Source organism: Coturnix japonica, chromosome 9 (genome assembly GCF_001577835.2).
Source record: "Coturnix japonica isolate 7356 chromosome 9, Coturnix japonica 2.1, whole genome shotgun sequence".
Taxonomy (NCBI): Eukaryota; Metazoa; Chordata; class Aves; order Galliformes; family Phasianidae; genus Coturnix; species Coturnix japonica.
The window spans coordinates 13,008,712-13,288,720 of record NC_029524.1 but is presented as its reverse complement, the minus strand read 5'-3'; the positions used below and the strand labels follow the sequence as shown (position 1 = coordinate 13,288,720).

The window sequence follows — 280,009 nt, the reverse complement described above, 5'->3', positions numbered from 1 at the left end:
TCAGAATTCTGAGCTGATACAATCCCAGGCATTTTACACACCCCATTCCAGCTACAAACAGAACACACTGCAAGAAGAAGAAAGGATTATGAACGCAAGGGATATAACGCAACTTTAAATCAAACTGATCAGCAAACATTTGTTCAGCTTGTTAAATTACGTGACGTCGGCCAACGGATATTTCTCTGCCTGCAGCATTCTCCGTTCTATTTTGAAGTGATCTTTAAAGAATGACAACGGCAATGCACTTCCAAGTACGGAGATTTTATTTATCTGGGAGTGGGAAGCATTTGTTAGCTTTTTAAGATGTNAAAAAAATCAACTTTGTCTCATGCATTTCAACTTACGTTGGGTACACAGTTCTGTGATAACGTGGCGTCACAGGTCTCTGGAGAGGCTCGTCTATACTCTGATGGACACCAGGAAACAGCTTCCTCTTGGTTTTTGGAGTATGAGTCATTATCTGAGACATGAGTAATAAAGAAATGGAAAAACAGAGAGAAGACAGTGAGAAGAAAGGTAACCGAAGGCATTCTATAGAAATGTGACATTGAAGACAAGTTATGATTCAATGCCATGACATATAGCTCCCTGGGATCACTATGGGATCCATGATATCTTACCTCAGGTCATCTCCATCACCACCATAACCAGACTGATCTAGCACTAGAACCCCAATACTGCCTTCAGTTTCTTATTAAATTGCAGCCTGACCACCTCTCATGAAGGGGTAACTACTGCTCTCAAACTTACACTAATTCTGAACTACAGCTAAGAAAAACAGTGAAAGACTGCCATGCAGGTAGAACCTATCCTTTAAAATAACAGATTGAAGACAGAATGATCTTAGAAGGCAATGAAACTGCTGAAACTAAACACTTAACCCAGCAAATTCACTTAGTTCAGGATGGTGAGAAGTGGTACTCACTCCCAAGTATTCAGTTGTCAACAGCTTCTCTCCTGTAAGCTCTCCCAGTTGAGGCTGTAAAACCTCATCTTTGTCCAGGTCAGCCTCCATGATGTCATGGTCCTCCTGCAACAGCAACACGCACATTATTTGAGCTCAGGTTCCAAAGAAGTTTTCGTTTCCAATTTGCTTTTCACTTCAGTAGTCACTTAAACGGTATGTACTTTCCAGACAGTACTGCACATGTAAATTGTAATGTACAGTTAATTTCTTTCAAAAAGGCAGACATCCAGATACAAGCTCACCGAAGCTTCTGATATAATCAGAAACTCGAGAATCTTGAGAGAAGAAAGATCAACCCCTACCTCCAAAAAATTATTCAGCAGAAAGCATGGTTTGCAATTCAAAAGTTGTCATCCTTAAAATTTCCAGCCTCAAAGAATTGTTCCTCGACCTAAGAAAGGCTCTTTCCCTAACAAGCAGCTGCTATGAAGTTCGTAGTTTTTACAGATCTGGTCATACATCCAACTTAGTTATGCAGTACAGACTGAAAAGTGTAGCCTGATGCTGTTTCTCAGCCACACTGGAGTCTTCCTCCCCCAGCTATAATTATTTTCCCTATATGAATTAAATATTAAGTTTTTCATAAGCACTACTGAGACACCAGACTGTTAAGATAAGGTTGTACAGGACCTCAGGGAAATGTTCCATCTGCCTTCCTCTCCCAAGGAAAGATACGCTACAATCAGCTCAGAAGTTGGTAGGTGTGGGAAATAAGCCAGACAATGAAAAAACACAGATAAACACCTGTAAGCTGCCCAACAACCATCTGTATCAAACAAAACAGAAAGACAGCACATATGCTGTGCCTAAGCACAAAAAAAGAAGTTATAAAGATGAGCTTTATAAATAGTTTGCTGGGAGTTTTTTAGACAGCATGACAATGCAGCATCAACAGCAAACTGTTTTCTTCAAGAATGTTTGACAGAAGTCTTGCCCATTACGCAAAAAAGACAGGCCATCACCCTGATCTTTCATCCAGCTTTTTCCTACATGTTGTATTTAACTTTGGACTGGCTTGGTGTGCTTAGTTCTCACCTCGCCTACTGTGCTGGGTGACATGTTTTATCACCTGGAAAACTCTGGGTTCCCTTTATCATAATCGTAGAATTGTTAAGGTTGGAGACAACCTGTAAGGTCATTTAGTCCAATCATCAACCAACATGATGCAATGAATCCCACAAATACTGTGTTGAGATTCAAGTTGTACAGCAAATATCCAACTACTTAGGGAAAGTTTTGTGTTAACTATTTTTCACTAAATAACAATAATATTAATAAACACGGAATGAAGAAAAAAAAATGAATACAAAAAAAGAAGTAGTAGCAGCCCTATTCCAGTTGCACATTGATGGTTCTTTGCTTTTTTGCTTTCTTTTGTATTTTTGGGGAGGGGAAGTGGTAGAAGTGATGAAATGGTTTGCTAGGTTTTCCTTCCCCCACCATTTTCATATCAGACCTTCTGTAGTTCTGAATGGTCGTATGTCTCTTAGCTGCATCTGTAACGAATGATTTATGGTGCCTGGAGAAAGCAGTTATTACAATATATGTTCAAAGCCAAAAGAATTGAACAGCTCTAAATTAGATGCAGGCAAAAGTGAAATAAACAAAAACAGCAACACAAGAAACCAGGAAAGGTAATAGCAACAGCATGGAGATGCTTTGCATGCTCTTGGAAACAATAAAAAAGGAGGTAAAAATTGGATAAAAGACTCATTTTGCTGTTTCTTAAGTTGTGAGGGTATGAAAATTGGTACGGAGCAAATCATCAACATACCAGCAGATCATCTGAATGTATGTCACTAAATTGTCAATATATGGCCATATACTGACATTTGTCTGCAGTAGTTTTTAAGCATGACATCAAGACAAGACTTCTGCCAAAGCCTTCCAAAACTTTCTGCTGTCAGATCACAATACCAGATGTTATCACAGGGCCCCAAAGAACAATAACTCCCAGCATTTCCAAAATACAAAAGGGCCTCAAGCGTTGAGGCAGTGAGACAACAAATCTTCCTTTGCTTAGTTAAGAACACAACATCATGAGTTTCATATACCCTTTCGCTGCCACGCTGTTTGCATACCGTTTTCTAAGTATAGACTAACAAAGCAGGTCTACACGTAACAGAACAGAATTACAGCTCCCAGCAGCAATGAGGATTGTAGAACTCACCACAATCAACATTACGTTGGTAGCAGTTGTAGAATTGCCCAAATGTGAGTTTTTCTTTTGAACATAATCGCAAAGCTGGTGCAAAACTGAAATCAGGCACTTCTTTGTTTCAAAAGCCTATTGTTATTTTTTGAGTAAAACAAGGAGTGACCGAGGCCTGTTATAATCACATGATGGTTCAGTGGTAAAAACACATCTCAAATTGATTTGACCTGGAACCTTGGTTGGGATGGAGAACAGCAGCAACTTGTCCAAGGGACACAAGTGAATAGGAGAAATCCTTTCATTCCCAAGAGCAGCAGAAAAATCAATCAATCAGTCGATGAAAACATGCAATGCTACCACACAATCCAAAGCCACAGCTTTCATGAAGGGCCTCCTTATCTCTGTGCTTTCACAACAGATCACAGTAGCCTTCAAATATGTGCACCAGTATTCAAGGGAAAATATCACAACCTTGGATCCTTGCAAAACACTGAAGACACTCAAAACCTTGAAATGTCAGTTAAGGGGTGCAAAGCAGTGTAATGAATGAAAAAGTTCTAATATTAATCCCTGGAAAGGCCACCTGCACATCAAGCACTGATTTCGGGTTGGAGGAATGGGAAGAACTGAAAACTCACTTCAGAACAGCAGGAGGTGAAAAAATTACAGCAATGTGATTAGAAAAAAGCACAGTACAGTTCACTGAAGCCATTAAGAAGAGAGACAGCTGACTTAATTAAAATTTCCACATAGCCCTAAACCTACGAGTGCCACACAGCTCTAAAATCAGGGGAAGGCATCACAACACAAAAGCTAAATAATATACAAGAAGATAAAAGATTACATGGCTTTACATTGGCAGATCCTGCAGGGCGCTGAGCTCAGTGCTGGCTGTGAGCACACCACACCTTTTACAACATATTTACATTTTTCTCTGTTTTCACAATGTAACGGGTTCAAAGTACGTTTGAAAAATGCTCAACATCCTGCAGCAGCGGCAATTTCTGAAGTGTAACAGGATTGTCACTGTTCATTAGCATTAATGTGCAACAAGTTAGCAAACACTGACACAACAGGCTTGGACTTACACTCTCGTCAGTCCAGGCCAAAATCTCACTCTTTGTCTGTAAACTCAGTTCTCAGTAAAAATGTTCCCCGCTGATATTTATAATACAAGAACGTTTAGTAGAGATCATTGGCTCTCAATGTCACCAACTTCTTTGGTGTGAATACATGTAGTTCAAACAGTATTCCAAGGTTCTATGGAAAGACTTCTTGAGAAGTGCCATATAATAGATTTCACTCAGATACAGCTCCCAGTGTAAGCTGCACATACAGCACTTTTTCAAATCCTCCTTCCTATGCACTTATACAGCAACGCAGCAACTGTAGGTAATGCAATCTGACCTCCTTGCTATGGGATCATGAAATAACAAACACAATGCATGCTTCCAAACCTGGGATCCTATTACTCCTCCATAGGCAGCTTCTTAAAAAATGCTGAAGTAAAATGATCAATACAAAAAATGCTTATTAAAAGACTTGGAAATACACAGCTAAGCAGCTTTCACTATTGTAGCATTTCTGATACTTCCTATCTTCATTTTTTCCCTCACTTTATGGCACTTCTTTGCAAATGTGGAATTTTGGTTTTCCCTCACAACATACAACTTATTGCACACATTTGTGCCAAAAGAAGCTGTCACACGATAAACAAGCAATGATACCTTAAAAGAAAAATAAAGTGATCAATCTTTCCATAAACTATTCTAGTGATACACTAGGCTGTGTGCTTCCTTTGAAAGTGAGACTTTGACTGCTATGATAACTCATCTCTTTACCTATCGCAAGTTATGATATTTTATTTATTGCAGAGGTATCAAAATAAAAGAGTAGGACTTAAAATGGAAAAAATGTAATGGCAATGGATCGAATTTTCTTGTTTAATATACCCTGGCGATCAAAGAGAACTTTAACGAAACAAAACCAACTCAATGGAATAAACAAGATCTGGCTTATTGGTAAGGATACTTTCTATCTAGAGGATGAAGGATGTCTCTAAAAGATATCAGAGGGCCTTCGTGACTTACCTCATCCTCTTCTTCCTCTTCATCATCAGACACAATATTGTCATTTAATGGCTCTTCTAGTAAGAAGAAAAATGAAACTGTGTAAGAGCTCACATCCAGCTTAACAGAATCTCCTGTCTCTCTTTTGGAGCAATATGATTCAGCTTGCTTCTCTTACAGATGTGCCATTTCTTTCAGGACATCTATTGGAACTGTTTGCCCCTATAAGGTATGCCAGAAACAATTCTTATCCAGGAAAAAAAGGCAGAAACAGAAGCACTCTGGAATGGTGCTTCTCTCACACATCCCACAGTGGTGCCCCAGCATATTTTCTGATGAGATGTGTGAATCTAAGTGTTCACTTGCAAAGCTGTTAATTTTTCAACTAACTTTTAGTGAAGATTCCACTGCTCTCTACAAGCGCTTCATTACTACACTGTTCACAAATAAAATCATAGACTTGTGTAGAAAACTTACTGTAACCCTTGTGCAACACAGAGGGACACAGAACACCAAAACACCATAAAAAATATCAACAGCAACAAGCAAAAAACCATCAATGACATTGTTAAATACCAACAACCATGTGGATAAACTGACCTCTTAGAAAAAAGCATCCAGGCTTATCCTGGGAACCTTTATTCTCAACTTTCACCAATCTATCTGACATGCCCTTTATAAAAACGCCATTCTCACAGGTAGGAGAGGAGTGATTGTGTAACCATGGTGAACAAATATTGCACAGTAGCAACATGGTGCTTAAATATTATATTTGTTCCCTTGCAAAGGAACGAAAGATATGCTGTCTTTTTCTAGAAGAAAGCAGACAGACTTGTTCTACTTTCATCATACAGTAATATACATCATTAGGATTAACCTCTTTTTCCTTATTTGCTTTCTCCTTCCTCTGCCTCCCTTTCTGCCACTGGAAACAGAAAACAAAACAAATATTCCACCTTCCCACACTTTGTATTACCACAGCCCCTATGACTCCTGCAACCAACCAACATGCTCCCTAAAGTGGAGGGTCTCAGCCCCCTGTTCACAGTGAGCCACTTCGGAATGCAGAGCTACACTTCTCTACAGGGTGAGAGACAAGCAGAGACAGTAACTAAAGTTCATTTTACAGTTTGTATCACCTGCATATTTTTAGCTGACACCAATCTCTAGAGGTCTTTAGGAGGCCACTGGTATGAAAGAAAGCAGTCAAGGTCATTTTGTTTACAGTCCCCAAACTCTAGGATTGAGACCTATGAAGTCTATTATTCCCTCTTTATATTCCCAACACAAAAGTCAGTTTTAAAACATATCAAATCCTGACATTCACTATTCACCCTCTCTCAGACCATCACATTACTGTCACTCTGTGGGAGTTTCAATGCCAAATAAAAACATGAGCCTTCTTATAGCTTTTGTGAAGATTTACAGCTCAGATAGCTGCATTTGTTCTTCTGACCTGAATAGAGCTGCTTGATAATAAATTCAATCTGTCGGATCATCTCTGCATTTCCTTCCTTGAGAAAGCAGCGTAGAATTTCTTCCATTCCCTGGGCAGAGGGGAAAACATTGTAAGATTAGTATTTCACATGACCACAGTGACAGATCTGTCAGCTAAAATGTCATTGTTTTGATGGGAAAAATACAGGCAGTGTGAAACAAGCCACTGTGCTCCGCTCCAAGCACTCTTTTTTGCCCATACACTCCCAAAATAAAAGAAATACACCATCTGGACCCCTTCTAGATTTAAACATAGAAGTATCTGTGATGACCAGCAGTTTTTAATAGATCTTCTGCTTCTGCCTTCTCAACTCAGATGTCAGCACAGCAGTCAACAGAAAAGGGCAAATTTGCATTCACAGAAAACCATGCAAAGTTCAGAGGAGGAAAATCAAAAGCAGGATCATCTTCAGCCTTTTCCTAAACCCAGTTTCTTTCTTAGTGGTCCTTACAGGCTTGATGTTGTGTGTGTGTAATCACTGAAGATGACATCCAGTGCCCTGTGCTCTCCTAAGTAAAACATCTGACAGCAGTTATGTCTTTATGACTCTCTAGATCAGTCCTTAAGGTATAAAGGAAGGAACAGTTTCCTCCAGCTCCCATCAAAGCATGTTTGTTACCATTAGGCTCTTTCAATTCCAAGTTCCAGGAAAATCTGCCTGCTCTCCCCAGCTAACTATACCTAGACCAGGCAGGAAAAAAAAGTAGCAAGAGGAACACATTCCCTTACTGGCTTTTTGCTGGTGCAGAACAAGTTTACTACAGGGAGGAAATAGAAGTTTACGAAGTGCTACATGGACATCAGTATTCTAAAATAATACCTTCAATTTATAATCTAGAAAGAATCCTTTGCACTGCTGGAACTTCACCTCTGGGGAAAAAAAATGCAGCGAATATGGCAAAAATGCTCAGTACATTTATACCTGCTTGTATACGAAAGGTGAGGGGCCTCCTGTGGATGTCCTCAAAATACCACGCTTCCTACCTCACAATCCTGCCACACATCACCTGACATGTACCCACATGTGTGCCATCTTCAGCATATGAGTTGACCCCTGTGCTATAGAAAGCACTACTGCTTACCATTGCTCTGGCTTCTTCTCGGACCGAAGGGATGGCGAGAATGCTATACAGTGCTCCATTCACATACGGTTGTATCTAAGAAGAAGAAATATTGGCCAGTAGTTGGATCACTAAGAAAAACTCTCAAATTCAGCCAAGTAGTCTACAGCCAAAATTAAAGAGTGAAGAAACAGAATAATCATGTTTAGAGAGTTTAATCAAGCTTGCCTACCCCTGCAAAAATTCCCATGTAAGCAGTGATTTTCTTTATAGGACACCACGTACACTGTGCTACTATCTAAACCTCCCCTCCTGTTTTGAAAATGTATTCTTGCAAACTGATCCAACCCACTGCCACCAAGAGGAAAAGAAAAGAAGAGAGAGGAAAGCAGGAGAAAAGGCAGTTTCTGACAAGCACTTGTGACAGTACAAAAAAATAGGAAAGGGCAAAAAACTGGGACAAGACTGTGTCAGCATAAATGTAGACAGGCTTCATGTGCTGTAGCCTTAAGTGGGATGATAAAAGCTGTGGCAGCACAGAACATCCTCTTACCATGCTGCCTGCCACTGTCCCTCAGCAGCAGCAAAAATAGTTTGTCCTATGGACAGTGAAAGCCACTAGATCTGTCTAATTGTACTTCTGTGACCCTTTGTGCTCGCCAGTCACTGCTGGAGCACTAAGATCCCCAGTCATCCTCTGCTGAGACCTTGGAAAAAGGAGTAAGTGATATAACCGCGAGAACCCAGAGTTTATATTATGCTTTAACCAGATGTCCCAAGACACCTCACATTATTATAAAGGAATCAACCTAGAGAATTCTGCTCAAAATACTGCCTATCTACCATATCAACTTTTTCCTAACCCAAAGTTTGCTGCACAGTACCTCGTGATTCTCATGGCCAAGAAGATCAGAGAGAACTCTGAGTACACGGTCTGCAATCCTTGCACACATTTTCTTCCCTGCAAGGGGAAAAAGCATAAGTGTGCTTGAAAAAACAAACAGATCAGAGCAAGCTTCTTAAGAATTTCTCAAAATCAATACTAAACGTAATTCATTTACACAGAGCAATATTATTCCTTGTTCCTTCCAAATGTTGCACAACGTAACTGAGCTGAAATCAGTGGAGTTGCTTCAGAGTTATGCAATGGTAATCGTGGACAGGATGCAACACAAAGGGATTTAACAAAGGTGTTATTTTGCTTATACCAGGCAGCCACTTTTTCATCCTTGTCTTACTTTCATTTTTAAGAGGGAATTTATTTTAAGCTTCTTTTAAACCTCTCGGGCATAGACAAGAACATTGTATTCCTATGTGGAATCTCTGCACTGTCAAAATGTTGCCTGCAAGCATTCCAGTCCACATGCTGCAGGGTAAACTCTTTTCAGTATTGATCAAGTTAGTTCTGACTTCCGTTTATACAAACAAATCTCTCATACAAGTATCAAGGACCCTTTGAGAAGCAGACCTGGAACGGAAGAATGGCAGTCCTCACAAGCTGGATCTAAAAAAGGAACAAAATCTTGGAGAGTCCCATTGAATTTGGACAAGCTCATCTCCACAGTTTAGGATTCTTCAGGAAGAGATCTGCTCAAAAGTAGTGCTTATAACAAGCAAATGTCACTGGTTATGTGAATTTCTGCTACTACTTATGGTCACTTTGAAGAATCCAGGAATATCAGTACCAGGTCCCAGAATCTTCCCTATTCATTCCTTAGAATAAAACAGTAGCTCAAAATGTAACATACCTGCACTCCTCAAACAAAGATTCATGAACAAGGCAATGGAATATTCTAGTGTGTAATCAGACAGGCTGTCTGTATCTGCCAGGACATCAGCCAGCCAGAAAATGAGCCCATCCTTGATCATCGCTGACTGCAGGGCACGTCTAGAATTGATCACAACACACACACACACAAAACAAATCACAACATAAATAGCTTTTAAATACATTTATAACTAATATGAGTGCATTAAAATCCTGCTTCATCTACCTGCCACACACTAGCTTGCCAACAAGTGAGCAAAGCAAGAAAGCAAGTGAGCACATTACCCCACACTGAGAAAAGAAAAAGGAAGTACTTCATGCCACGTATCTGGCATTAACCTTCTATAAGGTGAAGTGTTATTTGTTAAAAAGTAATAAAGATTGGAAATTTTCAGAAGATTGTTTCACTAAAATGCTGCCGGGCCCCAAAGCTCAAACTTACCTGTACTATCAAACATTGCTTTAATGAAAAAATCCCTTTCTCTAAGACTAATTTCTGATTTCAAGCAGCAGGATATGAAGATTTATTCTATTTCATCTCTAATACATCTAAGATACTATGTGAGGAAGCAGTGCGTAATCTCATACAAAGCACATCTACATGTGTTTCATCTACTGGAGATCTAGGTGAAGCAAATCCAAAAGACTTTCACTACAGTTGCTCGGTTAAGGAACACATATAAAAGCACACGGAGCTATAGCAGGAGATGCACATTTACTCAGGTCTTGATAACTGGTAGGAAGTCAAGAATAATTCAGTCAGCAAAACTGAGTTCTCCTCCATAATAAATGACATTGCTTTCATCAGCCATCAGAGGGTCTGATGATTGTTATGGGAAAATCGAGCGCTTTTCTTTCCTCCCTGAACAGAGCCTAACTTAGCCCGCATTTCCTCCCCTGCTGTCACCACTGCATGCTGTGTTTTCATCACCTGAGGCTGAATTTCTGCAGAGCCCCCAGAACATTCTCCCATGTAAGGGAATCCTTGTCCTCAGCTTTCAGTCTCTCCTCCAGCATTTGCAGCAACACCGGGTTCTGAGAAAGGTAGAGACGACCTGGTGCAAAGAGCGATGAAAGAACAGATGCTGAGATACCGATGCACGACAGAGAAGTTTCTTCTCCTTGGAAGACTAAGCTGGACTGACCTCCATTTTTTTTTCCTGAAGAGACACAGTGTTGTGCCAAAGCCCAAACAAACCTGCACAAATGAGTTCTAGCAGACTAGCTACACTCTACCCACTCGCAGCATTAGAGGTCCCCAACCGCCCACCTCTGCTTGCACCACACTGAATCCACATGCTCTCTGATTTATCAGTCTTGTATATTCTAGGAAAAGAACAGACACCTCCAAAGAGCTCAGGGAAGTTAAGTGCCTTATTGCTATTGACTTCAAAAGTGATTTCAGTTCCAAGCAATAGTTAACACTGAACCAAGGGCTGATTTGGGACAGGCAGAGATACACAGCTGCACATATGCAACCAAAGAGGTAGCAGTGATGTGCAAAAATTTATTCAGGTGAGAAGCAGGAAATGCAAGAACAGTGGCAGCAATGACCACTGTGCAGCCCAGTAGCAGGCCTGCCTGCAGGTACTTCAGTCACTGGGGAATATTCCCTCCTTTCTCCCCTCCCCCATTTTTTAACCCTCATAAAGAGGCTGAAGACTAAGCTGGGTAAGCTCCCACACGGACCACAAATCATCAACAGAACAGAAATGGTGCATATGCAACATCAAAAGGAAAACTTTCTAGATAACGACAAACTCTTTTTGAATGCATGTGACAAGAGAGCAAATCCCTAGAAAAATGGTGCCAGCAAGGCTCTACGTTCCCAAATGCAGTGATGTGCCCTCATGAAGTATTTGATGAATCAGTGTTATATGAAAATGTTTTTTCTCTCCTTTTGTTTCCCTGCAATGGATTTCTTACCTTCTGCCAATGAAGCAAAAGCATTGATGAGCCTCGCCATATACTGCCTGACTACCTCACTCTTAGACTGCAATAATTTAAGGACGCCTCTCTGAAAATGAGAGCAAACATTCATATTAGCGCACCAGAGTGGGTAAAAACAAACATAAGTTTTCTATAACAATTAAAAAGTTTCGGTACATTTGCAAAGCAAACAAGCATAGGCTGCATTTGGGCATCTTCAAAATTGTCAGTAGGATTTGGAATTTTCCACTTCCTCTTTCTTTTTAATCTTATTTTGGTGCAGGGTCGGGGGGAGGTCTGTGAGAGAGGCAGAAAACACACACACAGCAGCACAGCTGCTCGGCTCAGTTTGTTAGAACACCATTAAGCTCCATGGTGTAGGGTAAGAATTATAATGAACCAGCACTGGTAAAGAGGAAATCTAAAATTAGCCCATCTAAGTACATCAGCAAAATTAACAGGGTTTTTTGGTCACTAACTGAATGTTAATATCAGCTGAATAGAAGTGCTGTTCCTTGACAATGAAGTAGCTCAGGAGCTTAGCAAGAACACCACCTTGCAAACCGTTTTTATTCCCTGTTTTACTGCTGGCATTATCTATACACAGCTCTTACAGAACACTCACAGAAATTTTCAGGGAGGAAGATAAGATCACCGATTAACTAATCCTTGAACCCTTCTAACAGTACAGGTCACTGTTGCAATGACAAGGTAGAAAGCAGGCCCACTGCTTCAAACAACTGGGAACCACATAAAAGTAACCTTTATGAATGAAAAAAAACCCAAACTGTTTAACGCTTGTTAGCAACAGTATTATCTAACACATAAGCACTCTAGAAGAAACGCAGAATCTTATAAGCACTTCACAGAAGCAAACCAACAGTATCACATACAAGGTAGAGGAAGACTACTCCAGCTGACCTGACATTTGCTGTGGCAATCTAAGAGGTCGTTACTGATGTAAGCCTGCAGGACGGTATCCCTCTGTTCTCCAGGATGTGATGTTGTCAAGCGCTGAAATAAATAAAAACATTAATAAACCAGACAAATAAATCAATGGTAAATGTGAATTGATGACCACTGAAGATTTCAAAGGTGCTGATACCCAATGGCTGAAAATTAATTCTTTTCTCACAGGGAGAAGGAATTCAACCTCAGTGATCTAAGAGAATGAGATGAACTGCCCTGAGCTCAGCTCAGTGATCCATCACAGAACTGTTACTTGGAAGCTGTAATCACCGCTCCTGTGAGAAGGACACAGCATTACTTCCCATGAGGTTAAAAGCCCTTTCAATAGCTACACACATGGAGCTTTTCTGAAACACCTCAGACAGAGCAGCGGGTTACAGGGACCACTGATCTGACCCAGGAGGCATTTGCTTTTTTTTTTTTTTAATATGTGAAAACAGACATTGAAGCCTGACGAGACTGTCAGTATTATCATCTTTCACGGCCGTCACAATGAAAGTGTCAGCTTCCTTTTCAGCAGGAAAATTAAGCTTCCTGTTGTCACCTTTAGTCATTCACAAACCTCATGAAATTATCTGAGTTGATCAAAACTGTAAGCTGCTGTAGAACACCTTCAGTACGAAGGTAAAATACCAATTAGAATCTGGTAATTCTTTGATACAGCAGTATTTAAATGAATTTGAACAGGGCAACGCGTTGAAAATGTTGTTTTAGGCAGCAGCTATTTCCCTGAAAACCATCAGAAACAACTTCCACTGAAGATTCGAAGAATTCCTACCTGGCTTTTCTCAAAGAGAGAGGATGCTGCCACAAACTACCAGGGCTTTCCTCATCATCTGAAGATCATCAGCAAGATTCACTGACAAAGACAGATGCTGCCTATAATGCTGACCACCAGAACAATCACCTTGCCCATAAGATGGATCTTAGATCTAGACCCCTACAGAAGGGACCAACTTATTTCTACAGGGGCCATCCTACTCACCCAGCGCAGAGCCTGCAGTAAGAAGGCCTTGAGACGATCGTTCCCTGTAAGCAAATCTTTCTTCAGCTTCTCGTAGTCCAAAGAGGGCAACAAGGGCACATCCTGCTTCTTCCTACAATGCAAACAGGAAATATAGTGAATTTTGATGTTCATCCAAACTCCTTATTTGGTGCAGCTGATATTCCTGAGGTGTCAAGAGCCAAAACAGGAACTTTGCTCCAGGAAAAGGGTCTCCACATTTTTACACATTTGTTATTTTTATTACCATTACCATGTTAGAATAAGCAACCTAAGATGATGTTTTGAACTTGGGCTTTTTCCCACCTTAGATGCAGTTTACTTTGTCACCACACTTTGCAAATATTAAACAATTACCCAGCTGGTGGTCTGAGCATCTTAAAGATCTCTCACCTCAGTCACATCATCTCTTTTCTACTCATCAGCCAAAATTTCCTACGTTCAGCACAGAAGAAAAAAGATCCTGAAGTACACATAAAAAACATCTTAGCAATTCCCTTTTTCCCTCGATTTGTGAGAAGCAAATCAATTCCAACAACAGGAATGTATGGTGCGGAAACAGTAAAGAAAGCAGAGCAAACAGCTCCCAGGTGTGGAGTGACAGATTTGTTGGATTAGCAACATCCTGCTGAAATGAGGATGTTATTGAACCTGCCCAAGAGAAGAATCCAAGCACACAACACTTGCATGCAATGCTCGCTGAGATCAGAGGAAGCATGCAGGCTGATTCCATTTGCAAACGACAGGCAGAGCACTTTGGTTTACCAGTCCCTCCTCCTGTTCTTCACAGATACAAATGCAGCTCAGCAATACTTACACAGGTGCCAAAGATGCTCTTAACATTGTGGAAGCCTGGATCAGAGGAAAAAAAAGGAAATTGTAACAGATGAGTCCAAATTTCACACTGGCACTATTACTAATGAGGTCCACAGTGCATTCTCTCACTGAGGTTCTGCAGTTCCTTTCATATAAAATCTATGTGACTACTTAGAAACACAGCTAGAAAAACAAAGGACTTCAGTATAATTCCTTCGAAGTAGTTAAAAAGTGAAAATCCCTTTTGTTATGATCTATCTGTGCAGTCTTCACTGCCATACTCTAAAAATTCACCTCAAACATTCAGAAATACAAAAAAAAGAAAAGGGAGAGAGGAGAAAATAGTCTCTGAGATCCACTGAGGAAGACGAATACCTTGTTCAATGTCTCTTGACTTCAAAAATGTTAATAGTTTAACAGTGCAATAATTTTTCAGTGCAGACATACCATGCATTTCAGCACCTAAATGCAATTTCAATACCAATTGTCTCAGACTTCCTGCTGCTATTAAAACATATCTATAAACACAGATATAAATATGTAAAGAAAAGCCTAGTGCAAACAGAAGGTATGTGGGACAGCATGCCATTTGCAGTGGTTCTGCCTAGGATAAGCTCCATTTAAGCCTGGATATTTCTGCTTTGCTGCAGTGTGACTCAAAGCAAAGGAAGGCACCATTGCTGCACAAGCCAAAGCTTAAAGATGTCAACACCACATAAAAGATGTCTGGTTTAATAAATATTTCTTTAGCTAGCACTAACTATGCTTCATATCATGCATTTCAATGTCAACTTTACACCATGTTCACAGAATATTCTGTGTCACCTTTTGTGTCGGTCTCACTACTCACTTTCTATGCAGTGTCTCATTACCATTTATGACTGTAAAACCCACCTCCTCTTCTAACCTAGCCTCTTTCAATGGGAGCTATATAATCAATGTCTATTGTCAGATTTAAAACGGAGGGATTTAGCAGACAAAAGCCATGCAATGCCGCAGAGAATACCGAGTTACACTGGCTGACGTCTTCTTGAACGTGCTGGATTTCACAAAGCTCATGGGTATTCTTCGTAATAGAAGGAACTGCTCTCTCAGATGTGAAATAAGCTTATACACACATTAGGAAGCATTTCATGCTATGTTTAAGTCAATGAATGACTGGTATACAATAGATAATTAACAGGTCATGCACTTCAGAATTAACCTGTCTTGACAGCACTCCTCACATAACAATCTTTCTCAACCAACAGAGAAATCTTTCAAAATACCATACACATATTTAAATTGTTTTCCCCTCAATTATTTGGATTCATTTTTCTTAGTACTTCAGACCCAAAAGCATCAGCCTAGAACCTGCACAGGATGAAGGCTTTCTCAGCCTTCTGGAGTTGCTGGGAAGCAATCTGGATATGGTTTGCGTTACTTCAAGTTCGATGAGGCAAAGCTGACAAAAGGATTCTAAGGGCTGGCTTGTCCTTCACAGCACCTCCATTCAATGTGACTGACCATAGGCAGCACCACTGATAAGCAGAGATAATGCAACCACATTACAGGCAGAGATCTCCTTTCTTCATCTGCTTTTACACAACTGGAATTACACATAAGTAAGCTAATCTATATCCTTACAGTATGACAAACTGAGATTGGCTGGAGACATGCTTATAGCACTCAGAAGCAAACAATATGTAAGTGTGTAATTTCCTATCTCTGGGCCTTGATTTTCTCATCCAGAAAGCAAGGACACAAGCATCCAACTCTCCAGTGAGCTCTTTCTTGAGATCTACCAAACAATTGCTTTGCAATTAAACAACAAAACACTCATGGCACAAACCCTGCAAACAGGAAAACAAGAGAGTGAATGTTTGATTACAGCCGGACTAGATGATCCCACTGGTCTCTTCCAACCGTTATCATTCTATGATTACAACAGAAAAATTCTGCAAAATAGCAGCAACCATTATAGTATTGTGACAACTCCACTATTTCCCTGTTTTGGGATTTATGTAGTTCTACTTCTTGACTTGTGCGTTACATTTATTGAAAGGAAAATCACACCTCAAACACAGCTGGGTCCTTCAGAGCAGCTCCTGGGTTTAATTAAAGCAAGAGTACTTTTAATATGATGAAGCTACATAATCTGGTCAGGATAAAAAAGAAGTTTCTTCACCATTATCTCAGTACACAACAGCTCCAAGGCCAAGCTCTCACACATACTATTGCTGGCAGGAGTGTCAGTGCAGCCTTCATTTCCTCAACACACCCCTACTATAGAAAGCAAAAGCAAGAGATTCCCAGCAACAAAAATCCACCCTGTTATAAATTTGGTAACAAAACTCGTTTGTTTTAGTTCTTTGCAATCTTTAGCCGAAAGCTTTTAAAAACAGGCTTTCATGTTGCAGATGAATGTGAAAACATGAAGTCTTCTAAATTTTTAGGAACTAAGGGTTACATTTAAACAAGGAAAAATGTTTGTCTCAACTGATAAGAATTTGGGTTGCCTTCTCTAATGAAAGCTGGCAGAACAGAATCCTGGTTTTTGATCCTCACGGATCTTTTACTCTCTTCCTTGGTGTTAGTTCTTAAATCTAAATGCTGAACCCTCATATCTTGTCACTTCTGTGGCAATAGTGTCCAAATTCTAACTGCACGGTGCGTCTGAAAGAGAGAGAAAAAGTAACTCGGGAGAGAGAGTATTTGGGTGCAGGAAACTCGGATTTATTTACAACAACTGCTTTAAATAATTGCACAAGATAAAGTGAAGCCATCAGCACTTTGCATTCATAACTGTGGAAGCACTCTACCAGAAATAGATTCCAATGATTCTACAAGGCTGGTTGGAATCATTACAATCTTCATTTCTAGGTGATGAATCCAAGGCCACAGACTGAAACCTAAGCAGCCAATGGCACTGTGGAAAGGGACCTTCCTCAATCTGCATCCAACACTCACCTCCAGACAATGCCCGCATCACCCAAGGTTTCATAGTTCCTCTTTACCAGCAGTTTCTCAAATTAGAATGATTCATTGTCAAGAGATATTTTAAACTTAGTATTTCCTCCCAAGCCCTTTTCCCGGTCTTACCAGGTTAAATATTTATCCAACCTTCTGCCTAACACTATTCTGTCAAGTGCTGGTCAGGGAATGATCATGAAGAACATACATAGGTGACTTATGTGCAATAGCCAACATTAATGGATTTAATCTCAAGCAAAACACTTCTCATGCAAAACCGTAAGGCAGAACCATTTTTTCTATAATTAAACACATGCAGAATCCAGGCATCTTAAGGAAAGAAGAGAAACAAACAAGACAACAGCCCAAGCATAGCTCATTCTGGTAGGACCACAAGGTATGACTTATCTTTGCGATGCTTCTTACCAAAGCCAAACCAGGTGCCATATTAAGCAAAGCAACTCAGTCACAGTGCAGATTAGCCACAGATGGCAGCCCTTCATTTTTGAAAGAAGCGATGCTTGAATATGAACAGCATGGAATAAAATAAAGAAGTTCAAAGGGAAAAATATTATATCAATATTTATAAAAGAAAACAGATGCATTTCATCTGCAAGCCAAAACCACAACTGAGCTTATCAAATGCTGCAGCCCTGTATTCAAACCAACTCCACTTTACTATTCGTTGCATATATTCGTAATGTGCTGAAGGCTAAAGCTAAAAACCAGGTCCTGACCTCAGTTACCACTCTGAAAACGTGCTCTGAGGATTCACTGTAAATGCAGTGCAGATTCAGAATCGATAATCAAAGATATGCGATGAATGTGTGAAGAGTAAAACCAAAGTTGCAGGTAATGTGTACACAGCATTAGAAACCACCAATATACATTCAGTACACACAATGTATGCTTGGTGCACACTAATGACAGGAAGACTTGCTGCATGCAGCTTAGCGCAGGTGAGGCGCTCAGCTTGTGTAAGCTGGCAGGTCTCTACTGGGGTCATGCAGATTTATTTCATAAGATCTGCAAGTGTTTTAGATTATTTCTTCTCCTTACTTATACCAGAGATGTGCTGTTATGAAAACTTCCAACTTGGCACAAAAAATCGCTTCTCTAAGAGAAGTGAAGCGTGCATAAAAAGGTCGCACTGTAATGCTGTGTGACAACATAATGACAACGGATGACAGAAAAATAATCCTATATATAAACAGTAAGGAGATGTTAGAGGAAACCAATCTATCTATTCCAGAAATACCCCAGAATTAGAGTCAGACAGGTCAAAAAAATTATAAACAATTCTGCATTGCAAGATAGTACATTCTGCATTGAATAAAGTTGTATGTTACTAAGCTACCTGTATAAAGGCAGAACTTTCCTTTAGCAAAGATCATTTCAATCGTGTCCTCACATCTGCAAACAGGTTTTCTCAGTCTTGAAACAGATCATATTGAAAGGAAACAGAATGGTGAGCACCCAGCAAAGGGCGGCCAGTAGCACCTCTCACACCTGCAGTACCAGGCTGTTTGATACAGGTCATCTTTTGACACAGATGAACATGTATTTTATATGTCAAACAAAAGGAAGCACATAAGGAATAGTCTGTTGCATACAGTGATTATTTCTCCAAACAAAATGGCATTTAAAGTGGAAAGTGAGGAACACATTAGAAATAAAGTTTAGTGCTCCTGGGAAGGTCAGACCTTGTTTTACTCAAACAAGGAAGAAAACCCATCAAATATGGGTGATTTTAAAGCAGTATATTGACTGACAATTTTAGAATCAGTGTCAATCACCTTTATGATTTGATTACATATTGAATTACTTAGAATTGGACTCATTTCCTCTCTTTGCAAAGAATGCACCAAGTATGGGCAGAATTAGATTCTTATGGCTTACTTGTAATATTGCCAGAACACAAACCTCCATCTGGGTTACAGAAGCCACAGGCAGTGCACAGAATACTTTTGCTTTTTTGGTTGCTAATGAAATGGGGCCATTTTAATTGTATGAAAAAAAATAATAATAATTATCATCTCTAAATGCAAAGTTAAACTTCACAAATCAAAAACACAAACACATAAAATAAGACACACCCCTGATAAGCTGTGTTATCTTAAGCACCAATATCCATCCACTTGTTTACTCAAAGGTGTTGTGGGATTAGATGGGGTTGGCACACTTCAAAGACCTCACATTATATACACTGACGTTCATGTGGAAGAAACGATTGCTTTCTGTACACTATAAAGAAGCTGTGTTTCACGTAACAGTTGCGGACAAAGTTGATCTTTTGTTGACATGCCATGTTACACATATTACAAGGCCATAAAGTTACTGAGAACTTCTGTTCTCCATGCATAAATACCAAGCCTTGCACATGTTTTCAGCGGATATAAACCATACAGTTAATGTAACGATGAGATAAAATACACAGAAAATGGTAACACATTGTGAAGTGAAGAGATACAAACAGTGACAGATTGCAGCAGGCAACGTGAAAGGATATAAAGATAGAGACACTTACATATCCGTCATCACAAGGGCTCATAGAGTAATGTCCCTTTATGGGCAAACAGGCACACATTAAAATAAAGAAGATTAAAAAAAAACAAGTTAACAGAAATAAATCACAGAGAAATGCACAGTCCTTAAAATAAAACAAAAACCAAAAACCAAACAACAACAAAATTAAAAGTAGCTAAGGATTAACAGACCATTAGCTCTACAAAGAAAAGTATAAACACCTTCTTCTCCCATTCCACAAACCTGTATGTTTTAAGACTGAAATCAGAGTGCATCACTTAGGGTACATTCATGTTCTCCTTCCAATACCTGGTGGATGCACCCACTCTGTACATGACTCCATCATAACTGCTGGTTAGAACAGCTATACACCAAGCACTGACATGTTGCTGTGGATCTATGAACTCTATTGTTAACGAAACTGAAGCACCTAAAGAGATAAGGCTCAGTGGACATGGTTTTCTATCAGAAGGCCTCAGCTTACGAGAAAGCAGCTGTGAATTTTATCCATATTTGCTTTAGCTGAAATTTCTCACCATCACTTAATGAAAGCCAGGAGAAACAATGTGAGGTGTTTCAGGAATGTTATCTATTCCCCATCCCCAAAGGTTCCAAGCCTACATTAAGGAAAAGCCTCTGAAAAGAAACCTATGACTGAATTACTAAGGTAAAAATCAGACGTGATTCATGGTTTGAGTAGCTTAGTATAAACATGCCATGTTCTCTTTACTGAGACTAACATATTTATCTGATTTAACCTGGAACAGGTTAATATCTAATAAGAACAGTTGAATTCCCTGAATGAACATTTTAACTTTTACAAACGCACACAGAGTTCCTGGCTAAGACAAAGTTAAATTAAATTTAGCATGACAGACATCATGGGTAGATCACAATGAGTGAGCAAAAGAAACCAGGAGGTGACCACTGATGTGATGAGATGAAATTTCACCAAATGACCTGAGCCAATGAAAATGTCCACAGGCATCAGGACAAAGATGACACTAAAGGATTTGAGGATGACAACAGGAAAAGACTGTGGAAATCCCTGCTCATGACGGCACCTTACTTTAGGGATGAGGAATTTAACAAGTGAAGCAAAGAAGATGCCCAAGTAGCGGCAGATGGCAGTTTCATAGAGAAATACATCCTGCACTGTGTCAGCAGAGGAAGAAACTTCTCTCTGTTCAAATTTAAAGGCAGTTTTGTTTCTTCCCATAAGCAAGCAGCAACATATAAGAATAATTCCATGGACAGGGACAGAAAATAAATACATACTTCATCCTAAGAAAAACTTACTTAAACACTTAGAACTTACTATGGAGATTAATTCAGCTAATTAGATCCACAGGCGAATATAATCAGACTGAAGAGCAACAAAAGCATAATGGGTATTAATTCTATTCCATGACAGAGGAACAACATATGCAACGAACTACAAAGTTCTAATCACAGAATCTCTTTCCAGTGGGTAAGACTCATCTCGACTATTGATGGAGACTACACATCTGCAAAGTACTCCCTGTTTCCTCTTCTGTCCAAAGTTCAGAGATTCTTATTACAATCCAAGACATTTCAGGATGGTGCGCACTGTATATGAATTGGGAAATCTATGCATGGGTTTAAGACTGAGCTGATGCTTAACAGCTATGTTGGATCAGGACAGAAGATCAAATCCAAGCTAGTAAAGAGAAAGAAAGTGCTAGGCTTCATGCTGTATATTAAACTGACACAGCTGCAGGCAACAAAGACCATGCATCCACGCTTCTCACTCACCAGACAAATCAATTTTAAAAGGAAAAGAAAACTGAGGTGTAGAGTTAACTGAAGCATATTACAAATAAAATGGAAAGTGTTAAATAAATGCTTAAAAGAATTAATCTCAAACTTATCCACTATTACCTACATTATTCCCTTGCCCAAACAAACATGATGAAGTCAGAAATCTGATTAAATCTTCAGATGACTGTTGCCTCAACTTGTCAGAATGGGTGCTCTGATCTCCTGCTCTTAAATCCAGCCATTTTCTGCTCCAACAGCTCTCCTGGGCTCTGTCTTCCAATACAGAAGCACACATGTCAAGTGACATGATCAAAGATGGGAATAGCCTTCAAAAAAGCCTTAAGATAAAGTAAGGCCTTACAGAAGCCTTAGAAAAGTCTCCACTTGTAACAGTGCACCGTGGCCTCTATACCATTGCATGCAGCAGATGCATCCTGTCACTGGGCTGCAGATCAGGCTCACCAGCTGCCCCATGAGGTTGCAGAGCTGGAAGGAAGCATACAGTAGCTTAGCAGAAGAATGAGATTCAAGCCAGTTTATAGGAGAGCCCAAAGCAACAGCCAACACCAGCCACCCTTGCTGAGCAAGATTTCACGGATATGGTTACACTGGGAAAGTCTCTTGGTTAAGAAACATTATTGCCTCAAGTCTTGAAGCCAGTTCTGTAAGAAAGACCAGTGCTGGGATTTGCTCTCCTGATATGAATTTATTGTAGTACAAAAAGACAGGCCCCTAGTGACAGGAGACAAAGCAGGAAGCTGGTGTTTGTACAAGAACAGCACACATTGGTAAGTGATATATACATGCTATCTTTACTGTACTTTCAGAGCCTGAGACGTCAAGGCTTTATATTACACAATGCCACTTCTCAGTGTCACGTCCCACCTTTACACTCAGATATAACAAATTGTTCACTAGGTACAATGCACTGGGAACAAAATAAATTTTACAGATAAGTAATGCTACCAAGGATATAATCCAAGGCTCACTCTTTCATTTCCTTGGGCAGTACTGTACTTCATTTTGATTACAGCGCAGGTACAGTCCTCCTTCCCAGTATATCCTAAAGCCACCAGTGTGCTGCAAAACAAAACACGCTGCAAAGACCAAGTGCACACCTCACAGTACGATGCTACAACCTGTTAGAAAGAGAATGTCAGCTGTGCATTGAGTGGCAGACCTTTAATTTCAACATGAATGTGGAGTAGTTTGAAAGACCACACTCCAGTGTTTCCAATTAATTACAAGCAAAAAGCGATGGGATCTTCCAACACAAATCCAGCATAGATGCTGCACTCATGCCACTATGTTGTCTAGGTCATGATGACTCCAGTCTTATTCCAAAACTTATGTGAAACCACTGAAGTGTAGAACAATAACATCTAAGTGTATAACAATGAGGCATTTGGAAGCCTTAATTAAAAAGTAAAGGGATGACTTAGTGACCCAGTGGCAAGCAGACCAAGTATGGCTTTCAGTCAGTCTCATCTGGCTTCATGGGTCATCAGAGTGCTTAGAAGTATTTGGGGGCTATATATATGCTATATATATATTTTATTATAATTACTTGTGTTTCTGCATGTTTGCTGTTCATGTATAGAAACAAAACTATTTACACAGGAAATAAACAAGAAAGCATTACTAAGCAGGAGAAAAGGACAAGATGGAGGAATCTGGTTATTATGCAGTTAAGTTCTACAGTGAAGACTGTGATCAGTCCTGTCCCTAAAACTTGGCTAATGGCTCAAAACACTTGAATATGAGAGTCTGCTTATAGAAACAACATTTAAATTTCAACCACAGGAGCTACTATAACCTCACTGTTAAGGAGTGACCTGAACCAGCTGAGAAACCCTTAATCTAAACAGGCTCAGTGCTATAGTTGTCCTGGTCTTTCCCTAGAGAACTCTGATAGTACAACAACTGCCTCAAGTAGTGCGGGTAGGGGACCATTAAGATGCACTGAAATAGTTACGCTAGTAAAATCTACTATAAAAATACTCAACTACCAAAAGAAGACAGCTTTACTCAGCTTAACCCAGCTAATTTGGGAGAAAAAGGAGGCAAAATATACTTTCAGGTGAGCAGAAAACCCACCTGCATCAAAACCTCTTTCATTGACCTGTCTACATAGCAGGAAATTACATTAAAGTTGCCATGTTGGCATAAGTTCAGTGATAAATGCATTTCCAGAGTAGAAAACCTTCTATAGACACCTTTACAGCAGGAGCAAACAAACATAATATGTAAAGCTGACAATCATTTCAACGCTGTTTTGTAGAAGGAAAGGGATGAAGAATAGTTGAAAGAGATTCTAAACAGTCACCTAACCTGTCCCAAAGGAGCAGCTAAGTGTCAACTATTCCTGGTAATCTGTTTGTCTATCTTGTTCTTACAAATGTGACAGAGGTTCTTCATGACACTCCGTGTTTATAAACCGTCGCTTACACACTTCTTCAATGATCACTTACTGGTCTTAAAATTCTAATGGACATTTTTCACACGAAATGAAACAGATGTTTAAACTTAAAGGCTACTCAGCTGCAGAAGAAAAGATGTTTTTGCTAAAGCAGCATGTGTGACGGGGAACAAAAAGACAAATGTAGTCCACTGAGCTTTCATTGGCAAGGGCACAGCTTCAGCCACTTCCACGCACCCTACAGTGGATGAAAAGAGAAATCATCAACTTCCATAGGGAAGACAATTTGCACCATGCCTGCAAAAGGGCTCAAGAGATCAGAAGGTCATCTCATCACACAAAGAAACAACTTGAAATTGTAAAATAAAAAGGGAGATCTTGAAACAAGCAAAAAAAAAAGAAGGAACTAAGAGAAGGTGGCACATGGCTGTACCAGATGGCAATATGCAGATGAGAGGGATACATGAAGCTTTATCTTGGAAAGCTGATGACAAGGAAAGATGGAAAACCTCAGAAAATTGTTGGTTAGAAGAAAAATTGGGGGAGGGACGTTATAATAAGGCATGGAAGATGGTATAATCTTGCAGCAAGGACACGGTGTTTATCTGTGGAGAGAAGAATTACATACAGCCCCTAAGGCTGAGGTAGCTGACACAGATCCTGGCTCCTTCCTGAACCCTTGGAAAAGCAGCCTGCTAGAGCTGCTAAGAGTGCATCTCCTAAACACACTGCCAGTGCAAGATCTGAGTTTTGACCATTAACAATGAAGGAAGGGTATGGGAGTGTAGAAGGAAGAGAAAAAACAAACAGGCATCCTGATCTACTTATTGGTAAGATCAAATATCTTCAGATATGGGGCTAATCTCATTGTGTAAATCAACAAGGTGGCTCAGATTGGCCTTCTGAAAACTAATTCTTACAAAAACACAGTCCTCTCTTCTGCTGCTTTTCCTCATGCGTTCTCATTGATGCTCCTTCTTTAGATGGCAATCACAATTTGCTCTGGGGTTTTAGGAGAGTCCCTCACAGCAGAAGGAAGAAAGTGTGTGTCCAGAGCTGAGAAATATCACCACCTCTTCTTAGCTAAATTAAAATTGCTTAAGATGTGCCATCAAACCATGCGTATGACATCAGCTTATGTTTTTAAACATTCAGTTTGCTACTTTAGCATGTACACGGCCCACTGTGCTATCATAACAATAGAACTCATCATACCTACACACCTGTGGCTGCGTAACTGTCATTCACCAGCATATAAGATCAACAAAATCTTATGTCACAATCTTACGCAAACTTGAACACATTATGCTGCTTCTTTCCCTAATTCAAATATACAATACAATACACAGCTCAGGTGGTACTTAACCACCGGGGAGGGGGGGGGGGAAGCCAGAAACACAACACAAGCTATCCACAAAAGCCCAGGAAACACGACCACTTACCGTTCCAGGCCTTGTGAAGTCAATACTTTGTGCTACACTTTGTCTCATCTGATTGCTAAACAGGCGAACACAAACACTTTGAAGATATTCTGGTGTGATCTACAAATCAGAAAACATAACAAGAGAACAAGATGATATAGAACTTACGCTTTGTCACACCAGTGCTTGTATTTGAGTTCTCCTCAACCAAGAGGTGAATTCTCCAACAGTAAGAAACACGTTTCCATTCTGCATGTAAGCAACAATCTATTGAAATGTTACCTATCTAAAGAGCAGAACTTAAGTCACAGTTGTACAGGAGAGGGAATAAACGTGAGTTATGTTTTACTATGAAGCAAAGTTCTGTACTGCATCTCAGTGAGTTTAGGTTTTTTGTTTTGGTAAATCTACACCACTGGGTAACTGCTTAACCGCAGAATAATTATTGGCTGTCCAGAACATATGAGAGAGATTATAGGAAATGGAGATGCTTCTGATATTCATAGGTATACAGCAAGAAAATAAAACCCTTCCAATTCATAATGCTGTAATTTCAGCATTACTTTACTCAAGCGTTCAGCTCCGCTCTGGACTCAGAAGTGACAGAAACCAAGAATTTAACGAAAGAGCACCATCATCTGGACACATTTGGGAAGGATCAAACAACACCTTCAGTTGATTAGAGGAAGAAGGTCCATAGAGACTATCAGCAAGCAGCACAGGAACTCCAAGGTCATTCTCCCTGCTAACAACTCACAGCTCCCTTAAAAGCATCTAGAGGCTGTCACAAGAATCCTCCGCAGGTTACACTGAACTTAAGTACAGAGGTATTCTTGCACAAAAGATAAAGCATAAAATCATCTTTGTATAAAAAAAACATCCAAAAGAAAGCTATACCTTTTCCAGTCACATATATTTGTGGCCCACGTGGTACAGTGAATAACCCTTTCACCTCTCACATCTGTTCCCTTTACCAATTAAATCAACAGGTTCAGCTTAGCTGTGAAGCAAGTACATATCTGATTCAGCTCTCACCATTTTGCCATTGACTGTGGCCTCCAAGGAATCCACAAGCTCTGCAGTGACTCCAATGAGATTATGGTAGTCTGCTTGCATTTTGTTAAACCGCTTCAAATAGGTCATGGTCCTGTGCTCTGACTCCACTAACTGTTGATGGAGATGCTGCAATGTTTCTGTCAAAATAATAACAACAAGGAAATAACATCACCTTTAGCAGCAAAAGAACCCAGAAGCATTTTTACTTAGTGCTCTGAAGAGGCAACAAATTCCAGCATCTTCGAGGAAACTATCACACTGTTCCATTACTCATTCTTTCTATAAAGACAAAGGGCAAACCTTCCTGTATCACAGAACTGCTGAGAAACATAGCTGAGGCATGTAGGAAACTTTGGGATCTTCACCTGGGATCATGCCATTTACTCCCCTGCTCTCTGAACTCAGGCACAAACCTCTGCTCTGCTCCACAATGGCTAGTATATACAGATGGCAACCATCAGCAGAGGGAAGAATGCAGAGTGGTGGGTCAGCACCATGGCTACCTTGCAGAGCCTTCTCAAGCTGCCTTCTGTTATGATAATCTTACTAATTATGTACAAATAACTGCTAAGTAACTGTACAGAAAGCTGCTTGCTGAGAAACCAGTGAGAAAGCAATGGACATAGGGACTTAGGAGACAAAACTGCCACAAATATTGCTCAAATAGAACTGCCTGTAAGACTCGTATAATAAAAAGATCCTTCATTAGATAGCTTCATGAATTCTGATGTTGGAAATTGCTTTAAAATCTTGCCTTCTGGCTTGTCAGGGTTTCAGAAATAAGCTGCTTTTATCCCATCTCTATGAAAATCATTAGATGGCAGAACATCTTTACCCTCAGAAAATTAAGTTAGATGATCTTTTTAATGGGATCTTTTAGAGAGGAAAAAAAAAAGTGCATTAATAAACTAAAAAGCTTTGCTATAAATTTACAGACTCAAAATGATGCAGGGAATACAGAGAATGTACATTTTCTTACTTTTCCTTTGGAGGATTTCCAGTGATGAAAATCTGTCTTCCAACTATAGGGAGTATAACTACGTACACTGAACTCTGTATAACTCACAAACGTTGGTCTTGGCAACTAAGAATCAGGTCCAACACACCCATGGACTGTTAAATCCAGGGATTATCAATAATAAACAAGGGCCTTTACCAAGAAACAGCAGTCAAAGAGAGGAATCAAAAGTCATGACACATCTTGCATTTTTTACATCACTATCTTCTCAAACAGTAATTTTACTAAAAAAGGCAAAGTATTTCATGAAAGTTTCTTTTACTAACAAGGCAGGAAGCTTTCACAGTGGACATGTAACTGACCTACGTGCAGTCAGTTGCAGGAAGAGCTAGGCCTGTGTTGCTCCATTTTCTCCCCTTGCATTCTTGTCATATTCCCATAATCAATACCAGCATCTGTGCAGACAGATCAGGAAGCTGATTGCCAAATGAAGATTAGGCATCTTCTGAACATCTGCACGTTTCTACCTGTTTTCTTGACTTGCATGTAATCATGTTTGCTGATTTGCAAGTCTTTTTAATGTCATGACTCCAGATCCTACGAGTAACCAAGGAGTTACACACATAATTCTACAACAAGCTTTTCTCTCTAAGCCCAAGATTGATTGTAATTCTCTACGACAACTCACCTATGCCTCAAATATGCTTCCTGAACTTGTGCTTGCTCTCCCCATCTCTCTAATGTCCACCTATCCTCACAGCCTTTGCTAGAAGCAGACTCTGGCCAAGCTGAGCTCCCATGTGCAATGCAGAGGAGCTCGCAGTAGAAAGCAAAGCTTCATGGCCCTGCCAGCTGCTTCCAGCTGAGGTGCCCTGGTGTCTGACATAGGATACTTTGCCCCTGGGAGAGGCAGGAGCTGCCTCAACTCCTAGCAGCTCACCTCATTTCTGTAGAAATTGCAATCTATATTTGGAACAGGCACATTTCCTTGTTAGCAGTCATTTGGGAGAGAGTAAATCTTGATAGAGGCACATTGTGCCTAACACACTTCCTCCATTCTCCACTTACCCCCAAATGGTGGGAGATGAACCCGTGAACTCACGCACAGATTTGTAACAGGAGAACAGGGAGGACAGTAGCTGAGCACTTTACAAACCCTTCTTTCTCTCCATTCCTCTTACAGCAAAGGATGCACAGAAAGCCTGAAGCTTTCATTAGGTACCAGCCTTTCTGCGATTCTCCTGAACTGAAAACATCAGGGTGAGCTGTAAGTTCAGCACAGCTGCCTTTCAAAGTTCTAATTCTATTATAGGGTTTTGTAGCAAATGGGCAAAGAGTGAGAGACTGAAACAGGTTGAACAGAAAAGGTGCACACAAGAAACTCTACAGGACGCCCTCCAAAGAACATGCACCACCCCACCCTAACTTGAAGTGCTTCAGCACATGAGATGAATGACTGGCAACTATTCCCTAAAGGCCATTCAAAGGAATTATCACCATAGTGCTTCCCATTCATCTGTCACCTATCAGCATGTTGTACATTTCTCCTCCAATTAGAAAACAAACATTCTCCAATGGTGAGTCTGTGCTGCGGATCCCACGCTATCTGAGAAGCACAGTGCAGAACTAACCTCTCACATACACCCCATACTTTCACATGATACAAGGCCTCAGATACCCTTTACAAAACCTCCAAACCTACCCAAACATTAAGGCACACAGCAGAGCTGCCAATTAAGGCTGTGTGGATTCAACTGAACTCCATGACAATGGGCGAAAAAAAGTGAGTTTTGGGGAAAAAAAAAGATCTGCAAAGATCTCTTTATTACTCAGTTAAAGTCCAATGCAATCTGCAGCACAACGTTAAAGAAAATACCTGGACTTCACTCTGGGAGATGAATCTCATTTTCTTTCTAATTCAATCTATAAAGAATAAATCCTTGAGGGTAAACTGTTTTTCCTAATAGGAAGAGTAATTTTAGGAACACAAGCTGGGCTGAAGCAAATCCCTCCCAATAAACTGAACAACGAAAGTTGAATGAAAAAAATGAATTAAAGTGGCTTGGGAACATAAATTCTACTTATTGATTTTTAAAAGGCACTTCAAGAGCCATCAGCATCTAATGGGACTTTGTGATGAAATACCATTTTTAGAGGACCCCACATCACTGAGTCATATAAGCATTTATGAGTACCTTACCTAAAAAAACATCAGAGAATCGTGCTTAAATTAAGATGTTAAATTAAGAGATCCTCAGGAGACATCAAACTGCTCTACTTTAAGAGCTTAAACAGGATAAGCAAAGGGGAACAAAAATCTACTTTCTCTATGAAGGTCTGACAGTCTACAGAAGAACTGGCTGAGATCTCAAGTCTACAAGATGAAGACAGGCATAAGCAGGTGCTGGAAACAAATCTGAGGAAGCTTTTCTAACTGTAGTTAAAAACAGAGAGCTGGCAGCACTTCATACAGCCACTTGTTTTTACCTTAATTTGATTTCAGGGCAGAACAGACATAAAACACAAATCCCACCCTTAGCCCCTCCCAGCCCCACTACATGCCTCTGCTCAGCCCTGCAGACCTCCAGCAGTGTAGCACTGAAACTGGGGTGTGGATTTCAAGGGATTTATTGCCCTGCATCTGAAAGTTGCCCTGTCACCGTAGGCCTACTTTCCACTGCTGTTACAGCCCCTAAGAATACATAATATTGTTATCACATCTCAGCAATTACCTTTATTGCACTGTCCGCTCTCCTTCTGTTGTATGAGCAGGAGCTGTTCAGGAAAAAGCATTTCCTCTTACACAAAGAAATCCAACCACCTGGTAAACCCAACCAAACCCGATATTCCTACAGACACAGACAACAGCCAAAGCACAACGCTTCATAGAAAAGCAATAACAAAGGAATCAATAAATACATCTTAAAATCTTAAGTGCACAACATTCATTGTTAGATAGGGATGTAAAATTTCTTGCTGGCCTTTACACATACCGCATCCAACTCTAAGATCTGGTAACTCCAGACTGAATGTATTAACTATAAATATCAAAAGTCAAACCGCTGATTACATACCAAATCATGGAGATGTTGTAGGCCAAGTGATGAATTTTTATACCAAAGAAATACTCTGGGTTCAGCTGGGATCCACTCCATTACTCCACAAAGAGGAATAACAAGAGAGACAATTTTCTCTAACTGCTCTGTGTCACACACATAAAAACAGCTGAGATATGGAAGTGAAAGCAGACTGTTTTGATCACTGCTCCTCATCCTTGGGAACAGACAAGAATGGAATAGGAATAACATTTCCAGCTCAGTAACACTCTGTTTTAGGATGGAGTACACGTATGAGGATTTAATCTTTACCTGTTAAAGAAGAAAAGAGCTAGAAACAAAGATTCCAGTTTGGTTTTCTGTCCCTTACCCTTAACTGTCCTGACCAAAAATGGAGAAGGTAATCTTGTCACACAGCTAATCAGTCTGCAAACATAGGCCTCACAACACAGCTTAAACAGTGTCATTGGAAGAAAAATAGTCTGAAACACAACTCATTTAGTAAAACAGTAATCTCTGGAACCCTTAAAAGTTCTGCAATACACTCAGCTAGACCCAGAAATGGTTAACCGAAAAGACTAAGTGCTTCAGAAACACAAAGAAAGGAGTTAGGTTTGGGAAAGCAATGAACAGTCACATGGGAAACATGGACCTTCATATCCACCCATATACTGCCTTTACATAACTCCTTTAAAAAGGCTTTTTTGAACATGGAATATAAACAATGCTTCCTACCATAAAAGACATTGAACTGTAATGCTTCTGCAGTTGCATTATAAATCTTCCAGCATATTCTTCCAATAAATCATACTGCCTCTTTACAGTAATTCTAATGATCTTCAAAGTATTTTCTCAAAAGGATACAAATAAAGTGAGAAGCCTGGGAGTCTGGCTGGCTTTGAGAGTCAGACACAGGAACTTTTCCAATCTTGTCCTTAAGTCCAACGTCCAAGAATCCTTCAAAACAAAAACAAACGATGACAGCAGTTCACCAAATATGTACACTTTGCTGAAAGTCCTGCTTGGATCACATCAACCTTCCGCTAGTAAACAAGGCAGCTAACATTATAGTGAGATTTTCCTTTGCTGTTACTGAACCAAATGTGTTAGCTAACTACCCCTAACAGTATATCAAAGTGGGTTTAGTATTATTTCGAGACATCTCAAATTATGACTTAGCTTTAGTTCAAGTTTAAAACTGACACGTAGTATCGTTGTCTTGCATGCATATGCAAAACTGCTTTTCAATTAGATGCACCTTTAAAATATAAACACATGATAAAAAGGTTGTATGAATGTCACATATATTTAAATAAAGCACCAAATGAACCACTCCCCATTCTGCTCTCAAAAGAAAAGCACTGAAGTCATCATTTACTCCCAGTAAGAGCTGGGACTTCCTGTTCATAACTACAGCAAGCAACATGACATGACATCAGTGAACAAAACAAAACTCCCATGAAAAGACAGACCAGCTCATCAACCACAATGGAATGCTGTGTGACATAACGTCTCTTAAGTGCAGGAAAACAAGAGTTAAAGAAAAAAAAACACCACACCTAAGAATTCACCAATTACTCTTTTCTTGTATTTCAAACCATTTATTCCGCTGGTTTCTGCTTGGTTTAAAATAGACTTAAAGCCAACAGATGAGAAAGAAGTATCTCCCAACAAGTGAAAAAGCAGTACAATCCAACAAGTAGCAGGAGCTGCTTAATTTACTGCTGTATATATATACATTGCAAGCTGTTCTTGCAGCTCAGACTCGCCCATATTTCACCACATTGGACAGCATACAGAATTTCCTTGCAGCGTTCACCAATTCAGTAAGAAGACATTGGTACTTTACAGGATGTCATATATTACCAAAGGAACAGTGTCTGTTACAGAAAGAAGGGTATATTATTTTTCAAGATATATTAAACAAACAGTTAGGAACTCCTGCTACATAAAGCACGAGATGTCTGAGAAGAAAGGTGCCATAAGAACACTGCTTAGTACAGGGGTGACTCACTGCTGTTCTTTCTCAAATGGAAAACAACCTGTGCTTCCACACTAGCACACGGTCACACAGTCAGTTGTACAGTTCCCACAAGAAAACATGAGTGGCTGTGGACTAAGAGATGGATACTGAGTTACTATGAATAAACCAGAGGATCCTGTCTTTGATAAGGTATTAAAAAAAATAATCTGCTAAGTGCAATTAGAAGAGCAGTCATAGCCCAACTCTGAGGTCAACCAGCACATTTCATTATTTATAGCTAGTCCCAAGGGAAAATTGCAGTACATGCCTTTTTTGGTGTTAAACTGGAGCTCCTCATCAGCTGCTACATCCAAAGTCAGCCCTAGGCAAGTATCACTTGGGCTCTGATTTGATACCAAGGAGCACATGGCTGAAATACAGGCTAAGAACATCCCCTCCCACCACCAGGACTGTGCACAGCTCTCCTGGTGAGCTCACACAACTGCCCACAGGGAGGGCAGTGAGGCACAAACACATAACCCTGTAAAACATTGACACATAACCCTGCAAAACACTGCACATACTTCACAGATCTGTGTTCGTCTGTACAAGCATGTACATGGGAGTCCATGTACACATTCATCTGCAACAAAGCAGCTCAATTTCTTGAGCCAGCTCAGGGCATCAGCATAACCAGCTGTTTGCTGCATAGCTAAGAAGGCAGCACACTGTTTTTCACTACAGGAACAAGCCACCAGTTGGTGGGATGGGGGAAATACCCTCTGCAGGAAGCGCTGCTGCTTCATAACCACAGCTCTGGGCAACAGCTGTAACCATCCCCCTACACACAGCCACTAAACTATACCCAGTTATAAAGTTTTGAAACCAAACTATATATACACAGATAACCTGTGTAACCTGGGAAGCAATCTCAAAGCATGGAAGTGGAACTGAACTACTCTGTAGCGATGCCCATAAGCTCAAATATTTCAACATTGTGTGGAAAGGAAGAGACACAACTCCAGCACACCATTCAGGATTCAAACAAAGATAAAATTCATTTAAGATGTTCTGTTATTGATAGCACCTTCACAGCCCTTCCTCCACCAAATTCATGTTCTCTTATGATTGTACAGCTGTAGTAAAACAAAACAATAAAAGCAGTTACCGAATCAAACGTCATCCAACACCTATCACCCCATGGGAAAAAAAACCCAACGCATAAGCAACATCATAAATATCATCTCAAAGAATAACCTACTTACCTGGAAAAGTTCTTTGAATGAAGGATGCACCATGGGGTTGGGAACAAAAGGCAAAGCGTAGAAGGGAAGAAACTCTGTAGTCTGGCTCAAGGCAGCTCCTTTTGTTTCCAAGTATGCTTTAAAATGAGAAATTCTTTCCTCGAGTTCAGCTTTGTCCTAAGAAAGAAAACCACACCTTTATTTAGAAGATTGCCATTCTGAATGCACTATAAAGCATATAAATGTAACAAAAGAAGAGAGGGACAACTGCCTTTTTAATGTCCATGGCACCTGCCCACTTTTGAGTAGATACTTAAAGCAGCGTCACTTCTGCACTCAAAGCTGAGAGAAAATATCTACCTGACTTTAGACAAGATTCATTTCAGTGATAACTGCAGCTGAAAAGATCCAGTCACACTGTGTCAGGAACAACACAGAGGGAAGAAATCTCCCATGGTGCCACATCCAAGCCAGCACCCCCAGTGAGTATACTCCTATCCCATTCAGACCTACACTACCTTTAATACAGGTGTAAAAGTGCACTGGTATTTCCCAAGTCAAAAGATTTCAGGAGCTCCAAGACAAAGACAGCTCCAACCTCTATGTCTCTGCTTCACAAAACTAGGGCTTGCTTTCAGCTAAAACACAGGCTATTGCCCAAAAGCTGGATCCATATTCTGGGATTTTGGATATTTCATCCCAACCAAAGCCAAACACATAAAACAAAGCAAAAGCAATCTGAAGTTCAAAGTGAGAAATCAACTTACAGGCTTTCCCACAGAGTGTTTTAAGAGGTAGGTGGCAAAGTGTACATGAAGATAGAACTCCAGCTTCTGAGCAACTGGTTCATTGTCCCGGACTGAAGATGAAACGTGCTCCTCCCAGAGCTGGAAGAAATCCTTTTGCTCACCATTGTCAAATGCTTCGAGCAGATCTTTCTGAAAAGGCAAAAGCATTCAGTCAAAACAGAAACATAGCAGAGCAACATTTTTCATCCACAGTAAATGAAGAATCTAAGTGACACCCAAAGATTCTGAATCAAAGCTTTATCCCAAATCTCCCACCACTCAATGACCAGCTGAATATTCCTCCTCTAGGTGCCTCTTCTCCAAATAAACACGAATGGGTTCAGACTTCAGATAATGTTACAGCTGTAACAATTCACAAGGTGTTAGGTGGATTTCAGCTGTTTTCAGTGTTACTCAGAATACGTGCAAGCAATGCATTACCTGAACAGGAACAGCTTTGGAATCTCTCAAGGAAACACCTGCTGTTTTAGGTAGCGGCTTCCCTTTTATTTTGCATTCCTTTGCAAATACCTTCACTGTTTCTTCAAACTCAGCAAAATCCAAATACTATGAGACAAAAACACAGAGAAACGATTGTGTTTAGATTATTAGCGCTTCAAAGAAATGGTTGTGTTTACATTATTAACGCTTCAAAGAGCGACCCCATGAATTGCCAAGGTCCTAATGATCAGTAGCACAGGCCCTGAATGCTGAATGTCTGCATGAGAACAAACTAAACCACGTCTCATGTGCTAGGAAAATGCTGCTTCCCAGGTAGATTAACTTCTACATGTTATATATGTGATATATGTATGTCACATATATGATATGTGAGTATCTTATACTCACAACCACTTTGAATAAATGATGCTGCCCGATTTAGACGGTAACTTCAAAGAAGTAAAAGAACCAGAAGGGAAAGACACAAAGGGATCCCAGCACAAGGGAAGGACACACACCAACCTCTCGCACCAGCCCCAGGAACTCAGCTTCATAAGCCAGCACGTCGCCCATCGCCGAGCGGCACCGCCGGGCTCAGCGGCGATGCAGCTGGAGGGAGGATCCAGCAGACAGCACAGCGGGCTGCTCAGAACCGCAGAACCGAACCGGAGCCCGTTCTATGCAGGGCAGCAGAACGAACACAACGCGGTGCGGCCTAGCTGACCACCGCCGCCTCCTCCGGTCGCCGTGGCTACCGCGGCCTCTCGGCCCGCCCCCCTCGTGCTCAGCCTATCGGAGGTGGGGAAGTGGAGTACGGCTGAGGGACACGTGGATCCGCAGTGCCGTCCTGCGTGGGCTCATGGTCGCGGCCTGTGGTCCAGCTCTGCAGGATGAACACCCCTTACACCCCTTTACACCCCCATATCCCCACAGCCAGGCGCACCGAGGCACCGTCTGCCCTTAAGGAGCTGCCAAGACAGTCTGCAGCGCTCTGCATTCACCCCAGACTTGGAACCGCAGCCTGACAGCAAGCAAAAGCTGAGCTCACCCAACAGCTCAGAGCTCTGCTCCCTCCTGACACCATTTCCCAGCCCAGCTGGGGAAAGCAAATGGGATCCTGGGCTCCATCAGGAGAGGGGTGGTCAGCAGGGATAGGGAGTTGATTGTCCCTCTCTACTCTGCTCTTGTGAGGCCCCATCTGTTGTACTGTGACCAGGTGTGGAGCCCTCAGTACAAAAAAGATATGGAGATTTTGGAAAGGGTCCAGAGGAGGGACAGGAAGATGATCAGGGGGCTGGAGCACCTCCCCTATGAGGACAGGCTGAAGGAGTTGGGTTTGTTCAGCCTGGAGAAGAGAAGGTTGCGGGGTGACCTCATTGCAGCCTTTCAGTACCTGAAGGGAACTTACTCCCAGGAGGGGAGTAAACTCTTGGAAAGGGCTGATAATAGCAGGACACGGGGAACTGGTTTTAAGTTGAAGGAGGGAAGATTTAGGTTGGATGTTAGGGGGAAGTTCTTCACTAGGAGAGTGGTTGGGCCCTGGAACAGGCTGCCCAGGGAGGTTGTGGATGCCCCGTCCTTGGAGGTGTTCAAGACCAGGTTGGACGGGGCCCTGGGCAACCTGATCTAGTAAAGGTGTATGTTTGGTGGCCCTGCCAGGCAGGGGGGTTGGAACTACATGATCCTTGAGGTCCCTTCCAACCCGGGTCATTCTGTGATTCTGTGTGCTCTGAGTGCTCCAAATAGTCCCTGTTTTACCATAACCCCAGGTTTATTCATGCTGAGAATTGCAGACACTGAGAAAAAACCATCTGAACTGTGGCAGGAGCTCAACAGACTGCTCTGCTTCCAGGCTTTGCCACCGTATCACTCAGTGTTCAGAGTTAGGATAGTCAGGTCCTCTTCTGTTTGTTCTAATAGTGGATACTGCAGGCAGAAAGCTGTGGAGCCCTGTGGCTTATGGAGAATGTTGGCAGCTTGGCTTTGGCAGCTCGGCTTTTGGATCACTGGGAAGCACAATGCAAGTCTTAGAAAGCACTGCAGCAGTGCCTAGAAAGCAGGCTGTAATTTCTAGAAAGCAAAGGACAATTCCTTTGCCATTGCTGAGAATTCCTGGAAGAGGACTGAGAAATATTCAGAAAGCATTCTGCAATCCTTACAAAGTGCTTAGAGACTTAGAAACGACTCCTTGTTTCCTAAGAAGCACCTGAGACTTCTTAGAAAGCACAAGAAAAGGCCTAGAAAGTGTTAGAAAAGTGTGAGATATTGTGTTGAAATTGTTAGGAATCACTCTGGAATGTTCAGAAAGTACCCTGAGATTCCAGCAAAGCCCTCTGTGATCCCTACAATGAACAAGAATATACCCAGAAATCATGATGATGCTCCAAAAAAGGTTGTGGGAAATTCTTACGGCCTTGCTTACATTCTTAGCATGGGAATGCAATGGAGAAATGCTAGGAAGGGCTGGGAAATACATATTCCAAGCATGACAATTAGCATTCAGGTCGGCTGGGAGGTTTTGTGTGCTGCAAAGTGCCAGCATCTGGTGTAAGGTCAGAAACATGCAAGGTTTGTGCCTCAGATCTGAAGAGCAGCACCCACTGCCCTGCACAACCCACTGTCCTGCATGGCCAAGGGGGGCCATCGAGCAGCTCTGCACTGTATGTTCTTCCTGGGGACAGGCAGTACTGGGGCTGGGCTGTGCAGCCTGGGGTGCGACGGTGATCTGCTGCTCAATTGACAAACAGATCCCCATTACCTATGTAGAAGATTTTGTAGGAAATGGCTTCTTTCAGCAGCCTGTCCAACTGGTTGCATTACAAATAAAAGCAAACCAGGCAAGAGGAGAACAGTTTGCAAAGCGTAGACACCCTGTTATTTTCTGAGTCCAACGTTTTTAGTTGCTAAAAAAGATTCTGGCTTGGATTTTCAATGAAGACTTTTAAAGGAGCATTTAGAAAATGAGTAAGAAGTCGTTAGAGCTTTTGGTGGATGGCACATTACTGCTGTTTGTGTTTGGAGCATGGGCTGGCTCTTAATAAGACTGCCCAGGGCTGAGGTTGGTTTGGACTGAGGTCAAACGCTGCTCAAAGCAGTGTGACCCCAAGGGCCCTCTGCAAGGAAAAGTGAGGCAATGAGTTTCAAAACCTCTCTGTTTGCTGCAGCAGCAGAGTATCACAAAGCTGCTCTGTCTCCTTGGCCTTGTGTAGCTGCTGCCGAGCTTCACCTCTGCCCACCTCAACCTAGAAGGAGGCAGTCAGCCCTATGCCAGGATATTCATATGCAAACCCTTCCCCGGTAATTTCCTGTAACCACCAGTCCTTGACCAGGAGAGGCACAACAGACACTTTGATTTGGTGCCATGGGATGGGAGGCAGCGGGTTGAGCTTTCCAGCTGGTCATAGAAATTACCTGATTAATTGGGGACAAACTGCAAAATCCCCAGGCTGGAAGAGGAGCAAGCAGCAGGTTTCCACTACGAATGAACGCATGAACTCTTGTGTCTTAGGCAGAGGTTTCCAGCAGGTTATTTTCTGCTGCTCCATCTTCATCCCTGGGCCCCACATTTCGTGCTTTAGCTAAAAACAAAACAGGTCTCTGTGTGAAGTTAAAGAAAACAGTGAATTTTTGCCCAGCCCAACCAGAGCTATCTCAGCTTCTCTTCTGGGAAGACATGGTGGAGAAACACAAAGTTAATTCATCTTGATTCTCATTGACAGGGAATGGAGAAAAATAACTAAATGGGAGAGCCGCCCTAACGCTGAAAACAAAGACACTGCACCAATATTTCAGGTCTCTTTCCTTCACCGTGAAGGGGAAAAAACTGCTCTATGCTTCATCCTTTGTAGGTTATCTTTGGAAGAACAATGTCCCCATAATTGCAGCTGATAATTAACTCTGCCTGTACGGAGGTTCTTCCCTGGGTCACCAGGGCAGCTAATTATATTCTTGGCCAGGGATGCTGTTGCACAAAATGTCTCTGCCCAGAATCAAGGCTGTGGGCAGCAAGTTCTGGGGTGTCCTGCATGCCAGCTTCCACCTCATCTGTACCCTCTTCTGCCATCCATTTTCTGCAACAAAAAGGAATGACAGAGGTTTGTGTTGCTTATACACGTGCACACGTGTGGGGCAGCGGGTCCATCAGCCCATCAAGTTGGGTTGTCTGGGTTCATGCCTTCAGAAACTCTATCTGACATTCAAAGGGCTTTGGCAGAGGGATGATTTGCCATGAGCCACCTCTCTGCTGTATGTGGATAATGCTGATCCCCCTGCTCACTGCAGGAGACTCTGATGGCCAATCTAAGTATATGAATAGTGCTTCTTTGAAGCAAAATAGAACAAAGTTTCAGTTGTGCAGCCAATACCAGGAACTGGAATACAGACCTTAACACAGAACTCCAGCCCTGGGCTCCTTCCAGTTGGACCATTTGCCCACATAGAGCAGATTTCAGAAGCAAAGTCAAGCCAGCCCTGAGCTGGAACTGAGCAGCAGGAGCTGAGGAAGCTTCTCCTTGCCTGAGGAGCAGAGCGTGGTGCCAGCCCCATCCACCCAGTGCTGGAAAACCAGCACTGTCAGCAGCTGACCAGTGACAGCCCAGGGCAGAGTGATGTCTGGGCGGCATTCCTCCAGCCTGCAGGATACAGGCAGATAAATGACCAAGTCATCATCGTTATCAGCGGCGCCCAACTGTGGCATTCCATGGAGAGGAGGAAGGGCTTCGCCTGGGCCTGGATGGGAGGGCAGAGATAGGGAAGGTGGCTCCGCTGTGATCAGATGAGCCCTGCCCTGGGAGCACAACCTCCAGCATCTCCATCCCCACCTCTCCCCGCTCTGAGATAGTTAACTGAGTTACCCACTGAGGGGATGACCAGCACATCCTGGATCTGTCAGAAGCAGCATGGATTTTAAGTCATTTGTCACCAGCGTTCAGTGAGACGAGGCCCATTGCTCAACAATGACACAAATGTGTTTCCTGCCACTTCTGCCTCTCCCTCCTGCAGACCCAACGCCATCAGACCCAATTAGCCCCTGGCAAGCACCCCAGGGGTGGGTCCCACCACATGGGTCCAGGAGAGCAACGCTTCCTAAGAAATCATAGCCAAAATGTCACTGAGGCTGAAATGACGTTATTTACAGCAGTGTGTTCCCGCTACACAGTCTCCAAATCAAGCATTGGAAAGCCAGAGGTTGCCTTCATTGCTCAGGCACAGCACAGAGCTCGCCCTGCAGTGGCCAGCCCCATCTGTCACCAGGAAAGCTGGTCACCCCCTGACCACACACTGGTGATGGGGTAGGATCCAGCCGAGGCAGGACAGAGCTCAGCTGGAGACAACCCGAAAAGTCCCAAAAGGGAAACCCCAAATACACCAGCAGCCCTATCTAATAAACCAAGAGTTGCAGATAGGCTGGAATCTTTGAAAACCACTTACCATGAAACCTCCTGCTTTGAGAGGAGTGACTTGTCAATCCTCAGCCATTGCCTTGCCTCCTTTACCCTGCTAGAACACTTGGTAATTCACCAGCTCTGTCCTTCTTTACTTGGCAGTGCTTCTCCAGCTCCTCTCCATGCTCCCTTTGCCTCCTTTCCAGGACTGTCTTGGAGCTGTTGATGTTCTCCTAAGCAGAAAAACGCTGAGCAGCCCTGGAAAGAAAGCCAGGACAGTGGATGCTTTTCTGCACATTCCTTCTGCGATGTCGCTCCTAAACCATGCAGTTCTCCACGTACCTTCAAGCAGCAAAGACAAAACAGAGCACATGCAGAGCTGGGGATGTGTCAATAGATGGGAAATGCCCAGATTTCCCTCCCATGGTTCCCAGCCTGGCACTCATGGCATTTTTCTTTCACAATCACCAACAGCTCCACTACATATCTGTAGTGTAACCTTGCCAGGTTACACTAAGTCGACTACACTAATGCTTACATTAGTGCAGCTTGTTTCCTTCATCATCATACCTGGATCTTACGTCTAATGACCACTGGACTGTAGCAGTGACCCCCTCTTCTTCCAGTCTTACCTCCACTGATGTTGTCTGTAGATATTTCAGGTTCGTTCTCAGCTCTGGATCACACTGAGAACAGTGAGCTCTGGCCAGCACCCCCCTACTGAGACAACATTTCAACTTCAGGGACCTGACTGAAGCCCAGGACTCAAAGTTGGCTTTCAGTCCCATACCTCTGTCCTGCACAGCTTAAGCTTTGCAGAGAACAAAGACGGACTATTCTATCGCTATAGTAACACCCACTAAAATAAACCATCTACTGGAAGAACTCCCAGGCACTACATGCAAGACTTGTCTTCCATTTCTACCGATACACATGAGTTTGCAGCATGTTCACATGAGGCAAGATACTCCCACATACATACAATAAAAACCTCATTCCATCTACGTGCTATTTCAAGTGATGCGGCACGGTCCAGCAGCTGGTTTACAGCTGACCAGGGCTGCAGTTTCTGACTCACTGGTGATACAACCTGTGAAGCGTTACAGCCCCTCAGGTGAAGACCTGGCTGGTCCCACAGCGAACCCTCAAAGCTGCATTCTTTCCTTTTGACTGCTGCTCATTCCATACCCCTGACTGTAAATTCCCCCTTGGCTAACGACATACATCAGTGTTATGATTTTTATGTCTGGATTCACCCCATCTATGTCTGTAATGCCTGCTCACATTGACTATTTTACTCATATTTGGTGAAAGCAGCAAAAGCACACATAAAAGGGATTCTCTGAAACAAAGAAAGACGTGTCTCCATTTCCCCACCACTAGAACCCACAGCCCTTCTGTCAGCCCCACACTGACGCAGGAAAACAAGGATGAGCAAGGAGGAAGATCGGCACAAAGTCAGCATCACAGAGATATTTGAAAGCATCAATGTCATCTAAGACAACTGCTGGCAGGTAGAGATCTTCCATTTCTGTTGTAGCAGCGCTGTGGCTGGGCCAGACATTAGCTGATGACCTTGGTCAGCCTAAGGGAGTACTACAGGAAGCACAGATGTGCAGAGATTTCAACTGCTCTACATGACTTGAGTTTAACATCTAAGGTTCAGGATAAGAAGAAAAGCACACTGCCAGCCTCCCTCCCTTTTTTTTCCCTTCAAGTATCAAGTTTTCTGTTAAGAGTTTTTAATATATTTATTTGAAAACAAAGTTTTGTGAAAGAGTACACTAAATAGCATATATCTGTTCTTCAACCATAAAACACGGACTATCAGCTTTAGCTCAGCACAGATTAGGGTTGCATGCACTGAACAGCAGATCTCCATATGAAGAAGGTCTTCATGTCTGTCTTTCTGATATCAAGCATAGTGTCTTCTTTAGAGGACATGATCCTGGAGAAGAGGGAGAGAAAGAGCAGAAAAGCAGGCATATTTAACTAAGGCGTTTTGTGGTTAGCCCACACATTCACCCCAGTCTGTCACTGATTCAACATTTAGAGTTTGTAGATGTCAGTCTGCTTTCCTGCCCATCCACCAACTCATGCGCATAATCTTGGCTCTTGGGAACACTGCAACATGCCAGCCCATATCTGGAAATAAAGAAACTGAATTTCTGCCTCTCAGTGAGAAACCTGCAGACCAGCTGAGGCACTTTAACCAGGGGAGGACCTGAGAACTGCACTATTCACTGCCTTGGACAGATAGACCAGGATCATTATGACAAGACTCAGAGAGCACCTGCGAGCTCATGACTCAACTGTCTTTAAATTATGCTAAGAACTATTGGGAACACAAAGCAATTCAGCAGAGCAGTGCAGATCTCTTTTAACCAATTCTGCCACACTGAGATCGAGTAGATGACAACTCTGTTATACAAACCGCTTGCCCCTCTGGGATCGTCTTCAGGAACTGATTAATCCCAGCTCATTGTCTGTGACCCTACATTTCTGCTCAGACTCTGCCCAAGGAATTCTATTTAAAAGTAGCCAAGCCTGCGTGCTTAGAGACCAGAACCAGTACAACTCTATAAGGCCTTATCCAGAGCAGTGGGATTCCCCTTCTACTGCTTCCAAACTCTTCAAATGTTTCTGAATCTAATGCAGAACAAAAGATTTAAAACCAGGGTGGTGGATGTTGGTAACAGCTTTAGTTAATCTAAAGAAGCTTTTATGTTACTTGGGATTAATAAAGGTGCACATTATATTGTACCTCATGTCTTAATCATCAATGTACTCAAAGGGCTCTGGTGGTTCAGGTTCCTGCTCCTCTTCTTCGATCTTTGGACCGTGAGCTGCCACAGGTTCAACCAGCTCCTCCATATCCTCACTGGTGTCCTTCAAAATGATGATGCCTCCAATGGAAAGCTGAAGAACAAGTACAATGAGCATTAGAAGCTGCTAACCTCCACCTTGTGGTTAAGTATTTATGGCCACAGTGTTACCCTAGGCCATATGAAACCCCTCAGGTTCCTTGTCAGCAGGAATGAATGCTCAGCACACACCAATGGAAAAGAGGACTGTGTCTAGCTAGCTACAAGTCACCATCAGACTGAAACCCTGTGCAAGCAGGGACAAAATCCTTTGCACAAGAAGCAGAGCTCCTATTTGGTCAGACTGATGGATGGTAATTTCTACTTCCTTACTTGCTTGCACCCCACATTAAAAGCTCACTGAATACTTGGGCTAAACACAGACTTCTCGAAGTCTTGGTGGAAGCAGCAGCCATTCACATGCCTGACTTTGCAACAAGAAGAGAGTAAGCAAAGCCCTGACTTCATTTGTGTCCCTAAATACATAGATGGACATAATGATTTACACAGCTCTGCCTCTCTGTGGTGCTAGGCTCATTTAAGGATTAGTCAGTGCTTTCTAGGAAAAGAACCAAAAAGCAAAGCAGATCCTTTCTCCCAACTGCTCATACGTGAAGGAGTCACAGCAAAAAGTCCTTGCTGGTGGCTTTCACATCAGCAGTCCATGTCAGAACAGCACTGTATGTGCTGACTCTCCACTGACTGGGTCTATGCCAAAGGTGTGACTTTGCCAGAAAAAGGGGAAGTTTCAGAAAGCAAAGCATCCAACATCCACCCAGCCCCCTGCCTGATGAGGAGATGGAACAGACAGAGCATATCCAGGCTGCTTTTTATATTGCCATTATCTATGTCTCATTTTGATAGAAAATGGCATGTGGATTCAAAGCTTTACCCCAGGCTCAGTCTGGCACTTTCCACTTGAAAACTAATTGAACCATAATAGCTTTATAAGGCTCATCTTAAGGGCAACAAAGCCTAGTGAAGCTTCCCTCTGTAGCAGCCTCCCAGGAGGCTATCTGAAACAGAGACTAATCTGATCACCAGCTTCCACTGACTGAGGAATCCTATTAGCAGAACCTCATAAAACAAGGGGAATTAATTACAAAGGTCACACCCAAACACCCAAGGCTAAAACAAATCCTTGCATCTCAAGGACCGAAATATGAGGTGTGAAGAGGCAGTGCTGTGTCATGCCTGGCTGGGTCTGAGCATGAACCACAGCAGGAATCCAGGCTACAAACATATTTCAAAGGGGCTTTTTATTCTGGCATTCCCCAAAGCAGTGCAAACCTCCCCAATACCTCAATTTCAAGACCCTCCTTGGTTACACACTCCAGTCCCAGCAAAAAAATACTCTTCTGTTCTCAAAATCGGGTTTTTTTTGGGGGGGAGGAATTAAAGTGAAGAAACTGCACACCCTCACTAACCAGTTCTCTATTAGGATTCAGCTTCTTACAAAGCTTCAGCTGCGTGAGTGGATGCTTATTGGGATGCACAGCAAATCTTCCCTGACCAAATACTAGTTGGGTCATTTCTTTTTTGGAAGACAGAAACTGAAAGATCCTTCCAGAGGTCTGCTAAAACAAGGATGTCTCGGAAGGGGACAATGCACAGAGGACTCCAACATGCTGATGGAATTCCAGGAAATACATTTATTAAAAACACAAGTATTTTCCTAGGAAAAAAAATAATGCTTCTATTTCTGAATAAAAGTTTTCCCATGCACAATACTGCAAAAGGGAATAGCGGAGGATGTTACGTGTTGGACAAAAATAAAAGCCAAAATAATTTGTTTCAGGAGATTCAGAGGCCAGGAACAAACTTATTTGGATTACCTGGGCTAATGTCATTGTCTCTACCTGACGGTTACATGCCATGTCTTTTCAATGTTAACAGGACACAGAGGCACTTTTCTAACTTCATGTGTAACTGAATAAGAAATCTGTTTAATTAAAAATATAATCAGATATCTCTGTTATAAACTCTGCTTCAAATAATAACACTCCAGCACGAGGCATCGTGCATTTATTATTTTTTTTAACTGATTTGACAGTGACCCTCTGTTCAGCTTTTCAGCTCACTGGAAAAGCCATTGCTCAGTCTTTATGTACCCAGCAATGTCATTAACACAGAGCGTGTCTGACTGGTTTCCAAGTTACAGCATGTGAAAAAAGAAAGAGAAGAAAAATAAAACAGCATCAACACAATGAAATGGGTTGTAGCAGCTACATTTCCCCCCCTCAAATAGAACTGCACATGATCATCTGGACGGAGGGGAAATACGACAGCAGTGAAGTCACCAATCTCTAAAGCAAATTGTAGTGGTGCACCACATGTGAGTGGCACTTTCATGTACACACAGAGCTTCAGGGTCCTAATGCACAAGCCCAGCGCAGGGAATGTTCTGTCAAGCACATAGACTATAAATGTAATAGTAATAGTAATAGTAATAGTAATAGTAATAGTAATAGTAATAGTCTCGTGCGGGTTGTGACACTTACTGGTTTGAAAGGCTGATACCGGCAGCTCTCTGTCATAGTAAGAACTTTGAGCTGAGCAGGCATGACTCTTGCTGGGTTGTCCAAAAGCTGGAAATTGGGCTCAGGCTCTTTCTTCTTTTCTTTTTCATCCTTCTTGTCAGTCTCATCCTGCAGCAGGAGAACATCAACATGGTTTTAACAGCAGCCTCTAACCCCTTCCAAATTCAGGAGGGTAAGGGACAACTTGATACTCGGGAAGCACTTCTAGACCATGAGGAGAAGCCACTTATCTGCAAGCAACAAGCTAAGACGCATCAGACAGCTGCACAATCAGTGCCAGAATGGATCTAGGTACTCCCCATTAAAGCAATGCATCACTTGTGACTGCAAGTGAAAGCACATTCAATAAGAGGTGGTAGTTGAACAGTTTACTTGTGGCTTTCCTTTATTATACTTAAGCTCACCACTTTTGTTCACAACTTAAAATCCTTTCATATCATTACTGAGCATGTGAAAATTTCTAAAAATTGCCTTTGTGTTTTCACTGCTATAAAACCTGCAGTGACCTTTCACACTATGGGCAGTGACAACAGCTCAACCAAAACTACCCCAGAGACTCCCTGAGGAACTACAGCTAGGAGCTCCTTCACCACTGACTCAGCAGCTGGAGGCAAAAGGTTGGAAGCGTCATTTATATACGTAAGAACCTGGATCATATTTTCCCCATTGCTCAAGAACATCTGCGAGTTGCAGGCAAAGAGATAGAGACAACCAATAGGAAAGTATCAGGAACATCACCACATGCATGGCCCATCTCCTAACAGCAGAATTACTGTCACAGTTACTGCTCATTGCTGCGCGGTTATCTTGGAAGATATGGATTAGCAGCCACATAACAGGCATATGAGAAAAACAGGAAAGCAACTGTAGCACTAAAACATTTGGACAATTGCAAAACACTGAACTTGAACACAGCAGGTGGCAGCAAGCTCCCTTTTGCTATCCTTGTTTTTCTTCATTTAGCCAAAAACAATCTTTTTAGACAGCTAGAGAGTAGACAGACATGACACGTGAATCCCTTCCAATACTTTGCTTCCTCTCAAAACCTTCACTTAACTGTAGGTTGCAAAACTTTTGGAAGAAACATTCATCTGCTCAGCACATTTTGCTGCGTCTATAGTGCTGTAAGAATAATCTAAAGAAAAGGTAAAGTTTGATGACAAGGAAACACTGATAAAGGAGCAAGAAGTAAGATCACAAATTCTACCTGCACATGAGATTGTTCATTTTCTGAGCCAACTCTATGAAGTTCAATGTCTATAATATGGCCAATATTTAAGAAAGCACATGGATAAGAGGAAGTTCCCTTGGTCTGGAAATATGAACAGGCAGTGAAGTAATGTACAAAGGGTTCATGCACTTAAAGGCGCATACATTTGTCAGAATAAGCTTTTGCCTTGAAGGAAGTCAATTACTTACATTACTGAGGAAGCTTTAATTCTCAGAAATAGTGGATTCAAAAGTAATATAGCCCATTGCTTTTAACAGCACACACAGGATGCTAATGGGCATATGCAGTACACCAAAATGCATATTGATGTTATCCTAAGAACTGACTGTAATGCAGGTCATAGCAGGGACATTGTTAAGTGAGCGCCAGCTTTCCTGAAACACTTCCCACATTTTTAGGGGATGGGGGCAGACACACAAGTTTCAGTGTTTACACCCACCACTTCCATCTTTTCTTCTTCCTTCTTCTCTTTCTCCTTCTCTTTTTCCTTCTTCTTGGCTTTTGCAGTGATGGACAGGACAGCAGTGGAAACCTGGATATGTCAACAGAGGAGACAATGAGTATGACTGCAACACCATATTATACATCAATCCCCCCAGTAAGCAAACAAAGGGAAGCCAATGCTAGGTCAGTTCTCAGTGCAGGCATCAATAAGATACGTTTCACACTCTACACACCGCTCTCTTTAAGAGTCAAACAGGCCATCATGAAAGCAAATAAATGGCACAGATATATGAATGTAGACTGGGTACAGTCATATATGAGGAAGGACAAACTTCCTAATTTAGGGATTAATCATTACTGTCTGGGTTTCTACATGAGATTTTTGCTTAAGTATTTTTAACAGAACAACTAGTGGAATTCTTGTTATTGGGAAAAATCTGTTGCCATGGTTTCTGTGGTGAGTAATCGTATATATAGAAACTCTTAACAATTTAAAAAGCAGCTCCACTCTTCTAAACATTCAGCTCTATTTCTCACCGACCTCAAGAAGCATGTAATGTACACGTACATATATATACACACATAATGTACTATGGATGAGCCCTCATGAAAATTCAGCACTTCCAAGCGATAAAGTACTCAGAAACAACAGTTAATAGAAGAATTCAGCATGTCTCTCCACTTCTAGTGAGTACATCTCTGTCTACAGTAACTGTAAATTCCTCAGAGGAACAGAGCAATAGTATTTGTCATGTTGCTGGAGACGGTTTCCAGGCTGAATGTGGATTCATGGTGTGTTTTCATTTTGGCCAGGGAAGTTTATAAGAACAGACTCATCCAATTCATATCCTATTCAAAGGTGTGAATGCAGCTATGAGCAGTAAACTTTGCCTTTTGTTAAGAGTTCATTTTTGGGTTCCTTGTCAGTATGGAAACCTGTCCTGCCCATCATTCAATTCTGACAAAACGCCATACCATTTTCACACAATGTCACTCATTAGCGTGACGTGCCTGAGGTCTCCACCGCTGCAATTGCTCCCCTGGGGCTGCTTCACCTGCTGCTGTGGTCTGCACAAAGGCTTAACTATTTTTGCCAGGAGACAAATTGCTTCCACTGTTGTTCTGCTATTCATCCCTTCCTACATCTCCATGTGCTCTCAGTTTCACACTTTTCTTTTTGCGATCACTCATATTTCAGTACATGGCCCCACTGCCCTGAGACCAGATGCACTTCTGTCCTTCCACATGCTACTACCTGAGATCTGTCTAACCTAGTATTCTCAGTGGTCCACGCCACACACAGGGACACTGTTGTGGTAGGTGCTGCATGCAGATGATACATAAATCAGTAGGACACTGGAAAAAAAAGAGTTTTAATCGAAGCTTCTGCTTGACCACTGGAGATAAGGGAAGTTCCAGCAACCCAGTAGCACAGCAGCTCTTTCCCATAATCAGAAAGTCCCAAGCTCAGCAGGAAAAAATAGCTAGAATTCTCTTTCAGAGACAACAGCAACTGCCAATTTTTCTTTTGCTCTTCAAATTCCCTGCTAGTGCCACCAAAATCAATGTTTATACTAGGAGGGAGAAGGGGCTGGTCTTTACAACACAGAGAGATAGTCCAAATACCTTTTCTTTCTCCTTTTCCTTTGGTACCTCCAGAGGTGGGGGGTAGGCAAATGTGGACGGCTTACAGTTGGATTTGTATTGGACTTTTGGCATCTAAAACAAACAGTTAAAATAAAAATTGTTAGAGACAAAAAGCAGGGGAAAAGGTCCACAGCATAATAATTACTTTAGCTCAATTTTCCTTCCAGCAGAGACAAACACAGATCCTCTAAAGAATACAGGCTTCCCTTTCCCCCGCTCCGGAAGCAGAGAAACTGTTATCAGTGGCAACAGTTCAACTAGAACAATGTTATTCAATTATTCTATAATTCGACTCTGGCAAGCTCTCTTAGCCTCCTCCATGTACTCCATGCTATTCACACCGTGCTTTGTTTTCATTGTTTCAATGCTTTTGTGGTTTCGAGGTTATTGCTGTGCCTGCTCGTATTAGCACAAAATTGGTTTAGGACCTAAGTGAAGATCTTTTAGTGCACGCTAGATCAGACCAAGCACCGCCTGACAGTCACCTCTTGCAAAAGGACAGCACTTGTTGGGAGCAGGCAACCAATTTTGCACATTGTCTTATTTTTACCTACTTAAGCAAGGCCAGAAAAGCACCATCTGACAGCCCATTCAAATTCTGAGGGTGAGTTCTCACCTCCCTTCCTTTATGACACCATCGCAGACTAAGAAGAGACCAAGGACTGCTCTGAGGAAGGAAGGTGGGTGTGGTACAGTCCATAACATACATTTTCTTACAGCTGGGTGGTCTCTGCCCACACATATCGAAGAGTTGTTTTCTTCTGCTTTGAGATGAAGGGGCCAAAGTCAGCTCTTCACAACTCTCCTACCTCTATCCTTTCCACCAACTCCATAACTTTAGCCTGTTTTTCAGACTTCTTCCAGTTTGCACCATTTCTGGCACACATAAGCTGGAGGAACTCAAAGAAAACCAATGCATGCATACATCTCTCTGAGGACACTCAAGTCGTACAAGCCATTAATGCCCTTTTTCTCCACACATTACATACCTTAAGATCCTTGTTAAGTCCAATGACACATGTTGGGGTGAAAGCCAGTGACAAGAAGTGACTCAGTGGGAACCAGAACCAGAACTGGGTGAAGACCAGAACTCCCACCACAGAAGGCATGTGAGTGTGTCCCGTCCTTGACTGCAGTGAAATAGTCACATTATGTCCCCCTGGAAATAATGAGAAATGACATCACTTGAGTTGATGCGCCCCTGGGTATTCCATGAGGATGCTGGAATGATGCATCTCTAAAACAGCTGCTGTGACGGCGATTAACACGGTATGAGCCATAATGCTGTCAGCTTTCTCCTCTGTGATCTCACCTTTCACAGTTAAAGATGTGGGTAGTGTAACTGCCTCTATCTATCTCTGTACATCTGTTTAGTATCACCAAAACAATCAATGAATAGAGAGCCCTCCTATGTTTTGCCAGGAGACACTTAAAACCGAAGTACAGTTTAGAAGGTAGAGAGACCAAACAGGCAAACCTTTGTCATAACTACTTTCAAAACTCAGCTTATCGATGAACCACAAGGCAAGAGCCACAAGGAAAACAGCACATATGAAACACTCCATAGAGAAACTTCTCTGTCTGCCTCCTTGAACAGCCTATTACTCAGATGAAATATGCCTACAGTTTTATTCTGCACCATCTCAGTAGAAAAAAATGTAAACAGCAACAACTTCAAAAGCTCCTTCTAGAGGCGATCAATCTACGCAGCAAAGAGACAAGCTCCTGCAGGCTTTGCAGCAAAATTAAATCTCTGCCAGACAACCAAGTCTTAGGTTTGTACTTGCAAAGCAGAGACCAAAACAACTCCATATGTTGATATAGTGCAGAGACATCCAGCTAGAAACCAAATTGAAAGATTGGGCTTACAGACAGTGTGAGAAAGTGTTAATCTGATCTTCAGTCTTTGATGAGCACAGTGAATTGAGTTGAAGAGAGCACCAGGCAAGTCCATTACCGCTGATGTGCCCAAGTGCAGGAAGGTTAACTGTGTTAAAATACAAACACTCCTTCCAGACTCGGGGCACTTTGTGGCTGAAAACTCCCAAACTGGAGCAGCATTCCTTTGGTGTGCACAACCAACCATCTGTAGTAGTGGCAGGCAGCAATTACCAAAACTAACGAATGCCCTGAATGACACAGTTATCTTACTTATATGTCAGTTAGTCCCAGGAGAAACAGTGGAAGACAAAGGATTTTGATGTTCTCCTATAGGATATTATGCATACATTCAATCTCCCCGCTGTTCCTTTTGTGGTAGCAATAGATCTCCTGCTGTTTGACTAGAGAGCTCCTTCCAAGCTCCTATTTGAAGACAGACAATAATAATTTGATTTCTGCTTTCACTACTTCCAGGTTTGCTTTGCTTTTCATTAATTTCTCTAGCACCACTCTCACACTTGTATTTGAATTTGCAACACTGATGAGGCATTGCCTGAGATGCTGCATTATCCTTAAAACAAGTCAAATGCAGCACATTTAAATCTCTGGTCTTCTCCTCCATATTTACTTTGAATGCTTCTTCACCGCATCACTATGTAAGGGCCAGGTCAGTAATCTGCAGACATTGTAGGTGAAACAGTCCAGTGGATGTTGCACGAGCAGCTTAAATACACTTTATCAAACTTTTGGAATTCTTTTCCAATGTATTTTTAACCTTCAGAATGGCATCATCCCATTCCCAGAACTTCTTGGGTGAGTAACACGAGTCATATTCCATAGATGCTGTCATGCTGCTACTTTCTGCTGGATTACCTGCAAGCAGACCACCCCCACTCCCAGGGTTTGGTGTGGAGCAGGAAAAGTGGAGAGACATTGCATCATTGGGAACTATCTTAACAATTAAGCTGTAGCCCCAACAACCTGGAAAGGAACACATGCCAGACCTTTGGATGGATGGATGGATGGATGCTGTGACACGATACCTCAAAAACAAACCAACCAACCAAATTGAAATCAACCACTCAAAAGACCCTCAAAACACAGCTTTTTTAGGGCGGTATTATAATATTCATTTTCCAGAATTCATATTGCTATTATAGCACGATTTATCAGAAGCCAAGGGACTGTCCTGAGGGCTACAAGGATTTACTGGCTTAATATTAACAAGGAAGGGGAGCACAAAAAGCAGATGCTGATGATTTCTATACTTGATGATCTCATTCATGGCTTGTAATCATGACAGCACTTTTGAAACACTCATAACTTGATTCTACAAACTTCTTTCCTTTGACAGGTTCTCTGATAGCACACACACTTTGCTGGGGGTATTTCTGTCAGTGCAGCTCAGGACAGCACTACAGCACCATACTCATTAGATGCTTTGTTAGACCTTGGAAACCAGTTTCCAACCCCAACTTACGCTGCATCCTCTTTTCAAATAAGCATTTCTTCATCTACAAAACAAATGTTTATATTTTGTACTGAAGTATTTAACAGCTCAAATATAACGTGTTGTGTGAGATGCATATTTTGATGGGCAGCAGTGAGGAGATGGGCAACTCTTTCTTCTGTAACTTGGAAGATGACTCCTTTTCTATCCTAAATTGCTAATACCATCAAATCCAGGACGTACACCTTCATGCTGCCAACAGCTGCCTCCATTCAGTCCCACGGAGACCCTTCTTTCCAGATATACTACCTAAATGTTTGCATGCTGACTACTGCTCTTCCTCTCTTCTCACTGATTGAGAAATGCAGCATCAGAGAATCAGGGAAGATATGTACAGTTCAGAGAGCAAAATAGTTTCCAAGTAGGTTAAATGCCAACATCTGGTTAAGTCACCATATCCCTTTTATAGCTCACATGTACTAATACATATTCCAGAAAATAAGGCATCTTATTTTTGCAAGGAACAGAAAGGTATTTGTCAGTCTGAAATAAGAGAGCTTATCTGCACATGAATTATAAAAGTTCAAAGGTTTTTGGGGAAAAATAATATACTATATTTAGACAGTCTATACTTTTCTTGTTTTAATACAGTAAAAAAGTAGCTGCTGGCAGATAACACAAACAATCTTTTCTTTCTAGAAGTGATAACTAAATTTGATCGCCCATTGTTCAGATAATCATTTGTAGTTGGATGGGAGAGATAAAAGATTTTTTTCTTTTAAGAGACTAATGAAAGTGGCAGCAGGTTAAGAAAGGGAAGTTCACAGTCTTGTCCTAGCAGCACAGCGAGATATAAAGAGTTGAGATGTTGGCACAAATTCACATGCAGTTTACTGAAATTGAGTGCTTATGGTTCCTAAATCATTATATGATACCCACGTGACACATGAAGCAAATAAGGGTTTAGCTGCATTTTTGTAATTTAATCTTAAAAGAATTTGAAACCAGTCTGTAAAGCTGACAAGCTTTGAGCCAGCTGGTCTCTTCCTTCCCAGTGATACAGTATGAATAAGGGAATGATCAAAATCACAGTAACAACCGTGTCAAAAAGGGCTGCTAAGTCTGATTTCCAGCAGTGGTATGTGCATGAAGCATGGAGCAGCCTGACTGCCATGTGCACACCAGGAACACAGCTCTCTAACTACAGTTCCATGCAGATAGGTGCAGGCAGCCCTGTGTTTTTCTCCCCCAGCCACAGGGGTTGGCAACGTAGTGATTTCATACAGACACTAATAACAGTGCTTAGTGCTGTGCTTCCGCCAGGCCACGGGGACTTCTTTGCTGCTGTGACTTCAGGACTAATCCTGATCTCAGAGCATGATGAAAAGCAGCTTGTTTCTACCTACCACAGGGAACAGGGGAAAGGAACTCCATGGCTAGGAAAGCCCACAGCACAAGAGACCAGTTGGGACAAACTGTATTTGGATGCATATGACAGCAGTGGAAACTTGGAAAGGAGGTACTACTGACACACAGTCCTGTACAGGTCTTAACTCCAGCAGAAGGAAAAATTCAAAACAAAACATTGTTTGCCCTTCCTTGCTTACAGAAACCTTCCTTAATAGGTCCTGCAATTCAGCCCTACTGAAATGCTAACGCCCATTACAGAATCTTCCCCCTGCTCAATACTGAGACATTCACACTCATGAAATGTTCCCTAAACTAGAAAAAGGTACCCTCTGTGACCTGGAACTACAAAGCAAGGTTTCTTCCTTTAATTAAATAAAATTAGTTGCAGTCAGAGATTTCTTGCTGCCATATGACAAACATAAAGCCAGCACCTTATCTCCTGAATGAAATTGCTGGTACAGCTATGAGAAGCATGCTGTAATCTAAACAAATTTAAGAAATGTTGACTGCTTTACATGCTTGGGAAATTACCTGCATCCAAAATGCCTTGTGCCAGGATTGCTCCAAACTTGGCCATAACATCATCGTGCTTATCGTTGATCACTTTGGAATAGAGTTGTCTGAACTGGCTGACCTGTATAGGAGAAAAAGGAAGAAATTATAAACCAGACATATAAAACATGAGTCAAATATTCTGTGTCTTTATGGGAAGCATCCTGAATTTCCGCATACTAAAAGAACATCTACTTTTTCAGTGCTTTTAATTGTGGGTGATAGAAGTCTAATAATTAATTAAAGAGGCGTTCCCCACTTGCAGACACTCATAGAGTGATTTTTAAGTATTCAGGATGGATGTGCATTTCCAAACCAAATACAGCAGGCCTTTGGGAACTGCCTGAGAATCTCTGAAGCATCAATGGAATAGAGACCAACCAATGAGCCTGTAGCAACTCCTACACATTCTTAGGTGTGTGACACTGAGCTTAATTCCATTTCCTCCAATTCCTACTGCTGAAAACCTCAAACTTATTCCAGTTTTCCTGTAGAATATTTCTACTGTATGGATAAATGGCCCCACGGTGCATCACCAGCAGATTTTGCTTAATGAAAATATTGAATAATGTAACACATAATTGCAGCGTATTTACCACAATGTTTTAAGTGTGCATTAATAAGGGAAATTGCTGAACCTTTGCTTGTACCATTGTCACTGCTGCAAATGGCCTAAGTTCACTCAGGGTTGAAGATACAGAACAGCATCATATCTTAGCTGTGTAATGCATACAGCTAAGTGATTTTTATCACTTGAAAAAGCCGACCAGGAAATCCCAACCTGCAATTCAATCCTAACCCACGAAGCTGCATCCAATCCTCAGCATAGCTGGAAAAATCTTCCACACCTGTTCCCTAAATTAATTTTGACCCAGATATCGAAGAGATATTTTCTTTTCATGTCACACCTTCACCTCACGCACTCAAAAGCAAAGGAGACCTTTTGGAAGGTTCCTTCCAAATCTCTGGAACCAGTTCCTCCCTCTCTTGAGCCATTTTGTTGCTGGTATCCCAAGCCCTTTTCCTACAACTACAGCCAAGGACAAGGCAAACTTCCATCTGAAGTCATCAGAAACACAAAGCACCAGACCACCTGCCCTTAAACAGAGGCAGCAGAATTGCTGTCTGTTGTTAGTTCTCTACTTGCCCGTTCCCCTTTGCACGAAGAAGCTTTTAGTTATGAGGTGGTAAGGCCACGAAAGGGAGGTGGCAGGAATTCTCGGGGCAGCCACACATACAGGTGGGTGACAGGGAGATACTGCTCACACAATACAGGGTTTCACTGGATGCAGTGAACCAGCTCTGCTCACTGCCTTGCTCTATTTATGCTTTTTTCATGCTCTCCCAGTGTTTATTTATAAACACTTACACTGAGGTTTACACATTCAATATAAATAGTTTGTTTCTTAAGCAGGACCTCTGGCACGCTGGAAAAATACCTCATTTTGAACACACAGTGTTATTTTCTCACCCTTCTCATACTCACAGCTTTGGAGGCAGAGCACATCTTGCCTAATGCTCCTGGAGTGACATGGGCAACCACATGCAAGCTAAGAGAACCAAAGCTTTCAGATATTATTTTAGAGATACATAAGCAACACGTAAATCTGTTAGTTTGGTTTTACTGATCTACTAAATTGTAGTGCTTTTGTTTAGAGCACATCGTTCCTCTAAGTCCAGGTGCAGCTTCCAGGCTTGGAATATTTATAAAAACAGTGGGATGTTACAAAGCTCTGAAAAAAAAAAATCACTCATTCAGTGAACTGTAACCTGGAATTTGCACAATAATCAAATCTGCAGAGAACAAAATGCTGGGTGAGGTGAGGAGATGTTGAGCAGGTCTGCTAACGTTCATGCTGGCGTCTGAAGTCTGACAGAGAAGCACCTCAGAGCGTGGCAATCGCCTCTCCACAGCTCCTGCTCACAGATACCAGGGCACAGCCAGCGTCAGTGCCACCACAAAGCCTCCAGCCTGACCTGCTTTTGACTTTTTGCTTTAACACCAGCAGTAACAAATCTCTTGTGGTAGGGCAGGAGAGCACCCTGCCTGGCTTTACGCACTGGGCCAACCTACATCCAAGATCTGACTCAACTCTAGAATGAACAATAGGTCTGAGAGCTTTTTCAGGCCGTTCCTATAAGTAAACACAGCACTGGGCATTCTTAACTGGATCAGCTCCCAGCTGTAGAGCCTTCCTTGCAGTTGAGGAAAGCCTGCTCTGGCAGGTCTAGCTGTAGGAAAGTGTTATCCTCATGCAGCCCTTGCAGAAAGCAAAGCAGGTACAGACTCAGCTCCACCTTTGCTGTTGTGGCAGTGGCCTCCTACAGAATGAATCAATATGACACAGACAACAGTTTGTAAAGCAGTTGATGTAAAACATGCCAGAGTTTATCCAGCATGGTCCTTAAATCTGCTATTGCTTTCCCTTCAAATCGCAGCAAGGAGCAGATCCCACACTGCTGAACTGATCTGCTGAATATGCTGTGAAACCTGCAAGGTCTGTTTCTCCCTCAAAACCTTCAAGTGCTTTCAAAACTTCATAGCATTTGGAAATACCATCAAGAAATTTGTTTGGCCAACTTCTTGGAGCAATACTAAAACATCGGCAGTGACTCATTTCATCTTTCCTAAGATGCCAAGCACCATTTTCACAATTAACACTGGTCAAAACTGCATGCTGCTGATTTCAAATTAAGCCAAATGCGCAACCTTAGAGACACAGAGGAAACAACACAGGCTTTAAGGCATGGGAATGATACAGCACCATTTCCTACCACAAGCCCGAGGGGCTCGTATTATTTAACATTTAATAGGTTGTTTACCACTTCTCCCTCCACCAGTCAACATCATGCATGCAAAGCCCATGGGACTGTTAATACAGCTTCTGCTTTATTAACAGCTCACTAATGGAAACAGCGATAGTCAATGTGTGCGATGCTTATTGCAAGTGCAAATTCTGAAGGATAGGATTTAGGAATCCATTTCTAACAAGACAATATTTAAATTGCTTGAGTGCTTTTCCTACCCATCTTTGAAAGTGGAAGCTATTCTATGTACGATGGCCGTCTTCAAACTATGTAAGAGCATACAGCATGTCAAGCATCCAAAAGTAACAGGCTTCTGTGAAGGAAAGCTACGGTCAGTGCTGCCAGAGGACTGCAGAAAACACTTTTGCATCCTAGCAAGGCCTTGCATTCCAGTTAGAAAATAAAAGAAATACCAGGTCACGGTTTCCTGACATCGTAAGAGAAAATAGGCCGAGATGATCAAAGAAGAAGGGAAGAAAAATACTCAAACTTGCTCATTATCTTCTCATCCTGGAAAGAGATCACTGCCCCAATGCACAAACAGCAAAAGGAAATCCAATAAATCCGATACAAGATGTTAGGACAAGTAGCATGCCTCCCAAATTGCTGTCTTAATTGCCCTGCTGGTCACAAATACATAACAAAGTTGCCATTGATTTCTGTCGCAATGATCTCATCATATCTATAATTTAGGATTCCATTTCACAAAATAAACTTGTTATTGTTCTACATCCTACACTAATATGGTTCTTAAATGTATCAGCAGAGGACAGGAAAAGCCACACTGGCTGATTGCAGAGGAATCTGAGTTCCAGCTCCAAAGAGACACAGTCAGGTTTACACAGCAGCTGTCATTCTTTGGGGCAATTCAGAAACTTGCAAGTTTAATTATTTCTTTAATAAATACATCAGCCATTTAAACTTAATTTGTTTAAATAGTAAGTGCAACTGAGATGACAAATAGAAAGATAAAAACACAGTGAATTGAAATAATTTGATTATTAAATCCCCACTTAATGCTATTATTTCAGCACTGCAACATGCAGCTCAAAACTCTGAAGTTGGCTTTCTTCCTTCTTGAAAACCTCCCTGTATCAACGCAGAAGTAATAAATGCACTTTGTAACTGCAGCCCCAACCAGTTCCAAGGCAGGACTACTGGTGGTAGTGGTTCTGCGCTAAGTATTGAGGAAAATAAAGTATAAAATAACAATAAAAAAAGATGGGAAACCCAGCTATTTTCATGGACAGATGAGGAGCTTATTTGATGTTCTCAGCTTGAAAGGGAAAATAAGATAAAAGCATGCTTGAGAGAAGGGGTCCTGTTATTCTCCGTGAATCATATTCCAACCTGAAGGGAAGGAATGGAAGAGAAAAACGCTTTAAGTAGAATTAATGCAAAATGGCTAAGTTGGATAAAGCAGGGCCCCTGTCTTCATCTCCAATTAGCACCAGAGAATCTGAAGTCTTTTGAACCCAAAGCACACTGCTGCAAAGAACAGGCAGTACCAAATGGAGAAGTAATGACAGGAAGGCAGTCAGACTTTATGCCATAACCTTTACTAAATCACTTTCCCGCATGCCAAACATCTCAGTGCATTTAGCAGCAGAGAAACAATGATATGAAGTTGTCTAAATGTAAAACTTAGCTTCTTGATAACCCCACAAAGACCACAAACACAGTTGGTGGGACATAAAACCCAAGGAACTCTGCCTATTAGCTGCTTATCTATCAGTAGCTCTGTCACGCAATTTAGGAACCTAATCAGATTAAAACATGTCACTGTAACCCAAAAATGGCCAGTTATCTGAACTCCACCTTTTCACATCAGAACTATTTTTCTTCAGGCTGGCAGAGAGCTCCAAAAATGTTTCCCATGGAAATAAGAATCATAAATAACTTAATGGGAGGAATATTCTTCATGATATTCCTTCCTCTTAATTTTGAGCAAGAAACCACGGTATTTATAGATAACTTCCTTCAAAAGAAATAAATTTGATGCATTTTGTGCTCAGTTCCTAAATTATCAGGTTCTTTCAAGGATTTCTTATTAGTTTATAACTTGTAGGATTTTTGTTGCCACGTTTTCAGTATTTGCAGCATTCATATGACCATGTCATGAATTGCCTTTTGCACCTGTATTACATAACAACACTTTCATTTTGGCTCATAAATGGGGCTTTAGCATAAAGCTATTCCAGTTCCTCTCCCCATTTTTAAACAAGGCATTGAGCCCCAGACTGTACATCTTATCCTATCCTGTATTTTGCTAGCCAACTATTTTATCCTGCTTAGTAAGCCTACATATTACACAGACCTCCAAAGCTAAGGATAGCAGCACTCTCTGGGGAAAGAAATCTGACTTAGTACACACTAAAACGACCACTCCTTCCATCTACACTTCTGTACAGGACATGGATTCTTTCACCCATCATCTCAAAAGACTGAAAACCCAATGGATGGATTGCTCATAACAAAATAAAGTATCATCCTTATTTTATCATCCTTACTTTTCCCTCATTCTCCCCATCCAGATGCAGTAAAAGTGTGGCTGCTTTTATTATAGTTCAATTTCTAAAACGATGTCAATAAAAGCAACCCATTATGATAGGCAAGTAGCAAAGTACCAACTACAGCTCGGCCTCACTGCTCAGCAGAGGAGATGAAACGTGAAACCTCAAAGCTTCTATTAACGCACTTTTAGGCTGAACAAATGTTTGCATATTATCATCTGTCATGTACACACAAGGCAACCTGTTTTTTAAAAGCTAAACACAGCACATGCAACCTTTTTTGCCCTTCAAGCAGAAAGAAAAGCTCCATTAAAAAAAATTATTTGCTATAAAGTAACTGAGACAGTTCTGGAAGCAGAAACTGTTTCACCTGAAAAGCCTACATTAAGCTGCAAAAAAAAGCCAACTTTACTAAACAACTCTGCTCACACACATCACAAGCCTACAGGCCTCAACACATTTGAGAGGAAATCAGATACTTGTGTCTTTGCAAGATAGTTTAGTATCACTACAGAATACACTCTTTATAAGCAGGAGTATGTATTCATACAACATCCAAAGTTAAAACGCTATCAGCATATTTCTATTGCCATGCTCCATTCAAAAGCGCATGCTCCAGCCCAAGCAGGGGTTTCCTGCTCTGCATTCAGCTCTTGCTCTTTTTGAGGCCCATACTCTCTTGCTAATGCTTACGTGCAGTGCTGAGCACTAACAACCTGACATCCAAGACCACACTTCCCAACTAGCAAGCTGGTATGTAAGGCGTGCCACTGTTACCTTTGGGCAGGTAATCTCAGTCTGTTGGATCATGATAAGGGCAGATGCAATCAAAGCTCCTTGACGTACATAGTTCACAGGATCATTTGTCATTGGTTCAAGCAAATTAATTGCTTCCTATTAAAAAAAAAAAAAGAACAAAAGCATCACAAAGTTAATACTATTGTTTTCAGTATCCTACAATTCAGTGCTGTAATCCAAGGTTAACAGATAGGTGCTAACACATACATTTAAAAAAAAGCAACTGGAAACTTAAGATGGATGGAACAAGATCTATCTGCAGAATAGATCAACAACTGTTGTTAAAAGCAACAAATACATTCAGTGCATGAGAACTACTGACAATGGCATGTCTTAATCTATAAACACAAATTATGCCTATACTTTCTTTGCCATTCTTTGCAACAAAATGCATCAGCATTACTTTCATTTTCCACTTAAAAAAATGACGCAGAGATACCCAACAATGTGTCAGAGGTTATAACATGAGATAATAAAGTAATCAAGGTTCCAAATTTCTGGCCTTATACTTCATTGTTAGAGCCCATAACATTCAACATCACATGAAAGCACTCAAAGCAAACCCACATTGAGTGGGACTGCCTATAAGCACCTACATAATAAATCTGTGTTTTGAAAACATTTTAAACTCCTCTGCTGCTTCTCCAAACCCAGTAACTTCCCAACTAAGCCCAGCCTGAACACCATCTATCTTGGATCTAGCAATAAACATTCATTTAAATATTGAACATGGATTATGAAAAGCTGTAAGGAGCCCATCGTAATAAATGTTGCTTAGATATCTAGGATCAGTGAGTGCAATTTGCTGACTTCTCAGACTAAATCATCTCTCTGGGAACATCTTTATTCTCTGTTTACAGTTTTGCCACTTTGCAAGCCATGGCTTAAACATGCAAAGAATTATTATAGTCACAAATTCATCTCTATTCAACCAAGGGTCTCAGTGCACAATGCACAAGATAACAAAACTTTTCTAAACTCACTGCTGCCAAAATGAGATCCCTCTCCTCCTTCAATTTCCCTACAGCTGTATTGTCTCTTCCCTTCTCATGTGCTAGCTGCAGCCCTCATCACATCTCTCAGTGTGCTTTTCCAGCTTGATAATTCAACAGAGAACTGATGTTTAGTCTGGGCCAGTGTTCTGAGGGTTTGAGTCTGCACCAACTCACTGGGGAGCTGGACTTGAGATGGAGGAAAAGATGGCAAGGGGGACTAAGATTACCCATGTCCACAACAGCAAGTTGTCAGAGTACTTAGCTTGTGCTCACCAGCCACACTCTTCAGATCTAAGTGGACTAAACCTTAGCAGTTTGCATAGCCATGGGCTGTATAGATAAACTTGGTCTGCGGCAACACAGGGGCTGTCTAAAAGCACTCTGAAATGGCATGTGAAGACTATAAGAAGCTCAAAGAGCACTTTTAATCCATTATGTGATCTTCTGATTACAGAAGTTGGACAGACCTGGCAGACTCTTGTACTGAGTATTCTTCTGTTTGCACAAACTGAGGGCATGAACAAATGCAATTGAATGCACGAGTATCCCAGCACAGACTGCTCAGTGTACTTCACTCAGGGTGAGGCTTTTACAAACAAGCTGATTTTATACAAAACACCATTTCTGAGAAAAACTTCTAGTGCCCTCACTTCGACTGCTTTTTGCCACGTGAGCTATCTTGAAGACTGAGCTCTTCCACCTGAAGGTATCATGGATTGCTCATTCATTCATGCACTGAACACCATATACAACATGTTGACCACGACCAAAAGCTTCCCAATTTCTGAAGTCCAATATAATTAGGCTTTTAAAACCTGCTAATCTAAGCTTTGGAAGGTATGTATGTGCATAATCTGATGGTTTAGATCTTTATCATACCAAGCATCTGGAAATAAAACAGACTCCTTTTGTGTGACTAAAAGCAGTTCCAATTAAATCAACTTGTCAGATGCAGAAGGTTAAAAATAATTAGCTCCTTGATTCTACCTTCCACTTGAGAACAAAGCAACCTGGATAAAAATAGCATTTTCAGCAGGCTTTCAAGTCTGCGTGCTTTAGATACTAAAGATGGCAGGCAGCACATGTCAGCATTCTGTGCATTTCACAACAAGTGACATGCTGGGGAGCATTGTGTGCAGGAGTCAAAGAACTAATGTTTAACACTAGCAGAGGAAGGGATGACACAGATTCATTTGAGATGTACTGAAGATATGGAAACATGAAATATTAATTTCAAATATATTAACTGTGCATCTATTTCAAAACTGTGATTCAATACTAGTACTGACTGCATACGTATGTGGATGAAGTATGGAAGCTTATTCTAGAGTTTACTTGTTGCTTGTTTCATAGAAGTGAGAAAGACCCTTGCTACTCACATGAGAGTCATCTCTTTCTTAATGACACTTCTAAGGGAACAGTGAATTATACACTGGAAAACACAATTTCATTGCACTTGGCTCTACACGGATCTTCCATGATTAATGTACCACAGAGAAGAAGAAAAGAGCTGGGACACAGCAAATTACTTGCTGCTTTCCTATCACTGGCATTCCCCATCCTCCTCTAAAGTGATCTGTACAAGGTCAAGGATGAAGGAATAATGGTCCATGAGTGCTGAACATGCATTTAACAATGAGTGGCAACTGATGGTAAGAAAACTCACTAGGAAAGCCTGAGACTAAATGTGAAGTGGTACTGCTCCCCTACAGCTGTCTAGGAAATGTGATTTCTGTGTGTGACGTTCCTGCACAAACATCTCTGTAGGAGAGTGCAGAAGGAGTGAATGGATTTGATCCTTACCTTGTTTCCAGTGCCTGCACAGCAGATGCCCAAAGCCATGGCAGCCCCATAGCGCACATGTGGATTGTAGCTCTCTGACAGCAAAGAAACCACACTTGGACACTGCTCAGGAGTCCTAAAGAAAAGCAAAATAAAATGTTATTTATTACTACTGTTCTTCAGAATTTGGAGCCTTTGTTTTGTTGATACAAGAAAACTTAAAACTGTCTTTTTACACCGTATGTTTTGCATTTCTCAACTGTAACAAGAGGAGCAGAACAGATGGACCCAGAGAAGAACAGGGAAAAGTGCATAAATTAATAAACTTCCCCATCCCAGCAGATATGGCACACAGCTGTCACCTATTAACATCTTCTTTCTGCGACGTATACTTTCTGTAATGAAAATAAGCACATCTTGTACACATTTGCCTTCTGAACTCACAGGTATACATTCACCATAGATTCTTAAATCTACCCAATCTCTTGACACCACAAACACACAATCAATGCAGGAATGCAGTTGGCAAGTAAATGCTCATGAAAGAGAAAAATGGAAAACTATAAACTGCAAGAGATTTAATTATGAGTGGTTTCAAAATACATATCATCTGGTTATCTTCTCCATTTCATTGCCCATCAGCCCAGACTACTTCCGCAGTTGTCACATCTGCGATCCTAAAGCCAGTCTCGCAAACCATTTGGTTTGGCTATAAGCTGATTTCAGATCAAAATATACAAATGAAACTAAGGTGTTCTCGGCTTTTAGATCTAGGTCAGTTTGTGATATGGGCTCTTTTCTTCTTATATTTGCTATGATGGAAGCTGGAGGTTGCTGGCAGTACCTGTAATACACAGGAACCGTAGCATCATGGTGCATTATTAGATGCTTAATGAAGTACTCAATCAACTCAAGGCATAGAAAAAAAAAAGTGATTATGCTTCAGTGTTCTTAGGTAAATGCACCTGAATCACAGAAAACAGATTAAGAGGTCTCAATGAAATAATATATCTTCTTTGTTCGTTATGACCGAGGACCCAAGACAAGGTCACATATCCACCTACATGACATTCTGCACTGTGCAGATAATCAGCTTATTTTACTCTGGCTACTATCTCTTCCCACTTCAACACATCCCCCACAATCTCCTCCAATAAGCAGCCCTGAACTGCCCTTTGCACTCCCCTCCCTGCTCTTGCTTAGCTCAGACCAGCAGCACCAACGCAGGCTCCAGCTCTGCTTTGTGCACTACTGAGGGGACCCAGAGGCACCCAAGTTTCACAGGCTGCTCAGCACATCAGCACTATGCTCCTTCCTAAAACATTCACATGAGAAATATATAAGAAGAGAATAACAGCTGGAAGCACTAAGATGCAGCCATGACAAGGAACGCTAAGAAACCAGAAAGAGATGGGAAATGAAATGATTCTGTCCCACAAGCAAGCAGACATATAGAGTACGACCTAAAAGGCACGTGTAAAACCACCTATCAGACTGTTGCTCGAGTAACAGCTGAATGTTTACTAAAAACAGGCTGATGTGGAAAGCGGGAATCACAAATCCTATAACAAGTGAGCTCAAGCATTCAGCTGCACAGAAGATTTCAGCTCTTGAACAAAGACTCCTAACACCTTTGTGTTTGCTTTCCTTCAGCTAATGTTGAGCAGGCAGATTGCAAGTCAAAGAGGAGGAAAAAAACATCTTCTGGCAAAGATGTGATTATGCACTTTGAAGCATTAATCGTTACATTCCTGCTCAGAAAGCTGGATTTTATAGAATCGTTAACTCAGACAGATCCTTGCATCTGCAGGGTCACAAGTTCCAACAGTTTTTATTACAAAATCAGGATTAACACCCACCGATTCATTGTAGAACTCTTAGCCAGATTTACATTATTTGTGGTCATTATTTTGAATGCTTTTATCTCAAATCTACCCATAAAACAGTCAAACAATGACAGATGGCCTCCTGTAAATCCATCGTGGGAGTAGAAGTTATTTAAGGGTTCCACCACTTCCCTCACTTCTGCAGCCTTATCAGTCCCACAGCCTTCCAGAAGTTCTTCCCCACGTATTACACAAGAGAAAGCAGAATCACAAGTGGGCAGAGGAAGCTGGAGAGCCTCATAAAAACACTCATCAGAGGAACATGACCTCAGTTACAAGAGCAGTGCTGGCATCAGTGCTTACGTTGTAACGTCTGTTTGCTCGCTCTACCACTGAAATGCTTTACGAAGTCTTACAAGCTATTGCCAGAAGGTTAGCAAATACGAGCTCCAAAGCTCACTTCATAAAATTCATAAAACTCCAAACGGTTCTGACAAGTGATAAAAGGAACAATTTGAAACACCCTCCTAAGCAGTCACAACCTGCAATCTTGCTCCTGCGGAATTACTTCAGACCAGCAATCTGACACAGGAACATGCTGAAAACACCATCGCATCCTCCCACCCTCAGCCTGAGGTTTTCACCCTTCCTTGCAAGCACAGCCACATGAGCCACCGACTTGCTTTCAGCACAAGAGAAGCAGCTCTGCTCCTATGGAGGAAGTCTCCCCTTCATCACGCAGGTCTCACATCACCTCCTCTTGAGGCCGCCACCTCCTCCATTATGCCCTCAGTGATTACAGTCATTTGGTGGAAGAAGGAGAGAAGCAATAATGAAGATGAATGGTTTCTCAGCAGTCACACCCAGCAAGAGGCTGCTCTGAGCACTAGCAGGGACACCAGTTGTTACTGCAAGTTGAACAGACGGTAACTTTGCATGAAATACCATAACGACCAGCGGACACGTAGTGAGCAGCGTCACTGGCAGACACATTCCCACTCCTCATCCCTTAAGTCACAGTAAAAACCCTGAACTTGGAATATATTTAATATATTGTGAGGCCCAAAGCAATGTATCGTAGTCCTCTATGATGACCTTCCTGTAACAGAGGCCAGTAATTTAATCCAACAAATTCCTACAATAAAGCCTGAGGCGTATCGTTAAACTGGGCTGTATATCTTAGGAAGATATGCAATGTCTATTTTTAAACCAAATTACCTTTAATGCACCGGTTCCTTCCTTTCCTCCTAATGCTGGTTTTGCTCAAGCAGCCTGTTTCTGCAATTATATTTTACTCAACAGCAAAACAACAGAAGTGCTTGATTATTTCCTTCATTTTCATCTGAGTATTGCTCTACTGCTCCTATACAACCCATGGAAATACAAACGTCAATGACAATGACATCCAGAAAAACCTTCATCACAATTGCCTTTATTCCTTCTGTTATCAGGAAATGAAATACATTAAGAAGCCAAAGAAGCTTCGCAAGTCTCTTGCACGACTTCTACAGAGTAGCCAGCTACAGCTTTGTTTCTGGCTCACTCCAGGAGAGGTTTTACTGCTGTGACACTTGGCCTGCAGATGAAGGACTTGCTCCAAGGTACAGTTTGGTTTGTTTCAGAAGTCATAAAGAAAACCTTATAAAAAAAATTAAGATGCACCAAGACTGCAATGAGAAATTGTCAGCAAAACATAACAGCCGGCATTTTAGCAGGTTTACTCACCAAGCAGCCCCCCTCTAAACCACACAGAAACAAACACTGCTTAACTGAGGATTGTGAATCCTCGCAGAAGCACAACGCAACAGCACTGCCTGACACTGCCCTGCAACCTCAGCTTCAGCCTCAACTTTGATCTCATTGCTGCGGGTGTTCACCACTGGGATATAACATACGGCACTTGTAAATACAAATATTGCGTTGTATATAGAAGGCTGATGGTTAGCCTCTAAGTGCCCTGGAGTTTCCCAGCAATAAAGCTTTTATCTGATATCAAAAAGTCCCCAACTAAATCATAAGCCTAATCTGAAGAAAGACAAACAGATTGGTTAGAAGTGGGAGATGCTCACTCGTCCTTTCAATTAATGATATTGATGATGGAAAGTTCTCCATAGTTTGCGTATTCTATTTCCTTTTCAAAAGGAATCCTTTCTTACAGCAGCTCTATTCAGGATCCTAAGGCTTGCGGTGGGTTTTCTGATGGTAAATTACATTTGCAACACCTGCAGGTACAAAGTCACCTTTCTTTGTAGGATTTGCCCACAGGAGCCTTATTGGCCTCCTGAAATTGAACACACACCGTTGGATCCTTTGACTCTGTTTAACAATCTGTCTTTTTTTGGCCAGGAAGCATATATCAACACCACAAGACAGACAAACAACTCCAACTGACCCATCTTGAAGCACATTCCTCTCACTGTCTTACATCACAGTCCAATTAGAATTACATCCAAATACCTCTGTGCAGCTCATCTCCCATTTTGAGATGTACAAACCTTGCAGGTTATAGGACTACTGTCATTTCTGCCTCTATTTTAGCAGTATTTGAACATGAAAACATCCCAACGCCACCTTTTACACATATACAAGCAAACAAACAAAATACTTAAAATAAACCATCACACCGAGTCTGAGACTAAAAATGGAAGTGTCTGAACCATCACTTCATACATTTATTTTTCAGTCTAAATGTTTAAGGCCTCTACAACTCAGTGAAAAATGAAATGTTAGAGGAGAACAACGTCAAATTTATCTTCTAAATCCCTCATCAAGTTTCCCCCAGTCATATTTCAAAAGATTATAAATATTTATGACTTCCTAAGCTAATGGACATGAATTAATCATTGCATACAGCACTAGTTGTACACATTGCTTTGCTTGCGTGGTGACAAATAAAGAAGAAAAGCTGAATATGCATGAATGAGTTAATAAAGGAGGAATGCAGACATCTAATTGCACAATTTGCAGTCATTTCTGATGGAAAGTGTGTGTAGCAGGGCACAACACAGAGGATGGGAAAAGTGCAGACAAAAATGCAACTAACTGGCATATTTTGGTGTCTGATAAGGCAGCATGGGCATAAATCCCACCTCCTCCTCCCCTGATAAAAGGATGCAAGCCATTCAGGGGCCAGGAATTTCCTGCAACTATCTCATGCAGCACAGGCTCATTCTCCGCACCAATTTTCTCCAAATTGCCTTCCAGTTGCGTCACTGAGACCTGCTGAGGAAGGAGAGCTCCCAGGTGGCCTCCCACCAGCAGGAGGGTCAGGAGAGGACTGCAAACAGCTGCAGCACAGGAGGCGCAGGGATGGGTGCCTACCAAAGGACACTGCCACCACTGATAGTGTGACTGAAGTAGACGTGGACCCCTTCAAATAAAACAGTGTTGACAATTTTAAAACAGAAATAACAGCAAGGAATAGCTGTGGTGAAATATCTATGCATAGTTCAAATACTCACGGTGCAGCAGGGTGTAGCAAGCCTGAAGTTTTACCGCTGGAGAGTAGAGGGGCATATAGGTGGATGGAGTGTGCAGGGAAAGCCTAGCCAAGCATGCAGCGAAAAACTTGCTAAAGATCTGTAATGGATATAAAAGTGGATTTCCCCCATTTCAGAATCGCAGAATCTTAGGGGTTGGAAGGGACGTCCAGAGATCACCGAGTCCTCTCCCTCCTAATTTGTTTAATCCAGCCATTTTTTTTTGAGGCAGAGAGTTGTTTTAATCACATAAATTACATTATGAAATGCAACAAAGTATTCCAGAGAAGCGGGAACACCTGATTTTCCCTTTGACAGAAATAACTTTTTATTGCAGCAATCTACACAGATGCTTCTCCAATTTGGCTAAGTTTTATAATGACTCAAGTTGACAAAACTACATTTCTCCACCTTCGACACTTCCCCCACACTGAAGTCACTGTGTCTACTGTGTTGTGCAAGATAAAATATGAGAAGAAGGAAAAACCCACCTCTTTAAAGATAATGCTTTGCATCCAGCACAGTCTTATCACAATAACTGGCGCTGCTGATGAGCAGAAGTTACTGACAGAAACTGTCTGTTTTTACCCTCCAGAGCTTTTAACTCTGTCCTCGTAATTTGGAGATGTGACACGAGGAGCAGCACATGGCTGAAGTTAAAGGATGAGTCTGTCCTTATTGCAACTCAGTGCTTTTAATCCAGAATTCCTTCTGCATACACGATTCTATATCTACTGCCAATAGCTCCATCCTGAGGAAACAGAATTACCGCAGCTGGATTCGTCTTTACTCTTCAGAAAGTTATGTCTTGGGAAGTAAAGGCAACAAAAGTCAATTGAAAACCAAGACAATATAAATTTTAACAAAGGTTTCTTTTTAAGCAATGAAAATAGAGTGCAAGTGATGATTATTTTTCTGGATATTCTAGTGTTCTACCCAAACCACCGGCTTAATATTTCTATTGACATTTGGCAGACACTCTCGCTTTGGTTCTAAGGTAGCAATATTCTAAAGAAATTAATCTTATTTTTAAATGAATATGAATTGATTCCCAGTTCATCAAGGACCCAAATACCAGTCTGAGTCTGCTGAGCACCAAGCAGCTCAGGAGTGTCACGGTCAGTGACATCCCAGGGTTGGATCATGGCCTCATGGCTTTTTCTGGCCTTAAACTCAATGACTCTATTACTCAGCTATCTAGCTAACGTCCACAGAAGTGAAACCTATTTCCATTTTAATGAAGAAATACGCAAAGTTAGAGATGATACACATATTTGACTGAAAGTTGGAAAGTAGCAAAAAAGAACGTTCACAATAATAAGAAGCAGCTGCAAGCAGGAAGATTTAAAGTAACAGCCCACGCACTTAAAACAGTGTGCTAATCAGAGCGTCTCTGTGGCAGCAGAACTTTGCAGGGTTAACTGTGCTTCTGACCAGAGAGAGGCAGCGAGAGCGATCACGCACATATGCACACACGCTGCCTTGAGTATAGTTAGGATAATGTAGGAGGAAGGGTTGTTAGCAGGATCTGCACACCCTGACACAGCTACAAGGGGCATAACATTATGGGGCTGAAGCGCTGAATCAATTAATGCTTGCTGGCTCTTTTCCAGCCAAGCCCCCACTCATTAATTTCCCTGCTTCCAAGCGCTGGAGCTGCATGCACTGGAATGAGTCAGTCAGCAAACAATGGGTAGCAGCAGACTGCAAGTTTTGCTAATGAACAAAGAAAACTGCAGTGAGACCGTGCTAATCACATAAGTAAAATCATCAGGAGAATCAAAGAGGAAGGACAGAAAATAAAGGACATCCTTTCTTTATCTTTTATAAATGCAGCAAGAACGATTCTTTTCCTGCATTCAAGAGCTGGAGAAAGTGCCTGGGTGAGGAAGACAGCTTTCCCCAAAGAGAAACTCATCATCTTGGTGTTAAAAGAAATGCTAAGTGCTAAACAACCGCACAACAAGAGACAACCTTTAGAAATATAAGAGACGCAAATAAACCAACAACCGGCTTTCCAGAAAACAGTGAAAAACCTGATCTTAAAATCCACCATGTGATGAAAAAGAAGAAGAAATCACAGAGGATCTTCCCGGATACAAATGAACTCTACTGGAACACAAGAGAAAAAGGTAAGGCCTTCTTCACCTGAGACTTATAGCGCACCAGCTCCTCAATAACTGTTCAGCTAAGGACAGAACTCCTTTAGCGTCTGCTTGCAGGGGGAAGTGTAAGCGTTAAGTCTTCGGCTGAGCTGAGAGAGGGGAGAGGAAGAGAAAAGGCTGCGCTTCATAGAAGCAGTGCTCAGATTAAAAAAACAAAAGGAGGTTTACTCACCCTCCTCCCTCCCCCCCAAAAAAAAGAATGGGTAAATTTAGAGGTCTCAGTTCCATAAATCTTTATGGTCCCCCTGGGACTGTTACCAGTCTTTTATTGTCTGCAGCTTCCTGACCCTTACCTGATAAAGTATGGACTGTAGAGAATCAAACAGAAACCACATACATCATTTCCAAAGATATTTTTGGGGTGTTCCTCTCTGGAGAAATAGGACTCTATTAAGAGGAAACATGGGAACTGCCGCCTGCCTACGCACACGCTGCCTGAGAGTAGGCACCGGGGAGAGGAGGAGTTGCACACATATCACACCAGCATCTGTCTGCATCAGTTTGTGCTTACAAACAGCAAACATTCGTATGCTATAGCTAGAGGGAAACAATTGGCATCCAAATTCATCTACCACTTTTTGTTTTTTGTTGTTTTGTTTTTTTTTTTTCCTACAGTGGTGAAAGATGGGAGCTACTGAACTGCTTACTATTCTCAGCTATTGAATTCTCTTCTATAATCTTCTGAGAGCTGAACCTCGCTATACAGGGACGTCAGACCTTCAGCCCTAACAGCCAGAGATGGACACAAGACGGGACTTGGGTTTTTAAGACCTCATCACACCCAGTGAGGCATGGGATACAAAAATTCGGATCCAAGCTCTGACACAGTTACTGTACCTCAAAATAGCAGATGACCAGTTTACCATACTGACCATGCTGGCCTTTCCTCGGGATCATCCTGGAGCAGAGAGGCACACTGAACTCTTGCACCGTACGCAACTCCTGCACAAAACACAGCTCTCGGACACATCCTGCTGGGCACAAAGATGCCCCATCCTTTACGTTTCTTGAATGGGTCTGGAGCTGGCAATGGATCTTTGTCACCTCTCTCGGTAACAGAACCCAAAGAGAATTACCCGAACGATGAGCAAGGAAACAAAGTGTGCTGGGCAGCACTGCTGATCCTGCTGGTGATCATCCCCACCATCGGTGGGAACATCCTGGTTATCCTGGCGGTATCTCTGGAGAAAAAGTTGCAATATGCCACCAACTACTTTCTAACATCCCTGGCGGTGGCGGATTTGCTGGTGGGACTGTTTGTGATGCCGATTGCCCTTCTCATAATACTCTTTGGTAAGTACGGCGTGTTCGTTTCGTCAGGCTTGTGTACCGGGTTCAATTCTGGGGTCTGATTTAAACAGAAAAGTTGACTGCTTTCCGCTACTGAGATTTTAAATATCATTTGGATGAGGGCTAAATCTTTTCTTCCTCTAGCCGTAATGTAGTCCAGTGCCCTCGTGATAAGAATATCCACAGTGGATATATTCTTTCTTTGGAAACAAACCACTGAACAAGCACCTAAGACTTGCAGCTGATACTATTCAGAGGGAGACATGGCGAATTATGCTGTGTACAGCAAATGGCTGTTTCCAGTAACTTCAGCTCAACCTTAAAATCTGTTGTACTGGATATTACAGCAGTGACAGGAAGTCATCTCTTACAAACATGGTTCCTGGAAGCACGATGATGAGCTTTACCAGTCTCAGTTTCTGGGAAATTGATGTTCCCTTGCTCTGGGAAAAATGGTGATGTCTGTAAAGTGTCTCAAAGAACTCCTGTATCTGCCTGTCAAGTTAGGGCAGCCCCATCTGTGTGCCTGATTTCAAGACTCAGACCCACCATCCAATCTGGCTCACACTAAATAAAACTGATTTTTTTCTTCTATATAAACATACATTGGGTGTGACAATTTCTTTCCGGTTGGTCATTACAGAATAAGGATGACTCTCATATTTTCTCCTGTCCAGCTTTATATCAAGTATTACTTTTGACAACTAATCAGAAACAGATCCATGGGAAAGTGGCTTTTTTTTTTTTTAAAACTCCTGAAGATTCTTTAAGAACGTCTAATTAAAAATGGTCTATTTTAGTAATAACCAAATGAAAAGAATAAATCAACGTGGTATAGATTTGTTGAAAACTTTAGGATTTACAGAATTATCCTTAGGGTAAAGGTACCACTGAGCCCCAGATAATGAAGCACGGCAGGAGTTCATTTTTCCTGTACTGGGTCTGTAGGAGTTGCCTGAGCAACAAACAAACACGATCAAACTTTATTTCAGAAAGTGCATTGGTAGCTTTGTTTGCTCCATGGGACTGCAATCAGTTACTAATAAATGTGGTAATTCACTAAATGACACTGAATTTCTGTGCATTCCAGACTGTTCCTTCCTTAGCAGTCTATGAATTGGAGGTCAGAATTCAGGGTTATCAGGGTAGGATACTCATATATCGTAAAATAGACATATGCTTCAAGCAACAGATTCCACAGAGAGGAAAGAATGTACATAGCTGGGACAGGGATTTTTAACTTAAAAAAGAAGTAGGTGCATAGAGGTAAGAAACTTCCGCATGCAAGTGCTAATTCACAGACACTGTAACTGCTTAGTTCCAGCCAAAGACCCCATTAATAACAGAAATAATAAGATTAGTGATTGTTATAAAAGCACAGATCACTATAAAAGCACTTGGTAATTGACTAGCGACCAATAAAAAAGCAGGTTCTGGACTTTGCGAAGCTTTGTGTGTTGCTTTTCAACTATGCTAGATCAGTAACTTCTTTTAAATCTTTATAAAAAGAGAATATTGCTCTTTAATCTCTCCCAATTAATCTGGTACTAAATCCTGGTTACACAGTTTGCAGCATCATAGGAATCTTCACAAACAAAGCATCTTTCACGGTGCAGGAAATACACAAGAAATCAGTTAATTACAACTAACTTCACTATGTGAGATCGCAACCAGTCTTTTATGGAACAGCGATTAAAACTGACATTTCTCACATTTCTCTCCAGCGCCAAAGCAGAAAAGCTGCCTTCCCTCTTTATGAAGTGGAAGGAGATGCTGAAGTGCTTGTAGAAGCCGCAAGCACAAGCAATATATTAAGAGTTTGTGGAATCAAGCGAGAACAGTACATAGCAGGCCTAATCTCAAAGCTACCTTACCCAGACCACTACTTGGACACAGAATAATCACTGATCGTCAGAAGGCCAACCGGCCTCCTGGCACCTCCATGCAGAAATGTTTCAGTCATAATGCAATGGCTGTGTGCAGTTTCCAGATATGGAATACAAATATTATGCTTCTGATTCGGAACTGATATTTAATTATATGGAGAATATTTGAGGAAATAGGTGTGAACTAAAACGCAGCCACATTAAACAGTTCTGGACACATTAGTGTCAATGTTCAAACGCAAAAGCTGCTACAGATAACGGCTCCATGCACTGATGTTACAGTTATAGAACAGTCTTCAGAAACAGGCTGCTGCAGTAACAAAGAAAACCCTTAAAAATAATGTAAATCCATAACCAACCCATGGTTAATGTAAATCCAAACCAACCAACAATACCATGAGCAGCACATTTTCTCCGTTAGATAAGACTGAAATGTGCTATTGTACGAATATAAGTTACAATTTTGATTTAAGAGTGCAAGTGTCAGAATATACAGACAGTTTGTTGCTTCTATTGGTTACTAAACACACTTCTCGTTTATTCTACAAAAGGGTGGGCACACTAGGAAATAATTGCACACACTGAGCTTTCCAAAGTTACCCACATTCATAAACATAGAACTACTGAAGCAAAACAAAGATGCTGCCATTCAGATGGTGAAATTAGCAAACTCTTAAGAAGGAGCCTCTGATTTACAAGATCTGAAGTGGGATGGGTCTGCTGCCCATGCTTCACAAGCAGTGACTTACTTGCAGATTGTGCCATCTTTTAAATTACTCCTTTATTCCTCACACACACCCACTCAGAAAGTGCAATTGGAGCAGAGAAATAAGCAAGCAACTCAGGAGAGAAAGAGCAAGGCAGCAGCATGGAGAGCTCAGGCCTCCTGAGTCCACAAAGCTTAGCGCTGCAGTGATGAGCCCACACACCACAACTTGAAGATTAAAGTCTGGGCTTAAAATCAGATGATGATTAAAATATCAGTTTCCTTCCCAGTAAAAGCATCGTTATGTACCAGCAACAAAGCGATTCCTATCACAGAATCCTTAATAAACATTTCAGCAGCCCTTGCAGCGAGAGAACAAACTATCTTCAAGTCTATTTAAAGACCTCTCTCAATCATGCATATACATGCACTGGTTTAGGGATTACACATTTCCAAGGTATTTCCTATACATAAATCTTTATGTAAATAAAGATTCTATTCAAGGACAAGCAGTCGTGGTAAAAACCTCATCTTACCCCTCAAGGTGCAAGACAACCACAAAGCATCTATTTTATCACATAATAGCTAAAAATAAGGAAAACCTGCAACAGCAGCACCACAGTTAGGAGGGTCTGAGATCAGGTTTGTAGGTGGTATAAAATAAAGATGCTTCCTGAGCTGGAGAAAGCAGATAAGATTTCAGGCAGACAGGCTTGTCAGCTAACCCAGGCAATGCACTAGGTTAAGGTCAGCATTTTAACTCCCAAGGAAAAAAAAGGTGAAGAATCTCAGTACAGTGAATCATGTAATGCTTTGGATTGCTCCACCAGTGTGAGGAGAATCAGAGCTTTTAACAGTCTGACCCACTAGCAACTTCACACACCCTGCTGTTTGGCAGGACTTGCCCATTTACCTCCAGTCTAAATTATAAGAAGCATGAACTTAACTCCTTGCTTGTTGTCAGAGGTCAAAGGTGCTTCCTGGGTCCTGAGGGAAAACTCACATTCTGCTTTTTCCTTTCTTCCAAACTAACACAATAGGCAAACAGTGACACACACCACCACCACATCAGCAAGCCGACAGCCAGCAGTCGCTCCCATGGTAGGCACAGAGCTTCTAACACTTGTACAAACAAGAAGTAAAATCAGTGTGTGCCACAGCATGAATCCTAGAGAACCAGTTGATACTTCAGGATTTATAGATAGTGAAACTATGTATTTGTTCAAATATAACCGTGCTCATCAACTCTTTTCAGCTACTGCATTTAAAGCCTACCCTGATTTTGTTTGGCTAAAAAAAACAAAACAACCATACGCACCGAAAACAGAACATAATTCTATAATCCTGATGTGGTGACTTACTCTGCATTCAGTTCCAAAGAAAAACTGAAAGACAAAGCCTTCTTTTCAGCTGCACTTACCAACTAACTCTACAGCTCAGAAAACTCACAAAGTTGCTCTGCACCAGGAAGCTGTTTTCATACATTATATTAAAAAGAAAAGCAGCTTTTGGATAAAGTATTTGAGGGATTTCTTCTGCAAAGAGAAGAAAGATGCAAATGAAAATAACTTACACTGCTGTTCTCCAGAAAGTAAAACACTTATAATCCAGGGATCAGCAAGTATGCGCTCTCAACAGCAGTGTGAGGTGCTTACTTGAAATGAAGCAACGTTCTCTGTGCATCCTTCAAGATACAGAGCACTCTTTCCATTGTTCACGTTTTATTTGAGCTTACCCTGCATCATTTACGTCATACTTAGTAGTAGTCCCACTCCTCTGAACTCGATGATCCTTATGGGCCTCTTCCAACTCAGAATATGTTTCTATGATTTTCTAATAAATTACTTCTTCTAGCTGTATTTTTTTTTTCCTGGCTTGCTTTCTCGCTGAATGAACCACCAGGCATTTTGATTTTTCCTTCTTTGTTGCTGCTCAAAGGCAATACTTCACTGCCAGATTAAAGTGTAGGCAGAAAAACAGCACATCAGCAGCTGTTTCATAACATACTAATTATCACTTCCTCATACCTGCAACAGCAATTTTTTGAAGTATACATTCAATGGAGATATCTAATAAATACACGAGATGCCACGGAAATGTCTAGGTTATTGGGCTGAAACCAGACCACTTCTCTCCCTCACTGCCTGTTTTCTACACCATCCTCACCTGGAGTCCATTGCTCTGGGGATGAAGATTTTGCTGGGAGGAGAAAGGGAGTTCACTTTATTATTCACATCTACAGGGAAGGATCCCAAACACACACAGCAATGCAGAAAAGCACACGCTATGTTTGACTTGATAAAATTTTCCATCTTCTGGGGCTTATATTTCAAAGGTAGTAGCATATCATGTCCATCTAACAGACATATGAGAAAAATTGTTAATGTCAAACTGCTGGGCCATTACCACACTGATAAGATTGAGCATGACGATATTTTCGGTCATTTGGCATTCTCAGCACGTAGATTCATTTGTTTGAAGCAAGGAGATGTAAAATGTTTGATTTGTTACAACTTTTTTTTCCTTATCATTCAATGAAGAACTGAATTCTCTGGTAATGCTTTAAATGAACTTACTGATCAAACACATGGAGAGACAATTCAAGCAGACCAATTGATACTACTAGGAATAGAAGAAACTTCTGCATTCACACAGCCATTTCCAGGACTGCAGAACATTCTTACACACATGCAACACTATGGTGCATTTCAGCTTGAATACTGCTTGCACTGGACTGTAATACAAACTTGTGAGTGAAAAAAATCAAGCAGCTATGAAAGAAATCAATTTCAGTGAAGTTCATTCAGTTTAGAAGTGTAAAGAATGGGAGACACAGCCCCCCAAAATATCTACCTTTTGCAGCACTGAATACCACAAAACCTTAATAATGGACACGATGCTGGTTTACGTGTCATTTGTTTGTTCTTCAAGATTATTGCCAACATCAAGATTCAAACATAGTTCTGAAATGATTGACCAATAAACTGGTTATGGCCTGATATCTCCTCTGTGCTTGGATCTATCAGAGAGACAATGCTGAAAAAACCCCATCATTCAATACAAGGGTGTTGCACCAAGCAGTCACGACCCATTTTTTAAGATCTGTTTTAGTCTTTTAACCCAGAGTCCTTGCTACAAAGAGCTCATGATCTAAAGCAGAAAGAAAGATAGGGAATGACTTGTAATACACAAACAGCCAGATCTGTATGACAGCAGCAATTGCTCCAGTTAGAAGTTACATAAAGAAGTAATGCAGTCTAACAGTTGTAGTGGCAAAGTTCAGTTTCTATAGAGTTAGGAGCTCCTCACGGGTACTGATGACAAGTGGGGAAAAGAAAGATACTAAAACCTCTCAAAAAAACTAAGATTCTAATGAGTTTTCTGTTCTTTTCTAGACAACTCCTGGCCTCTTCCAACTGCCTTGTGTCCCATTTGGCTGTTCCTTGATGTCCTCTTTTCCACAGCTTCCATCATGCACCTTTGTGCCATCTCACTAGACCGCTACATTGCGATAAAAAAGCCAATCCAGGCCAGCCAGTACAACTCATGGGCTACAACCATCATCAAAATCATCATTGTTTGGCTCATTTCAATAGGTATGTGAGGCTTTGAGACTGGAAAAGCAATGCAGAAGCTTTTTACATCCAAAACAATAGGTGAAAGTTGGGGCACAAAGACAAATCTGGCCAATATGGGTCGACCTAAGCGCACCATTTGGATCATACATAGCTACATCAAAAGTCTGTCTGAGTAGCTGCTCATCAAGTTTACCAAAAAGATCAGGGACTGAGTAGATGTAAAGATCAAACTTTGTGCTTCTAAAACTCCACAAGTTAGAAGACAACATCTGCATGGCTAGTGTATCTCATGGGAAAGCAAGATTCCACGTTCCTGTGGAAATAATCTAATATATATCCATCCAAATACCATTCTAAGCCTTGAGCATACACTATTAAAATCATTGCCCTACTTAAAGCTGTCTCATAAATCTAGTCAAAAAAGGTTAACTACATGCACCAAAGATTGAAAGATAAGTGAGCAGCTGGTAACAGCCACAGTGAAGACTACCATGCACTGGCAACATATCATACAGAAAGGCCTAAAAAAATCACCCAACAGTTGATACGAAGGATGCAAATGTATAAACATTTATTAGTGTTTTCCTGTTCTGCACATGGCACCTCACTTGTCTTCATTGCTTGAAGAAAGTCTTTTAAATGAGCTAAGATGATGAAAACATTGAATTCCAGTAACCAGTGCACACTGTAGGCAGCAATAGGCACAGCGTTGTATGCTGCATGCAAAAGAAAAGGAATAATTCTGGATTACTTTAGCCAATGACGCATAAAAGAATAGGTACATTCATCTTCTGGACTCCAGCATGCATGCCCAAAAACAGAAATTTCAGCTTGGAAAAAAAAAAGCTGGCAGAACAGATGACAGGAAAAAAGATGAATCTCTATTTTATCACAAAAAAAGGAAACCCTTAATGAGATGTGACACTTAAAAGCTGACCTTTTAATACCTGATTTATTGTTATTAATCAGCGCTGTACGTTCCATTTCTTTTTATCTAACACAAGAGTACTCTGCAGGAGAGTCCCGTTTCTCCAAATCAAAGGTTAATATAACTCAGTCTTCGTTTTAAATGCTTGCTGTATCCAAAGTTGTGCCTCTTCTCAGGGAAGGGGTCAAGTGGCTGAAGGGAAAACCATTTCGCCTCTTGCTGCCCCAGCCAACTTCAGTAAGCAGAAGAATACTGTAAATCCCCAGATCGCTAAGTGGTATCAGGAAACATAGCACAAATAACCTTCACCAGACAGCAAGGAACCTGCTGTTTTTGTTGTAATGTCAGACTGCTGGCAAATGAAGTGCTGACTGTAATTCAGCAGTTATAAAAAATTCATTTAAAAGACAAGACTGCTAAGTATTTTTTTTTTAAGTGTTGAATTACAGAGCTAGCAAGCAAGCAAGCCTCATTTAAACACTCTTAAATATCCAAGTGACTTGAAACAACAAATCTGTCTCAAACACACACACTGAATAATTCTGGCATCTATTTAACTACTTGTATACATGGAAGTCAAGCAGAGTGAAAAAACATCAGCTGTGTCCAATAAGTTGATGCCACTGAGAAAGAGGGGAGAAAATAAGGGGACAGACAGCACTGGGAAATTCATTTCATGAGAGGAAAAAGTCATTCTCATTTCAGTGACTAGACCCAAAGCAATTCATGTGTTTTACACTAGAGATGTTGGCAACTTCATGCTTTTTCGACTTCTAAGGGTTACCCCCTAATCTGATTAAAAAAGAAACGGGGGGGAGGGATGTAATTCTGTTAAAACTGCGCTTGCCAAGTCTCACAAAGTACTATCTGCCCTATTAGCCACCTAATGCTCTCAACAGCTCATGTTTTCTCAAGTCACCCTGTGCCTACTCTAGAGAGTTCAGGAACTACCCTTCTTTAAACACTCTGAAGATTCTGGCCCAAAACGGAGATTGCAAGCAGTTACTTAAGTACTTGGTTTTTCTTCTCTAGGCATTGCTATTCCAGTCCCTATCAGAGGAATTGAAGATGGAGATGGCAACTCTACAAATATTACATGTCTTCTGACGCCTGATCGCTTTCATGACTTCATTCTATACGGATCAGTGGCTGCGTTCTTCATTCCCCTTGCTATCATGATAGTCACTTACTTTCTGACAATTCAAGTGCTACGCAAGAAGGCCTATTTGATCAACAAGCCACCTCAACGTTTCACTTGGTCAACAGTGTCCACAGTATTTCAGCGTGACGCTACACCTGCCTGCTCACCAGAAAAGGTGGCCATGCTGAATGGCTCTAGGAAAGATAAGACTCTGACCAATGGTATGCCCATCTGTAGAATGTCTACCATTGGGAGGAAATCCATGCAAACCATAACCAATGAACAAAGGGCATCAAAAGTGCTTGGAATTGTATTTTTTCTTTTCTTGTTGATGTGGTGCCCGTTCTTCATAACTAACATAAGTTCAGTCCTGTGCAACTCGTGCGACAAGGAAGTATTTCAAAAGCTCATGGAGATATTTGTTTGGATAGGATACGTATCCTCAGGAGTGAACCCTCTTGTCTACACACTCTTCAACAAAACATTTAGGGAGGCTTTCAGCAGGTATATCACTTGCAACTACCGGACCACAAAGACTAGTAAGGTCCTTCGGAAGTGTTCCAGCAGAATCTCTTTCAGAAATTCTGTGACAGAAAATTCCAAGCTCTTTGTTATGCACGGGATGAGAAATGGGATTAACCCCATCATGTACCAGAGCCCAATGAGGCTGAGGAGCTCACCCATCCAAGCATCATCAGCCATTCTGCTGGATACATTGCTGCTCACAGAGAACGAAGCTGACAAAACAGAAGAACAAGTAAGCTACGTATAGAGGAATGACAGCTGTGACCACATTATAGTGTTACCATCTCTATTACTCTCGGTGACTGTGCTGTAAGAGATTATAAGTACTATTGTTTCATTTATGCAAGCAATATCTTATAAATTTATAAGAATTCCTCTCCTCCGAAGTCTCCTCTACTATAGCCCCAAACCTTACAGTGGCAACTTCATTCCATGAGAAACTATGACTATAGCAAAACTGTATCATACAGAAAGAGGGAAATAAATAAAAGCTAAAACAGTGCGAGTATCTGACTTCAGTCTTCACCATCTTCAGCCTCTTGATTTAAACCTATGGAGTTTTTCTCTGCTTACACAGCACACAAACACACTACACTACTTCCTATAACTCTCTCCATTGACACCATAGATTCAAGAATGAGCTTTTCTTGTGTTGGGGTATCAGAAATGCAATCATGAGCTCCAGATACCAAAAGACACACCTTTCCATTCCACAAACCACAAAATCTGTTTCCAGGAGATTAAAAAACAACAACAACACAACAACCAACAAAACATTCCATATGTGGAAATCATCCCACTGCAGTTTTTTTCTATAAGGAAGAAGCCAGAACCTCCTTTGCACCCAAATTTGCCTCCATTACTCTCATATACAGACAAGCCTGGCATTGTCAGATTTGTCACAGAAAACTGTCCTTTGTTCTTTTCATACCAAGAAAATGAGTATGTAACAAAAATAGGGCCATAACACATCAATAACTAAAACAGAACAGGCAGTGCCTGGAACATCACTAACTTATATAAGCAAAGTTCCTTTTTTTGTGGCTTTTATAACTCCAGTAAAAGCTTTCCCTAATCCAGCACTATTCACACAAAACAGAAAAATTACGGATGGAATAGGTAGCTCACTTGAAACTAAAAAGTGCCTAAGAAACAACAGTAGTACATAGAACAGTACATACTGACAGTCCTGTTCTACTAAAAAAATTCACTGGACCGACGTCATAAGATGTCACTCTCAAACATCATAGCGGAAAATCAAGTCTTCCATTTGAGCACAAAAAGGAAAGAATTGTTCTTCACCATCCAGCAAACTTAACACAGTCTACAGTCTAGGAATTCTGGAACATCTGATAGTCCCCGACCTCTTTAGGAAGGGGATCAGATCCCAACAAGGTGCTGGAGTTCTTACAGTAAGCAGCCAGTTTGCTATTTTTGCCCCACAGTTTCCATTTACAGTAAAATTTCCAGCCCTGAATTTTCTTTTCTTCATATTTAATATTTTCAGAGCTCTTTAGTTACGCACTTTAGTTATGTACAGCATAAAGCTTAGGTATTTCTTCATCCATGGAACAGAAAGTACTAAAGATAACGTGTCCTTCCAACATTTATTTATATATATTTAATTTAAACCACATGCAAGTTTGAAACAGAGCCTGATGTAACAAATGCCAGAGAGCTCCAGGAGAAAGTATTAAAAATATCTCTGCGGTACTTACAGTAATCTTTCTCCTTCCTACCCTTTTTGGTGATAGCCACTGAGATTAGAATAAACTCTTAACTGCTTTTACTTCTCTTTCAGTAGTCAAAATTTGTTTAAGAGGATCCAGCAGTTAAAAGCCAGAATTGATGGACTGTTATGACTGTGGAAGACTCCTGTATCTAAACATATTTAAGAATCAAAAGCCTTTCATTAAATCTAATTACTTTGAAGTCCTGGGGGAAAGGGCTAGGAATAAAACAAAGCGAAGTCCTCAAACTTGTCTTCTAAGGAGAATGATGGCAGGGATGTCTTAAAACTGGGAAGCAAGATACACTGGATTAATAATCCCACCATCAGCAACAAATTAAAGCTTCCCTTTCCAGCAGTAACATCACAAATTCAGCATCTGGAAAGAACAAGAGGTAACTTAGTTCTCTTCTACCTGGGCCTGTTCTTGTTCACCTGTCTGTCTTCAGGTAGCAATGACAGTAGGAGTAACTGGCCACAAGCATCCCTTAGAGAATGACTCTAAGACCTCTTCGTAATCTATGGTTAGACCCCAAAAGACAGGAAACAATCCCCAGAAAGATGTATTTTGTCAAGCCAGCTCGATTTCAATAACCAGAAATACAAGCTCTGCACATAGCAGCAGTACTTAAATCGAGTCATAAACCTCAAAAGGACTCAAGACTAACCAAAAAGCCCAGTCTTCCTACCATAAAAAGTATTTCTGCATGCATAGAAACCCAACAGGAAGAACACACACATGTTCAGTTCAATAAGCTAAATGTTGATGGACCAGCAATTTCTATTCACTAGCTGTAAAAATGTATTCTCCCATGGTTGCTACTGCTTCATTCTTAGAGCAACATGCTGCCAGTCATTCAGGTAAGCACTAATCCATGCTAAGAGGTGAATGTTGTAAATTGGTAGATTTTATTTCTTTCACAACACGATAGAAAACTTAACACTGCAACTCCTAGGCGTAACTAAGTAACCTAGACTAGAACACCCCTTCTAAAATGGCAGCCAAACCTCAACCCATGAATTCTGAAGAACTAAGTCGCTTCACATTCTTTCGTTGGCTTTTCCAGTACGTGAAAAGCACACACACAATACTAAATAAATAAATAAAAAGCTTAAAATGTTAAAGTTAAGACAAAATACGGTTGGATTAAATGTTGTCGGATTTTACTATATTGTGTTCTATCACATTTTATTCTGTCAATGTGCTGCTCCATTAACTCTAGTCCTAAGAGTCAAGCTGTGCTCTTGAACGCACACAGGGCAGTATGATGTGCTGGCAAGGAAGACTCACATGGTAAGCAAACAGCAAAAAGCCTTACAGAATGCTGTTATGCAAACATATTCTATTACCTAAAAATAACTGTCTGTGTTACATTTATAACACTCTTAGTTCAAATCCAATATGAACACTTCTTTAGACAGATGTAACAAAAGGAGAAAAACTAGATATTCCTGACACAAATTTGTGGACTCCAGCTGTCAGGAACAGTCACATTCACCCATAGTGGTTTTGAGGAAATGACCACCCTCTGACCACACAGCTCCACCTTTATTTGGGTTCCATTATTCATATCAAAGGCACCAAGAGAAGCTCAAGTCTGTGCATTCCCTAAGTGCTGCTGTGCACAGCCCAGCAGATGGACTTACACCTCCAGCACAATCAATCCCACAGCAACAGCATGCATTCCTTAAGAAAAAGGCAGACCACATTAAATTCATTCTCCTGTTGTGTTCTCACAGGAGCTTCAGTCATGTTCCTTTACCTTAGATGAGCTTCACCCAAGCCAGGGCCTAGCCCACTGCACTGCAGAGCTGTTGACCTCCCATCAGAAAACACTTCCTTCACAAGCTCTATACATCCAGCAACCCTCAGATCACTGACCAGTATGGGGTACACTATTAATGGCCTTTAGCACAAGTAAATCCAATTAGACTTCAACAAAACAGTCCTAAGAAAGAGATGTCTTTTTAGTCATGAATTCTGACAAACTTATCAGCCCATTTGTTCTTTATACCTCTGCATGCCTGCAATTTTGATGTGGGATGGCACACACCATTAGCACTAAGTAACACTTTTGAGTGGACAAGAAACATAATGCAAAATCAACCTGCAGGTCCCTACACAGATGTTTAATATTTCCCTTCACGCACCAAGAGGCAAAACCTGCTAAAATTCCAATCCTTTCCTATCAAGCAACATGGATATTGGAATGGCTGTTACAACAAAATGTTCCTCCCTATTGTTCAGGCACATTTTGGACTGCTCTCCTCTGTGGAAAAAAAAGAAAGGTGGTAGAATAAGACCTGTATCATTGCACGACAGGTTAAAGATTCAGAAGTTAATGTAATTCATTTCCTCATTACTGACTGTGAAGACAACAGACCCAGAACTGGTTAAAATTCATAACTTAGGGCAACTTATGCAGATTTAGGGCTAGCACAGAGCTGTATCTGCAAACAGAATAGAGAACAAATAAAATGAGGTTCCAGATTTCTACATATCTGGCTAGATTTTAACCATTCAGAGAGACAATCTGAAGAAGCAGATAGGCTGCGGTGCTCCAAGAAACCTGATATATGGTGCAGGTCAGAGCCCTGACAGCTTGCTTTGGTAGGCAGCTATCTATACCTAGTTATGCTTTGCATCTGTTGAGAATAAAAATGATATTGAAACAGAGATCAAAAGTGCTCTGTCACAGCCTGTTCAGAAAAAAAAGATGCCAGCAACTATGGAAAGTCTGTGTGCAATTTTCCTTCTGTACACCAATGCAGAAGCCAATTTAACAGGTCCTTTGGCTACAGGAGAGACACATATCACTATGAAGCAAGGAATGACCTGTGCCCAGGAAAGCAACTGAGCAGAAGCTCTTGAGAGATGACTGCTGACCCCTGCTGACCACAATCACAACATGCTTCAGACAAATCAATGGAGCAGGGTAACTTCCGCGTGAGAAAGAACTTGGTTAATGACGAATTGACTGGTGGCATTAGTAACCCACTTTCTGAAGCTTTTAGCACCTCTTAGCATCTTGCTATAAGATGTATTTACAGACTATCACTAATGCACAAAGGATGGGAGCAAAGATTTTAGAAAATAACCATTGAATATTACAGTTCTGGGGCCAAGTATGCACCTCTTCCTCTCAGACTTTCTGAAAGGCTACTGCTTGGCTCAGTGCTCAGCCTGCAAATTCCTGCATTAACAGATGAAGACAGTTGAGTTTCTGGGGAGCTTTCCAATTTCCCCACTGATTAAAAAACCACCATGACAATAAACACATTCCCCAAAAAGACACACACACAAAGAACACCGTAAAAATCCCAAACCTACCCATCTTCCTACTTGCAGAACTGCAGAGCGCTACTACAAGAAGTCCAGTGATTTATCAGGGTTTAACAGCAGACACTTAAAAACCAAGAAAACACAGGCCATCTTGACATCCTTCTTCAAGTTAATCTCACCAGTCACCATCTCCAGGAACGTTTTAGCAACAAGACATTTGTCTGAGTAGCACTGCTTTGACGGGGTCTGGTACAAGCATTGTATAGTTAATTTTTTAATTAACTCTCAATCTTGCCAATATTAATTTTTCATTCTGTTTGTCAACTTAATTGTCTGAATAGTCAGATGAAGCTAGAAGGCCGGAAACCCACAAAAAGGCTCATTAAGTGTCTGTCGAATGTTTGTAGTTCTGATTGAGGTCTTATTCTCTCTGTTTTTTTTTACTTTCTAACATCCACTCAGCAAGTAATTGAGTTATTTAATGTTAGCAGCAGTGCAGCACACAATTCACACACAATAGGAGACAGCAAATCAAAAGCTGTGGAAGCGACTGAGGAAGATACAGTACCTGAACAGAATGAAACCAAGCGATTCAACAGCTGCACGCCTCACATCATCGTTCACATCACTCACCTGCAAAGCATTAAACAGGATATTCAGAACACAAATAAAATACTCGAGGACTCTGCAACATTTTGGAGCAGTTGCCAGGCACATCAGTTAATTGGGAAGATGGATATGTACAGAATGGAAGTAACAATCACACTAAGCCCCAGTTGAAAGAGCTTCACTCTTGTTCATGTACTGTGGCTACAAACTTATCAAAGAGAAGGAAGACCCCACCTCTTATGGCCTAAGTTGCTTTTTTTTGTACACCCTCCCCATCGTTATGCAGGCTGTTCACTGCAAACTTACAACTATTTTTACAATCATGTTTTGCTTTTACAAGACTTCTTTTTTGTGACATGAGGTTCTCTTGCTGAAAGTCTACTTATCCTAAAGTCAGAAAATCCTGCTATTTCCATTATCTTATTAAAGAAAGCTTCTATCACTTTGCACTTCTCTGATTGGGTCCAGAACAGCAACACTACAGACACAAGGCCTGTCAAAGTGATAGGCTTACTCTCTTATCATAAAGTAAGATCACAGTACTTACAGCCACGTGTAGCAGGCGTCTGATAGCCTTGTTATTCCCTGAGCCACAGTATGCCATAGCAACCGTATACATGCCAGAACGACGGAGAATTGGATCCTGGAAAAGAAAACATCAATATTTAGCTCTACCCAATTAGGGACTCAGTTATTCCAAATATCTGTTCTGCTCTTATGCTTGGAAGCTGCAAGCAGACAGCCTCAATGCTTTCCTGTTTCTTGTGGATCAGTAATAGAACAGTTATAAGGGGGGGATATCATCTAACAATTTCACTAGGACAGAAAGTTGCTATGACATAGGATGCTAGAGAGTTTCAGGAATATGTGTTACTCTGCTTTCTGTTCATTATCTGCTTTTGAACAGGCAAAGCATGACCTACCTACAGTCAGTCCTATCTGTTTTAATCACTACACCCTCTTCTGCTCCTTGCTGCTCACTCTGTTACGAAAGCTAAGTATCAGATAAGGAAATATAAGACCAAGACTGCTGTTGTATCTTCTTTTATCAGGGTGAGGCAACACATGAAACTGATCGACTTCAAATCTACGTAAGAACTTCCGGGAACAAAACAACCAGCCCACTACAGCTTGAGACTTCAGAGAAAGACAGGAGGATTATCTGTTTAACAAAGTGACCTGACACAGTTAAACTCACCTTATCTCTGCAAAGACTCTCAATGAGAGCATCTGCCTCTTCCATCCTCCCATACATGACCAGAGCAATTCCAACAGCAAGACCTCGCAAAATCTTCTCATGTTGGGTTTCCTGTGCGTAGCCAACCATGTCCTCAATGGCCTGAGCATTTTTAGAGCCCAACATAACCAGTCCCAGTGCCAGGCCAGCTGCCTCACCTGCACAGCACAGAAGAGCAAAATTAAGCAAACACAGCTTCTAAAAAGCAGCAAATATTACACCTAGAGAATAACACAGGACAGAAGCCAAGAGATCACTTTAAGGGCACCATGCCCAGCAATCCCAGTATTCATGAGCATGGATGCCTGCAAAGATAACCCACTAGTCACTAACCCAATAGTCACAAAACTTGGTGACCTTCCACTTTGAGTCCAAATTTCTCTTCCTTGGGCCAACAGATGCTGAGATAATTTTCCTGTGATCACCAGCCCTCACAAGCTTCTTTAAGCCTGTTTCTCAGCAAAAAATTAAGGCACGTGGCTTACACTGTATGTATATAAGCACATGATAAAGTTAAGAATAAACAACCTCTTACTTTGTTCTAAAGAGCTACCATATCTTACTAATGGTTGGTACAGTGCCACAGATCAGTCTTGATGGGACCTCTGACCATTAGGGCAACATAACTAAAGAACCATGCTGATCAGGAAAAGGTTCATTAACAAAATGCAACTAAGGCAACCCACAAGTGGCCTATGTTACTAACAGGAAACCTGGAGAAAAACAGGTGTGCTAAGGCCTCAGGTGGTTATCTGCTCTGAAAGCTGAACATTTACCTGTCACTGCATCATCCTGGTACAGATTTGTTTTCAGTAAATCATACACATCCTGACGTGCTGTCCCCATGGCAGCCAGACCCAAACCCAAGCTGCCACCGTGTCGGACAATCTACAGAGAAACGTATACAAGTTGAGTCACCATAAAGCAGTAACAATCTGGCTTCAGCTGAAATAACATCTTTTCATCAGTATAAACCTGCAAACTTTTAGCTCCAAAACACTCACAGTGATCTCCTGACCTGTTAAAAAAAAGTTACTTCTACCTCCTAAGGCAGAAACTCTGTTGAAAGAAGCTGAATTAAAAATGGCATTTCAAAGCCAATAAATGAGCATTAGAAGCCTTCCACAAGACATTCTAGTAGCTCTTTTCCCCCCACAGAGACTTAGGAAGTACCATAAAGTTGTACTGTGCATAAACATTGCTGCCTAATAACAACATTTAAATTACAAGTTAAATCAGAACCCACTTGAACTGCTTTCCTCTTCTGTTGTTCTACAAAAGATACAGGAAAGGCACCTTATTTACAGTAAGATGAATGGGATAAATTTACAGAATTTTCAATGATGCAGTTTGAATTTCTCAGAAGAGAATACAGGAACATGCTAAGAAAAGCATTAATTGATTCCAACTGAAAAGGTGACCTTTAATTAACCTTTCATCATTAAGTATTGAAGTAAAGCTTTTTTTTGTGTGTGTGTAAGAAGCAATAAATGTACAGGGTTCCATGGCTTACTCATTTGACAACTAGGCCATTAACAAAGCTTGAATAGTGCAGGTCTAGTAGCAGTGCAAAGTAAATAACTAATTGGTAAGAGAAACGAAGAAAGATTCACTGTCGTACACATAAGAACTTCCTAAAAATCTAATCTAAACTGTAAGCAAAAGGTTATTAAAACCCACAGAAGATCACCGCTGTCACGTTCTTTCTTACTTCTAACCACCCCACTTTTAAATCAGCTGGCACCATTCTAAGTTTTCCCAATGAAACAGGTTAATTACTGAACACATACATCATTACTGGCATTCTTCAGCTGGTTCAACAAATAGTCAATGATGTCACCACCGTGGTTTGCATGAATGAGACCCAAGGCATAGAGGCCTCCACCCTCCTGGTACGCTGAGCCTGGAGAGGTGTCCTTGGGTAGGTACGTTGCCATTAGCTGGAGTGCTTCTTTCTCATGTCCCTGCATGTCCAATGTCCAGCACCAAGGGAAAACAATGAGAAGTGAAAGGTGAAAACAGCAGATACAAACATTTTGCTACACTTAAACTAGTCATTACTTTATTTAAAAAAAATAAAAATAAAGTAAATAAAAATAAAAATAAAAAAGTGCCTTTGAGTGCAAAGAATCCTTCTGCACAAAAATCTTATTCACCCCAGTACAAGAATCTGCAACCACTTGATCACTCATCTAAATCAGGACAAATCCTAGCTAGAAACTACACTGATTTATTCACTAGAGCACTTCAATGAGGATCAAAACACATAAAACCATTGCAAAGACTTCTAATTATTTCAAAATAGCTTTATAAGTGACATGGGGATTTAAATCTATCCACCCAGCAAGAGACTCCTCCCACCCAGCATCCCTGACAGATGTTCCATCCATCAGGGAAAAGGCATAACTGAGATGCATCAGTTGAGCTGTACACAGAATTACAGACATCATTTTGAGTCCCCACTTCAGCATTTTCAGTGTTCACAAGTAAATCACTCCTACTGAACAGAGAGGAATGAATGAATGCATCACTACCTTGTGTATAACACCCAAGCTGGCAGTAGCAGTAAACTTAGCCCAATTAGTGGCCCTGGCCAGCCACTCCAAATTGTCTCTGCAAGACAAAAAGATACAGGTTAGACAAAGTTTTACACACTGTCCGTTCTTCAGCCTGCAAACAACATCTCATAGCACCTAACACTGCTTTCAAAAAAGAAAGTAGCTCCAAAAAGCAAGAAGGCCAGTCATAATAGCACTTTGTAGAACTCTCCCCCTTCATCAGCCCTGATTCTTGACTAGTATTGGTCAAACTTGTAGATATCAGTGATTTCAGTGAAGGATGGAGAACAGCCAATCAATATGCAGCCTATTAGTTCTGTGGGAAAAGCCTGCTCAGTTTCTGGGGCTTTCCTCAATTCCTGGGTAAGGTCTCCTGATATTTCTCTCCCCACAGTAACCCAAGTCAGCCTCTACCAGCAAAGATATATCAACAGTTCAGAAAACTTCCAATTTCTCTCCATACAGAAAGAACATTAGTTCCAGATCTCCAGCCTCCCATCTGCTCACACAGTAACTGTTCAAATAAAGCCAATTCGTGAGGACAGAAAAAAAAACTAATCAGTTCTCACTTCTTCCCTCAAACATTAGTTTCCAGACCCTTTCTTATTCTAAGCCCAGAGTTTTGCAGACACTCTTTGGAAACTATCAGGTGAAGTAGGGCAACAATGTTGTTCAAACCACCCCTGACACTGCTTTTCCTTGCCACAGATTTACCTCAGGAACTGGTCACTGGTTGTACCACAGTGCATAAAGGAGTTCGCTATAACTGTTGCTGTGTGACACACGGAATTCCGTACTGCATCCTGAAAGAACAAAACCAATCACAGTATCACCAGCCAGCAGAAGACATGCCCTCAGTCACTTCATATGCTTGCCAGTACATTAGAAATATGGGTTGTAATTAGGCCCAATTTAACCAGCAATTTCCCTTCAATCAGAGTTAATAGATCATAGACAATACATTCTAATACACCCTCAACCCATCTTTCCAGTGCAGATCTACCCTTTCTAGGAGTTTGTCAGAGGCACAATTGCTTTGACTGCTGCTTAACTGAAGCACCCCACTTATGGTTTCCCAAAGCAAGCGTGGCAGAGTGTGCACTGATGATGTTTTCAAGTGTTTTATCAGTCTATCTTCAATGTAGAATTATCTCTGAGCACTCAAGGATTTATTTAATGTCAAACTGAAAGCATGATCTTACAAACCAATCCGAGACACCAAAACACTGTAATCTATAGTCCTTGTTGACCCCCTCTCTTCCCAGCATGTGCTTGCACAGTATCAGCTGGAGGGTGAGGTGGTCAATCTCATTCTCAAATAAACAAACCAGAGACCAGTTTCTCTTATCAGTTATCAGAATGAAGCAACACACTAATAACAGCCAGTCAACATTAGGTCACAGCAGCTGAATGTGAAACAATTTGCTTATATGGCCCTTTCCATGGTGCTATCAGCTCTTCCCTGGCCTCACAAGTTCTAGTTTTAAATGTTAACATATTCCAAACAAAACAGATTTGAATCTTCAAAAGAGTGAGGTCATTCTAAGACAGTAAGCTTTTGTATTGACCTCACTACTGTTATTTTACAAGTAAGAGAATGAATCACACAAATCCAAGACAACTAGATTTACAAAGCCTCTTACCTTTGTGTTTTTGAGGATCATGAGGTCTGTGTTGTTGTTTCGTATTAAAAATTGCAGATGTAACTCAATAGCCATTTCCCCACTTAAAATTTTAATCATTTTTGAGATCTGGTCCTTGGGTTCTGGGTTCTTTGAATACAAAGAAACAAAACACAGTTCATGAAAACCCAATCTGGTATATTCACAACGCCATATTCCAAAATCTGACTCTCTTTAGGACTGAAAGGACATTGCTAAAAGGACAACACCAACTCTCAGATAACCCACAGCTCCTTTCTGCACAAGAGTGCAGGCAGGAGAAGAGAATCTATGAAAGGCGATGTATGCTTTAATTGAAAGCAAGACATATCAGTGACATCTGATTTTCTGCAAGCAACCATATTTGGTCTTACAGATAAGATGAGTCTCCTGCAAGAGGCAACCACTGTTATAAATACGAACCTGCATTTTCATGGTAGTTTTATTAAAAAGGACCACCAAACCACAACGCTTTACCCCATCCTACTGACCTTCTTTTGAGCTAAAGACTTCATTTAGAACAGAAGCTGGCAGAACTATGATTCCTAATGCATTCATCTTCCAAAGCCCTTTGAGAATGCCTCCTTCTTCCTCACTGTGGCACAGTTTACACAGTTTAAGTCCCAGATGAAGTACATTTGAGAATGATGAAAACTATACTGCAGCTCTCTGGCCCTATTAGCTGGTCAGAGAACAGCAAAAGGAACGTAGTACAGCCCTTGAACTAATCCTCTCAATTATTCCTTTGTACTTATCATTCTGAACTGTGGAAGATTAAGCTCAAGAATTTCTGGCCACAAAAACCATTTTTATGTACTTATCCCTTGGCAAAGGCAGCAATACCAGCTCAGCAGAAATTGATTTGAGACACCTTTAGTGCACAAGTGCACAGGTTCCTCAGAGGCAGCAAGAAATTTCACTCCAGAATATAAGGAGAAACAAAAGAACGATGTCACCACGCTAGACAGAAAAATCTCCCCTTATGGAAAAGAAACAATGTTTTTATTAGCAACCCCTTCTCCCATTCCTGTAGGGTATCAGCCCTACCTGGCCAAAACTGCAGCTGGATTTCAAAAAAAGGAGAAAAACACCCAAGCCAAATTAATTAAGCAGCTAAGGTTCACCTGGATTTCACAAGAATAAAACATCCAGCTGGTTAATTAGCTAATTTATCAGGAAAGCCTCTCAGCAGGAGTCAAATCACAGGCCCTTTGTTCCAGGAGTTCATTATTGCAACAAAAAGCAAAGGCATAAAGCAAGTCTTTCTGCTTCTGTTCCAATTTTTAGACCAAGTAATTCAATCTGAAAATTCCTCCAGCTTTCAGTATCTAAAATGCTGGACTCTTAGACTGCCAGTTACCTGGTCCTCAGAGGCTGTCTGTCAGCTTGACTCAAGGCAAAACAGAAATGAAACTCCATTTTGCATTAGTCAAACCAATCCAAAAACCCCACAGATTCAAACACAAAAGAACAATTAAGCAAGGCATGTTCTTGGAAATGGCACTCACAATTTCTGATGACTTCCCCACACAGACGCTTCCTGGCTTCTCTTCTGCTTCCATAGCATCACTAAATAAAAATAAAAATCCAAAAATGCAACCCAGTTCAGCACTTGTAACCAGCCAAGCTCTGTAATAACAGCTAAACGCTACCCAATATAGTAGATCAGGATTTAGAGATGACAGCTGGAAATAATGTGACAGACAAGGGCTGAAACACGCAAGTGCACCTTGCTTGTCTAAACTGCAAAGAAAATGCATTTTTTCAAACAGTGAACTCATTCAGTGGCAACATTCCATTTCACCCCGAACAAATACCACATTTTGTCTATTACACTAGCTTAAATAGAGTAACTCAATATCTTGTAATGGAGAGGCATGCACAGAACAGGAGGCTCCAGGAGAGAAAAACTGTAACTGAGCAGCTAAGTCTCTTCTCAAGCCAATGCCCCCACCTGTCTTTCTCTGACCCAGGGACAGTGCCTGTGTTGGTGGATCCAGGCACAGAGGCAATAGGAGTTCCAACAGTGCGAAGATTTTGGATCACAGAAGACAAGAACTGCTGGCTAGCACTTTCATACAGGTCAAAGCAAATCTGATAAGCCATCAGGAGGTTATCTTCCTTCACTAGTTTTTCCAAGATGTCACTTACAGCCTGTGGGTCATCCAAGAATATCAGGCACTGAGGGTGAGGAAGAGAAACAGAAAAGAAAAAAAATCAGAATAAGACACAATATATCTCAGAATGAAAAAGTAATACCACATAAGGCAACAGAGAAAATGGAATGTGGCTTCAAATGCTGCTTCCATGGAATATCTTTTCAGAGAAAGCAGAAAATAAGAATCTACAGAATTCTCACTGATTAGTTTAAAAATGAGACCGAGTATGATAAGCTCAAGATATGTGATTCAGGCCATCCTATTTATGCAGCTTTATCTTTGAAGGTTGATAAAAAGAATTTCCAAAGCACACAGAATATCAGTCATTTTGGAGGGCTGTTTCAGCTCAAATGCAAATGCAACAGGCACAGCACTCCTAAGCCATGTGTAGATGGCATATCAATACAGATGGACAATTCCTCATCTGTTGACCACATGTAGAGTATTTACATCTCTTTCCTCGTGTTCATTATGATTTATATTTGAATCATGCAATAAGGAGAAGCCCTTTCATTTAAATGGTCAGAAATGAAACACTGCTAGATGTATTTGATTTGACATCTACAAAGAATAACAACTTTTGAGTCATCTTTAAACAGCACTCCGAGAAGTTTACCTGGCACACGTTGATGAAATCTGGCTTCTCCAGATTCATGTAGATTTTAACTAGAACTCTCAAGACTTTATTACGAAACTGTTTGTTCTGCATCAGAGACATACAGAGCTTCAAGCTGTAGGCCAACATCCCAGGAACATCATTCTGAAATGAAATTCAGGGATATGAAGTTTGGGTTTGAACTGCCAAAGCAGGATTTATAAATTAGGACAAATCTACCAACTTTCCATTTCAAAACAGCAGAGAAAAACATGCACACACAAAACCTCACAGCTTCATATTTCAGAAAAAGCTTATACCGATTCGAGGATGGTTTTCTCAAAGATGTCAAGCCTGCGTGTCTCCAGAGCAATGCCAATTGCCTGCTTGTACTTGTGGTCATCCAAGCAGCGCTGGAACATTTTGTTCACTATGCCTTCTAGCCTTCCATCAACAGGTTTCTTCTCCCCTTCTGGCAGCTCTGCATTCTCCACACACTGCTTGGTATAGTGGTCGATACATTTTGCTGGAATGATATTAAATATAGAGAAAAAGATGTCAGCTTCCTACAGGTTTACAGTTTTCACATAGGTTGGAAAACAAGGTGAGCAGCTGGTTTTATTAGATGATTATTCCCAAAGCTCTGCTGACACTGACAACGTGAGAAAAAAAAATGAGAGAAGGGAAAAGACACAAAGTAATTTTGCTGTTAGGAACTTGCAGTGGAACAACAGTAGGAAAAGTAGGAAACTGTAGGAATTGTAGGAAAAGTTGCTGTTTTGAAGCAAAACATTCAGGGGATTGCCTTCATTAGAAGTAGGAAAAGACTGCCATAAGTTCTCAGTCAGTTCTACTATGGGATCTCAACATGGATGGGAAAACAAGACAAAAATAAACTGAGTAACAGTAGAAGCAGCAACAGTTTGAACACAAGGAGAGGAATACAGAGAAAAACAGCTAAAGCAAGGGAATCTCTACACTATGGTAGTTCTGGTAACACAAAGGCTTCTCTTCAGCAGCAGCAGTTGTTTACCAATGATCGTTTCCACATATTCCGAGTTGTCGTTGACGTTGAAGAGGTCACCTGCTCCCAGGGCATAGTTCAACGATTCCTCAAAAGCTCCCAAGTGGTAAAACACCTTGGAAGCAACCAAGGCAGCAAACTGCCGGCTCCGGAAGCCCTCATCTTCATAGAGAACTTCACTGAAAAAAAGAGAGGGAAGGGCATCATCTTTGTGCTCAGTTCTCTTAAAGGCCACATGACTAGTCAGTGATCTTTCATCTTTGGGACTACACTTTCAACACCATGCTCCTTTAAAATTAATGCTTTCCAGAAAGTACCACCCTATAGCCACCACCAGGCAAGGAGAACTACATGCACTTGCTGTATCATTTTCTCTTAAAGCAGAACACCCTGCACTAATGAGTGCTTTTTCTTACATTTTGTCCACTGACTCGGAGATTTCCGCCCAAAAGTCATTGACAACAGCATTCAGCTTCTGAAGAGCAAACTCCTACAAATAATAATAAAAAGTTATATTACACAAAGAACGCATTTGTTACCTTTCCTCATCAAGAAATGGTTTGTGATGTAGTACTAACACGATAAGAACTGATCCACTCAAACAGCAAGTTCTACTTTTAAAGAGCTCTGCAAACACTGGCTGGTCTTTGCAACTCTTTTGCAAAGAAATGGCTGCTCCATTGAAGTGCAGAGGAGCCTGATGCTCCTTCTCATAGTCTCTCTGTGAGGTCTGCCTGGCTAAAACAACTGGCAGCCCAAACTCCTTAAAATGCAGTTTTCAAAGGGTCTGTGGCAACCTTAATGTAGCACAAAGAACACAAGCCTATGGTCTACAAGAGCCAACGCTATTAATTAACTTGGACACTGTGCTTTACCAGATGAATGATATGCAGGCTATAAACAGCCCACTTCCAACCAGTTCAGAACAAAGCAGGTCTAATTCAAATCTATCACCATTTATGTCTGTTTTGAAGCAAAGCATTCAGGAGATTGCTTTCATTATAAGATGCATCCCTCCTTCTTAAAAGGATACACAAACTGTGCTCAACCAACCACAGAGCATCACCAATGCATCACTTCGGGTGTTTGGTGTTGTCCTGTGGATTCCAATCTCTGTGGGCTGCAGAATTCCTGCTGCTGTTATCTTCTCTTATGACTAATGTAACTTTCTTTCAAAAGAAAACTCTAAGTGTGATTATTATTTCACATGCCTGCAATTGTGCTAACAACTCTGCAGCTCTGAATTTCACATAGTCAAAATGCAGTCTCTGGTACACATTTAAGCAATAGAGTCCCACTATGATTAGAAAAGCAGAGGTTTCAGTAAAGCTCCAGTCTGTTCTATATTCAAAACAAGGAAGTTTGACATCTGTTATGTTTCATCCTTGCTTTCAGGCTGGATGCGACTTGCAGCCCACCTGTTGCTGGCTGAGAGTTACAGTTACTGAGATCCAAGCATTTCTGACATAAAGCTCAAAAGCAATGCATTTCACATTACTTTTTTGCCAAACTGAGCCCCTTACCTTGAGCTTCGGCTCTTCTTCATCCAGAAGAGAGATAATTCCAGCTGCAAAGCAAGACCACAGTCAGTTCTGGACTGCTTTAGATGTGAATGCGTCATTTAGTTCAAAAACAAAAGAACAGGAAAGAAAGCTGTTGCTGGAATGCTGGTAAAATCTTTCATATTAAAATTCCAAGACCAGATCCAAGTTCATACTATAAATAAAACAGCTCAGAATGTATAATTGGAAAGGCACACTCCTCATGAAAGATGATCCTTCTTATAGGAGAACACAGAACAGAGTCATAGAATACACTGAGTTGGAAGGGACCTGTAAGGATCATAGAGTCCAACTCCTGTCTCAGGAGTTTGGAACAAGAACTCAGAGAATCTGGCTGTGGCTTCCAGCTCCATCACTAGTTTGCTGGCTGTTTATTAGCAATTTCCCTAAAGGTCATAATGATTGTGTTAAAACATTCTCATGGCTAAGAACCATCATCTCTCTCAGCTTTATTAAGATCCCTGGTGCTGCCCCAGAACACCTGCACAAACAGTGTGAGATGTACAAGAGTTGTTTCCTGGCAGACACAGAAGACAATCCTTCTCTGTTTGGCACAGATGTGCCCACACACAACCAGTGCCAGGCACCCTGCTACAGGAGCAAACTGGGGCATTCAGAGCTGAGCAACAATGAAGAGGTCTTAGGAACCACGACTCAAAAAGGACATCTAAAGGCCTGGAGCTGGTCAGTCTGCTGAGATAAGGCAGTTGTCAGCCAAAAAAGAAGAAAAAGATGACTGATCTGATCTCTGCATTGAGTATGAAGCGCAGCAGTAGGACCGAGGTACATTCAGAGCTCTAATGACTGAGGTGCGACGATAAGAAAAGTTTTCTGACAAAGTTCCTCACTTTGCCTGCAAAACGTGGAGTCTCTATTGTCAGAGATGTTGGACTAGGAGTTGTCCCTGTATCTGTCAGCAGCAATTGAAGGAGAACCAAAGGGCCCTGCAGGCGCAGTCGGTGGCAGCACGGGGCTCCTTGCTGTTTCTGTAACTCCACTCCAAAGAAGCAGTTTGCTTTTACCCCTGTGCTCCCACAACTCCCGGTAAAGGCAGCCTCACTGATCTTCAATGCACCATTCCCTCCCTCTTAAACTCCTTCAAAACAAATTCCTGCTTCTTCTCAACTACACCAAGACTCTAAACACAAAGAGTCCACAAACTGAGCAACACCTGCAAACTGCAACCCTCCCACATCCACAACGACTCACACCCCAAATTCTGTGCTGACTACTTCTAGAAATGCTCCTATTATCTTAAACCATTTAAGCTCTCTGCAGTCCAGAAGCAGCGTCCAACACCTCGTTCCTCACGCAGTCTCTCGGATCCTCTTGGATTGCCGGCCCAGTTTCTTTGGGAGCACAAAGAATCACAGAATGACCCGGGTTGGAAGGGACCTCAAGGATCATGTAGTTCCAACCCCCCTGCCTGGCAGGGCCACCAAACATGCACATTTACTAGATCAGGTTGCCCAGGGCCCCGTCCAACCTGGCCTTGAACACCTTCAAGGACGGGGCATCCACAACCTCCTTGGGCAGCCTGTTCCAGGCCCTAACCACTCTTCTAGTAAAGAACTTCCCCCTAACATCCAACCTAAATCTTCCCTCTTTTAACTTAAAACCATTTCCCCGTGTCCTGCTATTGTCAGCCCTTTCCAAGAGTTTACTCCCCTCCTGGCAGTAAGTTCCCTTCAGGTATTGAAAGGCTGCAATGAGGTCACCCCGCAACCTTCTCTTCTCCAGGCTGAACAAACCCAACTCCCTCAGCCTGTCCTCATAGTGGAGGTGCTCCAACCCCCTGATCATCTTCCTGTCCCTCCTCTGGACCCTTTCCAAACTCTCCATGTCTTTCTTGTACTGAGGGCTCCACACCTGGACACACCTGGCACGTTGGAGGCACCTCCTGGAGCGAGCACCGAGAGGCCTCTGACAGCTCAGGCTTAAATCGCCTTCGAGCCACAATGACGGCGGCCGCGTGTAACCCAGCCGGACAGGGGAAGGCCCATTTCGGACCTCAGACCGGCGGCCCCGCGGTGCCCAGTCACGGCCCTGACTCAGCGAAACCCCGTCGGGCAGCACGGCCCCGCGCCGCTCCCTCACCGGCCGATGTGATCATGGTGCCGCCCGCCCGGCCCGCGGAGGGAAGTGGCGCCCGCTCCGCTCCGCTCCGCTCCGCTGCTCAACGCCTCGGCCCAGCCGCACCGACACCGGAATCCACTCCGCGACTCTGCCGCTCCACCGCCGCCCGGCCCGGAAGTGCTGTGGAGGCCCCCTTCCGGCTGGGCTTCGTTGATGCCGAGTAGAGGTGGCCACGGCGATCGCCTGCTCGAAAAGCCGAGGGGAATCAGGCGGGAGTTGGGCAGCCCTTGAATCCCGGCCGAGAGCCGGTGTGGTGTGAGCGCCGTTAACACGGTGGGCGCCATGTACAGATCGCCTCGTTAAGGACAACGCTGTGATACACTGAGAAATAATAATAATAAGCGAGTTCCAGTGGAGAAGTCGAGTGTGTTTATTGATTACAGCCAGCGTGTGGCCTAACAGTGCCCTTCCGTTAGGACATGGCTGTGGTGTGCAGAGCTCAGCGCAGCACTTCGCTGTGTGGAGAGGCTGGAGGTGGGAGCCAGGCAGGCCTGGCAGCAAGGCACAGCAAGGCACCTCTCCATAGGGCAGAACAGCACCCATAGAACTGAGCTGCTCACAGTATGGCGGTGAGGCACTGTGGCAGGTTGCATAGAGCTGCTGGTGCCACAAATTGGCCATTTTTGAGGTCCAACCCAAGCCATTCTGTGACTCCATGATTCCACGCTGCCCCACAGGCAGCCATTGGAACTGCTTAAACAGGTGATGTTCGAACATCTCTATCAATTCCTGAAGCAGCCCCGTCACACTGAGAGGAATGCAGCGGGCACAACCAGGAGCTGCCATCACTGCATTGGAGATGAGCCAGGTATGACAGAGCTGAGCCATAGCTCACACCGTGCACACCACAGTCCTGTCTGCCCCCCTGCATGGGCAGTGTCAGTGTCAGTCAGCCTGCGAGCACCACCATGGGGCAGATGGACACACTGCCCTCATCTCCAGCTGCCAGGAATATCAGTATCTCTTGTGTTATACTTGCTGTCCAGAGCTGCATTTCTTCATGTTATTCACACTTATCCAAGCTTTCTAGCTGGCTGGTAGATACAGGACTTCATATTCACACCCATTGCAGTCTCCATGCTGCTGCATTATTTGTCTATTTTCTCCCCCACACACCCCCCCCAGATCAGAGAGAGGTCGGCAGCTTTAAATTAAAGCAATAAAGCAGAAAAATAAGGCAGCAGAATCTGTTTGCCTGGGAAGCCATCCCTAGCAATCTCAGCAGGAGCTTTGCATATTCCCCTTTGTTCAGGCAGATGGAAGCTGAAGTCCCCGCATCACCTTGCCCAGGATGGAGGATACATTCCCAAAGGGCTCCTCCAAAGCCCAGTGTCCACCAGCACAGCCCCACGGGCAGGGGGTGGTTCTGTCGTGGAGCTCAGAAGCTGTTGGCAGCCACAGAAGACCTTGGTGAAATCTGTGGGCTCTCTGAGGGCGAGTGGGCACACACAGCTCCTCCTCCCACTGCTCCACACCAGCCAGGCAGGACTGGGACACGGATCACATGAGGCACCCACAGCTTTAGGTGCCCACACCTCCAGCAGCATCTTCATAGTTTCCATTGGGAGACAGACTGGTCAGAGCCACCTCCTGGGGGTCCTGCAGGTTGTCTGTAAAGAGCAGAGAGGTCAGGGGGCAGTGATACATTGGTATGATACATACTACATGGTAATACATTCTCATTTTGCTTTACAGACTCTACATCCTTTAACACACAGAGGAGACCCACAAGCAAAAGAATGGTGGCCCCACAGAGTCCTGCAGTCTCAGCAGCCTCCAAACGAGCTGCACAGGTCTGAGGCTTCACTCCCTGCTTTGAACTGGAGCACCAGGCTGACTGCCCTCCTACTCTCATCAATGGTTTGGGAATGAGCTTCCAGCAGATCACAGCACATAGGGTTGGGGTGATGCTTCCAACTCACTGTGTGGATGCACAGTTGTGGCAGTGCCCAGCAGTGCTCCCAGGCAATGGACCCAGCATGTTTTTATTTAGGTGAACATTGGCTGTCTTTGGGTTCTGGTCAAAGCTGGGCCAGGAAGAGCCGTCTGGAGCTGGAAACAGCATCAGAAGGCCGCCAGAAAAGGATGGGAGCATATGGACCAGCAGGGGGTCAGTGAGGAGCCTCCAGCAATCAGTGTGTGTGCAGAGGAGCTGGGCATACCTTCATGAACATTGTTTGCAGCTTTTGACACGTGGCCTTTTCTCCGGCTCCTCCTGCTCCAAGAGATGCACTGCAGGAAGGCAGGCAGCCTCCACCTGTCCCTGTCTTTCTCCTCCTCTGGATAAAACACAGAAGCATTCAGAACACTGCTGCAGTTCAGAGGCTCTGCTCCCCCAGCTCCCACCAGCCCAGCTCCTCACAGCTAAACCCACCCCCCTGTGAAAGCATGGAGCAGCTCCTGGAAACCCTCATCGTGGCCTGAAATCTTTTTGTTGCCCTGGAAATTCATCTAGAGGACAACAGATGTAGAGGTAAGTTACTGCAATCTTTCACGTCACTACAGCAAAGCACTGCAGCAGCTTATTATATAGTCTCCAATGGCTCAGCATCCCCATCCAAATGCCACGCGGCCTTTCACCTCCTAGATCTTATCTCCCAGTGGCAAACGATAATCCACTTCAGTGTCCTTCCTCTTAATGCAACACCAAATGGCTCATGATAGCAGCATTTCCTGCTGTCTGACAGCCCCAAACCTCCAGCCACCAGCACATCCCCTGCTCACAGTCCTTGGGAATACAGCAGGGAACAGCCCAGCACAAACCCTTTGCAAAGGCCAGAATGGAAACACGGTGAGCTCAGCCTCAGCTGAGGGCTGTTTTGGGGTGACATTACAGGAATCTGCTTTGCAGGCAGATGCACATTCCACCACAAATCATATTCTCCTTGTGAAAAGCCATGGGATGAAGGAGCCCAGGCTGCAGAGAAGCTCATGCTGTCCCATGGGCTGGTATTGCTGCATCCCCAGCTCTCAGATGGGCTCAGGAGGGTCTCATAGGCATTTTGGAGCACACGGCTCACAGGGGCATGGAAGGAATCTGATCTTGCATCAGGTTGAACCCTGCAGCTGAGGAGGGGCCATCATTACAGACACAGCTCATGGGATGCTTCTGTGACTCAGAGCACCAGCAGAGTCCTGGTGAGCAACACGCTGAGTCCTCCTACCCACAGTGCTTGTAAAGCCAGTGGGCTGCCTGCATTGCACAGCTCTGGTTTGCTGCTCCTTTCTCCACTGCACTCCACACCTGCACCGGAGTGAAGGACCAAGTGCCCACTTGTTATTGTTCAGACTTGTGTGAAGCCAATGCCAGCATCTTCCTGCTGCAGAACCTGCCCTCTGTGCCCAGGGCTGCACCCCAAGCCCCACATTGCCCATCCATCAGCACCTGGACGTGCATCCTAAGCACCGTGTCACAGCTGTTGCCTGACACATCCCCGCTTCCAACCCATGGCCCATCCTCCCCAGGTGGATCCCCACGGGGAAGGCTCAGATCCCATTGCATGGAATGGATCCCACTGTGACAGCAGGAGCTCCCTGGGGAGGGGCAGCTCTCCGTGGTGTGGTGCTAATCCCGCAGAAGTGAGGCAGATCTTATAGGAGGAGGAATGATCCCACCATTAAACAGGACAAATCCCATTGTAAGGAGCCAGATCCCACTGACACAGGGCACTCCTCCCCGGGAGGAGGAAAATCCCGTTGGGAAAGGCCGGATCTCACTGAGATGGGGCACTATCCTGTGGGAAAAACCCCACTAGGATGGGAAGGATCCCACCGGATGGGGCAGCACCTGCCGGATCAGGGAGGTCAATGCGTGTCCGATCCATGCCAACCCCCCCCCCCCGATTCCCCCAATCCCCCGATACCTGCGGGGTGCTGCAGGGCGGCCCGCAGTGCTCTGCAGGCGGCGGTGCGACACTCCCGCAGCGCTGCGGGGCTGCCGGGGCTGTACCGCGCCGCCTGCACGGTGCCCGCCGCCTGGAAGTGCCGCCGCAGCGTCGCGTCCAACACCGCCGCGTCCTCCCCGTTCCCACCGGGCAGCAAAACGCCGACGACGGCGGGCGGCGGCCCCGGGGGCAAACGGCCCCGCACGTCCCGCACCACCTCCCGCAGCCTCGCGCGGCTCCCGCGGCCCCGCGCCGCTCCTCCGCGGCACAGCACCAGCAGCAGCCGAGCCCTCAGCGTCCGCCGCCGGCATCGGGACCGGGACCGGCATCCCGGCTCCACCCCCTGCCCCGGAGGAGCCTCGTCGCCCAGCAGCTCGCGGCCGAACGACGCCAACGTGGCCGCCGCCGGAGCTCCATCCGCCGCCACCTCGGCCACCAGCAGCACCGCCCGCCGCCCGCCCGCCCGCTCCACCAACGCCCGCAGCTCCCGCAGCTCCGCCGCCTCCATCCCCCGCTGCCGCCGCCGCCGAGTCCCCTGCGAGGAGCTCCGCACCGCCCCCGGCACCGCCCCCCGCGGCCCCGGTACCCGCCCCGACCCCAAAGCATCTCCCGGGTTCCGGTACCAATGGACTCGTGCTGCACCCGGCCCCGGCGCTGCCAAGGGGTCGGCACAGCTGTCAGGTGAAGCAGGAAGCCCCGACAGCAATAGGGAATGTTTCCCCCGCTCTGTATGAGATTCCCCACACATTTAATGCCTTGTTGTGTGAATCTGGAGGGATGTGAACAGCTCAAGGTGCCAACAGCAGCACTGCCCTTGCAGACTCCTCTAGAGGACAACATAGACGCATTGGAGTTGCAAGGACCCTTTAAAGGTTCAACTCCCTGCAATGGAAAGACACAGCTCCATCAGGAACTCAGAGCCCCATCCCCCCGACCACGGGTATCAGGAGGGGCAGTCCAGGAAGGTCACTGTGTGCCAACAGCTTTAAGCCAGGAGAATGTGTGTCCCAGTTACAACAGGCTCAGCAAACACATCCCCACACCAGCACTACGGGGTCAGACAGTCGGGGCAGGGGTTTCAGACAGCCTCTCTGGCTCTTAATAAAAGGACCTTACTCATTGACTAGTGCTGGTAATCAAGTCGGGGGAGATAAACAGCGAGATTAGGGTCCTCTTCCAAAGATCAGGGTCTGCTGGCAGAGGAGCCCATGCTCCTGCACAGCACTAACCCCAAGAGCAGCTGTCAACACACCAGGGCTCCAGGCTGACACCACCCCATGGCCAGCTGTGGCCTTAACATCACCCAGATCCTGCATTTACAAGAATCTTGCTCAGTGAGGGGCCTTTCCTGCAGCCCATGCCCTGAGCAAGCACTGCTTCCCATTGCTCTGCTGCTTAAACTGCTGGGAAGCTCATCCAAAAACTAATAGTTGGGAATGGACGGAGCTGTTCTTCATGGCCACTGCAGTTGTGTTGTTAATTCTGGGTACACACACACCACTGCCAGACCAGAGAGGTCTGCTACGTAACCCACAATACCCAAACAACCTCGTTTACATTTCCTTACTCATTAACAGAGGAGGGACCTCACAGCAAACACACCTTTATCTTCCTCTGTGTTGCTTAAAGGGATACGGTGCAGTGGGGCAGAGGCAGCAGCAGCCCAGCAGTGTGATGTTGGAGCACAGCAGGTACCTGAACGCAGACCTGGCTGTATGTGCAGGTCCTGCTGCTCCGCCCTTTGCCTTCATTCACACTGCAACCCAACGGATGTGCTGGCAGCAAATCAACAGCTTGGCCTAAATGAGGGCAACTGTACTCCTCGCACGTGCCTGTGCCTGCTAAGAGCAAAGAGCTGCTCATTTTGGACCTCAAAAAGAGGAAGAGAGAGTGCTTGGTACAGAGACACGGTGCTGTGAGCTCTGAGCAAGACCACAGACCCATTGGATCAGGCTCCCTAGGAGATGATTCATCACAATTCACCTCTCGTCTAAAGAGACAGGGCACGAGAAAGGACTTTTGTGCCACTTTTTGACAGTCCTCAGTGTCTCACTCAGTGCAGCTCCTCAAACTCTTCCTCCCCGTTCTCCAAACCCAGCTCCACTTACCGCAATGTGAAGCCACAGAACTGGTGAGAGATGGCAGGCAGTGCCTGTACAACTGCCTGGGGAGCCCAAGAGAGCCTGCATTGGGGCAGCTGGCAGGGTGCCTTCCTGGCACACAGCACGACTGCCCCAAGGTGTGCTTGCACTTTGTCCTGGCACGTAGGCACGATGCAACACATCACCATGGAAGGAACCCACACTCAAAATACCCCCTGGAGGATCCTGTCCCTCGGGGACATCTGCAAACCTTCCCTGTCCTGCACAAAGCTGTGGGTTCTGCAGGAGTTTGTATGGCACACGGTGCTCGGCGCTTTGCAGCTCAGAGGTGCACGTGGAGAACTCAAATAAAGACAAAGCTTTAATAATTCTCTTCATAACAGTTATGATTTTAGGTGGATACAAGAGCTGAAAAAAATAAGAAAAAGAAAATTAAGGTCATCTTTATGAAGCTTTAAGAGAAAAAAAAAACCAGCAAACCACAGTGCCTTGCCCTGCCCAGAAAGAGACAGAGAAGTGAGCTTTTCTAGGGCTCACTGCTGCTAGAGACCAAAACAATGCACTGCTCCCACACTGCCCCACAGCCAAGACCCCCCATTCCTCATGGACTCCGGTGTGAGCCCATCCCCAGCCCTTCCAGCAGGGCAGGTGGGAAGGTCTGCACACATCCATCCGCTCCGACAGCTTGTCCCTGACCCTTCAACTACTCGGGCATGCAGGAGTAGCTTGGGAAAGACCAACACGCTGATGGCAAACAGCAGCACGGCAGGAGAGGGACCTTTATCTCTGTTTGCAGCCTTCTGGCCAACAAGTCAGAGCCGGCAGCAAACTTTGCTCACCCACTGCCTGTGACTGCAGAGAAACCAGGGGGATGTCAGGAGCTTGGTGCTGTTGGGAACTACGCAGCAAAGCAAGGAAGCAGAAACTCAGGGATTTCTGCTAGGGTAGATTGCCTGCCCAGCTGATGCAACAAAGGGCTTTGGAGCAAGGCTGGCATCAAGCTGAGGGAGCAGCGTCCCCTTCTGGCAGACAAGCAAAGCACCACGAGGGAAATATTTCTAGAGAGACGTGGGTGAACAGCATGAAACCCAACCTGCTGAATCCTGCTGTCTACAGGAATCCCATCGCACGTCATCGGTGATACCTCACGTGGCACACACTCAGGACAGCGATCCACTGCTGGGGGCTGGGTTGATTGGGATGAGCAGAGATGGGATCTAATGATCTATTACCTGTGGGAGGAAACACATGGTAGCACAGCAGGAGCCACGTCGGTGACAGCTCTTCCCTATGGCTCACCCAAACCAACCAGCATTTCTCACTGAGAACGCAGTGCTGGTGGCTGTACGGCTACTAACAGCCATGGGAAGCCCCAGTGATGGACTTGGGGTGAAGTTCTCACACATCTCCACAGCCACGTTTTTGGGGTCAGGGAGAGCCACCAGTCACACTAGGAAGTGAACACCATCTGGGTTCAGACTTACAGCCCAGCACTCAATCCCTTAATTTAAATTCCTGCTTATCTTCCCTCCTCCATCTGACCCTGGTCACTGAGCACCACTAAGCACCACACAGGTCAGGTATCAGAAGTGGTGCACTGGCACAGGTGGCTCGAGATGGTTGTCTCCATCCCTGGAGGTGTTCAAGAGCCATGGAGACAAGGACCGGAGGGATGTGGTTAATGGGTAATATTGGTGACTAGTGGACGGCTGGATGAGATCATCTTAGAGGTCATTTCCAACCCTAATGAATTTATGTTGGTCCTGCTTCTCAGACCCTCCTCTTCCCTACCCAAGCTTGTGGTTGTTCCCAGAGCGCCTCTCTTTGCCCCTTGCCCCTGTTTAGCCATGTCTCAGGATACCTTTATGGTTAAAGACTTCTTCTAGTGCTCTACATGCAGCTTTCTTGACCTCCTGGATGCCATTGGGCTGGCCTGCCTTGTAGACCGCTGCCTCCACCACCAGCCGCCGGAAAGCACCGTCCAACAGACACTGCATCCTCCTGAGCGCTTCTACTGCCCGCGACAGCTCCTCCTGGGGCCCTGAATGGACCAGCACCAGCACCACCACAGCAGGTGTGTATGGGAACAGGTTCCTTATGTTAAAGAGCGTCTCATCCAGATAATCCCACTGCATGAGATGCTTCAAAGTAGTGGCTTGCCAAACCATAAAAACCAGGAGTGGTTGAACCTCTTTCTCCTCCTCTTTTTCATCTATCTGCTGTAGTTCAGTCTTCCCACTGCCTGCACTGAACAGGTCCTGAGCAAATCTCAGCAGCACCGAGGGGGCTCTCACATGGACATCCTTCATCTCCATCACCAGCAGCTCTCCGTTCTGTATCCCCAGCGTATTCAGTAGGTTAAGGAACTCCCAGCTGGTTTGGTCTGCAGGGGAGCCGGGCTCCTCCGATGCCATCCCACACAATTCTTTTTGCTGCACTGCTGAGGAAAGGAGTGAAAGGGGTTTTCACTCGGAAGCTGTAGCAGAGGTAGGGGCAGTAGAGGCCTTCCAACAGGATACGCCTGCTTCTTTCAGTAGCTGTTCTGTGCAAACCTTGTGGTCAGGAACAAACAAATGCTATAGAAAATAGTGTGTACTCCACCTCACACTTCTTTGAATCTTACATGCACAACTCCTTGGTGCTTGTAAAATTAAAGCCCTGCTTGCAATAATTCATACGCCAGACGTCCAAACCATTAGCAAATTTCACTTAAAAAAAGTAATTTACCCAATACTGTATTCTAACCAAGTTAAGACACAGCTGTTCCACCTCCTTCAGAAGGAAGAGGAACAGACAAACCCTGAACGAACCCCAGCCCACCACAGGAGCCAACCTGCAGGAACACAGCAGAACAAAGGCCCAGCTCAGGGCAGCACACAACCCAGGCAGACTCTCACATGGGGAAGGAATGAAACACATCAGAGTACCTGAGTGAAGGTGAGGGCAACCTCTTCCCTGCCTCAGCAGTCACCACCCACTCAGGGTACTGATGATTCCTTTGGGGAGTGAAAGAAGACTATGACATCAGCAGCAGCCATGACAACCTGCAGCTGCCCGAAGCTTCCCTTAAAGTCATACGGTATCTTTTTATGCACTAAGAAAATCGCACTTTAAGAATCTTTAAATCCACTTTCATTGCCTTTCTGTTTGACAAACCTCACACTCACACACACGAGACAAGGAAATATTTCTCATTTTCTATAGAAAACTTGGGGGCACGGTCTACAAAGACTGCAAACATTTATTGTTTGGACCTACATGCCATTCAGATTCTACATTGGAGGCAATGATAAAGGCTGGCAGTTATTTGCCTTTTCAAAGGCAGCCTGCTCAACAGATGCCTTTAACAAGTACGGGTCAAATCTCCAGCTTAGGAGCTAGTTTAGAGTCACTCCTACATCAGTGTGCTGTGTACTGTGGTACACTACTGAAGAATCAAAGCTCTCAATATAGGTGGAGGGGATGAAAAAGAGGAAAGTACAAAAATGGAACAGATTATTCTGTATTTTATTTCCAATAAAAATTTAGATCCTGGATGGATACAGCATCTGAAAAACACAACAACAGAATCACGTTAGAATTCCTGTTATTGGACTGTACAAGTCAGCAAATTTATAGCTATCATCTGAATCATGGATCTCTTCAACTATTTTAAGTGACTCCCATTTATGCAGAAAAGGGGCAGGAAAGTCTAACAAGGAGCTGAGTGACGTGAAGCAGCATCTGATGGTATCAAAGCTCCCACCCAGCAGTCACTCTCCTGCTCAGCCTTCCCATGCCTACTTTGAGGACTCTGCCATGCAGCTCATGCAGTTATATGGGGAGTAAGAGAAGTTGATGCCGCAGCTCCCTTGCCACTAGGTAGGAAATGAGGCAGAGTACAAAAAGCAATGGTGCAAGATGAGATTACGAGGCAGCCCAAAGGCTGACAAGGAGCCCCTGGTTCCTAATGCTGCTCACCACTCGGATCCTGTGTCCGATGGCCTTGGCGGGGAGGTTGGAGCGGAACTTGGCACGAACCATCCCGCTGTTCCCATGGGCGCGGGTCACCTTCCCCCAGATCACCCGCGTCCTGTTGGGTTTCCCACCGGGGGTGACGGTGTTGCTGAGGGAACAAAAAGACACAGAACTCAGTGTGTTTCCTTTGGAATGAACCTGGAGTATCTTAACGTAGGATTTCTCCAGTCACACCACAGGCACAAAGGGCCTCAGGCATCGAGACAGGCAGCAGCTACAAGAAGCCACGTGCCACCCTTGAAATGACAGCAGTGATGAACAGCCTGACAAATTTATTACAGGGAATTCCACATCTGACATCAGAACAACCACTCTCAAAGAAAAATCAAGCAGAAGACAATAAACAATTGTTCTTAAAGCCTCTACCACTGCAGGCACAGCAGAGCTGTGACACACACACACAAGGGCTGCTCTATCAACTTCTTTTTGCCTGGCAAAATATTCCACCTCTAAGGATCTCAAAAACTCAATGATCACCACAAACTCATCTCGCTTCAATTTGCTGCCAACCAACTGACTGCTCACATCCCGGCATTTGCAAAAGATAATAAAAGACGACCAACTTACTTCTTAGCTTTGTAGACATAGGCACATCTCTTGCCTAAGTAGAACTCTGTCTCCTGGCGAGCGTAAACACCTTCAATTTTCAGCAGGGCAGTGTGCTCCCGCTGGTTCCGGAGGCCACGTTTGTAGCCAGCAAAAGTGGCCTTGCACCACAACCTAAAGACATGGAGAAAGAACAGATTAACTCAGTTTAACACATTAAACTTTGGTTGGAAGGGACCTCAAAGCCCACCGTGTACCATGGGCTGGATGCCTCCACCAGCTCAAGCTGCCCAGGGCCCATCCAACTTGGCCTTGGGCACCTGCAGGGAGGGGGCACCCACAGCTTTGGGTAGCACTGCTGGTTCCTCAATGCTTAATGAGTATAAAAACATCTTCACATCTCACAGAAATCTATTAGGCCATGTAAGAAGTTGGTCCCCCCTTCTGTTTCTATGTTCCCTTCAAGGCTGAACTGCTACAGCCAGCTGAAGACAGGGGTTTCAAGAGAGCAACACAAACGTAGCGATGTAACACACACACACAGAGATCGCCCTGTGTGTGCACCGGGCAGCGCCGTGCTGGGACAGCAGAGACTCAGCGGTGCCGTCAGCACAGCGCAGCTCCCCATCCAGCCGTACAGACACAGGCAGACACTCACCTCCCGGTCATGGCGTCCTCGTGCAGCGCAGTCCCGGCAGCTCAGCCTACAAACAACACACCCCGCTCAGTGCCCACAGCCCGACAAGGCCTCAGCACCGCGGGCTGCAGCGGGCCGGCTCCGGCTCCTCACAGCGCAAGGCCCCGCCGGCACCTCAGCTCCCTTCAGCCCCAGAGCCGACACCATCCGCCGTGTATCGGCGCCATCCCGCCCGCTCCACACCCGACACCCCGCCATCCGCCCCGCCCCGGTGTCCCCGCCGCCGCCGGGATGGTCATTGCCCGACACAACGCCCGACACAACGCCCGACACAACACCCCGCCCGCCGCACCCCGCTCACCAGCACGGCGCGCAGCCAAGATGGCGGCCAAAGGACGAGGCGGCGCGCGGCCCGCCGGGATTGCGGCTCTAAGGGCCCCGGCTGCGGGCTGCCCGTGTCACAGCCTGAGCGCACACGGTACGGGCCGACACAGCGCTGGGTGTGCACCGATATCGGTGCCTTTTGTCGTCCCTCGCCATGTCCGTGAGTCCCGTTACTCCTCCGGGCGGCGATGAGGGAACAGGCCTCGGCACCCGCAGGGACAGCCCCGCCAGGACCCCGGGCGCCATGGAGACGGCGTCGCGTTGAGCGCCGCGGAACGGTACTGAGCGGTGAGGGAGAGGGGTGGGCTTTGGTTTAGTGTTACTAACACCATCCCACCTCTATTCCTCTTTATTCCTCTTTACAAGAGCACAGGCACTAAAGAAATGGAGAAGCTCCCTCGGCTGGAAGCTCTGCTGCTCACTGCTGTGCTGGAGAATTGCATCGATCAGCTCGCCATCCTCGGGTACATCATGCCGGTTTCACAGGAGGGCAAGGCAGATGTCAGCAGTGTATGTGCCTCTGTGTTTGCTCTCATTTTTCTCAATGCCTTTTATGTCTTCTGTCAGCATTCTATAAGTCTCCACACAGGTACTTGTCTCTTTGGCATGGCTGTGTGAAGGACCCTGGTGACATAAGATGAGCTTCTGAGGCTTCATTCTACAACCTCAGTGGTCAGATGATAAGTAAAGGATCAGGGGAAAATAAACAACAGATGGCTGACGTCTCCTAAGTGCACAGCTTTATAAATAATAAAGAACAGGGACTTTGATAATACCCCAAATCAGGGTCATTCTGATACTCTATAAGCACACACTGAAGCTCCTCTAGTCCCCACAGACAACAAAATAAGACAGATTTCCCTTCAAAAATCTATTAGTAACTACTCATTATTAATGCCCGTTATTAATGAGTTGATTTCTAATAGACACCGTAACTAAGTGGTTCTGGGGAGAGGCATAAAGTAGAGCAGAAGCTGCTCGACATAACTGTAGTGCTCGATCAATGCTCCGGCTGCGCTATAGAGGGCACTGCTCTCCTTAGAGAGCACCCTGAGCCCGTCTCACCTGTTGGCCGAGGATGCTTTTCTCCCACAGATGGGGCTGTGAAAGCTCCGCTGTGCCAGCTGATCTGATACAGCAGATCCCGAGAATGGTGGGCGCAGTTCTCCTTCTCCCTCACACACACTGAGGCTGACAGACCTCCTAGAGGTACACTTGGTTTTTCTCTTCAAACACAGAGGCTCGTTTTTACTAAGTAGTTTATTTCTTAAGACACAACTTTCCCATGGAGTACAATCCTCAAATCAAGGAGGAAGCAGTTTAGAAACCAGAAAATGGCTCTGGAGAAGCCAACTTTTAGAGCCTCAGTCACTGTGTTGCTTGTTCCTAAATCAGGGACTCTTGTAGACTGCTTCATGCAGTGCATTCCCCAGAGAAGGCAGCCCTTCTGTCTGCTAAATTTAGGGCAAAAGACCAGCAAAGATAAACAGCAGGGACTGCATGGATGGCACCACACGCCATTTACAGTCTCCTTGCTCTCCTGTAGTTCTTTGGCAATTATTAGTGCTTAATTCTCTACTGTTTACAGATAATCCAGTTATAGCCTGTTTTCAGCTTTCCCAGACATTATAAACAGCTATTACAGCACCCATAAAAGCTACATGATATTAAAAACTATTTGTTTGCCTAGAATAGTTATTTCAGAAATACAGCCTTCACCATCCAACTACTTACACCCCTTTTTCTTCCCCCTAATTAACCACGTAATTTTCATAGGTCTCAGGATACTTTGCATGAGATTCATTTCATGTAAATTTAACTGTCCAAAAATTAAGCATGGAGTCACTTAGTCTCCTTCTGCACTCAGTGGTGACTCATGCGGTCCAGGGGCTACTTCCTCCCCTCCTAAGCTGCATTCAGGAGCATCAGCCTTTTGCAGCGCCCTGCACGCTGTCCCCATTGACCACAGCAGGACCTCGAACACGAATAGAGCCTTTCTCCATCAGGGTCTTCTTAGAATTATTACCAGCATATGCTGTTCCTGCTCTGACCTCTTGTTTTCACTCTGCCCTTTGTGCTGTGTTGGCACAAACATTTGTGTGGTTGTGCAGTGATCTGGACTGCTAAAAATATATCTTTTTTCTTTCTTTCTTTCTTTTTTTTTTTTTGCTGGAAAATGTTTCAGTGAGTTGTTTTTTCCATTTCACGAGCAGTCAGGGTGGGCAATAGGCAGCTACGGACTAGGATGAGGATGGAAGCCTCTGCATTAGTTGGCTCTGGTGGTGCTGCTGTGAAGTACGTAGTGACAGGCTAAGATCAGCTTCTGTTCTTATGACTACACTGTAAGTAAAGGCCTTGGTGACAGGCATAGGGCAAAGGCTGAGGAGAAACAGATTAACAAGCTTCCTGTATATAAAAGCTGCTGCAAAGGAAGGAAGGAAGGATTTTTTTCTGTGCCTACAGAGACTGGGATGAGAAGTCAGGGGCTCAGCTGCTGAAGTTTCAGAAGCTTCCTTACAAGAATGGCACGCTGGTACTGACTGCAGGGCAATACAGCCTCCATGGCTGGGGGTCCTTAAGAACCAAACATCTGAATCATCACCTCTTGGGGCAGGTGAACCGACCTTCTGAGGCCTTTTCTAGTCCTGTCACTTTTGGCCTTTTGATCCCATCAACTTCAGTAAGCCTAAATTGTGTGCTCACATCTCACCCAGATGAACATTTCTGGTATTTGGTTCTTTGTAGACTCATCAACTGGCCATCGTATAGGTGGATTCTTGTTTATTGTTAATTCTTCTTCCTCCCACATAAAGCTGCATAGAGTCTATTCCTATTGCTCAATGTGCAAGCAGGTTTCTCTTACTCTCTTTTAGATCAACAGCCAGGAAATGAAAGAAATCACAGACACACAGAATGTGCAGGACATTAAGTATCAAGAGCTTCCCCCTGCAAAGCAAGGGAGTGGGGAAACTGTTACCTCGAAGTCTCTGAAAAGCACTGAACAGAAGCAGCAGCTGGGGAACTCTGCGGATCCAAAACGAGCCCAACATCCTTCCAAAAGGGCCACGAAACCCAATGCTCCATCTGCAGAATATCTCAGAAAAATTCAGGCTGACAGGTAAGTGAAGCACAAGTGTGATGCCTGTGCAGGATGCTCAGAGCTGTAAAGTTCTCACTTTACCTCTGCAAAGCAAAATACAGGCTTCTCATCCTCCCACTGCTAGTGTTCCCCAGTTGTGGCTATATCTAAGAATGGCTATATCTAAGGGGAGCACCATGGCCTTGCCATGAGATCTCATGATCTCAGTTATTCTGTAGGGTACACAGAAGCCCTATGGCAGTAGGGCAATAATTGATAAAGGTGCCAGACTCCGTGTTATCAGTGTACACCTATACATTACTGTTGTGTTCCTTTTCTCCCTGGTAGGCAGTATGTGAGTGATGTAATTACAGCCACTATGAAGAAGATGGAGGAATCGGGAACATTTGATAGCCTAATAGAAGCTAATGGGAGAGAGAAAGCAAAGAAAAGCAACTTGAATGACATCCTCATCAGGTCAGAGTTGTGCTTTGTACTTTTCTGATTAGTGACCTAGAGCCAAAGCTCATTTTCCCTCATTATACAATGTAAAAGGAAAACAAAAACAAACTCTACATCAAGATATGGAAGGGATCCCTTTTCAGCTTGAATTATCCTGACTACTTCACAAATTGCATTTGCCCTTGGAGAGGAAAATAACTGACTGTAATAATACTAATCTGACTTGGGAATTGCCTGAGCTTGGACCACAGCGGACACCAGTGTCTGCATTGATGCAAACTCTGCTCCATATCAATTAAAACATAATGTGATGGAGGAGTTTTCTGACCTTCAACTCCTTGTCCCCAGAGGAAGCCAGAGTAGCAAATAATCTGCTCAAACCAAGGTCAGCAACATACGGACTTGAGGTTATACGATGCCCAGGAGAATCTGCTTTGACCCAAATGCTAATGTGCTCCCTTTTTCCAATGCAGGGTTAGCACAGATGGTGGCAGAGGCAATTGTCTTTTGAACGTGAAGCCCACCACTTCCAGCATCTAAAACCAAGGGATTTATTGTTTCTCCAAGGAAGGGTCAGAAAGCAAAAAATGAAAGCAGCTGTTGCTTGTGGAATCCCTGTTCAACACTGGAGTTAGAAAGGGGGCATACAAATTTTAATCATTTTTTTATTCCATTATATCAACCATATCTAAGCACTGTGCTATCTGTTCTACTGCACATTCTTTTCATTGAATGAACTTGATCTGTATTTAAATATACCATATACTTGTCTGGTTTTGTGTCAATATACCAGTCTGAGAGCAGTCTGCAGTAAGGCTGAGACTCCTTATCAGGAGCTCCTGTAGCAGAGTTGCCCAGCTAAGTACCTAAAAAATGAAATGCATGTTTGCCTGTAAAGTGGGGGTAGGGTACAAAGCCTCAGGCAGCAACTCTTCTTACTGGCTTTAGATCAAACAATAAGCATAAAAGCTTGGAAAAGCCCTCAAAGTGAAGTAAAATAATGAGACCTACAACATTATCTCATCCTTTTTGCTTTAAACTGTCAAACTCCCCTGTAGGTTTTGGCCTGGCTCTCCCTGTTTTTGGTTCACTTTCCCTTTCATTCCCATCCTCCCTATTCAATCCATACATCTCTTCCTTCAGGATTTACTTACCAAGTCACTAACTTTGTTGAGAGATCCCTCTGATCTGGAGACGTGCTGCCTTCAACACTGAACTTCAGAGTGAAGACACAAATACCTTTTCTGCTCCTCAGACACTGGGAGCAGCTGCAAGCTTTTACGCTGCACTGAAGCAGGGCAAACTTCTCACTTCTTTTAGTTCAGCTGTAACAAAGGTGCTGGATGAGCAGGTTAATTGGGGCAGCGTTCACTAGGTGCAGCAGTGTATAAAGAATCTGAAAACTCCCTATCTACGTACACAGCTCATGGGGTGTTTTTTTAGATGCATTCAAGTGACTGTATTCTCCCATTTTCCTTCAGGGAAGAGGAAGGAAAGAAGGAGATAAAGTCACTCCAGAAACAGCTGCAAGATGTCAAGAAAGAAACTGAAATAGAACTTCAGGTGAGATTACTTAACACCAGGCATCATGCCAGGGGGAAGTGTGTTAGCAAGCTTGCTCCTGCTGCCCAGGAACTAGTGCTCAGATGAGAGGACACAGCATATGTAGCAATCCATCATTTAAGAACATAGTATAACTGCAGCACAGACTTACATTCTGAATGTAGTTATTGATGAATTTAAGAATGCTGTTCAGTGCTATTCAAGCAGAAACTCAAAGTGCTTATAATTGTGAAAGGCTGTGAGGAAGTCAGAACACCTCAGAAACACTGCAAAGCAAGGACATGAGTGAGTGCTGCTACATCTGCAGCCAGGAAGGAAGAGATGAGCTGCAGACAGCAGGATCTGAGGTTCGGTCATACTTAATGATGCAGACATGACACCTAGCACAGAAGAAAGACTGACAGTGAGGGATTAAGAAATAAAGTGTCAGAATTGGCACAAGGACACGCTATTTTTCTACCTGCAGTTTTGTCAGGGGAAAATATTGTAATTTGCATCTATTTCCTAGGCTTCCACATACAACAAAATCCCAAATACACGAGCCCTGTGCAAGGGCAGATCAATGTTACTACACACACCCCATTGACTTTATCTGTGTGGAAAGCTTCAGCCTTTCTGTCTGCAGCGTGTGAATTGTCTGTGCACACACAGTAAATCTGGGGCATTCTGGACACATCAGACTTGCTGCACAAGTGCAGATCAATTAAATGGCATATCCCTGGTCACCGTGATGCTCACCAGACAGCTCAGACTCAATGGTCATGCATGCTTAAAAAAAGCACACAGCTCGGTGCAGAAACATGCAAGCTTAACCTGTTTCTGCTGAGGTGAGGAAGAAGAGTGTGTGATGAGATACAAGCAGAAGAAAGGCCAGGTCAGAGCTATATAAGGCTTGAAAGAAAAGAATCTGGCACTTTGTCCTGCCTTGCAGCTCTCCTAGCTCTAAGTCATACAAACATGTAGCTCCCACGCTGAAGACATGCTCCTCTCTGTGTGTTTTAGTACCTTCTGCTAATGTGATTCTTGCTTTCTGCCTCATCAAGTGGGATCTGCGCTCATCTGGGATTCTGGTTTTATGTTTCCAGCTTAAAAGTCATTTTCTGGGCTTCCTTATAGCTTCAGCTTTGATAACAAATCAAAGACGAGACGACTTTCAAGTACTGCTTTCCTCCTGTGCCAAAAATATCGGTGTCTCACTCAGTCTCCCAAGGGAGAATAATTTCTATTTGCTTCATATGGGATTTCCCCATAGGCAATTTTACAGACACACAATTATTTGTCACCTCGCCAACTAATTAGGAGCAGAAATACAGCTTGCTGATTTTGGACTATTCTGAACAGGAATAATACACAGACCTGTAGACAAAAGCCTACATGGTTGTCTCCAGTCCAGTGGCTGGGAACACAAAACCAAGCAAATCTCATCATGGAACCAGAAAAACATGGTTTTTGCTTCACGCATGTTGCTTGTGTGTATTTTCAGCCTTAATGAGATGCTAATTAAGGCTGTATTAGCTGGCTCAGCTCATTTTTTTCTTCCTAATAGAACACAAATGAACTGCTAAACGTTTCCACTTCTTTTGTTTCCTTTTGGAAAACACGGATGTCTCAAAAGCTGCTGAGATGAACAGTCTGGTTATATACTTACCCTCCATACAAGAGGGTCTGTGATGGTCCTGGGGCCACGTCAGCCCCCAGAGCAGCTCAGCAGGACACAGAGCTGCTGCAGTAGAGCCAAACCTGGAAGCATCCAATGCCATCTAGTCCAACTCTCCTGCAATGAAGATGGACGTCACAAATCATCACTCCGGGAGGCTGGGTGACCTGTCAGCCCAGACATCCTTTCAGCTAAAGCATCACCGGGGGGTGTACAGCACAGGGGTGTTCTGGCAGCTGGGGCAGATGTGTCTGTAGAGCTGCATGCTGTGCTTTCAGGGCTGCATGCTGTGCTTTCAGGGCAGCATGCTGTGCTTTCAGGGCTGCATGCTGTGCTTTCAGGGCTGCATGCTGTGCTTTCAGGGGCTGCAAGTCCCGGCTGCACAAGGTGTGTAGATAAGCATATCTTCAGGCTTTGCAGGCTGAGGTTTTGCAGCTGCCAGTGGAAAGCTTATCCACACTGGGCATGGAAGCAGGGAGGCAGGCAGCAAGGCATGATGCAGGCTTACCAGCTGCCTGCACATAACTCCTGTTTGTTAATTCTGTAGCCAGCTGCATTCTAAGTGGCTGCAAATACCTCTGAGGAAGAATGGAGAGATCTAGGGGGGCACTCGCAAGAGATAAACAAAAGTGAAAAGGCAAATTGTGCGTACCCTCTCCAGCAAAATGCAGTTGCTTTTGCCACCAAACAACATTGTTTTGGGGCAGAATCCTACGGTGCTGCATACGAGCAGCAGACAGTGCTTCAAGTTGGAGTTTGTGAGCTGAGAGATTGGAGACAACAGCTTGTTTGCCTGCGAGCAGAGCAGACTGGCTCGTAACAGCTATTTCCTGGGTTTTGATCTCGCTCTTTGCCAGTTTTGCGATAGTTCTGGACACATGATTTATGATTTTGCATTGCTGGTTTGGCAGATTCAAAGCTGAAGTCATCCCAAATAAGCAGCCCGGAGGTTTACTGCATTAGCTGTGAAAGCATGCTGTGTCCTGATAGGGCCCTTTGCTGCGATAAACCAGAAATGAATAGATGTTAACTCCTTTTCAGGGCACAGCACAACCCACAGCTTGGGGACAGCAGCTGCGTTTGCTCCATGCAACCCAACACCCAGCACACCCCAGCCCTGCAGCTCCAGGCCCACCAGCTGGGCTGCAGTAGCTGCCCACACGCCTGCAGTCAACCTTCCCTCCAAGTGAAAGCATTGCTGTGAACCACCCGCAGGGTTTTGCATTTCGCTTCCCGTCTGCTTTGCGTTGTGTAACGAAGCCCCCAGACCCCCCACTTGTAATGAAGATGTTTTACAACACCAAATCCAAACCACAAACACGCCATGCAGCAAAAAAAAACACCCGAGCAGATGGGCCCCCTTCCTGGCTGAGGGTTCTGAAATCAAAAGTGGTTTTCCCTCTGCTTTATCAAAATAAGACATAAAAAATAGTGCTCGTGCTCTGCCCCCACCTCTCACAATTCTTTGTAGCCTACATCAAACCCTTCCTTTCTGACCTGTTTCCAGACCCTGTGCAGATAACAGTGCAGCACTGACTTCAGCGGCTGGGCCTCAGGGCCACAAAACATTGGTGTTTTCCATTAACATCTCCCTGGTCTCTCTGCCAGCCCTGCAGTTTGGAATTGCTTCCACCGCAATACAGCAAGGCAGCCTCCAGATGAAGTGCTTCGGTCACCTCCCACATCTACTGAGTAGGAACCAACTGCTCCCAGCACCCACCGAATTTCACATCAAGGAAGATAAAAGCCATTACCAGAAACCTTAATGGGGCACGAACAGGTCACGTTTGTAGCTGTCTGCAGTCAGATCTTGGAAATGTTCAAAATATTTCGAACACATGACTTTGGAAACCACCAAACAGCATCAACCAAAGCCTCTAATTGTCAGCAGCCTTAGAAATACACTTTACTCTTCCTAACTATGGCCCACAAGGGGTGCAAAGGGAAGGATTTTCCTTTAAACTGTTCCAAACCGTTCTTATAAGGAAACCTTTCCAGATGAGTCATGCTGCAAAGGCTTTTAAACACAGCAGCACTGAGCTGGCTTCTTCCTGTGGCATTTCTCCATGTTTACACTGTTAAGGAACGTAGGGGTGCTTCAGAGACAAGATACGTGGGCTTCAAACCATGTACGTGCCAGCACTTTGGTACTTCAACTTCAGCTGCGAGGTTTGGCTGCTGAACATCAAACCCATCGCAGCATGGCAGGAAAGCAAAGAGAAAGGCTGTAATGGAGCTACTGGGAGCCAGACCAGCAGCATTACATTGCACAGGAGACTTTGATGACCTTTTTAGCTTGCAGTGCACTTCTTCATTTGGAGATTCTTGGAAGATGCAGGCCTAGATTAATGAACTTTTCTCTGTTATCCAAAGAAATGGAATAAAAAGGAGTAAACAAACTCACAGCCCTGAATTGAGCAAATGCACTTTGCTCCTGAAAGCAAAGCTGACAGATGGGGTGCACCGATGCAGGTGTCCTGTCTGTGGGGGTGCTGCTGGAGACAGAGCTGCTCCAGGAAAGCTCATGTCCACTGCAAAACAAGGTGTGGGGACAGGCTGGGAGCTCAGGGCCAGCCCTCCTGGGCAGCCTTTGCTCTGACTGCATGCTGTTATAACAAAACAGACTCCATCTACTTGGTAAGATTTCAGGAAAGAACCACGGGAACATACAAGTGAGTTGAGATTTCCATTTGATCTGCTCCTAATGCTGTGTTTATTCAGTTGCTGCAGAACTAGGGGAAACAAAACAACAAAGCCCAGCAAATCCAAGGAACAGAATATACTTATATTGGGCATCCATGAGGCTGAGGTATGACCGTCCTGTTACAGGTGCTCAGACTAATCCAAGTGTTTAGCAAAGCCTGATGTCAGTGGCTCAAATTATTGGGCTGTTCTCATGCTTCTTTTGCTTTGTCTCCTCCACTAGAACCGAAATAACGTGATCCTCTACCTCAAAAATGAGCTTCAAAAGGCAGAAGCCAAAGCAGCCATGGAGCATCGCTACATGAAGAAAAGCACAGACCTGCAGGTGCACCAAACCCAGAAGAAGTGCAGCAACGAAGAGAACAGACTGAACAAGGAAATTGAGGTAAGTCATTCCCCAGAGCCCTGAATGATGTCCTCATCTCCAGCAGGTTGTGTGGAGGTGAGGACAGGACTCAGCACTAAGAACATAGCAAGATCTTCCCCTCCTCGGGCTCCAGTGCTGCCTCTGTTTGTCTGCTGCCCCACTGTTACATCGCCCAGGAGAACTGGGAAGTGCTGCAGCAGGAAGCAGGATCGTGAGGCCATTCCTCTTCCCTTGTATTATGTGAACTGTGAACTGCACAGTTATTTGCTGGCAGTGCTGTGAGATGCAGCCCAAGGCCTCCCTCCATCCCCTGCTGCCCAGGCTGCTCTCCATCCCCATCACAACGCAGATGTTTGAATGCATCAGGAATCCAACCAGCACGCATGTTGTGCACACGTATTTGCACCAACGCTGTCTAACATTTTCTGTCTGCATTGATCATAGGATTTGAAGAGGAAAACTGACGAGGAGATCCGAGTGCACGTGGAGGCTGAAAACTTCCTGAGGCATTCCCACAAGGTCTGGGTGACTTTCCCTGTTAATGCTTCAACTGGCAACAGATAAACATCACATTGATTCATTTCTAAAGAAAACCAATTATTGCTCCATCAACCCAACCGGGTTCCTGATCGTTGCTGGTTGGATTCCTGCTTACCCTCAAGCCCTTAATGAACCCAGCTGTCCCATATTTGTGATTTGCCACATTCACAGAATCACAGAACGACCTGGGTTGGAAGGGACCTCAAGGATCATGTAGTTCCAACCCCCTGCCTGGCAGGGCCACCAAACATACACCTTTACTAGATCAGTTCGGATACATTCGGATACACTGCCTTAAAATTACTGCTCATACAACGACTAGCATTGCTTATGCCAAAGTTACAGGTTTCCCTTCCCTCAAACAGCCACATTCAGCTCAATGTGGATTTTGTTTAAGCCATCTCTGGCGGTAACTGGGACTTCCTCTATATCCCAGAACCACATTTGATTGGTGTTTCAAGGCGAGTGGGCTACCTGAGCAGCAGCCTCTCTGCACTGACAGCAGCTGGTGGCCTCGCAGTGGCCCACACAGAAGATGACCTCGCCCCCATCTCCCTTGTGTGTCCAGCTGTGATGCTGTCACAGCACTGATGCTTTTCCTCATATTATTCCTCCATTCAAGCAGCGATGGCTGTTGCTATGGCGAAATCAGTCATGAACAGGAGGAAATCAGCAGCATGGTGCTTTCAGAAACACCTGCCGTCCTATTGATGTGAGAAACAAAGCCAAGTTCACAACCTGAGAAAGCACAACCTGAGAAAGCACAACCTGCTCTCCCTTGGGACCTCATTCCTGGTGCACTGAGTTTAATCCAGAAAGTGGCCAGAGAGACACGTGCAGGATAAAAGCTTTCTGACTGTGAAACTCCATCTCCTGAACTCTTCTCCCTGTGCACACACACAAAGAATGGCTCCTGGTTGTCATTTACTTCACCAGGATTGTGCACAAATGTAACCCCCCGTGCGCTGCCATTCTTCAGACCCAGACCAGTGCTGCTGCCCTCATGGTGGTCCCCAGCATTGTTACTCCTAGCACTGTGATCCTGCCAAGGCTTAGGTGAGAAGGAAACAAACTGTGCACATTTGATGGCATTCTTAGCCCCATCCTGAGCGCAGGCATGTCGCAGCAGTAAACCTTTCCCTTGCCACTCTTTGTACCCTGCTAAGCCCCACTCTGTCCCATTGCAGAAGGTGCAAGAGAAGCTGGAATACTGGATGGAAAAGTATGAAAACGACACAGACGCTAAAGATAAAGAACTCGACGACCTAAAAGAATCAAAGGCAAAGAACTTGGAAATGCTGCAGAAATTTGCCAGTGAGGTAAGACAGCAGCAGCTCAGTGCTGGCCCCTGCAGAACCGCATCCTGCCTTTTTCATACCATCATTCTGATAAGGAATGAAAGCCATGGGGAAAAAACAGCAGTCGTGAGGTATTGGATGGGACTTGAAGTTCTGGGAAGGTGTGACATCACCTGTGACATCAGGGATGGATGATGTAATTAATGCATGTAGTTAGAAAACCATTAACTGCAGGACTCTGACTGCAGATGCACTGCCAGAGCAGAACAGGCAGCAAAGTGTGTAGAAAAAGGGGGGTCAGAAGAAATTCACTTGTAGGCATTCCTTACTGTCACTGCTCTGAGAGGCTGAGACTGAGTTAGATGTTCCCCTGCCTGTGGGCTCCATTTTCACTCCGTTTGCTGTCATCTCAGTGCCCCAAGTGTTTTCACTCATCATCTGCTACCTGTCCTGGGGGAACGTGGATCCTTCCTACTAACATCTGTTGCTCGAGACCCCACCAACCAGCCATTTCACAGCACAGGATCAGAAGGTTAATTAGACACAGGCCATGAGCGGTTTCACTTTGGCAGCACCTCTCGGTGCCTTAGGACTGGTGGTGGTAATGAGCAACATTTGCCATCTGGATTCAGGGAAGATCAAATAAAGGAGGTGGGGGAGGAAGGTCTGTGTTTACCCATTAGCCGTGGGCTGCCGCGGGGCTCCCAGTGCTCCCTGGATGTGTTTTTCATGTGACTGCTGAACTCCTGTGCCACTTTGCAGTGCTGGACATTTGAGGAAACCATCATTGCTGACCGGGCACGAAGAGAGGCTGAAAGACGAAAACGAGAGCAGGATGAGCTGGAGTTGAAGAGCATCCTGAAGGTAAAAGGGGGAGCAAAGCTGAGGCAGTGCTGCTCCACCAGCAGCTTGGAGTTATTTGCACCACAGGCTTTGTTCAAGCAGAAAATGGCCTGAGAAAGTTGGCTGGTGTGAGGTGGCGCAAGCGAGGGACAGATTAAACTTGTTCCTTCTCCTGCAGCAAAGACAAAGGCTGCAGTGAACTGCAGAAGGGTTAAGAAGGAAACAAAAGACAAAAAGCCAGTCTGAGGGATGATGTGGAGCTGTGCTCATCACAGCAGCCCCTCTGCATGGGTGACACAGGAATGGAGTTACAGAGCTGCTCCCTTCCTCTTGCCACCTCTACAGATGCCCTTGGCTTACACATGGACACGTAGGCCCAGCTGCTGCTGCATGGGCCAGAGGTTCCGTCCTGCAGCTGAGGAGTTACAGGAGGGATGCTCTGTCCATTCTCTGTCCAGGTTCCCTCTGACACCTCTCTCTCTCCTGCTTCCAGCTGCAGGCCTGGTGGAAAGGTACAATGGTCCGCAGAAACCTCGGCCCCTATCAGAACCTGCCAAAGGCTCAAGACAATGAGCAGGTAGATCAGAAAGGCACAAAGGAAAAGCCCGGAGCAAAGAAAAAGACGCGCTAAGAAACCTGGACTTGGATGTACTCTGGGGCTGCTGCTGGGTAAGGCACTGCTGTCTGTGTCCAGCAGCACAAAATAAACCGTGGAATAGAACTCGGGCTGTTCTGGAGAACAGAGTTCATGACGCACAGTTAAGGTGAAGCTCCTGTAACTTCAGACCCCGAGCAGTCTTTGTACAGCAAGAACACCTTTTCCTCAGTAGAAACGGAAACTGCATTAAAACAGTGAGAAACACGATATCCTCTGAAGTTTTTTATACAGCTAGTGAGCAATTCTGCTAATGGCGCAGTAACTCAGCAGCACGAGACGCTCTGCCCTGAGAACCTGCTCCGCAGTCCCGCACAGCACGGTGCTGGCTGAAGCAATGGGGTTTGCTGTGGCTCCCAGTGGGGCAGGAAGGCAGGTCACCCACATCTGGGCTCAGGCAGCGCTCGCCCCGGTGTCAGTGGCAGCATTAGGTCGAGTCAGGGGAAAACTGCTGATGGTTTGCAGTGTAAACATGAGGGCAGTCAAAGCACGCGGGTTTCCATTCCCACAGTACTGCAGAGTGTCAGCACATAGACAGAATAGCTCTGAACACCCTCCTACAGAGGGAAGCAGCCATGGAAAAAGACAGCTGATGTGCCACAGCTGCACCCACCACCCTGTCTGCAACAGCCACGTGGGGAGCCCAGGCAGCAGGCGGGGTGCAATGTCCTGCTTCACTTAACTGAGGGGGCAGCCCCTGCTCTGACACTGCTGTCAGCCACATACAGCGTGCAAAGCACAATCAGCCTTAGGGCTGAGCTGGCTGGATTCTAACACTCACACAGGGAAGAAAGCTCAAGCCATACAAAGCCAGCCCTGCTTTTTGTGACCATTCTCTGCTGGTCCTGATCCAAACATCCTCGTGTCCAGACCAACCTGTTCCAAAAGCTCTGAAATTTAAGCAGGATGACTGAGATCACGAGCAAAGGGCCTTTAGCTCAGGACTCCATCTGAAGGGAAGGGAAAAGAAGGGGCTGGTGCCTGGCTGCTGGGCTGAGCTGAATGTCAAGGGAGAGCTGACATTTAAGATGCTTTACACAAACTCCGAGTATGGATATTAGTGCTGCAGCACTGCTGGTTAAACCACAACACACTCCTGCTCCTGGTACTTCAAAAACAATTAAAAACTATTCAAAGCAACAATAGAACCATGTTTGCTATTCCCGTGTTGAGGGCTGCTGAAACCTCAGGTCTGCCCACTGGGTGATGCAGGCCCATAAGGTGGGCACAGCTTTTCAACATGCCCCAGCCCACACAAACTGGTGCCCTCCAGGCAGGAACAACACAACACACTCTCTCTTACCTGTGCTCTGCTCACTCTGCCGTCCATTCGGCTCCTCTGGGCTCCTCCACTGCAGTTGGTAATGGTTGGACTAGATGATCTTCTAGGTCTTTTCCAACCTTGATAATTCTGTGATTCAGTTGCTGCCTTGGTCACTGCTCTCATTGCTCTCCTCGTGAGTCCTGGTCAGGAACTGGAGCTTCCTGCAGTTGTGTCCTTACAGCTGCTGGGTGCACACAGCCCGTGTGCAGCACGGTACGGATTGCACAGAGTGAACACAACAGAACGAGGTGAGGAGGTGGAAGGTGGACACAGCTGGCACAGGGATGGGACGTCCATTCACACGACAAAAACGACAGGCTACACAGTTCATTAAGTCTTACAGCTTTATTTCAAATTACCCATGGTTTCCTATTATTAACGTGCTGGAAGTTCCCACTGCTGGCAGAATACAGGCAATTTAAAATAAAGCGTACAACATCCAACCATCTTTATCTTTAACAGACACATGGAATGTATTTACAGACGTACAGCATGGGGTGAAGCCTTAAAGTCCTTTATTAATTACACGTTTACGCTGCTTTCAGAAATACCAACATGAGATCGCTTTGTAAAACATCACGATATCTATACAAGAGCATTTCCCACATCTAAATTCACTTCAGAAGCCCCCTGTTCCTAAAACACTTTATTTTGTTTCGCTTTTCAAAGGAACATTTATGGTTATAAAAGGGTAAGAAGAACCATTTGCCACTGGGTTGTAACTGAGAACAGCAGAGATGTTGGTGATGTGCAAAGTTCTCTGTGGTTCCTTTCAGCCAGGCCACCAAAGTTCCCTCCTTCACAAGGGGAAGAATCAAAGCTCGGCCGTGCTGACCTGATCACATCAGTGCTATGAGGGATCCCTCCATGCCCAGTGCCATTCGATTTGGGGTGGTAACATTGTGCAGCCCCAAACTCAGCGCTCACCATTGTCTGAGGAAGGACGGTGACACAGCAGAGCACAGAGTGGATTCCTCCCACATCCTCCAACACAAACACCCCATAAAGGAAAGGTAATGGCCTCGGAACACAGAATAGAACTTGATCCGCTGCTTCTTTAAAGCATTCCGTTCACCGGATACAACAAAAATTGCACATAAACACACACAAAAAAATCCCACTTAGTCTGCAAAACAGAACTGGTTTTTAGTACAACACATTAAATAAACCACACCGTGAAACTTCAGGCTTGGATTTATGTCCTAAACATCTGGTCAGTAATTAGTTCCTGCCAGCATGAACACGAGGCCGTGCAGGTAATATAATGTGGCCACAGTTATGTGAGAGAGGCAGAGTGAGCTGCTGCTTGTGACAATGGGGGGATGCTCGGACGTGCACCTGCCCAGCCACACTAACACACTAACACTGACACACTGACACTGACACACGGACACTGACACACTGACACTGACACACTGACACTGACACACTGACACTGATACTGACACACTAACACTGCTTCTCGTGTGCACTCAGCTGCCATCTGCGTGGCTGTCCTAACCAGACAACAACCACGGCCATTTCTACTCCCGACCCATTAATTCCTATGAACTCGTGTTAATGAAATGTCAACCTTCCACCCACCTGAATACTGTTAAGTTTCATTTTGTGTAAGTGCTGGGAGCTGGACTGAAGCAAACAACACCCTCATAACTCCGCAGCCTGTGAGTGCTGGTAAGAAGCGACGTGCTCCCATACGATCCAAGTGACCTAATGTTGCAAACTGACATGAATTCATAATCTTCCTCTTTCAAACTGCACGAGACACAAACACACAAGGAACAGCTGTGCTCTGCGGTGCTGTTTGCAGCGAGAGGCAGAACCTTCCACCCAGCAAAGTGCAGCAGTGACTGCTGACACTGACGTAACCCCCCAAGAATTCCCAACAATCGCTGCAAGTGGAACCATGTGAAACATAAAACCTACCTGGGAGGGAAGCAGCCCTGCACGGAGCTGCTCTCTTCCTCCTGCAAGTTGTTGGACTGAAAAGGTTTCTCCTTTCAGCTGCACAGTTTTAAATCCCTTTCATGTGACCTGCAACGCCATCAGCCAGTGCCAATAAGGAGCAACTTGGAACCTCTGTGTCAAACAGCACAGCGAGCCCTGACACTCATACATGGAGCAAATCGGGTGGAAACAAACTGCAAATCAAAAGGGGAAAAGCCCAGCTAAGAGCAGCCACCCGTGCTTTGCAGACTAACTGTCAAGTGTAATTCACAACCCGCCTGCTGCCCCTCCTGCTCCTGTACACTGAATGTCCATTTTTATATTAAAGAAAGAGGAAGGAAGGAATGGTAGCTATGAAAACAAGTATTTTTTCCTCGGAGGGGAGGGAACCCCCCTTTTTTTTCCTATACATCTTCAGTAACGAGGATACACCGACACATAAGGGCCGACCCTGATATGAAACACTGTACTGGTTAAGATTGTGCTGCAATTCTTTTAAAATACATATATATATATATTTATAAAATGGAAAGAGCTGCTGTTCTCAGGAGGCTGAGAAGGTCCCTCTGGATCCCATGGGGAAGGAACATCATCTCATCCCCCTCGTGCCCACTGCAGCAACCGCCTTATTGTTTGTTAATGAAAGAAATGAATTCCTATGGGAACGGCTTTCCAAACCGCACACCAGCATCTTCCCCCTACAAGGTCAGTTTCTACAGCCGGCTCCAGCAGCCCCTGGAACTCCCTGCCCTCCTCACCACCCATTTATCAGTAAGGGGCCAAAGTATCGAAAATCAAAGTGTTATTGGAAAACCACGGTGACCTCCAAAAAAAATGGAGAAACGAAGCAAAAAAAAAAAACAACCACATTCCTGTCAGGAATCACGGAAACTCATGTCCTTAGAACAGAGCTCTGTGTGTTTGGATGCACTGCACGGGCAGCCAAGTCTTGACGTCCTTCTGTTTAGCCAAGGTAACCCAAAAGTCCCGGAGGTCTTTACACAGCAGGTAAGTGGTGAAGCTGCTGCTGCTTTGGGGGTGCCAGCTCCAGCAGCGCCTGCACAGTCACAGCTACCTGTGTCAAACCCTTCTCTTCTAAAATATGGAGAGGCAAACATAATTGCTCCTGAATGGGGAAGAAAACACAGAGACAAAAACAAAATGGATGAAAAAAACACTCAACTGAAAAGGAAACTGAAAAATGAAATGTTACGGACAGCACACACGGCTATGAAAGGAAAATAATGCTGGTAAATCAGAACGGTCACACGTCTGCTCTGGGGCTGATGGTCACGTTTGCTCAGCAGCCACTACACAGAACAAGGGGAGAACTGAGAAACAACCAAATCCCTTATTTCTGCCTGTGCAGAAACAGCAGGATTTTATGATGTCAAAACTGGGCTGTGTTAAGGAGAGGACAAGCTCTGCTTCAGTGCAAGGAACTGCTGTCACAGCACGGCTTCCTTTCCAAAACACAACTGGCTTTTGGAGGGAGTCGTCCTGCAGCAAATGCAAGCAAACCCAACTGGAAAGCAGAAACAAAACAGCCCTGCACACATCGGCTACAGCGTGCTACAAGTCTGAGGGGAAGTGCCATGCTTGAAAGCAGTTCTCCTAAGGACACACTGCCCATCCAAAGTCCTTCTGTCCATATGGATGATGTGATCCTTGTCATTACATAAACTCCTTGGGAGGGGCCAAAAAGCAGAAAGCACCATTTGTTTTATGGAAAGGAGAAAAGACAACTTGCTTCTAATTGCAATAGCTTTCATCATCAACGTATTTCTCCTGTTCAAGGCAATTTCTCCTGTCATTTCTCCTGTTCAAGGCAATGTTAATGGCATATTTGAGGACAAATATCCCTCCTGCGCTGTGTCTGAGTCGCTGCTGCCATGAGGCCCATCGAGCAGCTCCCAAACCACTCTGAAGAATAAGAGGAATACACAAAGTGCAGAAAGGTTTCAAAGTGTTTATTAGGAATTGTGCTACTCTCAGCCTCAGATGGGTTAAAAGCCTCGTCCTACACAAGTCCTTGGCACAGGGGGGGGCATATCCTCAGCCCACAGGGACACACACACCCAGCAGTGCTCTGCACCTCTAGATAAATAACCCAGCTGTGTTCTCTTCCTACAAAGCTACAGAGATTCTTTCCCCACAAGCAAGTTCTGCAGCATCCTGTATCCCTCCACTCTTTGCAGCTTTACTGACCCTCCATATTGATGAAATCCTTCAGCATAAATAACAGCAGCCAACGCTCCTCCCATAGAGCTCCAAGCAGACAGAACCAACCCAGGCTGAAAGCACTGCGTGAAGGCAGCTGATGCAGCTGAAATGCATTTCTCCTCCAGCAGAACAGTTCGTTTGAAGCAATGTGCTTTATGAGGAAATGCTTGTAAACTGGAACCAGCATTTATTATCTTTTTTTTTTCCCCTTCTCTTAGGTATGCAAATAGATAAGGAGAAAAGCTTTGGAAAGTATCCACACCACAGAGATAGCTGCAGCAAACAGGACTTAAGGACGGGAAGGCACGGTTAGTGTAAGAGCCCTGGAAGCTTTTATCACAGTGTTCATTAGAAGAAGATAAGAAACACAGAACAGAGTTCATTTTAGTTCACACCAGTAAACAGTGCAGAAATAGCTTATTTAGAAACAGACCCCCCCCTTCACCAAAGGTCCCCTCTTTCCTCAATCATGTTTTGCTTGGGCAGAATGTTTTGTGCCAGTCACAGTGTGGGTTGGGATGAGGGCACCAGCTCCTCCACTTGCTCCTTTGCTAAATACTCACTTTATGTTACAAGAGCTTGTGAGCTCCACGTACACGTAAGACGTTTTTACTGGCAGTGACTATAATTGCAACTAAACTCCCGTGTAGCTTAAATTGTGCTTCAGAGTTGCTGTCAGGTTAATGCAGGAATGCCATCAGCACTTAAACAGGGCTTACAAAACACCGACTGCACCTTCATGTGTAACAAACAGGTACTGAAGTCCCATTCAGAACAGGCCTGGTACCAGCACTTACCTGCACCTACCACTGAGCAGAGCTCCCTGAACCAACCTACACTGTGAGCAGACGTGGTGTGGGCAATGCCCTCGAATCCTGAGGTGTCCCTGAGAAACACATTAAAGCACCAGGATGCTTCTCCAGAGGAGGGAAAAGCTTAAAGCTGTGTAGAGAACTACCTGAGATCTGTGTAACAGTAAAGAGGGAGCTGAACACACAGCCAGGTCGTGTATCACAACTGTGTGATAGCAAGGTTTCTGCAAATAAGCAGATAGGAAGAGGAAGAAGTGTGGTTTGAGGCTTCCACAATTGAGTGGCAACACAGGAAATCTTTGTTAAGTGTTATCCGGGGCACAGCAAAATGCTGTGGCAACCCCACGACATCTGACAGAACCCAAAGGATTCTTCCTTCTGTGCCAGAAATGTTTTCTTTCAGGGAGTTCAGTTTCTCTGCACATCTCCTCTTAGATCAGTTATGAAGCTCAAGAAGCTCAGGATTGATGGACAGCTACTTTAAAACCCTGGACTGACACATAAAACATGGGACTCTACCAACAGGAAGGTCAGGTCCTCTCAGCAGCTGGGATATGGGGCTGGGATCTGAGGAAAACAATCCCAGGATCTTGTGGACAAAGCTGATCAGACCACGTCTCTAAGACTGTGAGATCTAATCAAGGCCACTGATGTTCAAAATACATTGTGTTGTTTAATGCTTCTTTCATCACATAAATCCCGAAGCAATTGACCAACCTGGGAGCAGTTCTTATGATACAGACAGGGAAACTGAGGCACAAACTGACAGTGCAGTTTTCCCAGTGCTAGATCCTTTGCCAGCAGTCAGCCCATAGCACACACCTACGTGGCCCTAAAGCTCAGCCCCCTGCTCCAGCCCACACACAGCACCTCCTCCCCCAGCATCACATCTGCTCAACATCACACAGTAAACACGAGCGTGAGTTACATCACATGGTTGTGTGGATGCACCAATGTGTTTACACATTGCCTGTGTCACCTCTGTTGCTTCTTTCCCATCAGTGAGAAAAAGCACTTTGTACACGCGGTCTTGACAAAACCCAAAATCCTTTACAGAGAACTGGAGCGATGGAGGGAGGAAACAGCAGCACTGTCCCTCAGCTAGAGGAAAAAGACCCAGCGATAGACCATACAGAGCGTTAGCATCAGAGTACAGTAAAACACCACAAAGCCCCAGAGCTGAACAGAAAGGGAGACAAGACTGGATTCTTCTGAATCTGTCCCCAGGGAAAGAAGAGTCTCAACTGTTCTTTTAACGCTGAGGTTTAGCTGAAGAATGTCAGAAGGGGAACAAAGATTGTCCTGTCCAGAGTGTGTAAGCAGGAAGGGAAAACAGACAGAAAAAAAGGTCAGTTAGCCATAGCAACATCCACTAAGCAGCGTCAGACATTTCAGATACAGCTACATGTTCAAGAAGCGTAACACGGTTATATCTCACAAAGCAATCTGTGCAAGTCCCATTTCAAAGAACGCCCAATGCAGATACACAGTGCTCAGCCTGGAACATACAGGTTCCATTAATACCTCTTAGGAGGTATTTCTACATAGATCCACACTTCCAGAAAGCCCTTCGTTTTTGTAACTGGAATTTAAACAAACAGAAATAGCTGCAGGCATCAGCAGAAATACATTATAGGCTGCCATGCCGCTCCTCCTTACTGATATCTGACCTTCTCATCTCAGCAGACATGCAATGCAGACATGTGAGAGCAGCTTTAGAATCCAGCTGGGGGTATTTCAGTGTGTTTCCCCAGAGACATTCTCCCTGAACTCCTTCACATTAAAGCAGGAGAACTGAGAAAAACAGGAGGATCCTAAGCAGAAGGTGCAGTAGATGGAGCAGACTGGGTCTACAGGAGACTCTTTGCCTGAGTGCTCTTCTTTTTGTTCCTAAATGTGTGACATTTCAGAGAACAGCTCTGCACTCAAACCCCATAAAAAATTACATCTCTGTGTCGAAGGGAGCTGTGAACAGGGAAGCTGCAATGAGATTGAACCACTGTGCCCCAGAAGGATTTATACTGTACAGTCCTGCTGGGAGTCACAGGCTCCAGTTTCTTAGAGGACTAAAATATCATCTCAAAACATGAATGATCACTTATGACTTCCCACCATGTTCCAACACCATTCACCAGTGAGTCATGTGAAACTGCTGGGCAGCTCAACAAATACACTATCCTAAAATCCCACTGGCTCAAATGCCTTTGTGTGAAGCTATCAGCATTGCTGACTTGCGAGCACTGCTTTTAGAAACAGCAGGGAAATGAGCCACTGGGTCTACTTTTCCCTTTCACAATGCACAAATATGAAAACAGCACCTACAACAGAAACACTGTGTATGTATAAAGCTGTGTAGGAAACCAATCACATTTATACGCCAGAAGAAAAATAAAGAACAAACGTGACCTACTGAAATCATTTGTATTGAGGCAGCTGCTGGATAAGACAAAGTGGAAAGGACAGGACAGCATAAAACACAGTAACAGGACCCATTTCAGAGGGGAGAAAGAAAACCAGTTCTACCTCTAGTACATGGCAGAAAGAATGAGGATCTATGCAAAGACAGCTACTGTCAGAGAAAGGCCAATAACAGCGAGACTCCTTGGCAAGATGGTACAGATGTTCACACAGAAGGATTATTCTGAAGGAACATCAAATGCTTTGGAATTGAAGTCACACATGCAAAATATCATCCAAATTTTATCCCACTTTTAAGCTGCCAAATACCTAATATTGAGAAAACTGAACCATCTTTACCAAGCACCTTGCAGTTCTAAAGCCAGGCTCAAGCTGCACCCAGCTGTTACAAACTTAAGGCACAGCAGTCAGCGAATCAGACTTCTGGGAGATTAACTACACCCAGCTTCTTTTTACCAGAAAAGACAACGCAAGGTCTTACCTATACAGTAAGGCATAACTCGCATGTGGACCTTCTAAACTTTGAATCACCTTACTTTCATCAAACGCTTCAAGAAATGTTCTATTTTTGTTTTCCTGATCATCTACAAAATCACATCTGCACCACAACGTCAGAACAGCAGAGAAATGTACCTGAGGCACCCCGATCCTCCTGCAGGCGTCCAAGAAGTTCTCCACGTTCCGTCTGCATTTCGCCATTGTAAGCTTAGGCTGCAAAAGAAGCAGGCAAGGTGCTCTTAATTGGAAGGATTTTGTATCTTAATGGAACTCTTAATAAAACTCTTTGCCAAAAAATATCACACCGCAGTAAGTTTGTATAATTCAAACCAGGTTGTGCTGCACTTTGCTTCAGAAAGGCAAGTTCTGAGCTTTCTGAAAAGCCAATTTATGAATACGGGATGATTTCTTAAGACAACTCTAACCTGCACTGTACTGATACACATAAAACAGGCTAACACTTTTAGTGACTGCAATGTGATAATTTAAGATATACCGAATGAAACATACACATACGTAGCACCTGTGCTGTGATTTCAGCACAATTTAATGATACGAAGCAACCTGGAGTCCATTCTGGGTTGCTACATTAAAAAGATACTGAAAATCTTGTTTCAATTAAGGAGGAGATACCAAATGAAGGCTAGATGAACCCAGAAGATGACGGAATACAACTGGCACAGCGACTTGCTGCATACAAGCCTATTGCAGATGAATTCACTGGCACTTCTCAAGTAAGTTTTTTCTGCGTAGTTGGCTTCCTCACCTCTACACAGAACTAGCACTGCACAGGCTCTGTCTTGTTTCTGTTCCCGAAGCTTATTCTTTTCTGATTAAAGAGACACGAGCTTCCTGTTCCTTCACACAAGCTCCCCACAATGTGCGCAGCAGCAGCCTCTGCAAACTCAGTGTTTTTCCTTCAGAGGGGGGAAAGCAGACGGTTGGGGCTCTTCCTCTGCCCCCTCAGCCTGCTATGTTCCTCACCAAGAAAGCAGGTTAAAGGCTATTGCTGCTTTCTTTCTCCTGCAGGATGGAGGGAGCACAAAGATCACATTGTGACTGAGGAAAGACACGATGCCTCTTCTGCTGCTGGAGCCGTCCAGCCACAGGCTGCCTCTTCTGTGACATTTATGACAAAGCCATGATTTAACTTGTAGCTCAGAATATTCACAGCACATAAAACCAGGCCATTGAGAAGATATTCTTGACAACTCAAGTCTTGTTGAATAGCAGCTGTCTGCATTTCTCTTAACGATTCCACAATCTGCCTAAAATACTGGCGTGTCCAGCTCAGTCGTTCTCAAAATAATGAAGACATCTCCTTGTTCACATAATTCCAAGCAGGAGGAACCACAATGATACAGTACACAGCCCTGTAAGTGCCAGTTCAAATTCCAACCAACACAAGGACTGACTCCAAAATAAGTAGAAGCAAACAATGTGCTTGTTTTAAACTCTTCCCGCAGCAAAAAAAGACTTCTTCCCCGTTTGTATAATGTTAAGATGATGTGAAGGTGCATCACGAGCAGTTTGTCTCTCCATTGTATTTACAGGTAGCTGATCCTAAACGTTTTCACTGAACTTTCTGACAGCAAAATACACGTTAATTATTTGGCTGACAGATCATGTAATTAATTTGTCGTTGTGTCACAGCTCTTCATCTCACTTTAATTCCGTGCTCTCCCAGCATGATACAGAACAATAACACACAGTAACGTATCAACTCCATTGCCTTAAAAACACTGCAGTCAGGTAAGAGGAACAAGTTCCTCCATTGCCCAACTTCTCTTGAACTTCTCCCCTTGCTCTGAACAGCCCCCATATATAACAAACTTTTTTCCCTCCTGTTATCACAAACATATGAGTGGATTACTTTGTTCCAGGAGACGGTGGTGCTCTCCAAGCATGTGAAAACACAGCTCAAGCGTGCTCTGCTGACACTCCTAAGCAGAGAAATTTGCAGTGCTGTGAAATGGATACAAAAATCATTTTGGCCTCTTTGCTTGCTCTTGCTGCTCTGTGTAGCAGGATCCCAAATAACGCAGAGAATCAGAAGTAAGAAGGTTTTAAATGAAACCGCAGATACTCTACAGACAGAACAGTCGTCATGTATGTTCACAAAGGAAAATAATGAATTACACATTTGCATGGATTACAGATCTTTGCTGGAAGGGTTTTGGACACCGACAAAACACTGTCATTCTGATATACTTACAACAGCAGGTGAGGGGACGTGGATGCTCGGGACAGACCGAGGACGGACGTGGTTAGCCAGGTGGCACAGAACAACGCCATCGGTGAGAGCTGCTCCAAGATCACTGGGCAGGGACACTTTCAGCCGTGACTCAATATTCTGTGCAAAATGAACATGGACACAGAAAGTAAGTGCTGGTTTCCTCTGACTGTTTCAGTCTGTGGAACATTTTATAAGAGCAGAAGCATTTGTGTTACAACTCCCTGCTTATTCACCAAACTGTTTAGAACAGCTTTCTGAGTAACACCAAGACAGGTTCTGCACTGCGCTGGGCCAGAGCTGAACACAATCTGGGAGCCCTTGAGTTCAATGATGAACAGTTTTCTTTGCACAGCACAGGGGATTATATATAGAAAAGATTTAATCTTACCTAGGAAGCAGAACAAGAGAGAGACTGCATGTAAAGCATTCCGAGATAAGAGATGAAAGACTAAAGCTGAGCTTTGTTTCATTTTACTTAAGAGAGCTTTCTCCTTTCAGAGAGAGCAGATTGACCCTTACTCTGACAATCTGCAGAGAAATGAGCTTCCTGGCTATCTGGGATGCTTACGGCTTTTAAAATCAGCTTTAGAAAGAGGAATTCTCATTTACTGAGAAAGTTCAGAGCGCTGAACCACTTCAAGGAATCCCTCCACAGACAGTGCAAGTTTGCCTGAGGCAAAGCAGAGCAGTACCTTAATGCCCTGTGGCATACTCAATATTAGCCACTGTCATGGGCACAAACCAGGGCATACTGGCCCTCAACAAACGAAAAGCCTGAATGTAGGGAATATTTTTGCCACAGATATTCTACAATTAACTGAAGATAAAGTGAGAGCCAACAGGTAGATTCACAGCACACAAGGAAAGCAGCAGCCTCTGTGTGCCACCTGCTTTTCTATAGGCTTTACAGCAAAGGTGAATTTTTAGAAAGAGATAAGAAAGAAAGACACTGAGGGAACTCCCTGCAAGCATGAAGGGCGATAGGGAAGAAAGCATGTGATCCTTCTAAAAGCAAAGATCACTAGCCAGTCAGAAGCAGGAGTTAGTGCTGTGTATTTCACTGCAGCTGAATCTAACTTTATCCACAATAAAAGCCAGCACTGCATCCATCAGAAAGATACACTCAGATTGCACAGCGCTATTCCATTTCGGTCAACTCCTCACCATAATTGGTTCATAATTGGTTCAGTGCAATCAGTCCAGAACACAAGGGCAGCTTTAACATGCTGGCACACAACACATTGACTGAGAGGTTCACTGGTTTTGTCAGCACTTACCTTACGTAGCTGCTCTATCAGCTCCAGCTCCTCCTCACGCTGCCTGGAGCTCTGCCTAACTCTGGTGTCTGCAGAATCATTAGCAGGAGACAAGGCACGGGAAGACGATGAAGCAACCACTGAAAAAACAGCATGAAGAGCAATGGGTAAGTATGGTTTGGCTGACTGCCCTCATCTGCTGCATTACACATGTACAGTGTTCCAGAACGGGTACAGGGCATCCCTTTTCACAAATCTGCTTCTTTAATAAGCCTATTAACCTAACAAACTAATGACCTGCTAATCTAAATGAGGTGTTTCCTAATACATCTCCTTTTCCCCTTAGATTTTGTTGTTTCTCTTGGCTACTAATCATTTCATTCCCAAAAAAAGAGGACAAAGTTTTGACAGATGAAATATGTTGAAAGAGTTCAGGCTTTCCACAGACTTTCCAGTTTTGTCTTATGCTGCTACACACAGTGCAAAATCCATTGAGCTGCCGTTATAACTCGTTGAAGGCCTGTGTGGCATTTCCTTGCTATTTTTTAGGCGTAAGGACAAGGACCAAGAAGAATAGATTCCCAACTTTTCACAATTACAATATTAATTCCACAAGTATTTATAATGCCACATGGCTACAAATGAAACCCTAAAATACTTTGTTGATAATGACCTAAAGTAACAGAGCAGCGAAAAACCTGGGTAAGGCCGATGTTAATAAAACGTAATGCAAAACGAGCTCATTGCTGAGTTACACAACCTACCTTTGTTTGCTTCATCCCTGACAGCTGCTCGGAAAAGGAAACTCTCGGGTCGCTGGGAAGGGTTTCTATAGGAAGGCAGGGCTGCATGACCAGGATGCGGAGGGGAAAGGTGGACTAAACAAATGTGGGAAGGCACAGGAAAGGAAATGAGGAAGAAGGAAACGGTTAGAGTTTAAATAGGAAATGGGTTCAGCAACGTGGTAATTAAAAAGAACAAACTAAATTTTAATATCATGACAAAATAATTTACGTGCATGCATGATAAAAGCAAAGGGCAGGAAAAGGCACTTTCAAGGACACTTGCCATGCAAAGCACATTCCACATACCACTTCCAACAACTGTTCTGACTGCTGCTGAATGAATCTGGGGGCCAAAGCCTACACTGTCCCTGAGGACACGCTCCAGCCCTGCTGCCTCTCCCCTCGTGTGTTTTCAAGGAGACCCAAATAAGAGGGTAAGCTCTCAAACACAGCAGTGCCACACACAGTGCTCCCTTCTCCTCATAGCACAAATGTGCGGGCAGATATTTTGACCTTGTTTTACAGCAGCTTTGCTTCCTTTCCCTGTTACCTGTCTGAGTGGTGGGTGAGCCAGGAGAGATGGTGGATCTGTCATCGCTCTGTAGGCAAAAAAGTAGAAGAGCATAAATGGTCTTAATGTGGAAGAAGTTGTGACTACGTTTGTACTATTTGCTGTGTCTGATAAGAGGCATCATCCATTGAAACATACTACAGAACAAAGAGCCAGCTGTGAAAAACACAACACGTTGTTCGTCTCATCTCTGCAGAAAGCAGCTAAACTTTTTTTTTCCTTTGCAGAAATGCCACAATTACTCTTTTCTGAGGAAGAAGTGGTGAAGCAGCACCGACAGCACAATGCTCTCTTTGTTTATCCCTCCTTCTCACCAAGATGTTCAATATTCTTTGCAGAGGGGGCACAGCAAAAACAGCTGATTAAAAAACATGCAAAACTTGCATAACAGCAGCATGGATAAGAATACAGAGCCTCTATGACACCTCTGACAATGCAAAACTCACTGGATATCCCCTTCCCTAGTGAAATACAACGTACTTAAGCACTGCAGTAAAACACAGACCAATGTCTCATTCAGAATAGCAGCTGCCACAAAAGAAAGTTATAGGACGCCTATACTCAGTGGGAAAAGCAAGCCAGAAAAGAATGCAAAAGAAATACTTCTGATAAACTCAGCTTGGTTACGAGAAAATCATATTGTAAATAAAAAGCAACATCAAAGCCAATGAGGAACCCCTTGGAGCAGATGGGTTACCATGCTTTTTAGCTTGGACACAGCCTGAAGCTAAGATGAGGTCACAGCTACTACAATCTAACCAGGTAAATCAGATTCATACCCTACCTGAACTTCTGACCAGAAGCTGACATACCAACACCTGTAAAAGCAGATGTGTGGACCCAAGTTTTTTGTTGGATTTATTGGTGAATGATAATAGCAAGAGATACCTTGGCAGGACTGAGGGCAGAGGTGTTAGGCAGGGCAGTAGCACAGCTGTCTTGATTCAACCCTGAGAGGGACTGAATGCAGAAAGAAAGAGAAGGCAGCAGCAGTGTTAGCAAGCAGCTGGTAGGGCACACACACAGGTAGAACTGAGTAGCCAAGTCAGGATGGAGGAGGTGATCATGGTTACGTGCTCAGAAACACTTAAAAAGCAAAGGACAGACACAACAGGTATTTACTTTTCAAACTAAGGTTAAAGCTTTCCTGTCCTCCTGAACTTTCTGGCTAATGAGTTTGGCAGGTGAAACTTTCCTTTTTTACACAGCACAAAGTGGCATCAGAAGCAAAGCTAAAGGACACACGTTTGTTCTGCCACCAGTACCTAATGCTGGTCTTTGTGAATTACACATGGAAGGAGATGTTACAAACAGGGCAAACCTTACACAGACACCTTCATGCCACACACAGGCAGCAGCTGATCCTCAGAACAGCCTCCTCTGCAGCAGTGCAGAGCTAACTTTTTTTTGCTGTTTTTGTTTGCTTGCTTTACAAAACATTATTTCAGCAAATGTAACATCAGCTAATATAGCAAAAAGCAAAATAAAGCAAGTGGTGGCGGTCTGTGACAGCAATGCAACTTTATACCTGTACAACATGAGCAAGACAACCTTGACACAGACCAACAGGCAGCAGTCACGATCCACAAACCCAGCACTGGGCAAAGGGGGGAACACAGCACACAGAGGGTAAGAGAAGCACAACAGCAACACAGTGCATGCTCTTCACCTGTTTGCGAGTCCCTGGCCTTCTCTTAATGGTATTGGTGTTATTGTCAATCTCAAACACAAAGAGAGGCTCAAAGCCATTCTGTCAGGGACAGCGAGGAAAGAAAGGGAGGGAAGAGAGGAAGAAGTGAGGCAAAGAATAACTGTAAGAGAAGGCAGTTGCAATATAAGAAGAATCAGGGTGCTGCAATTCAGACTTACACACTACTGCACACGCTGCTCTTCATTTCTAGGTCTAGCAATGAAGTTAGAGAAACGTCCCCAGCCAGAAACAACTTTAGATAGAGGGAATGCCAAAACAGAGCCCAGCTGTGACTCCACGCTAACTAAAAATAAGGCTGCTTTACAACAAATTGATTGTCAGTTGTCTGAGCATACAAATGGATGGCAACTGCCTGAGAGAAACCTCCAGGGCACAAGTAAGCATAATCCAAGTCGTGCTTCCTTTACTCACGCTGTTATTACTTGTAGCTTCCTGGTGCCCAAAAGGCTGAACGCACAATGTCTCAGAGATACCAGTATTAACTGTGATGATGGTCCCAGGTCACATTTCAGACCATGAGGCAGCCCACAGCAGCAGTGACATGAGTGTTGCACAACAAGGTCACAGCAGCTGCCTGGTGCCACTGGGTATTTCACAGGCTTTGTGACAAACTGAGAAGCAGTTTGTGTGAACAATAGTGGTACCTTTTGTACCTGTCTCCCACTGACTCACCTTGTAACGTACAGTAGTAGAAGGGAGAAAAAGCTATCTGGGGAAAGATGAGATTCAAAAGCAGTCAAGATTGAAATCATTACCCCAGGACTGAAGCCTTGATGCTGTATTAACAAGCACCCCCAACTGCAATGAGAGTACTGTAGCGAGAATGGCAAATGGGATTTGAGTAATACAAGACTGAGTTACACTGTAGGCTTTCTCAGAGAGGCCAGGGACTGTATTCCTTCCGCAAAGGCTCAGTTATAAACCAACACAGTGAAATCCACCACAACACACACTCAAGTCCTATGGCCAAACTCCACTTCGCATCGAATCACAAGGATGTAGAAGGAACAAGCAAGCAAACTGTAAATGCCCATGGAAGGCATAGAAAGCCTTTTTGTGAGCTGAAACAGACTGCCTTTGAAAGCACCTACCAATGGAAAGGAACAACCAGAGCAAACTGTGCAACACAAATGCATTTCAATTCGTGTTAAACGGCAACAGGCAGGAGCAGCAAAAGAAATGTGATGAGGTTTTAAGAGGAAAATCTCAACTCAAATTTGGCTTTTAAGAATTTTTCTGTTTTTCAAGCAATCCGGGGGGCGATTCCTTGCTGCTAAACAAGTTTCTGCCATCCAAGATACATAAGTGACATAAAAAGAACTGCTGCAAATTCATGAGCTGCCCCGAGCTACAAGTTCCAGTTACAACAGTCACTACAAGCAGCTGTCCTGGCATCTGTCATCATTAGACACAGCGTGCACTTCCACTGCAGCACAGATCTGCAACTTGTACTTCCATACTTGAGCAAACCAGTGTTTCATCACTGACCCCACAATGTATTGAATGCAGAGTTTAGGGCTGCTGAGAAAAGGTTAAGAAATCCAAAGAAAATGTAATACACAAACTACTACTTTCAAATATGGTTCCAACTTTCCCTGTCAGCCCGGCCACTTTTTTCCCCCAATCCCTCTTTTGTGCAGAGATTTAATGTGGATGAAGGAACAGAAAAAGCCACCGTGGATGGAAGCTCAGCAAACTGACTGCTAAAAATCCCAAGTATACAACCTAGAATTCAGTACAATCCAAACCATGGGATGCCACTAACAAATAAAAATGGTCCTTAAAACGCATCATCTTCGCAATACATCCTAAAGATGAATTCACTGGCAGCAGAATATCAACATTTTGCTTTACAAAACCCACGACTGCTCTCGTGGTTCTTACAGCATATGAATGTGCTTCTGTATTTAGATTGGCTGACTGTGATTTCTGTAAACAGGCACATGCACGATGATCACAACACACTCCTTTCACGAGGAGCCCTCTGCCCCCTCACAGCGCTGGGCATGAGACAGCAGGAACACCAACACATTTGAATGAAGAGACAGTGGAGACCAATCAACACGTTCAGAAGAGATGTATTCTGACAGCACTGCCTATAGAGGATTTAGGCAGGTGATGGGGATGCACATGAGCTAAGAACATAAATCCCAGGCATGCAGTCATGCAATGGCAGGCAAATCAAGTGTATTCTTCTACAGATGAGGATTGTGGCATTAATTATAGTCTTTAATTACGCTACATCACTAAGATGCCATTAAAAAAGAAATAGCATAAAACATGAAGCATGTTAAAGTTTTCCTTTTTGCTAGCGTTCAAAATAGGTAAGAAAGACATCTTCATTGCTAAACAACAGCAGAGAATGAGGAACAGCTCAGACTTTTAGCACTTCTGTGTACAGCAATATTTTCCCTTTGCTGCACTGAGGTTCCAGGACACCAAACCACGCTGAGCACTCAGTGCAGGATGCAAACACAGCTCAGGTGGGAGGCTGCAGTCAGAGCATCCAGCTGTTTATTTGATGCTGGAGAGCTCATCAATTAGGAGGCAAGCGAAACAGAGGGCGAATCAATGTAGAATGACCTGAGGTCAATTTGGAATAAGTTGTTCTTTATTAGCAGTAATTCCCTTCTGCTCTTAGCAAAAGGTGAGCTTCAATTATTTTGCAGGAAAACATTACTATATTATTAAGAAAGAACTGATAGTACAACTATCAACATACTCAAAATAAGTCACTTCTTTAAAAACAGGTCATGTTTTATGCTATTTAGATTAGATCTGAAAGGATTGGTCTAATCTGAGACAACTGTAATACGTCATTATTTTTATGCTCCAGAATCTGCCACAGAAAAAGGCTGTTGCGTGCAGGATCTTACCACTAACAAGGCACTATCATCAGTATGCTGAGACCTTCTGGATGGAAAGGGACACTGGGAGGTGGGAGAGATGGAGTAACGTCAGAAACAAACAGAACGACACAGCTGTGAACAGACAGACATTTTGGAACACGTGCGGCTTGTTTATAGCGCTGTGAGGCATTTCTGCTACAGTTCCACACAGTAGCCAAAACTGCATAGGAGTATACAGCCACCTGACCCAGGAATTACAGGGTATTCCTATCACTTAAGGAATCAATTGTTCTGCTCTCTGTGTTGTCACAAGCACATACGGACAACCATGTATTCAGTTTTTACCATGGGAGAACAAAGGACCCCTTAAAAGAATAAATTCAGAACAGAAGAGCATTAAAGCAAGAAACAGAGCAAAAACTATTTCAAACACCCCATGATTTGGTAATTTTCAAAGAGGTGAAAAATAAGGTGAAAACGCTTTGAAAGCGATAATTACCTGCATTACACTGTTAAAGGTTTTGATCTGATTAATGCTGCCATGTGAATTAATTTCCTCCATCTAAGAGGGGATGGCAAGCAGTGGAAGAGCATTTATTACACCGTAACGTGATGCACACAGTGAGCAGATGTCACTGGCTCAGATCTGTATATTTTAGAAGACTGAGCTCTGTGTGGTTTCTTGTCCCCTTTTCATTGCCTTTGACTATAAAATGATATTAAAAGCAAGTTCTTTTGTTTTGTTTTGAATAAGCAAGAAGACCTCCAAATAAAAACAGCTGATCTCTCTGAGATAGCTGGCAATAAAACAGGAAAATGGGAGGAAACTGATCGACGAATGAGAAATGACTGCACCACAAAAACTTGTCTGAATACTCCCATTAGAAAGTGAACTGTATTGCTTCCAAGCAGCATCTTGAAATGGAACGTGAAATCTATTTTCTGTATAGAACATAGAAAACATACCAGAAAACAAAACAGACAGGCAATCTGCACAAACAGGAGGAGATATTAAACTGATCCACAAGGGGAAATGTGTGCTTGGGGTGTCTACCAAGGGCTGATTAAATGCGAAATGCTGTTCTATAACCCAGTCCTGAAGTGCTCTCCACTATCAGGAAAACCTCTGATTTCTGAGATAGATTTAAAAGTAATGCTCTATTTGGAGTCTTACCTCGCTATCCAGAGGACTTTGCTTCTGAGGACTTAAAGATGCTTTTTGCTATGAGAAAGAAAATGGGAAAGACCGATTTAAAAGCACGAGAGAGAAATATGAATGAAAATATGAACAATACAGTATAAATAAGAAGTGTTTTAAAACAGAAATAGTCATAGTTTTTAAATAAAACACGCACCAGGCTGATTCCAAGTTTCCACAGAGCTGAAACTTCACTGATACTATTAGAGAAAAGCCTTTTTATTATATGAAAACAAAAAAGCCCAAATTGTTTTTGCATCTTAAAGAGGCGTAATAGACCCAAAATATAACCCAAGGGAGGAAATCCATTGCTGAGAACAAAGTTCTCATGAATAACAAAGGCAACAGAAGAAAAATAGAAGACGACTTGTCAATGAAGATGCATTTTGTGAAGTTTTTAACTGAAAGACTGAGCTGATTTTCTTTAATAATTTAAAAAAAAAAATAAAAAATAGAACTATTTTCCGCACAGTATTGCCAGGGGACTAAGATAGTTGTGTTAATTAAAAGCCTAGACTCATAGGCAGCTAAAACCCAAGCTGCTTCTTCATTTGCTTTATAAAATACCACTCATGCCCAAGAGTGCAGCATGCAAGTGCTAATGACCACGGCAATTCATTCTCATTAAGATGATCAGGAAAGATAAAGGTTTGGAACGGACTCAGGACTAAAGGGAAGGTACCTTAACAAAGTCAAGAACAGCTTCTCTCTGGATCTGCTTTGTTCTCATCCTTTCCTCCTCGTACTGCAGTGCTGCCAGCTGTGCCTCCCTACGGGTACGCTCTATGTGCCTGCGGTGCAAGTCAGGATCTGCATTGGGCACCTGGAACAAAACAGGGCACTGTGCTGTACATATAGAGCCACAGAGGTTAATACAGATGGGTTACAGAGAAACTGTCCATTGTCTTTCATCTAGCCTAAGTTTGGTTCTGCATCAGACTTAGACTGAAGGGTAAGACAGAAGAGTTTAATGAGTTACCTGACTCTGGTGACTTGATAGAGAGAGAAAGTAAGGTGAATCAGCTGGGGGTCTGCCAAATGGAAAAAGAGAAAGTATATTTTCAATCTTCAATTGAAAAATAAAATCATACATGAGTTTTCAGTTATAGACGTGTATCTTATTAACTCTTTTTTAGTAAGACGTTAAACTGCTGCAATAACGATTTAACTTCATTACTTCCTGATTGACTCTGTGCAGGTATTGCTACCTCTTCTCCTAACTGTATTAAAATGCTTCCACAGCTCAAGATGTGTCAATGGCTTTGTACATTTGGCTTATTACACTGAGATATCCAGTACTTGATACTCATTCTACAGGAGTTGATTAAGTAACCAGTCCAGAAACTCTCCAGATGATCTTCATATAGAGGAACAACTGGTTTCTGTGGTTAGCAAAGAAAACAATTTAAAAATATTTAGTAGGAACTATACGTTTCTTCTCCCTACCTCTCTGTTCTGTCCACATAACTCCTTAGTACTTGGTGATGCTCTCTGTCCTGCATCAAATTTAGAGTTTCAGGTCTTCTTAATTCAGTGTCCCTGCAGGCAAACACCAGGTGGAAGGGGGATTGGCCACTGATGCATAAACACCACTGTCAGACAAATCCTTCTCCAGATTACAGCTGTTTTGTAAAATTAACTGCCCAGACAATGAGCTTCAGACAACCACAAAGGTGGGATTTAAGACAGCTAAAGAAATGTTGTGATACCAAGTCAGGTGGCTGCAACTAATGCAGTTCATTATTTAATGGACGTAACTTCCTTAAATATCAGAACAATTTCAAAACAGAGGAAGTTTGAATCTCTCTTAGTATTACATTCTGAAGATTACAGGCCTTTCTGTTTCTGGAAAGAGCAGTATTCAGGGTTCAACTAAGTGCCAGGAAGTGCACTCAGAGAAGAGTGCACTCAGCATTGCTGCATCAGAAATGCACCACAGCCCATCCAGGGGCAACAATTGTATTTACTGAGCTGAGTCAACTGATGTAAGTGCTCTTAAGATGAAGCCTGCATTACATCCAACTCTTCAAGAGTTTTAATGGCTCCAGCATGCTTCAAAAAAAAAAAAAAAAAAAAAAGGAAAAAGGGCTGCATGCCAAGGCATTTGCAATGAGTTACAGTGGAAGCAGTTTACAGGTTGTGGATGGCACAAATGAAGTACTGGTCTAATATATGCTTAGAATTATATACATAAAAACCTGCCAATTGTCATATGGCTGCTTTTCCATAATCCCGAGGACAACAGCATTGTTTTCATTGCCTCGTTAAGAATTTTGCTCAGCTGCACAGAATACAAGCAAGTTCCAATTCCCTTGTATCCTTAATGAACAGCTTGCACATGAAGATCCACTGCTGTTCTCAAGTTAAATTTTGCTAACAATGGATAAATCTGAAGTTCCTTCATCATTCAATCTATACATGTAAACAGCAGCTTAGTCCTGGCTAACTTGCATCCTCACCTTGTTGTCTTCAGATGGAATTTCATGTTTGTGTAATTATTTCTGTGTTGACCACAAACGTTCAAACAGGACAAAGTATCAAAAACCCAAAACTAAATCAGCCTTTCAAACCAAAAGCATTTGCTTCATTTTGTGAAAACATGTTAACATTCACCCCAAATTATTTTATGATTTACTTATAGGCTCTACAGAGTAAGGAATGCTCATATATGCTGAAGCAGTTACCCCCCCATTATATCAATACAGCTCCTATATTTACACACTGACTGCACATTTCAAGATCCCTGTTAAAGCACTGCCATGATTCTGGAAACATTTACACACTACTCTTGATTTCTTGTTCTCTTTGAAGACCATTTTTAAACATCACCACACTTTATTGACAGTGTAAATAACGACACATTGAGAGCTTGCAGTTCTTTCTCTCTCTTTAAAATATTCCTAGTGCAGCTGAGCTGATTTCTGCTGACTGCTTCACATTCATTTTCATTCCACACAATACTGCAATGTTTCAACAATGTTCCCAGAGAAGCAAAAGAAAGCATCATTAAAAAAAAACAGAAAATCATCTAGTGGAGGAGTTCTGGGTTCACCACAGAACTTTGTACAAACCAGCGTTAGCACTTCTCTTACCTGCTTTGTTGTAAATACCGTCTCGTGTCCTCAGCCTTCTGGAGTTCTCTGGTAGATGCAGGTTTGGCTGGTGAGTTCTGTGCAGAACAACACAGGAGACTGTTAGCAACCCATCCACAATAATGTACATTAAAAGTCAATGCATCTCTTTGTACAGCAATGCTTCCAACAAGCAGCATTCAACATATCCAAGAAAGAACAACAAAACGCATCTCAGAGATGTTTATTTCCAACTAGGTAAACCCAATATACAGAATACAAAGCTGATTCTCTCTTATGATGCCCTATGGCAGGTCACAGGAGAATAAAAAAGGAGTACATGAGATGAACACCTACAGCTTAATTTGAGCTATGAAGCCATGGATCTCACTGGGAACAGAGACATGTTGCTCCCGGTGTTATTTTTCAACTTTTTTCTTATGCCCACTAACACAGAAAAATGGAAACATCAAGATTAACTTGTCAACTCTCACTTGCTATATTGCAATACAGTCAGCCTTCTAATTTGCAGAGTGTTTTAGAACAGTCATCTTTTTAGACTAATTGTAAACAGCTTAATTTTTATGAATCTAGAACCTACAACTGTTCTGATGTTGATCACTTTCTGCTATTTAAAAGTGAAAAGCCCTTGCACTGTGCTGCCAGCTGCCTTTGCTGAGTTCTGCTCATTTCTATGTTTCAAATGGCATCATTTGATATTGCACTTGAAACTTCCAAAGGGAAAGTGTCTCCAATGGATATTTGTGCCATTGATGTTTAACACAGCAACCAGTAACACAAAGTGGACAAAACAGTGGTGTCCTACATGAACACCTTTTTATTTCCCCCCAAAATAACTACCTTTCTGCTTCAAAATACTTAGTGATCCGAAAGGACACGTATGAACTGCAGCATAATGTGTAAGCACATCAACCACCCAAGATTTGCTCAGACAGGTTGCTTATGCAGCACATATAACAATCTGCTGAATTGTGAAGCTGTGGATGTAGGCACTAGTTAAGACTCACAGAACATAAAAAGAAACATGATGGGGCTAAAAACCCACTGCTAGAGCTTGATTTCAGAGGAGACTCTGCCACGTCTGCCATCCAAACAGTACGCAGCACTCACAGCAGAGGCTGCTGCAGTTGGAACAGAGATGTTTTCCACTTTGGCCCAGTTCTGCACCTGCATGCTGTGGGTAAATAGGTGCACGTATTGTGATTCTCAGGAATTAGATGGCAGTTATGGAGATGTCTGAAATGCAGCATTCCAGTGCAAGTCTTACATGCCAGCTTGAACAGAAAGACACTTGAGAACAAAAAAGAAAAAGATACTGTTTAGACTTGCTGGGAGGAAAGAACAAAGAGGCTTCTTTGTTTTTTGGGCTTTTTTTTTTGGTGTGTGTGTGGAGTGGCTGTGAGAGGAGAAAATAGTCCAGAGCTACTCACGCCTGTACCCAGATATTAACAAAAAGCTGGCTGGTAAACCTTCTAACCCATCTAGCAATAATTTCACCCACTGTTCTTTTAACTGTGTGCTTTTGCTGACTGAGAACAGTTGGATGCCAAATTGATCTCAAAGTACAACGTTTCCTGTTCAGGCAGGTGACTGTATACGTATCCAAGTCTGTAACCTGCAGTGACACCTCAGAGCCCCGCTCAAAACTGAAAGAGACAGAAACTGTTTGCAGTTCACAGTGGGCTTTCTGAAGAGTCCGAGTACTGAAGTTAGTCCAAACATGGCAGCAAATTTCATTATAATCAACAAGAACTGCCAAATGAATGGAGCTGCAAAATTCAAGTAGTAACACTTTAAGCTGACAATGAGCACTTTTTTCCCTTAAAAAAACCATTTATTCCTTAAGTAATTCATCAGGTAAACGTGAACAACATCTTAGGTATCACCAGTTATCATTTAGAAGCGTCAACTTCTGTGTTTTCCACTGGAAAACCATTCACTTCACACAAACCTAAAGCACAAGGCATGCAAAAACCCACAGCGCAGCAGGAGAAGTGTGGCTGCTTTGGACTCATCCCACAACTCCCAAAGGGCACTCAGGAGCAGCTTAACACTTCAGCCCTGACTGTCCACAAAGCATGACAGATCCCCCACATCAGACCAGGCCATACTAATGTCTTTTTTTTTTTTTAACCCCTTCTATAAGAAAACCTGTGAGGACAAGAAACATGAATATAAACACAAAGGCTTTCCTGTGGCATATTGATTTAATTAAAGTAAAAGCATCACCTCGTTAGAGATTCGCCGCTGGTCAATATACGCCATGAATTGTGAGCTGAGGCTGTCTGAGTCCACGCACTTGGGTTGCCTCACTTCTTCCTCCTCCTCTTCTGTGGCACAGCTATCAATATAGTCGATCTGATCGAGATCGTGTTCCACTTGACATACACACACAAAGGAAACACCCATCATTAGCTGACCAAAAGAAGGAGAATAAACAACACAAGAACAGTGCCAGGAACTGAGGTCCTACTGGCTTCCTTCCGTCTGGGAAGTTCAGACTCAAAGGTGTTGGATCCTGCCTGGCCCACTAATGTTGCTAAACACCAGATTCTGAAGTAACAATAAAATTCATGATTTTCAGAAGGCAGTGAGAAACAAAACACAGTTCTGAACTGTTGGCTATGGATACTACAACAGTAACCAATATTAACCATATAACTTTCTCAACGCTAAAAAGCATCTACCAACTAACAGGTTGTGCAATCATCTGTGTACATGATGAGTTTATCTTGTTTCTAACTCATCTCCTTCAGACAAATAAGGACGGATATGACATAGCTCTCCTATGTTTACTATTGCAACAACAAAGCAGAGGAGCACGACCAAGTTATCTGGATGCAAATGCAATGATTACAAAAAACAGTGAGTGGAAATAATGGAACATGCTACAGAAAGCATCAAAACCCTCGAAAACAAAATACCACAGAAGTCTTATTTGACATACATGGAATGTGCATTCTGCCCAGGAATTCTGAGTCATGACACTGAGTAAACTAGTTTAGTCAAAAATCCAGTGCAGAGGATGCAAAGAAAGCACAAGCTCCTTTTCTGAGCACCAGAGCTCTCCTATCCCTTTTAACTCTCCCCAAACTTGCACTAGACTCAGACATTCTTTTCCTACTCCCCCGCCTCTTTCCTGCTTGCCTAAAACAAACCTCTCTTTGCCCCACCACACAATCTAGCAACTGTTACTGCCAAAGCCACCTCCTCTGCTGCTACACCCATCCAGAACAGCATTCCTATATATTTTGGCTTCATTTTACCTTCATCTCAGTTTCAAATCCTAAAATAAACAAAAAAAAACCCACCGCCAACAAGAAACAACAAAAAAAAACCCAACACCAAACAAAAAACCATCCCACACTCGAAGATACCCAACAAAAGCCACACCATACACCACAACAACCTTCTTTCCAGCCTTGATTACTAAATGTTAATAATAATATTACAGTAGAAGGTGAAATACATTAGCAGCAGTGTTAGAAAGCTAATAGGGATCTCCTGAGCCACTGGTAGTTATACACTGAGACTTGTACCCCCCTCCGGTACTCCTGATGTGAACTGACAGTGCTCCACCTTAAAGACTAATGAGGAATTTCAAATGCTTGGTGTACGAAACCCAAAGAGCAAAATCAAGTTAAGTCTCAGAGGTGCAGCTGGCAGCACTACCTGTTATTAAGGCTGCCCACGGCTTCCCTTAACATCATGTTTTCAATTCTTCTAATTCTTGCCAGAATTTAACTGCAAGACTAAAAAAACAAGGTAGCCAAAGCTGAATACAAAGAGGAGGAAAGAAGAGATGGATGAGGAAGATGAAAACTACTGGGAAAAGACTCAGATAGGGTACATGAGCTGGAATCCTTAGGGGAAATGGAAAACAGAAGAAAACTTAATCAGTATATGTGGTAGTGAGTGAAAAGTAGAGGGAATGACTTAAAAAAACAGATGTGGAAGAATGCTAAAACTGGTCACAGTAACAAAAAGAGGACTGAACTCTAAGCCAGCGGTAGCAGATTACTGCCAGTTAGAATGGATGAAGACTGCGAAGATCAAGAAACACAAGAAGCACTGTCATCTATGGAACAAAAGGAAAAGTGCCACTCTAAGACTGCAGGACAACAAACTGGGGCCTAAAAACATGATCATGCTTATAAGTACCTGTCCCTCTAAGCTGGCTCACATGGTTGGATTAAGACTCAAGATTCTTGAGCAAGACACATCTACTGCTTGATTCCTGCTTTATCAGGAATTCCCTGACAAAACAGCTCATCCTGTTGTGAAAGCAGTGGACACAGAGCACAGACCATTCACTGCTGCTGTAACTTCTCCCTCAAGTAGCTCAAGCAGCAAAACCTTATGGTTTTACTCTAATAATGACAACAACAATAAATACTGTTAGCCAAAGATCGCCATTTACCTCCACCATTGGTTACAACTGTGCTCCCTCGGTTTTCTTGGTACTGATTTTCTCTTCGCAGTCTCTGCTCTTTAGTGATTTCTGCCACACGTAAAGGGAGGTCTGAGAACTCATCTGTTGGCTTCAGAAAACAAATGAAGAAGCATTTTACGTCACCTAATGAATATGCCTCCTGATGTACACTTATCAGTTTTCTCTCCCATCCAACACGGCACCCAACAAATGCAAATTTGCAATACTTACTTCATTCCCTGACCATCTTTTGTCTCCACTGTCCACGCTATTGAAGCCAGAATCAAGTGCTCCATATGGACGACTGGAATAAAGTTCCTCATGGCTGTCAAAGACAATGTTTTAGACACAGTAATATAAACACCACTGAAAATATGTCAGCTATTACAGCTATTCAAGGCAAACTACTTTCTGTGCCATAATTCTCTAGCTCAGAAGCTGCACAGTAAGCAGGACATCTCAAATACTTCATAACATAATAAATAGAGAAGTACAGTTTTTCTCTGCAGAATCTGACTGTCAATGACACGTCTCGATGAGGGCATCAGCCATGTGTCTGTATGACAATACGTACAGCCAAAAGGCCACACAGTTCTCAAAAGTTCGGGACTCAGAAATGCCAGAATTCAGCAGCACAGCCATCACAGATGTCAGGCCTGGCAACTGCTGCAGATCGTTGTAGCAGAGAGACAATGGGACTTGTCTGACCCGCTGCAGATGGCATTTCACAATGGCCCAACTGTCCTACTGGCACTCACCGCCCCAGGGAGAACTGCAGCAGTAATTACTACACAATACACATGGAAGAACGAACTTGGGGAAGCTAATTGCTTCACCCGTCATAACCAAACTGCAGGCTGTCTTCTCACTGGTGCTGCTCTCAAGTTGCTGCTCCCTTAATATCTCTCTTTCAGGAAATACTTATTTTTAAATGATTCTTGTTGCAATTATTTAGGCAGCAGCACATGCAAACATGGGACTTCTATAGCTTTAATGCCCTTTTTTCACATTCCTACCCTGGGCTGGCTGCATTTTCAAATAGACACAAGAAAAGCAAGAAAGTTACAGGAGGAATGGAGAGCTACAGATGAGAAATATCAGGCTACATATCTTCTGTGCATCTGCAGATGGACACCAGAAGATGAGCTCTGGGACCTGCTTGGTGTGCGAGTTAAATAAAAGAAGGTTCACTTCTATAGCTGGTATCTCAGCAGAAAGCTTAGCTGCACAGTAAAACTTTAGCAAGAAATAAGGGGGAAAAAACAACTCCTGCTTGGGGTGGCAAGTAAAAAAGACAAGATTGCCCATTGCAATTAATTTGAGACACTGACAGCAGAACAACGCTTTTATGCTAGCAGCCCACAGAACATAAATAACAGAGATAAAATATTGCTTGTCGAGGGGGAAGAAAAAAATCTGTTTGCCATATATTTCCACTTTAAAGGCACTGAAAGAATCTTCTGAGAACCCTGACCTAATGTGAACTATTACACTGAACTGAAGGGAACCAAGTGGCTACTTGGTTACATCTCAAACACGGAAAAGCCCTTTGATACATATTTTCATCTTTTTTTACAGTCAGAATTCCAAGCTATGACTAAAATGCATTAATCCTTGTGTCAGAAAAGCAATTAATAAAAACTTTAATAGTAACCCATAGTTACGGACAGCAAGCACTGAGCATGCAGGCCCATTTATTTGGGAATTTCTTGTTCAAAAATAAAATATGTCAGAGCGATCACAACACTTTACATTTTAGAGCCCCTTCTTGTCAGGAATAGGATGGTACCCCTTGCACTGTGTACAGCACTATCTGCAACAGCTTACAGGCTAGGAAAGCGAGTAACGCTCATAAAATACTCATGCTGATCTCACACAGAAGAATAAGTTACGGTGCTCAGTGCTGCTGAGATCGCCGTCAGTCCCTCGTGCAAACCCTGCTTCAGAAACCTGACTCATAATGATTTATTGTGAGGCCCTCTGGTTTGTTTTATTGCTGCTAAGACAGCAGTACATCCTTTAGCAACTCACTTCTCCACACATTATTACCATCATCCGAGGTGACTAAGGTAATTCTTACATACAGTTTCATACTTCACTGACTCCCTTTCTTCTGCTTCATGTAACAGAAATAAATCTTAACTCTTGCTTTTCTCCAGACATCTTCAAACTCAGCAGCTGATACAGCTGACTGTTCCAGTATTTGCGTTACAATACTCAGCAATACTGCCAAGTGAAAGCCTGCCAAGAATAACAGTTTGCTAATGGGGTGGAGATCAGCCTTGACACCTGCAGCTGGAGCACAGCAGTTATAAAGTTCTGTACAAAGGGTTACAAATCACATCAGGGTACACTTCAGTGAGTATGTAAAAAATATTGAGATTTTATAAAGTGAACACCTGTCAACATGACAGCACACCCTCTGTACTACAAAGATGCCAACATGTTCCTCTTCCTGTACATTAACTCTAACTTCACCTCTTAGATGTTATCTCCAAGGTCGCCTTCTGAACTACTCTTCGCTTCTTACAAAGCATTACCTTGCTACAATGTACCATGATATAACACAGCTGATGTCCTTCAAACCACCTCCAGCAATGAGAGTGCCAAATAACAATCATCCTAGGATCTACTTAGTCTTCTTTTTTTCCTTTTCTTTTTAATTCAGATGGCTGACAAAGCTTTTCTATCTGGCATCAAAACCAGAAACATGGATGGTGCAAAACTTACCAAGATCCAAATCCCATTGGTCTTCTATCATAATCAGGCAAATCTGGAGCTATCTTGCACGCTTCTATGTTCAGATACTTAAATATGTGAATTTTTCCTTTTATACATATCTACAAAATAAGAAAAGAAAGTATAACTTTATAATGCATCTTCAAGATAATCAACAGAGCTTTAATCTTCAGTCAAGAGTAACAAATGAGCACATTCATGCCAACCAATGCATTTTTCCTTCTAATCTTGCTGCACTTTACTGAAACTGTGTCATCAGATGCCCGTGAGACAACTGGAAGCGCTCTTCCAAGTACATCTGGTCTGCATGCAACCCTGTCAGCTGGATGCTAAAATCTCAGCACACAAATAAGATATAACCATGTGCAACTACTGGAATTTATAACCCTGGCATAAGAACAGATGCATCCCACCCATGCCCAGCTTCGAATGGCAGTGGCAGGCCGCCAAAGCAAGCTCAAATGTGATGTGAATGAAGCCAGCCACGGCTTCTTTGCTTTCTAAAGGGAAGCAAAATCTTGAGGCAAAACCTTATGGAGATGACAGGTTTCAGCAAGTGCCACTCTTGATTCAGAAGCAGCAGCTTACAGTAGAACCTGTAATTCTCAACGGCTTATACATTAAAAAAGGAATTAGTCACTAACCATATTGCAGTCTCTAGTTCAAAGGCCAATCGGAGCTCTTCTGCTAAGTGAATCAGCACACAGCAGTGCTGAGACCTCAGCCAAAACTTTGACATTTGAGCGGCACAAAACCAGCTTTGCCTAATAGAGCTTCCTCTCTCATACACCCTTCCTAAATCTACAGCCATCTGAAATCTCCTGCTAATATTAGCACAGTGCTAACAGGGGAATTTTTCATATAAAGCCACAAGTGAGACTAATGCGATAAATAAAAGAAAAATGGATTTTTCCAGCCGGGCTGAATGTTTGACACTTTCAGAAAAGAAGTTATTTGAAGCGCTCTTGCTCTTAAGTAAAGGTTCTAACACAATCCTTCAGCTTTTTGTTCCACCCTTTTTAATTGAACTAGTCATCTGATTCCCCAGCCGCAGTTTACCTGTGCAGGGGGTGACTGGAGAGGGTTGTTCTCTAACATGATGGTTTGCAGATGTCTGAGGTTCCTATAACAAACTGGGATTGTTGTTATTTTATTGCAGGAGAAATCTAATCGAATCAAAGGCAGCTCAGCGAGCTCTGGAAGTAGAAAATAAGTATTTAATTTAGCAGATTCAGAAGTACATAAAATTCCATGCATCTATTTTACGAATAATTAAATGTATCTGCTACTGGTACTCACAGGAATAAAAAGACATTAAAATACAGAAGTGCTTCAAGTTTCAGCTGCTACAGCTGACAGTCTTAATCTCACCTTCAGGTAAATGCACCAAATGATTTCTTCTGACATTTAGGTCCCGTAAGGATTCCAAATTGCCGATCTGTGGAGGTATTGTCTGTATTTCATTACAGCTCACATCCTACAAAGCACGAGTAAAGAGTTAGTGCCCTCTGCACTGACATAGCAGGAGATACTAAGGCAGAGACAAACCCTTTTTAGGCCAAAAGCAGATTTAAGTCGCTACTGCACACAAGTGACTGGTTTACCATCACAAAGTTCTCAGCAGAATGAGAAACAGAATATTCATCATGCACATCCCCAGAGAGCATCTTAATGACTGAGCAGTTTTCATCAGCTTATCTGAAGCACATCTGAACCTCTTAAACATATCAAATTAAATTGATTTAATTAACTTAATTAAATCCCTTAAATTAAAGATTAAGTAGTGATAGTTAAAAAATAACTGTATACTCACGAGCTCTGTCAGCTGTCTGAGCTGTCCAATTTCTTCAGGTATGGAGACCAGCTTATTATTACTCGCTATCAGAACCTTTAGTGGTAGACTACAGAGGTGTACTGGCAACGTTGAAAGTTGGTTTCGACTTTTTGGACAGAAAGAAAACCAGATCATCAGAACTGCCATGAGAAGCCACCTCTCGTCTTAACACACAAAAAGCACACACTGTTTTGTTTATCAACTCAGTTTCTGTATAATTATTGTAAAATGAGTTGCATAAAGTCTTCACATTTCCTTGAAGCAGCATTGCTTTATCCAGCTGTGGCTGAGCACGCTCTGAATATCAAGTACCAAGTGTGTCTTGATGCTTTTGAACTTGGTGTTGGGGAACACAACATTTCTGGGACCTTTTAGGTGCTGCTGAAAACTTGCCACCCAAAAGCCAGCAAAGAGGCAGCACTGCAGGTGAGTGTATAATAAACGCCACAGATAAAGTCACTTAGACACTTGATTAGAAATATACTTGAAATATTCAGCACATCACATGGATCGAGAATCTTGGTACGATGAATTTGGCTGCTCCAAAATCCAATCTGTACCTTTCACAACACACTACTATTAAAGCAAATAGGGGGTCATATGATGAGACTGTGACCTCAGATGAGAATCACGCAGGATAAGAATGATTTTAAAAGGGAAAAAAGACTCTCCTTCAAAACAAAACGCAGCACAGAGCTATTGCATTCCATCAGCATTCAGGTACCCAGATCTGAATTTCATGGCCTATCCAACAATATTCTTTCAGTTCACATACCTGTATTTCCCATGGACCTCACTGGAACTTCCTCTGTAAGTACCTTATACTGGAATTAGCTTCCTTCTTCATACTTCACTTCTACAAGCTCCAGCTTAATCCCTATATTCCCTAATCCACCCCCCCAAAGGAGGGTGAGGCTGGTTCAGGCTGCTTTGTTTCAAATGCATACAGTATAACAATGCGATAATGACACACCATGTCTATTATTTATGGGAGCACTCAAACTTGTCAGCTTAGAGTAGTGATGCTGAAGCAAAAATTTTAAGGCAGTTGTTACCTGATATTTAGAAACGTTAAAGACTGTAAGTTCAAAACAGCCTCTGGGATGTATCGAATGCAGTTCTGGTACAAATTAAGGCTCTCGAGGGAAACGAAGTGACATGCTTCTGCTGGAAGCTCCGACAGTCTGTTCCGTGACAAATCTGAAGGGGAAGAAAAAAGACCCTTTCTGAGAAGTTATCTTCAACTTCCCAAGGGCAAGTATTACCTGCCCTTATCCGTCACATCATGGCAAGCACTGGACAGGATTCCATTCTGCCATCCTGCCTGCACAATTTTCAAGATTATGAAGGGATTTTCATTTCACAAGGGAAATAAATCAACATATTTCAAAATCTGATAGTGACAATGAGAGAGGCAGATGCAACATTCCTTTCATAGCCACGCTTTCACATCCCAAACTGCCTGAAGCTTAAGGGAGGTAGTTTACGACACTGAGAGACCAGCTTCAGATCCCTGTTCCAGGATACATTATGGATTTACAGATCTTCTATATTGTATAGATCATTATGGATTTACAGATCTTCTATAGCGTATATCCTCTGTACAGAGTGAGTGATGCTGCAATGAAAAACAAACCAAAACGAGGTTTCAACCAGAGACCACAAGTACTCTTCTCCCAGCCTCCTGTTAGGTACCCTGTTGCATTCTGTTAGGTACCCCATTGCATTGAAATCTCAGCTTCTAATCTAGTCTAGAATACACAAGGCAGTGTAACGACTCCACCAAGGAAATGCAGAGCATGCAGCACCATCACACCCTGTGTTCCATGGAGAGGGCATTCCTGCTTCACACAGATCCCAGCAGAACCCTGCCACCCAACCACGCAATGCAAGGATTTCAATCCCCTGCAAGCAGCAAGATTTGCTATTTCTTTGTGATCCAACATTTCCTGCTGGGCAGGAGAAAAACTTTAATCAAAACTACCATTAAATGTGGTAGTTTTCTGGCAGAGAAGGCACAAAGAAATGCACTGCACCGCTTTGGAAAAGGTTTAACCACAAACATGATAAATCTCTGTAGCTTTTGCTTTCACTTTATCATACCAAAGAATGTTTGAGACAGAGTGTTTACACGCTGGTCTGCTGTCCAGACTCCCACAGCTGGACACTAACCATGAGTCAGTATTTCTAAAGAAATGACTCCCTACAAAATAAGACACCAAAGCCATCAGCAGCAATGACTGAGCTCTGCCAGCCTCCCCTCAATCTACAGCACAGATGAAATCAGAGCTGAGTTTTGAGGCAGCGATGCAGTCACATTCACTCAAATTGGGTCCGACCTATTACGAGTCTGGCTGGTAACTGCAGCATTTTTACTCACACCACACTCACAACATCTTCCAAGGGTTAAAGCAACCATTAACAGAAATCTGCTTTAAAAAAAAACAACAACCTCTCCTAGCCTGCTAAAAAAGGATGTGTTTCCTTGAAGGCAACGTCAGGAGGAATTTTGGCAAAGGGGGAACATTCTTTGGAACGAAGCTCTTAGTGAGAGATGAGAAAGAAGACGGCCATAGCAGCAGCTGGGGATGGTGGGCTCTGTGCTGAGTCCAGCTGCAGGTGTGTGGCTGCAGTGATGGATGCAGTGGGGCTGGTGGCTGCTGTCCCATGTGAGCCTGGCTGAGAAGGCTCAGAGGGCAAGAACATTTCTCTTTTCCCTAACACTATGAAGCATGTGTTTTAACTTAGAAGCACTCTCATGGTTTTCCTTTTATACTAGAAGAATGTAAGATTTATTAGCCTACGGACAAAATAGATTTTAATATAAATAATTACAGAGGCCAACCAATGACTGGGACTGACAGCCAGAAAAAGGTGGAATCAACCACTTGAGGAGGACAGAGGACAGCTGTTCAAGGGCAACATTCACAACCTGGGATCCCCATCTGCAGGGATGTGTTCCTTTACATACACAAACCCCGCAGTCTCCCAGCAATAAAGTCTGTTCCCACCAACAGCTTCACACAAAGCAACGAAGCAGCTGATGTAATCTGGCAGATATGGAAAGCAGCTCCTTTACATCTGCAGCTCCCTGGAAATGAACTGTGTTTGTTATGGGCATCTTTAGATAACGTCACTAAGCATTGGAAACGCTGGAATCCTCAGAGCTTCATTGCACACTCAGTGGATTTCCTGCCCCAGGGATGATTTTACCTCTTCCTGTCCCACTGTGATGCGACACCATCACTTTCGTCACACTCCAATTTCAAACAAACCTCAGAAATGTCACCTCACAACTTTACCATCTACCTGCTGATCCTGACAAACCCCAGCTCTTCCCTACCGTTTTCCTAGGCACCTTAAGATAAACCTCTTGTGATCCTGTTAAGTCAAGGCAAAACAAGGTGCCACTTACTCACTGCCCAGGCACAACAAAGAGTATTCTCACCTTTGTCATATTTCCAGTCCTGTGATGAAATACAGTCCCCAACTTCGAGCATCAATTTCCAACATAAGATAAATACACGATGCAGTTGTCTGTATGTGATTACTGGCTAACAGGCACAAGTGAGAGGCTCTAATCCCTGCAGGGAACTGAGACTTCCCAATATCAACACACTTTGGCTGCTTCTCCTCTAGCTGTGTCTCTGCAGCAGGCCAATCAGCAGCCTAGACAAACCAAACTGACGTCAGGCCTTATTTACTTCTGTTTCAATGCACACTGTGGCTTCGCAGTCAGCCAATGTAACCCAGCTCTGTGACAGAAGGGAAGCATTCCTCATTGGCCATGCGTTATCATCCCCTCTGCCATACCAGTGTTGCTGATGGTACAACCACACAGCCAGTTGGATCTCATTACTGTGAGCAAATCTTGTGATAAGAACGAAACCACAAATAATCTCAGCCCTTTGGAGGCATGATCTGATTCATGGTGCAGCCATGTAAGCTCTAACACATCAATACCAGGGAGATGATGAGACAGTGTGGCTGCATGTGCAAGGAAGAGAAGAGACCATGACTGGTGGCAGCCGCCAGGATCAGACCAGCTGGTTTATAGTAACCACAGACCTGCACTTTTCTGCTTCTTTACCATACAAGCTACTAACAAACTTGAGTTTGCTTCAGAGTAACCAGGATGGGGCTGTGCCCAGGGATCCATCCCCAAGGTTTCTCCTTACTATACGTACTTGGTGACACTGCATAGCATTTTGAGGAAGGCACGTGGTGGAGCAAATTGAGAACTTCAGGAATGAGATGCCGCTGCTTCTCAGATGAGTAGGGAGAAGAATTCAGAGCCTTCAGATGGGAGCCATGCTGAAAGAAGTCAGAAGAGCCGGCAGCTGGGCCTTGTGACCGCTCAGCAGATAATAGGACAGTACAGGCAGAAAATGAACTGTGACTGTATGTGCTGCTACAGCACTGATGTTGCAAATGAAATGGAACCGTATATCCATGTTTGAAAATAAGGATTAATTCTAACCCCTTCCTATGCAGCTGGATACTTATAAAGCTTTTACATATACATACAACACATTTTTACCCTCCACTCCCTTGTGATCTTCTATCTTCCAGTAACTTCACTCAATTTCCTCACTAATTCAGGCATCCAGCCAACAGAACAGTCATGCTTCTCTTTTACACAACCCTAAAATATCAAGTCAAACAAACAAATATAAGTGAAAGTAGCAACCCAATGTTGCAAGATATGTAATACTGAGGAAATGAACCAGGGTCTCCAGCTCACCAACCCCTGTTAAAATGGGGAAGTTCTGTTCATTGCTAGCTAGCTGCACTGCACAATCTTCTTTTTTTGCATAAAATGTGTATATATATATATATATATATACACACACAGTATTTATTTCCAGGAAAAGCAGCCTTTGGACTCTGCCTACAAAGTAAGGCAGCATGCACTCCCTCATTGATAAACCTGGATCAAAGGAGGCACATTTGGCTTGGCCCTAATCTACTCTCTGTTGACTTTACCTAAAGAAAGAAAGAAAAGCCACCAGTGTGGCCAAACCTTTCATGCCATTCTAAGCAGAGCAGCACCAAATGATGTCTGAAAGCCTTGGAAATGCTCACTCTGGGATCCACTCCTATTAGTGTTAAACTATCACTTCTTTAGGACATTCCTCACAATGTCCCTCCCCTTCACTCTAAGCTACTGATGCTGCAATGCTTGCACACGAGCATTTCCCAACCCACACTATGCAAGAAAACTGTCAAGTTAGCTCATACTATTTTTATGCTGCTTAAACTGTTCTTGTATATGTTGCCTGAAGCTGACTTGGAAGGATCTATCTGAACTGCATCTCCAGCAGAAGCATGAGGTGAGCAGCTCTTACCTGCACACTGCCAAGCAAGCAGGAGCCCAGCCTTTGTGAAAAAGCTTGGAAGGTGTGTTCAGTAGAAATTATCTAAGCAGACACGACTTGGAATCACATCACAGTTCTCATGACCTACACATTCTATTTTCTTTCATACAGCTTTTCCAGGGAAAAAAAAGGACACAACAAATATACGATAAATATTAGCTCCCACAGTTCATGATTAGACTGTGGCATCTAACATGGTATCTAGAGTCAGTTGTATAAAATCCACAGACAACACTCAGTTATTCAAAGATAGGGGTAAGGGAGCAAAGCACATGGAGAGAGCAAACCCATGGATTAATAGAAACCACTTCTTACTTCTATTTTTTCCCCCCCCCGCATGCAATGTAAGTCAAATGATACATCCAAGTCAGCAATAGGTGGATGGTGCATGATAAAGTTTTAGATACAAACGCACTTATGCCTTCTGTGGAGAATTAGAAACAAATCAGCTCAAACCTGAACTGAAAACTCACAAGTCTTACAAATCCAAGAGAGTAATTTCCCAATTATGTTCAGAGAAAGCCAAGCAATTCTATAAAACGTTATGCCTGTTGTTATGCACTTCTGCAAAGCTCTTTATGGAGTGCCTCCACGTTCATGGTATTTAGCTGCAGCTCCATCACACTATGCAGTAAAGTCACCAAATGCCTTGTTACCACTGCAGACACCGATCTGCCTTCAGCAGGATGGTATTTCATTGAGGAGGAAAGTCAATAAAGCCCTACCAGTCAAAAGTCCTGTGTTCTTTTAATGACTCCTTGAGGCCATCTCTCATGCTGACATCATTCCTAACAAAAAAAAGCCTGTTATGCTTTACACAAGCAGTGCTGCAACGTTCAATAGGACAATTATAGCCAGGATTCCTGAAAAGGAGCTGGAGACTTACCAAGTCATCTGCATGATACGAGCCATCTCCGAGTCAAGAAATTAAACAAGGGTATAGGATACGTATGGAAAGTATCCCGTATCAGAGAGAGCAGCCAAACAGGGGGGATAAATGACAGCGACTGTCAAAACATATGTTCATAATATAAAATACATTTTCAATCTGGAAGCCATAAAAGTCATCTCCAGTTGAAAACACATCACAGAGGCATTGGTAAAGATCAAGGATCACAGAATTGGTGGTCACCATTTCATACACCTCTATTCGAAAGGCCAAACATGATGAAAAAAAGGAGCAAGGAGTTCAAAAATGAACATTACCATCTCACATTCATATTCTGAATCAACTTGTGCATGACTTTTCCTTCCAAAATGAAACCTTATGAATCTCTCGCAGCAAAGATAACCAAGCAGTCTGACTACAACTGAAAATAAGTTTTTCAAAGCGAAACCCCAACCAATCCCAGCTTAACAGCCCGCTGCTTTCCTATGAGTCAGCCATGCAAATCACTCTCAAGCTGCAGCAGTCACTGCTGTTTTTGGCCGGTCCACATGGAAGGGGTGGCTCCTTCTGAAAGGCTGCAGACAGTGTGTGTGACAGCTGCACCTACAGCGGCTCAGTGCTGAAGGAGGAGCAGGAGGAAGAGAATGAAAGGCTCTTGTTGAAAACCCTTGGTAACTCTTGGTCAAACACAACAGCAGCCAGGGGAGCCGTGAAGAACGTCTGCCCCCAACCCACTTACAGCATCTTTGGGTCCAAAAGGAATATCCAACTAAAATCAACCCCAAAATAAAGGAATTTCAAAGCAAACAGCATATAAAAGCATTGAAAATAGAGCTACACCCATTGCTAGATTGCAAGACATGCAGTCCATGTGCATAGCAAGGAGAATGCCAATGAACTGCATGGGAGGGGTTATATGTTTTCTCTAATTGGCCACACCATGCAATTTTGGTGGTGTTTTTCTTTTTTAATTGAAGAAAATACATGATAAAAGCAGAACATTAAGAGATTAATTTGGCTCCAGTATAAAAGTGGAAGTGATGTGCAACGAGAAAGCTGTGAGTAGCAAAATGTGAGTCAAGCAGGGAACGTGAAATTTATACACAAACTGTGCTGAAGTATTAACAATGGTGGCCCTATATCAGCAGTACTTGTCCTACACTGACAGTAACACTGATCTCTTGGTGCTCCATGATAAGGTGGCAAAGCATCCCAAGTCTGCATCTCTGAGTTTCTACAGTCCATACTTCTAACAGAAGTAAAACCAAACAGAAACACACGATGCCATTCGCATTTTAAACTCCATTCAGCTCCTCATCTCTGATGATGCTGCATGTCAGACGTGGGCTGAACTTCAGCTTTCAAACTGTTAGCACGCTCAGTTCCTCCTGTGTGCTGCTACCCCTACCCAGCATGTGATTTTAGGGCATTACGTAACTGAGTCACGCTGTTTCAAATCAAGTTGCACGGAGAGAAAACACAGCGGCGTATAAAACACTCTTTCAAACTGGAAATGAAACAAAACCCAAGTCCCACTGCTAAGATAAATGGCTTGAGAAACACAAAGCATGAACTGCTTCTCCACGTGTGTAGTGGTAGTTGGCCAGGCCAAGCTATGGTACCTCTGCTTCATGCATTGCATCGCATCAGTGCCCTGCAAGAGCAAAGAGCAGCTCTCATGATTCCAGTCAGCCTTTTGCATTTATCTGCTCTCGTAATCCCCGTGCTCCTGAGCAGTTGTCAGGTATCGGATATGCTGCTGGTTCCTACTACTGAGAAAGCTCCAGAGACATGTGTTGTGGTCACTCATCAGAAAAGGAAATCCCACCCCCACGACTGAGGAGACAAAGCCTCATTTAATTTATACCAGAACCTGCATGAACAGCTTGCAATGTGTGCTTCTAAAACATCCCTGCATTTCCATCTATTGCATATTCAATGCGGTCAAGATTTGAAAAGAACAGCATTGAAAGGATGGAGTCGGATTGAGAAATACAATCCCAGAACCACAGAATGGTTTGGATGAGACCTCAAAGCCCACCCAGCCCCACTCCATGCCTTTGGCTGCCCAGGGCTGTCCAACTGGCTTTGGTGCCTCCAGGGATGGGGGACCCACAGCTCTGGGTGAAGAATTCCTTCCTATCACCTGACCTAAGTCTCCTCTCTCATAGTTTAAAGATGTTACCCCTTGTTGTATCAGCTCCCTGCTGAAGAGTCCCTCCCCACCTTTGCTGTTGGGGCAAGTGCAAAAAGGAGTCCCACTTCCATTGCGCCTTACCTCAGCCAAGTGCTATCTATATACCAGGGAAAATAATGATTAGTATTTTCAAGGAGAACAGTAACCACAGGACAGCCCGAATGGTACCAGCTTATATGAGAGAGTGCAATAAAGCATTCTGCATGAAAAACATCCTCCAGCATCCTCAGAACAAGCAGCCAACATGTAACAACCAGCAAAGTCTGGGGAAAGCTTCTGGGCTTTCCTTCATACAGCATAACTTATAATGGCAATTGTAACAACCTTCTGACACAGGCACCACTAAATGATGTGACAGGATTTACACAGCAGCAGAGTCATGAAATATACAATACTTGCCTATTCTGCAACACATTTACAGCTCCAACAATCAGCCCGCTCCTTTAGTAGAGTTGGCTTCCAAACGTTTTTACTTCTTTTCCTACCCTACTAAGCAAAAAATCCACCCGCCCCTTGGCAAGGCAGAAGAATAAAGGCAAGGAGCAGATATTTTATGGCCCATAACCACGTTCAGTTATGGCCCTCTACAAAAACATTTATTCCATAGCTGAGTCAATGCAGCGACAAGCACATAATTGTACTGCCATTATTGCGCTCAATGACTCCATTACTCCTTCAGAGCAGCATGTATGGACACCAACCCAGTGGCTAACAGAAGCCCGGGGCTGTGACTGAACAGAGAGGTAAATTACAAGGCCATAAATAATAGTAATAATGAATTAAGCAGGTTTAAATTACCACCTGCCTCATCAGCACCCTAAAATTAATGGTCTCCTTGGATTTGAAAGGAATTCTCTACTAAATGTTAAGAAGTAGGTTATTCCTTTTTACCGCTGTAACAGCCTGGATAAGAAGAATGTAGATGGCAACGCGTGAGCCATTTAAGATGGGTTAAAAAGGAAAGAAAAAGAGGCTCTGAGGCAGAAACTGGGCTGAAGCAGATGAAAAACACGAGAAGGGGACAGACAGACAATGGCACTGCTGGGGACAGCCAGCAAACACAAGGGGGAAGCCCAGCCTGCCCCAGTTACAGTGATTACACAGAACAGCAGCGTTGGAAACCTTTTCAGCAGCTGGGAGCACCAAGCAGAGCCCAAGGCAACAGTAACACACTGATATTCACAGCTGAGTTTCACAAATACCCACAATAAAGAGGGTAAAATATATATAAAAGAATAGATGCTCACTTAATCCTACAGGCCTGTGCAAAGAGCAGGCTTTGCTGTGTTCCAAGGGTCAACACCTGGGCTGCACTGCAAGAGGGATGTATTGGGTGTGTATCCTCATGCTGGAGTGCTTTGCCTGCATAGAGAGTGCTGGGACTCTGCTCTGAGTTTCAAATCAATGGCGTTACGAGCTGCAAAGAACAAAGACTCACTCCAAAGAGCCTCCTGTGCTCTGTCAGTAAGGTTTACAGCACAAGGTTTGAGCTGTGTAATGCAAAAGGGGAGGTCAACCCAGGGCTTCAGTTGTGAGCATCACTGCTGCTCTGCAGCCTGCCTGGACACCACTGCAAACCACACCATCAGGAAAGAGTAAAGAACCCCTGCGTTGAGTTAGAGCCTTTTCCTTAGCTACCATGCAAAGCTATTTTTAACACGTGCCATATAATTTGTGCTGTATGTTGTACCTAATTCTTTACTGCTCATCCAGTTCCAACCCCCTGCTGTGTGCAGGGTCACCAACCAGCAGCCCAGGCTGCCCAGAGCCACATCCAGCCTGGCCCTGAATGCCTGCAGGGATGGGGCATCCACAGCCTCCTTGGGCAACCTGTTCCAGTGTGTCACCACCCTCTGCATGAAAAACTTCCTCTCTTTTAGGAGGAAGTTCTTCTCACAGAGCCTCTCAGCCCCTCTCCTCTTATGTAGTTGTACTCAAAACTAATTAAGACTGATTATAAAGGCACAGCGCAGCCCCGCTCCAATCCAAGTCACCCCAAAGGAAACTACAGATATCTCAATGGCAAAGTTATTCCATAGGCAGAAGAAGGCAATTTTTCTCTTCCTTTCCAGCCCTTTTTCACTATTAGCATATTCCAGAAGCAAGACACAGCGCCCAGCACATAATTATCTCACTAGTCCATTGCCACGCAACAGCCATTTTTTATATCGCGTAAACCCACATATTCCCATTTTCTCCTTAAAAAATGGAGGCAGCGAGTGGTTTAGGTAATTACAGCTGTCACGGTGGCTCTGACAAATCATTCCTCTGCTCAATATACGCTTCAGGCCAGTGGGAAGGCTGTCAAACAATGACATCAGAGTCTGCATTACAACTGGCAAAACGCAGCTCTGTTTCCTTTAAGTCGGATGGTTTATAGCCATTTCTTTTCCTATTCCATGGTTGAAAACGAGAGTGGAATGAACAAATGGGTCATAATTCAATCCAGATAAAATGAGGACGGATAACGGCTGTTAAACGAAGGAGCCTGAACTAAAGAGATGCACATCCTCGCCTTGCTAACAAAGAAATTTACTCATTATTCATCATCCATGAGTTTTGTAATCTTGAGTCACTTCCTAAACCCCTGAGCCTTAAGGGATGAGCATGAGGAGCAGCTGCCCTCCCTCAGTGCCCAGGTTACCATCACCACCACCCCTGTGCACCTCCAGCATGATATCAAGCTGCTTTTTCTCTCTCCTAATCCCTCTTTATGTGAACTTAACTCCAGCTAAAGTATGAAACAACTCAGTATTAACTCCCCTGCCTGCTTTGAGCAGTGGTTCCAAATGCATGGGCCTTCAGCATCCGGAAGGCAGCAGCACCCAAATACCAGCTGTATATCACAGAGGATGTTCCCCCTCGCTTCACAAGCTTTGCTCCTCACAACTTAAGAGCAGTTCTAGCTCTTTGCTAATCTCATTGTGATAATAAACACACAAAAGTGTATAGCACGCACTGCTGCTTATTAGAATTTAATGCCCCTTGAACAACGACAATGCAATTATTCATCACAATAGATGGGAACCTCGGTGGAAACAAGAATTCCCACAGATTGTTTAAGAGTACAGTAAGTGAATGGCGCTCCAAACAAAAAGCCCCGAGCTCCCACCAACCTATGGAGCATTTAGTGCAGATTAACCCGCTACGCACCCACTGTGCAGCTGCACCGGAGGAGAACCCTTCAAGCAGATAAACAGCAGTTTATACCCCAGAGAGGAGTTATATGTTATAGAAGGGTTGAAGGCAAATGCACCACAGTTGTCTATAGGAGCTGCAAACCCAAAGTATGAACAGCAGAGCAGCAGCAGGTGCCCGCAGCTCTGCCTCCAGCACACCTGACAGCCGGCAATGGGCGAGGAGCACGAGATGGTCCTGGTATGTATGTGCACACACACACACACACACAGATATCTGCATGTATGTACGGCAAAACAAGAAGTTGGCTGGCAGAAAACCACATCCGCGAGCTGAAGGTGCCGCAAGAAGCCGCTGTAAAACTCAGCCTCGGAAACACCCAATTGGAGGGAGAAGGCGAGGAGGGAGAACGAAGGCAAGGAGGGATCCCCCCGCCCTGGTGCCGGCAGACCCCCAACCCGCCCTGAGGAAGGGCTGGGAGCCCCAGGAGGGGGCACATCCTCACTGCTGGAGGGAACCGGGCGTCCCGTGCCCCCACAGCGCCCCACCGCCCCCCGGGGCCGGGCACAGCACCGCGGGCACAGCCCCCTCCGGTCCCATCCCATCCCGTCCCATCCCGTCCATCTCTTACCGACGCGGGTGGTGTCGCTGAGGTCGTGGTTGGCGGCGCTGGCCCTCGGGTAGTCGCGCAGTTTCCTGCCGCTGAGGCTGAGCGTGCCGCTGGCCGCCGCTTCTTCCAAAGCTCGGTCCAAGGATCGGCTCCACGAGCCGGGTCCCGCGGGGCCGGTCTGAGGAGGACACGTCGCGGCGCTGCCCATCGGCATCACGGCGTTGCCGCCCTCCGGTGCCGCCAGCACCGCGGCCGCCATTTCCCCGCTCGCAGCGCAGCCACAGCCGCTCCGTGTGCGCGCCGCCGCGCAGGCGCATTACAGCCCGCCGGCCGGAGCGAGCGCGCACGCGCGTGGCTTGACAGGGAGCGCGCATCGTGCACGCGCGTCTGCAGGGATTCCCTGCGTGTTAATTACCCCACACATTATTTAATAAGCAGCACCAAAGGCAGCAGAGCTTAAGAGTTTGTAACAGAACTGCAATGGAACAAGACAGCATGAAACCTTTAACTTTTCTTTATTTGGAAAAAAAACAAACAACCAAACAAACCAACCCAGAAATAAAACAAACAGCTTCAGAATAGATCAAATAACCTGTTGAAAAGATACCCGAAGGTACAGTGTAAAGTCTGCTCCTTAAATACAAATCTGGTATTTCTTTGATGCATTGCATCAATGTTTTGCATCTATGTGGATGCAAAAGGATTGTTGTTTGTTGTTGCACGTGGAAAATGTTTGCACTGAAACAGAGCACGTATCTAACTCCAATTCTAACAGTGACATGTTCCAGAATAACCCCTATTGGCCATTGAGATAAACCACCTTAACACCGTTATGTTCAGCTGGTTTCTATTAAGGTCTATCTGTCTACATGGAATAGAAGGTAAGTACTGTGTTTAAGTACTAGAGAGCATCAAGGATGCATCCGGACCTCAAACTGAAAGCTCTTCTACAGTCAATGCTTTCATTAAACACTGAAGTCCCCAGGAAATGCTGTTTAACATCAAATTTGAGACAGAAACACAAGGAAAGCAGTTCTGTAAGAAGTTCAGTGTAAACTCTTTGAGGCAAATAAAAGGAATTAAAACCACTCCAAACACCGTTAACATTTATGGACGCAGCAAGCTGACCATTCCTTCACCTGGCTGTACCTAAATCACATTGCTGTAGAACAATGTTCAGCTGGTCAGATCCTGGGCTGAGGCAGCTTTGTCTGTATGTTCATTCTGAACAGGAGCCTCATCTGTAGGGATGATACGAACCAATACTGGCAGTGACTCAGTTGACTGATTCGGACACACAAAGGCCTCAAAAGAAGGGCCCACATGCTCCTGCTGAGCATCTCATACACTGCTGGTCCGCAGGCTTTCTCCCAGCACCATTCCCTACCTTCATCAGCTTCAAGGTGCCTGACCACTACTGAGCTTTCCATCTCACCTCTCTTTGGTATATACAAACAAGCGCCATTAAGATTGCATGCCTCTTGCACAAAGCAGAGAAAACCCTTCAGGGCAAGGTTTGCAAGGTGAGGATCCTGTACCTGGGAGGGTAAGGAACTCTACCATACCACTGACCTTCTTGTGAACTGGTACATTTATTCCTATGAAATTACTCAGAAACGGAAGGTTATTGCCTTTAGATCGAGGGAAGAAAACAACTTACAAAAGAAAAGATAGTTCAAGGAAAAAAATAGGAGACAAGACATACTCATCTACCTGCAGATGATGCTAATGAAGTCCAGATATTTGCAGTATAAGTTACTTTCATGTTGCCAGTGCAGTGTTCTTCCAAAGTGATCTGGACCACTTTTAAAGGAGAAGAGTAGAACAGTCTCCATCCCAATTTAATATTGCGGGTCTCAGCTAACAGCTTTATTTGTGAAAAAGAGGATGAAAACCATGAAGTCTCCGAGAAAGAAAGGAAGGGGGAAAAAAAAAGTTGAACTTCAAAAGCACAAAGAAGTACAACCAATGCTCCCATGAAAAATGCTGCTACATCACTACCAAAGTATTCGTGGACTGAGGCTCTGTGCCAAACTGCAGTCCAGAGGAACGTTCGTAGGCAGTCCCCAACACCATCAAATGGTAGCTGTAATGAAACACTGACACAATCCTTACTACAGCACGGTGCCAAAGAACAGATACTGAGTAGTTTTAAACAAAAAAAAAAAAAGCTTTTAACTTCATGTTTATATATGGATTGAAAGATGAACCAAAATCAGTGTCTGTCAACATCTGGGCAACAGGATCTGTTCCAACTGGGTAACGGTGTCACTGTAGCAGAACAGTTTCCCTACTTTTCATGCCTTTCAGGGCAAAATGTCTTTTACTGTTCGAACTAGGAGTAATAAAGATAGCTACTTCTGACACCATCTTAGCAAGGAGTCTGGAGAATTTCAGTGACGTATGTATTCTTCTGCCCACTTTTATCTCACTTTCTCAGACAGGTGGGATCAGCCTTTGTCCATTTGTCAGGTTAGCCCACTGTTACAAAACGGCTTCCTTTGTTCTGAGACAGTGCTGTTCTTTGTTCCTTCAGGATCCCAAAGCGTTCATTCAGCGTCATCCCTGTCTGGATAAAAAAAAAAAAGAAGTTTAACTTTGTTTTGCCCCTCCCAGCACCACTGAAAAATCAAGAGCTACCATTTATCATAATTCACTCATGACACACGTTGTCAAGACTGACAGTGTCTTTAGAAAAATGAAAAGAAGTTAAACTGAGGACAAACAGGCTGAAAAAGGACACTTTTACTACCCTCATTTCTCCCTACAGATTCTATGCAATTTCAACAAATACAGCTGTTTGAGTGCTATAACATAGTTTCTTTCCAGCTCATCCAGTTGAAGCTGTAACTGAAGTCCAGCCCTAAAGTTCAAGTAACTGTCACAGTGTAGTAGGAGACTATTTTTGGCCTGTTGCTTGTTCACAGAAGAAACAAATCCAGACCCATGCCCCGACCCCACATAGTTTTCCTGCAGATGGCAGTAAGAAGCTGATTACAAGAACAGTCTCATCTTGTGGTCAAGTTCTCCAGCACTGAACCCTCTGTCAGCCAGTAAGAATTCCTTCAAAGACAGCACTAAGATTTCTGCATCTAATTACTCATCTTTATTAAAACAATGAACATTTTCTCATCTTTCAAGTGTTTATGTCATCACACTTAATGTTTTTCTTTTCCTTTCTTGTTATAAATACCCCGAGGCACACAGCAAAAGTTGCTGCGTAAGTTAATTTAGCATCAAGATTCCATACGGGCTGTGCCACCAAATGAAGCTCATCCCTGAATTACACACACTAGTTGATTTAAGAACAGCAGGAACACCAGAAGGCTTGTTAGAAATATTTAGCAATTTACATCCCATTTAAAGCACGTGGGCATGTAAGATGTAAACCAGAGGAACAGGAACAGCGAGTTCAGGTACTTGCTTGAAGTTATACAGCAAGTTGGGGGAAGAACTGGAAGTAGAAGCAAGAAGTAGTCACTAGTTTCCACTTTTTATCACCAGTGGCTCTAGGAAGAAAGCGTTTGGCTCACAAGATTTGATCTGCATTAAGACTACATCCACACTTAAGAAATGAAAATGCATTTACCTGCTTTCCAACACTATTAATATCAAACTGCAATGGAACCCCTTTGGGAACCTTCTTCTCTTCAGACTGGTCCCTCTTCGTCAGAAACGGGGTCACAGGAGTACGAGTTAATCGCAATTTTTGGGAACTGTGAAAGAAGAAGATTAGATGGGACACAGCAAACACGTTCTATGCAATGAAGCCTTCCTGCAGATAGAACTACACACTTTTTATCAAGCCACTTGATTAGGCTAGATAGCCGGAGAGCTCGTATTCAAGAAGGCAGAAGTCAAGCACAACTATAGAAGTGAAGCATTTGTTATTGTTATCAGAAAGCAAGCGCCTCAAAAGGAAGCAACTTTATCTTTCAGTGACAAACCCATTATTTATGGTTAATGATGCTCATAAATTTATAAAATAAAAACTGGTACAGTCTTCCTTACAGACAAACTGCTACAAACACCTCGTGAATCAAAAGTAACTTCAGTTTCACAAAGACAAATACAGCAACATTTTCTTTAAACACAGTTCTCCCAGTATCGTCATTGATCAGGCAGAAACAATTACCATCACTCATCAATTAGACGCACATTCATTTTCATTCAATCAGGGGAGCAAAATAACCACAAAACAGCCTGAAATGGAAGAGGCAGTTAAGGAGAAAAATCTGCCAGCTCACTACTTTTCAGCTCCATACACCAGTCCAAAGCTCTGACTGGGAGGTGCCTTGTGAAACCCAGCTGTGATAATACTCAAACACAACTCAGAAGTACTCAATAAAGGGACACTTGGAAGTCTTCAAAATAAGCTGTCACTTTGAGGTCATCTGAAAGACTACCTGCAAGGAACTTGCCAAATGGTTCAGGAACAACAATTTCAGTTACACCGAGAAAGGCTGAGTCTTTAAAACTCACATTGGGGTTATGATCGCTCCTGGGTTCTCAATGGACACAGTCAGAATCCCTCCACTTGTGGTAGAAGTTCGCCATCTAGTTTGAAAACACAGAAACCACTTACAAAAACATTACAGAAAATTCATTCAGATTATCTTCAAACGTATTTCTAAAACTCTTGATAAAAAAGAATGTGCAAGCTTTAAAAATGACAGTCAATAAGACGATCACATGCAGCCTACAATCTTGGTTATTGATTCTTGTATCCATGTTATCTAAACTTATCAGGTGAACTCTAGATCCCATGCTGGCAAGGTGTACCAAAGCTGCAGTACTGACTGAAATCTTCACTTGAAGACATTCACGCTCCTTGCCACGGGTAAAGCCGAGTTAGTTTCTACTAGTTAGTAGAAAATCCAAAAGGTGACATACTGCAGTTCAGTGGCATATGCTGCTTACTCAGCCTGCTTTGTTATCAACAGCAAAACTGCAAAGAGCATATCAGGCTGTGAATGATAAGCAGTATGCATGAGTGGCAGACACTAGTCTGTTCCTTATGTAGCTATCACCTTCCCCCTCAATCCTGCAAGCACCTTATGCAAACAAACTCCTCCTGGTTACATTGGAAGACAACTGAGGAAACAACTGAGAAAAGTAGGAGGATCACTGTCACTCAGTTGAGATGCCTATAGGTGAAAAACAAACAAACAAAAAAACAACCAGAAAAAAAGGATATATTACAAAAACCAGGAGCAGAAATTGGAACTAAATGGAGAACAGCAGTACAAACAAGTAGCCATACTGAAGTTTTCCAGCCGGAATACTTACTGACGAGTTCTTTTTGCTGTTTGATTATCGAGATCTTCTGCTGGCTGCACCTGGGCCTGCACCTGAAATCACATCAATACAGACACTGTATTTGCATACTGTTTCAACTGCTATCGCAGCAGCTGAAGATAGAGCAGTCAAAAAACAGAAGTTGAAAGCTGTTTGTACAAGCAGGGCTTTATTTTCAGAGGAACACAAATATATCTGTCGTATTACTTCTGCAAGACACTGGAAGGAAATCACTGTAAGAACACTAAACATTTTCAACATAATAATTAATAAAATAACCAAAAGAGGTGGAAACATCTTTCAGAACTACCTCAGGAAACACTTTATTTAAGTATTAAAGTTAAAATGTTAAAGTGTTAAGTTAAAATGACACCAGAACAAGAGAAAGGTGGCTACCATGGGATTATATGTTACATAATATCTGAAACACCTCTTAAGTTCCACTGCTATTTTAAATGAGTTTGGTTTTGTTTTTCTCTTGATCCTGCCCATAATTCTGCAGTTCCTGTCAATGGAAGGCAGTAACTACCTACAGTCAAGACCACGGCAGACATAGGATGAGGACAAAAATGAAACACGAGAACACTGCTGTCTTTCACTGCACTCTCTATTTTCTTGCGTGTACTCAAAATAACTAAGAGATCCTTAGCATACAGATAAGATAGTCATAATCAGGTTCTAAGACACTGCTCTATCATTTTGCTGAATGTAATTGTTGAAAGCCGTGCACTGCATTCTAACACTTGTAAGATTAAAAGGTAATAGCTTGTAACCATTCTGAAATGGAGAAGTTCCACACCCTTCAAATAGTTCAGCTACAGCGAAACAGGAAGTAAGACTCAACGGCCTACAACAACTGAAGAGCAGAAGTACATTTCCCCAGAGGAACATGCGCCTCCTTAACAGTTTGCTTGAAGTTTCTACTCAGATTTAATGTTTAAGCTTGATTTATTAATATCAGCGTCACTGATTAGCTTAGAATCTGTGGCACAATATTGTCTTTTTCAGTGATGTGTCGTTACCTTCAATCCTCTTCGAAACAGGAAAGTTGCTTGACGAGTGTCTTTCTGCTGATTTAGTTTGTTTCCAATTCTGGCAAAAGCAGATGGCATGTTATTCCTGAAATATATCAAAAAGGTGGTTATCAAAGGCTTCCTACATAGATAACATTTCAGAGAGACAACTATGAAGTCCATCTGCAGAGCTGCCTCCTCGAGGTAGAACATTTCAATTGTAATAAGTTTCTCACTCCCTAGGTAGAAAATGCACTCAAAAATGTAGGAATTTCTGGAATGGAGATTACAGACTCACAGAACCATTTAGGATGGAAAAAACCTTTAAGACCACCAAGTCCATCACTAAACCACTTATGTAAGCCCCATACTCCTCTTAGCTTGTACAGAGGGCCGTGGTTTAGTAGAGATATATTCAAGATAGGTGCAGTTTGAATGGATGATCTTGGAGGTCTTTACCAACCTTGGTGGTTCTATGAAATGCAGCACCTGTCATCAAGAATCCTGCTTCCCTGGTTATTAATTCTGCTTTATTCTGCTTGATATCCTCCAGCACTTTAAATGCTGCACTTTAGATGAAAAAAAATAAGGAAAAAAGCTGTGTTGATGACTGCAAACAAAGCTTTGTTTACAGTTTCCACAACAGTCACACAGCGAAAATTTCCACTGCAGAAACCAGTTTAGTTGCAGTTTGTAGCAGATGTAAATCAATTCTGGCTCAGATAAATCTGCAATAGCGTCCGTGAAACTGAAGGTGGCACCACCTCCCACAAAAGATATTTTAAAAGTTCACTCAACTGGGGATACCACTTTTAAGCAACAGTGGCCGTTTTCACAGGCTGCCTGTGACATAAATGAAAGAAAACACCAGGTCCCCACAAATGCAGGTAATTCCCAAGTATTCTACCCGGTTATAAATAACTGTCTTTGTATGAAGATAATCTCACACTCATCTACCCGCTCTCCTCAACTTCATAACATACCAACAGTCTTGATCTTACTACTACTCCCAGTTGCAACCATCTTCTCTTGGCCTCAGCGCTGTCACAAATAAGACTCTTTATGGAAAGCTGCCAAGAAGAATTTGGAAAGCAGACGTGGTATTTTACCTTCTGCTTAGTGGGGCAGGTCTCCTGAGGGCTGTAATTTGTTTTCTCTGCGTTTCAGTTTGCCTCTGTAAGTTCGGTTTCTTTTTCAGAATGGGATAATTTCGTTGTGTGTTCTTAAAAACAAGAAAACAGAATGCAATGGGTATTTATAATGTATACATTAACAACTAGTTAATAAACTGTTCAAAACACACTGTAACTTTTGAAATATCACCTACACTTTTAAGAGTCGTACATTGCCCTCATCACCAGGCCAAAAAAAGAAAAGCACAGCTTTATCAGTTACTTTTGTTTTATCTCCTCATATAACCAACAAAATACAGCCTTCATGCACCTTTACAATTGTTACTCTGCACAAATCCAAAAGCAAACCCTGTTCTATAAATTCAGACTATGTGGAGTAAGCAACAAAGCACTGGAGGAATGCAGAACTGGAAGCATGCTGAGAGAAGTATTTTGCAAAATTCATTTCTATAATAGGCATGTGCTCAACACTCACATGTCTGCAGGTTCACTGGTATCTAGCGAAGCAACATAAGTGACAAAGGAGCTCCTAACAAAGGAGCTTTCCTTGCAAAAGCACAGCAACAACCAGCACACTTACACAGAACATCCTTCTGTGCTTGAATTTTCATGCCTTACAAACTAATTAAGTGTTCAGAAGCGTTCAATCTTTGTCATTAACCATCCCCTTCAAAACAAAGACCAACTTGGCCAAGACACCCCCCCATTTCACAAAGCACTGCATCAGATGCTTGCATGCTACAGAACAAGCATACTGGAATATATTTCAGTAGTCTGTGTGTTCAATTTCTAAACTGTTCTTACTTTCTGTGAAGTCAGGGTTACACCTAATGCATTAATTACCTTCTCACTAAGTGGCTGCCTGTTCAGAGGACTAACTCCTTTGTGTGGACCCATTGCTTTCTTGGCTGCCAAGCCAGTTATAACTCCATAAGGATGCTTCTTCCCTACAATCTTCTTTCTGTGTCCCAAACGATTTTTACCATAACCTGCAAAAAAAAACCCAAAACAAACAAACACATGAGGAGATCAAAAATTCCTGATATTTTTACGGTGTTGAGATGACACACATGTGATGCAAGTTATTTGGTAGCACACTTCAAGCATTAGAGCAGAAGCTGCCACTACATCTGGAGACAGTTTGGCTGGACAGTTATTTCAGTAAGTTTGGATCTAATCCTAGACAGCAATAACCAGCTTCTCGTATAGATCTTACTTTTCTCTCCCCCACTGCATTATTCATGCCCAAAATTTGTTATGTGACACATCTGCAGGAATAATTAAAGAGTCTTTCTGGCATAGGATACTACCAAATACTCTAAAACAGACCTTCATGGAGTGCTGAACAACACAAAACCAAAACAAGTAACTCAGCTCCCGGCCATTCAGCCAATTTTAAATTAACAGTTTAATGAAGAAAACAAGGGGGATGGGTAAGGAACAACTTCCAAGCTTATTTATGTAGATCAGCCATGTCTTCAGAATAAAAGAACACAGCAAATAACCCACAGTATTAACTGTATTAACATATTAAACAGTATACAAATTACATCATGTTTAAAGTGTTTTCAATTAGAAGTCTGCATGGCAGTCTGGAAATGACTGGGAAACGACAGCAGCCTTTAGATATAAAAGGCCTGCGAGTCTGAGGTCTGTAGTATAAACATCTCAAGTCTCCAGTGACAAGGGTTTGGTTAACCCTGTCTGGAGCCATTTAGCTTCATGCTGTGTAAACAGACAGTGCCTTGGCTTTACCCTGAAGTCAGCCCCTCTAGAACCCCAGACTGTAAGATAAATTTAGGGCTACAAAGATAGCTCTATAGCAACAGACACTTCTAAACTTGATCTATGTGATGTCATGGCATTGATAACACATCTGTGCTTCTTCACCAGATGGGAGCCATCATAAGAAGCAAAGCCATTGATCAGAATGTAGCTTGGATAAATTTGGTCTTGAGAAAATGCCATGTAATCACAACATGAACAGTTAGCAAATACTTCCCTATGAAGAGAAGGGCTGAAAAACAGTTACTTAAGCTGCAAAGGATCTCACAGGCTCTCTGGACCAAGCTCTGCTCAATGAAATGACAACTTCAAAGTCAGCTCAGGCTGCACAGGGTTTTGTGTGGTTGCATTCTGTAAATCACCAAGGACAACTTTTATTCAAATGAACAATGTTCTTCTCTCTGTTTCTTCCCACAAGAGCTGAAAAGAATCCCAGCTCAACATCTCTGCCTCCTGCCAGAGACTTTGGCAGCCACTTTTAAAACCAGTGGGAACTGAATGCCATTGAGCTTTTGTGGTTTCTGTAGCTGTTCACTTATCAGAGTAACTTCGATGGCAATGGAGCAGCAGTAAATCTGCTAATCGGTTACAAGTAATAACTTAAATGCTCAGAACTGTTTAATGAGACCTTCTGCTCAAAAATAATACAGGAGAGATTTGCTTCAATGGAAGGAAATGGGTAGAGCTGTATAGAAGGGAACAGTAACTTATTCACAATGTTTCAATATAGGACGGTAGAGATTTTGCAATAAGTTTGCCTTTTTCCTAGAATGACAGTAGAAAAGGAGGGCAGGTTCCAAGAAATTCAAGTAACTGCCAAGACAATTGCATTCAGGGGTTTTATTCGAAGCTCATGTTCTTCCTAAAACTCTAAATTGTGATATTTGCTTCTTTTGTGCCCTTTAGATCACGAACAATTGCACTTGATAGCTGAGGCCTTAAACAGAAGCCTACGTTTGACAGTCCGCCACTTAAACTCACTGCCACCCCCACAAATATTCCTACACTTGGCCTAACTGATGTGAAACACTTTCCTGTACTTCCAAGAATTTACCAAAGATGCACAGGTTAAATAACACCACTATGTTGTCCTGTCTAAAGAGCAAAACTCCTCTGGAGCCCTGAGCTACATGACATTCCACAGGCTCTGAAGACACGTGGGTCTGAGTTGTTAAATTCAAACTGCTGCTACAACAAACATTAAGCAGTGACAATGAAAACATGGGGATTACTGTGTATGCACCAGTCTGATGCACATGTGGTTTAAATCAATTCTATTAAGCAAGAAACTGCATGTCCTAACTTAAACACTTCATTAGCTGAGGAGGTAACTTTCTGCATGCAGCACCACACAGAGCTAAAAAGGTACTTTGCAAAACTCAACATAAGAAAAAAACAGACTTTATTTCTAGCAGATCCCAGTCATGTATTGGACACATGGGAATCATTTTCTGAACAACTCCTGTTTATTGAAAAAACTGCAAGTTATTCAGGAAATCTCCAGTAAAGCTCTTGTGCACTTTTCCCCTCTTTGCTCCCTGCTTATGTGATTCCTTCCCTGCTGTTGTAATCCACTGTAAAGACACATACTGAAGAAGGCTGTCATGGTACTTCCTTTACAACCCACAGTCTTAAGAAGAAAAGCCGACTCAGATACTCTTCACTATCCATTTGTAAACCCCAGAGGCAGCACTACAGACTGCAGGTATGGCTACTTTTCTGTTTTCTAGGAGCTGAATTCAACCCAGCTTATATAAACACGCTGTCTCTTTTTCACAAAGCTCTAAGGTTTGGCAAGGCTTCTGCATTTCCTAATACATGGGCTTTAGTGCAAGCATTCTTCCTATCCGTTTCTGAAAGGGGACAAAATATGAACACAATTTCTGAAGCCATCTCCATATATCAGAAGGAAAACAGATCCTTCCTTTAACCCAGAGTGTCCATCAGGTGCCCAAATTCCGTATCAGCCTGACGTGTCACAGCATATTGGTTACACCACCTTTCTGTTGTTGGATCCCCCATTTGGAGCCTGGCGTCCTGAATTGCTGCGTTCGATTCTGTTGGAGTCCTCTTTTCATTTTGGGGGAATACTGCTTTCTCTCTTCTTTCTTGTTCAGTTTAATTATATCATCTGTAAAAACAGAAGAAAAAAATAAAGAAAGATTTGATGTAAGTGTAACAGCACTTTCATCTCATGTTACTTAAGAAAATCATACAAAGAAAACTAAGTCAAGGCAGGAGAACAGCTTCATCTGCTGCCCCTGAACTGCAGTTTTATGGCCTGCTGGAGGCAAAGATGCAGCCCCACATCCAGCCAAGGGACACTGCCACCCGGAAGGGTTTGCTAAGTAAAATGTCACCATGACGGCACAGCAATTGGCTGACAACAGATGGCAGAGAATGTCCAGAACACAAAGCAGTGGTAAATTCAAAAGCCAACTTGGTCAAATAAGAAAACGTTTGACTTTCTGATGATAGCTGCCCACTAAGAACTGACGGAGTTATTTCTCCATTCAGTCCATCATTCAGTAGTCTCCATCACAGGAACAAGGAACAACAATGCATTACCCATAAAGGGAATAATGATATACATAAGGTGGCTAGTTCTTTAGTTGCACCGTTTCACTTTTCAAAGCAGACCTCTCAGTTCCACCATTAGGATAACACCATAGAGCAGTCCTGGAGCACACAACAGCTGCTTCTGGTGGCACTGCTGGGCCAGCACAGCCAGCAACACACCTGGGCACACAGCAACGCACCGGGACACGCAGCACAGCAATGGGAACACCGCAACGCACCGGGGCACACTTGAGGCCCATGATGTTGCAGTGAATTGGGCGGGTCCTGCTGACCCCCCCAGCTGCGGCCTGGCCCTGCCGCCCCCCCCTCACGCATCACACGGCCCACCCGCAGCCCCTCTCGCCTTCCAGCAATGCCCCGCTCACCCAACGACATGTCGATCTTCTCCAGGCTGTCGCTGCTGCCGCTCCGGATTCCCGCAGAGGCCGAGGATCCGGACAGCACCGCCGCGGCCCCGAACCCGCTCATGGCCGCCCGCACGACCACCGCCACCGCCAGCTCCACCGCCGTCACCCCGCGACCGCCCCCAACGGACTGCGAGCGGGACGTGCGCATGCGCAGACCGCGCACGGCGCATGCGCCGCACCCCTCACCTTACGCCATCATGGCGGGCACGCCCACGATTTACGCCGCCGGCGCATGCGCGGTAACCACTGCTCAGCGCTGAGAGCGGACAGGCGCTGCCTCTTCCAACCCGGCCGTGCGGGGATTGACACAGCGCCCCCTGGCGGCCGGGAGGAGCAGGTACAGCGGGGCGGGGGGCGGGGGGCTGCGCTGCGACACCCCCGGTATGTCCCCTAATACACGGCATGTCCTGTAATACACGGCATGTCCCCTAATACATGGCGTGTCCCCTAATGCACGGCATGTCCTGTAATACACGGCATGTCCCCTAATACACCGCATGCCCTCTAATACACGGCATGTCCACTAATACACGGCATGTCCCCTAATACACGGCGTGTATCAGGGATCTGCCTGTCACACAGCGCTGCTTCCTTCCTTCCTTCATGGAGCTCTTTATTAAGGGACTGCCAATTGCCATTGAAAATTATACATCATGGTTATTTGAAGGCGGTCAGTGAGCCCCAGAGGTGCCATAGGGAGGAAGGGAAAGGCAACCAACACCCAGCACGCAGATGGGAGTGAGCTGTGCCGGGAGCTGTAGTTCATTGGCGGCCATGTCTGCAGCCGGGGGGCGGAGCGGGCGCTCCCCCTCCACGTGACGGCGGCGGGCGGTGGCGGTGGCGGCGGCGGGGCCGCTCGTACCGGGGATGGAGGTCGAGCCCCACGGGGGGCGAACGGAGAGCAGGTGGGGAGCGGGGCGGGGGGCGAGGGGACGATCGGCGGTCATTGGGGGGGGGGGGGGGGAGATCGGTGGTGTGTGGTTGTATCTGGGCGAGGACACGCGTGGGGACGCCGCCGTGCCGATGCCCACGCGGCTCGCCGGGCTCGCATTGCCGTGCCGCCCTCGGTCGGGCTGCGGGCATCGCTTCGGATTCAATACGAATCCAAACGTCGGGATCCAGCCGAGCGCACGTGGCCGTGACAGGTGGGAGCGCCACGAGTCCCCTCGGTCGGGCTGGAGCTCGGCTCTGTGCGGGTAACAAACCCGGAGGCGTTCCCATGGAATTCCCATTCGCTCCAGGATTTTACAGGTCTTTGGGTTGTGCTCGGGATGGCAGCCCGAGAGGTTCGCTGAAACCTGAGCCGAGAGAGCGGCGTGCCTTTATCTGACAGCCTTATCTGACAGCCTTATCTGACAGCCTTATCTGACAGCCTTATCTCTCAGCCCCAGCGCCCCCCGCTGCTCTGCCGCCGGGATGTGCTGCAGGAGTGCGGCCGGTGCTTTTAGAGCCATAGCGCAGGTTGGGGTGGTGTGCTCTGCTAACCTCCTCTGAGCCATGTGTCAGCCCCTGCAGGTGGCCGAAGGGATGGATTGGCTGCGTTTGCTTTGCTTGTTTCCAGAAGTATCTCAGTGCTGTTCTCACCTCTACAAGCACTGGTCCTGCATTGCCAGGTCTGCATCACTGTGGCACCGTCCCCTCTGCTGCCTGCACACGGAGCTGTCTGTGCTGGGTTTTGGCCTTAGGAGCTTCATTGTCCCATGTGCAAATGATGTGGCATCCTAATTCCCAGTGAGGTGCCCCAGGTTGTGTCCCTTTCCCAGTCAGGCAGGGTGCTGTGGGTTGAGGGGAGCTCTGGGACTCCCTTTGCCTTGTGAGCCACTTGCCATTGCTGTAATGAATCGCACAAAGCCAGCAGTTCTTTCATTTCTTTTCCCAGAAGCACAATGCAGGCAGCAAAACAGAAGGAAATTTGCTGCTTGTTGTCAGGGGAACCCGTGCTCATAGCAGTGTGTGCACACAGCCGCAGGTACCGGCTGCCGTGGGAGCTGCAGGCTGTGTCCCTGGGAAATGGAGCAGAAATCACCCTGCTGTTGCCCACAAATGACCCCAGCACCCTCAGCCCAAGCTCCTTAGTGTGCTAAGAAGGATCAGGCGATGCCTCCAGGTAGAGAGCAGCCGTTGCTTGGTGCCTCCTGCAGAGCATAGGGGTGCACATAGCACACGTGGATGGTAAGAAGGCTTCAGGTTTGGGGATGTCGTCTGCCTCCGTGATTCTGGTTTGGTGCTTTTTTAATTCTAAATGAAGCTTACCTGACTCAGCAGCGTTGTTTCCTGCACCTGCCCTGAGTCACCCCTGCTGACTTGGGCCAGGAGCTGTTCCTGCCCTGGCTGCCATGGAAGGACTGAGAAAGCCCTGGGAGCACAAGCAGAATTTCCTACCGAATTTCCCCATCGTTTTTGTCAGCAGTGCCGTTAAGTGATTTCCAGCTGCAAGGCTCTATTCCTTCTTTTCTTACTGCACAGCAAAGGTTTCGGTTCTGTTTGGAACAATTCCTGACCGCAGGTCGGTCTGACTGTATCTGGAATAGAGCTGGTGTAGTGAAGCAAGGAGAGGGAGTGCCCAGACCTACAGAGCTGGTGGTTGGAAGTGGGGGCTGAGTCAGAGGGTGTCTGTGGGGAGGGAGAGAGATGTGCCCGCAGCCTCACTGATATCCCATGTTATCAGGCTCTCCTATAATGACCAATTCATTTTCAGCACATCCAGGGCAGAATTATCTTTTTTCCTGAATGAAGCGGTGCACCAGAACATCCTTCAGACTATAACCCCATTTAATGCAGCCACACCCCAGCCCTGTGGTTTCCCCAAGGAAATGCTGCTGCTCGTGTTGAGCTTGAGCTGTATTTTTTCCTCAGCATCTCCTCTGTAGTCTGATCACGTCCAGATTCTCGCCTGGAAAACATAAATCACAGTGCATTCAAGCACAGCCCTGACTCCAGCTGAGCTGCTTCAGGTGATGCCCCATATATTGAGCGGGTTGACCCCTGTCCTGCCTGCTCTTTTCCTTTCTCCTGAGCCCAGCATTTGGGGTATAGCGACGAGCTATGCAAGCACACTCAGCTGGTATGGATGGGGAAAGCAGGCTGTTCTAGGGCACAGGGAAAGCTGCACACATGATCATTGCAGGCGAATGTCTACTCATGTACTGTGACCTCTCCTGGGTGTGTTGCTTGCTTTGTCCTTCCTGGAAGTAAAACTATTTTCATGCTGTGATTTGAATTTGCCCTACCCCTGTGTCAGCTCAGGGTGAGAAATAATTCTCCTTATTTGGTACAAAACCAAGCAGATCTCTCAGTACTGCTCTGAACACCTGCTGAAATGGGGAACTTGAGGGCAGTTGGCAGCCTGTCTTTTTCCATCCCTCCCGGCAGCTCTGTCAGTGAGAAAGGAGCAGATCCTGCCACAAATGAAGGGTTAAACCACAAATCCAGGCCAAGCTGAGGGCAGGTAGTTGTGCGTTGCCTCCCTGTCACCTGCAACCAGGTGTACAGCCCTTCATTTCATTGGGCTGGTGTCACTGCATGCTTTGCTGCGAGCACCGTGTTCCAGCCCAGAGGCAGCTGCATGTTGGGTATGGGTAGAGTCCAATGGGAGTGGGTAGAGTCCTAAGCATCCAACTTGTGAAATGCTTTTGAATCATTTAGGCCAATGAGTCCCATCCCATGGGAGTCTCTCTGTTAACTGAGGGATTTAATTGATTTTTGGGCGGTTCTGAATCATCTCCACCAAGATGCTCTAATTGTGCCCACTGTTCCCTGCCTACTGAGTGCAATAGCAGAGGCACTGTTAGGTTATTTTATGTCAAGGTTTGTTTGTGTTGGGGTCCACATTTCCCATCCTTTGGGGGGTTACAGCTGCCCCTGCAGTGAGGTGGATCTTTAAGCACAAAGCTCTGCTGCCCTCCATCTCTGTGCTTGTTGCATGCTTTTTATAGCACAAAATAACGAGGTGGGAGTTTCCCTGACTCACAGACCTGGGAAGTGAACAGCGTGGCTGAGCTTTCACTTGCATTTCCTCACTCTGAGTGTTGGAAGGACCTTGGGGAGGAGCTGGCAGAGCTCTGTGTCTGCAGCTGCTCTCTGGCCAGGGACAGTGCGGGGGGGCAGGGCTGGAAAAGCCTCTTGGTTCAGATGAATGAGGTTTGCTGTCTTTTCAGGTCACGTCTCCTCCAGGACACTGCCTTTGCTTTAGTTCATTCTCTCCTGAGATAAACCTGCTTGCTGGGAATCTATGATTAAACTCTGATCTTTAGGTTGATCTGAAAACAGCTGTTGTTGCTCAGGCACGAAGCAGTGCAAACCTTGGGGGCTGGAGGCAAACACGTCTCAATTAGCTGCCCAGTCTCATGCAACTTAGAAACATCTCAATTTAGCAGTTCTCCAGCTTTTCACGGGCTGGCTGATCTGCTGGGAACTTCCTTCTGCCTCATTCCCTGTAGTGGCATTTCCTCACGCTTCATTCTCTAGCATTAGTGTGGCAGAGAGGATGGGGCTACAAACAGCAAAGGATGATGTGGCATCGATTGCAGTGTACAGCTCTAGGAATTCCTGCAGTGCGGCTTTCACAGCCCTGCTCAGAGCTTCCTCTCTCCTGGGCAGCAGTGCTGTTATCGAGCTGTGCGTGAGCACATTCCTTCTGATACGTGTGTTCACACTGTGTTCAGGCTTGCTGACGAATTACAGCCTGGTCGCAGAGCTGCTGTGACAAGTGACAAGCTTTGCTGGCTGCCTGGTGAGCTAAGCTTAGGTAAATGCTAAAGCCAGTGAGGTTTCCCTTAGGAGTTTTGCTATAGGGGAGCTTGAAGCAGAGCCAGTATTTTATTATCAGCTCGTTCACTTAATTGGTTTTTAAATAATAAAGCACTCTGAAAATGGGAATATTTTCAAGAAATATTTTCAAGGTGTTCTGTTATATGGTGGTTTATGAATCTCTGAAACATACATTGCAACCACCAAAGCTTTCGCTTTGACCAGAGCCTTTGGAGTGAGCTTTGCCTACTGTGAAGCTCCTCATACCCTGAACCTGGTGCTCATCAAGCAACTCGCTGTGTTCCTCTGCAGGAAAGAGCACTGGAAGCTGCTGGGCAACCTGAAGACCACAGTGGAAGGGTTGGTGTCCACCAGCAACCCCAACGTCTGGTCCAAGTATGGCGGCCTGGAGCGGCTCTGCAGAGACATGCACAGCATCCTGTACCACGGGCTCATCCACGACAAGGTAGGACTCAGTCCCACCCCACCCCACGGCTCTGTGGCAGGAGCTGAGCTTGCATCGGAAGGCCCTATGCCTGTGTTCCTTCCGTCCTGTGTGCTTTTGAGATGTTTGTGCTGTTTTTGCGTACTCCTCCTGTGGTCGTGCTGCATCCTGCAGCAAAGCGATAGTGCTGTATGTTCCACGAGCCAACCTCCTGTTGTGTGTACTTGGACAACTCCCCAGCAAGGCCTGGCAAGAGAAACCTCAGACACTGGCTGGTTCTGGTTAGCTGTGTGAATAGCAGGGCTGGCAGCCGGATCTGTGCTCTGTGTGAAAGGGGCCTGTATCCAGCTTCCACCATTCTCATCCAGCTGTCCCCATCTCCATGACTGCTGGGAAGAATTTTTCTTTCCTGCTCTGGAAAGACTGTGCAGAAGCTGAAGATCTTCCCTTCAGCTTGAAATTACCGCAGTTGTTTCTTGAAAGGAATTACATCAAACCTGCAGGGCATGCCTCAGGCAGGGCTCCCACCAGCTCCAACACAGCAAGCAAGTGCAGAGGAGCCAGCAGGGCTGCACAGCTGGGGCCCAGGAGCTGTAAAACTCCACGTATGCAATGGAAGAGTTGATCCCAGCTTTGCAACTTGGATTTGGGAGCTGCACACAGCGCTTGGTCAAGTGATGCCCTGTGCTGTGAGTCTGCAGCAGTGTGGGCCAGCCATCTCCTTTGAGCAGAGAGAAAAGTTACCCTTTAAATGTGGGTAGTACAGTGCTCTCTTCTGATAGACATTCTATTTGTAGGCTTTGGAAGTGAGATTGGAATGATTGCTGCTTGTCTTTGTGTTGGTAAACAGTTCATGCCACAGCGTGAGGAAACAGACAGTTGCAAAAGCAGCACAGTGCTGTTATTGGTGCTACGTGCAAAGGCACTTCTTTCTTAGAAATGCTTTGCCTGTATACACCCTCTCTCTCTATATATATATATATATGTCTCTATATTTATATACTCCTATATATTCCATCTGTATGGCTACAAAGGGAGGCCCATAGAAGTACAGCTTGGTAGCAGGATTTTTCTTCTATTTACTCCAGAGTAACTTCCTTTTAGCTGTATATTTATGTATCAACTTTTTTCCCCCTATGACTAGAAATAAAGTAATAAATGATCTGTCTATACACTGGCAGAGATTTTTAAACTCTTGTGTGCAATTTATTATTTGATCCAGAAAACCCCAATTGGAAATAAAGGGGTAAAGTTTCTGTGTTGGTGCTCTAGTCTTAAAAATAGAAACAACGAAGAATTAACCCCCCAAACAAGAAAACCACAAAACCAAACCCCTTCCTCTGACACTTGTGAAAGAGGAAGCAGAGATGGAGGGGAAAAAATCAGCATTTTTTTGAGGAGAGAAGTTTGGGGCTGTGCTTAAACACGATAAAGTGCTGGAGAAAACAACTCTTCTGCAGTTCCTCTTTGACAGGAAGAATAATTGAAAAGAAATAACTCACTGTCTGAACAAAGCCAAGGCTGACAGCAATAAGGAGCTGATAGGAATGCAATGCCAAGAACGTGCTGTGTCACATTTCTTATCTGTGGTGCTCAGCCGTGCTGATGTGTCCTTGTTGGTGACTGGCATGGGAGGACAGCAGTTGTTGCAGGTTCTGCTGGGATGTGTTTTGTGTTGCCTGCCATCTCTGTCAGGAGAGGACCAGTGATGTGGAAGCTCCTGAAAAGCTCTGGGTTGAATGCCCTCTCCTTGCTCTCTAAGCCAGCTGTACTGTCATTGTGGTGTCACTCGAGGCTCACGTGTATGGTGGGCCCTAACCGAGCCTCTCCCAGCAGGTGTACTGCAGGCAGAAGGATTACTGGCAGTTCGTGAAAGACATCCGCCGACTGAGTCCCAGCTCTGCTCATCACCTGGAGAAGGTGAGTTCTGGTGGGTGCCTTGGTGGGCCCAGCTTGGAAGAAGAAGGCAGCTGGGCTGTGAGCCCAGCGGTGAGGGATGAACTAGCTCTGTGGTTGTGTGTGAGCCACATCCCAGGAACTCAATGGGGTTCAGGGTTAGACAAGCAGCTGCTTATTTCCTGCAGGCTGACCTCCAGCTTCACTTGGTTGGGTATGGCAGGCATCACCAAGGGAGTTGGCACAAGCGGTTCTTCTATGCACATAGAGGGGATTTATGCTGTTGTAGAAATCTCTAGAGGTTTCATCTGACCCATTTCTGGGTTGTATATTGGCCTTGACCATTCATTTGGCCCTTTTGTGCCTGGCTTTTGTTGTTTGCATTGCTGTTTGCTAATGCAGAGGGATGCTCTCAGTTCTCGGTGCCCTCAGACCGGAAGGGCACCACGCTGCTCTCCATCACATGTGAGCAGATTTCATGCTCTCCATTGCAGTCTGCTGCAGAGCAGCAAGGATGTTCACATCAGTTAATGTGTCAGCAAGAACATTGCCATCACTGCAGGAAAGCAATTAGATTTGGGAGTGTGGGGTCCCTCCAGGTCAGGGATGGAAGAACATGCCATTGAAATTCATATTGCTGGTGGCTGTGGGTAGGACTTTGGTCACCAGAGTTGGCTGACCTTTGAAGTGTTGTTCCTCTCCAGTGCTTTTGTCTCCCTTGATAGCTGCTTGGATGTGACCGTGTTCTCACCGACAGTGCCTGGTGCTGCAGAGCTCTGAGGAGGAACAATCCCTGCTCCTCTGCTTGCTTCTTCTTGCCTTAACCTGTGCCTTCATGGTTCATTTCCAGTTCATCAGCCTGCACGAGAACGGCCAGCCCAACCCAGACAGCCACAGCGACCAAGCTATTGCACAGCTGTGGCTGCAGCACAGCCTGCAGTTCCACTGCCTCTCAGCACAGCTCAGACCTCTCCTGGGGAACAGGCAGTACATAAGGAAGTTCTATGCAGGTAAGTAGAAATGGGTCTTTTCCATTCTCGTATAAAAACAGATTTCCCAAGTCACGCTTAAGTGAGGGGTGCAGCAGAAAAGGTAGTTTGCATCTGTGCTGTCAGACAAAGCGTGCTGTGTCCATACTGTAAGTGCATGGATGCAGGTCAGAAGAGCTGAGCTTTGGCTTTCTGCAGTGAGCTTGTCTGCAGCGTGCTTGGTCCTGCTTGTCTCGGCCCTCTTTGCTGCCCTAACAGTAGCTTGCAGAAGTCTGAATGTGTTGGATATCCTCATTTTCTTTCTCTTGGAAGACCAGGCTGTAGCAGCTTTTTGCATGTGCTCAAAGGTTTCTGTTGCAGGTAGTCAAACAGCCTGGTCTTGAGCCTGTGTCCCAGTCTGCAAACTTGGAGAAATGCATTTCCCATTGCAAAGAAACAAAATGTGCAAAGAAAGTCAATTTTGAATCTGTTTCAAATAATGTGGTTTTTTTTTCCTCCCCGGAATATTTCTAAACCAATAGATGAAGCTCTGACCTCTGCTGATGTGTGGAAATGCAGCTGTGTTTCTCCTTTGTAGGTGAAAAGTGAAGCCCTTTGTACAACTTCATACACATAAAGAACTTCTGTGAAAACTTGAGGATGTGTGAAGAAGTGAAAATCGTTAGCAAGAACAAAGATACTTAAACTGATCTGGGACAGGATCTGTCTTTAATCTCATATTTTAGAGTAGTAAAGAGAGAAGTTTTTCAGTTGCCCCCAGATTAAGACAAAACCTTGAACCAGATGCAATAATTCGTAATGCGAATCTTTTGGCTCAGGTTTTGGCTGAGTCAGGAAGGCTCTCACCTCCTCCTTTTCATGTAGGTTTTATATCCAGCACCTTGCTGGCTTTTCTGACGAGTTTTGCTTTGCAGGCTGCTGCAGGAAGAGCATGATATACCTCCCACTACCTTCATGCTGGTGGTGGTGGGGAGAAAGACCCCTGACAGCAATTCTCTCTCTGCAGACACAGCCTTCCTGCTCAGTGACGCCCACGTCACGGCCATGCTGCAGTGCCTGGAGGCTGTCGAGCAGAACAACCCCAGGCTGCTGGCTCAGATCGACACATCCATGGTGAGCTGAGACCCCTGGCTTCTGCATCTGGCCCTCCCTAAATGCTGTATTGCCGTGGCTGCTCATACAATATTGCATTCAGAACCCTTGGACAAGGGCCTGGACTTGGAAACAGCAAAAGGAGGGGGTCAGGGGAATAGGAGATGTATGTAGTGAGGCATCTCAGTTCTGGCTGTCATCAAGAATCTGAGTATGAGGTTCAGGAACTATATCCTTTTGAAAGACACCTCAAAAACCATCTCCAAAAAACCCAGGCTTCAGGGCCAGCCACACTCAGAAGGACAGGCAGCACCCAGGACAGCCAGATTCCCTCTCCTGCTGGTGACGCCACCAGTCCGGTGCCTCCCAGTGCCAGCTGCCCTCTCCTTAGAAGAGAACAGCAGCTGCTTTCTTTGCAAAGAGCTCCCCAGAGGAGAGTAATTAATGACGCTTCATTAAATAGGGTCTGTGTTCTTTCAGCTGGCTGGCACGTCACTGCCCTCCGTGTGCTCCTCAGGTCCCTCTGCCGGGACAGGAGAAACCTGTAACCAGGACATTGAAGGACACCAGAGCCGCCTGCCTGGGGCACTGGGCTGCCTGGATCATCTTGCTGAGAGCCTGGTAATTTCCAGATGGAGCTTGCTGCTTCGCTGTGCATAAAGAGCTGCTTCCTTTCTTTGCTGCAGCGTGTTTCTCCCATCCTGCAGCCTCAGGGCTGTGCTGGCCGGTAACCAGATGCCTGTGCAGGCCCTGCAGGTCCAGTTTTTTCTTTCCCTTAAGCTGCTCCTTTGACATGCTGATTTATTAATGCTGCTTCTCTTCAGCTCACCAGAAAGGGTGAAAGTCTGTCTCCAGTGACAAAGAGCCAGAGCCTGACTGCGCTCCCTGGGTCCTTCTACACCCTGTCTCCAGGCTGCATGCAGCAGCACCACTGTGGGTCCTTCTCTAGCCTGCCTCACCCGGCCTCTTCTGGCCTCCCAGGTAACCAGGGGTGCTGGAAGCTCAGGCTGGGCTCCTTGCTGACTTGGGTGGTCACATAGAGGATGTGTGACATCCTTTTCTTCTCTCTGTCCAGACAGGAGATCAGCAAGCTCCTCCATCAGCTCCAGCTCCAGCCAACCCCAGGAACACTGCCTGGCTTCCCGATCCTCCTCCTTTAGTGAGGGCAGGTCCCCTCTGGAGCAGCCCAGTGCTGTCCCTCCTTCACACATTCCCTCACCCAAAGACCCCTTCTCTCCAGCCAACGAGATGAGTTCCAGCACCACCAGCCAGAGTGAGGACACTTGGACAGGGAGTCAGGATGATCCACAAAGCGATGCTAACGATGGACCGGAGTATCTGGCCATAGGGAACTTGGGGCGCCGTGGCCGGGCCTGCAGCAGTGCCAGCACCAGCAGCAGTAAAAGCAGCAGCTCCAACATGTTCTCCACCAGCAGCTCCCAGAAGCTGGACTCAGGGGACCAGGGGATGAACGGATGTGGCAGCAGGGGCCTGGGCCTGTTGCGCCGATCCAGCTTCTCAGAGGGACAGTCATCAGTGCCACAGGGCATCCTCAAGAAGAGCCATGTGCGCTCACACTCGGACACCAATGTGGCTTCGGGGAAATTGCATGGTAATGGGGTTACTTTGCTCAGTGCATAGGGAGGTTGTGGGGTGCGGGCACAACGGTGGGACCATGGCCAGGTGGGAGTCAGCAGTATTGGGATGTTGGCTGTCCCTTCAACTCCGTGGGTCAGATGAACAAGGAGAGCAGTAAGAAAGCATTTTGGAGGTTTGATTGTTACCCTCCATTTTCCTGCTCCACGCTGGAATGAGGGGCTGATATCAGAATGCCCTGGGCCAGTCTGGTTTTTGTACTAGCAGCTCTGTTGTATCCTTCACTGGAGGCTTAGCAAGCAGCAGGGATGCTGCAGAATTAGCTGTCCTGCTTTTCCTCTGGTCCTGTCCACTTGGGACATAAAGCCATGGCAGACTTGGAAGCTTCTTGTCATGGTACTGGTAACCTGCTGGGCTCTCCTGTGCTCCTGAGTATGTGAATGCATTGTGGGAAGCTTCAGGAGTGAAGGGGCAACTGTTTTGTGGGATTCAGTCTCACTGGTGCTGCCTTGATGGGAGAAACAAAAGTTCTTGCTGCACAGTAACCAGTCTGTCTCTGTTTTCTCTCCCTTAACGCTGCCCTCTTCCTCCTCTGTCTGTCCAGGAGGCCTCAGGGATATCACCATTATAATAGAAGATCCAGTGGCAGGTTTGGGAGCCAGCAAAACCGCCTTTCATTAGTGATCACTGCATTAAGTTCAGAATTTCCATCAAACCATTAGTATCCATTCAGAAAACAATCAAAAACATTTTTTTCCTGAGTCTCAGGTGCTTTGAAAGGTGCCTCAGGTTTATGCATGTGGCCTGACTGAAGATCCCAGCTTGGTTTTGGCAGCAGTGGGCCAGACCCAAGGCTGGCACTGAGCTCTCCTGCATGGCATTACAAAGTGCTGACCAGCAAGTCCCTGAGCTTCTTCCCCTGCCCTCTCCTCCACTCCTATTACTCTGGGAACCAGAAGAGGTTGCCCCTGCTGGCCAAGGGCTGGTTGCCATGAAAGCATGGGCTTCAATGTGATATTTTTCATGGGGCAGATCTGCAGTAGGGCCTAGTTTGATGCTGATGGCACGGGGTGCTGAGCAGTCCATGGCTGGGAAGGCTCCTCCTTGAGTTGGCAGGAGCATGGACAGATGTGCCCATCCCCATGACTTGCTTTGTCTCCAGCTCCAGCAAAGGCTGCAGGGTGCTGCTTTCCAGCTCCAGGGTGTTTTTGGGCCTTCCCACACAAGTCAGCTGCTCTCTGGGGCCTTGCTGTCTGCACAACACTGGTGGTTGTTTGTCCCTGATGAGGCCGGCTCCTGGCGGTCCCCACCAGCTCTGCCTGGCAGTACGCAGCCCTGGAGCACACGCATGGGGAGGTGACCTTGAGCACTGTGATCCTGGCTCTGGGTTTTCCCAGCTGAGCAAGAGTGTGTCCTTCAGATACCTCCTTCCACCCTTGTCCAGGCTTCAAGCCCCACAGATCCTTTGGCTGCTCAGATGTCCCCTTGTCTCATGTTCCAACCCTGTGGGGTGACTCTTCCTTGGAGCTGCTCCAGGAAGAAGATGGAGCTGTTAGAGGTGCTTGCAGGAACTATTGCATTACCCAGGTTTGCGGGGCATAAAGAGAGGAATGCTCAGGACTTGACTGATCTGTGGTTGTCATGGCCTTCTCCTCTTTCCCTTTCATCCCCTGCCACCTGAAATGTCCCTCTGGTTGTCTTCCCTCTTGGGCTTGACTTCAAGCATGGTACAGAGCAGGTGATCCAAGTGGAGGATTTCCCTTGTTGATTCCCATCCATTTGTGCCCACCCACGTGATGATAAGCTTCTTCCATTTCACACCATGCTCTGGGCTGGGTACTTCTGGTTTGCTGACATGTGCCTGGTGTTGTCTTCCCTTGCAGAGTCCCATGCTGACACAGTTGGAAGTAGAGGAATGGTCTCTGGTTCCACCCAAAGCAGTGAACTGAGCACACCCAGCTCCCTCTACATGGAGTATGGTGAGTACAGTGAGCATCAGTGGGGATGCTTGCTCCTGGGCATGAACTGTAGCGGCCTCAGCTTCTAGCACCTGCTTGTGGGATGCAGGCATACAAGAACTGGCTTGTAGTGACTTGGTTGGGAACTGGAAAGGCTTGTTAGCTTGGGGATAGCACCCTGAAGGTCTGTCTGGCCTTCTAGGTGAATGAGGACGCACTGCAGTGCTTAGATGTGGGCTCTGCAGGAGCCTCTGTGGGTCCAGCAACATCAACGCTGAACAACTCATTAAAAGTTTTTCCTTTTGGCATGGGTGTGTATCCACTGTGCTACCTACAGTATGCTAAAGCATGTCTGTTATTCATATTGTTTTGTTATTTGGCATATGCCTTCTCTTTTTTTTATCCTGAATAACAAACATTGGCTACCTGAAGGCTATGAGGGCCTGCCAGGAGTACTTTTGTGGTTGCTGTCTTAGCAGCTCTGCCCAGGATGTGTGGGGATGATGATTATTAGTGATGTGCAGTGGTGATGCCCTAGGGCTGCCTGAGGTCAGGGTCTCCTTGTGCTCCAGGGTAGAGCTGGCCCTAGTCATTGTTCCAGAATTACTGCTGCCATAGAGAAGCAGGAGAGCATCTGGTAGCAGCTGGAACAGTCAAGTGATCTCCTGCTCCTTCCTGCTTAGGGTGGGATGTTCAGGAGGGCTGGATGATTTCAGGATGCCTGCTGTCATCATAATGGCATGGTGTTGGTTGCTGTTCTCCATTAGAGTGGATGAAACTGGATCCAGTTCTGTCTGTAGAGTGGGATAGGCAGCTGTTGGCTGTGTGAACTAGCCAGTGTGTTGACACAGAACATGGTCTTGGAGCAGTGAATTTCCTGGTCCTTCCTTCATAATGTTCCTGTCTTGCTTTTCTAGACTCTGGCCAGTACCTGAGCTCGGGGGAAGGGATGTTCAGAAGACCCTCAGAAGGACAGTCCCTCATCAGTTACCTCTCTGAGCAGGACTTTGGCAGCTGTGCAGACCTGGAGAAGGTGAAGAAGGCAGCAGCCTGTGCGCTTTAGAGACATTATTTTACTGCAGATTCAATGCTACTTTCCTCCATGGGGGAGATAATAACATGCTATTTCCTGCTAAAGAGCTGGGCACAGAACTTTCAAGTTGAGTTGCTCATTTATGTCTGGCCTCAAGGATTTGCCCATCTAGTGTTAACACACAGCTGCTCGGCTGCCTCCTGGGGCTCCTTACAGGCATGTGCTGACTCCCCAGAATGGAGATGTTGCACATCCACTTTGTAAGATTTCCCCTATGTTTTGCAACAACTCCATTGCCTCAAAGGGCTTTAATTTCTAGGTTCTTATAGGAGAGTGAGGCTTCGTAGGGTCATAAGGTCTTTCTGCCACCTTTTTGCATGAAAATATTAAACCCCATTTTACCAAGGCTTCCTAATTTTCCTCAAATGCTTTTGCCTTGCAGGAGAATGCGCACTTTAGCATCTCAGAGTCACTGATTGCTGCTATCGAGCTGATGAAATGCAACATGATGAGTCGACAGCTGGAGGAAGAAGAGGAAGACAGCGACAAGGAGATCCAGGAGCTCAAACAAAAGATTCGCATTAGGCGCCAGCAGATCCGTACCAAGCACCTGTTCTCTACCTGCCAGGAGATGGGCTCAGACAGTGGGTGATGTTTTTTGGGCTCGTTTCTAACAGGGTGCTGCAGAAATTTGTAAAACCCTGCTATATCACAGACCATAGTGGGGCTGATACCATATATGCGTAACGCTTGTGCCCTGGTGGCACTGAGTTAAGGAGTGTGGTTTCATGTTGAAAAACAGAACCTGTTTTCCATCCTTGTCATCCACCCTTTCCTGGCCACAGCTGGTTATCACTTCACCCCCTTGCTGTCTGTGCTCTGTTCAGCTGCTCACACTGATGGCCTGACTGTGTTGCCTTCCCTTTGCCTCCTAGGCCTTGTGGCAACTGACAGTGAGTCCCAGTTCAGCTCCCACGGCTCCATGCGCCTGTCTGATTCGGGCTCTGCAGAGGATGTGGAAGAGTATGAGATCCGAGGTAAGAGGCAATGGCTGCCTTAGCTTCTTGCACAAAGAGACTTCTCCTAGGCCTGGTTGCATTGAGGTTAGTCACACTGAAGGAGAGCATGTCCCTTTGGCCTTCAGGATGGCTTTTCCCAAACAAATGGCTGAATGCGGAGCATGATCTGAGCAACCAGTTTCCCTCATGTGGTGGCATGACTTTCCTTCAAAATCCTCTGTAATCCTTTAGCATTCAGAACTGGCACATGGTTTCCATTTCGCTTGCCAGGTCCACAGAGCAGCTATCACAGTGAGAGAGAAATAGGAGGGCTGCCACACTGCTTTCCTCCTCCCCAGGCAGTAGGAGTTGACTTGTGTGTTGGGTGGGAGCAGCAGGTGCTGGTCACATCCTGACCTGTACTGCTCCTGGTCTCTGCTCCTGGCTGCTGGTGCAGCTGAGCCCGTTACATGCAGGAGACCTGCCTTAGGTGTCTGGTCATCCCTTTCCTTCGAAGCCTCATTTGTCCTCTGGTGAGGACAGCTCATATCTCAGCAGTACCTCAGTCATGCTTTAGAGTTGAGGTGAGAGAAGATGGAGCAATGCAGTCTCAGTCTATAGAGCTCTCATTCTTCTTGTCTGTGACTCGACAGCAAAGCCCCCATTTCAGTTCCTGAGGGATAGATTTTGGACTTGGTTTTGAAATTCCTTTAGGGCTGTGTGAATTTAGTTCTGAGCTTCTCCCATGTGAGTGTTACTTTTGTATTATTGCCCTTTCCCTTTGGCCTGGCCAAAGCACTGAAGTGAACTGTTTTGTCATCAACATGTTATACAGATGGTAACGATGGATCTAACCTGATTCAAATGTCCAAGGACGGCCTCTCAGTGTCAATGGCTTCCTTGTTCTCAGGTAGTACCCCGCAGTGCTCCCTTGGCACGCGTGTGTGTGTGCAAGGTGTGTGCGTGTGTGTGCCTCGCACGTGCACTGTTCTTTGTGTGCCCCCTCGGGGTGTTGCAGGGAGTGCAGAGGCCTCGATCTCTGTACAGGCTCTTCAGGGGTTCAGTTCATCCACAGATCAGCTTCAGATCAGGCAGCAAATCACTGAAACTTACTGTCAGGCCCTTCCCTAAGTCACTGGTGTGGATTTTTCAGCTGTCTTCCCATGCAGCTCAGTACACGTAAACCAGCTCCTCATGTTTTCTGATATGGGAACAGTGACACAGTGTCATCCAAGTGTCAGCAAGGTGAGCTGTGGAAGTATGATACTTTGCTGCGAACGAAGAGGAAGCAGAGGAGCTCTGCCTGGGCACCATCCCCCAGGGCATTTTTCCATGCAGTGTTTTGAATACACAAAACATACCTGCTGCTTGGAAGACCTGTCTAGCCTGGGGCAGGACTCTGGAAGGCAAAAGCAGAGCTCTGTAATTCTGTAGCTGCTGGGCTCAGTGACAGCAATCCTCTGCTGCAGGACCAGGTCCCCATCCCAGAGGTGCTGCCCTCCAACACGATGGCTCTGAATGGAGCTGCCCTGCTGAAAACAATTGATTCTCTGATCACGTGCAAGACAAGGAGGGAACTACAAAGAAAGGAGCCTTGCTCTTTAAATGACTCTACTGCCTGCTTTTGGCCACAAGGCAGAGCTAGCACAGGACCAAAGCACTTTGAAGCTGTTGGTGCCTTGGGGAAGAGTCATCCTGCTTGATTCCACAGAGCTGGCGTGAAATGACTCTGATTCAAACCATGGCCAGCCCTTCCCTTCCTGCCCAGACCTGACTTGGGGTAGAATCCTTCTACAAAGAGGGAAAAAGGGAAAAGTAGTGAGAACAGCTAGAGCAGAGGTGTTTCTTACCCATTGGAGGCCCTGGATGCTGCAGTCCACGTGCAGCCTGGTATTGCTTAGCTGCTGATCTCTGCTGTCAGGCATCTGACATCAGTGTGCTGCTCTTGCTGGAGATGCTGGTGCTCAGAGCTTCCCATCAGTCCTGCTGTATCCTGTGAATTCAATGCAGAGCTGGCTCATCCTTGCCTGAAGCTGGCAACTTAGGCCTAAGTGATTTCCCCAACTTTGTGTGCTGTTCACCAACCCCCTATGAACTATCCCACACAGTGAAAGCCTTTGCTTTCCAAGCAGAGCAAAGCAGAGGCATCTGGGGCAACTAACTGGAGACTTAAGAGAAGTGTCTGCATTTAAGAGTGGGGTGGGAGTGATGACAGGATCCCAGCACCTGGGGGAGCCTAGGGCCAGGTCTGGCTTCCTCTGCCCTCCCTGAGATGATAACCATGCTCTGCCCAAGATCTCCTCATAGTGCTTGGCCTGTCCTATACTGTGTGTGCTCCACTGTTTGCTTGAGTTTGTTGTACTCTAGGATCATGCAAAGTCTTTCCTGCACAGAACCGAAGGCTACAGATCACGGTAGATATGTCTGCAGTGTGGTATGTGATTAGGAGGCTCAATTTGGATGACTTCCGTCTTTTCTGCAACAAGAAGTCTGTTTGCATGATGTAGATATGTGGATTCCTTAGTATTAGGATGCTTTCATGTGCCAGTTACTAGCAATGGATGTCAAACACGCAGTGTTACGCATTCATGTTGACCTCTGCTAGCATGACTTTGTAAACTTAGTAAAGGACTATTGAGGTTCAGCCTGAGCTCTTTGCATACCCTTCCCTTTCTGAAGCCAGGAGCAGCTGAAGACAGAGTTATTTGCACCAGGAGAGCATTTCTCCTTCAGAAATTCTTGCTCCCTGTTCTGCTGGGGGGAACCTTGTTCTTCCTAGCAAAGCTGATGGCTTGGGGTGTTAGCTTTCTGCTGTAGAGCAAGCAAGAGCTGGTGCCTGTACAGGCTCTGTATGGGTCTGTGCCACTGACCTGGCTAGGGTGGCAGAGCAGAGTGACTCCAGAGCTATGCATGGGGGGAGGTACCACTCAGGTACTGCTGCCCACACCCTGGCACTGAAGAGGGATGTGGTGAAGTGAAGCCCAGATCTGTTCTGGAGATCATGGAGAGCTAGAAGGAGCTGGACCCTTATACTAGATCACTGCCTCCTAGAGAGAGCCTCATGGCTCTGTGTCTCTGCATAGGACTGACCCCTGCAGCTGCATGGATGCCAGCTCATCTCTTGAGCACAGGACTCGGGCTGCCAGTGCTTTTGGTGCAGCAGCTGACAAGCTGTGGCATGGCCACTTACCCTATGAGTTGTGTGGTTCAATAGGGAGGAGGGCTCTGCATCCCATTGCTAGTGCCCTGCAGCACCTGTACTGTATAGAGAGCTACTAAACCTTCCAGCTAACCTTGCTGTTGTGCCCTCCTAGCTCCAGCTGTGTGTGCTGTTACCGGCCGTGTAACCACTAGGACTTGGTGTGTGACCTGCACCACTTGTCACCCCAAATCCATGGTTGTATTTATGCAGCATCCCACCGTTCCTTACCTTGTAACTCCCAGCAGGTGATTAATTTGACTGCACCTCTCCTTGCTGCTCTGTATCACTGGTAGAAGTTGATGCTGTAGTTTATGTGCTTTTAAACAGCTTGATGAGTTTTAAAATGAAACTTTGGTTTGGAGTGAGCATATCCTTCAGCCCTGCCCAGTTTGCTCCATCACGTTTGTTTCTGATTCAGATGCAGACATCAAGAGGAACCCTGACTCCAGCAGGAAGCCCTTTCTCTCCTCAGAGTCCATGTACGTATTCAACTTGCACTGACACATCTTGGTGCCCGGATCCCTTTCCTGCCCAGCTCCACTTCCAGGTGCTTCAGCTGCTGATTTGCACTGGATTGCACATCCATCCCTACATTTTCTTACCAGTGAGGCACAGCTGGGTCCTACTTTTGAATGTGGGAAGCAGCACCTGGGGTAATGAAGGTCCTTCACGTGCCATGTAGACATGAGATATGATGTGGGTGTATCTGGGGAGATCCCCACAATTCCTAGTAGTAGGAGGCTGGGAAGAAGAGCTGGCATGACTTGGAGTACCCGACCTGGCTTCTGGCTTGCTGCTGGCTCTGAGCTTCCCTTTTTTTCCTCTCTTATCTGGGACAGGCATAAAGCTGTGTCCCTGCTCGAGCTGAGAATAGCATCAGAAAATGGGGGAATGTGAAGCAGCACAGCTTTGAGACCCCTGGTACTAACTGCTTCCTTTGTTGGCTAGATCCCACTCGTTCAGCAATTCAAACTCGGCAGAAGCTGTGGCCATGGGTCTGCTGAAACAGTTTGAGGGCATGCAGCTGCCAGCTGCCTCCGAATTGGAATGGCTGGTCCCTGAACACGACGCCCCACAGAAGGTAGGGGTTTGAATATGTTTGTGTACAGGGGGGTGACAGAGTGACTGGGGTGACTCCACCAAGGCACATGGGCTCTGCCTGGGGCTACCTGCACAGGAGCAGGGCAGTACTGAAGCACAGCAATTGGAAAAGCATGCATGGGCCACAGCGTGCACTAACTGCTCGGCTCTTAATATGCCAAACAGTTCCTTTGTTGAGGCACCAGTGTTGGAAATGAGCCGTCACAGTGCTGCGGGGTCTGGTAGGGTCTCATAGAGGAACCCCAAAGAAGTGAAGAACCGCTCAAAGAACAGAAGGTATCTTCCAGCGGTGCTGAGGTCCCTGGGAGGCACTCAACGTAGCTGTATCACTACTTCTTTGCTCCCATAGCATATTCTCATAGGGTGTTTTGCTACCACATTCTTCTGGGCAGCAGTGCCTTGGCCTTTTCCTAGTAACATCTGCAGAGGACAACATCAGCATCATGGTGGGTTTGCCTGTCTTGTGCTCAGCCCTCCCCCACATTGTTTCTTCACAGAGGAAGTCTGGTCTCCTTGAAGTGCAGGTTGTTCTTTGATATGCAGCTGTCGTAGGGACTGAGTAACATATGATCAGACTCCTTTAAGGCGTCACATTTAGTACCAGGATCTTCATCCTGCATGGTGCTGAACTCTCTGCCAGGCTTGCCCATGCCCTGAAGGGCTGAAGCATCACACACCCCAGTCTGTGCTTGGGAAGCATGAGGAGACTTGTCCTGTTTCCTGGGCTGCCTGGAAATAGTGAAAGTTCCTGAAGAGCCCGTATGTAAATAGGGTGCAGCAGTGCTGGGCTCTGCTCCCAAAGCCTTGTACAGTAGAGTACTCAGACCTCAGGGAAATACTTTCTTCCAGCCCCTCTGTTCAGCCACAGCAACCTGGTGATGGGGAAGGGCTAGGCAGTAGGTGCCAGGCACCAGCCAGGTACGTGGCCTGTGTAGTTCTAGGCAGGGGTCTGACCCTGTTACCTGCCTCTCCCAGCTCCTGCCCATCCCTGACTCTCTGCCTGTGTCTCCCGATGATGGAGAACATGCTGACATCTTCAAGCTGAGGATTCGGGTGCGTGGAAACCTGGAGTGGGCCCCCCCACGACCGCAGATCATCTTCAACGTTCACCCAGCCCCAACGTAAGGATTCATTCCCCATTGTTTTTCTAGGTTTTTCTATGGTTGATTGTCCTACCTTTCCTCCTTGGCTAGCAGGGCTTCTCTGCTCTCAGCCTGCTAAATCCACATTGGCCATTTCCATCTGGTGCACACGCTTCCCGTCTTTGGTGCACATCAGGGCTTTCCCCCTCCACTTAGCCGTTATCCACACTTACCTGGCCAAGAATATGGATGTGCACATCCAGAGTTGTGTCAGTGCCCGCTGTCTGGTGCTGGGTGCCATCAGGCCTGGATTCACCTACATCATCTTGTGTCTCTGGACAGGAGGAAGGTGGCTGTGGCCAAACAGAATTACCGGTGTGCAGGATGTGGCATCCGGACCGATCCTGGTGAGTGCTGAGCAGTAGCTGGAAAGCAGGGAATAACCTGGGAGAGTGGGAAGATGCAGAGTGGGTGGATCATGGCAGAGCTCAGCATGAGGTCATTGGGAAGATGGTACACTTTTTCCTGGTGTCCTTCCTAAGGCCTTTGATAGTTCTGCTCATACATCAGCACACGTGTACTGGGGACCTGTAAAGGGACAGTCTTTGCACACTTACCTTCCTATCCTTCAGTAGCCTGGTGGGTCTGCAGCGTCTGTATCCACAAATTTAAGTCACAGCTTTTGCGCACTTCTAACTGCATGAGATTAATAGGCAGGTTGATAGATTGATAGGCATTTTGAAGCCTGCAGTGTGTTTTCTGGCTCCAGTGTTGAGCAGTCTGGGGCCAGAGGAGGTGCTGGCAAGGCAGAACTCCTTCCTTGTGCGAAATGTTGATACAGGGATGGGCAGAGCCTGCACCTCACCTGACTTCCCCCTTCCCTGTATTTGGCTAGATTACATCAAGCGACTGCGGTACTGTGAGTACCTGGGGAAGTATTTCTGCCAGTGCTGCCATGAGAACGCCCAGACAGTCATCCCCAGCCGCATCCTGCGCAAGTGGGACTTCAGCAAGTACTATGTGAGCAACTTCTCCAAAGACCTGCTGAGCAAGATCTGGAGCGACCCGCTCTTCAACGTGCAAGATATCAATCCTGCCCTATACCGGAAGGTGAAGTCTCTCAATCAAGTGTGGGTAAGCCCCTTTTTCCTTGCCTTCCTGAGTGGGGTTTGTGGGAGGAGGGTGGCTGCCAGTTGTAAATCGTGTGCTGAAGAAGCTGAGGAAAAGCAGATATTTCAGTTTCTGAAGCTTAAATCCTCAGCGCTGTGGGTTTCCGTTCATATCTTGTTTCCTGTGCAGTAGCACAGAATGGGAAAGTATTTCTGCTTGGTGTCCGGCTGCGCCGTGGTTTATTTCCTGGAGCGTGCAATGGGTGGCTGTGCTCTCTGTATTCAACATGGTGTAAACACTCCTGTACCAGGGGAGCAGCAGTCGTTTCACCAGTGCAGGAAACGGGGCAGACGTGTTTAGCTAAGCTCTGTGATCTGTTTACTGATCCCTTGTGTCCCTCCTTCCTCTCCAGCTGCTGCGAATCCAGCTCTTCCACATGAAGAACATGTTTAAGACCTGCCGGCTAGCTAAAGAGTGAGTCCTGGGGCATGTTGTCAAGCTGTTTGCTGTCCTGTATCTGACTCAGTAGAGTTCCTCTGCTCTGAGCTCCAGTTTTACTGTCCTTGCAGCCTCCTGGACTCCTTTGATGCAGTGCCTGGCCACTTGACAGAGGATTTGCATCTCTACTCTCTAAGTGACCTCAGTGCCACCAAGAGGGGGGACCTGGTGCCTCGTCTGACAGAGCTCCTGAAGGCAGGCAGCCTGCACGTTGAGAAGTGCATGGTAAGGCCTCTATAGCACAGCTTTGAAACACCCTTTGGGTAGGCTTTCTGCATAAACAGTCGGTGGGAAGGTAGTTGACATGCAGAGCAATCACAGAATTAACCGATTACATGCTTGCTGCTCTCACCTGTTCCACAGAGCTGCTCCCCAGCACACGTAGGTTATTTCTTACCCCATTTTGACTTTCTCCTTCACACGCTGATTCTGCCTTGCTGTGCTTCATACTGGGGAAGGACTGTTGCACAAGACACCGTGTCCTACTGTCCAGCTCCAAGGAGATGAGGAGTGTTGAGCTTACTTTTTCCTCACCTTTTCTTCTAGTTGTGCCAAGCCAAAGGTTTCATCTGCGAGTTCTGCCAGAATGAAGGCGATATCATCTTCCCATTTGAGCTCAACAAGTGCAAGACATGTGAAGGTAAGGTACTGGGGAGAAACAGTAAAGGGATCAGCAACGTCTGCTTCTTCATTTTTGAGTGGCTTTGTGCCAGCAAGAGGAGCAGAGCCAAACACAGCCAGCCAGACCAGGGTGCTTCTGTGAATGGCCTATGTCTGCATGACATGATAACAGCAGCAGATCAGTTGTTGTTTACAAGAGTGTTTAAAATAATATTACAATGGTGTTTGCTCCTCTGGTGCAGCAGCTCTGCCCCACAGTGAAGGGTGTGCTGCAGGGTCAGACTTAGGACTGCAGTAGTTTCAAGTCAGGTATCCTACAGCATGACTTCTTGCTGCTTTCAGAGCAGCAGCCCTGTTTCTAGTGTTTGTCCTCCTGGGCAAGTCTGGAACATCCCTCTGCAGGCATGGAGAGTCAGGCAGCCTGTGCCAGCCCTCAGCTGTTCTCCTTTTCTCCCCTCAGAATGCAAAGCCTGCTACCACAAGTCCTGCTTCAAGTCCACACGCTGTCCTCGCTGTGAGCGACTCCAGGCCCGGAGAGAACTGCTGGCCAAGCAGAGCATGGAATCTTACATCTCAGACTATGAAGATGATGAGCTGGAGCAGCAGGAGGCAGCGACAGCCACCTAGGCATGGTGCAGCACAAGAGCAGGCACTGGATTTATTTATACCTTCATCACCAGAGACTGAACCAAGCATACTTATGGTGAGGATGACCGGCAGGATACTCATCATACCTGGAGCACTGTGTCAAAGGGATCTGCTTTTTCCCCATACAGCAGTGTTGGGGAAGGAGCATCTTCTGTCAGCTGGACTGTTCCAGGTAATGGACACCCTGCGATGCCTTGATGTGGGGAAAGGTGAGAAGTCCTGTCTGTCCTGCAGGCAGAATGTGAGTCTTTTACCAGGCAACTGCTTGTTAGCCTGTCTGCAGCCTTCTCTTTGTCCATCTCCATCCCTTTATTCCTGGCGGAGTCCTCATTGGGGTCAGCACTTTCTGCTCATCAAGGGGACACTGGAAGCTCTGGCCATCTGCTCCTGGGAGAAGGAAGTCAGCTCTCCAAGTCCTTCCATCCCCTGTCTTGCTGCTAGTTTGTGTGTACATGGAAGGAGGGGAGGGCTGATGGGATATTTAGCAGTTCCCTTTTTTAACATCTAGGTTGGAACCATTGCCAGTAAACCATTGCTCTCCCTCCAGAATCAGAACAGAGGAAGTAACAATGATGTAAACACTGTATATCTGCCCTGCCTTCCCCCACATCATCCATGCTGAGCTGCTCCATCTCCCGACACCCCAAAAGGCATTGCAATAGGGGCGGCTGGGATGCACAGCTGTGTGAGGGGACTGCTGCTGGGCATGGGGCTGGAGGCAGCTCTGCATGGTAGGACACAGTTAGCAAGGCTTCAAACCTCACATCCCCTTCCTGCTGCTGCTGTCTTCCCTGAGGGCTGCTTCTTCCCGTTAAAGGGACATGGGGCCTCCCCATGGCAGCTGAATTGGGGCCTGCCTTGCATGCAGCTGTCTTTGCCTGCACCGGTTGGGATGCGTAAAGCCTCTTGGCTCAGTCCTCTGGTCACCTCCCCCTAACCTCTCTGTCCTGGTTATTCTTTTACATTGGGCTTTTTGGTTGTTTTGTTTTTTGTTTTTTTGGTTTTTTTTAATTGGCTGGATTTGGTTTTATTTTTTTAAAAATGAGGTTGTATGTATTTTTAACTGTTCTGCACCCCAAGGAGATGCTTCTTTTAGGAAGCACGCAATTTGTTTGGGACTTACCAGTGTAAAACCTCCAGAGCTTTCCTGTTCCTGGTCCATCATCCCCTGACAGAGGCTGGAGAGTGCCAGGGGCTCTTTCTCCCATCAGCTCTGCTGACCCTGGGAGAGGGGTCACCAAGTCCTCCAGGGAACAGAGCAGGCTGGTCCTGGAAGGAGTGCACCTGAGAGAGACCTGGCCCTGGAGGTGCTGCAAGGTGCCTCTGCAGCCAGGGATGCTTTATCCCATGGCATGTGTCCAGCACCAAGTTATCGTGGGAGGGATGTGACCCAGTCTTAGGGTGGACGTTAGGAAGGATGGTGGGGCCCGTGTATGTGGAAGGGTGGTAAAGGGCAGAGAGCAGTATGCTGTGAGAAGGCTTTCAAGATGTGCCTCGGTATGGGGCGATGGCAGAGTTGGAAGGGCAAGGCTGGGACTGGGAGAGGTGGCTGCAGTGTGGCTCCAAGCCTTGCTGATGGGACAGCATCTCCTCCCTGTGCAGCATCCTGCTACAACCAGCTCTAGGGGTCCCAGCCTGGAGCAGTTCCGATCCCCACCTGTGCCCGTGAGTTCTTGCCTCCTCCCATCTATCCTCATTTTCACCAGGAGATCAGCTGCTCTCCTTCCTGCTCTGCAGCTGGAAGCTCTAGAGCTACCACAACTTGGTCTACCTTGCCAGCAGAGAGCACTGCCACTGTTCTTGCCTCTGGTCCACACGCTGCCATCCAGCTCAGCAGGACGAACTGACCTCCCTCCTCCTGGGATCTGGCTCAGAGCAGCACAACTTCATCCACACCATTCTGTTTGAAGCACTTTAACGTCATGGGGCACTGGCTGAGAGGTTGCCCACATCCCATTCTAGAAGCACTGAGTATATTTAGAGAAAAGCAAATGGATTTTGGTTTATTTGTGTTTTCCTTTCTCTGTCTGAAAGCAATGGGGACTTGAAGCCTGGCAGAGGGCTCTAGAGCAAGGTGATGCAATACACTAACACCATGACAGCGCAGCACTGGCAGCTACAGGTGATGCTGGAGCTTGCCACGGCCCCAGCTGTTTGTAAGGGAGAACCACAAGCTGCCTCAGCATTTCACTGGAGCCCTCCCCACGGGACTGCTGCACAGCATAGCAGTGAAGATGCCGTCCCTAATAAACTAAGTTAATATGAGGCGGGGTTGTGTCCTGAGCTTTTTAATTATTATTTTATTTTTGCTTCTGGCAGGGAGCTCAGCTTCAGTGTGAGCAGGGACAAGGCAGCTGCATCCCTCACCACGCAACTGGCCTTGTGCATTGCATAGGAGCCACAAAGTGTAAACTTTACAACAAAGCCCTGAGGCTTGCTGCTGTCGCCAGTCCTCCACCACCACCCATAGCAAATCTGTGTCAGTGTAAGCCAGCACCATGAAAAAAGCACATCCACCTGTGCAGGGAGCAGTGCTAACCAGCTGAAGGTCCCTCACCCCTCTGTATCCTGGTCACTTGCAGTGGGCGTAGCGGCGCTCAAACTGATCCACGTCAAACTTGCGCTTGCAGCCAGCATAGTTCATGTAGCGGATCTTCCCAAAGACATCCCGCTCCTTCCAGCCCTGGTCATGGATGCCACAGATGGACCAGAGGCAGCCTGTCAAACATGGGGATGGAGCATCAGCTCTGCCCTGTGCCCATGGGCATCTCAGGGCCAGAGACCAGCTGGGACATGGATTCTTTGCAAAGCCCTCTCCTCCATCATAGTATCATTTGAGTTGGAAGGGACCTTTAAAGGCCATCTGGTCCAACTCCCCACACTGAACAGGGACACCTACAGCTCCATCAGGTGCTCAGAGCCACATCCAGCCTGACCTTGGGTGTCTCCAGGAAGGGGCACCCACCACCTCTCTGGGTAACCTGTGGCCATACTTCACTATCATTATAAACAGGCTTTTCCTTATATCCACTGTCTCATCCCCATGCTGTACCTGCCCATGTCCCCTCCCCAGCTTGCCTACATAGCCGTTGGGGTCCATCCCATCCAACTCATAGCGGTCGTTGAGGTAGATGGCAAACTGTAGGGCTTCCTCAGGGCTGCGGGTCCACTCCAGGATCTTCTTGGCCCAGTACATCCGCAGGAAGCCATGCATCTTGCCTTCCCGCACCATCTGAAGCTGCAGGGAAGGGCACAACCACAGCAGTCAGTCCACGCCAGCTTGGCTGCAGCACTGATACAGGTCTCAGAGAAGAGACCTCAGAACAAGGAGATGGGGGTCACTAACCTGAGCAGCGTTCCAGAGCTGGTCATGCGTGGTAGCCTGCTCCAGTTGGGGCAACTTGTAGAGAAAGGGCCGCTTGTCTTTGGCATGGAGCTTCAGTGTGCTTTGTGCCCAGTCATAGGCACCTGCGAGAGAGGTGAGGAGCAATGCTGAGCAAACTGCTCCCCTCCAGGACCTGGGAGGGGTTCAAGAAACATGGAGAAGGGGCACAGAGCTTAGTGAGCACGGTGATGATGGGCTGATGATTGGGCATGATGATCTTAGACGTATTTTCCAACCTGAAGGGTCCTATGGCCCATCCTCCAGCATGAACAGGGCACCAGGGTGACCTCACTGGAGTATTTCACCAACCTCAGTCTTTCCCACCAGCCCCATGGATTCTACCTCGCACACTGTCGTAGTTCTCATTGTAGTAGCAAAAGTTCTCTGCCAGCTCCCGCCGTACCACGGCCTCCTCCACAAAAGCATCCACTGACTCCTTGTAGACACGTCGATGCTTCTGCACCTCCAGGATGGCTCGCTGGGTGGACACCTGGCCTGGGGACATGGGTTGGGCCACCTGCCTGAGCCACCAGCACTTGGCCCTTAATTAATGGGATGGGGATGGCCTGGGACACTCACCGAAGTGGAACCATGGAGAAAGGTTGCTGAGAGCTGCCTTGTTTGGGTCATTCCGCTGTGAGCCAAAGGACTTGAGCCGCTTGGTGATGAAGGACTGTAGCATGGCCAGCCCAGCAGCAGTGCCAGGGATTGCCCATGCCACCTCCGTCACCGTGCGGTCCACCTGCAGGCTGGAGTAGCAGGCATCCCACGCAATGGGCTGTGAGCAAACAAGCAGCACGAGAGCTGAGCTGCAGCAGCAGGTGCTTCCCAGCCTTAACATACATCCCTCATGTGCCAGCTAGGGGCTATCCCCAGCCTATAAGCCCCTAGCTCCCAACAGCTGTATATTAAGCAGCCCAGCATAGCAAAGATACACTGGGAAAACTAAGTAGGACCCTCCCACCTCCAGATGGGTCTCTCCATCTCAGCACCACTTGTGGGTGGTGTCCCCCTTCTAGGGCCACCAAGGATCAAGTACATCTCTGCAGGTACCTCTGGGGGGTTGGGTGGTAGATGTGGGTGCCGAATAACAGGAGGGAACTCAGTGAGGAACTCTGGAAGCTGGCTGTGGATCTTGGCTCGGATGGTCCTGGCACTGTACTCCTGCTTGGGGGAAGCGACCCAGCAGGGCACGATGTTGTGGGCATCCACCTGGGAAGGGAAGCTAGAGATGGTGATGTGAGCAGAAGCCAGTGCTCCCAATGGCACAGAGCACACTGTGTTCTCCAACAGACCCAGGCTGTGTGTCCTCCAGAGGCACCCACCTGTGCAAAGGGCACATCCTCAGGCAATCGCTCCTTGACCTCCTCTACCCACTGCCGGGGGACACGGAGGGGACAGAAGTCTGTCACCAGCCCCCCCACACCGTGCTCCACTACAAAGCTGGGCAGAACATCCTTGGGGCAGCCCAGCAGCACGTGGAAGGGGATGTCCAGCTCCGCACACTCCTGCAATGACAGCACAGGGTTTAAGGGCTGCTCCCAACCGGCTCCATCCCACCTGCCCACTACAGCAGCTGTACCTTGGCCACCTCCTGCAGCCCCCTCAGCATGAAGCCATAGTGACGGATGGTGGCATCCAGGAACGTGGGCACCAGGCAGAAGCAGACGCGCAGAGGCAGCTCTTGCTTGAGGGCCAAGCGCTGGGCGTAGAGGAAAGCCCAGTTATCTGCAGGGCGAGCAAATGGGGAATCCTTATTAGGAGCCCCCCGGGGCACCCAGCCACTGCACGGCACGGGGCCGGCTCCTACCTTGCACCCGCTGGTCCCGGCACATCCAATAGAGGATGCACTCGGCGCCTTCCTTCAGCTCGGAGCCCCGGGACACGAGCCGGACCCGCTGCTTGTTGTAGCGGAAATCCCGCACCGACGGGGCTGCCCTGCGCCGGGCTTCCCGCACCGCGGCCTCCAGCGTCCCCACGGCCCCGGCCGCCTCATCCTCCCTCCCCGCATCCCGCTCCTTTCTCCCCTTCCCACCGCCCCGCGGCATCCTCAGCCCCAAACAGAACCCCCGAACCCCGGCCCAAACCCACGTGGCGGCGGCAGAGCGGGCGTTACACAACACGAGGCGGAGCCGGGGGGGGGGTTACGGGCGGTGAAATGGGCGTGAGCTCCCGGCCCGGCCCCCACCCCTTCCCCGCACTCCCACCCCTTCCCCGCCCCGCAGGCACGAGGAAGCGGCTCCTCGGCTCGGGGGGAGCGGTGCAGGGCAGTGCAATCAGCAGCGCTGTTCGTCCGCTGGTACCGTCCCCGTGCAGGCTTTGCCCCCAGCCTGGGGAATGAGGAAACCACTCTCTGCTCCATCCTGCCCCACGTTCCCCTCCGCTCACGGCCCAGCCGCAGGGCAGGTGGCTGCCGGGCGTTGTGCCCATCGCTGGGAGTGCCGCGTTGGGTGGAAACCCCCGTCGGTGCCAACACCTGGAGAAACAAAAGGACCCACCTGGGTGCTGCCGGGCAAAGGCGGCTCGGGAACCGCACGGAGCTGGGGCTGTGGGCAGCGCCTGGAGCGGTGCTGGCTGGAGGGTACCGAGTCCTGCCCGGGGCGGTGGGTCCTGCCGGGATATGGCTGCACACAGAGCGGGGCTGTACCTGGCCCTGCTGCTGAGCATCGCCGTGTCCGAGCTGGCGCTGGGTAAGGGCTGTGGGAAACGCGTGGGGGCATAGCAGGGCTGGGGGGCACCGTGCCATCTACCGCAGGGTGGGAACCTCGGGGTCATCGCCATCCACGCGGCCTCCCGAGAGCCCGAGGCAGCCACCGGCCCTCAGCTATCACACAGATTGTCCCGCAACGCGCATCCTGCTGCTCACCCCTGACACACAAGTCGGGATTCGCTCTTCTCTCTCCCCCCCCTTTCCCTGGGCCCCGCTCCCATTCTTTGTGTCCCTCGTTATCGGTTCCTGAACATCTGCACACAGCTTTGTGTTCGCTGCCGCGGAGCTCCCAGCCCGTCCCAGGGTAACCGGTTCCTGCGGCTCTTCCCGTCCGACGGGCGGCTCTGAGCGCCGCGGGGCTGGATGGAGGCGGTGGGACGGGGCCATCGCTGGCGCCAGGAGGGGGGTCCTGCCCGGAGCTGTGCCCGCATCCCCCGTTCGTCAGCCTGGGGATGTGCCGCCCTCCCACACTGCTGATCCCCAGGGATCTGTACCTGCTCGGGACGGGGATCCCCGCTGTTGGCTGCCCACGGTGTCTCAGTGGCAGCGCACTGGGTGATGCCTCTGCCACCTCTCTGCAGGGAGCACAGCAGTGGGTTCGACAGTGCCAAAATCCACAGAGCCTCCCGTGTTGCTGCTCAGCACCGCAGCCCCCACCACTCCCTCCAGCCCGGACACAGAAGCCCCCACCCCAGCGATGCCCAGCACACAGAGAGATGCCTCCGTGCTCAACACTGTGACAAACCAGGCGACCACCACCTCAAGCTCAACCTCCACAGCCACGGCACACACCTGGTCTGACACCACCACTGGCACGTCAGCAGGGACCAGCACAGCCACAGCTCCCACCGTGCCACAGCAGTCAGATTCCTCAGCTGAGCCCTCCACAGCCCCAGTGGGCTTCACAACCACCTCCACCAGCAGCACAGCTGCTTCTAAGAACACTCTCACTTCCACACAGATGCTGGGGAGCACAGCTGGGACCAGCTCTGGTATCTCCACCATAACTCCACAGACAACAGCCTGCACACACAGCACTGAAACAACCCAGAGGACCACTGCCACCACCCCAAGCCTGACCTCTACAACCATGGCATCCACATGGGCTGAGATCACATCAGCAGGGACCAGCACAGCCACAGCTTCAACCACCACCTTGGCAGCAACTGAAATAAATTTGCTGCCTTCCTCCACCTCCAGCCCTCTGCCCTACACCTCAGTGGGCACCGTGCTTAGCACAAGTGCTACCAGCACACCCCTATGGACCAGCAGTGCCCCAGAACAGTCAGATTCATCAGCTAAGCCCTCCACAGCCCTGATGGACTCCATCAGCAGCACAGCTGTCTCTGGAAGCACACACACACCCAGCCAGGCACTGGGGAGCACAGCTGGGACCAGCTCTGGTATCTCCACCATAACTCCACAGACAACTGCCTTCACACACAGCACTACAACAACCCACAGGACCACCAACCCATGCCCTGGGCTTGCCTCCACCACCTCAAACCCAACCTCTACAGCCACTGGGACCATGTGGGCTGAGACCAGCTCTGATACGTCAGCAGGGACCAGCACAGCTCCAGCTTCAACCACCATCTTGGCAGCAACTGAAACAAATTTGCTGCCTTCCTCCACCTCCAGCCCTCTGCCCTACACCTCAGTGGGCACCGTGCTTAGCACAAGTGCCACCAGCACACCCCCATGGACCAGCAGTGCCTCAGAACTCTCAGATTCATCAGCTAAGCCCTCCACAGCCCTGATGGACTCCATGACCACCTTAACCAGCAGCACAGCTGCTTCTAAGAGCACTCTCACACCCAGCCAGGCACTGGGGAGCACAGCTGGGAGCATGTCTGGTATCTCCACCATAACTCCACAGACAACTGCCTTCACACACAGCACTACAACAACCCACAGGACCACCACCCCAACCTCAAACCCAACCTCTACAGCCATTGCAACCACGTGGGCTGAGACCAGCTCTGACACATCAGCAGGGACCAGCACAGCTCCAGCTTCAACCACCATTTTGGCAGCAACTGAAATAAATTTGCTGCCTTCCTCCACCTCCAGCCCTCTGCCCTACACCTCAGTGGGCACCGTGCTTAGCACAAGTGCCACCAGCACACCCCCATGGACCAGCAGTGCCCCAGAACAGTCAGAATCATCAGCTAAGTTCTCCACAGCCCTGATGGACTCCATGACCACCTCCATCAGCAGCACAGCTGTCTCTGGAAGCACTCTCACACCCAGCCAGGCACTGGGGAGCACAGCTGGGACCAGCTCTGGTATCTCCACCATAACTCCACAGACAACTGCCTTCACAGTCAGTACCGAAACAACTCAGAGGACCACTGCTACCTCCCCAAGCCTGACCTCTACAACCACAGCATCTACATGGGCTGAGATCACATCAGCAGGTACCAGCACAGCCCCAGCTCCCAGCACACCATCACACACACGTTCCTCAGCTGAGCCCTCCACAGCCCTGGTGAGCACCACCACCACCACAGTGGTCCCCATGAGCACCCTCACTCCCAGCTCACCACTGGAGAACACAGCTGAGAGCAGCCCTGCTGCATCCACCCTGACTGCAGGGACAACCACAGCGAGCCCCAGTACCCCTACAGGTGAGTAGAGCCGTAGGGCAGGAACACAAGGTAACAAAACCCTGCCCATGAAAATTACCCATCTCCTGCCCCCTGTGCCTTATATAAAGGGGCTGGAGGTGTGGCCGCACTGTGGTCTGGGGGCGTGGCTTCGGGTGGGCATGGCAGCATCACCCCCAGGACATCCCATCCACGTTCCTATGCCCCATCCAAGGAGCGCTCCCCCATGTCCTACCACCAGCAGCCTGGTAACAGCCCGGCAGTGAGAGCCCAGCACCCCTGGGTGCCTGCATCCCACCCGCACCACTGGTGGTGCCTCCAGTGTGTTGGCACCCTGCAGTGTGACAGCCCCAGCAGGGTGCCGTGCCCTGGCCGTGCCCCAGCACACCCGCAGGACACTGTGTTCTGGCCCACCGCCTTTGAGGGGCCTCATCCCTGACCCCAGGAACAAGGAAGCAGCTCTGATTGCAGGCAGCACTGGGCTGTGACACGCACTGGGCTGTGACACGTGCTGGGGAAGTGATGCTGCAAGGACAGCCCAGGAGATGAGTCCTCAGCCCAGAGCACGCCCTTCCTGGCTCTGCCTCCTTGCTCACAGGGTGGGCTGCAGTCTCTGAGGGCCTCAGTGCTGGCAGCTGCATAATATCACCCCTTCCTCAGAGTGCAAGGGGGTCCCAGGCTGCCCACAGGGCTTTTTCCATTGGCATTGACCTTGCTCTGCACAAGTCTCTGGCTGTGGGGACTCTGCTTGTGGCTGCTCTGGGACCACCGTGCAGCTGATGGCCGCCGGGCACTGTGCCCATCCCTGGGAGCACCCGTGCTGGGTGAGAGCCCTTCTGGCAGTGCCAGCACCTGGGAAATAAAGGGACACACCTGGATGCTCATCCTCTGCAAGGAGAAGGCGACGCGGAAACCACAGTGCCGGGGCTGTGGGGAGAGCTCAGAGCGGTGCCCACCAGGAGGCATTGGCTCCTGCCAGCCCGGACATGGCTACACGTAGGGGAGGGCTGTCCCTGTTCCTGCTGCTGGGCCTTGCTGGGTCAAAGCTGGCACTGGGTAAGGGCTGAGCGGGATGCGTGGGGAGGGAGTGTTGAGGCCCAGGGATGTGGGTGTGGAACACTGTGGCTGCTGCACCATGTGCAACAGGAGCAATGAGCTTTGCTTTATTTCTGCTGCTTGCATGCGGACCTCCTCCTCCTCCACCACTTCCCTTGGGGCTGCCTGGAGCAGCAGCCCCCTGCTCTCATCTCTGCCGAACCCAGCCCTGATGCACGAGCCAGGATTCACTCCTCTCTCCTTCTCGTCCCGCGGGCCCCGCTCCCATTCTTTGTGTCCCTCGTTATCGGTTCCTGAACATCTGCACACAGCTTTGTGTTCGCTGCCGCGGAGCTCCCAGCCCGTCCCAGGGTAACCGGTTCCTGCGGCTCTTCCCGTCCGACGGGCGGCTCTGAGCGCCGCGGGGCTGGATGGAGGCGGTGGGACGGGGCCATCGCTGGCGCCAGGAGGGGGGTCCTGCCCGGAGCTGTGCCCGCATCCCCCGCTTGTCAGCCTGGGGATGTGCCGCCCTCCCACACTGCTGATCCCCAGGGATCTGTACCTGCTCGGGATGGGGATCCCCGCTGTTGGCTGCCCGTGGCTGATGCACAGTGTGGGGTGTCTCAGTGGCAGCGCACTGGGTGATGCCTCTGCCACCTCTCTGCAGGGAGCATAGACGCGGATTCGACAGTGCCAAAATCCACAAAGCCTCCGGTGTCGCTGCTCAGCACCGCAGCCCCCACTCCTCCCTCCAGCCCGGACACAGAAGCCCCCACCCCAGTGAAGCCCAGCACAGCCCCAGGGACCAGCAATGCTCCCGCAACTTCAGCACACACAGCTGCACCACCTGAGCCCTCTACAGTCGTGGTAGACACCGCCACCTCCATCACCAACACAGTGGTCCTCAGGAGCACCCCCAGTCCCAGCCCACCCCCGGGGAACACCACTGGAACCAGCACTGGTGTCTCCACTGTGATCACAGGAACACCTGCAGACACCTCGATGGCACCGCAGAGCTCCAGTGCCACCCCAGGTGAGTGCCACCCCCACCTGTAGCAGCTCTCCATGACAGCAGCACTAACAAAGCATTGCTGTGCCCAGGCACGAAGCCCTCCTCCCCTGCCACCACCTCATCACAGAGCCTGGATGGAACCATCAGCACCTCTTCAGAGCTGCCACCAACCTGCCCCAGCACCCCAAATGATGCCAGTAAGTGCTGCCTCCTGGGGACAGGTGGCAGGGCCACACGTGCCCTATGGGTATCATCGCCTCTTTGTTATCATAGTGGCCACTGAGCTTCCTGGTGGCCAATGCAGGGGGGCCTGCATCCCCACTGCTCTTGCTGTGGGGGCACTGGTGGTGTCTGTGGTGTGCTCCTGCTGCAGCACAGGATGGATGGGGCATAATCAGAGCTGTGCCTCTTGCTTCCAGTTGCATCCCAGCTCTTCCTCTCCTTGCGTCTCACCACTCCTCTGGACATGGGAAACACCACGGTGCAGGAGCTGCTCCTGGCCAAGGTGAGCTATGCCCTCAGCACACTCAAATGAATGGGGGACCCTCCTGGGGTCCCTTCCTGAGTGGGAGGAGGGAACAGGAGCCCCCTGTTCTGTGATGTCTGTTCTTGCTCTGTGCTGATGCTGTTCTCTGCCCCAGCTCCGCAGGGACCTGCAGGCTGCCTTCCCACATGCTGGGCTCCTCCTGTACTGGAGAGGGGGGAAGCTGATCTGAGCCAGTCACCGAGGGATGCTGGGCAGTACTGAGCCATCCCGCACCTCCTGTCCTTGTCCCTCTGGATAACCCACACAGCCCCATCTGCTTCCCTGCACCCCAGTACCCTTCTGTGTCCCGTTCTCTACCCCTTCCCACAGCCACTCTGCAGCCCCATTGCACTGATGGTAAAGAAGGAGCCCTGCAGCCCCCCCACCCTGCCCCGTTATCACCATGCAGCAGTGGCCCTGTTGGAAGCCAGGGTACTGCAAGGGGTCCCATCAGCCCCCAACCCCCCATGAGCTGTGTGTGCCGTGGGGCCATGGAAATCCCGTGGGCTGAGCTCCTTCCCTGTTTTTTTCCAGTCCCTGGTTGAGGAGACGGCTGCAGTGTCTGCCTCCCCTGCAGCAAAGTCATTTATTAACTGATTAATTAGCCAGATAAAATGAGAGCGAAGCAATTATTACCCTAAGCAAGTCACCTAGCATGGGAGATTAAAAAGTGGAATAATGTGCAAAAATGTCAGTGTTGTATATGGGGGAGTGATCCCTTCCTGCAACCCCGTCCTGCTGGAGCCATGTCCCACCTGGGGAAGGGACATCTGGGGCTGTGGAATCCAACCTGGGGACCATTCCCAGGCACTGGGTTTGTCACCCTGCAGCCAGGAAGGATGAGCAAAGACACCTTGTTGTCACACGCACCCATTTTCCTACCGGGAAAGGCAGTGCACATCTCCTACACATCCCAGGATTGCTTCCATGTACTGTAGGATGCTGCCTGTCTGTCTTGATGGGGGGTTTGTGGGTCCTACTGGGAGATATAGGGGTCTGTGAGGTCCTAAGGGGGTCCTGGAGGTGGATATGGAGGTCATATGGAGGATTTATGATGGTGTCTGGGGATTCTGGGGAGGGATATGAGGGCTCTGTGAGGTCCTAGCATGGCTATGGGGTAGATCTGTGGGGTTCTAAGGGGGTCATCTGCAGACTATGGGGCTCTGTGCAGGGCTTGAGCAGTTGACACAAAGCGCACCATGGTGCAGAATTGGGGAGCAGGATATTACTTGCTTCAAGGGTCCCCAGCCCCTGCGCTTTGTGGGGCAGTGGGAACTCATCCTTACGCTCTGCCCACGCCACGGCATGGGGCCAGGAGCCCTCCCACGCTCAGTCCCACCGGGCTGATTCCACCTCCTGTTGAATCCATAAATTCAGACCCCGGGACGTGGCACGAGGCCAAGGCTGAGAGACTGCAGCCAAAGTGCGTCACAAAAGGAGGAAAAGGTCCTGAAGGAGAATGAAAAGGGGACCGGAGTACTCACCGTCCCTGGCTGGCATAGCTGCTATGGCAAGGGGAGGAGATGCTGTGGGCTGGCCACATCCCTCTGCCCCCACCCTGGGATGGAGAGGAGGCCCCCCTGGGGACGTGGATGCGATGGGGTGTGAGATGGGGATGTCCTTTGCAACACGGGGCTCCTCCAGCCATGAATGCATTTCTCAGCCTCTGTGCTACATCGGCATCATCCCTGGCAACAGACCAGGGCACCCAGCAGGACCCCCACCTTTGGGACACACCACCAGCCCCTCTGACCTTGGTGTCCCCTCTGACCCTTCCCTTCCTTCACCCCTACTGTGGCAGTGCTGCCGCACTGTGCCCAGCGCACCAAGTGATCCAGAACCCGTGGGGTTGATGGATAACCCGGCCCCCGAGCGCTCTCCCTCTGCCCTTGCCAGCAGGAGATGCCGTAATCTCCGCGGGGCTGGAACAAGAAGCCCATTAATTTCAGGAAGGCCGATAAGGGCCACTGTGCAGGGCTGCACTGGATGGTGCTGAGCCCCTGGGCAATGGGGTTCCCAGCAGTGCTGATCCTAAACCCATGTTCCCAACAAGTCCCATCTCTGGAGCCAGCATCTCCCTGGTGTGTGCATGGAGGGACCCTGCTATTTCCGTACAGTTCTGCTGTCTGTGCTCTTTGCCCCAGTCCTTGTCTCCAGTGTCCATCCTGTGCTTCCGTAACTAGGGATGAGGGATATCCTTGTAAGGGCCGGTGGCTGGTTGGGATCTGGGCTTTGAGCACAGAACAAGGATCAAGGCAAAGATCCTTTGTCGGGTGGGAGTGGGACCATCCTCAGAGAGAGGGTGGGAATGGGAATGAGGATGGAGAGAGGGATGAAGATGGGGATGAGGATGAGGAGCAGATGAGGATGGAAATGAGGACATGGATAGGGATGGGGGTGAGGATAGGGATGATGGCCCCAGTGCTGCATGCTGTGGATGCTGGAGCACAGGATGCACTTCTATCCTCACCCTAATCTGTGCCATTCCCCCAAGCTGGGGAGCAAAGGTTAGAGGGGCCTCTGGGGGGGCTCTGAATGGTGCCAACCCCTGGGCACAGTAAGTGGGCTGAGAGAGAAGGGAGCATCAGCCGGGTCACCTCTTGGTAGGACCCCATCACTGCCCCATCCCCCAGCTCGCACAGCGCTCCCGGTGCCGGCGTTCGTTGCGGGTGAGTGGAGCGGCGTGATTTACACCCGGTGTGTGGGCAGGGGGCAATGCGTGGGTTGGAGCTCCGGGTGTCGCTGGCCGTGCCACCGCATCCTGCTTAATGAAGGCTCCGGCAGCACAGCGTGTACCCGGCTACTGCCTGACGACACCTCTAATGGCGCTATGAGGGAGCTGCCCGAGGGCATTGCTGGTTAAGGAGCGTTTAATTGATTCGCAGAGCATTCGCTGGTGGGCGTTGTGCAATGCCGTGCATTGGGAAGCCCCGGGTGGAAAGTGGGAATGGGAGCTGTGGGGGAAAGGAGGGTAAGGGGAGGAATGGGAGCAGCGCCGCCCATCGACTGCTGCCACACCTGGCATAGCCAGATCGGGGGGGGGGAGGGTCCCAGTGCTCCTCTGGGGTCACCCCATGGCTGTCCCAATCCTTCCTCCCCTACTTTCAGACCTTCCTGGGGAAGCCATGAGCTGGGCAGGGTTTGGCATCCTTGCCCTGGGCACAGAAGGCCCAGCAGTTCCAGTTGGTGGCTGTAGGGTGATGCCACCCACCCACATCTATGAGGGGCTGCTCCTCTATGGGGGAACCCACAGCCCCCAGGGGAGGGCAAAAGGAGGTGGGTGCTGAGCCCATGTGGCCCTTGGGAGGGGGAAGGCTGTGTGGGATGGGACTGGGGATGGGGACGTGGTGGGAGAGCAGCGGGGGAGGGAGGGGACCTGCCTCCTTCACCAGCCCCATAAATAGGAGGGACTTGGAGCAGGACCACACCTGTTGGACTCCGGCTGCAGGAGCTGCTCTGTGCTGCTCTCCCCTTCTTTCCAGTGCCCCGGAGTTCTGCCCGAGGCATGGGGACCAGGGGATGGATGCTTCCGACCTTCATGGGATTCTGCCTATGGATTCTGAATGGTATGTCCCATATTTTCCTGCTATTCTATACCCATTGGGTATGGCTGAGAGATGCTTTTTTCCTTCTGGATACATCAGAAACCTTTCCTAGTCCAGTGCTTGAGATCATTTGCAGCCGAAGAGCTAAGAAAGTATTATAGGGGGTATGGCATTGCCCTGCACAAGGACACTGAAGGCTGCACTGGAGTGCAGCAGGGCTTCCTCATCTCATCCCACAGCCCTCATGCTGATGCTGCAGCAAATCATTCATTCACAGAGGAAGCAGAGAGAAAGGCAAGAAGGGGAAGGGGAAGAAGGAAGGGAAGAGGAATGGGAGGAAGCAGGGGGGTGGAAGGGAAGTTGAGGACCCCCATAACATGGGCAGGAGACACTGAGGACCACAAACCAAACTGGCACGTGGTTGCTGGCATGCAACAAGCTGGGATATGAGGGCTGGCTGCCCGCAGGGAACCTGATGGACTGGAGCACCAGGGCTGAGCACCCAGTCCCACTTGCCGGGTGCTAATTAGGGCTCCCCTAATTATAGCCACCCAGAGCCAGGTATCAGCAGATCCTCCAGCTCCAGCTTAGTCCCTCCAGTGGTTGCACCACTGTGCTAAAAATAAGCCTGGGTGTGATGTTGCAGGGTGCTGTTGTCTGCTCTGGTGGTTGTTGTGGTGGCACAAAATCAGCCCCTGCAACTCTGGCCCAGGGGAGCTCCTGGGAAGGGATGTCCCATCTGTCACCCTGCTGTCATCCCCAGTGCAGCCCTCCCACCCACCCCATGTGCTCTCTCTTGCTATCCCCATGCTAAAGGACTGCTGGTCCTGTCCTCACTGTAATGCTCTGCTCTGTGCTCCATGCAGGGCTGGGGACCACCGCCGCTGTCCCTGTCACCACAGAGGGACCATTTGCTGCCACTCCATCGCAGAACGAGGCGCCCACTGCCCTGCTGCAGGGCACTGTGGGGACAAGCACTATCAGTGACACCGTGATGGCTGAGAGCATCCCTGTGAGTCCCACCAAGGGTCCATCCTGGGCTGAGCCAGATTCGGTGACAGACACCACTGCGTACAGCTCCCCTCTGGGTGCAGAGAGAGATGCAGGCCTGAGCACTGGGGCAATGACAGAGGCACCCACTGGAGACCCTCTGGCTGGGACAGACATGGCCACACCTCTTGATGCAACACAGAAATACCAGAGTGGTTTGGAAGCTGCTGTAGGTGCTGCCATCATTGTCACCCCACAGCCCAATTTTACCCCCAGCACCAAGCAGAACGTAACAGAGGTCACCATGGCTGCACCCCTGGGGAGCAGCCCTGACTTTGCAGACATCCCAGCATCCACAGCAAGGGCAGGAGCAGCCTTGGAGTCCACAGCTGATGCCATGTTCCTCCCCAGTGCCACCATTCCATCAGCTGCAGAGGCGCAGGCAATGACCAGCAACCCCCATGTCACTGCTCTGCCCCCAGCTGCAGGAGCAGAGGTGGAAGGTGCCACCCTGCCAGGGGACAGCCAAGGGGATGGACTTGCCCACAGCCCTGGTGCTGGGGGGCTTCTCCCAACACCATGGGGTGAGGTTGTGGGTGGAACAGTGGGTGACACCCCAGGATGGGGAGCTTTGGAATCCAGAGATGAGGGAGATGCAGCAAATGGCGTCTTCAGCACAGCTGATTCACCCCAGCTGCCTCCAGAGAATGTGACAGCATTGGAAACAGCAGAAAGCCCAAGTCAAAGCTCCCTTCTTGCAGGAGAGGCAGGGCCGAGCCCTGCTAGTTTGCTAGGACCTGGTGATGGGGACTGGCAGGGAGCCCCAGCAGCGCTCACATCTGGCCCTGGCTCAGCCCTGGCAGAGATCGAGGCACCAGGGGTGAGAGGGGACACAGCCACCCTGCTGCCAGCAACACATGTGCAGAGTGATGCAGATGTCCCAGCCACGGACACTGGTGTGCCCCTGCCCACAGGGGCTGTGGATCTGGCCGAGAGTTCCCTGCAGCCACCCCCAGGGCTGAGCCCCATCGGAGAAGAGCAGTCACAGCCTGGTGCTGATACTCCGGCCCCCACAGACACTTCTGGTTCACCCAGCACTGCTTTCCCACCCCCAGTGGTTGCAGACGGATCCTTTCCAGCAACTGATGATGGTACAGACGCAGTGGTGAGCCCTGACTTCAGTGCTGATTTAGGAGCATCTCCATCCCCGCCCCTAGAGGGGTCACAGCCATTGGGGACAGCAGCTGATGGACCTGACACCAGTCTGAACTCAGCTTTGGGTGCCACCAACCCATCATCTTCTCTACCTGATGGTGCAGCATTGCCTGCTGCAGGGCAACAGGCACCAGGGGACGCAGGCAAAAGGGGACACAACACAGGCATAGAGATGCAGGGCATGGCAGTGCCTACACAGCCCCCAGAGTGCATGTGATCTTCGTAGATAGCTAGAGCACAGCAGGGCCCCTCGATGAATGGCTAATCTTGGAATCATTTCAGGAGCTGGGTGTGCTTCAACGGAGATGTTCCCTGTTCCAGCTTTGGCGGGGCGTCGGGGGGAAGGAGCCCTCGAACCAGCACTGTTCCACAGTTGGTATACTGCAGCTCCAGCCACGACACTCTCTGGAGCTGGAGGATCAGGAACCCCTTGCTGCGAGGCCCTTGGTGCCCACCGGTCTGCTCTCCCCACCTCAGCTGCTGTGGATGTGCTGGGATTGAGGCCAAATTGGCAGCAGAGACAGCAGAGTGAAGCCTGACCTCGGTGCTTGCCCAGATAGCACCTGTACCCATCCTGGGGGGACCACAGCCGGACACAGCAGCTGGTGTCCTGAGGACACAGCTCTAAATGGGCCCAGGAGGAGCAGACGTGGCATCAATTCCAGTTTGGATGCCCCCAGCTTCAGCATATGAACCCATGGGACACCATCACCAGCTTTGGGACACAGCCTGGCACAGATCCGGGGATGCCAGGAGCTGATGGACCTGACACCAGTCTTGAACTCAGCTTTGGGTGCCACCAATCCATCATCTTCTTGTAACCTTGATGGTGCAGGAACAACAGGCACATGGGGAGAGGCAAAGGGGAACAAACACTAGGCAGAGATGCAGGGGATGGCAAGTGCCATCACGAGGCCGCAGAGTGATGTGATCTTCGTAGATAGCAGCAGCCAGCAGGGCCCCTCTGATGCCACACCAGGGAGCTGGGCTTCACCGAGATGTCCCCTGTTCCAGCTCCTGGGGAAGGAGACTGGCACCAGCACTGTCTCCAGCAGCTCCCAGCCCACGGACCTCTCTGGAGCTGGAGGACAGGACACCTGCCTGCTGAGACTTGGATGCCCCTGGGAGCTGCTCTCTCCACCTCCAGCTGCTTTGGATGGTTGCTGGGATTTGAGGCAACACAATGGAGCAGTGAGCCTGACCTCGGTGCTGCCTGAAGCTACCCTGTACCCCCGATCCCTTGGTGGGACGCAGCATGGGACACAGCAGGCTGGCTGCTCCTGAGGACACAGCTCTAAATGGGGCCAGGGACCAGACAGTGGCAACCAAATTCAGCTGTTGGATGCCCGCCAGTCTCAGCATATAACCCATGGGACCCACCATGCACCCGCTTTGGGACACAGTCCTGCACAGATCTGGTGATGCAGGAGCTGATGGACGCTGACACCAGTCTGAACTCAGCTTTGGATGATCCACCAACCCATTCATCTATTCGTTACTGATTGGTGCAGCATTGCCTGCTGCAGGACAACAGGCACCAGGGGACGCAGGCAAAGGGGACACAACACAGGCAGAAGATGCAGGGGATGGCAGTGCCTACAGGCCCCAGAGTGATGTGATCTTCGTAGACAGCAGCAGCCAGCAGGGCCGCCTATCTGATGCACACCAGGAGCTTGGGCTTCACACCGAGATGTCCCCTGTTCCAGCTCCTGGGGAAGGAGCCCTGGCACCAGCACTGTCCCCAGATGGTCCAGCAGCTCCCAGCCACGACCTCTCTGGAGCTGGAGGATCAGGACCCCTGCCTGCTGAGGCCCATCGGTGCCCCCGGTGCTGCTCTCGCCACCTCCAGCTGCTGTGGGAATGGTGCGTGGGATTGAGGCCAAACAATGGTATGCAGAGACAGCAGTGAGCCCTGACCTCGGTGCTGCCCCAGAAGCACCTGTACCCCCATCCCTTGGGGGACCACAGCCATGGGACACAGCAGCTGGTGCTCCTGAGGACACAGCTCTAAATGGGGCCCAGGGACCAGACAGTGGCATCAATTCAGTGTTGGATGCCCCCAGCTCAGCATATGAACCCGTGGGGCCACCATCACCTGACATTGCGGAGCAGCCTGGCACAGGTCTGACAGGGCTGGGAGGAGTGAGCAGTGGGGCTGCATTTGATCCATCTCTGAGCTCCTCTCCAGGAGCTGGGCTGGCATCTGGAACAGGTCTGCTGCCTGGTGCTAATTCCCCATCCAACTCTGCCTCCCAAAGTGACGTTCTTACAGTTCCCTCTATTTCAGACAGTGATGGAGCAGCTGCACCCATCCCAGCAGCAGGTCCTGGCTCTGCCATCCCATCCCAGGGCTCTCTGTATGGTGAAGGTGGCCCAGAGCTCACTGTGGCACAAGGGACCAACAGTGCAGGCGGTGTGGCACAGGCAGGAATCCCAGAGAGTCAAAGTCCCTATGCAGACACAAGCCCTGCAGTGAGTAGCACCCAGCAGGGCCTTGCTGACACCCCATCAGGATCTGTGCTGCACACTGAGCTGCCTCCTGCTCCAGCTCCTGGGGTTGGAGCTCCGGCACCAGCACTGTCCCCAAATAGCCCTGCAGCTCCCAGCCATGACCTCTCTGGGGCTGCAGGATCAGGACCCCTGCCTGCTGAGGACCTCGGTGCCCCTGGGGCTGCTCTCCCACCTCCAGCTGCTGTGGATGGTGCTGGGATTGAGGCCAACAATGGAGCAGAGACAGCAGTGAGCCCTGACCTCGGTGCTGCCCCAGGAGCACCTGTACCTCCATCCCTTGGGGGGTCACAGCCGTGGGACACAGCAGCTGGTGCTCCTGAGGACACAGCTCTCCCTGGGGCCCAGGGAATAGACAGTGGATTTACTTTGGTGCTAGGTGCCCCCGGCTCAGCATCGTATGGACCTGCAGGGCCACCATCTCCTGGTATTGGAGTGCAGCCTGGCACAGGTCTGACAGCGCTGGGAGAGGACGGACAGGAGCTGGGAGGAGTGAGCAGTGCAGCTGCATCTGAGCCATCCCTGAGCTCCTCTCCAGGCACTGGGACAGACCTGCTGCCTGGTGCTCTGTCCCCATCAGGTCCTGCTTCCCCTAGTGATGTACTCACAGCTCCCTCCGCTTCAGATATAGCCAGCCCAAGTGGCCTGGGAGGAGCAGGTGATGCTCCCAGTGCCCTGCAGCCCTCCCTGAGCGCTGCACCCGGGCTCCATCCTGCTGCAGGAGGAGTGAGTGATGGGGCTGAGTCTGTCTCTGCAGACGGAGAAGCTCCAGGGCAGTCTCAGGACCAGGCTGGGACAGGAGCAGCTGCAGGCTCTGATGGAAGACCGGGAGCTACATTGCACTCTGTATCTTCCGTCCCATCTGCTGATGGACTTTTGTCACCTGAAGCAGCTGCTGGAGCAGATACAGGAGCAGGCATCTCCAGAGCTGATGGAGTTGGCTCAAGCTCAAGCTTGGGGGCTTCTGCCCTCCAGGACAACAAGGAAACATCCGTCCTTCCCCCCACCACTCAGAGCGGTGCCAATGTCGGACCTTCTGGAGACAAACTCAGCCAAGACAACGTGGTGGAGCTGACTGGAGGGGAACTGGGACCCTCAGCCCAGGGGTCAGCTTCTGCCAGTGGGGGAAACGGGGTGGGCACTGCCATCCAGATCACATCCATCCCCACCTCCCCCCAGGAGACACAGCCCCTGGTCCCAGTGGCTCCAGCTGCCTCCAACCCATCGCTGGTGGCTACAGCTTCCTCTTCCAAGGGGGCTGGGGACAGCTCGGTTCCCAGCTCAGGCCCCTCCTCTGCCTCCAGCACCCAGAGTGGGAGCAGCCCCCCAGAACTGCCATGGTCCCCTGTGGACGAGATAGCTTCTGGGATGCCAGCACCACTGGGAGAAGAGCTCCAACGTGCCCCTAGTGCTCCAGCTCTGCCTTCTACATCTGAAACAGAAAACCTGAAGGAGGGAGCAGCCGCCAGCCCCCAGCAGTCTTCTCCAGTTTCAGCAAGTGAGTAGACAGCAGGGAAATGGGGGGCTGCTACTGTGGGTGGGGCTGCCCTGCTGCTGCCTCTCCTCCAGCATGGGGTCCCTGAAGCAGCTGAAGGCAGGGGGGATGCTGATGGCCCCACCATTGCCAGTCCAGCTCATGGGGCTGCCAGTGGGGTGAACATCCCCGCATCCATCCTGGTCCCAGGGGGAGGCCAAAGGGGGCCCACCTCTGCCACCCCACTCCCTGCTGTGTCCTGCAGCCCGGCTCCCAGCCCTGGGGACAAGATGGGGCTCATGGGGCTGGGGGTCAAGCGACGGGTCCACTGTTGGTACCCATGTGTCGTCCTCTATGCTCCCAGCTCCAGGACAGCTGGCTGCTGCCCTGACCCCGCCTCCACTCCCCATAGGTGGGTGATGCAGAGTTAGAGCAGGAAGAGGGGTGGGAGCAGGGTCGGGGTGTCCCAGTGTGCCCCGATCCTCCTGATGTCCAGCTGGTGTCACCTTGACAGCAAAATTATTTCTGCTGGCATAACACAAAGAGTTTCTCTATAGGGACATTTCTTCTGAATTTGGTTGTTCTCTTTCAGTCCCAGCAGTGCCTCTCTATGGGTATGGACCAAGAGAGAATGATCACGAGTATGTGCAAAGGAGAGTGGACTTCAATTCCCCACTTTTCAAGCCTGAGACTGGATTCCCATTTGGGAAAACCCTGCATGATTCTCTCTATGTGAGTCCATGCAGCCCTGAGCGCACCTCCTTCCAATGCCTGATGTAGAAAAGCTCCAACCCCATCCCCCTGTGCTCAGTTCACAGACAATGGGCAGATCATCTTCCCAGCCTCCGACAGCAGCATCCTCACGCTCCCCAACCCACCTGCCCATAGATTCACTGGCCATGAGGGTGTTTCCATGATCGCTGTGTTCTGGGACAATGCTGACTTCTCCAGAGGCACCGGAACCACCTTCTACCAGGTCAGTGAAGCCATCCTTGTGTGTGACTGCATTGAAGTGACTGATTCCCCTTGAGATGCAGAGCTAACGGGTGATGGGTGGCATTTCCCTTCATGGGAACAACGCCCCTGGTTGCAGCATCACAAACGGCCCCGTTGGGGTCTCATCCCATTGTGTCCCAAACCCACAGGAGTTCCTCACCCTGAACTCAGAGAAGCCACCATTTGTTCGTGATGTGGAAGCGAAGGTCCGGCGCTACCTGAGGTCCTCCTACTCTGCAGCCTGGACCCTGAAGATCACCTGGGAGAAGGCGCCTGCTTATGGGACACGTGACAGCTACAGGGTATGGGCCTACGAGTTGAGGGTGTCCAATTGCCAAAATGAACCATTTCTCAGGAAGCCCCATTAGGTTGACCTTGTGTTAAACCCATCATTAGGTTGACGATCAGTCCTTTTTTTGCTCAGCCCTTTACCTGTCTTCGGTGCTTCTCCCCAGACAAACACATACCAGGCTGTCCTCACCACTGATGGCTTCAGGTCCTATGTCCTGATCCTGTACCAGGATGGAGGCATGCAATGGGACTACACCCAGCTGCCGGCCACCAACGCGCTGATCGGCTACACCAGGTATAGGGTATAACAGGGACACTGTGCTGGGGTGGTGCAGCCCATGATGTCTGACTGTTCCCCTTCCTTCTGTGCAGTGGGGATGGGTATTACCGCAATGATGACCTGACCCAAGGATCTCCAGCTGCAAAATATCGCCCTGACCGCTACAGGGGCTACAACACAGGTGAGAATGTGGGCTGGGGGGGTGGAAGATGCTCTGCATGGCCATGGTGACAGCTCCAGGCTGGGGGGGTCACTGAGTTCACTATCGCCACCACTTCTGCCCAGACACATAAAGTGAGTTCCCTGGGTATGAGTGATGCCCTGAAGATGAGCTAAACTTTGGGAACATCCTTGGGGTGTTCTGTTATGGTGCATCCCTTTTCGGTGTAATGGGATTTTTTAGAGATTTCTTCTTGGCAAAAGCCTCTCTCCCATTTCCTGAATATTTCCCTGGTGTTGGGGTCCCATGGTGGGGACCCAACAACATCAGCATTCATCCTCTCTGCTGGAGCTGCCCATGTTCCCATCTCCCATTCCCCATTCAGATCTCCGCGGGCTGTGGCTGTACAAGCTGGAGAGCCGTGTGGGCATCAACTACCGCATGAAGTGTCTGGCATGGACGGGGAGGCAGCAGGAGCCTGAGGCATGGAGCCAGGACCTGCCTGCCTGCCCATGCACCCTGCAGCAAGGCCAGCAGGACCTGCGCTTCAGGAGCAGCCGTGGAGGCAAGTGGCACCCCCAGTGTGTGTCCTGTGCACCTATGGCATCCATCATGGGTGTCCCCAAAGTGCCCAATGAGCTGATTGAATCCCTGCTCCAGGCTGGGGCTCTGCTCGTGTTTCCATGCTGCACTCTGCCTCACCCAACTCACGTGGTGCTGGTGTCCGCTGCCTGTATGATGGCCAGGGGCAGCTGGTGGAGGGACGGCAGGAGAGGTACTGGAGGGCATCCCGACAGGCGTCCCCATATCGTGGTAAGCTAACGCATCTCTAACACATGGTGGATGGTCCTGCTCTTCTCCCTTTCCCAGCCCACAATTTTGTGCTTCCTTCCCCCCAGACCAGGAGCTGAAGCTGTATGATTGGTGCTGCAACCAAGCGGGGAGTGCTCGCCTCTGTGCCCTCTACAACGAGAAGAGACCGCGGATTGGATGCGATGGGTACCAGGCACCCATTGCAGGTGGGTTCCCTGCCTGCATGTGCACAGGGCTGGAGGGGGACACCCCAGTTCCTCCATGGTGAATGTAGTGAGAGCCCTGAGAGGAGAAGGGAAGGGTTTGGAGGAGGGTGGTGCTGTGCTCTGGGTAACACACAGCACCGTGGAGCTGAACAATGCAGGATGTGGGGAGGGGAGGAAAGACACAGGCAGCATTTGTGGGTGTGGGCTGAGCTTTGGTATTTCTTGCAATCCACAGAGGATTCCTCAGAAGACAGCGACTCAGAGGAGCAGAGAGGTGAGGGGCTCAGGGGGTCCCAGGCTCACCCCATGCCCAGGAGAGGCAGGGGCTGAGCTCTCACCATTTGTTATCTCCTTGCAGATGATGATGAGGAGTAACTTGCAGGTCACATGCACACAACACACTCTGGGCCACTGATGATCTTCCAAACCCTTCACTCCCATTTGTACCCAGCACTCCTATGTGTCCCTTGCATGTCCCTGCTCCCCCAGCGATGGGACAAGCACTGTGGCACTATCACCATGTCCCTCATCCCTGTTCTCCTATCTGGGAATGGCACCACAGGGGATTTTGGCCCCCAGCACCTGGGGCTTTTCACCTTGCATAGGTTTGACCCTGTGATTGGAAATAATGGGAGAAATATAATATTACATGTGTGAGAACACCTGAATTGTTGCAAAAGCACCAAAATTCTTGTCACATTGCATTCCTTCAATAAAGCATCAAAGGGTCTGAGCATAACCAGTGAAGTGCAGCCACCTCTCTGGTGGGTGGGATGGGACTGGGCTTGGAGCAGGGACTGGTTTGTGTGACCTGATGTTGAGAGCTGGGGGTGCACGCGTCACTCAGCACAATGCCCTCATCTCATTTTTATTCTGTTTTGTTCATAATAAGGTGTGATTGCTGGGTCTGGTTGCACGGTGCAGGTGCACGCCCTGTCGTAGACACTCCTATGAATGGCCCCGATCACCTCTTCAGGTCCTCAGCAGAAGGTCCTATTGCTTTGGTGACCCATATTGTCATGGCACAGCCATATCCCACAGCCTTGTATGCTCCATCTCCTTCCTGTGCACAGAGCCCCCTCTTGCTGCCCCACCACTGGGAGCAGAGCATGCTAGGGCTGCACAGTGCGTTGATTTGGAGGCAGGACATGGGGTCTCTTGATCCGCATCTGCAAGAAGGGACACAGGACAAGCAGTGTTTGGGTTGCACAACTCCTGCACTGAGCCCCAGCAGCAGTGCAGATTCCGCTGTCCCCAGCATCCCAGGCAGACTTTGAGCTCTGGGGTGAGGACATGGCTGTGCTGTCCCACACACAAGGACAGTGACCCCAGGCACACCTGGATGGATGGATCGATGGCCCGGAGCTGCGGTTCCCAGAGCCTTCCTGAGGCCTCTGCCCCCTCTTCTGCCTTCATCAGGGCTGGGATGAGGAAGAAAAGAGCTGGGGGAGCTCTGTGGGGACAGCTGGGGGGCATAGGGCCACTCCACTGCCTGCCCCACAGCTCAGAGCTGGGGTACAATGCAAGCTGGGGGTGTACTCACAGGAGAATGGCCGCTGCCTCCAGAAGGTCCCTTTGGTCCTAGGAGAGGAGGACAGAATGGGAACAACACATCGGTGGGGCAGGAGAGCCCCTGCCTTGTGCTCAGTGCCCCAGCACCGAGGAGAAAAAGCCACAGCACCTTCACACACCCCATCTCTCTCCTTGTCCCAAATGCAAACATATGCTCTGACACACTGGGAGCTCAGATGCAGAGCTTCTCACCCCACACATCCCACACCAAGGAAAGGGTGGAGGTGGGGATGGGTTGTTGGCACTCCCCCCCAGCCAGCTCTCCCCCCTCAATGCTCTTTATTTCTTGCTCCAGACCTGCTCCTCCCAGCAACACGTGAATTTCAGGGGAAATCATTTGGATGGCATTCAAATTAAAATCAACAGAAAGCCCTTCTGTAATCAAACACAGGGTGGGACAGGGAAGAAATGTGACTGCTCCCTGACATGGAGGAGAAGGAAGCTGATTGTCACTCCTCATTGCAGCAAATAACTGCAAATGGGGTGGATGATGCTGAAGGGGCTCAGGCACCTTCCCCAAAACACCCCTGTCCCCTACCTGGGATGGATTTTCCATTTATTCAGCATGGCAAAGTTCTTCCTGACACCCACCCTCAACTCCCTGCCCCACAGCACCCACCTTTATGGGCCCAGCCTCAAGCCTTCACTCACCCCTGGAGCTCCTGGCGCCGACGGCAGAGATGCGCAGCCAAGCAGGCAATGGAGAGCAGGAGGCAGAGCAGTGCCAGGGCCCCCACCAAGATGCTGATGAAAGCAGCGAGGCTGACAGCGAGCTGCTCACAGCGGGCACCGCCCGGGGAGAAGATGGAGAAGGGCACACAGCTGTGGAGGGGACAGAGATTTGGATACAGGGAGGAGTGACTGTGCAGGGTGACATCACCCACCCCAGTGTCACAGCTACCTGCACGTGGGACCCTCAGGCAGGTGCTGGCAGTGGCCGCCATGCTGGCAGTAGCCCTTCTTGCAGGGGGAGATGCAGATCAATCCGACATTCCCCACGTAGTCGAGCTGGTAACCCTCATAGCCATACAGCGTGCAGGAGAAGTAGTGCCGCAGCTCAGGGACTGATACTGCAGAGGGATTGGTCCATGCACAGGGGATTGGGGCAGCAACACCACTAGGTGCATCCCCAGGACCCCTTGGTGGCAATCAGCACCAAACCACCTCCAAACAGGGTGCACTGGGTGGCAGGGGATGGCCATGATGGTCCCACCATCCTTGTTACTGGGGCACTCACATTTCACCAGGTCCGTGATGTTGTCCAGGTGTAGGTGTGCAAAGGGGAGACTTGCACCCGCCTCTCGCCGTGCCCTCTGCCCATTGAAAGCAGTGGTGATGGCCGCTGTCAGCTCCTCATTCAGGAACCAGATGACAAAGCTGCTGCTGTTGTAGGTAAATTCGGCCACCACAGCAAAGGTGAGGCCATCAGCTGTCCTGATGGGAGAGAATCTGGATGCTGTCCTCAGTTTCTCCATGAGTTATGGGGAAATGAAGGGCAGGGGATCACTGCTGTAAGGGTTTAGCAGCACTGGGGCTGGAAAAGCAGAACCTTAGGGGCAAAAATCTTTGTATTCCAAGCCCTGTCCTGTCTGCTCAGCACTCACATGCAGGTGATGTTGGTGTTCCTCCAAAACGCCTTCACTTCCAGGGAGCCCAGGATGGCTGTGACCTGCACCAAGGGATTTTGGGGGAGGTTTATGAGGGCTGTGACCCTATACCCCAGCTCCAAAGGCCGCTCAGGACTGGGGCACATGGAGCTGGATCCCTGGGGGGCAATGCAAGGGCAGTCCAAGCTGAAACATCCCACCTGTCCCCAAACCACAGCCCTTCCCCCACCACTACACACCGTGGCATTGACTTCCTCAGCTGTGGCACTTTGCATTGCACTAACCCACAGCAACACGCTCCTCTGGGGCAGGTCTGGGGACAAAAGTGTAGTGGTGACTTTGTGTCTCAGGGCTGGGTGAGTTGGGATGGGTGGCAGCCCCAAATGGGGCTCAGCACCCACCTGTGCTGGCCAGGGGCTGAAAGTCCCCTCCTGCCACCACGCAGTGCTGGTCAGTAAATGCTGGGGGACACTCACAGGTGGGTGTACAGGAGGGGGGATGCAGGCGGCAGCGTCCCCCGTTGCTGCAGAAGCCCACAGGGCAGGAGTGGGACCTGCAGGCAGTGCCGCATCCCAGACCCTCCCCTGTGGGATGGGAATACACAGTGCAGGAAGCAGACGTTGCTTTTTGGAGCCGAGGTGTTTTTCTGGTTTTCCCATGCAAAACCAGGTATCCCAGGATGCTCACACTCACCTGCCGTGTCGCTGGGGCAGGAGCAGGTATAGCTGCCCACAGTGTTGGTGCAGGTGAGGTTCCCCTGACATGCCGCCTTCTGCACACACTCATCAATATCTGCAGTGCAATGCAGAGTGGCACCAAGAGAAACCCCTCAAGGCCCCAGTGCTCATTCCCATAATGAGCCCACATCACCTGCACAGTGCAGCCCATCGCCGGTCAGCCCAGGTGGGCAGGGACCACAGCCGGTGTGTGGGTCACAGCCCACCCCAGGGAAGCAGCCCTGGGCACAGGGGTCCGGTGCGTGCTGGCAGAAGGAGCCCCAATATCCATCGTCACACATGCAGGCTGCCAGCTGCCAAGGGATTGTGACATTGGCTTAGGGGACATGAGGATGGATGTGATGGGGCTGGTGGCAGGGGGACATCCCAGGGCTTTGCTACCTGCAAGGAGGAGCTGGCGATGGTGGTCGTGCTGCTGTAGTCACACTGCTGGATGCTGCGGCAGCTGCACAGGGTGAAGCTGAGCTGCAGGAGGGCTGGGGGGAGGTGAGGGCTGACAGCCTGCAGGGTGATGCTGAGCGGGGCTGTCCCACGGGGCTCCCACGTCAGCATGCCGTCCTCTGCAGGAAGCGGAGGAAGAGGGGGGATGTGGCAGTGGTCACGTCCCAGCCCTCCTGGAGCAGTTCCATTCGGAACACAACATCTGTTCAGTGCCCGTCCTGCCAACATCCTGTCCCCTCTCTCCATCCCTACCTGATATGTTGAGCTGTGGTGAGATATGAGGGACAAAGCGTACTCCTGGGCCTGCAGCTCGGTACTGCCTGGTGACTCGTTCTGTCCGGAATGCTGTGAGCAATGGGCTGCCGGTGATGATGGGAGGGAAGGCATCTGAGGGAAGAGCAGCCCTGTGTGCTCACCACGAGATCTTGGCATCCCTTGGCCTATGTACCTTGCAGTGATGAGGTGGCCTTGGGCAGATGTAGCCACGGCCACCCAACAAAATCCCTTCTGGGTGGCATCTCCAAGGCCTGAGTACCAGCCAGTCATGTCATGCAACTCAAGACTTTGGTGGCATCTCCCAGGACTGGAGATGAGCCAGCCATGCACTGCAGCTCGAGACCTTGGTGGCACTTTTCTTGCCTCATATAGCCCCAGGGAGGGAGCAGGGCTCTTCCCAGTTCCCCACACCCCACCCCACTTACTGAGTGCTGCCTTTCTCTTCTGGAAGTCCTCCACCAGGCTTTGGGTGGCCAGGCCCAGGGCCACATCCCCTGTGCTCAGCATGTCATAGATGCATTCCCTGCAGCCGTGGCACTGCGAGGCTGCCAGCTGATAATGGCTTTGGTTCTCCTGTAGCAGCTCAGACAAGAAGATGGGGTTGAAGGTTCCTACTGGTGCAGCCAGGGGCTGGGCAAACAGGCTGTTCTCTCCAACAGACCCTGCAAGAGAGCATGTCATGGACAGGACCTCGTGTTTTTAAGGTTAGCTCTTTTTAGGGCTGGTTTCCATGTGGTGGTGAAAAGACTGAAACGCTCCATTAGCACTAGTTTTGCTCAGTGTCCAAATCTCCCCAGCCAGTGCATGGCCAGAAGGTGTCAGAGTGTGGGATGGCCAGGCTGGTTCCCAAGCTCAGACTTACAGGTCATCCCATAGTTAAATATATCTTCCTCACTGCTGTTTACAGGGATGTTGGTTCCATTTGGCATCTGCAAGTCATCTGCTGGGTTGTGGTTCCATACACCTGGTGGAAATTCACTGTGAGATTAGAGTCCCTATGGGTTTTCCAGCAGCTATGGGCTGGGAAGGGGACCTTGTCCCTGGCCCTGCAGCAGTGCTGGAGGAGAGGTGAGGGGATGCTGGCAGGGTCCTCACCCAGCAGGCCCCTGGTGCCATTGTGGTACTGCTCCAGCAGGCTGCATACTGCACTGAGCATCCCAGAGCTGGCTGAGATGGAGATGGAGATGGTCCCATCAAAGACGGCCGTGATGGAGGAGGTGTTGACCAGCAGGACACCAGGGCTGTAGTACACCTCAGCATCCATGTCTGTGAAAGAAGACACAGAGGGAGCCCACTTGAGTCTGGGATCTGAAATGATGTCTCTGAATTCAGGGAGGGGAGCATTCCCACCCACACTTGCCAAGTTCCTGTGGGATGGATATACCCCTGATTCCCCTCAGATACAGTTAACATTTAACACCACATCCACCTTACCTTGGGAATAAGAAAACTGAATGGTTTTGTAGTTCACCAGAACTTGGACCTCATTATGGCTCCCCAAGGTCCACTCAACCTGCAAATGGATAACTGCTCAGGATGGCCCTCCTGCTTGTCCTCCCCACCTCCTGCTGAGGACACACTGCTGGACCCTGTCCGCCAGAAGAGGTGCTTATCCTGGAAGATGTCTTTACCCCAGCAAACATATGACAGCACAGCTTAGATGGCTGCATGGGTAAAGACGGTGAGTGCCCTCCGCTGCTCCTGTCACAGGGCACATTGGGGCTTCATGGCTGACCATCAGTGGTTGACCATTGCAACGTGTGGGCTCCAGGCTCAGAGCTCTCTCAAGGGCTGCTTTGGTGACAATGGAAGATATCACTTACCAAAAGGGGTGCAGAGAGCAGCTCTACTCACTGTTGTGGGGGTGGTGGTGGTGTACTGGGCAACGAAGGCCATGAAGTTGGTGGCCTGGGCTGTGCCAGTGCGGGCCATGCGCCCTTGAAGCACAAAGCTGGTGTGGGCATCGCTGGCCAGCAGCAGCACGAAGTCCCCGAGTGCATTGAAGGTGTAGGTGAGGCCATCCAGGGTGGTGATGTGGGGGTCCCCAAAGGCATTGCCTGTGGTTCAAAGGAAATTGAGTTGTTTTGAGAAGAGAAAGGAAAGCAAATGCTGTTGTCATTGCATGGAGGAAAGCAAACCACAGTGCTCAGCAGTCTCCACTTGGATACAGCAAACCACAGTCTACATGGGTATGGCCACGCTACCTGCTCAGTGCCCCACCACAGGGGAAGGGGACCTACCATTGGTGGGTGGCACATATCCCTCACAGCCAACTCTTGGTCTCTTCTCGCTGTACATGGTGCAGAAATGAGGCTTCCCCACATGCTGGCAACACCATTCAAACGCCTCCAGCTCCCCATCTGTGGGGATACAGTGTCTGGGTACTGGGGGCGTGGGGGTCCCAACTGTTCCTGCAGAGTGCAGGCTGACCCTGGGGTTGCTTTAGGGCTGGGACAGGGCAGTGCCCACTCACTGTCTGAAGGGTCGGTGGGTGGGCTCCAGAATCTCTCCAACCATCCTTCCAAGAACCCTGTGCCATGGTACACACACCGCACCCCAGCTCCCATTCGGCTGGGGGATGTGGTGCGCAGCACTGTCACAAAGAGATCTGAAGTATTTTGGGGTACAGTGGGCACCCCAGGTGCAGGAGGGGACTCAGCACTTCTGCTCCGGCGATATCGGGGGTCCAGCTCTGCCTGGGGCCGTGAGCAGGGGCAGGGTGGCAGCTCCATGCTCCAGGTGGATGGTGGTGGCTGTGCCTGCAGCCATGCCAGGCACTGCAGCCTGTAGTTCACCTGGCTGTGGCTGTCCAGTCGGAACAGCCAGAGCCCACGCACATCTGGGGGGCAACAGGAAGAAAGCACAGCAAGACTGCAGCAACCATTGAAACCCCACAGTGGGGCTTGTACAGAAAGAGGGTCCCAGCACCATCCATCCCCCCCAGCAGTGGATTGAGGGTCTCTCCTGGTGCCATACCAGTGCTGGAGCTGTGGTGCTGGTCTGGACGGTACCTCACAGCCGGTGGCTCTTTGGTCAGCTCGCTGTTCTGGGCATAGCCATCACCACTAGATAAAGAGAGGATCCCTAGGTTTAGGTTAGAGTTAGGTTAGGGTTATGTTCCTGCACACAGTACACTGCGGGCAGGAGTCAGGGCTGGGCAGCTTTGTGGATTTTCCTTGGAGAGTGAAGCTTGAAAAGGGACATGGCTATTTTAGAGGTGAGAGGTAGGGGTCTCTCTGGGGACACACACACAGAGGGACACAGCACCTGGAGAAGCCGATGAGCACATCCCTGGCTGCCAGCCCAGCGTAGTCCCACCTCATGCCACCATCCTGGTACAGCAGCAGGGCGAAGGAGCGGCTCCCATCAGTGGAGAGCACCGCCTGGTATGTGTTGGTCTGGGGAACCCATAGAACCCCATTAGCACCCCACTGCTGCACCCCATCTGTTGTTAGTGACAGCCCCCTTCATCACCTGTGTGTCATCCAGATGGGACGGGTACGCTGGAGCCTTCTCCCATGTCACCTTCAGGGTCCATTTAGCAGAGTATGGCACCTGCAGGTATTTCTGAATCTTTGTTTCCACGTCGTGGACAACAGGATCTTGGATGGAGCCGAGGGTGGGGTACTCCTGTGGGTTGCAGGAGGGGTTTCAGTGGGTGAGGACTGGGGGGGAACAGGGTCACAGCCTGTAGGTCCCCAATGACCCTGACCTGGTACCAGGTGGTGCCAACACCGCGAGAGAAATCCGCATCATCCCAAAAGGCGGCCACCATGGGTAAAGCCTCGTGGCCACTGAAGCCCTGGGATGGGGGGTGGGGGTTGGAAGGGACGTGGCTGTCCGTGGGTGGGAAAATGATTTGTCCATTGTCTGTAAACTGAGCAGGATGACAGGTTAGGTTGTACCCACATGCATACAAGCAGAAGAAAAAAGTAATTTTAGCTGGTGAAAAAAACCAACATTAAATCAGGTTTCTGTTCCGTTTGTGTGGATTGGTTGCTATTTTTTCTTACAGAACAGGCTGCACAGCCCTTATATAGGCACAAGAACTCACGTAGAGGGTGTCCCGCAGTGCTTTCCCCAAGGGGAATCCGATCTCTGGCCTCAGCAGTGGGGAGTTAAAGTCCACTGTCCTCTGGACGCACTCTGTGTCCCCTTCTGCTGCCCCAAATGGGTACAGTGACACTGCCGGGGCTGACACAGGCAGGACATTAATTGGGGCGGTTAGAAACAATTAAACAATTAACTTCTGCTCCAGCTTTCATTTCTCCTCACCCTGGGGTGTGATTTTGGCACTGGGTCCCTCCTCCCTGCTTGAATTCCAAGAGCCATCCCCAAAGATGACTACTCCCCTCCCCCCCCCCCCCCCAAATGCCATTGTGATTTTTAACCCAATTTGGCTTTGCGGTGACTCAGGAGGCAGGGATTGCATCTGGAGGAAATAAGGCACTTTATTCTCTGTGACTCCTCTGATTTTGGGTTGAAATGCTGTGAATAATGGACCCAATATGAACCCTGACACGTCCATACGGTGGGGGAGTGTGCCTGCAGATGCTCATTGCCTCCGGGGTAAGAGCATGGCCAGGGGTGGGCAAGGATGTGAGCAGGTATTAAGTGAATTCTCACCCTTAAGCTGTGAAAATAAGGGTCCCCTCCTCCCCTTCATGTTGGGAAAGCGGAAGAAAATTGACTTACCGAGCTTAGTGCCAGGCTTGGACACAGGATTCTGGGAGGTGGCATAAACAGATGTCCCTGGTGCTGTGGTTGGTCCATTCTGTGCCCCTGAGCCTGGAGCTGCACTGGTAGGGCTGCTGGCTGCTGGTGTGCCCTTGGCAGGGATGGACATGGCAGCAAACACAGAGGTGACCTTGTGGTTTGTCGCTGTCAGAGCAGTGGGGACATCGTACATGGCAGAATGGGACTGGGCACTGATGGTGACCTTTGCTGTAGGAGATGACACCGTGGTGTGCCTGGTCACCATGGAGGTGTCAGTGCTGGGTGAGCCAGCTGGCGTTACGGCATTGCTGGAGGGGACAGTGTCCTTCCAGGACATGGCTGTGGCTTCCCATGTGTGTGTGCTGGAATCCCTCAAGGCTGGGTCACGGGGACTGCTGGTGGCCTTGATGGGTGTCCCTGGGGTGACATGTGGGCTGTGTGGACCCAGAGAGATGCTGGGAACAGAGGAGGAGGGTGTTGTGACCCTACTGAGAGAAGCATCTCCTGTTCCCTGTGCTGGAACAGTGGCACTGACACTGGGTGTGACGGAGGGTGCCACCACTGCTGGACCAGTGACACTGGCACTGGGTGTGATGGATGCCACCACAGTCGGTGTGGCGGAGGATGCCACCACTGCCAGACTGCTCACACCTTGCTCAGCTGCACCACGACTGAGGGCAGGGGACAGTGGTGTGACTGATGCCAGGGACGTGGGAGGATGTTGGCTGCCCACTGCAGATGGTGACACTGGGATGGTCCTTTTGTTACCCAGCACAGCATCTCCGGCCATGGGGTTGGTAGCTGAGGAGGTGTCCATATTCACTGTCAGCCGGGCAAGGCTATGGCTGTGGATTGCTGTGGTTGTGCCCAGCTGAGCAGTGGTGCTGGCACTAGAAGGATATGGTTCTGGTTGTGCTGACACCACAGAAGTGCTCTCAGTGTTGGCTGTGGCTGCAGGGACATCCACTGTGGGGTTTCCAGCTGGGACTGAGGCTGTTGATGTCTGTGTGCTGCTGCTCAATCCCAGAGTCACTGACCCTATTATTCGCCCAACTGTGCTGTAATCGGGGGGTGATACGGCAGGGGCCATGCTGGGGACTGTCCCCATATCCAGCCCCATCGAGGAGCCCTCAGTCTGCAGGACAGCAGTGCCTGCGGTTGCTTCAGTACTGATGGATGCTGTCTCAGCACTGCCCAGGGCTGGAAAAGGGGCAGTGAGTACATGTGATGCTGTGGTGACATCCATGGCTGTGGTTGGCATGCCTGGAGCTGGTACAGTGCTGGTATGGAGCTGGGAGGTGACATGGGGGTGGGTGATGGCAGTGTCTCTGTGCAGCCCATCTTCAGCTGTGCCAGGGGCTGGAAGACCTGGGACTGTGGGCTCGCTGGCATCAACAGTGGCAGGAGAAGGGGTGACCGCCTCTGATGCTGTGCCTGGGGGAATCACGGTCCCTGGCTTCTGTATTCCATCATGATGGGGAGATCCTGTGGTTGCTGGCACAGCAGGAGATGTGACATGGTCAGACGTGGTTGATGGAGGCTCTGTGTCCCCCACTCTGATGCTGGCTGCTGTGACAAAAGGAGAGGTGGCCTCGTCCAGGCCTGGTGTCACCTCCTGGGACAGGTGCACAGCGGCTGTGAAAGGCTCAGCGGGATCCGAGGTGAAGGAGTGGGCGTTGATGTCCCTGGTTCTGTGTTGGACATCAGACAGCAGACTGTGCCTTGCTGTTTCCCAGTGTCCCCTCTCAGTGACAGCACTGTGATCTGCAACCAACCCATCACCATCAGTCGCTGTGCTGGTGGCTGAGAAGTGCTTCTGTCCCCAGCACAGAGAATTTGCAGGGATGAGTGTCCTACCGATGAACAAACCTCCACTGGGTGCTGGGACACCTCCTGTCAACATGCTGGTGGCATGTGGTTCATGTTCCAGGCCCACGATCCCTTCTTTGTAGAGGTACAGCTGTACCTGGTGTGGGCTGCCCAGCTGTGCTCTGCAGAGCCCTGGGTGACCCCATAGGCCTTGTGGGAGTGGTGCTGCTGCTCAGTGGCACTGGGGTACTCGGCCCCTTCTCCATGGGTACATGTGGAGATGCTGACTGCATGCCCATGGTTGGTCCATATGAGTCAGTGCTAAAGCTTGGAGTCCTTGTCTGACCTGCCCATCCAGAGGTGCTGCCATCGGGGTGGGTAGTGGGTGCAACTGTCACTGCCTGGGTCCCGGTGCTGTATCCTCCTCCAGGGACACCATCTGGGAGTGACACAGCAGTGACTGCACTGGAGACAGTCCCCATGCCCAGCTCCATTGGAGTGCCCTCAGTCTGCAGGACAGCAGCGTCTTCAGTTGCTTCAGCAGTGACAGACACCATCTCAGCACTGCCCAGGGCTGGAAACAGGGCAGTGGGCACATGTGATGCTGTGGTGACATCCATGGCCATGGTTGGTGTGTCCAGGAGCTGGTACAGTGGTGAGCATGGAGCTGAAGCTGACGTGGGGTGGTGATGGCAGTGTCTCTGTGCAGCCCATCTTCCGCTGTGCCAGGGGCTGGAAGACCCTGGAGCTGTGGGCTCGCTGATACTGTTGGTGGCAGGAGAAGGGGTGACCGCCTCTGACGCTGTGCCTGGGGGAATCACGGTCCCTGATTCCTGTATTCCATCATGATGGCAGTCCCTGTGGTTGCTGGCAGGGCAGGAGATTGTGACACGGTCAGACGTGGTTTGATGCAGGCTCTGGTCCCCCGCTCTGATGCGGGCTGCTGTGACAAAAGGAGAGGTGGCCTCCGTCCAGGCCTGGTGTCACCGTCCTGGGACAAGGTGCACAGCGGCGTGTGAAAGCGTCACTGGGATCCAGGTGAAAGGAGTGGGTGATGTCCTTGCTGGTGTTGGACATCAAGACAGCACTGTGGCCTGTGCTGTTCCAGTGTCCCCTCCGCAGTGACAGCAACTCGTGAGTCTGCACCAATCCCATCACCATCAGTCGCGTGTGCTGGTGGCTGAGGAAGGTGCTTCTGTCCCCAACCCAGAGATTTGCAGGATGAGTTCACTGGTGTGACAAACCTCCACTGGTGCTGGGACACCTCCTGTCCAACAGTCTGGTGCAGCTTACATGTTCCAGGTCCACGATCTCTTCTGTAGGGTACACGCTGTACCTGGTGTGGCTGCCCAGCTGTGCCTGCAGAGCCCTGGTGACCCACAAGGCTTGTGGAAGTGTGCGCTGCCGCCAGTGGCCACTGGGTACTCTGGCCCCTTCTCCATGGGTACATGTGGAGATGCTGACTGCATGCCCATGGCTGGTCCATATGAGTCAGTCCTAAAGCTTGGAGTCCTTGTCTGACTGCGCCATCCAGGGGGTGCTGCCATCGGGTGGTAGTGGGCAGCTGTCACTGCCCTGGGTCCCAGTGCTGTATCCTCCTCCAGGGACCACCATCTGGAGTGATGCAGCAAGTGACGCACTGGAGACAGTCCCCATGCTCAGCTCCATTGGAGTGCCCTCAGTCTGCAGGACAGCAGTGCCCGTGGTGGCTTCAGCAGTGACAGACACCATCTCAGCACTGCCCAGGGCTGAAAAAGGGGCAGTGGGCACATGCAATGCTGTGGTGACATCCATGGCCATGGTTGGTGTGCCAGGAGCTGGTACAGTGGTGGAGGCATGGAGCTGAGAGCTGATGTGGGGGTGGGTGGTGGCAGTGTCTCTGTGCAGCCCATCTTCAGCTGTGCAGGGCTGGAAGACCTGTAGCTGTGGGGTTGCTGATACTGTTGGTGGCAGAAGAAGGGGTGACCACCTCTGACACTTTACCGGGGGGAATCACGGTCCCTGATTCCTGTATTCCATCATGATGGGCAGTCCCTGTGGTTGCTGGCATGGCAGATGTGACACGGTCAGACGTGGTTGATGGAGGCTCTGTGTCCCCCACTCTGATGCTGGCAGCTGTGACAAAAGGAGAGGTGTCCTCATCCAGGCCTGGTGTCACCTCCTGGGACAGGTGCACAGCGGCTGTGAAAGGCTCAGCTGGGATCCAGGTGAAGGAGTGGGGTGATGTCCCTGTGCTGTTGGACATCAGACAGCACTGTGGCCTGTGCTGTTCCCAGTGTCCCCTCCGCAGTGACAGCACTGTGAGTCTGCACCAACCCATCACCATCAGTCGCTGTGCTGGTGGCTGAGGAAGGTGCTTCTGTCCCCAGCACCAGAGGATTTGCAGGATGAGTGTGTCACTGGTGGTAACAAACCTCCACTGGGTGCTGGACACCTCCTGTCAACATGCTGGTGGAACCTACATGTTCCAGGTCCACGATCTCTTCTTGTAGAGGTACAGCTGTACCTGGTGTGGGCTGCCCAGCTGTGCTCTGCAAGAGCAATTGTGTTCTTCCACAGACTTTGTGGGAGTGCTGCTGCTGCCCAGTAGCACAGGGGAGTCTGTCCCCTCCTCCGTGGGCACATGCAGAGCTGGGGTCAGCGTGGCTGTAGGTGGCTCTGCATCCCTCTTCCCATGGGTTACAGCCATTGAGTGCCCTCCTGGAAGAGGGGATGAGTTTCGAGTGGTGCCAGGAGCCATGGTCAGCAAGTTGGTTTGTTCTGGGTAGGGAAGCCCTGCCTGGGGACTGTCTCGTCCTGCTGCTCCCCCAGAGCCTGCTGCACTAGAAGGCATCTCCTGCTCCTCACTAGAGCTCATGAGGTCCAGTGCTGCCAGCACCATCTGCGGCACTGCACTGCCTGTGAGGAGACAGAAGGCAATTCCACACACTGCTCACCTGAGCACTGGGCTGAGCTCCCTGGTGGGCAGCGATCAGCTCCAATCCGGCATTACCTGAACCATCCCTGAGGGAAGAGGGCTGCTCCGCTCGGCCAGGGGACAGCTGGCACATGCCCAGCTCGGGCACAGTGGGTGATATATCCAGATGTTGTTTGGCACTGATGCTGTCAGGCATGTGGGAGCTGCCAACCAGCTCTGCTGAGTCCTGTGCTGGGACAAGGGGCCCCGTGCCCACTGCTCCCGACTTCCCTGGTGGGGCTTGGGTGTGAGCAAGGGCAGGTTGAGCAACCGGCCCTTTGGTTCCCACTGTAATCCACCGGATGCCCATCTCTCCTCCCCACCATGCAGGCTGCTGCAGGACAGAGCCCCACGCCACCTTGGCACCGTGGTGTGCCCAGCTGCCCCAATGACGCGGCCGACCCCGGCACTCACCTGGCAGCACCCAGAGTCCCCACAGCACGCAGCTCCACAGCAGCTGCCCCATAGCGTGGCCACAATGGCTCCCGGCACTGCTGGCACTTCCTTTCTGTCCGAGGGGCAGTGATGCAACGAGGCGGCTCCTCCGGTGAGCACTGCCCTGTGCCAGCCCTCCTCCAGCCACCACTGCCATGTGGGGATGCCACATGCCACTAACAGCTCCCCAAGCCCATAGAGACAGCCATGCCCCAGCCCTGAGGATGTGCTGGTGGTTGGGGTCGTCCTTTCAGCCCTTGCTTTAGCCACGAGGTTTTATGACCCTATATAAGGTGAACACACATCTTACACCTCAAGGATTAGATGCACTTAGAGTTATCACCTCCTGACACCACTGAATGGGCTGCAAAAGGCCACAGGATGGCAAAGTGGGCTCAGGTCTCCAATACTGCATGGAGGGGGTGCTCACCCCAGCCCCATGCCCACCCCACATTGTTTGCTGCTAAGTCCCAGCCATGCTTGTCCAGGTAGACGATAACCCCCAGAACCCATGGGCCTGCTGCCAAGGAGGAAGAAGGAAGGGAGCAGCTGCCTCAGGGTCCTGCACTGCTTAACCCTTCCCCATCCCCCAGGGCACCTCATTGCCCCCCAGGATGCACAGAGACTGGGCAGCATCCATCAGACCTCCACCTCACACCCAGTAGTGCCCACCCCACCTGCTCCGATGCCCCCAGAGGTGGGGGGCATTGTGCTAAGGGCCAATAACCTTAACATGGCCGTTGCGTGCAGGGGGTTATCTGCACCATCAGTGTGTATCCCATTACAAACACCCACGCAGAGCTGGGCTGTAGGGGGGTGGGGGGTGGTTTCACATGGGCTGAGCCGTGCTGTGGTTGCAGGTCACCTTAAACCAGGGAAAGGCAGTGATATTCACCCAGCACACAGCGGCCCCTGTGCACCCACCACTCCCCCTGGGGACCACCAGCACCCAACCCCACACCCGTGCTCACACACCCAGGTTTGTGCACCGAGGTCCCCCTTCCCTTCTACGAGGTTTTGCACCTCAGGGCACCCAGGCAACGCATTCCAACAATGCTCAGGGTGCACAGAGTGCCATCCCCAACCCCCGCTCCCCAGCACCTGGCTGCAGCTCTGCGGTGCCATGCGGTTGCACAACCCCTTTGCTGTGTGGGTGGGGGAAGAGACGCAGGGCTCGCCGCTCCCTGCCTGGGCATGAGTCACATAGTGCTCCCGGCACATCTGCTGTGGGGTGCGGGGGTGGCACGGCCTCAGCAGGGTACAGGGGGCACTGGGGCCATGTCATGGGGTCACCCCAGTGTGTGCCATAGGAGCATGCGTGCATCCTTCCTGTGTGAGCTGGCAGCAACCCAGGAGCTGGGCACGAGAACCCTCCTCCTCTCCATTGATTATTTTTATATATATAGATATATAATATAATATATATATATATATTAAAATTACATTTCTCTTTACAAAAACAATTCAACATCAGGCCAAGGGACGGAGCTCATCTCCTCAGCCAGGGGTGCAGACCCCCTGGCACAAGGGTTGTGGCACAGTCTCAATCGTTGGGCAGGATCTCTTTTGGGGTGCCCCCATCCCCCAGGTGGGGCTCAGTCCAGAGTCCAGCAGTGGGCGGTGGGATCAGGGAGGTGACCCCACAGTGAAACACCTGCTCTGGGTCTGGCATCATCCACCTGGTCCCTGCTGTCACCGCCTGCAAGGAGAGGACATGAGATCAGGAGGGTGACAGGGTTAGATCCCATCCCCCAAATAATATTCATGGACCTACTTCTGCCTGGAGGAGCTGTAGGGGTCGAGGAGGTGGGAGCTGGCCTGTGCCAGGTTCCAGTCGAACATCTCCAGCACTCGGTGGCACTCCACACGGGACTTCAGCCCCAGACAGAAGAGCTGCTCCACCTGCAAGGGGACACAAGGCATAAGGACTGGGGTGCCAGGGATTGTTCCCACCCTGCTGGCAGCAGGTGCTGCAACATGCTCGTACCTTCAAGTACTGGATGGCACGTTGAACATTCCAGCCGTGGTTCTGCAGGGCTGCCTGGCACTCCTCAGTGGTGACACCATGCACCGTGTCCTGCACCTGAGGAAGGATGGAGGTCACTGTGTCATTGTAGGCAGCACAGAGTTGGGGGGTAAGGGAGACACTACAGCTTCTGCCCCCCAAGGCTCCACCCCCAATCAGGAGCTGGGCACCAGCAACAAGGAGTCAACATGGTATTTCCACCTCCTGGGCTGGGTTAACAGCCACCTTTCTCCCAGTTCCATGTGTCCAACTGTGGGTAAGGCTAACATGGGCCAAAAGGGCACTCAATCCCCATGTGAGAGCTGCAGTGACACTCCTGCATGCCTCGTGGCCACCCTCTGCAGGTTGAACATTGGGAAACTGAGACAAGGGGTGGGGATACCTTTTGCCTATGGCCACCTGGACAAAAACCACCACGTCCCTCCTTACCAGCCGGATCTTCTCCGAGGGCCGATAGCCATCTGGCCCATCATACACAATTTTCTGTAGGCTGCAGGAAGCTTTCACCAAGCACTTGGACCCAAGGTTGCTGTTGTTGGAGGAGAAGTTGGCCTTGTAGTCAGGCTGCTGCTGCACCATGGGCCGGACTGTGGCTGTGGTGACCACACGGGATGCTGGTGCCTCTTCGGGACTTTTGGCCTCCTTGAAAAACTTCTCATACTTGTCCAGGTAGGCAGGGCGCTCAGGCAGCAGGTAGTAGTGGGTGCTGCTGACCTTCTGCCCATCCTTCACAATGGGCAGGATGCAGGGTCCCTTGGAGCAGTCCTTGCCCTGTGCCTGGATCACTTTGGGGGTGGCATATTTAGGGTCCAGGGCGAAGCTCTGTGTGGTGGGCATGGGTTTCCCTGGCGATGTGGACAGGCAGGAGCAGAGGGCAGCCCGCTGCTGTGGGGAGCCCACCTGCAGGGCCATGGGGCTGGGCGTCCGTGAAGTGGGCTGTGACAGAGGGTCCCGAGGGGGGATTTGGGGCGGCCGGTCCTCTTCACCCCCTGAAGCTGGGGACAGCTCTCCAGACCAACGCCCAGGTTCATTGCGGCGCAGCGGGCGAGGAGGGATGGGGACGCGGGGTGGGATTTGGGGTTTGTCATCAGCCAGGCAGGCAGATGGGCCCTGGGGCACGTTGAACCTCTTCATGCATTCCTGCTGCAGCTCCTGGAAGATCTCGGTAGTCTGCGTCAGGCTGGGCTGCTTGGTGTCCTTGGGGGGCAGAAAGAGGTTGTCCTCCAGCCCTGCTGTCCGCTCGCCCTCATCCACAAAGCCGTAGTTGGTTTCGCCCCGCTCGCGTGCCCTAGGAAGGCCAGCACGGCTGCCCCGCTGCCCCAGGGGGCTGTTGATGGAGCACACCTCGAAGTCATCCTCGTCCTGTGCCACGTCATCGTAGGCAGGTGGTGGGGGCAAGGGCCGGGCGTCCCAGTCCACCACGGGTGTGGGGTGGAGGGGCCGGGGCAGGGCTCGCGTGGGGCTTTGCGGGGGGGTTTTGTCCAACAGTGAGAAGGCCTCCATGGCCAGCTTGGCGAGGGAGGGGGCTGTCAGCTCCCCAATGGGTGAAGGGGTGGTGGGAGGCACCTCCTCCCCAAAGTCAATGAGAGTCACCTCGCTGCTCGTTGGTCCCTCGCTGGGTGACCGGCCGGGTTGCCGCTCGCCCACCTTGGTGCCTGGCACGCGGGCAGAGGGCTTGGCAAGCCGCAGGCCCTTCCCTGGGCCTGGCTTCTTCAGACAGAGCTTCCGGAGGCCGGCTGACAGACCCTCGTCCTCCTCACTGACTGGGTCGTAGGTGGGCTCTAGGAAGCAAAGGAGAAAGCAGTGAGCACCCCATTGCACTACCCATCAGCATACCCATCCCGTGTCCCCAGCTGGTGCCAATCTCAGAGGTGACTCCAGACCCCAGTTCCTTCCCAAAGCCACAGCAAGACCCCAGACAGCTCCTCCCAGCCCCATAGCACAGCAGCCTCAGCCACCCCTCACACTACTCTCTGGGCATGGTCCACGGTGAGCCAGGAGGTGAGGACCCCCTCTGCTCCACAGCCACCCCAGTGCATGCCACTTCTGGAGGCTGGGGACAGAATCCACAAGGAGCAGAGCCCAGCAGCACCTGCACGTGCCACCGGTGAGAGCAGGAGGCGAACACACAGCACACCCCAAGTACCTCGAAAGAAAGGAGCTAAGAGAGAAGAGAAGGGGCACGAGCAGAGCTGGCGGCTCCCAGAACAGCCCGACTTACTGGTAAGCAGGATGGAAGGCTGAGGCGGGCGCGGAGGTGGCTGCCCTGCAGGAGGAGAACAGAGAGCCCGAGAGCAGGCGGGACGCGGGGTGAGCGCGCGGAGCAGGCGGCAGCCGGGGCGGCTGTCAGCAGGAACATGGCGCATGCTTCGTACCCCCACACCACTACTGGACAGGAGCAGGTGCCGGTGGGCCGCCCCAGTGGGTCAGAGGGTTGGGGGTACAGAACTTGCACAGCGTTGGCTGCAAATGTGCCAGTGAGCTGCTCTGCCCCGTAACGGGGAGCCCTGCCCCAGGAGGGGACGAGGGGCCCGGCCGAAGGCCAGTGGGGCAGAGTCCAGTCCAGAGGGGACGAGCAGAGCCGCCCACACTGCTGGCAGTGGCACTGGGCAGGGTGACAGCGCGTGCTGGCGCTGCAACAAGCAAACAGCAGCAGAGAGACAGAGCAGAGGAGACAGCGGGACAGTCCCGTCCACCACCCAGGCAGAAGGGTGCACAGAAGGGACTTGGTGCAGCTGACTGGCTGGAGGTGGGGGGAGAAGGGGTGAAGACACTTACTTTTAGCCCTTCCTGGGAGCTGGGTGGGTCTGGCAGTGCTCAGGTCCACTCCTAAAACATCAGGAGGGTCCATGGGATTTCCCAGGTACAGCCTAAGAGGAGAAAGAACAGAGCGGAGGGGGATCAGTGGGATGCTGCACCTTCCCAGGCGCACGGGACATGCCTGTTACACAACCAATGCACTGCAACATACAAGTAGGGGGTCACAGATAGTGACCCCACAGCTCCATGGAGAGAGGTACATCCCGACTGCTGCATCCTTATGGTGCCAAGTGCCCGCGTGCTCCATTTTATGAGGCTTTTGGCTCTGCAGCACAGCCCCTGGTGCCGCTCCAGTGTCCCCCATCCCCTCCCTACCTCCGGCACAGGGCACCCACACGTGGGGTACCGAACCCAGAGCAGCGCGGCGGGAGGCCCGGGCGAGCCATCGCAAGCCAGGCATGGCAAGGCAGGGAGTCGGTGCAGCCCGAAGGCCTGGGCGTGTGCCGAGCTCGGTGCGTTCTCTGCGGCCCGGACGGCACGTACCCAGGGCGCGTGCCCACGCAGCGGGTGCGGGGAGGCCTGCCAGGGCACGAGGCACGTCCGTGCACCCGGCGCCTCGACAAAGCACTCCGGGGGCCGCCTGCACAGCCCCAGAGCTGCGAGCACTGTTGTACTGGGGCTGGGCTGCCTTGGGGATCACCATCCCATGGGGTGCCGGAGCTGCCTTGACACTGAGGGAGCCGTGCAGGCTTTGTAGTTGCATCCTGCTCCTCCCCAAACAGCCCTCCCACATCCCCCCATCCCCAAAGCTGAGGTAGAACCCACAGAGAGCTATAACCATGCCCGCAGCTATAACCATGCCCGCAGCTTCCCAGGGTCTGCTGCACCCCAGGATCCAGTGCACCACACCCAGCCCCAACGCTGCCCCAGTCCTGCTCCCATTACAAACCAAACAGGGTCAACTCTTGGTAGGGCATGGGAAGAAGAAAACATAAGTTATGTCTACATAAAGCACCGGCAGCTGTGATACTGTCACCTCTGGGGTGACATTTCCCCTTTCCCAGTGCTGCTGAGCACCAAGGGGTCTGCAAGGCTGGGAGAAGGGCTCCATGCCCAGCCCAGCCCTGTGCCCCAACGCTCCACCCCATGCAGCACCCGACCCTGTTAGTGAGAAGAGGCGAGGGGGGTTAGTCAAGCTGCGGGGACCCTGCCCAGAGCTGTTCTCAGCACAGCAAGGAGGAAGAGGAGCTGTAAGGGAGGAAGGCCAAGCTTGCTCCTTGCAGGGGGAGAGCGGGGGGTGAGGTGTGGGGGGGGGGGTTGCAGAGAAGACAGAAAGTTTCTTACTCATCAATTTTATCGGGAAACCCCCAGCACTGCTGAGGGTTGGTGTCTCCATGGCCTGTGTGGATGAAGCTGTTTTTAAGCGGCTGGCTGATGTCATGGGCCGACAGCCCCGCCACCGAGGTCACCGTGTTGCGGGGGAACTGGCCCACTTTTAGGGTCCGCTTATTCTGACCCCGCCACCAGTAATTCTCGGCCCTAAGGAATAAAAAGGACCTTCGTTACTGAGGATGGCGTGGGGAGGGTGGCGAGACCCCAGAGGGTGGCGATGGGATGGGGACAAGAGCCCTGCCCCAATGACACGGGAGGAGCCAAGTGACTCAGCCTATGACACGCAGGCAGGCAGTGGCACGGCTGGGGAGGGTGCCCAGATCCTAATCTTGAGCCCTGAGCCCCCCCAGGCACCAGATGCTGGGAGGGGGCAGAAACCAGCACATAGGGGATAGGGGTGGTGAGGAGTGGAGCTCCTCGTAGGATGTGTCCCTGCACACCCCAAGATGCTCAGGAGCCCATGGGGCTGCTGTCATTAGGGATGGAAGAAGCAACGGCCATGGGACCAAGAGCCTGGCTGCTGCCGATGAATCCCCAGATATCCCAGTGCCCATGGGGGAAACTGAGGTGGGGACATTGGGTTGTGGGATCTCCCTTGGATTATATATCTCCGGCTTCCTCCCCTTCCTCCCTTCCAGTGTTGCCCCATGCAGGGTGAGCCTCCTCTGACTGTCCGGGGGATACTGGGGTCCCATCAGAGCCCAGCGCTGCCCCAGGACACAACTACCACTGGGGTGACACAGCCTTAGGAGGGAACAAAGTCAAGAAGGTAACTCCGGGGAGGGTCCCCCGGGCAGCACCCCCCCACCAGCCTCTTCCCATCCCGCACCCCCTGCCCCTCTCCTCCCACCCCATGCACCGGGGGCCGCTGGCAGCCCCGCTCTCCCTGTGCGGGCATTGGAGCCGCGCAGGGGGTGGCACAGCTGCCGGCGCTGCCAACCCGGCTTGGCTGGCACGGGCCCCGCGGTTTCCTGGAGTCACCTGTGAGTCACCCGCGGCCACTAGCTCAGCCCTTTTCCTGTTTACCTTCCCCGCTTGCCGCCAGCCAGCCGCATTACTCAGCGCCGGGACCCCTCGGCGAGGGCACCGGGCACCCTCCCTCGCCCGCAGCGCAGCGGGGCGGGCTGCCGCGTCCCCTCCCGGGAGGTTCCTGCTCCTTCCCCGGCTCCTAGAGATGCTGCGGCCACGCTGCCCCAACGCAGCCGCTCAAAGTCCCGGTACAAACCTGCTCCGTGCCCCGCATCCCTGCCTTAAGCCCCCCCCCCCTCCCGGGGCCTTCAGGTAGGTCCTGCTGCCGTGCACACGGAGCCGGGGGCCCCTTCCCCTGCCCACACACACGTACGCACACCCGGCGCTGGTTCAAACGACGTGCAGGGGCTTGAAAAAGGAGTGGGGGGGTGTTGACGGTGCCCCGGGGCGGCCTCAACGGGGCCGGATGCAGCCCCCGGAGGAGCCCCCCGCCCACCGTTCCCTCCCTGCCCTGGCAGCCCACAAAGGGAAACTGAGGCACGGGGCGAGACCCCCAACCCTTCCCCCCACCCCAAAGCAGCAGCACGAAGCCCCACCAGCCCTAAGCAGCACAGCCACCCCGACACCGCTCCTGCTGGGGGAACTGAGGCACGAGAGGCTGCACGCAGCCCCCCCCCATCAGCCCAGCGGCACCCCCATAAGGGCCGCATCCCCCTCCCCACCCGCACCCCGTGCCCCTCACCGCTGTGCAGCTCCCCGGGGCTGAGCCCGGCAGCAGCGGCCCCGCAGCAGCCCGTGATGCACCGGGGACGATGTGCGCGCAGTGCAGCGGCCGCGCCGCCCTCCGCCGCTCCTTTCCCTCCTTCCCTCCCTCCGCCGACGCCGTTTCCCTTCCCCTCCCCTCCCCTCCCTGCAATTAAACCACCGCCAGACCCTGGGCAAGAGTCATCGGGGAGCAGCCGGGGGAGAAAGCTGGTCCCTGCAGCCACACAAATCCGGCCTGATTCACCGTGCCGGAATGCGGGGAGCCAGCCCCAGGGGAGGGGGGCAGAGGGGAAGGGCTGCGCCTTTCTCCTCGCCTCCACCCCGCCGTGGGGCCAGCAGGGGGGCTGGCACCCTGTGCAACACGGGGCTGCGGGATGCTGAGTTCCAACGGTGTGTCCCTTGGGGACAGGGATCCTAGAGGGGATGCTCTGAGGATGGGGCATCCAGGGACCCAGTGTCACCCACCCTCCCAGCCCGGAGCCAGGGAGCTCCAGGATGGGGAACAAGGGCACAGGGCAGGATGGAGCAGCCACTAAGCAAAGCCTCAGAGCAGGAGCAGAGGTGGCACCGAGGCCCTGGTGACAGCGGCACGTCCCCGTTGCTATCAGCAGGGAGCGGCTGCCTGGCAGCTGTGTCCCAGGGCAAGGCCATGGGGTGAGTCAGCGGGGACAGGTGCTGTGGGGCAGCCACGCTGCCCAAGTCATGGGGGGCACAGAGCCCCAAACTCCCCACAGCTCTGCCAGCCCCCACCCAGAGGAGCTGTGCTTTTGGGGCTGTGCTTTACAGGACTGGCTCAAGGTCCCCCCCCATGCACTACCTGCCCTCGATGACCGTGATGATGTCGTTCATCTGGATGTGCAGCTTGTCAGGCTCCTCAAAGTCCTGCAGAGCTCTCATGTCGGTGGGCTGGGCCTGCAGGGATGGTGGGGTGAGTGACATGCAGCATGTCCACGTCCCCATTCACTCTGCACTGGGAAGGGGCAACAAGGGACACCTAAAACCCTCCACCCCACACCTACCTCCACCAGGAAGTCACGCAGGGCCACGAAGGTGGGCCGGTCCTCAGGCTTGTGAGCCCAGCACTGCAGCATGACATTGTAGACGTCCTGGGGACAGTCCTCGGGCCGCGGCAGCCTCTCACCCTCCTTATCAATCTTGTGTAGGATCTGTGGGGTGAGGCAGTGCTGTTATGGGACTGTATGTGCCAGGGGTGGTGATATGGGGAGACACAGATAAGGGGCTTGCTGCACCCACCTGGCTGCCATTGAGGCCAATCCATGGCTCCTGCCCGTAGGTGAACATCTCCCATAGCGTCACCCCAAACATCCAAGTGTCACTTGCATGGGAGAAGGTGCGTGTCTTTAGGCTCTCAGGAGCACACCTGCATAGGGAAGGATGTGAGCATCACGACGGGTGGACCTCCAAATCCCCCTCCCCAGGTGGACCCCCAGCCCAAACTCACCAGGCAAAGGGCACCTTACGATGCTCCTGCATCACGTAGTGGTCGTCATTTTTGGGCAGAGCCCTCATCAGCCCAAAGTCTCCAATCTTGACCAGCTCGTTGGAGGCGAGCAGGATGTTGCGGGCAGCCAGGTCTCGGTGGATGAAGCGCTTGGACTCCAGATAGGCCATGCCCTTGGCCACCTGGATGGCATACTGGCATAGCGTGGAGATGAGAAAATGGCCCTGGTTCTTCCGCAGACGGTCCAGGAGGGAGCCCAGAGGGGCCAGCTCTGTCACCTAGGCCATAAGAAGAGGACAGCAAGGTGGTCAGGCTGGGGACACCGTATTTTGGGCTGCTTTCTGTCCCCCAGTCTTGGCACCACTGGAAGAGGACAGCAGTGGAGTCCATTGGAGGTGGGTCTCATGCCCACCTGACTCACTTGGCCCCCAACATGGAACCACTGCCCTGCAGGGCTCACTGACAGCAGCAGCCACGGGATGGGGCTGGTCCTGTTGGGGACTCACCATCTTCATGGGGTGGGAGAGCACCACGCCGTAGAGGCGGATGAGGTTCTTGTGGTCCAGCGAGTGCATGGCGTTCACCTCGCGAATGAAGTCATCCAGCACCTCCGGCTGGCTCAGCACATCCGTCTTCAGACACTTCACAGCCACGTTGAGCTATGGCCAAGAGAAGAGGTGAGCCATGGAGGGGGGACAACGTGTCCCTGTGCCCAGACCCCCACCACCAGTGCAGTGTTTTTGGTACATGCACATGCTCCTCACCGTCTTGCCAGCAGGCGTGCACCACTCCCCGCGACGCACCACACCGAAGGAGCCATCGCCCAACTTCTCGAAGAGCGACAGGTCCCGCTCCCTGATGAGGCAGGTGAGGGAGTGCTGACCCCCCGTGTCCGGGGGGGGCGGCGTTGGGGGCTTGCGGAAGGTGCTGTGGGGCTGAGGTGGCAGCTCTGAGTCGGGGCGCTTCCCACTGAACACCTGCAGGGTGCACAGGGGTGAGATGTGGGCTTGGAGACACACACAGGTCCTCCTTCCTGTTGGGGGTGGCCAGAGCCTGCCTCAGTTTCCCCTTCCCATGAGTGAGAGCTGTTGATACCCTGCTGGTGCCAGGCAGATGGTCATCCCATCCACCTCTTTAGCTCTGCACAGTTCCTTCCTAAACCTACTGATGACCCCACGCAGTGTTTCCCCAGCGGGCGGCGTGCTGAGCAGCACTTTTAGATGGACGGGGGAGGCTGCCCTCCAGCAGCCTGAGGTCCCGGGCGCTCCTCGGCCAGGCTGTGGGCACACGATGTGCCTGGGCACCACTCCAAGAGAAACCTCCAGCGCAGTGACACATCCCCGCAGCAACGTGGGCCTTGCGACACGCGCTGCTGCTGCCAGCTGCCCAGAGGGGTTGGGGACGGGCTCTCCTCCCCACCAGCTGGCACTGGGCACATGGCCCATGGGAAGGGGTCCGTCCTGGCACACAGCTGGGGCAGCTGGCACCTGCACAGGGAGCGCGGGGGCCGGAGCAGGCATGTGGCTGCGGTGGGAGGTGGCATTTCTCTGCCCGGCACAAGGCTGAGTCGCCTTCTATTAAAAGCCAGGCACAGCTCGGCTCGGCCCAGATGAGTCACAGAAGGGAGAGGCCACGACCCAGAGCCCAGCTGGTGAGCACACGGGCCATGTGGGGCTGCGAGGTGCCCAGGGGTGCAACCGCCCTGTTATGGGGAAGGGTCCCTGGGTCCCTCGCCCCAGTGCTGAGGCAGGCAGAGGGCTGCACAGCCCACGGGGCTGGCTGAGGCTGTGTTACTAATGATCTCTGACTGAGTTTCTTGGAAAAAGAGGCAAATCACAGGAGGGGAATGAATTTCCTGAGTGCCGATCCCAGCTGAGAAGTGACCCAAGAGCCGGGGCATGTTAGCCATACCTTGCTCATCCAAGATTTCCGCTTGCACATGGCTTTCCTCCGCTTCACCGCCTCCCACAGCCGCCGCTGGCCTGTGGGATACAAGGACTGACACTGACACAGGGCCCCTCTTGAGAACCACCCTCTGGCCCTTGGGACCACGTGGCTCCCCAAAAGATGCATCGCAGCCACAGAGGGGCACAACAGGAGGTTGGGAGGGATGAAATACGCACCAGGGCGCCCCATGCCAATCTTCTCCAGGTCCTCATTTTTGACATACTCAAAGTGGGACAGGCGGGTGACGTTAAGCTCGTCCCGGATGCGCAGGAAGTATTGCTGCAGCTGCAGCTCAGTCAGCAGCTCCAGCAGCCAGTCCGTGCCCTCTTCTGCCTGCATGCTACAGCTCAGCTTCTGCCAGACAAGGTGACAGGTTAGTGGGGACTGCGCTGCTCCCCGGTGTCCCAGCCCTGTCCCATCTGTGTGTCAGAGGGGCTGGGAGATGGGGCTGCCTCCTGCCCCAGTGGGGATGCCAAGGATGCTCATGGGACTAATCTCCTGCAGAGCCCACCCTAGACCTTCCTCAATGTCAGCAGGACCCACAGAGGAGGACATGAACGCCACAGTGCCCACAGTTCTAATGAAACACCACCCTGAGCCATACGTACCCAGGCAGCAGTGCCAGGGATGGAGAAGAGGCAGAGCCCCAAGGCATGGCACGGATGCCCCTAACACTGTCCTCACACTGCATGCTGGCACCTTACAGACATAAGGGACAGCCGTACCTGGCACCACACATGCACATGGGGCACCGCATGTCTGGCCCCCAGCCACATTCCCTGTGCCCAACTGCTGAGAGTGGAGGTGGCAGCTGTGCCCTGCAGGGACAGACACCTCAGTGCTGTTCTGGTGCCATAAGGCAGTGTCACAGGAGGGGACAGATAGACACAGATGTGAGTGTGCAGGGAATGAAGGTCCCCAGGGTGTCATCATCACCTCCCCAGAACTGTGCTGGGCCATGGGACCCCCAACACCACGGACCTTCACACCCCCAAGTGCCCCCCTACTGCACCACACCTTGCTGTCCCCTCTCCCTCTCCACCATAACCGCAGCCTTCCAGGAAGGGACCCGGCTCGACCTCCCGCCTCCAGCCGACGGAGTGGACGTGGGAAAGCCCCCGAGCCGGCCCCACACCAGGGCAGCCCTGTCCATCCTCCCCTTTCCCTGGGGAGACGACGTGGCCCCCGGCCCCCTCACCATCTGCGTCCCAGCCGCGTCACCGCAGCCCTCGGCTAAAAATACGTCGGGCACGGGGCACGCGGGGGCACCGCGGCTGAAGGAGCCACTAATGCAGCTCACGGCACGGAGCCACCCGCGGCACTCGGGGGATGACGGCCACTTACTCGGTAGACGCGGAAGCGAGCGAGGAAGGGGAAGGAACGGCGCAGAGTCTCGAAGCGTCGCATCCTGTTTGGTTGCAGCCTCGGCCCAGCGGCCCAATGTGCTCAGGGTACCCCCCTGCGGGTGTCAGCGTCTGTGGGGCACAGCGAGCCCAGCAGAACCAGGGGACCTTATAGGGGCGTGAGCCCGGCCGGGGAACGGCTTGTTGGACGCCACCCGGGTACGGCCGCCCCACGCATCCCGCAGCACACGCAGAGGGCTCGGGGCATCCCTGCGGCACAGGGGCGGGCAGCGGGACGCAGCGCTGCGCTTCTCCTCCTCCTGCTTCCGTCGTGCCCTCCTTCCCGGCCGTCCTGCCCTCCCCTTCCCAAAAGCAATAGTGTTGGAGCTGCGGCGTTTTCCCGATCGGTGCCCACGGCTTCGCTCCCCGGCAGTCGCTGTTTGTGGGTCCCGGGGGCTTCGAGCAGCGGCCCGGCTCCTGTCCCAGGAGGGTTTATTTTAGCTGCGCGTTGGCCCAGCTCTGGGCCGTGCGCCCAGGGGGCCGGGCTCCGATCAATGTGCTGCTTTCTCTCTTGTTCGGCGGGTGCTCGGCAGCTGCACCGCCTGGGAGAGCGGACCCCGGCTCCCATTGCCATGGAAACTCGCTCCGGCCCTGGGAAAAGCTCCCAGGCCTCAGTTTCCCCCCTCAGGAAGCGAGGAGGGAGGGGGGACATCCGGCCCTGTGCTCCCAAAGGGGAGGTGGTGGGCGTGATGCCAGGGTGATGGGCACCACGCCGCTGACCATGAGCCACAAGGGACTGTGAGTGTACCGTGAGCCCCACAAACACACCCGGCTGCCAGACCCTGCGGGGAGCTGGGGGACACAGAGATGGACCCCTCCACAACCACCGGTGTGCCAAGGTGACACGGGACAGCCAGCTCCTGCTGCATTGTGGCCATGCCCAAAGAGCTTCCGCCGTGGCTTCCAGTGCCGGGATCCCGGCTGGCACCCGGCACAACAGCCCCATTGAGCAGGGACAGACGGGCACGGTGCCCTCGGCACCAAGCTCTGCCACGCGCCAGCTCTCTGCCCTGGGGACGCCGCGGGTGTGGGGGTTCCCTGTCCCACTGCGCAGCCCCCAGCACCCCCTGGTACCCCCAAACCCTGGACAGGGCCGCGTTCCAGCTGCGCCTCAGTTTCCCTCTTCGCAACAGGTCCAAGAGCACAGGAGCAGCACCACCACCTCAGCCCCCAGCAGCCCATTGGGATGGGAGCCCCCAGCAGCACCACGGCCCCCACCACCCGAGGAGACAGCAAAGATCCACGGCACGAGGGCACGGGGACGGCCGGCACAGGTACCCACGCACACACCTGCAGCACCGGGATGCACCTACGTGCACACACACTCCTGCGCGGGCGGTGACGGCTCTCACGTGCACCCCGGGACCACACGCACGCAATGCTGCAACCACACGCACCACGCACACACCCCGACACGTGCACGACCGCAACCACACCTCCTTCTCCCCTTCCTTACACTCAAACACATCACCTCCTCGCACCCCTCCCCACTCCCCCCACCCACCCCCCTTTGCAGCTACCGCCGTGCCCGGCCGCACGTTCACCATCACCCCGAGCAGCAGCAGCCCACCACCCGCTCCCCACCACCCGCTCCGACTGACGCACGCCTGGCTGTGAGCCCGCACCCCGCTCTACACCCACGGCACCTCGAGACGTCACGGCTCTGCCCACGGGCACAGCCCCGGGCGGCACACGCAGCTCTAGTGTGACGCACGCCCTCCCGAGGTGACACGCGGGGGTGCGCACACACACACACACACACATCACACACCCCGACCCCACGCCGGACCCATTCCCCGTATCAATGCAACCCACATCTGTAGCTCTCAGATGGGGAAACTGAGGCACAGGGTACACGAGTGGCACCGATACACAGCCAGCACCTCGGGGTGGGGGGATGAAGTGGCAGCTCCGATTGCACAGGGTGACCCCAGGAAGGGGACACGGGTCCATATTGCTGCAGATGGCCACCTGTGCCCACCCTGCAGCAACCCCACTGTGCACAACGCGGTGCCAGCACCAGCTGAGCCAGGCTCACACCGTGCCACCAAAAGGGGACAGCGAGGGTCTGTGTGAGAACATCTGGGCTCACATCCCAGCACTGCCCCCCAGCAATACGATTCCTCCCCCACCCCCACGCCTCAGTTTCCCCACGCATCAGTGAACCCGCACAAGGTGGCTGCTGCCCCCATGCCAACTCGAGATGCCACGCAAGGGAGCATCGCTGTGACCCCCCTCCGCCATGCCAGCCTTGAACCCACAAACACCTTGGGGACGCCATGGGGGCCGTGCCACCGCTCCCCCCATCTCCCCCCACACTGACCCGCCTGCACGCCATGCCCAGAGTGACGTCCTGCTGCGGAGGCAGCCCCGGGCGACTGCTGCCCATCCTCGGGGCTCGCAGCCCGCTGCTGTCCGACAGGCTGTGGGGCAGGGGGGGCAGCATCTCTTCCTCCTCTTCGGCGCTGCTCAGGCGCTGGTAATCACATCTCTCGCCCATGGCAGCGGCGGCGGGTGGGGGGCTCTGCGCCTGCCTGGGGGCGGCGAGGGCTGGAGCCGGGCACGGGATCACATGGCAGAAAGTTGCTGCAGTTCCGGAAAACAGCGAGAGGGTGAAGGTGACCGCGGTGATGGAGGGGAAGAGGGTGGATGGATGCAGAGGGTAGGGGGAAAGAGAACGGGGAGCCCCCCCAGGTACCCGTTCTCACCGTGGCACTGCTGATCTCCTCCCAGCTCCGCAGCCTGCGTGCCCCCCCCGGTACCCGAGCGTGGAGGCGGGGGCATCGGCGGTGCCATCACTGCAGCCCCCGTCTCCCCCCGGCTGGCACTGCGCAGCCCTCGTCAGGCAGAGGGGAGCAGCGGGGAACAACACCCGGCGCGGTGGGGGCTATGGAGGTCCTGTGTCTATCCGCAGGGCCGGGGGTGGGGGGTAGGAAGGGGGCGCAGCATCCCCAGCATCCCTCCTGCTGTGGGAGGAGGGGAAAGGGATGCGCGGGGAAGATGGCTGCTGTGCAGCACTGGCGCAAAGCTCAGCAGGGCAGGGAGCGCAGCCAGGCCCTGGGATGACGGGGGAGCATGCAGCAAGGATATACTCTGTGATATCCCACCCCTAGCACAGAGCTGGGGAGCCCTGAGATGCTGCCTGTGCCTGCAGCCCTCCGACATCACATGCAGTCACAGCAGGGCGAGCGGCACTGTGTGTCCCCCCCAGATGGGGATCTGTCACTATCCCATCAGAGCCCCCCAGGTCTTACAGCAGGCTGACTTGGAGTCACAAGACAGGGAAGAGGTGGGGCTTGGAGCTCTGCAGCCCCCCTGCACCTGTCTGTGCTTGGAGGCATCACACAGGGACCAAAGGGCTCCTGGTGCCACTGCTGCAGGGCACAACGCCCCACCCCATCTCCTAGTACCAATGCCAGTACACCCCAATCTACATGCCATTTGTCCCATAGAAACACCATACACCCCATCTCTTCCCCAGCGATCCTCTCCCACAGCTTCTCCCTTCCCATCCCCTTGCCCCCTGTTAAGCTGCGAGATGACCCCATGGTTCCAGGGCAAGGGGCACGAGCCCATCCTGCCCCCGACCTCCCAGCACACCCCATACCCAGGGGGGCACTGGCCCCTCCTGCCATACCACAGAGGTGAGCTCAGCACCGAGCTGAGCCCGCAGGCTCGGGGCGTGGGAGCAACAGCCACCTCCACGCGCAGCCCCGCCGGCGTCAGTGCCGTGACTGATGCACGTGCTATGCCACCTTCCTGCTGGCCCCAGCTGCACTGCCCATACACCCATACACCCCCCAACCCTAAAGAACTGTCACCCAATGCAGGCAGAGCAATGCTGCGGGGTCTGAGTGCTGTCCCCATAACCCAGGGGCACTCCACACAGCTGGGCAAAGCTATGTGCGCGGCATGAACCCTTAAACGCAGTGTTGGGAACCAAACCCCAATGGTGGGTTGAGAACCAAAACCCCAATCCAAGCACCCACGGACCCACAGCTCAGCCAAACCCCAAAGCATGAGCCATCTGGAGCAGGGGCACAGCATCACCCCAGGGGGTTCCCACCAAAACCACGGCCACTGAGCTACCTGTGCTGGTGACAGTCACACTGACCACAAAGTGTCCTTCCTACCGCAGAACACCGGACCTCCCCATTGCTCCAGGCAAAGCCAGGGTCACCCTTGTCCCCACATCCCTCTTGTTGTCCCCAAGGAGCAGGGCAGCAGCATCACCCACCCCCTTCCATCACCATCACCACCCACTCCATCCCCCTATGGAGCTCCGAGGCAGGGGGGGGGTCCCCACTCACCTCCAGCTCAGCACATCACCCCGCTCACAGTCACATCAGGGCTGGGGCACAGCACCCTGCCTGCCTCCTTCCTGACAGCGGTGTCACCTGGAAGTGATGTCACCGTCTCCAGCAGTGGCACGAGTGGCCGTGCCCTGGGCTGGTTTGCTCAGCCCTGGCGGGGCCCTGGGGGCGGCCCCAAATGGCAGTGACAACACTCCGCAGGCTGGCTGCTCAGGTGCAGCTGTGCACGCACACACACACACATAGAGACACCTGCAGGATGCTGCTGCCCCACTCCCCCATTGTGCCACCTCCTGTCCCCTCCGAATCCCAGCGCGATGTCCCCATACCGATCTGTGCTCCGCCTCCCTTGCTGCTGGTACCCGGCACGGCTCGCTGGGACATTGCAGGGGGTTGGCACGGAGCGATGCTGACACCCGTGGTGGGGGTGGGCGGCGAGGACGGGTCACTGGGTGCCCATGTGCTGTGTGCTCGATGCCACTGGAGCCCAACGCCATGCTTTGGTTCTGCCCCAGCTCGTCTCCAGCTCTCCGTGCAGCCATCAGCCTTTGGACCTGTCCACAGCCCAGCAGTGCCTCCCCCGCCCCGACAAAGCCCAGTGCAACCCCAATCCTCTCCCTAAGCCTCTTTCCTGCACTAAATCCCCTCCGTATGTCAGGTCGCAGCCTATCGCCTGCGGGAGCTGTTCCCCATCTCTGCACAGGCAGTAGGACCCAGCCCCGGTCTGGAATGCATCCCCAGGGTGGTGGGAACATGATGAACTGGGTGCACGGGGGGATTTGTGACTCAATCTTATCCCTGTCTCTGTTTCTGCTGGTTGGTTTCAGGGCCCAACTGGCTGCATTTTGGCACAAAAAGGCAGGTGAGGCACAGGACAGCAGCCAGGCAAAGAGGCAAAGACACATGCATCAACTGTGGGTGCCTCCAGCAAAGCAGCCCTCCAGCACCCACCTAGAACCCCATGCCCAGAGCAGTGCTAGAGAGCACACAGCCCAGCGCTGCCACATGATGGCACTGAGCTTTGAGCATCACTGAGCATCACCGCCCTGGGGATGATGCCACCAAGAGACCCCCCTGCAGTTGGGCGCCCCAATGGAACACTGATCTGTGCCTGGTAGCCCCCGCACTCCTCTTACCTGTGCCGGGGTGGGCGTGCAGCTCGGGTCCCTTGGCAGTGCCACTCTGTGCCCCAGTGTCCCCACCAGCCCAGCGGTGACGCAGAGGTGGCAGAGCTTCACAGCTTCACCCACGCAGCCATGGGGGTTGCAGGGCTCTGGTCACACTGCCCATAGGGTGCCCTGGGGAAGGAGAGGTGAAGATGGGACCCTGGCAGCACCACATCTGCCCACTCTAGAACCAGACCCAGGGGCAGCACCAAAATGCCCACCTGCAGCTCACTGGCCCTGGAGATGCACTTCTACCTGGGGGGAACATTCTGCATACCCACAGTCCTCCCATCCTCACCATGAGTACAGCACCTGGACATGTCCAGAAATCCCAAATCTGCCCCCACCTGCCCAGCGTTGGGAAGGGACCTCCGTGCCTAGCAGAGCAGCACCTTGGCCAGACCACGAAGCACCTGGCTGCTCATTAGCACTAATTGGCAGCAGCCTAATGTGCCAGGCAGCAGCGTGGGCAGTGCCCCCTGGCGCTGCTCAGTCAGAGTGGGATCACAGCAAGCCCAGAGCACAGCTGGAAGGGAAGCAGCTGGGCACCCCATAGGGCACCTAAGGAAACCCCTGCTCCTTGCATTAGGATGGGACGAGAGGGTCAGAGGGACAGAGACAGCCCTGCATACCCACACCAAGGGCTGCCCCCACTCCAAAGCAGCATTTCTCTCCTGGTGTGCAGCACCGTGGCAGCAGCAGGGGACGGAGCCGCACGGTCTCGCCTGCTCCTGCAGCACCACACCTGCAGGAACCGGTGGTGCAGGAGATGTAGCCACCCCATCCCCTGCACACACAGCCCCATCCCCTGCAGGCACGGTCTCCCCGGCACAGCTGCCCCCCAGCTCTCCTCCATCTGCAGCTGCTGCACCATCCCAGTGCCGCGGGGTAAGGGCTCTGCTCCAGCCTGGGTGCTGCCAGGGGGCTGCAGGCAGGGAAGGAAAGCTCTTCCCTATGCTTTAGGGAGGGAGGGTGCATGGGGGGCAAAGCCCTCTCCAGCCCCAAAACCATTCTGCTTTGAGGAAGGTGCTGTTGCTCAGAGCATCCCTGAAATACATCAGCAGACGATGCTCTCCAGGAACATCCACCTGCAAATCAGTGACAAACTCAGTGGCCCTGGACAGGATGGGGCTCGTGACACCCCCACCCACAGCACCCCAAGGACGAGCACCCAGCCGACCCCTTCCCAGTGAGGCTCCACATGTGGATGAGCCCCACATGGCTCAGCCACAGGGAACCTGAGAGCCCACACCTTCCCACCGTGCCCATAAACCCCAGGGGCTTCCCAGAGGAAACTGAGTCACAGCTGCCACCCCCGTGCCCAGCCCCAGGCAACAGCAGGAGTGGAGCGGGGGCACTGGTGGCCCCAAGCTGTTCCCATACAGTCCCACCGGCACCAGGCCAATGAACACCAGGCTAACAAGGCCTGGGGTGGCTCGAGGGGCTGCAAACAGGTTGTACAGCCCAAGCCCCCAACATGCACCCTGAGGTGGGTTCATGTGGGGCCACGGCTGCTTGATGCCATCTATGGGGTGGGCTACATTGCTGACCCTCTCCACAAAGAGAGCCCCACTCCTGCACACCAAGGTGCCACTTCGCTTAGGCTGCAGCTTCAGCAGGTTTTTACCAAAGCAGATGCTTTTTCCCACTCACTTTGCACCAAACCAGCCCAGCAAGGGTGCGCCTGTGGGAACCCCAAAGGAGGAGACCCAGGGTGCCCGGACAGCAGGCAGGGACCGGGGCGGCACCGCAAAGGTGAGCGCGTGGGGAAGCGCAGCGCCGGGCCGTGTCTCAGCCTGCCCTGGGTGCTGCGTGGCCTCGGGGAGCCCCGTGCCCGGGGTCACCGCGTCTGGGCGAGGGGAGCGGGGCGACCGAGGGGCCCCTCGGGACAGCAGGACGGGCAGGGAGCTCTCAGCGAGGCACCGTCGGGGTTAAGTTTTACAGCGCTTAAAAACAAGAGGCGGAAAGCGAGTCAGTGCGGCTCGAGCGCTTTAGTGGGACAAACCTGCCCCGATGTGGCAGCGCTGGGGATGGAGGGTCCCTGCGCTGCGCGACGCCCCCGATCCGGGGGCCATTCCCCGAGCACAAGGGTGCTCTGTTCAGTGCTCACAGCGCCCGGGGAGGAGGCAGAGCGGAGCGGAGCTGCTCCCGCAATGCAAACCTGCCGCGGGGCACCGCTCACCGCAGGGCGCCGAGCCGCATCCCGCATCCCGCAGTGCCGCAGGGCACGGTGCCAGCGCCGCAGCAGCACGGCACAGCACATAACAGCACATAACAGCACAGCACGGCACAGCACGGCACGGCACGGCACAGCACGGCATGGCACAGCACAGCACAGCACAGCACGGCATGGCACAGCACAGCACAGCACAGCACGGCACGGCACAGCACGGCACGGCACAGCACGGCACGGCACAGCACAGCAGCACCTCCACGTGCCGTGCCCGACCCGACACCTCTACGTTCCAGCCCGGAGCCCCCGGCCCCACGCGCGATCCCGGCCCCCGTCCCGCATCGCTCTCACCTCTCGCCTCGCGGCTCCTGGTCCCGCGCGGGGTCCCGGCGCTGCAGGCACCATCCCGGGGAAGAGGGGAGGGGGGTGTCCGCCCTCACACCCCGGCCTCGCGCCTCCGTGGGGGCCACGTGCCGGGCAGCTGCTCCTGCTCCCCGCGGTACAGCTCTCCCTCCTCCTGCACCCCTCGCAGCGCCTCGCCCTCCTCCTGCCGCCCCCTCCTGACCCACCAGCGTGCTCTGCCCGTGGGGCTGCCCCCGTCCCCGCGCTGCCCTCGCTCCTGCTGCGCCCTGCGGTTCAGGCCCTGCTCCTGCCGCGCTTTGGGGCCGCGCTCCTGCACCCCGCGCCCTCCCACCCTCCCCCGCCGCCCCCCGGGGCTGCCGCCGTCCGCGCCCCTGGCCGCCCTCCGCCCCCCGTTCCCGCACAGCTCTCGGGGTCTCCGTGCCGCCTTCACGCCCACGGCGGGGGCCGCCCGCTCTCCCCGCTCCTGCAGCCCCGCCCGCACCCCCAGCGCCACCCGCTGCCACTGCCCCGGCCGCCCCGCAACGCCCCCGGCCCCGCCGCTCTCCGCCTCCCTCCCTCCGGCCACCAGCTCCTGGCCCTGCGCTCCCAGCCCCGCTTCCTGCACGCCCTCCGCCAAACCCCCCGCTTCCTGCACCCCCGGCGCCACGCCGCCTCCTTCCTGCACCCCCGGGCTCAGCCCCCCGCCCTCCGCTACCCCCGCACCCCGGATGGTGCCCCGCCGGCCCCGCGGTGCTGGGGGCTCCGCTCGGCAGCTCCCGGTCCCGGTCCCGGTCCCGACCTCCCCCCTCCGCCGGGAGCTCCCGGGGCGGCGCACCGTCCGCCCGGCCCCGCTCTTAAAGGCGCCGCGCCGCCGCCTTACGTAACGGAGGGGGTTGGGACGGACGGGGAGGGGGGAGCTGGGGTGCACGGGGCGGTGGGCACAGGCACGGGGTGAGTGGGTACGGATGGGAGGATGGATGGAGCGATGGATGGATGGATGGATGCACGGACAGGTGCGGACGGATGAGGGGTGTAGGGGTGTAGGGCGCACCCTCCCGCTGCGGCACAAGCTGCGTGGCCCGAGCACTGCGGCCCCGGGGCTCTGCAGGCACTGCAGGGACAGGAGCGCTGCCAGGATGACGGGGAAGCAGCAGGCAGAGCCTGCACAGCTCGCTAAGGGGAGGATGCGATGCGCTCTGGTCAGGCTGGACCGGACTCTGGGCACCTGATGGAGCTGTAGGGCATCGCTGCTCAGTGCAGGGGAGTTGGACCACAGGCCTTTAGGGGACCTTTCTAACTCAGACGGTTCTGTGATTGTATCTCCTGCTTCACAGACATGGTTAAGTTTGGCGGGAGGAACCAGGGAAGACAGCACAGAAAAGCTGAGGTGAGTGTCCTTAACCAAGTGAAACGTATTTGCAATGGGAAGTGCTGCAGCAATAGAGCTGTACAGCTTTGCCTTGGTGAGGGGCACACAGCACTGCAGGGTGTTGAGCAAATCTAATCCAGGTATTGACCCTCCTCAGGTTAAGGCAGGGGGAGCCACTCACACCCTATAGCAGCACCCAAGCCCCCCACTGCACACACGGAGAGCATGGAGGGTGGTCTGACATTCTATCCTACTTCTATTACCCAGTCCTAGACCCCACGGTCTGATTTCTGTCCACATACAGCCAAGAGTTGGACTCAATGATCCCCATGAGTCCCTTCCAACTGGCGCTATCCTGTGACTTTAACAAGGTGACTGGAAGGCAGCAGCCATGAAGGGGGGGGAAACAGGGGGCAGCTCACATCCATCGCTTTTCCACATCATTGCCCACATCCTCAGCCCAGCTGCCTGAAGAGAAACGGCACTGAGCACTGCAAGCAGAACAGTGTGAAGTTGGGACTCCAGGAGCCTCCTTCCACCCACCCACCAGTGACTACAGCAGCATCAAGAACCCACAAGAGATCAGTGTTGAATCTTTCAGGAGTTTTATTGAAGCAGACAGCAGGTAACTTCGATACAGACACCTACACCCCACACCAGGTCAGACACCAGCCCTGCCATAGCAGCAGACATGGCTGTGCTGGCTGCTGACCCGCCAGGTTTCATCTTTCTCTGCTGGTTACAAAGCACACGGTTAAGTCTGACATCGAGATGCATGCAAATGCTACAGCAAGGAGTCACAGATAGCAAGCTCTTAAATACCACCTGGAGAAGTGTCACTAGGAAACAGCTACACAGGGCTGTGCATGTGCCTCAGAGACAGCAGGGCATTTAAGGATGAGTGCTGGGACTCATACAGACCTGGACAGCAGGCTGCCAGGTTCTGATGAATGCAAACAGAGCCCCTCGGTTCACGTGGGCTGAACTCACTGCACAAGCAGTGGGCACCCACACCCCACCTTTGTGGAGGACTAAGTCTCTCACCCAACTGCGTGTCTTTCAGGCATCACTGCTAGGCCTCAGAGGTAATGCTCTTGATTTTAGTTAGCATGACTTTTAACACTTTCTTTTGCTTTTATATGAAGTACACAGCCAGGTGCTGACTGCCACCTTCCTCCTGGCAATCTGCAGCTGTCAAACACCAAGTGCTCTTTGTAGTAGCACACACACCCAGAGCAGCATCCCGAGCCCTTCAGTCAGCCCCATCCCTTACATTCACCTTGAGTTCATGAGGTCTTTGCGACCGGTTTGAAGGAAGTTTACGACAGCACAGAACACACAAACTACTGCTAACTACTCTAGCTTTCACTAATATCCCAACCCCAGCCTCGTTACTTGGGGCAAGAAGCAACTTCACAACAGCACAGCTATTAGAACGAGTTCAGCCTACAGAGTTACAGAAGGACAGAAGAGATTGAAGTTTGTATTTGTATCACCACAGGAGAGTGGAAAAAAATAGGACTGCAGGAAGTCGATCCATGTTAGATACTAACCATCAAGCTTTGCAGATGACATTTCATGATAAGCATAAATCAATTATGGGAAACACTGTCCCCGATAATTACGTACACCCATAGTGCAACATATGGAGGTCACTGCCTCCGATATAACACTGTGGTAGGCAAAAACTACCTTGTTCTTTACACATTATGGAAGACACTGCCCCCGATAATGTCAGTTAGGTTTCATGATACATAAGGTACTGGAAGTCTGCAAAAAGCTGCCATTTCCAATGGGGCCCAATGCCCAATCTGAGGGATGAGTTTGTGTGCGGCACAGTGGATGGAGTGAGCGCTGCACAGCGAGCCCTGCTCAGGGTACTATGCCCCTCTATGGAGCAATGCCACCACATGAGCAAAAGGCTGCCAGAAACAGGGGAGAAGAGGGAGTCCTGAGCCCACAGAGCGGCACAAGACACCTCAGGGAGCCAAAATCTTCTAATTTTGAGTTGCTTTTCAGCATTTCAAGAGTCATTTAGAAGCGCAACCCAGAGACTTGCTACCGGGTTTAAAAATAACATTTGAGGGGGGGGTTTGCTTGGATAATTTTAAATGCAAAGTTCCAGTATCATGTTTGATTGTAATAGCAGATGCTGCTTTATTCAAAAACGACAGTATAACTGTCATAATTATGGAAGGCACTGCTTCCGATAATTATCTTCTATAAAAAAAACCCACACACCATTTATAGTGAACGCTGTCACTGATAAATAAATAAACAAATAAATATCTCAGTGTCAAACAAGAGCCATCCTGCAAAATGGCATCAGCCAAACAGAGTTTGGCCAGCAAGAGACTCTGCTTTGCAAAAGGCCCCAGCACAGCAAGGTCTGAAGTGCCAGCCTAGAGCTGGCTCTCAATGATTCTAGTCTATGATTCTAATGCCGCAGGACTCGCAGAGGTGCCAGCTAGGAATACAAAAGGGGGCACGACAGTCTTTGGGTTATCTTTCCTAGGTATTGAGGCCTGCCCTTGTAGCAGCAAGCCTCCAAGATGTCACTGGAGCCCTGCTGCTGAGTAAAGGCAGGCCGGGCACTTCAGAGCTTGCTGATAACTCAGCACTTACAGGCTGCTGTTTTTATTCTTCAACCATAGGTTTGTGCCTGCAGCTCACTGGTCAGAGAAGAGATCCTTACTGCGTTGGAAGAATCCATTCCCTGCCCGGTCACTACATTTAGGAGGCCAAAAATAAAAAGATTCTTGATAGACACAGTACCTCCCCACTCAAGGTACTGGTTCAGGATTCCCTTGTGCTGTCAGCTCTCCAGTACACCAGAGAGCAAACCCCACAAGCAGCTGCAGGTGACAAGTTTGGATCGTGGTCAGACAGCAGCCTGGTCAGATTTCATCATCATTTTAGTACCTGCTTTAGAATTGCCTCCAATGAATTTGTGTAAGGTGAGATTTAAATGTTACGTTCAACTTTGGTGAGGAAAAGATTTGTTACCAAAAAGAAAAAAACAACAAAAAAAAGCCCTCTACAGAAAAACAACGCCATGCTAGGGAGTGGGTTTCCCTAACCCTGTACCTTAACCAGGTGTTTGCAGTGTCTAGAATTCATTGTCAGTATCCCAGATATCACCTCCCAAGGCGTTAGCGGCCCCTTTAATGGTCCACGTTGTCAGGGCCAGCTGCTCCTTCAGCAAGTTCAAATCCACGCTGTTCTTGTTGGTTTTCAACAGCTGCAGATGCTCCACCAGACTCTGCAGGGTGTGGCTGCCTTTGCCAAAGAAGACGTGGCGAAAGGGAACATCTTTTGGTGAGAGATATGGTGACAGGAAGTCATACTCCACCTGCAGCAGAGATGCAAACTCAGGGTTATACTCTCACCTCCCAGGTTTTTCTTTCCTTATCTGCCCCCATCACCAGCCCCCAGCCTCCCATCAGCACCAAACCCTTCCCTACAGCAGCTCTGCCAGGGCCACATCCTGACAGCAAGCAAAGAAGTCATGTTAACACTTAGCAAGCAAAAGAAATGCTGATCTGCACAGTGTCTGCAGCTTCCAAGTACAGAGCCCAACCTGGCCAGTGCTCACCTCACAAGGAAAGGCAAACCAGCTGCAGACACCTACCTTCATGATCCTGTCATTCAGGGCTCTGCGGATGACCTTGTTCTCCCTGTCGCTGTTTTCAATGTCTCTTCTCAGTGCATCTGCAGCTCGCTGGAAGTCACCACGGGCAAAAAACAGCCAGTCCAAGGTCAACCCCAGCTCCTGTGAGGGAGGAGCTGTTAGCAAACCTGATTTTCTTCTTTTGCAGCTCTTACCAAGAATTTTTCTTTTTTTTTTTTTTTTCCAGTTTAATTAAGTAGCAGAGCAAGTTCCTGGCAGTCTTTTCTGAGGTCACTGAGCACAGCTTATGTCTCTCCCCACCCACAGTTTCTTGTACTGTTGCTGCAGAGGTGCAAACGAGACGCAAAGCTGTGCTGTGCATGACATCCAGGCTAGAAACCATAGCACCCACATCCACTTCCTCTACCACAGCCATGTCAGCTAGATCTGTCAGCCACAGCTACACTGCCTGTACTGCTGTATAAGGAACATCAACTCAGAGTGTATCTTATAACACTCGTATCCAGAGGAGGAAGATGTGCACCCAATTGCAGCTAACAGTCCCAGAGTACTGTTACCACTTGGCCCCAGAACAGCTTTCAGGGATTCAGTGCACTCAGCGCCCTTCTCACCTGCACATCCTTAATGTAAGGCAAAAACTTCTCCTGGTATGCCAGTAATTCTTCACTGTATCTCCCAAAGTCCAGGAAGAGCTCGTGATCGTGGGTCAGCCTGAGAGCTACTTGTCCAGCTACTTCCGCAGCAGCACGCAAAAGAGCATCTAGATTGTTAAACTTCCTCAGGTTCTCCAGTGTGTCATCCTTCGTGCCCAGGAAGCGATACTCCTCATCTTTCTAGAAGAAGGAAGACATTGAAATTAGACAGAAGAGCTTCACCAGCTCAGAGTTATCTTCCAGTACATTCCATCTCCTCATGCCTCTAAGTATTGAGATTTAGGTTGGAAAAACTTCAAAGCACAGGAGAGGGAACAGACCTTCTACATTTAGTCCCTCACAGCTTCCAGCTCTAGGCAAGATGCTCTGCTAGTTTGTTAGCCCGTTCCCTCAGATTTCCCTGCAAAGCTGTGAGCAGGCAGACTCCAGCACATATTTTGGTGCATGCTGACAGTACTCTCCAGCCCTTCTGGGCAGAACAATGTTAGATATTTTGGAGGAAGCCTGACACTAGCAAGATCCAAACATTCATGAGCCAAGGAAGCTGTTACCATAAAGGCTCCCAGTTCTACAGCCTGGCTAAGGCCATTTTTGCAGCAACAAGCTACAACAGCAGATCTGGACAGAATCCCACCCCAACAGAACACAAGCATCCAAGGTGCTCAAAGATACACTACAGGCCAACCACATTCCAGCAGCAACCTTCAGAACACGTACTGCCATAGCTGCCAGGTTGAGAGGTCACATCTCCTCTCCCAGAGAGGCTCCTACGTGAACACTAGGCTCAGGACAGCACTCTAGGCTTTGCCATCTTGGAGAGTAATACCCCTATAGCACTTGGATTGAATACACCAGGCAGTTAGACAGACAGTACTTACATTGTAGAAACCAAAAGACACCACTGGGATTCCCGAGTATGCCAGGAAAGGGAATGCTGCATTATCCAGGCCAAGAGGAACACTGCAAGAGACAAGTACTGGGTAGTTACCAACTGGTTTAGACATCCCAGAAAAGAAAGCTACATGGCTAAAGGGCTAGAGCTGAAGCACTGAACCAGCTGGGCTACCCTGTCGAGACAAGACAGGTTTTGGCAAGGAGTCCCAGCCAAGTGCCAAAGGCTGCTGGTCACTGCTCTTTGTACAAGGTGGCTCTTGACCTGCAAAGAGGGCGCCTGAACTGCCTACAGGCAGCTTGGGGCAGCACTAAGCAGAGCTACTGCTCTGCTGTTCACACTTGCCTGAACCCACCGCAACAGGTAAAGCCTGCTCCAGACAGTGGCATGACATTCCAGCACAAAGAGCAGAAGTTGTTCAGTTTGTTCTACAGAAATCTGCTTTCCCAAACAGCAGGACAGCAATACTTACACTGCTTTTACCCAGTCCGAGCCAACTCTGTTATAGAGGTTTCCTGAGTTTGATGCTGGATCCTTCACCTGCAGAGAGATGACAGTCACTGCACTTGTTCTGACCTCTGTTTTGGTTGCTGTATCTGCCCCAGAATTTGAAAAGCTACACCTGTGTCTTCTTCCACACAAGCACACTCTATGTGCAGGACAGACCTTCCACCAAACAGTGATATTTACTGATTTCACACTGGACACAAACCGCAATTCCCAGAGCCCACCTGACTTCAGACAGAGTCCTCCAGTATATTTTAGCCCCTTCATATGATGCTTCTCCTGAGAAGGTGCTGGCTTTGGTGAGGAAGATAACCTAGCATAGCACTTAATCAGCCCAAGACCTCTCAACTCACCCCCTTCATAATTCTTTCCAGCAGCACATACAGCAAGGGGCTGGCAGAAATCTTGATGTCATTTGCTCCTGCAAAAGAAAAAGGGCATTTGACACACTGATAACTACTAGAACAACTCAGCCCTGCGACTGAGGAAGATCACTTGACACAGGTGGTAATCTATCTATAGCTTGTTGCCAAAGGGTCTTCAAGGCATGGAGGGCAGAAATTATTGAGACCTAGAAGAACTGTCTTCTTCTGGCTCCGGCTGCAGCAACCTCCCCGCTTCAGTACAGCCAATGATAAATGGAGTCATTCCAGCTTACAGCCAAACATCCAACAGCACCCTTGACACAGACAGAGCAGAGTTTCCATTTCTGGAGGCTAATCAATGACTGTCAAACTATTCTGGTCCCACTTAATTTCAAGGGGAAAAAGAAAGGAGAGCAGCAAATTACCCAGGACTGCAGCATCCAAGTTGATGTAAGTGAAAGCTTTGGCATGCAGCATGGCAGAGTACCCCTAGAACAAAACAAATACTTTAAGACAGCAGTAATAGAATAACACCAGGGCACTTAACTGAAAAAGTAAAATAAAATAAAATCAGTTAAAAAAAAAAGTAAAATAAAATCAGAAATGACTGAGCAGTCAAACATAAGTATATCATATAAACTGTACCTCCAGCCATTCAGTAGCACCCACAGCTCCATAATCTCCTGCACTCCAGCTAGCAAAGATGATGCTTCGCCTTGGTTTGTAGCCCTCTGCAATGAAAGAGATGGAGATGCAGATCAGCACCCAGGGCTTGGGCTGAACAATCACCTGCTACTCGAGCAGAGCTTAAGCATTCTGGCTGCCACAGACAAATATGCACGCTCATGGCAGCAAGTGCCCCCTTTTTCCAGCCCCCCTCCAAATCCTTCGTGCAGCAGAACTGTACAGTGAAGCCATGCTCTCTATATTTCCTCTTTCTTCTTTAGCTGCCTGAGCTCAGAATTAATGCTGGAAACAAGAGCACTTGCAGTAAGTGCCATCATGCAACCCCCATCCCTCCATCTGCTGAACTATTTTTCACCTTCAGGCCTGGCTGCACAACAAACAGCTCAGATCTGAGGTCTGTAGTGCATGCTATACAAGAATATTCTTGCATTCAAGCCACACCAGATACAAGCAGGTGGTCCCTTGGAAGCAAGTGCTCACTGCACTTGTTGTCTGTGTTGGACAAGAAACAGCTTTTCAGAACCCTTCCAGACTCCCTGTGCATTCTCAAAGGTTCACTTTTTTAACAGGGCTCTCCAATGTTAAAAACATAGAGTTAAGCCAGTATCATGCTTTAGTACACAAGTATTTACCATTTTTCACTATGTCTGAGATCACACGAGCAAGTTCCAACAATATAGCAGTTCCAGTGCCAGCTTTAGCCACTCCTGGGCCCCAGGAGTCTCTCTGGGCTCCAATCACAACGTACCGATCTATAAAGGAGACATCAAGATCTGAGATACAAGCTTCACTTTGCAAACACTGTCTATCAGAGAGGCAGCTTTGAGTTTCTGTGCCAGGAGCTACGTACAGAGCCTAACCTCTGTATGAGGTGCACTGCTTTCATTTAGCCTTTCCCTGCCAGCACAGTTCAGTTTTACTCTTAATCCAGAAAGAAAGGCCTTAGTTCTAACTGATGAAAACTACCCTCCAGCCAGAGCCACAACATAATTGCTCGTACCTGGTTCTTCAGATCCCTGGATAGCACCAAAGATGTTCAGAATCTTCCTGTCTTTCATGGAATTGTTCACATCTATTTTCACCATTATCTTGCTCTCCTGCTTTGTTGTCACCTTACAGGAATAGATCCCACCTTTCCAATCTTCAGAGCATGAGTCTCCATCCATTTTGCTGAGGAAAGAAACCCCCTTTAAACTCAGTATCCAGCTCTGGCCTCGCTTAGTTATATGACATCAGGATAGCTATGTGATATCATTTACTATCCAGCTATCCCATCTTTAAGCTACAAGATATGGACACAAGCATCACGTTTCCAGCCAGTCCCAGTAAGTGGTTCCTGCGATACACAGCAGAGACCAGCAGGGAGCTCCCTGGGCTCATAATACCTCAACACCATCCTTAACCCCTGCAACAGACACCAGCACAATAGCCAGAAGAAACCATTACCTGAACAACTTGGCTGCTGCACTGCTAGAGATGGTCTGAACAGCAATGTGGGGTAGTCCTGAAGACTCAATTGGTGGAAACTGGGTGTGGTTGAACGAAGGGAAGCCTGGGGTGTAAGGGTCTCCAGTTCCAAGGTGGGCCTGTGAAAAGCAAGAAAGTTCCTCAGGTCTCAGAAGAGACCAACTACACAAAGGCGCAAAGTGCTGCTTGAGATAGAAGCCTGCATGCAGAAAGACTGCTACAGTTTGCAGCCCACGGGGGAAAAAATAATTATTCAGAATAGCAAACAGAAGAGCCAATTGCATACTCACATGGCCAAATGGGATAAGCGTATCTGTTATCCCATACTTGTGTGAATCCACGTACATGAGGACTCCAGCTGCTCCTGCCTCTTTGGCATTTGCAACCTGAAGGGTAGAACAACATTGGCTGCACATCTGCACTTGTGGAAGCGCTTCTCAGCTCTGTGTCCATGACACACACCCAGCAGTCCCACAGGCCAGCCTCTCCACAAGTATCTGAAGAGCAGTTGTGGGACAGGCCTCAAACAGGCTTGTGTACAAAAGGACTTCAATCTTTTATAGACTGCTTGGTATTACTTCCTATGGAGGGAACATTACAGCAATACACGCGGCAACAGGCCGGGAAGGCAGTGCCAGCTCTTGGTGCAAGTGAAGGCTCAGTAAGGAACCAAGTGAAACACAGCAGCCAAGTTCTGAAGGTACTTGGCTGTAGCAGCAAGAGGTGCTCTGGAGACAAGGCTGTTCTGCTTCTAACAGCCCTACTGCTGCACCTGCAATCCCCCCAACTGCCTCCTTCTCCCTGCTTTTCCCAGATGCTTGGCCATCCCAGCCGGGCTGCCAGAGGCTAAGAACACTGGCCCCATAAATGGTAACCAGCTCCTTTCAATCTGTGTCCAGACCTGCACGTGGAAGCTTGGAGAAAACAAGCAAGACCAGACCTGCTGAGCAAGTTTACCTGTGAATTCTAGAAACTTGAACTGAGACAGAGAGGTGTGACTAAAAATCAGACCATGTTTGGCCAGGCTTTGGGGCGCACAGTGCCTACCTTCTCAGCAAGTGTTATTTTTCCAGCTCTGACAATGACTATGCTTCCATTCAGTGAAGCCACTGACTTCTGTATTGTCTCAAAATCTTTTTTCAGTCCATAGTTCACGTAGACAGGTTTGCCCTAGAACAGAAACGCTATTATAAACACAGCAGGCCTATACTTGTAAGACACTTGAAGCAGCCTACAAAGTTACGGAGCCTGGAACACATCAGTCTGCCATTAACATAAGGCAGTTCAACCTCAGCAATGTAAACTCTGATCACACGCAACACGCTGGAGCACAATCTCTATCCAAGCTCCTGGGCTGGAAATTTAAACTGTGTCTTGCTGAAGGAAGAAAACTGTGTGTGCCCACTCTTTGCCCCCTCCCCCCCAGCTCTCTAACCAGGGAGGCCCATATATAGTGCCTACCTTGAGGCAATCTATTTCAGACATCACCATCTGACAAGCGTGCACAAATCCCATAGTTTTCTTGAAGGTACTTACAGAAACAGAGCCACTCTCACTGTACGCCACGTATGCATCAGGAGTCTCCAAGGTCTCCTCACTCTCACCGACCAAAACAGACACTTTGTTCCTGGTGCTGTTAAGAGTTAGGAGACAGTGTTACACTCTCTCACACACTAAATATTTAGCTACCTCACATATTTCCATAATTCTTGTAATATTAAGTCAAAGCAAAGCCTGAAACAGGAAGACTCACCCCAGTACTTTCCCAGAATAATTTCTGGGATTGTTCAGATACATCAGTGAAGGTTAAATTCTACAGCAATTAAAATAGCCTGTGTTTCTGCATCTCTTACTGGTTCCTTCAGAAAAGCTGGCCAGCACACTGAATTCCCCTCACATGAAGGGCAAGAAGCCTTGTGGATGTGAGCTGCCAGCCAACACAATGCCAGCTGATACCCTCCTGAGCAACTGGGAGCCACTGCTTAATTACAGACACTGGAAGTCTGCTTTTCAGCTGTTCTTCCTCAGTGTGCTTTTCCCTCTATCTCTTAACTGTGCTGTAAGAGAAAGCCGTCCCAAGAAAAATACAGAGATCTGCTACTAGTCCCTTTGGATATGATAAGTCTAGAGAAAGGAGGAGCCACGGCTTGCCAAAATAAGGTCTGCTTTGGAGAGGTGTAATAGGCTCACAGTTTCATCAGAAATTCCATGTTTACTCAGCGCTATGGAGACCCATGCTATGTATATGACAGATCTGCATTCCTTCATTAACATACCTGCCTCTGACTTGCAACTTAATATAGTGTTCATCGTTCCACACTTTATCCAAGAAGAAGCTGTTGAATTGGTCATGAATGTAGGTGGCCATGGTCGTATCTTCAGCCTCACCAGCCTCAAAGGAGCTCACATCTGTCCTTTGCCTGCAGGTAGCAGATACACGGCTTAGGCTACACCACCAAATTGCACTTCAGCATCCCAACCTACTCACTCAAGTCAGATGGGTCATTTAAAGCCCACATGCCTCCCTGCACCATTAAAACCCTTGCTCCCTCCCATAGCTGTAAGCTACAGTTTCTGGAACTGTTACCTCAAACTGTCTACAAGACGCGTGGCTGACAGCCTGTCTGACAACATGGTTTTGAGTTGAGGCCAGTAGATGACAGGTGGTCCTTGAATCTCTTCTTCTGCAGCTTCGCCATCCACTAAGTAAGATGCAGTAGGAGTCATCTCACAACTGCCGCTCCCATCTTGACACCTGGCAGCCAGCTGCATTCGTCCACGATAACTCAAGTAGCCAATGAGAAACCCTACAAAGAGAATACATATTCCTTAGAGGGTCAGAAAGACAACTATACCAGCTCCACACCACACAAATGCACTCACAGCAACTTGACAGTTGAGATGCATCTCTGTTCTCACACCATTTTTAACAAGCTGGCATACCCAGGGACACACAGGAATAGCATCCTGACATTTTGCTTGAGTTGGCACATTTTAAAGCACAATGCAGATGTGATCTTGCGTTTGGCAGAGTCCCCTCAGCACCACTCAGAGGGAAGAATGTTTACTTTAGGTTGGCAGCAGAGTTGAAACCTTTTGAGAGATCAGTATCAAGCACCTCTTATATTCATCCACATGCCTAGAGGAGCACTTAGAGCATATCAAGGGAAAACCAGAACCCTTGCCACAGCCACCCATTTTAATTCAGTTAAGTCACAGTCTCACTGTCAAGCTTCACACTTCTTTATTTCAATTCTATATTGCAAGTTTGAGCTAAGCATTCTAAAGAGACGGTGAGAAGAAGCTGCAGCCTGGATTGAGGTGCTTTAATCACCTCGTGAAACACCACAAATTCTAATACTAATGGCCTTGGAGGGGTGCAGTACTACAGTCCACTGCTCACAGTTGCTTCCCACCCTTCCTTACCAATCAAAAGGAGGAGAAGAGCTGCAATAACTAGGAAGCAGAGCCTCTTGCCACTTCTCTGTGGCTGAGCCATACTGGCATGCATGTGCTCAGGCCTTTCCACGTCCCCTCCTTCCTCATCATCAGCAGACAGCTTCATCTCCACGTGGCTGTTGTCTCCATCCGTTTGCCGGGCAATGCTGAAACGTGTGTATGACATTGGCTCGACGCTGAACTGTTAAAAGACAGAGACATCATGGAAGGGAATCTGCTACACCAGCCTATAGGCAGCAGCACTTGAACTAAATCCAGGTCTCCCACCAGAAATGACACTAGCACAGCCCTAGCACTGGCTGTCAGTAAGTTGCACTGGCTGCTCTGAACAGACACAACCAGACTAACATCCATACAGTGTCTGACTCTAGCTTGGACTCTATTACAGATACAACACAGAAAATAGCACTGACATTTCCCATGTGACCCCACAGCAATGGCTGGCAGAATCTCCTGGTCTTAATCAGCATTGCATTGCTCTGACCTGAAAACGTGCAGCTTGCACATAACAGAACTTTGATCTGAATGGAAGAAAAGGAAGACAACCCCTCCACAGCTGTGCCTTTGAGCCACATTCACTTTGACGCAAGTAGTTTCATCCTGCGTCTACACAACCTTACATTAAACTGCCCCAAGCTATTCTTAAATCAGACTTCTGATGAATATTATAAGGGAGCTACGCTGAAAAGAGATACCCATGGGAATCATAGAATGGCTTGGGTTGGAAGGGACCTTGAAGACCGTCTAGTTCTAACCCCCTCCTGCCTTGTGGAGCTCTGTTGGCTCACATCATTCTCCTCATCTTCCAGAACCCCCAAGTCCTTCTCTGCAGGGCCACTCTCGACTTCTTCTCCCAGTCTATACACACATCTAGGACTGCACCTTGTGCTTGGACCTGATGACTCTCATTAGGTTCTCACAGGCCCACTTTTTGAGCTTGTCCAGGTCCCTGAGGTCCCATGTCACAAAGTCTGAACTTAAAGTAGAACTTACCTCCCCCTCCCTGCTCTACCCGCCCCCCAAAGTAACGGAACACAAGCTGGTTGTCCTGACAGGCATATGATCAGCTTCCTCAGCTGCACTTCCCCCTGGGACACTGTTCAAAGCTCACCCCCCTTGCTTATCTCTTTTTTCAGCTTCCTGAAAGACCCAAGACACCACAGCAGTTACTGATAACCCCACCATACCGAGCAGCTTGCACCACCTTATCACAGCCAGTTAGCTACAGGGAAGCTCACAACCCACACATGAGCACCTAACCCCACCCCATCTCTTGATAAACAGCACAGGGGTGTCACGACTTACCAAGTTAGACAGCGCTGCTCTGGCATGATCCATTGCCTTCCAGAAGGATACCCACCAACTTGACCGAAGGCCTAGAAATTCAGAGCACAACAAATCAATTCTGGCTGTTCTCCTGCCACCACAAAAGAAGCCCAAGATCAAAGTCAATAGTGGAATGCACGTGCATGCTTCTATCTAAGTCACAGCCCTGATTAACCGACGACAAACTTGACCATTAACCCTGAATGCAACCAGCAAGTTCATGTATTCTCAATAACTCTTCATGGAACCCCAATGGCGGCAGGTAGCGCAGCTCAAAAGCCAAGGGTCTTGTCTATAGCAGGACCACCTCTGCTTAGGAAGGGGTGACAGGAGGTGGTGCTGTGACAACAGGCACCACTCACCTCAGTCTATCAGGATCCGGCTCAATGGCAGATGGATATGAGCATCTAACTGGTAGCCAGGGGTGGCACAGCACCCTACACCAAAGCAGTACTAGTTCCCAACCCCATAGCAGCACTTCCAATAGGAAGGTATCTCCAGAAGGTATCTCCTACGCGATTGGGTTCTTTCCAGTGTTACAAAGTCAACCTTTGCTTTGACCAGCCAACAACAGCCACCCAAAGCAGCGGTCACTTTCACAGCCTGGATTTCAAACAAATGCTCAATGCTGCAACCTGGTGCTTCAGCACTCCTCGCTTGGCCTGCTGCGGGAAGGAGCACCGTGCGGTACCGACCGGACAGCGTGGGTCGGAACCACCCGGCTCATGTATGTCCTGAAGCACCGCACTGAGAAGCGACTGTGGGCTGATCCCTACGGGCAGGGCATTGAATAGTAGGTATAGCAGATCCGCAGGTATAAAGCAGATTACCTTCACACCTGCGAGCTGTGCAACAAGCTGGTTGCTTGGGGCGGAGAAAATCAAAGGTTAATAATAACCAGGCCTCGTTTCACCCTTTGCTTAGAGCCGAGCAGCTGCTATGGGCTGTAAGGACAGCCAGAGGGCCGGACTGCAGCAGGACGAGCATCCCGATAGGCCGCGTGCCCATAGGCCGCATGCACGGCGCCCCGCGGGCACCTCAAGGTCAGAGCAGCCGCGTGCGATGAATGAGTGCGGCCCTCGCCCCCAGCAGGACAACCCCCCTCAGCCCCACACCTGAGCGCGGATCACCCCTCCCTCCTTCCCCTCCTTCCCGGCCCGGCCCGGCCCGCTGTCTCACCCGCCCTCCGCTCCGCTCCTCAGCCGCCCCCTCCTCTCGCCGCTCAGCGGCACCGACTGCCGCTCACTGCGCCGAGCGCCACGATCACCCTGCACGCCCCGCCCCTCCGTCCCCTGCCCTTCTCTGATTGGCTCTGAGACCGCGCAGCCGCTGTCACTCCGCGCCGTGTGGGTGCTGGGGGGGGGTGTATGTGCTCTGCAGCCTGCCCCCATTACAGCCCCCATCACTGCCCCCATCGCAGCCCCCATCGCAGCCCCCATCGCAGCCCCCATCACTGCCCCCATTACTACCCCCATTTATGCCCCCATCACTGCCACCCATCACAGCCCGCCATCGCAGCCCCCATCGCAGCCCCCATCGCAGCCCCCATCACAGCCCCATCGCAGCCCTGGTCTCTCACACGGCAGCAGAATCATGTGGTTCCTTAAACTGGGAAGCTTTAAGAAGCACAGCGTGGCAGCATAAAGGTGAAAGTAGTAAATGGTGTATGGAGGGTATTTATGAAAGCTATAAAGCCCTGGGTGAGCCTATAGCAGCTGGTTGTGCAGTGCCACAAGGTGATGAAGGCAATAACTAAGATCTGCAGCAAACAAAGGCGCTGCAAACACAAACAGAGCGCTCAGGAAAGCACAGCCTGGGGAAGGAGACGCACAGCGCCCTGCAGCAGTGGGGTCATGGTGTCCCCATGGGGCACTGAGGGTCCCCCCATCACAAAGCCTGCCTATAGTCACGGGAGGCCCCACAGCCTCCTCTCCATGCTCCACAGTGAGTGAAGGTCGCAGCTCCCAGCTGCTGCCATTGAGCTCGGTCCATCACTCAGAGCAGTGCCAGCTCCAAGGTTGTGGTGTGCACGTGCTCTGCTCGATGTTCCCTTCCTCGTTAAAGCTGGTAGGGATGGATTATTGCCTCCAATCCGCTCCTGCGAAAGAAAGATGGGAGAGGAAAGTTGGTCCTTTGGCGGAACACATGATTGCAAAGAGGATTATGTTGTTTCGTGGAAAGAAATACATTCCTGTGCTGATAAAGGGGGGGGATTAGCCAGGTCAGAATGCGATGCGGCCTCCTGTATATCAGCAGCTGGGAGCACTGGTGGGATGTGGCAGGGAGCAGCTGTGGCCCCAGCTCTGGCTCTGAGGCTCAGGCTGTTGGCAGAGCTGTGTGCTGCAGTGGGCATTGCCCTCCTTGGTGCCCATCTGCCTGGGCAGCCAGCAGTGTGGGAGGGTGCAGAAAGAGGATGGATGGTCAGTGCTACCATGGGAATGGGTCAGCAGTTGGACTGAACGGTCATTTCCAACCCTAATGATGCTGTGATTGCACGAAGGTCTGCCGAGAAGTTGCTTTCCTTCTGCTTTGTTCCAGGCAGGCCTATATGCAGCCCACTAAAACCACGCGAGCTCTCAGTTCCCTATCTGTAAAACCTAAAACAGGGCTTTCCAGTCCATTCCCTGGCAGTGGCTGCTCCATTCAGCACTCGGTACATTGCACATACACCAACACAGCTCTGGGAGATCTCAGAGGAGCAATGCTGAAAAGCAGCCCCAGATTTCTGCCTCTCCATCAGCTGCTGTCTCTGTTTCAGAGCCATTGCCATGTGCTGTGCTGTGCCAGCCCCAGCTCTCCATAACACATGCTCACCACAGGTGTTTTCTGTTCCCTCTCACAGTATCTCAGGGTGTGTGCCCAGCAGTTCCCCATTTCCTCACCTGTTGGGAAAAGAAAATAACTCTTCAGAGACAGATGTTTTTGCACCACAGCTTGTGTTGGCGGTGACCTACCCCAAAATGTTGTGTTCTTCAAATGCAATGTGGTACTTGACAGCAGTTTAACCCCTTTTACACTGCGTTTGCTGCAGGCTGGAAGCCCTGGTGCCAGCTTCTATCAAGGCTTTCCTCCTCATGGCTACTTGCCCCTGGTGTTTCTAGATCATGGAATCACAGCATGGTTAGGCTGGAAAGGACTTTAAAGCCCACCTGGTCCCAACACTCTGCTGTGGGCTGGCTGCTTCCCACCAGCTTAGTTTGCCCATGGCCCGTCCAACCTGGCCTTGGCCACCTCCAGGGATGGGGCACCCACAGCTCTCTGGGCTGCAGTGCCCTCAGACGTCTGTTTTTGTGTTCTCTGAGC

The 280,009-nt window shown here is 48.0% G+C and overlaps 17 protein-coding genes across 60 annotated transcripts in view; 6 read left to right on the top strand and 11 right to left on the bottom strand.

Annotated features, from left to right (window-relative positions):
• ARMC9 (armadillo repeat containing 9) overlaps window positions 1-35,631 on the bottom strand; it is a 49,943-nt gene extending 14,312 nt beyond the window's left edge. Inside the window, exons 1-21 of one of the 6 annotated variants that reach the window (XR_001557225.2) lie at window positions 35,367-35,631; window positions 34,845-34,970; window positions 34,383-34,553; window positions 33,637-33,792; window positions 31,273-31,365; window positions 30,085-30,109; window positions 26,374-26,531; window positions 25,360-25,458; window positions 19,718-19,753; window positions 14,240-14,274; window positions 13,405-13,516; window positions 12,372-12,464; window positions 11,448-11,538; window positions 10,453-10,576; window positions 9,502-9,641; window positions 8,638-8,714; window positions 7,775-7,849; window positions 6,651-6,741; window positions 5,216-5,271; window positions 929-1,033; window positions 348-463 (exon numbers count right to left, since the gene is read on the bottom strand). Coding sequence is in view for 5 of the 6 variants with exons in the window: in XM_015871770.2 (XP_015727256.1) it covers window positions 348-463; window positions 929-1,033; window positions 5,216-5,271; window positions 6,651-6,741; window positions 7,775-7,849; window positions 8,638-8,714; window positions 9,502-9,641; window positions 10,453-10,576; window positions 11,448-11,538; window positions 12,372-12,464; window positions 13,405-13,516; window positions 14,240-14,274; window positions 19,718-19,753; window positions 25,360-25,458; window positions 26,374-26,531; window positions 30,085-30,109; window positions 31,273-31,365; window positions 33,637-33,792; window positions 34,383-34,553; window positions 34,845-34,970; window positions 35,367-35,417 (2,030 nt within the window). In the remaining variant the exon portion in view is untranslated. Of the gene's footprint in view, window positions 1-347; window positions 464-928; window positions 1,034-5,215; window positions 5,272-6,650; window positions 6,742-7,774; window positions 7,850-8,637; window positions 8,715-9,501; window positions 9,642-10,452; window positions 10,577-11,447; window positions 11,539-12,371; window positions 12,465-13,404; window positions 13,517-14,239; window positions 14,275-19,717; window positions 19,754-25,359; window positions 25,459-26,373; window positions 26,532-30,084; window positions 30,128-30,426; window positions 31,048-31,272; window positions 31,366-33,636; window positions 33,793-34,382; window positions 34,554-34,844; window positions 34,971-35,362 lie in introns of those variants that run through there. The other 5 variants (XM_015871770.2, XM_015871767.2, XM_015871766.2 and 2 more) reach the window with 5 other exon arrangements.
• Window positions 35,632-41,962: 6,331 nt separating this feature from the next.
• On the bottom strand, window positions 41,963-99,352 carry PSMD1 (proteasome 26S subunit, non-ATPase 1). Its single transcript, XM_015871677.2, has 25 exons — window positions 99,182-99,352; window positions 97,046-97,089; window positions 95,939-96,012; window positions 95,532-95,701; window positions 94,819-95,024; window positions 94,520-94,663; window positions 93,699-93,925; window positions 93,253-93,313; window positions 91,727-91,855; window positions 90,798-90,886; window positions 90,060-90,138; window positions 89,316-89,489; window positions 88,302-88,413; window positions 87,487-87,683; window positions 86,836-86,931; window positions 86,248-86,312; window positions 63,165-63,279; window positions 60,346-60,462; window positions 54,227-54,329; window positions 49,944-50,113; window positions 48,934-49,026; window positions 47,303-47,395; window positions 45,594-45,740; window positions 42,993-43,147; window positions 41,963-42,176 (listed from the first exon to the last, which is right to left on the bottom strand). The coding sequence occupies exons 1-24, from the start codon at window positions 99,195-99,197 to the stop codon at window positions 43,001-43,003; spliced, it is 2,868 nt and encodes a 955-aa protein (XP_015727163.1). The 5' UTR covers window positions 99,198-99,352; the 3' UTR covers window positions 41,963-42,176; window positions 42,993-43,000.
• HTR2B (5-hydroxytryptamine receptor 2B) lies at window positions 69,883-81,180 on the top strand. The gene is made up of 4 exons (XM_015871678.2): window positions 69,883-70,580; window positions 71,229-71,906; window positions 77,891-78,091; window positions 80,034-81,180. Exons 2-4 carry the CDS (start codon window positions 71,600-71,602, stop codon window positions 80,912-80,914), a joined length of 1,389 nt encoding a protein of 462 aa, XP_015727164.1. The 5' UTR covers window positions 69,883-70,580; window positions 71,229-71,599; the 3' UTR covers window positions 80,915-81,180.
• A 214-nt stretch (window positions 99,353-99,566) lies between the features above and the next one.
• Window positions 99,567-103,612, bottom strand: C9H2orf72 (chromosome 9 C2orf72 homolog). Its single transcript, XM_015871681.2, has 3 exons — window positions 103,084-103,612; window positions 101,383-101,499; window positions 99,567-100,830 (listed from the first exon to the last, which is right to left on the bottom strand). The coding sequence occupies exons 1-3, from the start codon at window positions 103,610-103,612 to the stop codon at window positions 100,742-100,744; spliced, it is 735 nt and encodes a 244-aa protein (XP_015727167.2). The 3' UTR covers window positions 99,567-100,741.
• Window positions 103,613-105,549: 1,937 nt separating this feature from the next.
• LOC107318173 lies at window positions 105,550-108,564 on the bottom strand. Of its 3 annotated transcripts, none has more exons than XM_015871682.2 (4): window positions 108,134-108,564; window positions 107,068-107,758; window positions 106,300-106,438; window positions 105,550-105,614 (listed from the first exon to the last, which is right to left on the bottom strand). In XM_015871682.2, the coding sequence occupies exons 2-3, from the start codon at window positions 107,618-107,620 to the stop codon at window positions 106,338-106,340; spliced, it is 654 nt and encodes a 217-aa protein (XP_015727168.1). In that variant the 5' UTR covers window positions 107,621-107,758; window positions 108,134-108,564; the 3' UTR covers window positions 105,550-105,614; window positions 106,300-106,337. The 3 variants fall into 3 exon arrangements, with proteins under 3 accessions (XP_015727168.1, XP_015727169.1, XP_015727171.1); XM_015871683.2 differs by having other exon boundaries at window positions 107,068-107,646; XM_015871685.2 differs by having other exon boundaries at window positions 107,068-107,643.
• Window positions 108,565-108,694: 130 nt separating this feature from the next.
• On the bottom strand, window positions 108,695-110,877 carry RPL35A (ribosomal protein L35a). Its single transcript, XM_015871686.2, has 5 exons — window positions 110,768-110,877; window positions 110,428-110,473; window positions 109,791-109,943; window positions 109,167-109,311; window positions 108,695-108,754 (listed from the first exon to the last, which is right to left on the bottom strand). The coding sequence occupies exons 2-5, from the start codon at window positions 110,436-110,438 to the stop codon at window positions 108,731-108,733; spliced, it is 333 nt and encodes a 110-aa protein (XP_015727172.1). The 5' UTR covers window positions 110,439-110,473; window positions 110,768-110,877; the 3' UTR covers window positions 108,695-108,730.
• A 78-nt stretch (window positions 110,878-110,955) lies between these two features.
• IQCG (IQ motif containing G) lies at window positions 110,956-124,167 on the top strand. Of its 2 annotated transcripts, none has more exons than XM_015871679.2 (10): window positions 110,956-111,068; window positions 111,157-111,300; window positions 113,664-113,908; window positions 114,218-114,346; window positions 115,813-115,894; window positions 120,478-120,639; window positions 121,066-121,140; window positions 122,349-122,480; window positions 123,222-123,323; window positions 123,796-124,167. In XM_015871679.2, exons 1-10 carry the CDS (start codon window positions 110,979-110,981, stop codon window positions 123,931-123,933), a joined length of 1,299 nt encoding a protein of 432 aa, XP_015727165.1. In that variant the 5' UTR covers window positions 110,956-110,978; the 3' UTR covers window positions 123,934-124,167. The 2 variants fall into 2 exon arrangements, with proteins under 2 accessions (XP_015727165.1, XP_015727166.1); XM_015871680.2 differs by having other exon boundaries at window positions 110,981-111,068; window positions 111,164-111,300.
• Window positions 124,168-125,611: 1,444 nt separating this feature from the next.
• LRCH3 (leucine rich repeats and calponin homology domain containing 3) lies at window positions 125,612-168,401 on the bottom strand. 18 transcript variants are annotated; one of them, XM_015871754.2, is made up of 23 exons: window positions 168,116-168,400; window positions 156,938-157,082; window positions 155,862-155,988; window positions 155,420-155,525; window positions 155,108-155,244; window positions 154,040-154,149; window positions 151,541-151,634; window positions 151,298-151,418; window positions 149,107-149,255; window positions 146,878-146,954; window positions 145,232-145,324; window positions 144,765-144,816; window positions 144,468-144,608; window positions 143,762-143,809; window positions 142,615-142,668; window positions 139,697-139,777; window positions 138,916-138,987; window positions 138,007-138,055; window positions 137,436-137,549; window positions 136,693-136,811; window positions 135,395-135,532; window positions 133,315-133,392; window positions 125,612-128,354 (listed from the first exon to the last, which is right to left on the bottom strand). In XM_015871754.2, the coding sequence occupies exons 1-23, from the start codon at window positions 168,351-168,353 to the stop codon at window positions 128,226-128,228; spliced, it is 2,472 nt and encodes an 823-aa protein (XP_015727240.1). In that variant the 5' UTR covers window positions 168,354-168,400; the 3' UTR covers window positions 125,612-128,225. The 18 variants fall into 18 exon arrangements, with proteins under 18 accessions (XP_015727240.1, XP_015727246.1, XP_032302408.1 ...); XM_015871752.2 differs by lacking the exon at window positions 125,612-128,354 and adding an exon at window positions 128,810-131,565; XM_015871760.2 differs by lacking the exon at window positions 137,436-137,549.
• Window positions 168,402-168,592: 191 nt separating this feature from the next.
• On the bottom strand, window positions 168,593-180,453 carry FYTTD1 (forty-two-three domain containing 1). The gene is made up of 9 exons (XM_015871865.2): window positions 180,269-180,453; window positions 179,323-179,454; window positions 176,382-176,527; window positions 175,515-175,627; window positions 174,415-174,511; window positions 173,384-173,445; window positions 172,577-172,651; window positions 171,684-171,810; window positions 168,593-170,663 (listed from the first exon to the last, which is right to left on the bottom strand). Exons 1-9 carry the CDS (start codon window positions 180,369-180,371, stop codon window positions 170,568-170,570), a joined length of 951 nt encoding a protein of 316 aa, XP_015727351.1. The 5' UTR covers window positions 180,372-180,453; the 3' UTR covers window positions 168,593-170,567.
• A 74-nt stretch (window positions 180,454-180,527) lies between these two features.
• Window positions 180,528-205,595, top strand: RUBCN (rubicon autophagy regulator). 8 transcript variants are annotated; one of them, XM_032446508.1, is made up of 23 exons: window positions 180,528-180,647; window positions 185,372-185,525; window positions 187,341-187,424; window positions 188,251-188,410; window positions 189,304-189,502; window positions 189,962-190,102; window positions 190,306-190,462; window positions 190,557-191,093; window positions 191,682-191,726; window positions 192,961-193,056; window positions 193,953-194,068; window positions 194,511-194,712; window positions 195,004-195,105; window positions 195,902-195,976; window positions 198,687-198,747; window positions 199,217-199,349; window positions 200,345-200,490; window positions 200,794-200,858; window positions 201,347-201,585; window positions 201,974-202,035; window positions 202,131-202,284; window positions 202,606-202,699; window positions 203,141-205,595. In XM_032446508.1, the coding sequence occupies exons 1-23, from the start codon at window positions 180,543-180,545 to the stop codon at window positions 203,305-203,307; spliced, it is 3,294 nt and encodes a 1,097-aa protein (XP_032302399.1). In that variant the 5' UTR covers window positions 180,528-180,542; the 3' UTR covers window positions 203,308-205,595. The 8 variants fall into 8 exon arrangements, with proteins under 8 accessions (XP_032302399.1, XP_032302400.1, XP_032302401.1 ...); XM_015871691.2 differs by lacking the exon at window positions 180,528-180,647 and adding an exon at window positions 181,088-181,215 and having other exon boundaries at window positions 189,396-189,502; XM_032446509.1 differs by lacking the exon at window positions 191,682-191,726.
• On the bottom strand, window positions 205,311-212,188 carry LOC107318181 (deoxyribodipyrimidine photo-lyase-like). Its single transcript, XM_015871698.2, is given in 12 exon segments — window positions 205,311-206,046; window positions 206,407-206,566; window positions 206,675-206,796; window positions 207,056-207,208; window positions 207,293-207,491; window positions 207,767-207,925; window positions 208,039-208,221; window positions 208,296-208,441; window positions 208,524-208,829; window positions 208,832-209,029; window positions 209,032-209,998; window positions 210,216-212,188. Coding segments are annotated over 11 exon segments (2,235 nt in total). The 5' UTR covers window positions 209,495-209,998; window positions 210,216-212,188; the 3' UTR covers window positions 205,311-205,900.
• A 311-nt stretch (window positions 212,189-212,499) lies between these two features.
• On the top strand, window positions 212,500-215,294 carry LOC107318103 (integumentary mucin A.1-like). The gene is made up of 5 exons (XM_032446520.1): window positions 212,500-213,088; window positions 213,735-214,100; window positions 214,169-214,276; window positions 214,499-214,584; window positions 214,721-215,294. Exons 1-5 carry the CDS (start codon window positions 213,019-213,021, stop codon window positions 214,793-214,795), a joined length of 705 nt encoding a protein of 234 aa, XP_032302411.1. The 5' UTR covers window positions 212,500-213,018; the 3' UTR covers window positions 214,796-215,294.
• Window positions 215,295-218,035: 2,741 nt separating this feature from the next.
• LOC107318214 (collagen alpha-1(I) chain-like) lies at window positions 218,036-222,831 on the top strand. 2 transcript variants are annotated; one of them, XM_015871791.2, is made up of 3 exons: window positions 218,036-218,171; window positions 219,017-220,453; window positions 221,861-222,831. In XM_015871791.2, the coding sequence occupies exons 1-3, from the start codon at window positions 218,111-218,113 to the stop codon at window positions 222,262-222,264; spliced, it is 1,902 nt and encodes a 633-aa protein (XP_015727277.1). In that variant the 5' UTR covers window positions 218,036-218,110; the 3' UTR covers window positions 222,265-222,831. The 2 variants fall into 2 exon arrangements, with proteins under 2 accessions (XP_015727277.1, XP_015727278.1); XM_015871792.2 differs by having other exon boundaries at window positions 219,017-220,482; window positions 221,890-222,831.
• Window positions 222,832-222,972: 141 nt separating this feature from the next.
• Window positions 222,973-227,822, top strand: LOC107318213 (mucin-4-like). The gene is made up of 11 exons (XM_015871790.2): window positions 222,973-224,361; window positions 224,930-225,069; window positions 225,149-225,313; window positions 225,483-225,635; window positions 225,789-225,919; window positions 225,997-226,085; window positions 226,450-226,629; window positions 226,725-226,877; window positions 226,964-227,083; window positions 227,319-227,357; window positions 227,442-227,822. Exons 1-11 carry the CDS (start codon window positions 224,232-224,234, stop codon window positions 227,456-227,458), a joined length of 1,317 nt encoding a protein of 438 aa, XP_015727276.1. The 5' UTR covers window positions 222,973-224,231; the 3' UTR covers window positions 227,459-227,822.
• Window positions 227,823-227,935: 113 nt separating this feature from the next.
• On the bottom strand, window positions 227,936-242,911 carry MUC4 (mucin 4, cell surface associated). The gene is given in 32 exon segments (XM_032446547.1): window positions 227,936-228,252; window positions 228,422-228,504; window positions 228,627-228,664; window positions 229,307-229,477; window positions 229,557-229,725; window positions 229,893-230,089; window positions 230,260-230,324; window positions 230,502-230,575; window positions 230,664-230,846; window positions 230,956-231,054; window positions 231,133-231,292; window positions 231,381-231,559; window positions 231,693-231,827; window positions 232,142-232,378; window positions 232,579-232,680; window positions 232,812-232,982; window positions 233,151-233,229; window positions 233,571-233,773; window positions 233,957-234,076; window positions 234,190-234,555; window positions 234,693-234,781; window positions 234,984-235,114; window positions 235,191-235,346; window positions 235,429-235,593; window positions 235,771-235,910; window positions 236,412-238,044; window positions 240,400-240,475; window positions 240,477-240,628; window positions 240,630-240,682; window positions 240,685-240,778; window positions 240,781-241,169; window positions 241,234-242,911. Coding segments are annotated over 32 exon segments (6,537 nt in total). The 5' UTR covers window positions 241,805-242,911; the 3' UTR covers window positions 227,936-228,195.
• A 122-nt stretch (window positions 242,912-243,033) lies between these two features.
• TNK2 (tyrosine kinase non receptor 2) lies at window positions 243,034-262,665 on the bottom strand. 11 transcript variants are annotated; one of them, XM_015871785.2, is made up of 18 exons: window positions 262,360-262,665; window positions 259,806-259,967; window positions 256,680-256,942; window positions 253,130-253,307; window positions 252,918-252,988; window positions 251,771-251,983; window positions 251,513-251,665; window positions 251,007-251,284; window positions 250,799-250,925; window positions 250,564-250,710; window positions 250,362-250,456; window positions 247,763-247,957; window positions 246,437-246,528; window positions 245,805-245,924; window positions 244,088-245,439; window positions 243,620-243,715; window positions 243,407-243,534; window positions 243,034-243,331 (listed from the first exon to the last, which is right to left on the bottom strand). In XM_015871785.2, exons 3-18 carry the CDS (start codon window positions 256,854-256,856, stop codon window positions 243,325-243,327), a joined length of 3,429 nt encoding a protein of 1,142 aa, XP_015727271.1. In that variant the 5' UTR covers window positions 256,857-256,942; window positions 259,806-259,967; window positions 262,360-262,665; the 3' UTR covers window positions 243,034-243,324. The 11 variants fall into 11 exon arrangements, with proteins under 11 accessions (XP_015727271.1, XP_015727275.1, XP_015727267.1 ...); XM_015871789.2 differs by lacking the exon at window positions 256,680-256,942; XM_015871781.2 differs by lacking the exons at window positions 259,806-259,967; window positions 262,360-262,665 and adding an exon at window positions 257,065-257,309.
• A 1,642-nt stretch (window positions 262,666-264,307) lies between these two features.
• TFRC (transferrin receptor) lies at window positions 264,308-278,012 on the bottom strand. The gene is made up of 19 exons (XM_015871822.2): window positions 277,886-278,012; window positions 276,686-276,756; window positions 275,348-275,561; window positions 274,509-274,728; window positions 274,198-274,341; window positions 273,458-273,554; window positions 272,969-273,091; window positions 272,212-272,307; window positions 271,901-272,040; window positions 271,455-271,624; window positions 271,087-271,206; window positions 270,413-270,498; window positions 270,193-270,256; window positions 269,756-269,823; window positions 269,368-269,435; window positions 268,882-268,963; window positions 267,962-268,183; window positions 267,351-267,491; window positions 264,308-267,071 (listed from the first exon to the last, which is right to left on the bottom strand). The coding sequence occupies exons 2-19, from the start codon at window positions 276,716-276,718 to the stop codon at window positions 266,829-266,831; spliced, it is 2,331 nt and encodes a 776-aa protein (XP_015727308.1). The 5' UTR covers window positions 276,719-276,756; window positions 277,886-278,012; the 3' UTR covers window positions 264,308-266,828.
• Window positions 278,013-280,009: the final 1,997 nt, after the last annotated feature.

Excerpts from the sequence above, each read along its gene's own strand:
- LOC107318214 (XM_015871791.2), top strand. The coding sequence starts at position 218,111 with ATGGGGACCAGGGGATGGATGCTTCCGACCTTCATGGGATTCTGCCTA. Across the intron at positions 218,172-219,016 it reads CTGCCTATGGATTCTGAATG|GGCTGGGGACCACCGCCGCT; the intron begins GTATGTCCCATA and ends TGCTCCATGCAG. Across the intron at positions 220,454-221,860 it reads ATCATCTTCTCTACCTGATG|GTGCAGCATTGCCTGCTGCA; the intron begins GTGCAGCATTGC and ends CGTTACTGATTG.
- IQCG (XM_015871679.2), top strand. The coding sequence starts at position 110,979 with ATGAGGGAACAGGCCTCGGCACCCGCAGGGACAGCCCCGCCAGGACCC. Across the intron at positions 120,640-121,065 it reads GACTGAACAAGGAAATTGAG|GATTTGAAGAGGAAAACTGA; the intron begins GTAAGTCATTCC and ends CATTGATCATAG. Across the intron at positions 123,324-123,795 it reads AGTTGAAGAGCATCCTGAAG|CTGCAGGCCTGGTGGAAAGG; the intron begins GTAAAAGGGGGA and ends TCCTGCTTCCAG.
- TFRC (XM_015871822.2), bottom strand. The coding sequence starts at position 276,718 with ATGGATCATGCCAGAGCAGCGCTGTCTAACTTG. Across the intron at positions 272,041-272,211 it reads CGCTTATCCCATTTGGCCAT|GCCCACCTTGGAACTGGAGA; the intron begins GTGAGTATGCAA and ends TGCTTTTCACAG. Across the intron at positions 267,492-267,961 it reads CTTACATTAAGGATGTGCAG|GAGCTGGGGTTGACCTTGGA; the intron begins GTGAGAAGGGCG and ends CCTCCCTCACAG.
- HTR2B (XM_015871678.2), top strand. The coding sequence starts at position 71,600 with ATGCCCCATCCTTTACGTTTCTTGAATGGGTCTGGAGCTGGCAATGGA. Across the intron at positions 71,907-77,890 it reads CCTTCTCATAATACTCTTTG|ACAACTCCTGGCCTCTTCCA; the intron begins GTAAGTACGGCG and ends GTTCTTTTCTAG. Across the intron at positions 78,092-80,033 it reads TGTTTGGCTCATTTCAATAG|GCATTGCTATTCCAGTCCCT; the intron begins GTATGTGAGGCT and ends TTTCTTCTCTAG.
- PSMD1 (XM_015871677.2), bottom strand. Across the intron at positions 86,932-87,486 it reads AGAGTCTTTGCAGAGATAAG|GATCCAATTCTCCGTCGTTC; the intron begins GTGAGTTTAACT and ends TTTCTTTTCCAG. Across the intron at positions 50,114-54,226 it reads ACAAGGCATTTTGGATGCAG|GGGGACATAATGTGACTATT; the intron begins GTAATTTCCCAA and ends CATTATTTCCAG.
- LOC107318173 (XM_015871682.2), bottom strand. The coding sequence starts at position 107,620 with ATGGCATCGGAGGAGCCCGGCTCCCCTGCAGACCAAACCAGCTGGGAG. Across the intron at positions 106,439-107,067 it reads AGAAGTCTTTAACCATAAAG|GTAATAGATCATTAGATCCC; the intron begins GTATCCTGAGAC and ends TTCCTCCCACAG.
- FYTTD1 (XM_015871865.2), bottom strand. The coding sequence starts at position 180,371 with ATGAGCGGGTTCGGGGCCGCGGCGGTGCTGTCCGGATCCTCGGCCTCT. Across the intron at positions 173,446-174,414 it reads TGTTTCGAAGAGGATTGAAG|GTGCAGGCCCAGGTGCAGCC; the intron begins GTAACGACACAT and ends ATGTGATTTCAG. Across the intron at positions 170,664-171,683 it reads TTAATAGTGTTGGAAAGCAG|ACAGGGATGACGCTGAATGA; the intron begins GTAAATGCATTT and ends TTTTTTATCCAG.
- RUBCN (XM_032446508.1), top strand. The coding sequence starts at position 180,543 with ATGCGCGGTAACCACTGCTCAGCGCTGAGAGCGGACAGGCGCTGCCTC. Across the intron at positions 189,503-189,961 it reads CTCAGATCGACACATCCATG|CTGGCTGGCACGTCACTGCC; the intron begins GTGAGCTGAGAC and ends GTGTTCTTTCAG. Across the intron at positions 198,748-199,216 it reads TTTCTCTCCTCAGAGTCCAT|ATCCCACTCGTTCAGCAATT; the intron begins GTACGTATTCAA and ends TTTGTTGGCTAG.
- C9H2orf72 (XM_015871681.2), bottom strand. The coding sequence starts at position 103,612 with ATGGAGGCGGCGGAGCTGCGGGAGCTGCGGGCGTTGGTGGAGCGGGCG. Across the intron at positions 101,500-103,083 it reads CGCCCTGCAGCACCCCGCAG|AGGAGGAGAAAGACAGGGAC; the intron begins GTATCGGGGGAT and ends TGTTTTATCCAG. Across the intron at positions 100,831-101,382 it reads TGCAAACAATGTTCATGAAG|ACAACCTGCAGGACCCCCAG; the intron begins GTATGCCCAGCT and ends TGCTCTTTACAG.
- LOC107318103 (XM_032446520.1), top strand. The coding sequence starts at position 213,019 with ATGGCTACACGTAGGGGAGGGCTGTCCCTGTTCCTGCTGCTGGGCCTT. Across the intron at positions 213,089-213,734 it reads TGGGTCAAAGCTGGCACTGG|GGAGCATAGACGCGGATTCG; the intron begins GTAAGGGCTGAG and ends ACCTCTCTGCAG. Across the intron at positions 214,101-214,168 it reads GAGCTCCAGTGCCACCCCAG|GCACGAAGCCCTCCTCCCCT; the intron begins GTGAGTGCCACC and ends TGCTGTGCCCAG.
- LRCH3 (XM_015871752.2), bottom strand. The coding sequence starts at position 168,353 with ATGGCGGCCGCGGTGCTGGCGGCACCGGAGGGCGGCAACGCCGTGATG. Across the intron at positions 157,083-168,115 it reads CAGCGACACCACCCGCGTCG|ATTTGTCACGGAACAGACTG; the intron begins GTAAGAGATGGA and ends CTTCCCCTTCAG. Across the intron at positions 139,778-142,614 it reads ATGATAGTGCCTTGTTAGTG|AATGGCTTTGAGCCTCTCTT; the intron begins GTAAGATCCTGC and ends TGTCCCTGACAG.
- LOC107318213 (XM_015871790.2), top strand. The coding sequence starts at position 224,232 with ATGCCAGCACCACTGGGAGAAGAGCTCCAACGTGCCCCTAGTGCTCCA. Across the intron at positions 224,362-224,929 it reads GTCTTCTCCAGTTTCAGCAA|TCCCAGCAGTGCCTCTCTAT; the intron begins GTGAGTAGACAG and ends GTTCTCTTTCAG. Across the intron at positions 226,878-226,963 it reads ACAGGCGTCCCCATATCGTG|ACCAGGAGCTGAAGCTGTAT; the intron begins GTAAGCTAACGC and ends CCTTCCCCCCAG.
- TNK2 (XM_015871781.2), bottom strand. The coding sequence starts at position 257,152 with ATGGCACCGCCGATGCCCCCGCCTCCACGCTCGGGTACCGGGGGGGGC. Across the intron at positions 245,440-245,804 it reads CTTAGCTCCTTTCTTTCGAG|AGCCCACCTACGACCCAGTC; the intron begins GTACTTGGGGTG and ends TTTGCTTCCTAG. Across the intron at positions 243,535-243,619 it reads GTGCCATCCAGTACTTGAAG|GTGGAGCAGCTCTTCTGTCT; the intron begins GTACGAGCATGT and ends GTCCCCTTGCAG.
- RPL35A (XM_015871686.2), bottom strand. Across the intron at positions 109,312-109,790 it reads TATGTCTACAAAGCTAAGAA|CAACACCGTCACCCCCGGTG; the intron begins GTAAGTTGGTCG and ends TTGTTCCCTCAG. Across the intron at positions 108,755-109,166 it reads TCGGACACAGGATCCGAGTG|ATGCTGTATCCATCCAGGAT; the intron begins GTGAGCAGCATT and ends TGTGTTTTTCAG.